The following is a 234275-nucleotide window of genomic DNA, read 5'->3' as shown; positions in this document are numbered from 1 at the left end:
ATATGCTGGCATATTTGATACTGCAGAATTAATTTTACTCCTATAGACACTAAGAAAGAAATCTGTGGTTCAAATAGTTGGTTGTCTGCAGTGTCATTCGGGCCACTTATCACCCTACCACAGCTTTCCTTATGAACATTTCCACTCTCACTTTAACAGCTGTAACTGGGTGGGTCGCTAGTGTTTCAGCTGCCACAGCAGATGAAAAGCAGCACCTTGCCGTTGGTGCAAGGTAAGGCTGCAATGGAGAACATTGTATTTAGGGTTAATGATGCCCAGAACACAAGGCAGCTTGTGTTTTAGCCTGTTTTGCTAAGCCAGGCATTCTCACAGGCTCTTCTCCAGGCTTAACTCAAGCTGCCAGTTAAAAGTTGCTGGATCTGTGAATCTCCTAGATGAATTAGAATGTCAAGCGTGCACAGTGTATGCAAACTTTTGCACAATGGAGCATAAAAAATGTGGCTTTTCTCTCTGGTCTTTCCATCCCTTGAGCTCAAATCTTTGCATTGCATCCAACTTCACAGGCTCCTAGCCACCTAATACTCCACAGCCCAATGAAACCTGCTGGGGAGCAGGGCCGTAAACAACAGAAGATGGGAAGCAGGGAGATTAGAACTGGAGGCTGGAAACTTTTTCTCATGCAAGGAAGGGCTCTGCCTCAGTTGAAGAGGTGTTAGACTTCACTTACGGGTGTCCGAATGAGGTGGATTTCCCCAACTGTTGTGTGGGAAAGACAATAGAAATATTTGAAAAATTTTATTTATGGCAGAAACAAGAGACTCTGGGTGCTCTGGAAGAGGAAGAGCTCCACCATTTGATTTAGGAGACCCAAAATGATATTATAAATTTATTTCAACACCTATGTAAAACTGATTTTACTGCTCCAGGTTGAGTCAAAGTTAGCACCTGTGGATTTTTTCATCTGTAGTTTGTCTTGGGGAAAAGATTTGTAGGAAGGCATGTCTGCCTAGGCTTTTGAAAGAGAGGAGAAGGGAAAGGCATTTAACAATAATTACTTGGCAACTAAGAAGAACTCAAAGGAATAACATTATCATGCTTCTTTTTTTTCCCACATTTTGTAACTTCGACACAGGGAAATCTTTGCTCTTTCTCTACCTGGTGACAGATGTCGTGTCTCATCTGGAAGGTAAGTGTTTGCACCTCTGTGGTCCGTCAGATCTTAGCAGGGTGTGTAAGCTGGGAGCTTCCTTTAGGAGAGCCTGCCATCATAGAGTGCTGTCCTGCACTAAGCTGGCTTTGCTGACAGTATATATATTACTCTATAAGTCGCAAACTCAGGTGACCAATAACCCTTGAGATGTCTAAATTTAAACTAATAATCTTGAGGTTAAAATGCCAATTGACTGTTTCCTGGTTGCCAAACATATGAACCATCTACAATTAGAGTTCACCTGTGAGACAAACAGGTTATTGCTTCTCATTAAACAAAGAACCAGATATTTTTTCAGGTATTAAAACTAGTAAGGTAAAATATTTAAGCACCTTATTTCAGTACAATATTGAGGGTAAATAGGAAACTCACAACTTTCATCCTAAAATAGTATTTGCAGTAAGAGAATTCAAACCGTCTTTCAGGATTACACAACCATATTAATTAGGATATTCATTTTACTTGAGAGTATTTACTTTGCTAGCCAATATAATATGCTGCTGTACCATGTTGCAACATTTTAGAAGACCAACAGGTAAAACTTAAAATTATTGTTTAATAATGTTATTATTAAAATTAATATTTTAATAATTTAAAATTATTAAAAGGGCAGGTATTATAGTACAGGATCACACACCTTGGGGTAGCACATCTGGTTGGTGGCCTGTCACTACTGGGTTCCCCAGGGATCAGTCCTGTTTAACATCTTGATTAATGAACTGGAGAGGATCAAGTGCCCCCAAGTCAGTTCCCAGATGACAACCTGTTGGGTTGGAGTGTCAATCTGCTGGTGGATCAGAAGGCTCTGCAAAGGGATCTGGACAGGCTAAAGCCAATTGCATGAGGTTTAACACAGCCAAGTGCTGGGTCCTGCACTTCAGCCACAACTCCACGCAATGCTACAGTCTTGGTGAAGAGAGGCTGGAAAGCTGCCCAGTGGAAAAGGACCTGGGGGTATTGAACATGATCCATCAGTGTGCTCAGGTGGCCAAGAAGGTCAACGGCATCCTGAGCAATACCAGCAGCAGTGTGGGCAGCAGGACCAGGGCAGTGATTGTCCCCCTGTGCTGGGCACTGCTGAGGTCACACCTCGAGTGCTGAGTTCAGTTCTGGGCCCGTCACTCTGAGAAGGACACTGGGGAGCTGGAGTGTGTCCAGAGAAGGGCAACAGAGCTGAGGTAGGGTCTGGAGCACGAGTCCTGTGAGGAGCAGCTGAGGGAGCTGGGGTTGCTTAGCCTGAAGTAAAGGAAGCTCAAGAAGAGACTGTACTGCTCTCCACACATGTCTGTTTAAAATGTTTTAAATTTGTGTATCACAACCCTGTGGTAGTATGAAATGTCCTGTTAACTTTCAAACACGCTATGTGTGGTAATTTTTAAAAGAAGCAAATATGAAGAAAAGCAAGTTTATCTGTGAGGCTTAAATATTTCTGGAGCTCTCACAATATAGGAAGTTCAGACCTGACATTCAGAAGAATTTCTTTTCTTGAGAGGATAGCCAAACAATGGCACAGGATTTCTGGAGAGGTTCTCAATGCCCTGTGCCTGTCAGTGAATTAAAAAGAGGCCCTTAATGATAGGATTTAACTTTTCTGGTCAGCCCTGTTCAGGCAGTGGGACTAGATGAACATTGTAGGTCTCTGCCAGCTGAAACAGTCTATTCTATTCTGTTCTATGCTGTGACATGCTATGCTATTCTGAACATTTAAACATTTCATTACTTAAATAAGTGCACATGGAGCATGGAAATTCCTGAAAAATCTGATGGGAATAAGCCATGAGTCAGCAAAGGCATTTAAGATCTTTAAGAAAATACAGATTTTAAATTGTCATCAGTGGAATTACTCAAAGGTAAATCTGCAAATATAACTTTGTGTTAATATTTAATGGTTTGGTGTACAGTGAAAAGTGTGTTCCTGGTTGTGCTGTTCATACCCTTCCTTTAATTCACAGTATACAACTTGGACACTATGAGTCATCCCTATGGAGGTGTCCTCTGCTGTTGGTGAGGTACGGAGATTTGTGATTGCTGAGGCTTCAGCACATTCTTGAGCTAGTTGCATGTAGCTCAGAATCAAGTAAAAAAATACAGGGTTTTTTCTTCCTTTAGACTGTAATGGTAACTTAATCAATGATACTCTGGTACCTCATGGAGGGATTCACATACTTCAGGAACCTTTTTGAGCTGCATCTGAAGCAGAAAGTTGCACAAGGAGAAACAAGCCGGTGATTTTGTTTGTGGAAGGGACCTGTCACACTCACCTGAGATGTGCAGAAGAGCTATGCTAGGATAACCTTGTGAACTATAAACCTAGGTCTCCAGGTCACTGCCATTATGACCAGTCTTTCTCTTATTATTGTCATATTTTATAATTGTGTTCTGGTTTTGCCATTCTGTATTAATTTATCACCTTTCAATTTTTCTTCTGTTTAAATCTTAGAAAACTTTTTAAGTCAAGAAATTACTGCGGAACTGCATTTATGTAGGGCAATATTTGAGGTGCGGTTCCTTTCAATTTAAATATTATTTTACTCACAACTGCAACACCTCTTCCTTTCTTTCCCCATTGTACATCCTTACAGGTACATCAGTCAGCATAGCATCCAGAATGGCTCATGGTTAGTTAGTGAATGGAGCTCTGCCCACAGATACCTAAGATGCGGTTTGAATTGTTTTAAAAAGCCCATGAAAAGAGCCAGTGCAGAAATACAAGATCTCTTGTGCATCAGGCCTGAGGAATCCCAAAAAATAAATCTCTGTAAGAAGCCTTCAGAGTGTATTCCCATGGAAATGATTACCTGCACTTCTGTTTTGTTTACTTTTTGTTTTGTGTATGTTTCATAAATTGTTTTATTATTCAGGTCTTGCATTAGTCTAATGGAGAGTTTACATTTTTGAAAGCCATTTTTATCGGACATGCTTAGCGGAAAAATTACTGATAGAGAAAGCCCAAGATTCTCCTAACAAAAAGTGACATGGGCTCTGGTCCTTTGAATAGTTAAGTCCTCTGTTTCACAATCACGGCAAATAACTAAGACTGTTCAAACTGGAAAAACTAATTCAGAAATTGGATGTGAGTGCTGTAACTGATAACAATACATATAAGAAAGTTTGAGATATACTACTAATGAGACTTGTTTCAGCTTGGCAACATGGAACTAGGATGCTCTGCATGCAGTAGTACACACAGGCACAGTGGTGCTGGTTTGTTTGCCCTGGTAGATGCTGGGAGAAGGGATGTTGAAACACAGAGAAGCAAATAGGCTTGTGAGCTGTACAGTAGAAAATAAAGGAAACAGCAGAAAGAGAAATAGAGAGAACTACACCTGAGCCCATGTAGGAGGACTCACAAGAATTTATTTAAAAGGTGCGTTTGAAGTTTGTGTAAAATGACAAGGGGTGTCATTCTGATGGACAAGGGAGGTTTGGCTATGCCTGCAGGCCGAGCATAAGAGCCCAGTGTTCCTACTCAGAGGTGAGGTGATAACTTGCTTTGGGGGATATTTTTTTATGATGTTGATGCTGGCTTTTTGAGTGTTTTTCTATGCAATGTGTGTGTGTCTATGTGTGTGAGTGTGTATGATGGGAAAAACGCGAGTGTGTAGTAAGAACTATGGTTTCAGTGTATGGAATTTGCTACTGGCAAGTTATTTTAGCATTGAGTCCAAGATAAATACCAGTTAGGCTTATGTTTTTTGCATGTGCTTTTTTGTTCTGAAATGTATTAAAAGTCTTCCAAAATGCGGGAAGTTGCACCTTGGATTTCACATTTTCCTTGGGGCTGATATTCCCAGTGCATATTGCTTCATTTTCTGATTCTGCTTTAATTTTTATTGTTTAGCAAAAGGGAACCATAGAAGAAGAGGCTCCAGACAAGTGTTTGTCTTTGGTATGGGGGCTGGCTTCCCTGACTTTCAATGAAGAATTTTCTTCTGCACTGTTCTAGACACCATGGGAGTCTCTAGATTTTCTTTCCACACTCCTGTTGTTCTGATTTATTTCTCTGGACTACAAATAGGATTAAGCAGAACGGAAGAAAACTGACTTACTGGAAGTGGCCTTGTTAGCTTCCTTAATGTACATGTAATACAAGAAACAGACTTTGAATTGAAGACACTCTACTGTATCATTTAAAGTTATTTTCTCTCAGAGTACCTTTCCCTTTCAGGTCTTCTTTGCATGGATACTTGGAATAACACTTAATTTTTTTCCCACTGAAATTGTGTGTCAGACCCAGAAGTGGGCTGTGACCCAGCTGATGCTTTTTTCCAGTTCCAGAAAACACACATGCCCTTAATAAGCACCATATTATTTCTCACGTGCCATCTGACAAGCTACGTATGTGAAAAAGCAAAGGCTCTGGAAGCCCTCATGAAGAAGCACTGCAGTAGGACTGCTTAGGAAGCCATGGCTTATGGGTCAGCTGGGAATCTGGTTATTATGCTGGCTTTTCCTGGGGTTTTTTTGGCTTTTCTGTGGAAATTTGTGATAAGTGCATCTTGGTGGGTGTTTTTCAATCCCTGAACTCTGGTCATAGAATTATAGAATCGTTAAGGTTGGAAAAGACCTCTAAGATAATCAAGTCCAACCAGTAACCCAGCACTACCACGTTCACCACCATGTCCCAAAGTGCCGCATCTACACACCTTTTGAACACCTCCAGGAGTGGTGATGCCACTACCAATAGAGCATCCAACACCTGACTACCCTGTCAATGAAGAAATTTTTCCTAGTATCCAATCTAAACCTCCCCTGGTGCAACTTGAGGCATTTTTCTCTGGTCCTGTCTTCTGTTACCTGGAGAGCAGACCACCCCCCTAATTTGCTACAATCTTTGGTAGTTAAAAGAGAGTAGTGAGATCTCCCCTTGCCTTCCTTTACTCCAGGCTAAACAGCCTCACCTTCCTCAGCTGCAGCTCACAGGACCTGTGCTCCAGACCCTTCACCAGCTCCATTGCCTTTCTCTGGACACACTCCAGCGCCTCAATGTCTTGTTGAATTGAGGGGCCCAAAACTGAACACAGAATTTGAGGTGTGGCCTCACAGTGCTGAATACTGGGGACGGTCACTGCCCTGGTCCTGCTGGCCACACTGTTGCTGATACAGGCCAGGATGCCATTGCCAGCTTGGTGTCCTCTTGGAAATGACTGGGGGCACTTGATCTCCCCTTCCAAATAATTGATGAGCAGTTAAATAGGACACAACACTGAGCCCCCTGGGGAGCCCCACTAGCAACTGGACATCAACTGGATTTAATTCCAGTAACCACAAATATTTGGGCTCAGCCATTCAGCCAGTTCTGAATCCAGCAAAGGATGCACTCACTCAGGCCATGAGTAACAAGCTGTTCCAGGAGAATACTGTGGGAAATGGTGTCAAAAGCCTTATTAAAGTCCATGTAGACAACATGCACAGACTTTCCCTCTTCCATTAAGTTGGTCACCTGGTCATAGAAGGTGATCAGATTGGTCAAGCAAGACCTGCCTTTCACAAACCCACACTGGCTGGGTCTGATCCCTGGATTATCTTGCATGTATTTTCCCATATAATGGCACTCAGGATGACCTGCTCCAGGACAATCCCCCAAGGTCAGGCTAACAGGTCTGTGGTTCCCTGGATTCTTCTTCTGACCCTTCTTGCGGATAGTGGTATGGTCATATTCAGTAACTTACAGTCAACTGGATCCATTTGTCAGTCGGGACTGCTGGTAAATGATGAAAAGTGGCTCTCTGAGAACTTCCACCAGTGTCCTCAGAACCCTTGGGTAGACCCCACTGAGCCCCATAGACCTGTGTGCATCTAAGAGACATTTCAGGTTGTTGATCATTTCCTCCTGGGTTGTGAGGGCTTATTCTGATCCTGGTCTCCATCTTTCAGCTCAGGGGCTGAGTACCCTGAGGACAACTGTTCTTGCTACTAAAGTCTGAGTCAAAAAAGTCATTAAGAACATCAGCCTCTTTTCCTCATCCTTTGCAACCAGTTAAGAACGGAGATTCTCCTTAGATCTGCTCTGTTGCTGATGTATTTGCAGAAGCATTTTTTATTTTCTTTTATGGGATAGACAGATTAGAATCTCACTGGATTTGGCCCTTTTAATTTCCTCACTGCATAACCTCACAACATCCTTCTAGTTCTCCTGAGTTGTCTGTCCCTTTTTCCAAAGGTCATAAACTTACCTTTTTTCCCTGGATTCCAGCCAAAGCTCTATGTTCAGCCAAACTGGTCTTCCCTGGCTGCTTGTCTTTCGGCATATGGGGATAGCTCCTGTGCTCCTGTGCTTTTAAGATTTCCTTTTTCAGCATGTCCAGCCTTCTTGACCTCCTCTGCCTTTCAGAACTGCTCTCCAAGGGAGCCTTTCAGCCTAAACCTCCATCCTCCCAGGCACCAGTAGTCCTGTCCCCCCTCCTTATATCTCTGAGAACCAAAAACTCCATAATTTCATGATCGTTGTGCCCAAGATGACCTCTAGTGATCACATCACCCACCAGACCCTCTCTGTTTGCAAATAGCAGGTGCAGGAGCTGCTGTCCCTAGCTGGCTCACACACCAGCTGTGTCAGAAAGCTCTCTGCCAAAAACCCCAGGAACTTCCTAGACTACGGCATTGTTTGAAGGCAAGACCTTCACAGGGGTAAGTAAAGCACTTGCAGTTCACAGAACTGAGAAAAGTAGTCTTGTTGGCAAACTTGGGTTATATTCTCTTACAAATGTGCTTCAGTTGACATTTTGTCCGCTTTGCTATCATTTAAAAAAAAAAAATTCAATTACTCATGAAAATCCCCAAATATAAGAGGGGCTAGTGCTGTTCAGTGTTGGAACCCAGGCACAGGGAATGTTTCTCTGCCTGTCCTGGGAAGTCCTGGTCCCCAGGAGAGCACTACTTTTAACCTTCATCCATGGAGAAAGCTTCCAAGACTTTGGGATGAATTGGAATCTACAAGTGTGTGAAATAGATAGTAGTATAGTTTATGACAGGGTGAAAAATGTAGAGTTTTGGGTTTTCAGTATGGAGGTAGATAGAAGACAAGATGGAGGATTTTGGGCGTTGTCAGATCTCTTTCTTCTTCTTCATGTACTCCATTTTCTTCAGTGTTGGTAGCACAGAGTGATTGGTTAGAGCCACAATGCAGATGTTGTGTGGACAGACAAGTAATTAGTTACTGTTAGAAAGATAGAAATGAAATATGTTCTAAGAGTTAATTAGACAAAATAGTTTTAAAAGACCTTGAACCTGTGTGTCTTGTGACTTTTGGTGCCTTCTCTTTGTATGCTAAGTCTGGCATGTATACAGTGTGCTGAACTTTTAATAAGAGAAAAATAACAAACTGAAGACCAAAAAAACCAAAAGTCCCGTTCATCTCTCAATCCTGTCACAGAACTTTTTAGGGGTCTCCCCATCAGGGGTTCCACAGGGGGATCTCCACAGTTCTAGATCCTTTTCTTCTGAAATTCTGCTACAACAAAACCACCAACAGGAAAGAATGCAATGTATTTTTTTCTTCTGTTTTTCCTACAAGTAGATTATTTTTTTCAAGATCAAATCTGTAATTTTTAGTGGTTTTTTTTTTTTAAATAAAAATCATTTAAAAGGCAAATAGGATTTTGTGTTTGGCTATATATAGAGCATAACCTTACTAAGAATACACGGACAATAGATATTATTTAACTTCATAAATTCTTCATGCAAATTAATAGACACACATCTATGATCAAAGAACCTTTCTTATCAAGATAGCATCTTAAATATTTGTTTCTATAAAGTTTTGATAACAAAGCACTCTTTAAAAACAAGCAGAGAAGAGCCACAATAAAAAAGACTGACACTGTTTAACTGAAGCAAGTGAAAAAGGAATTCTGCCTTCCTACAAGTCCCTTCTGGCTTTGGTTTATCCCATGGCCCTCTTCAGTTTAACACAATTGTATTTAGGCACCAAAAGAGGTTACTAAATTTTCAGAAGTGCTGAGAGCTCAGCTATGGTTTCTCTGTTGGATGGATGCTCGCCCATTTTGTTTCACCCTACAGAGGCAGGAAAGAGCTATCAAAGCTTTTTTCTCTTTTATTTCTTGCTATACTTTGTTCCAAAGGAAGTGGGTTCTGGAAACATTCACCATTGTAAATCATGGCTTAAAATTGATACTTGGTCATCTGTTTAACTGCTGCTTTGTTTTCAGATTTGCACCCAGTGCTGCACCATTGGGAGAAGAGAGAGTGCTGTATTGTCACTTGAAAATATATGAAAATCATAATGGATAGTGTAATCTACAGTAGTAAATTGTCAAGAAAATACTGATATTAAAGAGTCCTTTATGTTTCAAAAGTAAAAGTGGCTACACATTCTATTTATTGTGTTCCATGAATATTTTCCAATTCTTTTATGATTGTACCTTACACTATCTGATAAAATCTAAGCCTTTAATCCACTAGAGACACTCCATATTCCAGCAGGCCTTTGATCCAATATGACTGTCTTAAATTGCACTATAGGGTCAGAGCATTTTCACCAGAGCTTTTTGAGCTGTGGCATGTTTCATAAGGGCGTCCTTTTATTAAGATTTCTTCTATTACTGTAATGGAAAACATAGATTTGTAATCTGCCCATTTCAGGATATTAAACAAAAATTATGCCATCATTATCGGAGTAGTTACCTCAGTGCTTTCAGAGATTATCTTGTTATAATTACATTTTTCTAAATGGCTTATTGCTTCTTTAGTACAAATGGATTTTGAGTGGCCCTGAAGTAGAAAATTAATAAACAGACAAATTGTGTAATCCTTTAGACTAATTAATAAATGTGTGACTCTAAGCTTCATACAATTAAATTTTATTTAAATTCTCTCCTGTATCTTTATCAGGGTTTAAATTCCCTTGTGCACTTCCATGGAAGGAAAGTTTGATGTTTAGTAACTCAGGAGGAGGCATTGAGGAAGGATTTTTCCTTAACTAGTTGAGATGAGATAAGCTGATACGATACACAGAATTTACTGTGCATGCATACATGCAAAGAATTTAGATCAGGTAGTCTGGTCAGGTATCTACTTCATGATCTTCACACGTGTCTCAAAACATGTTGCTGAAAACAGATGTTCACTGGGTCATCAGAAACACAGCCACAATACCGGTCTTCTTCAAAAACCCTCTGATAAAAATGGCATGTCTAGGTACATGCTCATTTAAGCAGTTTGTCGTAGCCTGGGAATAATATTGTACAGCACTCCATGGCATACAAAATTTGAAACTGCATGATGTTTGCAAGTGGCTGAAAGAAGACATTGCCTCTATGAAATGTTTAACTTTGTATGCTGCTGTGTAGAATCATTTATACACATTCAAGAAGTTTATGCAAAAGCATCTTTGTTAGGTTCTCTCTAATATCTTTACAGTACATGATATCAAATGAAGAGGAAAACTCCAGGAATAAATAAAAGGATACTTGCAATCCTATTAAAGAGAATGCATTGCTTTCCCCATAAAATTCTGCCTCCAATAAGTGTATACTATCTTCAATAATTCATCTTTCTAAAGAATAAAATGCATCCAAATAGTTATTCTGTGAATTGTCAGTAGTGGTTCTGGCATAGCAGTAAAACATTGCAGCTTTGGGTACAGATTAGTTTAATCTTTTGTGGAATCTGAACACTATCATGTGAACATCTACTATGTCAATTGGCTTGACTTCAGATTTGTGAACAGAATTCGGTGGATGTTGCTTACTTGGATCTGCGACTTCTGAGTGTTGCAGCAGTGGCTGTATCTCTTTTATTAAAATACAGAAATTTGTGGTTGTTTCTGGTTCCCAGTGTTCTCTTTTGGACTGCTTATATGTGCTCACTTATGTTTTTCACTTGGATATTTACTTGCATTTGCTCCAATTTCCCCCTTCTTTTCATAAGAAAAGAAAGAAAACAGAAACATAAGAAAACAGAGACACTTCAGTTAGGTCTTCTAAACAGGTGTCAGATAATGTAGAAATATCAATTATAAAGTACACAGCTTCAAGATATTTTCCTTTTATTTTGATGCAACCTATTCTATTAAAGAAAAATACCCTTTCTACCCAGATGAGTGATATCTAGGTATGCTCACAAGGAAAAAAGTCTGTTAATATGAAGAAGAGCTAACTCATGAAACAACCCAGTGGAAAAAAAAAATTTAAAAGGTTTAGGAGGCTTTTTGGTTTTTTCCAAGCACTTGTCCACAGGAAGACGAGCTGCATTTTAAAACCTGGGGCAAACCTTTTCCCAGTATACCCTGAATATCTGATATGGATTTCAGGACTGAAGCTATCCATTTGGTGAGAAATTTTTGTTCAGGATAACATGCAACATGCTGGACAATCAGATACTGCTAAATTCGGTTATACATCTGGGGTGCTGATAACTGTGTTTTGGAATAGTGGTTTTATTATTAATTGCCTGGTTGAAAGACTTAAACCATTTGGTGCTTGGACACATTGGAATCCTTTAAGTAAATAGTTTAGTCTTGGCATCCTTTCACTGTAACTGCTGCAACTTATCCAGTTAATGTTGAAGGGGTGGATGTTTCATCTCGAAGCATATTTAGAAGGACAAAATTTAATTTTATACACACTGTCTCTTAGACTAAAAGCACAGATTTTCAAACACTGTATAAAAGTCCATAATTCATGCCCAGCCACAGGCAGGATTTGCAACTATTTCAGCCTAAGTTGGGAAAGCACCTTTTTCTTTGTTGGAGAAGCCTGCATTTCTTAGACTGCCTTGAATTCAGGTTAGGAGTCTGATATCACAAGCTGCATTCAAATATTGTTATCAGAATTTGGTGACAGAGAAAGAAAATTTGCATTTAAACAGGTAGTACAGTCATGTACTAAGCGTACTCCTATATGAATAACAATATATTAAAATAAAAATAGTCAAGCTATAATCCTGCAAATCTTTACTAAGGGCTTAACTCTCAAAGGATTCCTAAGTTTGTAAAACTAAGCAGACATGTAATTATTTGTAGGATTTGTGCCTTAGGACTTTTCTCTATCCTGTGAAGCTCCATGAAGGTCAAGTCTGGGACATTTAAAAGCCTTGTTGAGGTGTTGAAATATTTTTGAAAGTAGAAGACACTCATATGCCAGTGGAAATAATTTAAAAATAGGATGGAACACCTATCAGGATCTGTATGTGTATCTATGTGTACGGAAGCAAGCAAGTAACTATAGGTGCACTTCAGCAGAAAAAATACAATATTTTGTAGTGCAATAGGACATCAACAGGATTCCTGGAATCACCTTTTATTCTACAGTTCTGAGTACCTTAAGAAAATAATTAGTTTCACTGCTGCAATATAGCTTGCGCAGTAAAACTTTAGAAACTTCCCCATCAACTGATAGGAGCCCAACAATGGCTGAGATGGATGTGTTGATACTTAGTTTTGTCTTATTAGAAGTGGTGAAGTCAAATCCCAAAGCCCTGCTTCTTTCCTCTAAATGTAATCACCCAGGGAGTTAAACTCTGGTGAAATAAAAGTCTGTCATTTGACAAGATCAGGACTGGTTTTATGTACTGATAAAGGTCACAATACTTCAGGTAGGTCATTTCACTTTGAGAAAAGTCAGTACTGAGGTAAAAACTGCAAATGTTAGAGAACTGGCAACATAAAAGGCTTTATCTGTACCTGGACTTGTTTGTATTATCACAGCATAAACACATTATAGGCAGTAAAAAGTAATGGTTTTTTTACTAAACGTACAGAATGTCTTTTATTTTTTTTCCACAGCAGCAAGAGCAATTTTTCAATAACAGTGTCTTTACTGTGTTTTGTTTTTTAAAACATGATTATTACAATGATATAAACCCATATGCAGATGACTGTTCTGAAAGATATCTGACCTAGCAGATACGTGAGTTTCAAGATTTATTTTGTAGAGCTTAAATCAACCCATGGTTTATTCTTAACTGTGCCCATCTTCACTTCTGAGAAGGAATAATTCCACTGAATGCTCCTATTCCATTCCAGCAAATCAATTCCAAATGTATTTTCTTGACTTCATCTTTTGCTACTGCACTGTCTCCCCAGAAGATGTTTTAAATTGAACTATTTATTATTTATAGGCTCTTGTTAAAGACTGTAAAACTCTGCCTGTGTTAAATTTTCATTTTGACCTGCTGGCCAGCTGGTATTCTGAATGATCCTGTCTTTGTGCAAACACACTAGATACTTAGGAGAAGATGAAGTACTTATTTCTGGGGGAATAAATGCTCATATCAGAGACTTTGTTTCCTTGGTAGGCAAAAAAGATGCTATATTTGCCAGCAGATGTGAAAGGCTAATCAGATAAACTGATATGAAATTTGCCAGAGTGCTAGACTTCTATTTTTCATAATAAGGATAATTAAAACTGTATGACTGGAATGCTGAGAGGTGACTTAAATAATTGACTGGTGAATGTTAAGAACGTGTAAATTCTCCAGAAAAGCCCTGTGCATACCAGCTGAAAATGCAACCCATGAAATAAATCCATCTGCCTACATTTGTTTTAACAATAATACTGACTTTGGAGCAAGGTATTTCCGAAGGATTTTTAATGACCAGCTGGAGTTAATAGCCTCTGGCTGTACCTCAGGCTTTAAACTCAGCCTAGCAAGCCATTAATTCCTAGGAAATGCTCTGTTCCTTGGTTGTTACTGCCTAACAGCATGACGACCTAGACTGTAAATAGCTCTTAGCAGAGAAAATTATATTCTTAAATGCACATAGTACCTTCCTTCAGAAACAACTCCAAACTATTTAAAAGGTGAGGGTTTTGAAAAAGAAAGTAAGCAGAAATTATTATATTGCTGGGAAAATGGTCTTTCATAATGGACAAGTCTAAGCAGATGCATATTCCCAGTATGTCTTTGAGAAATTAGACACCCTTAGGGCTGTGTCGTTGCTCACTGCTGGTGTTTCTGGCTGTAGGCTAGGGAAGCATCAGCATTACCTTCTTCTACTGCTGGCTGCTGGCCAACACAGTCTGAGTTTTGTGGACATTTATAAGTCTTCTGGGGAAATACACTGAATGTCTGCAAACGTCTGTCACCAGAGAACCAGAATGGCAAGGAAGAAAAGAAGTAAGTTGTTTGTGATTAAGTCTTTTTGTGTACAACATCTAATACATCTAAGGCAATAGAGCCTTATCTGCAGTGATTTCTTGCTGCAGGTGAGGAAAATGTGGTTACTGAAAAGGATGAGCCAAACGAAATCATTTTTGATTGTTGCCATGTCTTCAAAAACATCTGTGATGACATTAGTAAGTATGATATTAGATGTGTGAAGAGTCAGAGTCAGTGACTGATAAACCAGAGGAAGCACCTCTCTGGAAGTCAGATTTTCTAGCTTACTGTGTAACACTAGCGTGGTCAGAGTGGCACATTCAGGCCATTTCCCAGTCAAGCACAAGTATTAGTGAGGTGCCAAGGAATTTATTCCTGATGCTGAGAAACTGTAAGCTCATGTTGAATAGCATGCACATCACTTGCACTTGCCAAGTACTCTGCCTAGCCTTAAGCACAGGATCTTAGGCTTTGCCAGGCCATTAGAAAAGGCTGTGCAGAAGGCTTTGCTAGGTATGCAGCTACACTACACAGAAACACAGAGCTTCTAGAGTCTGAAATTTATTTGTAACAACTCACTGTTAAACCCGTCTGTTTCAAATTTGTGCATGAGAGGAGACTAATACTACAGATTTGTAACAGTGCTAAATATGATATGATAAATACCTTTTGTCACATGTTGGTTAAGGAATTTTATAATGTGGATATGAATAAAAACCAGTGATGAGCATAAAACCACTAGAGAAATCAACCTCAAAAGAAAAAAACCTCAACAGAAAAAAACCCCAGTGGTCTTGTGATAAAGAATAATTTGCAGCATTGATCTTTTAAATTTTATCATCATTTGTAACTGGCCTAGTATGAATTTTGTAGGTCTAACATGGTTACAAGTTCTCTGAACAAGGACTAACACATTTTATTATCATTTAAATAGAGTGCTGCTGAAGCTAGCAAAATGACTGTTAGAGATCTGTTTTTCATTTGTTGTAGACTTTCTGAAAAGACCTCTTGTGCTTTCTCCCTGTTGTTTCTTAATTAGGCTCTCTTTATCCCATGACAAACAGGTATCACACTATTATTCAGACACAGATCATATGTGTTTTCAGTTCCCATTCATGCACTGGCACAACTCGGAGCAGCACTAAATCATGTCCATTTCTAATTCTTAGTGGTACAGACCATAACTGAACAGAGTACCTGGAAAAGTATGAATCATCAGGATGTCAGCAGCACAAGGGCAGCTCTGACAAAAGATGCACAAGGTCTTGCTGATGGAGTTTTTGCTCCACCCTCCTTACACCTTGAGAAAAAAACCTAGACAGGGTCAAGCTCCCTATCTTCTCATCCTTTTGGCCATCTGTTCCCATGTACAGCTTGGCTCTCACCCTGTGGCATAGAGAAGGATTTTTGAGGGCTAGTAAGTAATGCCACAGGTCCCACATAGGTTTTGCATATTGAGGACACTGGAAACACTGAAAAAAGCTGGTGTCTGCCTAACTAATTTAGTTACTTGTTTTACATGTTGCATTTCACATGTTGTAATGTATAGCCACATATGATCATGTTTAGAACATTTCACTGCTGTATCCCACATCACAGAATAATAGAATAAGCTGAGTTGGAAGGGACCCACAAGGATCACTGAGTCCAAATCTTGGCCTTACACAGAACCATCCCCGAGTCACACCATGTTCCTGAGAACATTGTCCTAATGCTTTAGAACACTGCCAGGCTGGTGCTGTGACCACTTCCCTGGGAATCCTGTTCTAGTGCCCAACCATCCTCTGGGGGAAGAACCTTTCTCTAATGTCCTACCTAAATATCCCCTGCCACATCTTCAGGCCATTACCTGGGGTTCTGTCACTGGGCACCACAGAGGTGAGATCAGTGCCTGAACCTTCACTTCGCCTCATGAGGAAGCTGTAACTGCAGTGGGGGCTGTCTTCAGTCGCCTCTTCATGCTGAACAGACCAAGTGATCTCAGCCACCCACACAGATTCCCCCAAAGGCCCTTCACCATCCCTATGACCCTCCTCTAGAAGCTCTCTAACAGCTTAATGTCTTTCCTATATTGTGGTGTCCAAACCCAGTAAATACACTAAGAAACCACACAGAAGGCTTTTTGCATTCTAGGTACTTGCCCAGTGTCACTTAAAGTTTCCTTCTCAGTTACTAAAGTTACTGATGCTTTAATTTTTTTTCTTTACATTATGGCCTTATAATATTTAGTTAATACTTGGAAAAGGCAAGGATTTATGACTTCCTAGAAGCCACAAACCCAAATAATAAAGATTCAGAGCAGCCAGGCTTCTTTAGTCCTATCATTTAATTTTTTTTTTATTTATAATAATTATTATACTTGCTTTTTAAATCATATTTCTTAGTCCCCATTTCTACAACATTTTACAATGCCAGTATCATGTTGCTCATTTACTAGATGGAGAAAAACAGCCACTTGGAGGAAGGGAATTCAGCTACATATCATGTTTGATATCATATTATTTCATGACAAAAACTATTTTGTGAGATCAAATATGAAAGAACCTCTAATGGTATTGTAGCTGCCATCAGAGATTTTTTATGTTCTATGAAATGAAAGAAATACGTAAAGGTAAGGAAATACATAGTTAAATCTCAGGCTTGAGCTAAAGCTCTTAAGCAAACTTCAGGGCACACCTCTGAGAGATAATATGGAAAACAAGGAATGTGACATTGTCAGTACAAGAGAAACAGGAGGATGCAACAATTTCCAAAATTAATAAAATCTTTTATGGAGCAACAAGCTCTATGCCTTAAACTTAGGATTGCATGAACAGTCTTATGAGCTTTTGGGCTCCTACTTTGTGATTTTTAATACATTAAGATTTATTTTATAGGTGACAATAACTTCGCACTGTGACATTCAGATATGGATTAATTCAACACTATTTTAAAAATGCATTTATTTGTAGTTTACAGATACATACTCTCAGTCTTTTCATCAACATAATACAATATTTATTCTGCTATTTCATTTAGCATGATGCATTTGCATATATACCTTTCATTTATAGAGGCATTTGAAAAAAATGTTTTCCAACCAGGCTTTATGTGGTCTGTACAAAGATGTATAAAGCTCTTTGAACAGTATGAATTATATTAATGTAAGTGATTATCAGTTGTGAATAAGATTCAGTGTATTAGATTATAGATCATTTAAAGGTGACCCAATGTAAATATTCAGTTAATGACATAAGAAATTAAGGGAACAAAGGAGCGCTGCATTAATGAGAGAATGATGGAAAACAAATTGGTATTTCATCGGAGATGTCACAAGGAAGGGATTAAATCTGAAGATAAACAAGGTTAAAGAAAGGTTAATACCAATAAAGGAAGAATGATTGCTAAAATAACTGAAAGGATATTTATGAAAGTGCATTCCACAGACTTGCAAATACGAGTACTGCAGGCAAAGGAGTGTGGATGACAAACTGTTTAAAGAAGGAGTGAAGGCAATGGAATACTAGAATTATACTTCCTTTGGGAGGTCAAAGAAGCATTGCAGTGTCTAACAGGCTAAATGAAGGAACGAGAAATACAAGGTTCTCAGTAATGTATAGAGACTGTGGGGGGAAAATTTGCAATCCACAAACTGCTGTTCTTATTTTCTGTCATAGAGCTGTTTCAGCCACTTTTTGATTAACACTGGAATGATTCTACAGAATTTCAACTATTTTGGTTGCTATTTTAGGCAAGCTACTCAATAGTGGAGACCTTTTCTGTTCTGAAGGGATCCCAACTGAGGGATTTTTTTTTTTCTATGAGGCAGTGGTCTGCAATACTGAAACCATGTAATTTGTAAAGGCTTAAAGGCTATGGTCGTAGACTGGCCTATGCTGCTGTGAACAAATGATCACATACAACATTCAGCAAACACAGAAAAATGCAGACCATAAAGATGAGTTTTTCAAACTGCTTAGCTAACAATGCCTGAATGAGATCTGTTTAAAACCAAAAAGAAGTATCTTCTCACTGTCTCTCCATTCAACCCTCTTTTCCTATGTTCTATGGCTTTTTTTTTAATAACAAAGTCATCACTAGGAGTACTATGATGGAAGTCCATGTATTGAGTAAATATTGGTAATTTCTTCACTTTCATCTGATGTATAACATTTTTGTTTACATGTAGGATTTGGTTTACATTTTGATTTTGATGGAGACATAGGCTTGGAAAAGCTTATAGATGAAGAAACAGTCTCTCGTTTCAAGGAAAACTATGTTAGTATGTTAACTGTGCTTCCATTTTTAACAAAAGCATTTAATCCATACAATAAAAGGCAGTTATAGAGAAATTTATTCACTTAAAAGCTTTTGTTTCCTCCTTTTATTCTTACACTTGTCTTATATTCCATGGACAATGAGTGTCTTGATGCATTTTTTAGTACATTTCTAGTATATTTAGTAAATTTCTGTATTTAATGGAATTAGAACTTAAAAGCCGTTTTGCTTGCAGTGTTTTACAGTGTTTTGAGCTTGTTTGGAATTTCAGTTTCAAGTAGTGACCAGCTCTCTCATACTTTTAAACTGTGAAGAAAAATTAATCTATTGAGATTTACTTGCTTAATTTGAAAATATCATCTGTAATAATCAGGTTTGCAAAGGAAAAAGCTAAAGACTTTCAGTGTGCGATAGCTTTGAGTTCACTGATTTACTTTATTATTGTAACTTTATTTGTAAGATTTAATGCCTCATAACTTATAATGAATTGGAATAATAATGGAATTCATGAAAGAATATGAAATTTTGTAGCTGCATACCAATTCTCAACAGGCAGTTTCCCATATCTCCAACCTTCTGAAAATTGGTTCAGGTATGATCTTTATCACATTTTGCTGACTTTTTATTATGGTTCCTGCTTACTGCCAGCAAAAACAGCATTTCCCCTTTTATCATCTTAAATTTTGGTTAAACCTCACAGGTTCTAGAATGTGTAAGTACCTCTTTTAGTTAAGGAGAGTATTTTATATAAAGCAGGAAGGAATATAGTCACATACGAAACTGTAATGCTCACTGGAATATTACATACTGTTAATAGTTGTCAGTAAGAGAACAGGTCAAGGCAAAGTCACTAACTTTCCATCCTGTAGCAAGTATTTAATGCATCTTCTGTATATGTTACAGCAACTTTTTATAATATCAATAGGGAATACCACAGAAATTACTAAGCGCTCTGCTTCAATGTACTGTGCTTGATTCTGTGGAACAAACTTTGGAAATGCTCTCCAGTATTCAAGGGTTCAGCAGAACACAATAGGAGGAGGAAATCATGAAAGATTTTTTTTTTTATTTTTATTGTCTCAGTGTCTTGGGAATAACTGATGTAACTCATGCTTTCTTTCTACGGCACCTGCTGTGAGTACAGACAGGTACAAGAGAAGGATTTATTTTCAGGATTATTTTCCACAAGAAAATTTATAAACTATAGATAGAAACATAATCACCGACCTAAACAGTTCAGCTTCTCTAATAATATTTTGGAAATTATTTGGAAAATATTTTCATAAAATTATGAAAATCTTGACTGTGCCAAGATTAGCCAAGTGATTGATACATGGTACAATTTCCAAATTTTATCATTGTGACCATGTGTTATACCAGTCTGAGAAATAACAGGCCTGCCTTAACAGAAGGTAGGGGAGCTCCAAGGAGAACTCCTCAGGTCTAGTTTAAAGAACATATAACAGTACTGGTCAATTCTAGGCCAATTTTTTTGAATCCTTCAGCAGGATCTGAAAACTTAATAGTGTTTGCATTAAGAAGAAACCAACCATATTCATCCATCACTTGGGATACAGAACACAGAAAATGTTCTTTTCCTGCTCAGGAGTAAGTAAACATCCCCAGGATGTCAAATCAACAGGAACTAAATTCCAAATCAACAAAAAAAGAAGGAGAGATTCAATTATTCCAGTGTGAACATAAAGACTGTGTGGCATTCACTGTTTACAAAGTTCACCAATAGGATTTGCAGACTCTGATGCCTCCAAGAAGCAACTCCCTTCTCCTTACTGAAGACAACTTCTTTAATGGAAAAGCACAAGCAACCACGAAACTATACTGCAAGTCAAATGGGAGATATGGGAGAAAATGAACACCTGGAACTCATGGAAGTCAACATGCCTAAATATTCGGCTAACAGCTGCCCAAAATGCAGTATTTTAGTGGATAAATTTTCAAATATATAATCAGTATCTAAAAATACCACATCTGGCTATTCAGAAATCCCCTACTGTGGCTAGCAAACATCAATACACTAAAATGTATTGGTGCTTGTTACACACTGTGGTCTTCCCTGGGAATCTCTTGAATATGATTTATGCTTTGCTTGCCACTGCGGTGGTCATGTAGTTCCCATCCCATCTGTAAAGGACAACAATATGGCTGCAGCATTTACCATATCTCCTTGTTATCTTTGTTATCTCTGTACCAACCATTCTCAGCTAGCCACAGAGCTAGATGAAGGTATATTCTTAGCTAACGGGTCTGGGGGCATTTTGCTTGGTATGTGCCTGTTGCTTACAGCAGTATGTCCTCTGTAGCTAATTGTTATGATGTGCGTAAAATATATTATGTATGTGGTAGTCACGTGCATTAATAATTATATTTACCCTGCACCTTTGTGCGCCTCACCTGCAGTTCATCCCATCAGTCTACCTCCCCCAGCATTTATGCTAACATTCCAAACTTCTGAAAAGCTTAAAACAGCTGGGACTTTTTTTTTTTTAAATTTATTTTCCCCTCTCTTCCTTTTCCCCCCTCAAACTTGACAAATATATATTTCTTTCTCTTCCCCTAACAGAGGACTTTTTTTCTACCAAATTAATACTGGCCAAAAGATCAAATGTAGATATTTTATGCTGAACCGAAGTATAGTATCTGCTGTGTCTCATCAAAGTGCAAGACTTATTGAGAGGCTTTGGCAACATACCTTGGGCAAGAGGAGATTGCGAGGGTTCTCAGAGAGCAGCCAGGAATTCTCTGGTATGTGGAACATCCTTTCTGAAATATTCAGGGTTTGAAGTAATGGAATTTTTATTTGTAGAAGTACTATTTCTGGTGACTTTATAGTTTCAAATATTATTTGTAGGTGTCAGAGATTTACTATTAGTAATTCTCTAAGGCAGCTGTATTAGCTCTATATGTAGTAGTATCTGTTATTAAAGATCAAGGTTAAAGAAATAGTCCCTATGACATTTTTTTAACCTCAAATGTTTTGCATTTATTAAAAGTGGGAGTGGAAACCTCCATACAGACTGTCTGAAGTAACATAACATTTGTACTGGCATTCACTTGATTTGTAGTACCTATTTCATTATTCGTATCATTGCCACTTATTTTTTGACTATTTAAAATGAGGGTCCTTTGTAGGTAATATTACCAAGAGTTCTTTCCACCTACTGGAGTTTATTCATATTAGTAATTTACTTTCATATTTGTTTTTTGTTTGCTCATATTTTTTACATATTTATCTATTATACCCTTTCCCATGACTTCCTTAAATGCTCTAGTTTGGCTATTTTTTAAATTCTGGGGTTTATTTTTTACAGCTCCTATATATCTTTAGCCATATATTCAGGTGTGCATGAGAACTTTTTGTGCGGTTGGCTTGTTGAGAAGCAACAAAATTGTGTAAGTTGATGGTGTATGCATCAAGCTGATTAACAAAGGCAGCTTTTTGCTACTCTGACTATGGGACAGAAATAAACTTTGGACAACTCTGGAATATGTTCAATCAGGAACAAGAAAAATTATTTTATCAAACTTCTTCCGCTCAAGCTTCTTCCAGTGTACCAGGCCCATAAAAAGTGTCATGAATGAAACAACTAATAATGCTGCCATTTAAGAAAGCATTAACAGAATTCATGGTAGAAAACAAATACAAATTCTTCCATGTTTTCACTTGACAAAAAATAGGAGTAGAATGATTAAAAGAGTCGCATGAGTTATGAACTGGACTCACTGTGTGAATATGGGCATTACATACAAAGCTCCAAGTTGTGGTCTGCAAATGTGTTGGACGTATGGGAAATATACCTGACAGTTTGTCTTAATGGATGATTGCCTGATGACCAGTTGCTGTTTCCCAAGAAAGAACTTTGAAATTTTTACAAACAAGCCTTTAATTCATCAGGTGTTTCTGATTTGATAGGATGAAATGGAAAAAGTAATTCAAGTAATGCATAGGAATTTCACTATATGGATAGGCTGAATTTGCTTTTGTACTGATAGGGATGTCTCATTTTATAGAAAATTGAAAGCAGTGGTGATCAAGAGGCAACCGCTAAAAAAAAAAGAAGAAGAATGCAAGAATGAATGCAAGATATGAAAGCTGAATGGGAGTAAGGAGTTTGAACATCAGCTGGTCTTATAAAATTGAGAAAAGAAAAATAGCAACTTTAACTTCAGGTGCCATGGTTGTCATATGTTCAAGCAAACTTTAAATCTTGAATACAAGTCTAATACAAACTAGCCTATAATTCAGACTAATGATGTCATTGCAATTTAATTTAAAATCCACATGAAAACTAGACTAAAGACAGAGAGCATTTTGCCTTAGTAACTTAATTCTTTCTTTTCTCTGTTTTGTTTTTTTTTAATCCAATGAGTTCTTGACTACCCAGTTTCTTCATGGAAGAAATAAGGACAAGGTGATGTAAGAATATATATTTGGAGGAAGATGCAAGGAAACAGAGAATTCTGTGTGCTGATGGCTTCTCAAAAAAAAAAAAAAAAAAAGTGTGGAAATATAGTAGCAACTTCCCACCAGCTCTATATTTCAAATAGTGAACATGGAAGTAAAAGCAGGCAGGAGTGAAAGAACTACCAGGGTAAACAGGAGAAGGAGCTGAGTAGATGAGCTGAAGAGGAAGAATGAGAGGAAGAATGAGAGGAAGAGAATTAAGTATGACTGTGTAAGTAGGCTAGAGAGTAATAAGCAAAAATGCACCAAATAGTCAGGTTGTGTAGCATTGGTATTTTCAGCAGGACTGCTCTGAGGATCAACATCAGAGCACAGGTCTTGGTAGTTTTATTACTAATGCTTTATAACAAACTGAGGGACAGTAGGGTTCACCCTGTCTATATTCCTCATTTTGACATCAACAAAAATTTCAGTAAATCACATATTTATTTCCAACCCTAAGTTTATTCAAAACAAAATTTCTTATTTACTGTATGTCTGTACTCATACTGATAACATTTTGTTCACAGGGATACAAGGACCTTCTATGTTCAGAGAACTGAAAAGAAGCAAAAGTTTAACATGTTTTGCACTTAGTCTTACCAAAAGCAGCAAAGCTGAAGGGTTTTATTCATTCATGGTCAAAGGACAAAGACTGTGGGCAGGCACCTTGGCCTGGTCACGGCCAGAATTCAGTGTACGGCGGCCGAGAAGACACAACCCACACTGGAGCCGCCATGTCCCTGTCACTTTGCTTTCCCTGTGGAGCCGCTCCTGAGCTGCACATGCAGGGTCAGACTGGCTTTGCCCATGTCACTGGTCTTCAGTGTGTGTTTCAGACTGGCTTTGCCCATGTCACTGGTCTTCAGTGTGTGTTGCAGACTGGCTTTGCCCATGTCACTGGTTTTCAGTGTGTGTTGCAGACTGGCTTTGCCCATGTCACTGGTTTTCAGTGTGTGTTTCAGTGTGCCCGGTGAGTTTCCAGTGTGCAGGCAACAGAGGTGCCTCAGTTTCGCTAGAGACCCATGGGAGTGAACAGGCCCCGAAGACCGACAGGGTTTCTGCCACAGCTCTGCCTCTTGATGTCCCGTGTTTGGGTCAGGACGCCAGGCGTGTGTGGCTGGGGCAGGCTGAATCACAGATTGAGAATCAAAGAACCACGGAGTGTCCTGAGTTGGAAGGGACCCACAAGGACCATGGAAATCCAACTCCTGGCCCTGCGCAGGACATCCGCAAGAGTAAAACCATGTGCTTAAGAGCCTTATCCAAACAATTCTTTAACTCAGACAGGGTCAGTTCCGGGAGGCCAGCGACCCTCTAACAGCCTCCTCCAAAACCCCAGCCCAAACCCCGCAGACGCGCGCTGCGCCGGGGCACCAGGGGACAGGCGGCCCCGCCCCTCAGCGCAGGCGCGGCCCGGGGCAGCGGGGCAGCGCGCGCGAAAACTCCAATGGTGCGGGGCGGCGGGCGCGGTAAGCGGCGGGGAGGGAGGGGCGGGACGGAGCGGAGCGGGCGCGGGGAGCTCCGGCGGGACCTGCCCAGCCGCTGAAGGGAGCGGCGGCTTCTCGCCCGTCCTGCCCCCGCTGTCTGCGCCGCGGTGGTCGCGGGCCGGGGGCTGTCGTGGCGGCAAGGGGATGCGCTAGTGCGGATCGTCCGCCGGGCTCCGTGCCCTCCCCTTCCGCCCTCCGCGGGAGCTGGCGGCGACGAGCCCGCCGGGGAAGGGATGACATGGGCAGCGAGGCGTCGGGCAGGCCCTCCCTGAGGCTTTGAGGTCGGCAGAGGAAGGTGGCCGTGGCGGTGAGGCCGGGCCTGCGCTGCGTCCCGAGCGCTGTGCGTGCCTCGCTCCTGCCGTCGGTGTGTTGTCCGTGCCAGCGTGCCCCGGCCAGCCTGGCCTTCAGCCCTCCCAGGGATGAGGCATCCCCACTTTCTCTGGGCAGCCTGTGCCAGTGCCTCACCACCCTCTGGGTGAAAAGTTTCTTCCTAACATTTAGCTAAACTTACTCTAAGGCCATTCCCCTTTGTCCTATCACTACATGCCCCTGTAAAAAATCCATGTCCAGCCTTCTTGTACTCCCCGTGTGGGTACTGTCTGGTACTGAAAACATCTGCAAAGAGAGACATCGACATCTGTGCTGTCTGCGCCTTGCTATTCCCCCTCCTTGGGAGGAAACAGAGTGACAAAAGGTCATTTTGTGATATATGCGCAAGACCGGTGCAACAATAATACACGGCTACCTTCCTAAATGGTTGGTAGAGGGAGGGGGTTTGTTTCTGATTCAGCAGACTTTGGCAACCTTTGTCCTGTGCGATCTGACGCAGACATCTGCTATGGTGGAGGAGCTCCACTAGAGTAGGCTTTTAGGGAATACTGTCAGAAAATGTAGCTGGCCTTTTATTTAAACTAAAGATTAGGGAAGACAGATGTCCCATAAGTGCTAGGAGAATTTGACATTTTAAGTTTTGGGTTTGGTTCACAAATGTAGGTAATTAAATTTCCACTCCTCTCAAAAATTTTCTGAATGACCATTTTTCATGTGGGAGGATAACTAAAACAACTAAAATGGCATAATGCTCTCTCCCTCAGAGTGAAGAATCCTTTAGGTAAAAGTACTATGATATAACAACCTAGTGATGGGCTTTTGAAAACTAGAAGAACCTTCAGAATTTGGGATTTTTTTTCTGATATGTAAAGGATCTGAAGCTGTCCCCCATCTCTTTTGTGAAAAGAAAGCTTTATTCTCTGCGCCCAATAAATTAATTCAGTTTATGTTCTGAGTTACATGCGTTACTTGCTCCATTATTTGGGTTTATGCTCATTTCGCCTTCTTAGCTCAAGGCTGAAAAGTTGTGTCGTAAGAATTGATCACTCTATTTGAAGCAGGGGTGGAGACGTTGCGGAAGGCCCAGGGCGAGGCGCTCCCGAATCCATGGAAGCCTGTTGGGTTTGGCGCTGCCGGGAGAGCCTCGGGCGCGTTCGGCGCGGCGGGGCCCGTGCTCACTGCTGCCGCCTCCTGGGCAGCGGTGGCGCTGCGGGGCTGGGCCCCTCCGCCGGGGCCTGACTCCAGAGAGCGTGGCACTGGGAAAACCCGGGTCAGAAACACATCCCGGAGGTTATCTTCTCGCTTACAAGCATGGATCCAGTTTTGGGAATAACTTCTGTGCTTTTTGTCTTTGTATTCTCAGGAAGTGAGATGTGTGTGATTCTTTGGCTACTAAGGATTGAACGTGGTAATTTTAACCAAGTTTGAAAGCAGGATAAAGGTTTTATGGTGATTCTGTTTTATATACATATATATATATATATTTATGTATTCTAACATTTGAAGGGAAGGTCAAAGAGAAAGGCTCCTATTCCCATGTTGTTGGCTAGGAGTCCTCCTCCAGGACTGGATAACCGCCCTTACAAAGACAGGCAAAGAAATTTGGGACTGTTCAGCTTGAAGAACAGAAAGCTGTGTTGGGAACTCATAGCCACCTTCCAGAATCTGAAGAAGGCCTACAGGGAAGCTGGAGAGGGATTCTTCATTAGGAACTGTAGTGATAAGGCAAGGGGCAAAGGGTTCAAACTGAAAGAGGGGAACTTTGGCTTGTGTATTAGGAAGAAATTCTTTCCTGTGAGGGTGGTGAGACACTGGAAAAGGCTGCCCAGGGAGGTTCTGGGTGCCCCATGCCTGGCAGCATTCTAGGCCAGGGTGCGTAAGTCCTTGAGCAACCTGGTGTAGTGGGCGATGTCCCTGCCTGTGACAGGGAGGGCTGGGACTGGATGATCTATAGCGTCCATTCGGCCTCCTTAACATTGTGGGATTCTGTGGTTCCATCTGGTCAGCACATGCATATGGACCAGCGGAGTGAGTGCCTGTGAAATTAACCACAGAATACCATGGGTGAAAGTGTCTTAAGGGACACTGGTGGAGTTGGGGTGATGTTATGAGGAGCTGAAGCAACAAATGATACCCCTTTGAAGGCACTGGACACAGGTGTTCCATCAGTGGAACAGCCTTGGGTGCTCAGTGTACTTTTAAACTATAATTTCTTTTTCCCTAAGACGTATGTTTCAGTATACTGCCCTACAATTGTGAAGGTGCTGCTTTTGGCAAAGATGTCTTCCAAAAGACATATGGGTGGAGGATCTTGAGAAGGGTGACAGAGATAGATGAAACAAGTTTTTCTTGAAACAGGAACTCAGTGTTAGAATTCTTTGATGTTTGTGGAATAATTCTTGGCATTTACAGGAAGATATATATATTGCATGAGATCATTCCCAAATAAAAATCTTCAGTCTTTATCAGATGATTTTTTAAAAATTATTTTTAATGAGTACAGCATATTTTGTGCCAACATACCTAAACAATGCACAAAAGCATGTCAGATTGTGAAGATCTTGCTACATGTATAAGTGGTAGAACAGCTCTCAAAAATCAAATCTTAAATGATTCAACTTTCACCAAGAAGGGTATTCCCAGACAATGTTTTTCAGTTAATGCTATAGTAAATTGCTGTCATTGTTAATGTTATTAAAATGAAGACAATGGTAATACTCATTAAAAATCTGTAACTTCTTTCATGCAGCTTTGGGAATTAGAAAATTCTTTGTGTTTGAGACTTGGTGGCACATACCACCAGCTCCCAAGAACACTTTAGGATCGTGCAGTTAGTCCACTTTCTAAGTGACAGGAATGTACAGTATGTTAAATATTATAGGGGTGCAAAATACTCTTTATTAGTATTATATTAACCATAAACCCAGTAAACATAAGTAATAAATTAATGTGATATCTAGATTATATTATTTTATTTGTATTAACAATCACAATTTACTCTTCTGAATTTTGGGAGCTTTGATTACAGTGTCTTTAAAATTTGTTCAAGAATGCTTTTACTCTGTGTAATAATAAAGGGCAGAATAATGTCAGATTAATGTCACAAGGTCTTCCCCTTGCTGTTTGTGAGAGGTTTCTGTTAGCTTTTTAACTGTCAGCCTTGCATATGGTTGCAGGGTTGTGATATAGTACTTCTCCATGCATTTTTAACTTCCAATCGAAATTATATTTCTAAGCAATACTGTGAGCTATAGTTTCATAATTTTACTAGTGATGAATTGTACAGATATTACTGGACACTGTCTAAAGACACATTACTTGCTCAAGTCTAATCTGCGCAGCATCATTTATGGTAATCTTGCAAAATAAAACCCACAAGGCTACTGCAGCAAAAGGAACTTTGTAAATCTTTGAGCGTAATAGATTTTTTAAAAAATTGTAAATGGAATAAATCTGATGTTACCAGGTATTTGGTTTTAGTTTGGGGTTTTTTTGTTTTTTTTTTTTTAAAGTAAACAAGTATATGAGTAAATATCATATTCTTTAAAATCAGAGTAGAACTAACCAAGCTTCTGCAGAGGTGAAGCAGAATGAGCCTACTTAACTAACTTTAATTTCTTTAGTGTTATATGTCAGAAGTGAGAATTGAATTCTTAGACTTCTGATTCCTGAAGCCAAATTGTAGTGCTGTCATTCCTCCCTATTAGTAGATTCATTGGACATGGTTTTTTTATAAATGTTGATTAACTATGTGACAGTATTGAAGTATTCCAGATAGGCCTTTAATAAGGTATCAACTAAATTGACATAAATGAGTGTCCAAGTAGAAGAGGCCAGGAGACATACCACTAGTTAGTATTTTTTTTCTATGCTGTACATTGGAAGTTCTCATTTATCATCAACTGACCACATTCATAAGAAGCTTTCTTTCCATAAGAGAAAAATACAGCTTTAATTTCGTGCCAGGGGCAAAATTGTGAGATTTTCGTGAACAAATGTGACAGGCATTATTGACAAGTCGGAGGATCGTCTGTAGCACATTAAAAAGTAAATGCTCATAAAATATGCAGGAATAATTGACTGAAAATTCCACAAATCATTGTCTCATCAATTTGAATGTCAGTTCCCTGGCTTCAGTCTAAGTGGCCACATAGCTAATTGTTGCTGCTGTGTGAGTTTGACTGAGTGAATGACCAAAAGTCTTTGCTCTAAATGTTTCTGAGGAAACTTATCTCTTCTTGTTTGCAAAGAATGAATGGCCTGATTTAATGCCTGTGAATAGCATGAAACCTTGTCAATGGACTCCAGGGACAAGTATTTGTGGGACTGTGTTAAGATAATGTACAACAAAAACGTGTAAATGTTGATGTGAATGTCATTAAGTTATTTTTATTCTTCTGAAGAATACATTTTTCTTCTTCTGTCAGATGTACTTAGTGTCATAAATACATCTTTATTCTGAAGATTTTATTTTGTGGCTATTTCTGAGTGTGAGTAGTCAGAGAGAGAGGAGGGGGAAAAGTATGAGACTCTTTTCTTTTATGCCAGAGAAGTGCTTTCTTTCATTTGCAGGCTTGCTTTTACTGTGGACTCTCTGAATACTTATCACAGATTTTTGTACTTACATTTATTAAGCTGTGATTAGAGTTCATATAAAGATAAGTAAGTGTAATATAAACTGAAAAGAAAATACTTTTTTAGGATTCTTGCGTGGTCATTTTCTTTTTGGTGGAATATTGACCATCATTGTATAAATTGTCATGTCATGCTTGAGGAGCTTAAGGTGAATAATAAATTATCTTTGAGAAAAGCCTTGAAAAGCAGTGTTTCCTAATAGGCTAAAGTATATGAGATTTGTGTGTTTCATCTCTTTTTGTCGTATGCTTCCTCAGTGACTTTGAAGAAATTGTTTTCTCTTCCTCTGTTTCTTTATGCTTACGCAGAAATGCTTTAACTCCGTAGAAGTGTGTGATTTCAATGAAAGGTATGTGTTTCATTACTAAATATTAGAGGTTCTTGTAAAAATTCTTAGTATAAGAATTAGAACCCAACTGTATGGGTAGCTCTGGATATTAATTGCACAGTCAGTATTTTACCTTATGTTCACATACTTGAGATAAAGAGTTTGGAACATACATCTTCTTTTCGAATACCTGTGTAAGTCAGGAGACAGCCTGAATTTAGCAGTTGCATGACAATTATGGAAGCATTATTGGAAATATGAGGCCCCTTAGTGTTCATTCATTACTTAATTGAAGGAAGAAAGGTGAGTAGTCATTTTTCTCTGCATGTAAACAGGTTGTGTCCCTGTTGCTTTCCCTCCCAACCCCCACAGCTTAGCTGGAGGAAGATTATGTTCTGGCAGGAACTTTTTTAGGTTTTCCCCTTGCCTCCTTGTAATTTTAGTACATACAGGTGGAAGTAGTTGCTATTGCTTGATACACTAGTATAAAGGAATACACATTTCCTACTGTACTACAGGTTATAAGTGACTCCTCTGGTGAGACTTGCTATGTACAGTTTAATGTATGTGCTTCTGTTCATGCTTGGACATGAAGGAATGACTTTATAATATATCTGTTAATTGCAGAACTTAAATTTCTGAAAAAGAAAGTGCCAAGGATTGGTGTATATGCCACATCCCCATCACTGATAGCTCATAGTATGTAATTGACACAAAATGCTGCTTATTCCATGGTGAAACTTTGAATTAATCTTAACTTAGGTTGGTTTGTGGTTTGTTGGGTTTTGTGTTGTTGTTGTGTTTTTTGGGTTTTTTTTTTCCCTTTCTCCAGAGGAACTGTATTTTAAGGAAATAGGTTTCTCTCTATTCCACTCAAGCAGTATACAAATACAAGTTGATAGAAGAGGAGGAGGTTCTGTGATGAGAGAAATTTGGGTGATTGGTTTGGTTCATGTTCAGACCAGAATAGAACAGAATGGACTATTTTTCTGGGACAAAAATCATTTAGTCAAATTGCCTGACTGATTCACAGCTGAACAAATGTTAACTTTGATATTAAATGCATTGTCCAAGGGCCTCTTTTTAAGGCACTTGACAGACATGGAGCAAAAACCACATCTGTAGGAAACCTCTTCCATTGTTTGACCACTCTCCTCCTGCTAAAGAAAGATTTCCCAGTGTCCAGTCTGAACATCCCGTGATAAAGCTTGAACCATTCACACATATCCTGTTACTGGATTCCAGGAAATCCTGGGAATAGACCAGCGCTCCTTCTCCAGTCTGCTCCCCAGGGAGCTGTACAGAGCAATGAGGTCACCCCTGAGCCTCCTTCTCTCCAAACCAGACAACCCAGAGCCCTCAGCCGCTCCTCACAGGATGTGCCTTCCAGCCCTTCCACCAGCTCTGCTGTCCTCCTCTGGACCATTCCAGGACCTGCCCGCCCTTCTCAGAGTGTGGGGCCCAGCACTGCACACAGGGCTCAGGGTGAGGCTGCACCAGGGCTGAATGCAGCAGGATGATCCCAATCACAGCTGGTGATGCTGTGTCTGATGCACCCCGGGATGGGTTTGCCCTCCTGGCTGCCCGGGCACGCACTGCTGGTTCACCCTGAGCCGCTGCCAACCAGCACCCCCCAGAAAATTTTTTTTTCTGAAGTGTTATTCTGTAGAGAAGAAGTGGAAGAAAATCTTTCCCATGTCTGAAATGACAGTATAAAATCTCTAATATTGGTTTTAAGCTATGGGAGAGAGGGGTAGCCACATGCAGAAGTTTTAAGTGAAAAAGTAGAATTTATAAGAATTTATAATTTGCTAAGAAAATTGCTCATTATGTAAGTAACTATAATTCATTCACTTTCCTTTGGCTTACTTGAAGCTTTGTGAGAGCATATTTGCTAGAACTGGTTAATGAAGACTATAGTCAGATAACGCAGATAACTGTATTTTATCAGGTAATCTACAAGATAGGGAGTGATGCATTAGCTGGCAGATTTGGTATAGGAGAGTGGGTACAAACAATAGATTTAATCTAACAAGAATTTACCATTATTGCTAAAAGGCCTAATTTTTCTAATGTAGTTACGTGGTAAGATCTTATATGGATGGGCTTCTCACTGTCATGAAAGCTTAATGTGAAACTTAGGCTTCATTGAGACTAACAAAAATTTTGCCACTGATGTAAACACAACCAGCATTTCATCCCTTTTCTTGTAACCTGCAAAATAAGATCTACCTTATGTGGCGTTTAGACTGCTGTTATCAAAGGCCCATAGACAATTGTTATGTGATGTCCCTGTAACTGTTAGTGAATCTAAAGTGGTGTTAGCAATAATTGGACTTTCTGCAAAGTGCTGTAAAAATATTTTTATGTTGGCAGATACCAGAGACAGTTCTGCCTTCTGTAGTTTGGAGGCTCAATCAGTGTCTCTTTCCAGAGTTGCCTTTATTCTTTGTTTTAGCTGCAGTTTCCCATGTGTCATCTTTATTTATATTGTTGTCACAGAAATGAGCTGAAAATTAGCTGGACTGGAGGAATAGGCCCTGTCCAACAAACTAAATCCAAGAATATTTGAATATTAATTTTCAATAGAGATATCCCACCAAAAACTTAATTCCTCAAGCACTAGGAGAGATTGCTACATTCCAGTGACCCGAGTGTTACCAAGTAGTCTTGTAAGGTGTACTGTGTAGACTGCAAGACAAAATACATAAACCTTACTGAGGAAATATATTGAAAGGAGATGTGCTTCACACCCCCCTTCTATCCCTCCATTTCTAGAAAGTGGTGAAGGTGTGTGCTTGTTTGTGCTTCTGTTCACCATGTCACACATTTTCAGGATGTAAATTTTAGCTTCTGCTGTATTTTGAGGTGTATTGTAGTTACCTCTGTGGTGGATCACTGATAAGAGGAAAGCACTCCACATATGGAAAAGCAAGCAAGGAATTAAGGGGCGAGCTAGCAGCCCCCTGTTTCTTTCAAGTCTGGGTTTTGTTCTAGAAGGTCATGTTGATCTGCTTAACAGCAGTGTGCGCTGGTCAAATCTGGGATTTGCCCAATTGCCTTGAAACAAATTTCAGTTTTGTGCATCCATCTGATTCCCTGTGTTCTGCTACAGATAGCTTTATGCATGTCTTGCTGGATTTTGTTCTGGCTCTGCTGACGTTGAAATTCTTTTAAACTAGGACGTTGTATGTTTTGGTACTTTGAGTCTTCTGCCAGAGATGTAAAGGTACCTTACTTTGTTGCCTGTTTTCTCCTCTGAAATTTAACTTAAAAAACAAAAAGGTACTAGTGGTGATGGAGTATTAGTAACTTCTTTGGAGTGTTCCTTGCTGGAGTGGCTTACAATGGACTGTGATCAGATTTTTTATTCAGCTGGTTCCTAAAAATCCATTATGTGATTCTTACTTATTTTTGTATTTGAAAGTATAGTTCATTGCCTTCTTGCCCTGTTAAGGTTCATTATGGAAAGGTAACAAATAACATATGTAAAATTCAGTGATATCACTCCTGCTTTTACCGTTCCTGTGGGCATAAGATAAGAGTTAGATGGATATGCTGAGATATTATTTCTGCTTTTCCTATTAAATAGGGTTTTATTCTTTGTTTTCAAACCTCTTGAAATGGAGTAGGTTAGAAGAAAGATCTGCTGCTACAAGATGAGCTATTGAAACCAGAAGTTTTAAAATTAGTTTTTGTGTGAGGCAAATAAATTATATTTTTGGGGTCATGAAGCCTGATTAATGGAAATCACAGGACATACTGAATTGGAAGGGACCCACAAAGATCATCGAGTCCAGCTCCTGGCCCTGCACAGAACACCCCAAGAGTCACACTATGTGCTGAGAGCATTGTCCAGGTGCTCTTGAACTCTGCCAGGCTGGTGCTGTCACCACTTCCCTGGGGATCCTGGTCAGTGCCTAGCCACCCTCTGGTAGAGGAAAGCTTTATTGTGATCATACAGTCGTTTTGCAGGGATAGGGAGATGTAATTTTTCAGAGTATCTGAAAAAGGGAGATCTTGCATGAATCGCAGTAAATCTTGCTTCCTCAGGGCATCAGGTCTTCTCTAGACCTGTAGAGTAACAGAATGAAACTGGAAATAAAATTCTGCAGTTTGCAGTGATACGCAGATGAAACCTGTGCAAGAGGTTTAATACATATACTGTCCACAAAATTAGCCCTGCTGGGGACCACAGTTGCTTAGATGAAAACTGAGCTCTTTTTCCTGTGAGACCTGATAATGTAATTCAGAAGGCAACTCTGTTAAATTACCAATTATCAGAGTAAATAGAAGAAACAAATATAGAGCAGCAAAATAGAAGAGTTAATTACTTTCTCCTGGAGAATTTTTAGTCTAAACATTGAATAATAATGTTAGCCACCAGGTTGACAGCTGTTTAGTTTGCCAGATTTCACAGGTTGCTTAGTCAATATTGATTCCTTTGTTTTGGCAAAACTGTGTCCTTTGATTTTATTTCCAGGGGAAGATATAGTAGCATGCAATTTGTTTTAATTTGAAAAGTGCGCATTTAGACAGGCAGTTTTCTATAACAGTTGTTTTTTCTTGCTTTAAAATATATGTGGATGTAGGCACAAAGAGAAATAGGTGAACTTGGATTTATGTGAAAAGTTACTAAATAAAAAATGAGCACTAATCAACACTGCTTGTAAGCACACCAGTCTAAAATGAAGATGGAAGTTATTCTCTCAATTATTCTTGACTGCTGGACTGCCATTGTGTGTAGATTAGACTTAATACCAACCTATAAAGCAGTCTGTGAAGCTAATATATCAACGAGTTGTACTGGAAAATAAGATGACAGGAATAAATAATTTTATAGTAATAATTTTAATTTTCATAATTGAAATTAATAATAGTATTTAATTTTCACATAGTCTTTACTACTCCTGGGCCTTTCTGAAGTTTCTAAAAAAATGTTTTTTTTTCTAATAAACTATTTAAAAAAATTTTTTGGGGGAGGCTGGTAACAGATTTAAATTATGTTTGCTCTTACTTCCTATCTAAGTATATATTGAATTTTCTTCTGTTCTTGGCAAGCAGAAGGAGACTTGTCAAGGTGAAGATGAAAAATATACTTGAGAACAAGGTAAAGAAATAGATATTTTATGTAGAGAAGTAATAAATGAGAAAATAGTAACAGTGTTCAGGATAATTGCTTATTTTTTTTTTTCCTTCTTTGCATAAACTCAGAATATCCATTAGGTAGTAAATTTGTGACTTGATTATAATAATCTTTGACACACTGAAAAAATTAATACTCTTTTGTTATATTACTGTATCAACCATGCTGTATCACAATCAAGTTAAAGGTGATTAAGGAGTCAAAATGGTAGTATCTTTTGATTATATAATTACTGAAGTGCTCCTAATTGGTAATATTATCTCCTAATATATATTAGAGTAATAAATACGCACAAAAGGACTGTCCTACTGCTTTTGTAAGTATGAAAGCACCTTAAAATAGTTTGGAATTTGGAGTTTATATCCATATGTTTTGTTATCTTAATGTTGACCTTTTGTGCTTGGGGCCCTTGGGCCCTGACATCATAAGAGTATTTTTAACTGTTTTCTTATTTTGTGCTTTTCTTCATAAGCTGAGATTGCTGGTAGGTAATTTATAAGAGAGGACAAGGAAGAGGAGGAGGAGTGGAAAGTAAAATGTTCATTTGGAGCATGAAACTACTTATCATTGATTCAAGGCAAAGTGGGAGCTTTATACCTTGAATACAAGTTTTAGTCATGTTTATTTGGAACACTGTGACATAAGGAAATATTGTACCTTAATAGTACCTCAAAGATCCTTCTACTTAAAAGGCTTTATTTAAATTTAGCCGCTGAATTTAAAAGATTAAAGAGAAATAAATTCATGAAAGTTTAATTGTAATTTATTTGAACTTACTAAAGCAAGATGTGGGGACTTTGCCTCAAGATCTGGTAACAAAACTTAGTGACTAAAGTGGTATGTTTCAGATACTATCCAGAGAGCTCACTTGACAGAATAAAATTCCTTGTTGGAAGTGCTGCCATTAACTTCTGAAAGGTGTAATGAGTACCCTCATACCAGTGGTCCCCAAGGTTCTGTGTGCTTGAAAGTATGAGGCCAAGAGGGTTTGCCTGGGGGTTCTCAGAGAAGAGGGCTAAAGACTTCTTTCTGGAAGTAAAAGATACTGTAAGATGATTCACAACAAATCTGGCTTCTGAATTTGCTGTGTTGTGGAGAACCCAGTCAAAATAAGAATCAGTTTTTCATTTTTGGCAGCTAAAATGAGTCCTTGCTAATTGAAAAGAATCTAAATTAATCTGAAAGAGACTTTAGGAATATATCAGTCAGTATTGTAAGTCAAATTACTAATCAAGTATTTATTGTCTGTGATTCCTGTAGCTCTTCTAATATATTCACTTTGATACTGGGACCTGAACATTTAAGTTACCTTTGATTACCTAACAGTTTTCTATTTCTCTAGTAAACCATATCCTATATCCTGTGATGGCTTTTGAGATTAAATCTGTGTCTCTGGTATGTTTGCTTTTTAATCAGGTTATTTATAAATTCACAGTATTTATACATACACAGTAGCTTTACTGTGTATTTTCCAGTAATGTGGGGGTGAAAACAAGAGTAAGCTGTATTAATCAAATTGCTCTCTTCAGGACTAGATGCTACAGTTGAAGTAATTTTATAAAAACTGTGAATTGGTGGTGTTCCAAAACAGAGAGCAGCAATGCCTTTAGCATTTTTGGTGATTCTTGAAAATCTACATTCAACCCTGAGATGAGTTTAGTGGATTGGAGTATGGTGCTAACAATGCCGAGGTTGTGGGTTCCATTCCCTATAGACCATTCCCTTAAAAGTTGGACGTGGTGGACCTTATGGGTCCCTTACAGCTCAGAGGATTCTGTGACTATGTTAGAATTGCTGTAAGGGATTCTGCTACCATTACTGCCAGAGTAGTTCTTTTTCAAAGCTTTACGGAAGTGCACAACCCTTCCTCCTTCCCCCCGCCCCAAAAAGTGCAAAGATCTTTACATGTCACTCTAAATGGTTATTCAAAATGTGCGCTGAAGATTACATCTCTGAATCGTAAGGATCATTTGTTCCTTATTGCTGATATATTAGGATTTTTAGCAGTTTCCGAAAATTAATTGCACAGAAAAACACAGATATTTGACCTTTAATCTACTTTGGAAATGCACATAAAACTGACTCCTCTATTTTTTACCCATAAATGTATCCATGAATTGAGCATTAAACTGCACCTAAAATTCCTGAACTCTTGCTTTAGAAACAGAGCGGTGTTTCATTTCCATCAGAAAATTATGCAAAAGGATCAAGGCCAGGACTGATACTTCTGAGGATATGTTCTAATTCCTAGATTGTATAGCTGGAGGTTTTTTTGTTCCAGGTCCTTCGTTTGTGCTTTCATGCTACAAGGTGAGGGTTTTGAATAGCACTGAACATACAGCTGCTTTGTCTTCTGTGTGATTATTGCAAGTCTGTTGATGGGAGAATTCTCATCTCCAAAATATTCAGATATTTTAAGGGAGTTGGCTATCAGAAACAGTAAAAAATGCACACTTGCCGTGTAGAGGAGAGATACACTTCTAAGATTTTCTTTCACTTATGATGTGTACTGTTGTTTTTGGGGTTTTTTAATAAGTAGCAGTGCTTAAAAAAAAAAAAAAGTGCAATCCAGTTTATTTAGCTATAATAACCAGGGAGACAAAACACCTTTCTTATTGGAGAACTGGGATCTCAGACTTCTGGAAAAAGAAGAGTGATGGCTGTGCCATTCTGCATACTGAAGTAGTAGAAACAGGTACTCAGTATATTAGATTATCCTTCTTGATTTGCTTTCCTTGGATTCTCAATTAATACTTAATCAATTCATGATTGTCCCCAAAATGCTGGAGTTGTTGTGCTTCCTCTTTTTCCGATTGTTTTTTCCTTTTTATCTCCTTTCCTAAAAGTTTTAGGAGCCATTTTGTATGGGGATTGATTTTTCAGTTATTTAGTAGGATTGATCTTGTTTGGAAACGTCAAATAGGCTCATTAATTTAACCACATGTGTTAGTTCACTTCCTGGCTTCAGCTTGTTCTGAAAGTCTTGCTTATGTCCCTGTAGTGATAAAAGTGTTTGATGGCTAATTGCATCTGGGACCCGTGTCGCTTCAGCCATCTGCTGCGATGGAGAGTCTCATAATGTGTTTTGATACTCAGAGAAGATCAGTAACCAACATCTTGGTACTGCACAGATCCCTTAAGAGCTCTGCCAACAGCAACAGTGGCAGATAAAAATGGGAGTGTGTGGGATCTCAGCACATCACTGTGGATGTGCAGAGACACCAGGGGAGCCCCTGGGGGGCTCGGAAACCCTGGAATGATGCCAAAAGGGTTTGGTGGTTGGATTTCGATCCATCAAAAGGAGAAGAACCTGTGACGGAGGAAATGAGAACTTCTTGGGTGTGAATGATACCTTTATGGAGGGAAATATAAATTTTAGAAAAATAGGTACAGGGGGGTCATGAAGGCAAGATGGAGGATTCAGGGCGTGGTCCTGTGTTCTTCTTTCTTCTTCATGTCTTCCATTTTGTGTGGTGATGTTGGCACTTGGAGATTGGTTCATAGTGAAAGTGCACTTGTCTATAAGGATGAATAGTATTAGGAAATAAAGGTAAATATGTCACACGTAATTTTTACTATAAAAGACACAACCACCCTGTGGGCGGGGGAGAGTGCACTCGACTGTCCTGCTGAGCGGACCTCGGCTGGGCAAAGAGAAAACTTTGTAGATAAGAGATAATAAACAGAACTGAAGACCGAAAATCTAAGAGTCCAGGCTCATCCTTCGCAATCGCGGCCGCCCAGAACCACCTTTCCCTGTGTCGGGGCAGAGACACATAACAGCGGACCCCAACAGAGTGTAGTAAAGAACACAAGAGCAGTGGCTTTGCTTACTTGTCTTTGAACCAGTTTGGGGCAAATAATATTGTACACTAGCAATCCAACAGCTTAACATCAATTTAATTTTTCCCTTTTTATATTTTTTAATTTTTTTTTTATTTTTTGTCTGGACAGGATCCAAACTTAAATGATAGTTGTGATTCACTAGGAGTTATTTATTTATTTATTTATCTATTTATTTATTTCTCATAGAATTAAACAAGCTTATTAACTATCTTCAAATTTTTATCTGGCTGAGATTAGCATGCTGTACAAATCCTGTCTTTCTAAGGGTTAGCTGTATCAAGCAAGCTTGGTTTGCAGGGCTGCTGTGGAGGTTCTGGTTTATTTTTTGGTTTATAGCTTGCAAAGATACATATTCATTCATTTCTGTGGCATCTATGAGTGTCTGAATTTGTCTCCAAGTATGCAGCAATTAATTTCTGAAAATTGCCACCACATTCTGTTAATTGACAGTTGTCTTTACAGTTTTGACAGAAAGAAGAATGATTGAAAGGCTGCAAGTGCTCATTTGGTCTTCTAGCCTATGAGACATTTCTTTCAGAGAGATTTAAAGGTTGCTGTACTGCCTGCTGTGCTATTCTTTGTCCTTCTGTCAAAGAAAAATATAATAGTAAAGCAGAAAAAATTGTATGGTTTTTTTTGGTATATTTTACTGGCACATTTTGGTTAGGTTTTAATGTTCTGGCTTGGTGATAGTGCTTATCCTGCAAAGACCAGATTTTTAGAGTGAAGTGTGCCATAGGATGTAGATCATTTATGGTACAGCTTCCATTCAGAACTGGGTTATATATAAAGCTGCATATGGTTATATTTTTTTCCCTCTTCCTTGTATGGTATGCAGGAGGAAACAGACCTGAAATATTAAATTTGTTAGTTTTTATTAAGGAGAATACTCTTTTTTTCACATAAATCTAATGATCGATTGCAAATACAGAAATTACAATGATCAAAGGCCTTCTAGTACCTTTTGTTTTGATTGAACCTATTTTTAATACTTTAATTTGTCTTGGAACAGGCATTTTTAGTTTTTCATCATACATAGCATTTGAAACAAATGCATGCTTAAATTATTCTAAAATTCTAAGTGAAATATTCATGATGACAAAGTTGGATAAGAAAAGGCTTAACACATCTGGGTGTTACATTTATTCTAAGATAATTTACTGATTACTGTGCCCCCTTTGCTACTTTGTTATGATGGGGTTGTTAGTTTAACTTCTTAATATTGCAACTAAAATTATCAGCCTTATGAGATATAAACAGACGCTCTCTACACCCCATTCTAGTGTGCACACCAAAAAGGTAGCAGAAATCTTCCGCTTCTGTATATTTGTTCTTGATTTGAAGCCAGTGTTCAGTGCTGCCTGATGTGGAGTTAAAATCTTTTTTTCAGGATTGTGGAATGGCTCAGGACACTACAGTGCCCAAACTGAACTTTGAGTATTGGTTGGATAAAGCTGTTGAATGGGGTCAAGCCACTACTTTGGAATCCCAGAAAGATGTGTGCCTTCACTTGCCCCAGCTCCAGGAATTTCTACATCAGCTTTATGAAACAATAAAACATTTGGTAAGTGACTTTAGAAGGAAGAGTGCCCTCTTTTGAAGAGGTCCTCTGAAAAAAATCTGCACCATGTTTTGACAAAACCAGAAGGTAACAGTAGCAAAAAGGTTTGTCTTGTTGACCTAAGATACTACTGGATCAGAGGGGCAAACTGAGGAAACAGTCACAGGTAATGTAAACAGGAATGTGCTTCCTATTTCCCTGATTTATTGTGAAAGGGACTTTTTCTTCTTGATAGGTTGATGTCACGTGAAATTTCCCAGCCAATACTCTAGCTTCTTAAAAAAACACTTTAAGTAAAAAAGAATTTGATTCTGGTTGTCAGGTCATAAATTGGATGATTTGAAGGCCTTAACATGCAAAACTGTGACTGATCCTTTAAATCTTAGAGGGTCTGCTGTCACGTTAACCCCAGTGTTACGGCACACACAGTGAATTCTAGCGGCATGGTCAGATCATTGGCATAAGCTGCTGCCTGTTTTATTTGTTGATTTAATTGTTGTCTGCACTCACTTGAGTAAAAGTAGTTGTTCATGTTTAGTTGCTAGTATGTTTTTCTGAGAATATACACTTTTTCAGTGTATATATTCAATATAATTAGCCTTAGAAGTACTGCATTATGGCATAAGGCTTGCTTCTTATGAAAGTTCTTTTTTTAAAATATTCTTATCTGTAGACAGACTGCTGAGTGAGGTTTGTTTCTGGACTGACTTTAAATGTTAAAATTTAAGTAAAAGGTTTTGTGGAAGTGGAGTTTCTTCCCATATTTCTATTTATTTTTCCTTAATGGGGAAAGAGAATGTTGCTACTTCACGTAATCCAAGGCATGGTCTGAAATGGACTTCATGACTAGGACCCCAGAAAGTCTTGGTCTAGCCCCCAACATGAGACAATGTCAAGAATTTATTGTAGTAGCAGGAGATGCTTATCATCCCTGCTACTTGCACGTTATCACTATTTTTCAAAGCCTTCATTTATTAGATAGTAAAGCTACAAAAATGGAAAAATAAGACTGATGATGCAGGACTGTATATAAACTACATTGTCTATTACTTCTATAGTGAAATAGTTTTCTATTTGGTTAGAACTTAAATGTCAGTTTGTTATTAGCTAGTTATTGAGGAAGTTAATTTAAAAAACACAAACAAAAGTAACAAAGATAATTTTATGCCACAGTATGTACTAGTTTTCTTCAGAAACTGTGAGACAGTGTATTGTAAGAATGATCATCAAAAAATGTGAGTTAATTAGGCTTTTACTACAATGAAATCATATACTTGCTGGTTACTAATACTGATCTGCTTGCTGGATGTGAGGCAAATGAACAAATTTTCTAACATAGTGAAGTATTAGGTAAGAAAATTATCTAAGTTTTGACTTGAATGATGACATTATAGACAATCTACATAGTTGCAGGTGTTTTGCTTTCAGAGCATTTCACAGTATAATAATTGGGATTGTAATTTACAACAGTGTATCATTTACGGTTCTCTTAACCTACTTTTGATGTGCAATATATTTAGTATCTTTTTGTTTGTATTTTAGCAGGGTCCCACTGTAGCAATCCAGAAGTTCCCTTTAATTGGACAGCTTCTAGGAAGGCTCTGTTGGAATCCTTTTGTTATAGGATATGGTAAGAATGTGTTAAGATATTTCTGTAGCAGTTCCATAAACTTCATTTTGTAGAAATTACGAAAAAATTATTTGTTATATGCTATGATTTTTTCCATGAAGACACAGCATTCTTTTTTACTGAAGTAAAATTTTGAGATGAAAAGGCTATCCATGTTATTTAAAATACATGGGCTTCAGAAATGTTAAATTCACTTTTGGATCTAATTGATTTCATGGTTTAGTTACAGAATCTTATTTGGAACCAGTAGGTTTTAAACCCAGTGAGTGTTTATATGCATCGTGATTTTTTGTTGTATTGATTACATTTTGCTGGAGTCTCAATATGTTCAAAATCTAGTGCTTTAAATTACTTTCAACAAAAGTTTCTTTCTGTGTGCGTCAGAATATATGTGTATGCTAAGATAGAAGCAATAGCTTTTCTGATAGGTGTGTTTTGTAATTAGTCTACATTATGATTGTGTTTGTTTTTATTGAATCCTTATGATGTATTCTCCCCATCTCTCCATCCTTAACAAGTGAAGATGCACACAGAATCTACATTAAAACAGTAAAGTAGTAACATAAGAAAAAGGCATGTGGAAAAATGAAATGTTCTTACTGGTGGTGAGTATGTGTGTGGGTGAGAATATGGAAGAAAAAAATAAATTTGGCACAGGAAAACTGTTGGGAGGGAGGAGACACTCCTTGTGCTATGTCTCAACAGTCCTGATGCATTTTTCGGGAACTGAGACATTAAAATTTTGATAAATTACTTAGGATCTCATTTAAGCAGAAAAAGTGATTCTGACCTTCTCTGTGAGCCCCTTAAAATAACTTTTTGTCACTCTTTTGCTCTTATTACCACTACAAATAAAAGTGGGAAATAAAACAAAGATAAATAACATGATGTCTCTTCTGCTTTATGCTTCCTTTTGGGAAAATACAGAAAAGAGCAAATTTTTTTCAACTAGAAGAGCTTTTTAAGTCAAGCACAGAATACATCTTCTGTTTTGGCTTTGTCTTCTAGACAGCTCCAAGCACAGACAAAATGAACTTGTCTGTAAAACGCATAATAGATGTGTAGAATGTCAGCATGTCACCTCTGAAAGCAAAATTTGGGAAGGAACCATAGGTTTAGGCATAGACCACTTTTGCGGAGAAACAAATGTGCTTTTGAAAAGCATTTTTGTGCTTTACAGATGTATTTTTACTACGGAGAGGTTTCCCTTCTAATCATAGTTTTTGAGTATGTTGGTAATGATTGATGTTTACGCACTTTGCTTCTAAGTTTTTGTTTGGAATATGCAAGTCTTCCAATGGTCAGTTTTTCTGAGCTGACAGTGTATTGTGTTAGAGAAAGTAGCTTCACCTATATTTCTCACCAGAGTTGAAAGCCATCTGTGTCTGCTTTTGGCTCCTTTCCAAAAAAATCCCAGCAAATACATTCTTGGTTTCCTCTACTTCTTTCCTCTTTTTTGTGTTCCTTCAGCATTTTCTGAAGCTGCAAAGGCACTTCTTCTGCAGTTTGGTCATTGCCTCTGAAGTTTGCTTGACAATGAAGTCTTACTACAGGTTTTTTTTTTCCAAGTGGCAAGCAAGCCAGAGAGCTTTACTTGCTCAAAATGAAATCCTTCACTTTAATGGTTAAAGATTTTCTGACACCAATAGACCTGAAGATGTCTGCTTATACATTCGCACCACTTCCTCTTCTTAGAGCCACCTGAGCACCCTTTGTACTGGTGGCATTTTAGATTCAGCAGTTTTTCATTTTGTTTGGCACTGGTTCTGAAGATATTCTTTGAGATAGTCCTGGCTATAGCAGATGCTGACTCTCAAGTGGGTTTCATATAATTTCTCATTTGGATAAATAGCTCATTCAGGCATGTGTTGAGACCAGGCCACCCTCACAGAAGAAGGAGCTAATTTTGTTCAATTCAGTCTTTCATACTAAAAAATGGAGCAGGAAAAACATCATACTTTTGCATCATGTCCAAACCACAATACCTATCACCTTAGATGAATGTCTGTTGGTGCTGGAAGCTGACATGGCTGACCGCTCAGTGCAGGAAGCATAGCCTCTGAGGGAAAATAATCTCCTCATAAACACTCCTGAGGAGGAGGTGACCAAGTTAGCCTTATTTAGAATGCTAATGTGAGGGAAGCACGACTGAAGAAAATCTCATGGCTGTACTTGTGGTCCTGAACCACAAGGGATACAGTAAGAATTCAGCTTTGGTTAGGAATTCCAGTGGTGATGTTTTTTCTGTTTGGAGTTTTTTTGGTGGTTATTTTTTTGTTTTTTTGGGTGGTTGGGGTTTTTTTTGGAGTTGTTTTTTTGGTTTGTTTGGGTTTTGTTGTTGTTGTCGTCGTTGTTGTTGTTGTTGTCTGTGTGATTATCTTCTCGGTGGAACCCTTCTTGTTTGAGTTTTGAGCCCAAATCCCAAAGTAATACTATAAATTGGAGGTTTCTTGGTGGCTCTATAAGTCATTATATGTGTGTGAGCATGCAAGCTTGGGAATGGACTTATTTCAGCAGAAAGTTCAGTTTTAGCTAATCCATGTTTTGTGATATATTTCAATAAAATTTTACAGCAAACTCTAAAAAATAATATTTCTGGCTGAAAGATTAGGGTTTTCTTTCTTCTATCTGGCTGCCAGGTATTTATAAAGTGAATGTGCTTGGGATGATTGAGACTACATTGTGTTATGAGAAAAACATACATTTTTGTTCTTTGTCTCTTTTTTTAAATAGTTTTTTTGTTGTGAGATTGGCAGGAAAAAAGTACAAAATTATCAAAAAATTTGGGCTTTTGACTGGTTGGTTGGTTTGAGGTGTTTCAGTTCTTTTGTTTCTTTGCTTGTTTGTTTCTTTGGGGTTCTTTTCCCTTTTTTTGGTCGGTCTTTTTTTTTCTTTTTTCCTTTTTTTTTCCAAAGCAGCTTCCAAGCTATCTGAAACTTCCTACAGAAATTTTTTATTCCCTTTGTTGGAATACAGTATTAACCTCCCTAAAGGAGTCCTGTAGATAGGTTGGTAGATTACCTTTTTTGAGCTGGAATATTCACCTTTGAGGTTTTAATTTTATTTCTGTGGATGTAGTAATTGATTGGTTGGGTATTAGGCAGCCTTTTGTGCCATAGTAAGATCAAATGCTTTTGTTTGTACCCTGATAATGCTTTTCAGTGTGTATCATGATGATAGTTTTACCATTGAGATCACGGTTGCTAGAAAACTGGGAGGAAAATTCCACCACTAGGTTTTTGATGGCTCTGTGTTTCGTCTTTTGATAGGATTATATTTTGCAGCTGCTCTAATTATTTTAAGATCTGTCCTAATCTTCCCATCTTTCATCCCCTCTTCCAGGGCAGCTGTGAAAACAGTGAACCAAGAGTTTCCCTCAGAATGTGTCATGGGGTATATCAGCAAGAGGATTGTATGGGCCCTTTTCCTGTTTTTCACAGACCTATGGGAGACTACCTCAGTTTTGGTCATTTTTGCAAAAAAAAAGTAATTTTTTGAACTAAGAAAATCTGAATTTGTACCAGTTCCTTATTTTTTGGAAACTTTTGACTTATCTGTGAGACCAGCATAGGATGGTTTCACTGGGGATGTAGTTTGAATCTATCTATGTTAATCTATGCAAATTTATTATGCTGGCAAAGTGTACCAACTCAGTTTATCTAGGCTTTGTTTTCATCATTTTAGCTTTCATCATACTGATTTGCATTTCTGACAGGCAGCAATACATGCAAAGTATTTTATAGTATGCAGCAAGTCATCACATGTAACAAAAATCTCATCCAGAAATCTCTTCAAGCATTTACATGTATTTTCTTCACCCCTTTTCTTAATTTTTTAAGTAAAAAGAAAACCAGAATTTAAATAAAATGACTTACTGATGTATTGTAGACATACACTATAAACTGTATGAGTCAAAAGAATACTTGAACTATGTATATGTTGTTTGAGATAAGAGGTTTGGAGTTGATGTCTTCTTCCCTTTTTCTGTGTAATTTATATAATTGAAGGGTATGTCAAAAGTCAGATTTTGTAATTAGGCAATATTTAGTATTAGTAATTAATAATGTTTAAAATCTTTATTTTCCAAGAAGGAATTTGCTGTGATTTAGTAATTTAATTAAATAAACCACTCATTATTTTTTTCCTCCCAGATAATGTCATAGTAGACTTTAGATGAAAGGTCCTTTTGAAGGAGATAGTTGTCTACTAGTGCTGATGTCTGAATGCCAGTTGGATATAATCAGAGTTTAAGAATTTTAGCTGAGCAGTATGCAAGATGCATCCTTTACTGCAGAATTACAAAACATAGGAAATTATTAGCCTTATTATTATTTATATTAAAAAGTCCCCAAACACACAATGGCAGAGTACCCTGAACTGTGGTGGGTTAAGAGTGTATGCTTGGGAAACCATTCCTGTTGCAGAGATGTTACTCAGTGGGAGGTCAGTAATGGCCTCCAGGTTTGTTGGACATTTATTGAAGAATACTGGTTTAAATCAGTGTTAACGTCTCTGATCACCTGGTGAAAATACAGGCATTACTTAATGGACCTTTTATTTTTTCCTCAGGCTTTCTCAACAAAACACTTCTAAATAATACTGTTTATTGCATCCTGGATAACAAATACACGGAAAACAAAAGAATTTACTTGTTCAGCTTGATAATCAAATTGTCTCATAATATAATGCCTAAAACTGATAGTATCACTTATTTGTATTATTTTTAACAAGAAGCTTATTGCTTACTAAGTGAACATTACATCTGAAGTACATCCAGTTTTCAGAATTTTCATTTCAATCACACAGTTTTGTTCTGGCATTAAATTCACTGTAGAATGTCTTAATATGTGCCAAAGAACATTAGGGAAAAAAAACACCAAAGCCTATTGAAAACAAAGTTGTAGGAAATAATTATGAGTTAAATGGCTCTTCAGCTGCTTACTTCAGATAATCAACTCCACCATAATATCTGTTCATCTGAGCAGAGAGAGTTGTGCTCATTTTATAGTAGATCCTTAAAGAAGTGAACTCGTTTGAAACAGTGGATTAGAATTAAGTAAAACCCAATCTGATCCTTAACAGAAAATCGGAATAGGATTTTTTTGCATCATCATCTAGCTATTCTGCTGTGTGCAGAAATGTCATGTTCCTGATGCATGGAGACTCTTTCTGTATTTTTACAGAGAATTTGGCAATTTATATTCTAGTTATGAATGATTTCATACTTCACAAAATTTAGTTTTTCGTAACTGAGCATACTTGAGTTGTGTAAGCTTTAGACACAATGTAATAAACTATTTTACTACTGTAGACTATTGTCTGTTATTAATGATATTATTTACTGAGTTGAAAGCTCCTTGAAGGTAGCTTCAGGTATTATTTATGTGAATGAATTACTAGGTCCTGCAAGTTTCTTAATATCATCTAACTATTGTATAGATTGTGAACACTTTGGTACCTTTTAATCTGCTATTGAAAGAAATGATTACACAAGATGTATATAGTGATTAAAGTTAAGTGTGTGGTATGAATCTGGTAGAATAGAAGCAGCATGAGTTGAGGCTGATATTTAGGGTCTCAATTTTGTGGATGAATAGGGTTTGTTTGTGATTCTGTCTCTGTTTTGTTTGGGTTTTTCTTTTCCCTCTAAGTATATCTTTATTTGCTTTTTTCCCTGCAGATGAAAGCCAGAAGACTCTGATGTGGTGCTTATACTGTCTGTACAGCAGTGAACCACAGAATGCTGTGGAACTGAAGGCCAACAGCTGGATACGGGTGAGTGAATGAATCCTTCCCAGGACTGCTCTAAATTAAATGGAGATTTAAAGGTGCTACATCTATAGCATAGACACACTGTCATTCTGTCATTTAAGAAACTGCTCCAAACACAGTTTGCACACACATTGTGTTGAAGAATATATGACTCTAATTATAACACAGTCAGTGTCAGTTTTGTTTTAAATCTTAAAAGGATGAGGTATTTTACATTTGATAGTTTTGATGCTCTTAACCTCCTAGATTCATCAGGTCTAGTATCCTTGAATAATGAGCGCCAACCTCAAATCAGAAGGGAAGCAAGTGTTATTAAAAATGAAAGAACTGTTCAATTAGGATAAAATAAATAACCTAGAAAAATGTCATGGTTTGTTTAGAAAACAACTTATATTTGTTCTGTATTTTTTATTCTTTTTTGGTTTTGTTTAATTTCCTGTCTATAAAGAATTTAATTGTATCCAAACTTTCTTCAAGGACAATCAGAGAGGGAAGAGGCAGTGCTTGTGTGTGGATTTATATTTAGTGACTTAACAAATAATGAATATATAACTTTATTCCCAAAATTAGGGTTTTGCATGGCACATCTGTTCATATTTTATATATTTCCGCACTGAATTAACAAAGCATATCAGCATATAAATAGGTTGCAGCATATTGATGTGTAACATTTTACATTGCTGACTAATTTGAGGGTGCAGTTCTGTTGCGTACTTCCTTTTCCATGGCTCCATATAAAAATATGTAGAAAATGTAAAGGGAATTGTTAATATGTTTTTTTAAATTTTTTAGTCTCCACAACTTGTGAGAATGTAGCAACCTCATCAATATTTATGTACAGCTCTGCTAAAGCTGAAAATACTTCTAGGTTTCTGTAGGTAGATAATTTCTTACTTGCAGCGGCGGCTGGCCTTTAGATACGTCCCGGCTAGCTGTGGCCAGCACCGCCAGCAGCACAGGGGCACTCTCCCGATCCGGGGCTCGGTCAGGGGAGCGCCTAAGGCTTTCGCCTTAAGGGACGAGGATCCGCGGCTAAGAAAGAGTTAAAGGGCTGCTATCCCACAGGAGGAGAAAAAAGAGACGGACTCCAGAGGTGGTGCAATCCGGGTTTAATGCCCAGGGGACCCACAAGCTGGAGACTGACCCAACCGGGCTCCGACCGGGGTTTTTAAAGTGGGGCGGATACAGAGAACAAGGGTGGTCTTCAGCAAATCACCTGAAAGGTGGGAGTGGTGGGAGGATAATAGGCAGGTAGGAAAACCAACGGGGGAAGGGCACGGGAGGAGTCCTGGCCCCTGATCCAGTCACTCGATGCCCTGGGTGGAAAATTCTAGATAAAAGGGCTGGGGTACCGAGTGACAGACAGGGAACCAGGGAGGGACTGAGGGAATTGATACAAAGGTTGCTAGAGGTAACAGGGAGGGGAGAGGTAACAGACAGGGCGATCAAGGAGAGAGAGCCAGGGCAGAACCTTTACAACTTACGGGGGTACAAGGAACAAACCAAATCATCATATAATATAACAAAACACAATACAACACTTACTTACTGGTTAATTTAGTATGTCATATTATCTAGCTATGGATGTAATACTAGGATGGACAAGTTACTATAAAATAATTGGTGATGATGACAATGCACATGTTAGTAAACAACTATTGTTGATGTAAAGACAGTAGTCTTAGAAATATGTTCTCACAGTCTTTTGGGTGGCCTTGGGTGCCTGTATATACGTGTTTAGTGGGCTGTACCACCTACAATGAAAATTTGAACAATTTAGTACTGAGTAAAATCACTGTTATTCTTTTCCTGTCTTTAAGGTGTTTTTCAGGAGGCTTTTACTGAGGTTCGTATACTTTTAATTCAAAGTGTGGTAATGGTTGAATACCAAAGTAAAATGACACAAAAAAACCACCCCCTGTCTTCTCAAATGTAATCTTGCTGATTCCTTATATTCTTTGTAATGGAGCAGGAGAGGCACAGTAGTATGCAGTTAGTTACTAAACAGAGCAAAATTTGTCCATTTTGCTTTTTAGTAGTGTAGCATATTAGTGATGCATGTAAATAACATGTGCATTGATGATGTTAAGTGGTGAGGGAGAGTTGTACCCAGACAGTCTACTACAGACAGCAAAAAAACCCTCAATTGTCTTAATCTACAACATCTGATTCATCTGATTCATGTAACTGAATTGATGCTGATGTAAGAAAAAGTATCAGGAACGAACAAGTTGCAAATGGTTGGAGCTGGGGCTGCTGCTTTTTTCTTATACTGAAACTAACATGTCAAGTATTTGATTCAAAGTGCCCTGTAATCTGCAGAAATTTTTCCACGTACTCTGTGTTTCAATCACCTGTAATAGCCACTGTGACTTGATGGGTCAAGAGTTAACCGAAAGGTTAGGGGAAGAGGGCATGGAGGAATTCAAAACACAAACATCTTACTTGCCATTTTTATCATTCAGCATTTACGTGGTTGCCTAAAGTGAATGTAGCACGACATGAGAATAACCAGCTGGAATTAAAAGAAAGGATATTATTGAATTGTTTTCTATAATTAGTAGAATTTTGTTTCAGTTTTTTACTGCCCAGTGGGCATCATCACAAAACCTTTTGAAGAAAGTGGTTTTATTTCCCTTTCCTGATTATCCCTGTCATTCCAGTCACCAGCAATTGTGATAAAATAAGGACTATAACGCTTTTTTTATGGAACAAACTAAACTAAATTATTTGCTACTCTTGAGGGTCTTCTTTTGCCATCTATGATAATGATTTATATTTAAAATCAAACAAAATGCAAAGTTGTATCTGATTAGAAAATTACATTGTTTGGTCAAGTTAGTGTTGAATCTCTTCTTCCCTTTAATAGCTATGTGCATTAACTATGAAATTACACATTGCTTTTTTTGTTGGTGGCAGGCGTGAGTTCCTGTGGGGGGGTACTGGGGCCATTCAGTGCGTCTTTAGCTAAGGTCATTGATAGGCGGGCTGATCTCACGACTTTTGTTTTTAGCTACTAAATTGCATTTTCAGAGTTGCAAAAAATGTATTTAATGTTGAATGTATTTAATGCTGGGTTAGTTTTTAACTTTCCTGCCATTGTCACAGAGAAGCTGTGTTGTTTGTAAAGGCAAGAAGGGTAGCTCCCCGCTTGAAATGCATTATTACTATATTTCTGAAACTAAGAGTGTGCAGGTTGGTAAGTTCTTTAAAAGAATAAAACGTGAAAAGAAATTTAGTGACATTTAATTAAAGTGTGCAGTGTTGACTGTTTTTAGAATTAGATGCTACTTAAAATGGTAGATATTTTTTGTTTTGTTTATGACTCTGAGCCTTAGTGTTGGAATCCAGGTTACATAGGTCTTTTGTAAAGCTCAGCACAGCACAGGAAGCCAAGATACATGCTGCCACAGACTTCTCACTAATAAAAACAATCATGACCTGGTGAAACCAGTCTCTAAGAAAGTTATTTAGTTTCTCCAGCTGGCCTTCTCTGTGCAGAGATGTTTTGGAGCTGTGAAGTACGTATGGTTTTAGGATAGACTTCTCTGTGATGTGGCTAGAACAGCTTCCTTTCACTGCACATTACTCTTGCAATTACTTTGCTGCAAGAGCTTTTTTGAAGCAGGTTTACTTTTTATTAACTTGGCCACACCTTCTTCTGTGCTCTCAGTTTATGAGCTATGTTTATGAATTGTTTATGTCTCTGAAATTTATTCCCAGTACTGCTTTTAGTGTATTCCGTTGGAAGGCCATACCTACTTATGAGAGTATTGCAGCCCGTCTCTTTTCACATGAGGTAAAACAGAAAGTTAATATCCTTTTTTAAATTTTTGTCTTCTGTTTTGTTTTTCTTTTTTTTTTTTCAGATTTACTTTTTCAGCTTTGAGCTTTACTATTCCTCAAATGAATACAAAGGAACAAGACAGTATATACATAATAGTATAAGCATAGGAGTGGAAGACCTCTAAGGTTTCCCCTATGTTTTTAGAGGTGTTTTTTTTGACATCGCCAAATTTTCCTTTCCGAAAATATGTAGTTCTTTTGCAAATCTTTATCTTGTGCATGGCCATATCTATCCCCATCTTTCTTATAAGCCCCCTTTAAATACTGGTCGGCTGCAGTAAGGTCTTAAGACCTTAAAATAAGACAATTGAGTTTGGTTCTTTTTCTGTTTTATGGGTAGAAGCTTATGTTGTAGGATATATGGCTTACATGTATTTGCTAAAATATAGTATGCTGAATGTGTGAGGCAAAGTTCAAAACTGGACACTGTTGTTTGTAGAACATAGTAATGACAGCGTTGTTGCCTATCGTGACAGCCGTTTACAAACTTAGGAACGGTGGTGTGTATTTTTATATACCAGTAGATGGCGCTCTTCCTATTACATATAGATAAATATCGATTCATTTTCTATTAATATGTACACAGTTTTCTGTTTCACAGCTTTCTAATAAATGTACTTCCAAGGAAAACTGAACATTTATTTTAATATTAGTCTCAAGTTTAGAAGCCAGCTTCCCTGCTGCCCTTATTGTGTGGCATTGTTTCAACTCTTAGTTTCTAATGTTGGTTGCAGTAGTGAGAATTCTGTGTTAAGAGTCCTGAAATTTTTGGCAACAGCTCAGGATCCTCACTGATAGGAAAATTAATTTCATTATCTTTGCTGTATTCACAGTGCATTCAGTTGAACTGAGTTTTTTATTTTTATGCCCATAATTTTTCCACAGATATGGAAGAATTCTATCTGTGCTTTCACTTGTTTTGACAGTGACTGATTCTTGATATTTAAGGGGGTTTTAGCACTTAAGGCTTTCTATCCAGGGATCTGTTATATTAAAGAGTATATGTGAACAGTTTACGTGTGGACACTTCAAACCTTGGTTCCGAAGTACTTACAATGAAAAACTCACCATGCAAGTAGCTTGAATAAAAAGAAGCATAAACAGCTATTCCTTTTCTCTGGCTTCCTCCTCTCACTGTTGTAAAATTACAAGTAGTATTCTGAACAGCACAGGTTCTTCTGTATTTCCACTCCTTCGTTTTTCCTTATTACATGGTCTCCTAGTAGCTCATTTGTATTATTTAAGGACAAACTAACCAATCTATCCTGAATGTTCATTGTATGTCTCTCATCTCATTTCTTGGTTTGCTGCTCCCGTGTTTTAATTCATTATGCTACCTTTTTTTTTAATTGCTGCTGCTGTCACCCATTTCTTTTCTGTGGGCACGAGACTTTCCCCATGATGGGGGGCACAGCAAATCACGCATTCTTCTGTGTGTGGTCTCTCGGCAGGAGCCAGCCTTAGCCTTCCTCAGTGCACCAGCACAGGCGCGGTCCGCGGCGGGAGCCGGCGCTCTTGGAGCCAGGAGATGGCGATCTCTGCCCTGAGTGCTCGCCGCTGTGTCCCGCCCGCATCCCTGCCTGCACGGGGTAACTTAGGTGTTGTTAGGGGTTAAACTAATGCAATGATGTTGTGGCCTTTCCCAGGTGTTCCCTGCATGTGTTTTGATAAAAAGGCAGTATTGTATGGTGGGTTGCTGATAATTTGTTAAACTTGCCGTAGAATGGCCTGGGTTGGAGAGGTCCCACTAGACCACGTTGCTCAGAGCTCCATCCAGCTTGAAAACTTCCAGGGCTGGGGCATCCACAGCTTGTCTGGTAAACCTGTGCCAGTGCTTTATTACCCTCACAGTAAAGAATTTCTTCTTAATATCAAATATCTACTCTGTTTTAGTTTAAATCCATTTCCCCTTGTCCTGTCATCACATGTTCTCATAAAAAGTCTCTCCATCTTTCTTGTAGGCTCCCTTCAGGTGCTGGAAGGCTACAATTATGTCACCTCAAAACCTTCTTCTCTCCAGGCTCATCCCAATTCTCTCAACCTTTCCTCACAGGAGAGGTGCTCCATCCCTCTGAGCATCTTGGTGTCCCTCCTCTGGACTGTCTGCGACAGGTCCATGTCCTTCCTGTGCTGGGGACCCCAGGCTGGATGGAGTGTTCCAGGTGGGGTCTCACCAGAGCAGAGGGTGAAAATAAAAACTGGAAATTAGCTCTTGTACATATACATTATCTTCAGCTGTTCTGTGTTTTGAAAGTTTTCCTTTCTTAATTAAAGCTAAGAGCAGTCATTAAATAAACATGTCTTATAAAAAAGGAAACAGGAACAGTTTCCTTATTTCCTGCTGCTACTGGTTGCCTGTTCTGGAGGCTTTTCTGAACACACAAGAGATTATGAATAATTACAGGCTAGTTAGTGATCCTTTTTGTCATATTGCATTATTTATGCTTGGAGTTTTTTTAGGTTATTCCTATAATTTATGATTGGTTAAAGCCTTGAAGCACTGGAACAATGTATTTTTAGAAATTTTATTGTTATGCTATGCAATTATTAATGTTAACATTTATGAAAATTTAAATCCAATTTTTCATCCCCCATAAGCTTATATCCTATGGAGAGGGTGGGAAATGCAGATAAGCCATCAGAATTGGATCCAACAAATGCCAGTCTTACAAACTTAAAGGCTGACTCAGAGCCAAGAGATCACAGTATAAATTAGAATGTGGAACAAATGATGAGCTACATGTTAGCAGGTATAGACCACCGTTGTGATTCGTTGTATTCATCAAGCACCAATTGGACAATTAGAGCCAAAAGAAGACAAAAAAGGTTATGTCAGTCAAAGCTAAAGCATGGAAAAATTGAATACTTGTTTTGTCAGGCCACTTATCAAAGCAAATCTGACAGAAAGGGTGGAAAAAAGGTGAGCTGAAAGGGCATGCAGATCTTGAGGGAACTGAATGACATTTGCCAGAAGCTGGGACAGTGGACCAAAAAAAAAAATCTTCCAGTTCACTAGAGTAGTACTCAAAGTGCAGAACAAACCTGAAGATGCCCAGATATTCTGTGACTCTTTCCTGAAGACCATCTGTTCTGTAGAAAAACTGGTATATTTTTTGGCAATACACAAAGCCAACCCAACACCAATGAAAGATTATTCATTTAAATATATAAGAAGAGAATATGTGATAATAACACAAAAAGGGAAGTTTCTGGCTGGTGCCAGGCATTAAGCTTTCTATAACACCAGGCTTGCTTTTAGAAAAGCAGTTCCAGTTCAGCCCTCACCATAGGGAAAGCTGCATATAAATAAGTGCATATAGTCAGAAGCTCCAAGTAATTTTTGAAAGAAGCAGAATTCCTGAGCTAGGTGAAACAAACACAAAGGGTTTTTGCACAGGCATAACACACCCATGGAGAAGAGTAGAGCAAGACAGATTGGAATAAATAATTTATGAAAAAGAATCCTCAGTTTTAGTGACCATCTCTGCAAAAAAACCCAGAGATGGTATCTCTGCAGTCATGTCAGTTAAAATGGGAAAATGCTGCTGTTTGTACCACAGGCCTAACAAAGGCAAGAGTAAGAAATCCTCGTCATCCACTGACCTCAGTTTATGCAGTAAAATGCTTGTGTGTTTTTTTTTTGGTGAAAATAGAACTTCATCTTAAATAATAATAAACCAGTTGTGACCAAAAGATCTGTAAGTAAATTCAGAAATGAAACACTTTTCAGCTCTTAATTTTCGCATTTATGAAGGTAAATTCAGACCCCCAGTAGAATTGCCGTTGGCTGGAAAATTCAGTAAGTGTTTGGAAAAAATTCAGTGAGGCAAAATGTAGATGTAGATCAACTTTTAATCTATGTAAGATCTGAGGGTAGTCAACAGAGAGGCTAATTGAAGAGACTGAATAGTAACACCTAGTGAAATTGGGTGTTGAGGCTGTTGTATTTCGGGGGCAGTTGAGAGTAGCTCAGTGACACTGCCGCAGTTGGTGTGAAGACAGGCGGTTCCACAGGACAGGGTGAGCCAGGAGCTGTGTGCCAGGTGCAGCTGTGCTGACATGGAAATGGCCCAGTTGCACAAGAAGAGCAGAGCAAGTCCAGTGGCAATCACCAGGGTCAGCTGTGAGTCCAGTGATGGTCACAGTGACACAGGAGGCCCAAGGTTTAGCTGTGAAGTCCTGGCCAGGGGTCAGGCTCCAGGACAGCAAGGTGTATGGCCAGCACAGGCACGTCTGCAGCCTTGAAAGTATCCCTGCGCATGGTGGGGGGGTTGGGATTAGATCATCTTCAAGGTCCCCTTCCAGCCCAAACCATTCTGTGGTGCTGTGTAGGATGTACAGAATTGGAATTACAATATTCTTTTCTTAGGTAAAGAATGTTGATTTGATTTTGGGGCAATATACTTGCCATCTTTCAAACTCATTGTGTACTGTTTTTATTTGTGTGCATACTGTGTCAGATGGTTAGGAAAACATTAGAAATTAGGAAAGGACATACATATGTTAAGACTAATCCAAACATAATGTAAAGAGCTTTTCTCTTCTATTTCTTTCTATTCCTAAAAGGTGTTCTTTTAATAATTTATTTATAGAAGGAAGTCTTCTAGTTCACATTTTTCTAGGAGAAAGAAATTTAAGGTAACATGGAGAAAATATGTAGTGCTCAAATTATAGTGAACCTTAATAGCTGTTCTTGAGTTTGCTTTTTTATGTTAGGAAGAGCCTAAATCACTTGTGAATTGTCATTCCACAGGGAAAATGGGCCCCAAGACCATCTGATGGAAGATGTATTAAAACAATGTTGAATTTATAATAAAGGATGTCTCTATGAGATAAGAATATTACTTTAATGACATATATGGGTAATGTGTCTATTGAAAGGCTTATGAGTTGCTAGAGGACATACTGAGAAACATATTTTTTTCCTTCTTATCTAGACAGCTTTGAAAGAAGGAGATTAAGAGCTGAACAGAGATACCTGAGTTAAAATTATGAACATACTTCACCTGCTATTTATTAGTGAGAAAGTTAAAGGAGAAAAAATCTGTCATGGAGCATAGGTTTTAGCAGGGTTCTATTACAATACAGAATTCTCAAACTTTTTTGTTGTCATTTCCCCTCTCTAAAGGGAAAACAATTTGAGTACTATTTCCACTAAGATTAATAACTAGTTGATTTGGACTATTTCTTACCTTTGTGATAATACCACTGCAATATTTTACCTTGATAAAACACAAAATAATCAGAAGGGAATGTCAGTGTAAGAGGGATGGGAAGGCATGGAGCAGGGGATCTGGTTTTCCCTGGCTGTTTTGGGGAGAGGGATGTCTGTGTTCCAGGAGGCATGCATCGAAGAGACAAATGGAAAATGTTAAGTCTCCTGGAGGCCAAAGTAGTTCAAAGTTCCTTAATCACTTTCTGAGACTCACTTTTGTGGTTTTACGGGTCTTATGGCTTTTTTGGTATGTTTGGAAAAGCGTTGTCATTCCTCCTCTAACCTGTGCAAATAATCATCAGGAGCTTTGATCACTGCAGAGGTCATAGTGTGTTCCTTCAGATGAAAGACATCTGATGGTGATTAAAGTATGTATCTTGTTTATACTTTTTCTAATAATTTTTTCTGTGTTTTTCACTGGTCCTTCAGGAGTCTTTGTAGCAGTTTTCCTCAATCACTATGTATGGAATTTACCCTTGCCTTCCATCAACGGCTTGTATGTAAGAGGGTCTAAAGATACTTCCTCAAAGTGGTCTGTAGTGCTTGGAGATAAATGGGCTTTTACTCAGTCCTTGATTGTTTTCATTCAGCCTTGCTTGTGATGTATCCTTTTTCCCTCTTTTGCTAGGTGATGGCACACCCATTAGTGCGATACCTCATCGTTACAGCCCGTACACAGTCTGTGCTTTTCACAGGAGCATTTGCAGCCAACTCCTGGCAAAAATGTTGAAATGGTACAGGCTGCCTGTACCATTTGTTGGAGAAGAGTGCAATAACAGCTATGTGTTGTGCATAATAGTGTTGTACTGCTTGATTTTGTGTGATAAAACACCAAAAAAAAAAATCAGGAGAATGCATGTAATACAAGTTTTGAACTTCTTTACCACTTAATGCAGAGATCAGAATTCAAAATAAAATTTCTGCTTAGAGAACTGCTACTTATTTTGGTGTTTAGGGCTTATTTTGTTATTTTCAAAGTTGCTGTTGCTATTAAATATTAAATATTCTTATAGAGGAAGGGAGCAGTTATAATCATAGGGTCATCAGAAATGTTCAGTATATGTAATAACAGAGACAGATATATTCTGATATATTAGTTTTTTCTAGATATGTGTCTTATCTAGAATTGACACAGTTTTTGTGCTTCAAAGATTTAACGTAACAACTTAGCTCATTATAAAGATGTGGGGTGAATGGGTGGTGTGTCAGACTGTACCTTTAAGTAGTTATGATAAAGTGAGTATTTCAGTGGTAGTTCTGCTTTCTCTATGTCACTGGCTATCCTGTAAAACAAAATGTTTTCATAAACTTTAAAGAGAGGTATTTAAAGTACCCAGTTTTCAGACCATTTGTGCACATTAAAAATAATTTGATATTCAGGTTCAGTGGTTTTCTTGTTGGACAGTGCTTACACTGGGGTCTTGCCACAACAGATGCAATAGATTATAAGAAGATGGCTAGTATAATAATTACAGCATGGAACAGACTGCTGGCAGATACAACAACGTAGCATTCTCTTTAATCGTAGTGCTTCCCAGAGTGTGGGTGGCCACAGGCTGCGAATGTTTCAGTCAATCCCTTCTCCATGCAGCAGTGGTTGTAAAAAAGAGCTGAAGTAAACAGCATTCCACAGATCATTAAGGGGTTTTAATTTTGAAAAAATACAGCTTCCCTTCACCCTTCCTTTTGGCTGCTTGCTTCTGTCAGCTGTTACTTACCAAATCAGTTCTGCTTGAACTAAATAGTATATAATGTACTATCTATGGGCTCTTCAAAAAGTTTGTTGTGCTCTGTTCTGGCTTTTGTTGTTAAAATACGTATGACTTTAAAACCTGAATGATTTGTTGGTTTTTGTAGCAAGAAATAACTTCTCCTGATTTTTTTTTCTTCAATGCCCAGTGTGGTTTTGCTGTTTATGTAAAATGCGTTATTGTCTCCCTAGCCATTAGCACAATACCTTTTCTCCAACCGAAATGAAGGGGAACTTTCTGGTGTTTTTTAACCTTGTGGCCAGTTTACTCCTTTGGAAGTTGATTTCTCCTCCTTGATGTTTGACATACAGATATCCATATCTGGAATCTGAGTTTAATAGAATAGATTTGAGCAGCTAAACTTTGTGTCATGAAAATTGTTACATAGCATTTACAGGCCTTTTTTGGAGTATATTAATCAGCTGCAGTTGAGGACAAATAATTTAATTTTATTTTTTAAGTGCATGTGCATGAAAGCATATGCTTTGATAGATGACTTTTTACATTGTAATTAGCCATATGTGGACTCAAGTTTGTGAATGAGCTTGAAAGAAATGTCTTAAGTGTCAGTGGGTAGCAGATAGTTCAAAGTGAATTTTCTTTTGAATCAAAACAGAGGACAAAAGACTTATGTGAAACATGGGCACATGTTTAAGATCTGACATAATTTATTAAAGCCTAATGACTTCATGAACTCTTAATATGATAAGAAACTTTTCAAATTTGAAATTACTAGTTAAAATTGAATTTTAAGAATCAAGCTGGCTTGCTTTGCAATGTGTCCCAAGAGAGTAAAAAGCAATTCAGGCACTTTTCTCTGTCCTTTGTGTGATTAAATTGTGTCCCACATACCAAGGACTTTATCCTTTTGAAGGAAGTGCACTTCCTAAGGTGTACACACCTTAGGAAACCCACATCTCGTAGCAGTATTTGCTAGAAATTTGAGCCTCTTAAACTTGCTAATGTACAGTTCTGTTAAAGGTTAAAGACCCCAAGGTTCTTAGGTATGGTGAGGTGTGGGTGAGGAGAAATACTGCAATGAAAATGGGAATTCACTGATGAATCAAAGATGAGCAATTGATGCAGTGATAGTATGTATTTGAGATTTCTAGTAGAATAGCTTCTAAAACAATTTAATTCATAAAGGACAGGAGGATGGTAAAAGATGTTAAACTTATTCATACAAGAAGAGACTGGGGCTGGGTCTTTTTAACATAGAAAAAACGTTTTAGAATGAAGATGTCTTCATATACAGCACATAAACTATTTCTAATGCCTATTGTCTTGAAGTTTTGCTGACTTCACTGTCAGTATTTTCTTTTTTCTGTTTTTCTTTCACTTTTGTAAAGTCAGCCAGAGGGAGTTCTTGGTAACTTTGAACATTTTGAAGATTATATATCTAGATAGTTAGTTTAGTTAGATAGTCTTTCACTACCTCTTTTGAGAATCAGCATTTTAAGCTGATTTGGACCTTCTCTGGTCACCTGTAGACAGTTGCATTGGTAGGATGTAAGAGAATTTGCAATGTTTTCAAGTTTGCAAACATTACTGTAGTCTTCTGATTGAAAATAGAATGGTATTATGAATGTGCTAGGAAAAAAACAGACCTCTCTTCTTCAAATATATTTCTTTAAAAATGCCAGGCTAACATGGTTATAAAGGATTTCTCAGCTTCTGGGTCAAAATAAACAAAGGTTAAGTTTCAAAGAACAAAATGAGAAACAAAGAATTCTGCTTTCCTGCAAGGCTGCTTGAGCTTTAACAGCAAGTGTCACAAATTGCTAGGCAGCTGACATTTCTCAGAGTACTTTAGTCGTGCCAGGTGGCTCTAGTAAAGAATAATGGTTTGTTACTGAGACACAAAAAGAAGTCTCTATTTGAAGAAATTCTACTGGTGTTAGATATTTTTGCTCAATCTAATATAACTGTGACTGGCAGTTGTTGTATCACCATTATAGGTGTATTTTGTGCTTTTTTTGCTAAGAAGTTCAGTGGACAATATTCTCCCCTTAAACATTTAACAGCATGATACTTAGGAAGTCCAACCCTGAAATGATTAAAGTAATTTTTCCTGAATATCATTGTAAATTAGGTGCAGTATTTGCAATGTGTACCTATTGGAAGTATAAAAATGGGTACATACATGCATTGAAAAAAAGCATAAATTTGAGATTATAATTTTTCTAGAAATTGTGTAACTCACAGATTTAAAGTAAAAGTGAAACAATCTTACAGTCCATCCACTCTTTCTAAACTTTTTCATCCCTCTTTTCCACGCCTTTTTTGTCTGCATAGAAGGAATTCTTTAGTGGGAAGCTTGCATTTTGGCTTTTGAAAATGGTGTAGGGAAGAAGGACATTAATTCTTAATCACTAGCTAGTTAAACCAGAGAGCTTGAAAAAAAAAAAGAAAGATTTATGGTTTACTCTGGTAGAGCTATTGAATTTCCTTTTGTAAGTTAGTGTAAATGTGTGTTTTATTTCAGCATCAAAAGTTTCCCCTTTTTAATAAAAAGAGTAATAGCACTTTCTAGGTGGGTGTTTCTTAAAGAGAAGGGGGGAGAGTAAAGGGCCTTAAGGAGATATGAAACTGCTTTTCCTGTCTGAGGCCAAGAGTAGACTCAAAGCTTGCCAGCCAACAGTTCTTCAGTTTTTTTCATTTGATTTCTGAGGGTTTTGTTAGTGACTTGCAGATGGAGCTTAGGCTTTGGAACTCATCCATTAAAAAGTTTCATGGTCTTAGCCGCAGTAGTAGTGCAGCGTGTTTTTACTGTAGCAGTGTCACAGAAGGTAACTGAGGTTGAATTGGTGAGGAAAAAACAGTGCAGCCTTCCCTTCCCCTCCCCATAATTTTCCTTTCCACATTTCATTTGGAAATTAGGATCATGTAACATTTTTCATCCATTTTAGGAAATAGAGGTAGAACATGAGCTTAGTTTTTTTACTAAGCTTTACGTATCAGCAAGAGTAATGCAATTCATAGTATACTTTAATTTATAAAGAAAAAGCATATTTGTCTCAATGGGATTTTGAAATTTTTTTCATTTAAGTTTTTCTGGTAGGTTTTCATGGTCCTTTAGTGTATTTTTGTCGTACTTTTAAAATATTTTTAAAGAGAAAAATGTAGTCATGACTGTTAAAACAAAGTTGTGGAAATTGGCCTAACATAAGAGCACCTAAAGCAGCTTGACTGAAAGTGAACCTGCTTAATTCTTCAGGGACAGAACATGGTTAAGGGTAATCAGCAGGTAGAGTGTGGAGAACTTCAGAGAATCTGTTTTCATGTCTGGGAATACATGAAAAACAATGAAGTCTGTGTATTACTTTTCTGAAAGAATAGTACTATTCTTGTAGAGGTTTTTGTTTTATTTTTAGTTCAAAAGTAATTCAGTCTAGTCATTTATCTGTAGATTTTCTGTAACTTGACACATGCTTGAATGACAAGATCCTTGTCTTTGTAGGAGTGTTTAGCAGAATAATTTATTTATGATCAACTAGTCTTTCATGGTTATCAATGGAGATTTGGATGTAGGCAGATAGCAGACTTATGTTCCAAATGAAGAAGGACTAAAATGAGAAGATCCAGTAAATCCTAACGTGGCCAGCACTTTCATTTAGTGTGCTGGCACAGAATTTAGCTAATGGAAACCATCCTGTAGGTGTATATATCCATAAGCTGTGCTGAAACAGAAAAACTCCCGGACAGTGAATGTCAGAAAGAAATGTAGGAAGCAAGCCTCTCCTATCCTTGCACTTAGGCACTTTGACCCTAATTAACTAAATTACTGAGGAATATTCCAAGCTTTCCTAATGTTAATTGAGAAAGAGGTTTCTTTTTTGCAAAACCTCTGAGTGATTACTGGAATAGACTCAGTTCGGTAAAGTAAGAGTTTGTGTTGAGTAGCTAATAACTGAAGCATATGTGTGTATGTGATTTAACATTTAATATTTTGAAATGTGTTTTAACCAGTTTTCATTTTATAGGAGAGACTGGACTTTTTGGCTAGCTTATCAATGGTCTATTTAAAGATTTTTTTAAAATTATTTTTACTACTTTTTCAGCATAATACGCTCTCACATACTGATAATAATTGTTGTTCACAAATATATGCCATGTAATTTCCCCTAATTCTCCCACTGAGAATTTTATAAAATGTTGAGAAAGCAGAATAATTTTGAGTAAAATAGTACTTTAAAAGCTAGATGACATTAAAATATGTATGGTGTTTGATGCCTTATGGTGGGAAAGCTCCAAGCCTTCTCGGAGGTCTTAGGTCAAACATTGTATCCATTTCTATCTCTGAGCTTGTATTCTGGAGGCTTTGGAGGCTCTCTGCGAAGATAAGGAGCTTGAAACTTTTAAACAAACTAGAGGGGTGCAAGAGTCAGAAAATTGTGGTACTTCTGTAGTTTGTTTAAAAGTTTCAAGCTCCTTCTTATCTTTCCCTTTCTCTGTAGTATCAGAAGCGGCTAGAGGTAACGCAACCGGAGCTGCAGGCACGGTCTGGGCAACAGCAGAAGCAGGAGCAAGAGCAGGAGCAGGAGCAGGAGGGGGGCCCACCCAAGGCAGGGGTTTTGCCTGAGCAGGCAGAGCCACACAGGCAGAGCTGCAGCAAGTGGCAGAGCTGAGGGAGTTACCAAGGGTGCAGCTGGACTGAACTGTTTGTTAAGTATCTCGATAAGCACATGGCATACTGGGAGCAACCTAGCGACTGTAAAACCCTGATGAGTAACCATGTCATATAGCTTAACTCCAACAGCATCCCAAAAGGACATAGTAAAAGCAAATTCAAAATCTGCATTTTCAAAATTTTTCTGTAGCCAGCTTGAAAGATCTTTAAGTTCGTGCTTGGGTATGGCACAAGAGTTAGATCTTATCAGAGTATACCCATCTCTCTGTTCTTTGGACATCTCTTGTCCCGTTCCCCAGAGTTCACCGACGTCTCTTTGCAGGTGATCAAAGTTGGACTCATGCCAGGCTCGGTCCAGCAAGCATGGTAATCTTCTTCCTCTCAGCCGTGATTGGATCTCGACTCTCACCTCTTTTCAGGGCTTCCCTTAACCATCCTCCAGGGTGGTCCCAAACTGAGATAAAAGACTTGTTCTTCACATGGTGGGCACCAATTGTTCGGGATGCAGACAGAGTCAACATGAGGCATTTAAAAGATGGTTTATTGCAAAATCAGTCTCATGGAAGGGTGAGACTAAGGCTGATTCATCCACAGTTATCACATTAGAAACCTTGTGTCAGAAGCCATTAATTCTTACAAATTCTAGTTACAGTGTCTTTTATAAATTTCTTATCCAATCAGCTACTTCCACAAAGCTCACTAGCATCTTCATAACCAATTGCTAATTGCTATGTTTTACATGATTTACAGCAATGCATCTTTTTCCATCCAATCATAGAACTCTACAGAAACATATTGCTGTATCTTCTATTTTTTATCAACTCTACAACAAGTTCTACTGTGAAACTCTGAAATCTTCTATTATTTTGCTTCATATATTTATTTGTCCACTTATATGAGGCCTATATCTACTTGCTTAATACATATTTGTGCTTAACTTATTCTTATTTCATGTTTGTTTCACTATTCTATTGTAAAGCTCCAAACCTTATCAAAGGTCTTAGGTTAAGCCCTGTATCCATCTCTATCTCTGAGCTTGTATGCTTGAGGCCTTAAGAGCTCTCTGTGCTTGCATTTCCCACACCTTGTATTCTTTTACATTTTGATTTTGTTTGCAGAAAAGTATTTTTCTGTCTTCTCCTGGAGCCACAGAGCAAGTGAACAAAAGGTCTTAGAAGAAAAAATTAAAGTCACAGACTTTGTTATGAATGGATAAGTGTGTGGAAGTAGTATGAATTGTATGAATGTCAGCATCCCAGTCCCAGAATTAATTTCATAAACAGTTGGTGAAATGGTCTTTAAATGAGCATACTGCTTTGTTATTCTTCAGACCACTGTGATTCTTCAGAACTGGCTGCTCATTTTGGAGTAAGAAAGTTTTAAAAGTACCAACTCCATTTATGTTTTATTGACAGTTATTCATTCTAGAGAATATGAGACATGATAAAACTGACGGGCCTTTAGGCAGGACTTTTAAGAAAACATTACTAAAAAATACAGGAATTTGAGCTGCTGAAAGCTAGCAATCAAAAAATTAATTTATGCTTACAAAACAGAGCAATGTGTGTATCTTGCTTACTGAGGGCTCTGTTTAAATGATTTTGGAAGTAATGTCTGGATCCTACATTTAAAGAGAAACGCTATTATGTAGTGTTTTTGTATTTTTAAATTATGACGGGAAATCACATTGTCTGATTTATCTGTAATGTAATCGATTATACAATTTTGAATTACTTTTTCAGCCAAATTGGAAATAGAATTTCACTTCTTGTCTTCTGGACTTGTGTTGAAAGCCATGGGCCATCTGGCTGTAGAGGAAACACCTAAGAGCAGCACTTACGTACAGACTCCTGAAGTCATTGACATACAAGGAATTCTCATTCCAAAGTCTTATTAAATGCAAATAAGAAGTAGCACTTGCATCTAAAGCTTCCTCTGGATAGGATGTAGTTTTTCATATTATACCTGCTTTCTTTTAGTAGAGCTGTGAAAATCTGGTTCTCGTTGCAACAGAATAGAAAGGTCAGAAATAAACATGTTACTTGACCAGGTTTCAGAAATTTCCCCTTGGGTATCCATGCTGTACTTACTCCAACAGATGTACACAGATCATAATTTTCTGCAAAATGCCATTAATGGTCTGCTCAAAAAATAACTACACTTTGTGTTTTTGAGCAGAATATACTTAAGAGGAGTATTTCTTTAGCATAAACGATAGATTATTCAGTTTCATCCTGCTCTACTGTTGCTTTGATAGACTCATCCAAGATGGCAAAAAAGCTCAGTATCATCGCTGGGAAGTCTTAATTAGTGTCAGGTTTGAATGGCTTATCTCAGTGAAAACATCCATCTCCACTGTTCAAAATACATTGTAGCTATTGATTTTCACATCTGCTTCTGAGAACATTCAGAACCATAAATATTTTGGAAAGAGTGTGTTGAGAAGTTTCCAGAAATAAATTGCCTTCCCTGGAATGTCTTTGAAACTGTGTCATAATTCCAGGACAGTTGCTACACAAATACAGTTACTAGCATAAAACTTGCCATCTTGTAATAAAAATCAAGTTCTGTTTATGTGTTGAGGTCGAATTTTAGAACTAATTGTGCCTTTAATTCAAGCTTCTATATTTTTCCCCATTGATGTGTACAGGAAAATATTGGCTATTTCAGAAAGAGAAGGGGTAAAAGGGTTCAGAGCTTTTGGATCCCTGCTTGGTAAATACAGTATCAGAACCTAAAACACCTCCTGCCTTGCTGGATTTGTGGACACTAGTTGAGTTTGTGTTTGCCTGGGTCTGTGTTGCTTAAACCAGTGGAGAGACAAGTTTTGATCTAGAAAAGTAATTTCCACACATTCATGGAGTCATGTGCCTCATGAGATAGTTGTTACAAAAAAAGGTATGGAGTAACTCAACAAATCCCTTGTAGCACATGGAAATCAGCCTTCATTACTTAAAGAGGAGTATCAAAAGAGTTAGCTTAGCTTGTGTGAAAAGTATTTTAGTTACTTAGTCCACTTTAGAATCATAGAGGTTGCAATAGACCTATAAGATCTTGAAGTCCAATGTTAACACAGCACTGCCATGTTGCCACCTAACCATGTGCCACATCTACACAACTTTGGAAGAGTTCGAGGAGTGGGGATGCCACCACCAGTACGGCAGTCTATTTCAATGCCTGACAGCACTGTCAATGAAGAAATTTTTCCTAATATACAGTATAAACCTCCCCTGGTGCAACTTTAGACCGTGTCTTGTCCTGTCAGCTGTTACTGAGATTGTAACAGAAGAGACCAACCCCTGCCTGGCTACACCTTCCTTTCAGGCAGCTGTAGAGAGCAATAGTTGTAGAGTCTCCCCTCCTTTTCTCCAGGCCAAACATCCCCAGCTCCCACAGCTGGCCCTCACAGGGCTGTGCTTTAGACCTTTCACCAGCTTTGTTACCCTTCTCTGGACTTGCTCCAGCCCCTCAATGTCCTTCTTGCAGTGAGTGGCCCAGAACTGGACTCAGGACTCAAGGTGTGGCCTCATCAGTGCTGAGTACAGGGGACAGTCACTGCCCTGTTCTGCTGGCCGCAGATGATAGAGGCCAAGATGCCACTGGCCTTCCTGGCCACCTGGGCACAGCAAGTTCCTGCTCAGTCATTGACCAGCACCCACAGGTCCTTTTTGGCTGGGCAGCTTTCCAGCCTCTCTTGCCCCAGCCTGCAGTGCTGTCTGGCGTTGTTATGACTGGACCCAGCACTTCACCGTATCAACCTTCATACCACTGGCCTCAACTCATTGATCCAGCTTGTCCACGTCCCTCAGTGAAGCCTTCCTACACTTCAGCAAATTAAATCTCCCACCCAACTCAGTTTCATCTGCAAACTGACTGAGGGGGCACTATAGAGGATCAGACCTAAGCATGTTTTGTCTCAAACATTCTGAGTATTGCTACAGTGATTGGAGCAGAGAGTCCTGTGGAGCTGGGGCAGTGCTGTTCTGAGCTAAGATCCTGCTCTGCCTTGAGACTCATGCTTAGTTCCCCACGCCCACCACACTTCCAGGAGAAGGGCTGGCTGTGCATGAATGAACAAAATTGTGTGACAAGTCTAGTTTACATAAGAAGCATGCACCAGATGAACTACAAAAGGGAATGAATCAGGTCCCCTCTTTATTTTTTTCCTCTCATTCTCTCTTTTCTCTGGCTTTCTTTCTCTTTTCTCTCTTTATCCTCTCTTTTTCTTTTGTTTTCTTTCTCTTGATATCCCAGCTCTGGACCATCCACAGAACAAGGACTACTGTGAGGTCTAAGAACTGGAGACAGTTTGTTTTCTTCCCTTGCTTTGCCTCAGCAAATCAATCATATCCTATCCCATATGATTGACTGAATTTTGTTCTGGGAGTGGGGAGGTAGTGGAGGTATTGTATAGGATCTTGTAGATATGAAGCAGTGTGCATACATGAGTTTATGTTCTAATGCTCATAGAATTGTCTGCCTGTTACAGGTATTAGAAATCTCTCTGTAGCAGTGGATTTTGAATTATCTGCTGTATTACTCAGTATAAATTACATCAGTACAATCAAGTCAACTGCAAGGTTGTTCAAAGAAGTTGGTCGTTATGAGGGCTTTATAAAAATTCATAATCCAGTTTCAGGTTGAATGGGATTTTGAATAGCATGCCTTTAATCCTAGGCTGGGGGAAGGATTTCTTCTCTTGCCATTACAGCCATGGTGGTTTCATTCTTACTTACTCAGTGGTGAGAGAAGTCAAGAAAAAAGTTGTTTAGGATATTACAGTGTGCCTGACTAGTGTTTGTTTTCCAAAATCAGCCATCTAGATTCTGGAAATGCAAGAATGAAAGACCCCTTGTTATTTTTCCTTTTGAATGCAGTGTTTCTGCTGCAAATCCACTTTCCTGGCTTGTAGAATGTGGTAGTAGCGGATTAGACAGTGAGTGGTAATTGATTCACTGCCAGGAGTAACTGATGATTATGCAGATCACCGGTTGTTAATTTTGCTGGGGTAGTGTAGGATCCTTGGCTGGTACCATCAGTACAGGAGTACATTTACTACTGACAATTTTCTCATCATGTACTTGAATACCTCGTAGGTATTGATCTTGAAATGATTCCTTAAAAGTCATCAGTGTCAAATAACTGTTTGATACTATGGCTCTGTAATATATCATGCCTTTTGATTTTCTAAAATGCTTGGCGGATTCACAGTATAATACTGGAACCTGTCACAAGGTTTGAATGTTTGTATTGCTTCCTATGTATGTGAGAAAATCAGAAATTGTTTCTATTTCTCTAGAATACTTTCTGAAAGAGTTAATTTCAAATATTCCCAAGCCCTTCTCTGCAAGGCTGCTCTCAATCCATTCATCCCTGATAATCGATATTAGAGATTGCTCCAGTGGGGGTGCTGGACTTTTCACTTGGCTTGTTGAACTTTGTGAAGTTCATCCGCCCCTCCTTCCTCTGGATGGCATCCCTTCCCACAGGGAATCAAATGCACCACGTATCTTGGTGTCATCTGCAAACTTGTTCGGGGTGCACTCAATCCTCCTGTCCCACTCAATCCCATGGCATCCCATGGCATCCCATCCCATCGCATCCCATCCCATTGCATCCCATCGCAACCCATCCCATCCCATCCCATCCCATCCCATCCCATGGCATCCCATGGCATCCCATCCCATCCCACTGATGACATTAAATATTCCTTATTCTAACAACTTATTTGTCAAGTATGAGTGAAGCATCAGTACTAATTTTTCTTCCAGACAGCTCTCTGTTAATATAGAGTAGTAAAAGAATTATCACTTACAACTAGAATCATATAATAAATAAATAAGCTACTTTTTCTAGAGAGGGGAACTTTCTGTATGTGTTCTAGAAGAGTTAAGAAAGCTTTTAAACTGAAAAAGACAAATGCTTTAACTTACCTTTAACAAATACTTTTATTGCATGTAGGGATGTCTCAGGCTTTTCACTGCAACACTGTCAGTAAAATGAAATACATAAGACATAGAGCTGAATTGTAAATATTTCTATCTTTAATACCTATTTGTCTTATATAAATACTTAATAGCTCCTTTCATCTTGACTACAATATCTCCTTGCCTGTGTTGCCCTTGCCCCCTTCTGGCTGCTCAGAGATTTTGTACATTTCAAGAAAAAAATCTGCAAATTCCTTGCACGGATCTAGTAAATTGAAAATGAAACAACAAAAAAACCCAAGCAAGTATATAAGCAAGCAAAACTCCAAAACAGTACCTAACCGAAAACCAATGCAGAAAGGTGTTGCAGGACATATGCAGACTCTGGTGATGTATAGTCATTTTGTCTTCTCTTTTCTTCTGCTGCTTGGTTAACACTGGCTGTTGCACAGGGGTAGGGGGGAAAGTAATTTCGAAAGTACTCTTCACAAAGAGAGTGTTGAATTTATTTTACCCTTAGGAAAATCCTGATTACAGAAAGGGTCACTATACAATAAATTTTGTAGTGTTGTTACAGGTGAATATGTGGGGTTTTAAGCCACTCCCAAATCCTTCTCAGAGATTTTTATGCTTATTAACACTGGTCAAGATTTTTGTAAGTCTTTCACTAATTAGTCCAACAGACTTCAGACTTTTCAAATCCCTTCCTTACCTCTCAGGAAAGTGGCATCCCAGGTTTGCTGTTGTAACGTCTCCTTTATTTTGTTTTTGACTTGCAGTTTGGTCTCTTGTATCATTCCACTTGGCAAACTATCTATCCTGTTTTGTAGGTACCCTTGATAGTGTTCTGAAAAGAAAATTTAACTTTAGTAATAGCTGCAAAAGACAATAAAAGTATATAAAGGTTATTATTTTTTATTAATGATTTCAGTCCTGTTGGGAGATTGTACAGTGTAATAGATTTTAGCTTTTGCTTTTGACGCACTCAGAGGCTTGTACATTTTTTTAGTCTGCTCTTTTCTGTCTTTTTCTTAAGAATGCAAAAATTGAATGTAAACTTTGAAACTGTTTTGCCACGGCATTTTTCCTTCCCTTTTGTTTATGGGAATTCTCTGGATGGCAGTAGAACAGCAGTTGCTCCTGTTGAGGGCTATCTAGGAAAAAAGTTGTACAATGAAAGAAAAGGCTATTTAGACATTTGACATAACTCTTCAAGGTAGTAAAAGAATCCTGAAGTACAATAAATAAGGTATCCCAAATTCTTGTCACTTATTTTGATAATTGTGAATTTTCTTAGACCTCTGGTGTTCTTCTGCTGATTCTTCTCTCTCACATCAATCAAACATGGAACACATGGATTGAATATATCTAATTCCAGGACTTCTGAAGTAGTTGCTTAGGGTTGTTCAACAAAAGTATATATAAATACTTGAGTTTCTGAAAGGACAAAATAAGTTAATGAGATTTCCTTTTTTTTTTTTTTTTTTAATCTCAAAAATCTTTCATCAGGTTCTTTTTTTTATTAATGAGAATGCAGAGAATGAAGCAGCCTAAACCCATGGAAGTCACAGAGGTTTTGTCTGAACTTTCCTTTAATCATACGGTTTTTAAATGAAGGCCTTTTCCAGTGTATACTAATCCTGACCCTCTGTTACAAAGAATTTTATATACTTAGTGCCATATAAAGTTTATACTTTAAGTGTCAGTGATACATAAAGCCTGAAATGAACCCTGGAAAGGGAACATAACTGTTGTTATGTCAGCATCTAGCAGTCAAGAACAGGAAGAAATGAAACCTGTAAAAAATGCAGAACAGATAGCTTGATGATCAACTTAGAGCTATCTCAGCTCAGTTGTGACACTAGGATGCAAAAACCTGCTCAAGATTTCAAACTTTTGGTTTTTATAATGAGTTTGCTAGGGAATGTGCTGGGGTGTAAGATCTGTCCGAATGACAGCAGAGCTGTATTATAGGGCTGAAGAATTAGGAAAACATGAGTACTATGCTCAGAGTCCCCTGTGCACACCTGCAGAACCAGTGTACCAAATCTGTTAATCTGACTTAGAATCTATCATCAAAGGATTGCTTAGATTTTCATTTGATGTATTTAAAAGGCTTTAATGAAATGTAAAGCATTTTGTAGTGAAATTGGTGGGGAAGTAAATGTCAAGATTTTTATCAACATCTTCTCAAAGTAATGAGGAAATTAAGCAAATTACAGTATGAGACCAGACTCTGAATCCCAGAGCATCTTGAAAAAGTGATATGGGAAAATAGATGTTAATTTCACACTTGCTCTTCTTGATCATTGTACTGATCAAGACAACAGATGATTGAAATGGCTCTCAGAGAGCTGAAACCTAGCTGCAGTCTGTGGTTTTGATGTGAATGGTCTCCGTTGCGATTGGACAGCTGCCGAAATTGTGTGGTGTGTGTGAACCCACATTTTTTTGCAGCAGCTGCTGTATTTTCCTTATGGCTGGTGGGGGCTGTCTGGTCTTCTGCATCAGTGGTGTGAAATGGCCACAGCTGATCAAAAGGCCTTACCCCAGACAGAGTTCAATAGCTGTCCTATCCCTTTACACAGCTGGTGTTAGCATGCAACTTTATTGCCATTATGTTGATTTTTCAGAGTTTGCTGTGCCATCTCCTTTCTTCTTCTAAGTGGGAAAATAATGAAGCGGAAACCAGTACATTCATATCAGCTTTGAGCTACACGTCAGCAGATTATTATTGTCACTTGGTTAAAAATGTAAGTATTTTGTGTAATTGAGATTCTGGCAATAATAAATCACCAGTTTATAAGCATGTACATGGAGCTGTCATTGTGATAAGGAACACAAACTGAACTTTGTTTATCTTTTCTTACCTCAGTTACTTTTACAACCTTTTAAGGGAAAAGGGAGATCTCTGGACAAATGAGACATTTTTATTAGATTACACTATAATAAGTATTCCTAAAAACAGAATTCCCATTCCTGTTGTGCTATAACAAAAGAATAGCCTTATTCTATTGTTATTTTTTCCCCATGAAGTTAAAATTATATTTTGTATTAGAATGTAACTTCTGAATGTTTTTTTTACTGTATCTGCTGTGTTTAAAATGGGAGATAGACCCTAAATGTTAGCTAAAGTCACTTTTCTATTTAAGATACATAAAAATAATAGGAAAAATATTTAATGACATATTGACTCAAATTAGGCAAAGCATGTATAAAGTATATAATGTGTAAAATAACATTTTGCAGTACAGTTTGTTCAGTGATTTGGAAAGCTTTAATTTGACATCAATAGTTAAAAAATCAAAAAATCAAAATAGATGAACAGGGAAAGTTATTAACCATTGCAGTACATCCTTTACAGTTACACAGAGAACCATGCAACTAATGTCTGCTTATTGTCAGTAAATGTATTTTATTTACTTTTATTTTATTTAACAGGTGGTCGTTTCATTAGTAACACAACTCAGAGAAAACCGGTTCAGTGGACTTAACATTCAAGAGAGGTAGGTGTTATCTAAACATAAGTTTGATATGTTTTGATTTGGGTCATTACAGTTCAGTGAGGATCATCTTACAGTCTTGGGCAACTTAGGCTTCAGTTGAAAAGTTTTGCATACATATGTTAGATAATTTTAAGGTGTGGACAAGCTTGGTAAGCTTGGCTTCATGTAAGAGTTTGTAGTAGTAGCATAGTAGTAGAAGAGGGTTTGGAAGGGACCTTCAAAGATCACTTGCCTAATGGTGCTGTTGTCACTCTTTGTCACATGATCATGTCCTTTTGCTGTCTGATTTATGCCTTTCTTGGTTTAACTTGGCTATTATCTTCCCCTTCCTCTTTGCATCTAGATATTTGGTAAGAAAGATTAAATGAGCTGAATTTGTTTAGAACTGATTTTAGTATTAAAATTATGGACGTAGTTAATGAGGAGTATCACAAAGTTTCTTTCCATGTAGGAACTAAATGCCCACATTTTAAAAAGTAGGGTGAAACAGACTTAGCTGAAAAGCTGGTTGAGACTGTTGGGAAGAAAAATACCTGATTTCTGCTGGGAGAAAGAGAAAACTTTGAACTTAGGGTGATTTTTGAGTATAGAAAATGTGATGTTTATTCAAATTCCAGAGACAAAAATAGTTTGCTTTTGAGGTGTACATTTTCTCTTTTCTGCACTTAGTGATATTTTAAAAATTCAGATGATAATATGGTTGCAAATTCCTTGTACACAGTAGAGTGGATTGTGCACTGTTTTCCAAGAACATATTTTGAAGATTATGTAGAACATAACTACCTTTACAGGCTTTTTCTTCTGAAGTTACGTAAGAATAAATTCATCTGCTAAATTTTGCTAATCCTGGATAAGGAATTAGAAACATAATTTTGTAAAGGGAGCTGATTTAGAGTTTCAGGTCTGTGTATCCTGGAAAATACTGTTGCACGATAAGATCATCCGAATAATTACCATTCTTACAAAAACACTTGTAACAGAAGTGCATTTTGAAGTATTTCAGTATAAGAAACCTTAAACAAATATTTAATCAGGTAATTACTCAGAAATATGCATGTTTGAAAATGTTTCATTTTTTATTTCTCTCTCTTTAAAAGTTGATAATTAGTACCTCGTGTTCATACTGCCAAGCAGCCTTCTTAATTCCCATCTCAGCTGTTCAGGAGTAGTGTCGGTGACTCCTCAAAGAAAATACTTTGAGATTCTTTCAGAGAATGCACTTCTTTTAGTGAATCAGGAGAAATTTGCAGGAACTGAGGGAAGCCTTTTAAAACGATATAGGACAGTGTTTTAATTTGTTTCAGTGTTTCATAGTTCTAGGTCTTTGTGTGTGTCTTCTGTCAATGCTACAGTTTCATGTGCTAGAAACAATATATATTCTCTGAGAAAGTTGTGATTTCCTTTTGCAAATCTAGTCTCTGCCATTTTAATTTTCTTAAAGTTCCAAAGTTTCTGCATTTTCTTTATGTTCCAGATTCCACTGTCTAACCATATCCAATCATGTAGTTTTAGTGAGAAGATCCAGCAAGTGGTTTGTGTATTAAGATCCGAAGGGGCTACATATTTCTTCACCTATAGGTCTGTAAGACAAAAGTATTCCAGCTGAGCACTTGAAGACGGCAGGATTCATAAATTATTTCTGTTCTGAGGAAAGAAAGGTTAAAAAAGCGATAGGAGCCCTGAAAAGCAGCTAGCTTGTCTCTTCTGGGGCTCCAGAGAACTTGCCTGGGAGCTATGAGTCTCTAGTCTTCCTTCACTGACCGTGGGAAAGAGAGAAGTGTTTACTAGGAAGGCTGTGGTGATGGAGCCAACACAACTGGGTTAAATTCAGAGTTGTGTTGATATCCCTTGCATGGTTTGCTTTGAGCACTTAAATATCAAAATTTTATCTGACTTCTTAACATGCTACGCACAATAAGGAATGTTTTAGTAAATAATTTTTCAGCAGTTAGGTATGCATGCCTTACATTTAATATTCTGTAATTATTAATGTTCTTTTTTTTTTTTTTTTTTGCTTAACAGTTTAGAATTTATGACTTTTCTGAAATGTGAACTGTGTTCATTTTTTTCTTCAGCATTTCAGCCAGTCGTGTGAATGCTATTTCCATTTTCTGTGTGCCTCTCATTACTTTGCCTGATCTAACTCCATTGCTGGAAACTCTCCTTCTTTACCATGGAGGGTCATCAAAAGAAATTCTCAGTTCAGAGTTTCTAGAGGCTGTGAATGAGGCCTTTTTAAAGTAAGTAGCAGGGTTGGTATTATTGTTTTGCTTTTTCATAAAGACTATAAATTCAATTTAATGCCCTTTTTCTAGGTTTGTATGCTGAATGCACTCTATACTTTTCTAGTAAAGTACTTCCCTTGCAGTTGAATAGCAGAGCTAAGGATGTGGGCCAAAGCAGAATTTTGCATTGCTGTAATGCACAAACTGTGGCATAACACCTTTAAATATTGACTGGGACTTTGTCTCACCTATTTCCTAAAAAGGAGGTTAAAACCTGCAACAGATTCCAGGAATTTTGTGGAAGTTGTGATAATTTTTCACAGAAATGTCATTTATGTGTCACATAAGTGTATTACCATCCCTAACTTGACATTTTGGGAGCGATTTTAATTTTTCTGTGTGTAAGATAGATTCTTACGTTTGATGTTTTCAAGAAATCCAGCCAAATTTGCAAATGTCTAGGGGTGGGATTGTGAAATTTGTTCTCCAGATTTTAAATTCTCCTGGTTTTCAGCAAATTAGTTTTAATGAGTCTGAGAGAGGAGCAATTTGTGAAATACAGCTCTGCTTGTTTCACTACCACTAAACCCACTGTTTTGATAAAATTAGTCTATGGATGAAAACCAGCTGAGTGAACCTGAAGATCAGCAAAATTGGCTATGCCAGGAAAGGGAAAATTTCAGGGAAATCACAGCCTGCTTTATTCTCTTTAAAGAGAATAGCTTTATTCAAATTGTATCTGAAGCACTGTGTTATAAACAATTTCTTTTAACTAGAAAATGTCCCTTGTGAACATTTAATGTCAATTATCCATTTCTCTCCCTTTTTAATCAGTTTTAATTGCTTCCTCTATACTCATCATAATTTCCGAGATGTTCCAAGGAAGATTTTTGTGGTGATCCATTGAGGGCTCCAAACAAGAATAGATAATTAATGGAAAAGTACAATAACTAATCCACGAGTGTTACTAGAAGTCGAGGAAAAGAATGAAAAAGGAGTATGAATGTGGCAGTTTGTGGTGAAAGTTGTGCCCAAAAAGACAGAGCTATCTTTCACTCTTCCACTTGTCCATCTTTTGTGGCTTCTGGCTGCTCAAGTTCCACAAATCTGAATGACTTTGAGGGCAAGTTCACAGGTTCTGTACAGACATTTTGTTCTCGTATCGGTAAGCTGATGGGCAGTCCATCATGGTGGACTTACCCTCCATGTTGTGAGTAAGGCCATTCTTTGGATGGTCTTAAGAGGTTCTTCTGACTGGAGCAAATGTCTCTTTTTTAACTGTTGAGCTACTTACTTATCATAGTGAACAAATATATCTGATTTCACAGGTATATTGTCTCTTGGTATAGTGGCTTTTGATTAAGTGACTCTTGCAGGGTCTGCAGCAAAAGTGCAGTTTGTGAAAGTTTCCCTGAGAGCAGATACAGGACCACGTGGGCTTTGCATGATTTATTCCAGGACTGTCACTGAACTCATGTGGTCTTGATATGAATGTGCTTGTATTTTGTCTTTTCCCCGCTCCGACAACTGACTTCTATTTTCCCTTACTCCGTTGAGTTTTGAACATGTTTTCTTTCTGAACATGGGTGAGACCTGCCCCAGAGAACAGGGCACTTGCAGGGTTCCAAAGAACTCAAAATTGTCCTGGTGGGGCCATCTGCAAGTTCAGCTGTGGGAGTGTAATCACTACAGTTAACTTCCTATATGGTTTTTATATCTTAGAATTGCAGCACCTCTATGTAAGCTTATTAGCTTTCTTTTCCTGCCACACTATCTATAATATCTACCATGCTGTCACAAAAACAGCAAGAAAGTTGATAGTGGCAAAATCAGCTAATCTCTTGTCATTCTTAATTTACTCTCATGTGTGTATGTGCTTTAATAATAATATTTAATAAAACTGCATCCTGATATTGAGCATTACTTTACAGTTTTGAATTCTGGATACTTCAGTGTATTTCTTGTCTCCTCATGTATACTTTAAGGTGATTCCACTCATAATACTGAATGGAAAAAATACAGACTTTTTAATGAAATTCAGAATTCTGAGAGCTGATAATGAAACAAATGTATGACAAAAGAAATACATTAAAAATAGATCCTAAAATGGCTTTAGTATTTTTTCTGTGGGTATTTTCCTCCTTTTATCAGGAACTTTAGTTTGCATGTACTCTCCAGCCTCATTTTTAATCTTAACTTGATTTAATACCAAGCCAAATATTTATTGTTGTTTATGTATTGTTTTGATTTGAACCTGTTAATTTGCAATTATCACAATAGCTACAAAAATATTCTAGGGTGTTTGTGCTGTGATAGCTCTTCCTGGGAGGTTAGTTTAGTATATTTTGATTCATGCTGGTCCACACTGTGCCTTTTCTTTTGTGATGATACAACACCAATAGCTGAAGTCTTTAGGTGAAGAGATAACTTGTCGTCTTAACTATTTGTCTGTTATATAGCTCTGGTCAGTGCTGGTTGGCTGAAGACTTAGCTACCTCTAAGTAATTTTTTTTTTCTTCTTTTGTTGTCTTTTTTTTTTTTCCTTTTTTTTGTTGTTGGTTTTGGGTTTCTTCCTTATTTCTCTGCAAAGATAGGTGATGCTTTGGTTATAGATCAGAAACCTTCCTGTTCATCTGTCAGTAGCTGTCTGCAGGAACTAGTCTGGGTTTGAGAGAGCGCAAGGTCCTGGGACAGGACCTTTCTCAAGAGAGGAAGGGAACTCCAGACTTAAACATTCTGTTTCCCTTTGATGGGATCCAACATGACCAAATTTCTAGGTTTTGAACTTGTGTGGTAAAGTTGCATTTGTAGGTGATGGTGATTTCCTGTTATTCTTTGCTATTATGATTTGCTGTTGAACAGGCTACTGTAAACAAGATAATCTCTCTCTTGCTTCAGGTTGATCACTGTGTTTCCTTTTTCCCCAATATATTAAAAAAAAAAGAAAAGTACTTTTTTTTTGTCCTCCTTCTAGTTACTCAGGTAAAACAGTATTTTCCTCTCTAATCCAGGAAGAAGATCTCCCTTCCTGAATCAGCTGTCTTCGGTCTTTGGCTTCGTCACTTACCAAGCCTTGAAAAAGCTACCTTACGTCTTTTAGACCAGCTGTTTTCCATTCAGTTGAACTCACTGGAAGAAGTGGCTCATGTCATAAAAGACTCATTGCTGGTATGTGCAACATGTAGTACATTTGATACTGCTCTTTCATGCTTCAGGAATGACAGTTTTCAAATATGTCAACATAGAGACATATGTTAGCATAAATGGCCATTATGGGACGTATGACTTGCTAATGCAAGCCAAATCTTGAGTCTTACAAACACCACTATTTTTTTAGTTTTTACACTGAATTGGTAGAAGTGAAAAATGATTTAATCCAGTCATGAAGAATGGGTAAAGAAACAAGGATCCCAGTGGTGAGGGTGCTGAGTACCTTTCCCTGTCTTAAAAAATTATAAACTCTGGCCAGGAAGGATTTGAATCTGCTTTTACTTCTATCTCTGTGCCCTTTGTCCAGCAGTCTGAACAATTGGAATCCCTTGTTGTGGACTGCTTAGTTACTTGGTTTTGTTTGCTAACCTGAATAAAATTTTTAATGTAAAACATTTGCTAAACTGTAATTAAAATTTGTTTTCAAATGCTATGTTATGCAGAGCACAAAAAGTCTTCCCTATGAGAAAACCTGGCACAGTACTTTTTCCAAAATAATGAGCTAGTTTGCAGCACTAAATGTAAATTTAATTGTTAATTGCAGTGTGAAATAGCATGTGTGCTATGCACTCAAATTATATGTTTCATAAAATGACATAACTAATGAATGGCATATGGTATTTTATTTTCAGCCTATGAAACTGCTTACAGAGTATGTATTCTAGTCAGGAAAAGAATGCTACCTTTAAAAATTCTTCCTTTATAATTGAACCTGGAAATTTTAGGGTTCCATTATGATACTTGCAAATCTCATAAATGCCTTGTTGTCAGCAGTTCTTCATATGCCATCTGGGGATTTAGGTATTACAGCAACCAGGGTCTATGCATCATTTTTCTATATCAGATATACTGCAATTTTATATAGTATCTGGTACTACATCATGTACCAGCTGAGGGAAAAAAAAATCTTAAAAAAGAGTCAAATACTTGTTTCGAGTGTTGGTTTTTGTCATTTAATAAAAATGTTCATCCTTCAGTTTCCTTTACATCCTGATCTCTGAAAAGAATGGAACATTACTATGCTAGCACACTTAGGTTGTCTTTGCTTGACTCTGCTCCAAAGACTTTGTGCTTTCAAAATAAGATATGCACAAACCAGTGTAGCAGCTTTGAAAGCTGGTTTAGAGAGGACATCCTGTGGACAAAGAATGGAATGAATGGAGCCGTAAAGAAGAGAGCAGTAGGCAGCTGGATCGATAGGCACTGATAAAAGGGAGGGTGCATATATAGGAGATGGCATAATAGGTAAAAACAACAGGATGAGAAGCTTCAGAGAGGGAGTATAGAAGGAAAGTAATGTGATCTGGAAATAGTGGTCTAGATGCATAGTGATATTTTGTACATGTTAATGGTAGTGTAAAGACACTTGTGTGACATTAAATTAGTCAACACTTCGATTCCAACAGTATATTAATTTAACCTGCCTAAAGGATATTCAAATATTTATTTAGGAATGTGGTTATGCATTTTTTGGCAGTTGGAGTATGTGTTTTAGGATGTAAGCTCTGTTTACCTTACGGATATGGTAATGGTGGAATCATGAGACAAAACTAGATTTCTACTTTCCTCCTTGGAAGAAAACCTTTAGAGGACAAATAGTCAGAAATATGTTAGTGATTTGATTATAATACATTTTAAGAAGGAAATTTCAATCAGCTCTTTCATAATTTCATTATCAGAGTAACTTATCTAAATCAAGTGTCTTGATACAGTAATCATATTGTACATTAACCTCACAGAGATCTAAGGTAGGCAGATAGTTGTTAACTACTGTACTTCTCTTACAAAATAAACTTGATACATACTACTCACATATTTTAATTCCAAGAGTAATTGTTGTGTGATGGTCCACTAACTTATGTTTATATGGCATGCTATTATGTTTGTGTGATTGTGGCTAAACTGAAATTAATATTGGAAATTCTGTAGTTACTCAGAAGTAATAAAAACAAGTGAAGTGGCCATCACAGATGGTCTCTTAGCTTCTTTGAAATTGAGTGGGTGAGTGGATGTCTTCCTTTCTGAAGTAATTTTAGGATTTTTATGTCTGCATTAACAACTGAACATGCAATAAATAGTATTTTATATTTTACCAGGAATGGATAGATATGTATATACACAGATTTTTAAAGCCCATGTATGTAAAAAGAGACATGATTGAATTGGTGTCATTTATAGTTTCTGTTTGATTCTGAGATAGCTTTCCAAAGTAGTTTTATTTGTTTCAAAGGTATGTTGCAAGAAAAGTGCAATAGGTTGAGAGAACTTAAAATTTGTTGTCTTTTTCTTTATAAACCATCTCTTCTTGCTGCATTTTGTTTTCCACCTTGTTAACATAGACTTGTAGAATCATTAGGGTTGGAAAAGACCTCCAAGATCATCGAGTCAAATCTTTGACTGAAAACCACCATGTCAGCTAAATCATGACTCTAAGTGCTATGTCCAGTTGTTTCTTGAACATTTCCAGGGATGGTAACTCCAACACTTCCCTGGGCAGCCTGTTCCAATGTTTAATTGCCCTCTCACTGACAAAATTCTTCCTGATCTGCACACAGGTTGACACTCTGTCCTCTTGTCCTGTCACTGGTCGCCTGGGAGAAGAGGCTGATCCTCAGCTGGCTGCACCCTCCTCTCAGGCAGTTTTAGAGAGTGATAAGGTCACCCCTGAGCCTTCTTTTCTCCAGGCTAAACACCCCCAGCTCTCAGTCGCTCTTAACAGGAGCTGGACCCTTCACCAGCTCTGTTGCCCTTCTCGGCACTCAGTGTCCTTAAAATTAGGTGCTTTGCTGAAGTCCAGGTAGACAATATCCACAAATTTTCTCTCATCCAATAGGCAGGTCACCTGGTCATAAAAGGCAATTAGGTTGGTCAGGCAGCCTGTCCCAAATCCCTGTTGGCTGGGCACGATCTTCTGGTTGTCCTGTATGTGCAGTGTGATGGCACAGAAGGTGATCTGATCCATAACCTTCCCTGGTACCAGGGTCAGGCTGACGGGCCTGTAGTTCCCTGGATCCTCCTTTCCACCCATCTTGTGGATGGGTGTCACAATGGCCAACCTTCAGACATCTGAGACCTCAATCAGGACTAATGATAAATGATGGAGAGCAGCTTAATGAGCACTTCAGCTCCTTCAGTATCCTTGGGTGGATCCCATCTGACTCCACAGACTTGTGATTGTCTAAGTGGCACAGCAGGTCACTCACAGCTTCCTCCTGGATTGCAGGGGGTCTGTTCTGCTCCCCATCCTGTCTACCTACTCAGGAGGCTGGCTGCCCTGAGGATAATGGAGCTTTCTGTTAAAGACTGTGGTCAAAAGCATTAAGTACCCAGCCTTTTCCTCATCCCTAACAGAGGACTCTGTTCCCTTCCATGTCCAGTAAAGGATGGAGATTTTTTTTGTGGCACTCTTTTTGTAGTTAAAGTATTTATAAAAACACTTTGTATAATCTTTCACAGCAGTGGCCAGATTGAGTTCTAGTTGAGGTTTTGCCTTTCTAGTTTTCTCCGTATAACCTAATGACATCCTGAGCTGACTGGCTCTTCTTCCAAAGTCATAAGCTCTGAGTTCCCGTGAAAACTCCCTGTTCAGCCAGGGGAGTTATCTTCTCTGCCAGCTTATCTATTGGCACATGGAGATGGCCTGCTCCTGTGCCTTTAAAATTTCCTTCTTAATGCATTCCTGAACCCCTTTGTTTTTAAGGGCAGTTTCCTGAGGGACTCTGAACCAGAGCCCTGAATAGGCCAAAGTCTGCCCTCTGGAAGTCCAAGGTAGAGGTTCTGTTGATCCCTTCCTTACTTCACCAAGAACAGAGAAACTCTGTCATTCCATGGTCACTGTGCCCAAGATGGTCCCTGACCACCACATGTCCCACAGCCCTTCTCTGTTTGTGAACAGCAGGTTGGGCAGGGCATGCCCTGGTAGGCTCCCTTATAAGCTGTGTCTGGAATTTACCTTCCACACACTGCAGGAACCTCCTAGACTGTCTCCTCTCCACTGCTGCGTTTCCAGCAGACATTTGGCAAGTTAAAGTCTCCCACAAGAGCAAGGGCCAGTGATCAGGAAACATCCACTGATAGAATATTTCACTTCATCCTGGCTGGGTGGTCTGTGACAGGCTCCCAGCAGGATCTCTGCCATGTTGGCCATCCCTCTGACTGTCACCCACAGGCACCCAGCCTTATCCCCACTGTCCCTGAGCTCTGTGCAGCCAAAACCCTCCCCAGTGTACAGAGCCAATGTAAGAGGCATTAAGGGGAAGAAAAGAGGAAGGATAGAGAAAATGACTCTTAATGCACTTTTAAAACTTCTATAAAAATATACTTGTGCTTTAAAAAGAAATATATTCTTCAAAATAAAAACACATTTGGCATTTCCTATAAGAAAAATGTAACATTTCCTATTTTAAACTGGTAAATATAAAATAAAATTCAGAAATACAAATATACAGTTGGAAGATGCAGACAACATTTGAAATACAGCACTGTAGTAGTTTCCTAAAGTTAGATGTGCTTAACTTCTAGAAGTGTTGTGTCCAATTAATTGCATGTGAGTCTGAAAATTAAGAGTTACCACCTCAAATTTGTATGACCTTGGACATGTTTACTTCCCCATATTTGTTCCTGCTTGTGATTGTTACAGAGGATTCTGTGATGCGAATAAAGTGCAGATTATTCTTTCTCCATTTTTCCCACTTACTTGCTTACTGTAGATACGGATGTATTTTTCTTTTTTTTAAATTCAGTTCTGGTTTTGTGTTATAAGTTGTTACAGATTCTGCTTTCTAATAATACAGATACATAAGTGGTATAGTTCTTTAAGATTTGTGTCTGGAAAACATTATGTTAAAAGTACATTTTTTCTATCATAATACCACACATGCAGCTCTGTGTTTGAATCTTTTTGTTTAGTGTGTTTTGTGCTGTCTGTATTGTGCATGTTTTAGAAGTGATTGAACAATACATAGGGTTTGATTTCTGTGAAAAGCATTGGATAGTTGCAGACAAGATTATTGAAATGTAAAATGCTTTTTAATTTTGAAAATATAAGGAGATAATGTCAACAAGAAGAAAAATTTATTAAAATCCCTCCTGAAAATGATAATCCCTCCCAATTCCAGAACTACTCCTGGCAGTAGCAGAATTGTGCTGCCTGCTCTTGACTTGCTACACAAAGGGCATCTTCAAATTGTAGGGCAGAATTTTGCATTTTCACAGCATTCTTGTTCTTGAATGCTTGCAGATTAATTCCATACAGTCTATTAATCCCAATCTTGTGAAATCAGGTAACAGTGGGGTTTGGGCTTGGATTTGTTTTTTCCCTTTTGACTACCAGTGGTGAAATTCATTTTGATTTCAGTAGTGTAGACAAAATCCTAGGGGCTATTAATTAAGATTTCTTGTAGTGAATACTGTTAGATTGCTGCTGTCTGCCAGGAAGACCTGCAGAGTTTTTCATTGTTGTATACAGTAGCACATTTATTTTAGACTTGTTCAAAAGAGCTGGGATTGGATCTTGGTCTGTGAGTTGATGCTCTGGTGGACCCTTTCTGGTTTGTAGCCTGTCTTAAGCAACAGTGTGTCCATTCCTCATCAGAGAAGTGTGCGTGCAAAGGTGGGTAGATTGAAAGACAGGGGAGGAATTGTGGAATCAACTGTTCAGCCTGCAGGACTGAAAACATACTCTCACTTCCCACTGCTCTCCAGTACCCCTCAGGATGGTTGGGTCTAGCGGACAGCTCTGGAGATACAGCCCAATCTTTCACAAACAAAGAAAGAAACAAACAAAACACGAGCCAAAAACCAAACCCCCGAAGAAGGAGAGGCCCGTGCCTCCTGCCAGTCTGGTGCCGCGGGTTCCTTGCCCGCACCGGCGGCAGCGGGATTTGGGGCGCCGCTGCTGCTGCAGGAGCAGGAGGTGGCGCACGTTCCATGCATAGCGCACGGCGTGGAGAAACGGGGGCGAAACAGCAAAAGAGCGAGGTGCGGGAGCGCTCCTCTCTACAGTACGGCAGCCACAGCTGCTGGCAGCAGCAGCTCCTCTGAACAGCTCCTACTGAGGGGTGTTTGTTTTCTAATGTTATCATGTATGGATCGTAGCAGGCAAAGTCCTTGTTCTCCCTGTGTACAATTAAAAGATACTATTTTAATTGTTATTACTATTGTTATAATAATGATTATAGCTTATTTTTATAAACATCATTTATATATATTATTACAGTGTTATGTTAATTTTCTACTTGGTACTTTTTTAGCTTGAAACAAGTGCATAAAGTTTTCAGTAATGCATTATGCACTTCAAGCTGTATTAATAAATGCAATTTTATAAGTACTATGCTTCCTGAAGTTTATATAATGCATTTTATTCAACATGCTTTACACTAGGCTGCTCAAGAACTATATTCTTACTAAATCTTCAGGCACTAACATCAGAGACACTAAGTAAGGATTTGCTTTTCAACTTAGACTTTAACTTAATACTTTGGGAAATGCGTAAGTGCTGTTTTTTCTAGGTGCTCTATAAAAGCCTAGGAATATGGGATTAGAAAGCAGTGTGTTTACTGGTACATGTTTAATATAACAATTTTCTCAAAAAATGTTTTGTGTGGTAGCATGGTAAAAGGCTTCACTAGTTAAAATATTTTTTTTTGATGCACTGAGACAATTAGCTTGTACTAGCAACACTGAATTCACAAAAGAAAATTATACTGTGAGAAAATGTCTTGGATGAAAATTCATGCAAAACTATTAAAGACAAAGGTGATAAAATCAATTTAATTTGTGGAATTTAATTTTGAAGATGTAGCAAGAGTCCCAAAGCACATCCTGAGAGGATTGTCTGCAGAGAGGAAAGAAAAGCTTTTTGAAAATATACTCCCTGTGTCTAGCCTCTAGCAATTGCATGTGACGACCTGTTCTTTCTGTTTGCCACCTTTAGTATTTGTAGTGATTGTTGTCATAAACAGTTTGGGATCCCAGATGTTTGCATTTGTCAGCTCTTGAGCCTGCTTGGTCTCGCTGTAGAGAATCCTAAGTATTCTAATCCTGAGAAAATCTGAGGGCTTAGTGAGAGTTGATCTTAGAGTTACAGTTTAATAATGGCTGTGTAATAGCATCCATGAGTTAAGCTGTAAATTATGCAATGACAGTTGTATGAGTTGTTCCTTATTAACACCTAATTTTCTTTCATTTGATTATCAACAGCCACAAGCAGCAAGCCATCCTGCTATTTTCAGAATTGTAAATGAAATTTTCAAGTAAGTTTTGAAATTACTGTGGGAGGGGGTTTAAATAATCCATTTAAACATGGAGGTTTTCTTCAAGAGCAGAAGCAGTATTATAATCTGCAACATATTGTAATTTCAGAATACCTTTTTCTTTACCTGTCTTCTTTAAAGCCCCTTTCTGTGTAGTACACTGCAAATAATGAAAAATGTTAAAAATCTTATGAACTTTAAGTAAAACTTGCATCATAATAATCTTGGGTACAGTTGACTAAACTGTATTTTAGCCTTTAAAATTTGTAATTTATTTTGTACTTCAGTAGAGATTTGTGGTTGAAATACAGTTTTGAGGTGAAAATTATAAATGCTGAAATGGCTTGGTCCATGCCAACATGAAGGTAGCATTTAGCAAAAACTTTTGCACTAGCCAGTGTAGCCTCTTTTATATTTTATTTATGGTTTTCAGGATTTATGTTAGATATGCTTTTAATGGCTTTCAAATATTGATCCACCTATTAATAGTGAGTTTGGTTTTGAATGCGTTAAAATTGTTTTGAACCTATATATTGGTTACCATGTGGGGGCTTCAAATCCTTTATACTCAGTTTTCAGTGGCTTTTCTCTTCTTTTCATTTGACTTAATACTTAGTCATTTTAACTAGATCTACTGCCGAGGTTATCAGTGTTAACAATTCCAGTACAACAGTAATGTATTTAGCGACTGACATCCTTGGCTCATTGGGAAAACAGGGCTCCCAGGTAATGTGTGTGGGGACATTTGTGTGTCTGTGTGCACATTTAGGTTTGTGCACACAGACACACAATCTGCACTAACAGAAGAGGCTTGGCTGTAGAAACTGTAGACCACTGTATTGTGAGAGTGGAGCCACCTGGGAGCCACTGCTCTGGCAGTCCTTTGTTGCTGTGGTCCCGTGTCTGCACGCAGATAGCATTTTCTGAAGGGTTGATCACTTTCCCAAAGCAAGATGCATTTAAAAATTGATGTGACTTCAGCAGATGTGTGCTGATGTCTTAAGCTGGAGACTGTAATTGTGATGGTACAGGGAGACAAAATTTTTCTGAGCTTCTTGGCTTATTTAAGGTCATGCTATATGGAATATTTAAAAAAAAAAACAAAACACATGAATTCACTGCACTTTTGCATCCTTCCCCTTTGGTAGACAGTAGAAGTGGATAAAATTATGTTTCTCAGCTAATGCAGGACTTTGTCCAACACAGTATTTCCTGGTAAAATTTTGCACTTCTATTAATGTTTCAAACTGTCATAAAAAATGATGTTTTCCTGATTCTAAGCCTACATTTCTGCTCCCTTTCTTTGAATTTTTCTGCTTAGTGTGCTTGTTCCTCTACATTGTTGGTATTAAAATGTTGGTGTATTTTAAGAATACTCACCTACTGTGAGTGAAAAAGGTGAGGTGTCTCACCTCCTCTTGATACTTACATGAAGCTGTATATGTTAGCTGGTTTTTTGCAGACCAGTTGGTTTATGCAGCCTTCTGTTTATTTTTGTTCTATTTCTCTAACATCCTTCCAACTATTGTCAAGTGGTGTGTAGATGTTAAGATACTATTCCAGTTGTAATCACATGTGAGATTTTAGAGAACTGCTGTTAAAGAAAATGCACTTCCTTGCTTGGAAACTGTGTTAGGTTTCTGTAGCTGGCACAAAATTTCTTTTATATTTGTGGCTAGTGTTCTGTTGGAAGTATGGATTGTAACTCTTTCTGTAACAACTTTTCCTGCTATTTGCATGCATACTGAGATAATTGTTCTATATTATCTTATCACAGTGATATTACATACTGCTTTTATTTCCCAATGTTTTCTTGCTATGTTTTCTTGCCTTGTGTTGCTATACAGAAGCCCACACACCTAGGCTTTCCATGTACTATTTCTTTTTTTTTTTTTACCAGTGATTATATTTGCCTGTAGTTTTATGACATTTCTATGTTACAGTAGTGTGTTAGCTGTTCATATGTTTCAGAAGGAAGGAAACAATTCTCTAATACTTGTATCTTACTGGCAACTCTGAACATTTCTTCTCCTTTCTACTGTATGTCTTTCAAATCAGAGAATGAAAATTGCTGCTATGTGTTTTTCTCCAGTTGCTCTGTTTGCTCAAGGTTATTTTGCTCTGTGGAAGGCAAGTTGAAGCACTCACCTTTGTAAACCTCTAGAGTGGCCTATGGGATGCAGTGCCACAAAACAGTATGAAGTATGCTTAACTCAATCATGGGAGTAGTTGCTCTGAACACAATAAACTGATCGGATGCCAAATTTGGCTATAAAGTTGTGCTAGTCTTTTTGATTGTGTACTTATTTAGGTAGGATAAATTATCTGTGTGCATGTATATTATATATATTAACTAAGTCTAATTTATTCGTAGGAGTTGTGTATGAGATTTGTTTTGGTTATTTTTTAAATTTAAAATCTAAAATGCCTGCAAAGTTAGTATTTCTGTTAGTGGTGTAATGAGCTCAGACACAGTTTGAATCTACAGCATACAAAGAATATACTTCTTTCATTCAATTAACAGTGGTGTGATGGGCAGACTAATTATCTGATCTGTCATATCTAACTTTTCGATGCATAGGAATGCACTGATGGAAACTGATGGAACTTCAGAAGTTGTGACAATAATACAGGTGTTTACACAGCTCTTCCTTCAGGCTTATCAGAATGACAACAAACAGGTTAGTCAAGATCTCTTTTTAGTGTTTTTTTCCAGTGACAAAGGCAAAATTTTGCAAGAGAAAAACCCAATTCTACTCTTAAGAGAGGTGACTGAATATATTGAGGTAAATAATAGCATCCCTCTGTAGCTGCATAGATATGCCAAAGTTCAGTTCAAACATCTTCACCTGCGCATAAAATGATAGCATGAAATTAGTATGTAAGAGCAGTTTACCTAACTTAACCCTCAAGTACCTTGGCCTAAAGTGCTTTTCCGTGGCTCAGTTCCCCTGATGCTGAGGTTTCTGCCTGCAGAGTGAACATGAACATTCATCTTTGACAAAAAGGAGGAAAAATGCTAGATGAATTTTTCTTTTGCAGTAGCAAGGTCTCTGACAATAAATGAAGCAGAGATAACAACCCCATTCTTAGTCCCTTAAATAATTATAAGTACGATATTAAATAGTCATATTTGTCTGTTCAGAAGGTAAAAGACACAAGGTAATACATACTGGGACACAGAATACATACTGGTTTCAGTCTCTGGTCCTCAACAGTGGTCTTTCTGAAATTTTCCTTGGTCTAAATTTTCAGATTTCACAGCTTAGTCTTTCTTCTTCTGCACAGATTTTTGTACAGGTCTTACTGAACTGAATTAAGTAGAATCAGTTTTGTGCTAATTTAAACAAAAGCAAGATCAGTTTCTTACCTTAAAATTTTGAAATACAGATCTGAAAAATCTTATTTTACTTATAGGTTGCAAACTTGACTTCAGATTCCCAGATCACATGGTCACATCCTGACCATCTTGTTTGTTTTTTGAAATCAAATTCATATGATGCAAGTTTGGGAAGACCTTGTCATTTAAAACCTCCCACTTTAAACTTAAGGAAGTTTTCAGTTCCTTTGATTTTTTGCATCTTTTTGAGGGAGATGGTAATTAAGAGAGTGCTGGGATTTCTTGAAACTTGTGGCATACTGGCTTTTAATTAGCAATGTGATAGAATCTGTCTTCTAGCTTCAGGCAGCTGTCTTGCTTAATACATTAGCTCTGTGCATGATAATCTTGTGCCACCCTGACTGCATGGCAACAGCACACTGTGTAGCCCCAGGTTGGGATCAGTGGGTGAGAATGAAAGTAAAGATTCAACACCCATCAGACACCCAAGAGCTAATCCTGCTGTGCAGGTGATACGTTTTCTTCAAGGTGAAAGTCCTTCGCTGGCATTGCTAGCTAGCAGCTAGCATGGACTGCAGCCCATTTTTCTAAAGTGGTTTTAAATATTGAGTTTCCTTTATTTAACTTGTATACTGTTTAAGTCATGGAGTTCTGATTAAGGTGTTATCTTCAGTGATAGAATTAAAAGTCCCTTGTCTCACAGTTTATGAATCAACTGTAATTTTAGTTAACAGTTAGCTTGCAAAAAGGCAGGTACAGATAGCTTCCTAAACTTTAAGTCAGTCATATCCCTTTTGTTCCCTTTGGTCATACCAAAAGATCCCTTTGGTCCCTTTGATGATTTCCTTTAGTCATGATTACATATATTCAAAAGGTATCTGTCTTTGTGGTATGTGTTTGCCCTTGACAGGACATAATGTGCTCCAGTAGCATTTAGCAGAAGAATGGTAAAACATTAATGACAGAAGATGAAGTTGGTTCTACTGGTCACTGAGACCTTCAGAATTTATAGATAGTTAACTGTGGTTGTCTTGGTTACTACTAACTGTATCAAGGGGCTACTTTTTCATGGGAATTTTTGGTGCCAGTTAATTGGCTACATGCATACTTTACTATAGGGATTATTGTTTTTTCCACTTAGCCTAAGTCCTCTCAACAAAAAGACTTCAGAGTCTTACTACACCAGTGAAATATAGACTGTCTAAGAAGAGTGTATATATTCATGTGCTGTAATTTCACTTAACTGTTGTTGACAGAACAAAGAAAAAAGGTAATACAGAGAATGTGTCTTTTTGTTTGTTTATAAGATGCATGCATATATATGCCAGTAGAAAATAGTTGTTAAATACAGTCTTCATTGGATTTACAGCTGTATCACATTTTATAGGTTTCATATTCCCAGTCTGTGCTTCAAGAGATGATTTGTTAGCTAAATGCCTTCTTATTCCTAAAAAAGAAGACAGAAGAGTTCTAAGATTAATGGTATGGAGATTCAGAGATGTAAAGGAGAAAATCATAGATTGCTTGAGAATTGGAAGGGACCTCTGGAACGTCATCTTGTCTAACTCCTCAGCTCCAAATCATAGCTACTTAGAGCCAATTGTCCAGGACTATGTCCATGTGGGACTCTACAACTCTTCTGGGCAAACTGTGGTAGCGGTTGGCCACTTCACAATAAAAAAAAGGAGAAAAGATAAATTACAGACGTGTTTTCTGATATACAGACAGAACCTCCTGTGCTTGAGTTTGTTTCATTACCTTTGATCCTGTCATTGTGCACCACTGCGAAAACCCTAGTTCTCCTGTTTTGCACCCTCCTTTTAGGTCTTTATATACATTGGTAAGATCCCTCTTGAGCCTTCTCTTCTTCAGGCTCTCTCAGCACTTCCTCATAGAAGTTCTCTGGTCTTTCATGATCCTTGTGGCTCTTTATTTAACTGGACATTAACTGGGCATAGAACTTCAGGTTACGCTGCTGGAATGGCTGCTTACAGTGCTGAAGGGTGGGGAAGGAGCACCTCCCTGGTCCTGCTGGCAATCCTTTGCCTAATGCAGCTCAAGATTCCACTCGCTGGTCTGTTGCAGGGCACACTGCTGACTCACACTCACCTTGGTGTCCACTGGGTCCCCAGGTCATTCTCTGCAAACTGCTTTCCAGTTGGGTGTCTGCCAGCATGTACCTGGAGTTATTCCTGCCTGAGTGCAGGACTTTATACTTTCTCCTTGTTGACATTTATTTGGCTTCTGTCAGCCCACTTCTCCAGCCTGTCAAGGTCCCTCTGGATGGCAGCACAACCCTTTCATGTATCAGCCACTCCTCCCAGTTTTGTGTCATCACCAAACTTGCCAAGGGAAGTCGTTGCTCCTTCATCTAGTTCATTAATGAAAATGTTAAATAAGACTGGGCCCAGTGCTGACCCTGCTGTGCCCTGGTAGTTACTGGACTCCAGCTAGATTTTGTGCAGTGATCACTATGTGAGCCTGGCTGGCTTTCTGTCTGTCTCAAGGGGGGCACTTGCGCTTGCACCTGAGTGCTCTGTGTTGAACGTGCCTGTAGTACGTGTTTTCAGAATGAACAGAGGTGTGCTGCTGCTAGTCTCAGTTACACAAGCAGTGTTCACAGTATACCAGTCACACATTCTCAATAAAGTCTGTTGTTTCTGACTGCCCTACCTGCTGCTGGATCAGGTCCTAAGAATTTCAGGTTTTGAACAGATGGCAATAATCTACACAATGCCCTCAGATTCTGTAGATGTTATTACTTCTTAGTTTAATATAATCTGTGAATCTGTTTACACTGGAAAATGAAATTAAACTAGTGTCTCTTTTAAGCACTGCATATTAAGAGTGAAAGCTTACGTGATTACAGGGAAAAAAACTGAGACTAGTAATGTAATTTTCTTCATGCTCTGAATTTTTTTTATGTATATACTTTTAAAATCTATAAATAATTACTTTTTATAAGCAAGCATTTCCGATATATCCCCCTTTTTAATGCCAAATCCTAAAATTAACTAAAGAGTTAATTTTCTGTTTTCTTGCTTCACTCTGTATTGTTAATTACTGCCTTAGATGAGATTATTCACAGTTGGTTTGTTTTGAAAACTGACCAGTAACCTCTTAAAATAATGATTTTGTGTCTTAGCATAAATTTCCACTGAAGGCTTACTTCCCATACCATCACCAGCCTCTTGTTAGAGGTTTAGTCAGACGTCCTTTTGGTAAGTTTTTTTCATAAAGTATTTGTCGCATTATGAATCTGCATGGTCTGTATATGTCTTAAAATAACTTTTAAAGGGATAGAGATAACTTTTTGCAATTTCCTGTATAGGGTGTGTTTGATTTAGCAATTTTCATAATATTTTTTAATGCATTTTTCTGCAGGAACATCTGGTTCTTATGTAACAAAACTACCAATGTAACTTTAAAGAAAACTAAATCAGAAGTGAATAACAAAGAAAGAATGCATAATTATGTAGGATTGAAGCCATGTTACAGAGATTGTAAAAATACTGCAATCTTCTTTCCATAATTGTCATTATGGAAAAAGTCACATGTATTTCACAAGAAACAGGCTTTCTGTTTCTCTCTGAGGCTTGAATTCTGTCTGATATTTTAGATTGCAAACCCAACTTTTTTTTATGTTTCCTATTCATACATATCACGAAACCACTGTTCAATTTGGTATGATTTTTTTATGGACAATAATTAAAGCTCCGTACAAGAGCCTCTAAAAGTGCTACTGCACTGATTATATATTAATATTGCGGTAGCAAAGGAACATCAGCCTCATTTCAATATATCTAGCTGTACTTCCTTCCATGGCTTTATCAATGAATTGTTGTATGAAACACAGTAATATTGTTTAAAATTGGGAAATTTTAAAATGAAATTTTAAATGCTCCATGATAACTTAATCAATTTGGAGAAATCTTACAGCTACCTTAATGCTTCAGTATTACATTCTAGTGGACAGGCTATGATTTTAAGTATTTTGTTTTCATCCTTCATCCTCAGAACTCCCAACTACATATTGGTCTCAACATGTGAAACACATTTCACATATGCTCAAAGCATTAGTAGAAGATACAAACACTAGGTAAGCAGTATAAGATCTTCAAACTTTTTGTCATTTGCATGTTAGTTTGTGAAAGGTCACATCATTTGAACTCTTTAGTGGCTGTGTTTCATAATTTTCTTATTATTCTCTATGTTGGGCTTTATTTAAGAATAGGACTTGGATTACTTTCTGAACCTGAGCTTTATGACATCTATCTATCTGGTCAATAAGCCTCTGAGGTAACAAAATCTTGTCATTCCTTCCAATAAATGCCTAGCTGCATAATGGAAATGTTTACTTGTGTGTTCTCCCATTTCTCCCTCAAAACTTTTAACCCTGCTTCATGAAGGAGCTTGGCTTTCTGCAGGCTTGTACAAATGCCCAAACTGCAAACTTCCTTATTTTCATGAATATGAATGCCAGACTGCTGTATCATTTTTGTTGTGTTAATCTTTGGGCTGTCACTCCATGTTTCTGACCTGCTGCCCTTGGGGTTTGTTTGTCTACTTGAATTATGCTTTGGTAGGGGATGTTCTGGGAATTTTCTATATGAAAATAATGAAAAAGCATACATCTTTATCTGCTGCTGCCTTGTAATTCTTTCTTATAAGGAGTGTGATGAGACCTGACTTGTATAGCGCTTGGATACAAGTTTACTTAGGTCTGCTCTGAGAGTTAGCTGTCCAAAGAATGTCGAACAGCTTTTAAATTCAAAAAAACCAAATTAATTTTGATTTTAAACTTGAAATATATCCAAAGAAACACAGAACACCAAGGCCAGGCAGACTTGTGAAACAAGATCCTAGAATCGCAGAATCACCTAGGCTGGAAAAAACCTTTGAGATCATCAAGTCCAACCTATGACCTAACACCATGCTGTCAACACCAAATGCCATATCCAGTCTTTTTTAAACATCTCCAAGGGACAGTGACTCCACCACCTCCCTGGGCAGCCCATTCCAATGTCTGATTACTCTTTCTGTGAAGAATTTTTTCCTAATGTCCGACCTAAACCTTCACTGGTGCAGCTTAAGACTGTCATCTTGTCTGTGCACTGGTGCTTGTGAGAAGACACCGACCCCCAGCTGGCCGCAACCTCCTTTCTGGTTATTGTGGAGAGCAGTGAGGCCTCCCCTGAACCCCCTCCAGGCTAAACAACCCCAGCTCCCTCAGCTGCCCCTCGCAGGGTATGGTTCACCCTTCACCAAGTTGGTTTCCCTTGTCTGCACTGACTCCAGCATCTCACTATCCTTCCTAAATTGAGAGAAGGACTGGACACAGCACTCAAGGTGTGGCCTGACCAGTGCCCACTACAGGGGGACAGTCACTGCCTTGGTCCAATTGCTGATACAGGACAGGATGCCATTGGCCTTCTTGGCCACCTGGGCTCACTGCTGGCTAGTGTTCAGTCTGCCTTTAATCAGTACCCCCAGGTCCCTTCCTGCTTTGCTGCTGTCCAGCCACTCTGTCCCAGTTTTCCCCTGGGTACTGGAACAAAGATACTTGCAACCATGCTTGGTTTCAGTTAACTCGCGGGGGCCTTTTTTTTTTTGTTGCTGAGTGGCAGAAAAAAGCTTTTTGTTGTTCTCTCTGAGGCCAGGCTGTCTGGTGGTAGCGTCTCACTTTCTGTGTAAGCTGCAGCTCAGTGTTCGCCTGTTAATCCCTGAAGTGTGTCAAACCTTTCTGTCCTTGGAGTGTGACCCATGGCTGATTCTGATTCCTTAAAGCAACACATAACTTGAGCTTAAAACAAATAAATAAAACAAATACCATCCATCATAATGCATTACAGTAATATAACCATGTCTGTTCTCCTTTTGTTGCCCAGGCCTTTCTTGGTTTATATATAGTCTTTTTGAACAGTATTCCTTCCTCCTTTATTTTAAACAATACACTAGTTTGAACAGTATTGTACTTGCCAGAATACACTCCTACTTCCTTTAGAATTCCTACAACAATTATGTTTTCTACCAAACCCCTCCCAGTTAGAAAGAAAGTTGACCTAACATGTTATAAATACTAATATCCTTGAAGAAACTGTATTCAGTTTTTTTTTTTATTGCTTTATTCCTGATTCCATATTCTTTCGACTTAATAAAATTGACAGAGGAGAAACAAATACTGTTACACAGCATATCCTGTTGGTTCTCAGGGCTTTCTTTTTATATACACTGGTTTTCAGAAGTTTTCTTTTATATGTGAATCTTATAGCAAACTGCTTTCTGTGTCCTCCTAATCAACACATTGCTTCTGTGCTGAGATTTATTATTGTATGTAGTACTCTCAGTGAGCAGTGAGTGTTACATGACGTTTTAAACTAGAAATCAGTGGATCAGTTGATGAACTTGTGGACATTTTGTGGGGGAAAGTCCCAAAAATAGTGAAGTGCAACTTTTTGCAATGACAGTGGAGCATAGGTGCCGCTACAGAGTGGGCAGAAACAGCAGTGGGGATGGAAGTGGAGGGTACATGACTCCAGAGGCTCTGGAGAACAAGCTCTCTAATGGTAGAAAGTCTTCAAGATAATGGTAACATCAACTCCTGGAATTTCTAAGGTCTTCTTGTAGTTTCCTTGCAAAGGTGGCACAGCAGCTTTTGGAGGCCTCAGGAATAAAACATAAGAAAACCATCTAATTCTTTAAAGTTTTGCCAAATTTATTAGAAATAATTGTTCCTAGTTCTTAATCTAGCCATCCTTCTGTTTGTCTTTCCATGCTTAGTTTAACTTTTTGCTTCTGAGACACCTACCATTAGTTTACATCTCTTTTCTTTAATCTTCTCTGACTTTAGAGGAATACACATGAGAAAGTGCAGAGATGAATGGTCATCCTTTCTTATAGCAATAATCCTTTTGTAAACACCTTCAAAATTTTCATTTAAGAAAACATGAATTTTAACAGCTAGGAGATATATTTTAAAATATACTTTGAAACTTTATATTTAGTCCCTCTAAATGTAATTCCTTGTTAATTACCAAAAAAGATGCACTTCATGAATTACCAAAAAGCAGAAAATAACCCTGGAAGGCAACAGAGAGAAAGTGAAAGGCAACAGTATGTTAAGAGTGTGATATGATTTTAAAGTTTTGGAAATCCTGGAGCTGAAGCCTATAAACAGTAGGGATGAATTTTATTATGTATGTATGTCACAGTTTATTAGAAGCTGCTGTTAAGGGTAGTCTGTTGTACTGTCAAAGCTAATCTGTAAGAACACTGGGTGTGTCTCATTTGATTGTGATTTCAGATAATACACTAAGTAGTACATGACTGTATGATTAGTAGGTAAGGTATTCTTTGTTGAATATTTTAAATATTTTTTCTTAAATTAACTGTCAGCATCCTTTAGAAAGGATGCTGACAGTTAATTTAAGAAAAAATATATTTAAATATTTATAAAATAATAATATAAAATAAGATATAAAATAATTTAATTTAAGGCAATTAAAATATTAAATAATGATAAATACCTAATTTTATCTGCATTGTTTTCCAGTTCTCTCACTGACCTCTTTGAAATCTGGTTTTTGGTTGCTTGTTTTGGAGAATGGCTGGATATTGCAGCAGAACAATTACTGAAGGCTGCTGTAGAACCGGATCCTGTGCTGTGGCTGCTGGCATTTTACTACTGTCCTAAGAATGAAAATCAACAAAGGACTCAAACAATGGTGTGTAATGTAGTGATAGTAAGTGGTAATAACCAGTCAATAGTCTGATTGTATCTTATTGCTGTAAAACAAATAGTGCACATCAGAAAAATTAAATATATTGACTTTACAAAGTCTCTGGGAATTGTGTCGCATTGGCAAATTTGAAAATTGGGAATTTTTTCTGGTTTTTGACATTTAGAAAACCTTTTTCCTCCTTTTTAAGTATATGATATAGATTAGCACTGTCTTGGCTTTCCTTTTTGGGTGTTTTCAATCCTAAATAAAAATACCCTAGTGATAGTATTTTTAAAATCAGTGTGGCAGAATTCAGCATGCCTGTGTTAGGGCATCTTCTGAGAAGGAAACAAGAGAAATCACAGCAGCTGAAACTGTGAAGATACTTATTCAAGTACAGTCTGGAATCCTAACCTTGCCCCGCTGCTCTGATTTCTCTCCAGTTTGTGGCGTGTGATGCAGTGACAAATCGGTGATAATGGCGTGTGCCGGGCTGCTCTGGGAGGAGCAGTGCTCGGACCTTACCCGCTGTGCTGCGCACAGAGGGCTCTGCGCCTGCCTCTGCAAGCAGATACCCCAAAGCCTTTAATTCAAACCTGTTGTGCAAATCTGAGCTAGCCCAAGCAACTGGATCTACGAAGGCCCAATTCAAAAGGCTACAACTTCTGTCTAGTTTTCCTTAATTTGAAAATGGATTCTGATGGATTTAAAAATGCAGCTCAGTACACCACAGTAGTAAAAATAATGCTTTAAATTTACATCTAATGCTCCACGTACAGCAGTGCATTATGCAATATTTTATTTCCTTTCCTTCCCCTTTTGCTGATGGCACTACAAATACAAAATCGCATCCCAATCACCTAAAATTTTCTTTTTTTTTCACTTAAATTTCTCATAGTCTAGGAGAAGGGATGGGATGAGCTGGCTGGGAAGGCAAGGGACAGGTTGGCTGAGCAGAGTTAGGCTAGAGCTAGGGTGAAGTAAAGAAATCAGGCTTGTTTTTAGAATGTAGTTTTGGGAAAGTAGGCAATATATGAGCAATAAACAAGAGTGCTTGAAACTATTGCACTATAGCTGCAGATCAATGTATTGTTCTAACTCCACAGAGTGAAATCACTTTGTCCCATACATGAAATAATCTCCCTGTGTGTCCCCTATTCCATTTTGTTATTCAGTCATAACATAAGACAGACTTTATAAACAAAAAAGCTTTTCTGCTGACAGCCCACGCAGTGACTCATCTTTTCCCAGAGGTCTGATATTTCAGATCATTATCATTCTTTTCTTAGGTATTTGAACTGAGCCTTTTTTTTTTCTTTTTTTTTTTTTTTTTCCACACAGGTCAGGCTACTTCAGAAGGATTCCCACACTTCATGCAAAGCTTCTGCCTTTAGTTAGGTGCTTGGGGTTTTTTTAAAATTTGTCCTTTGGCAGATTAGCTCTCTGCTCTTTTAAATGAAGCGGTTTCCACCTCAAACCCAGCACCTTTCACTAGCTAAGGATTAGCATGCCATGGGAACTTCTGGGAGATGTCAGTCTTTTCATTCAGCATTTTTTTTGTGTAGTGTACTTTTAATTCAGCATGATTTTTGTGTGGAAAGGTTTGCACTTAGGATTTTGTCTTCCTGCTCTGTACTTTAGGGAGCACGTTTATATTAGCCAGAATGTAATACAAAGTGTTTAAATTATTTAAAGAAGAAAAAGGCTCTTTTTGCTGTTCACTAGAGTTTATTCATATGTGCAGGACTAAAAATTCTGCTCCTCAATATTTATTCCTTTGTTGCACTCCTTTCATACCTTTTGGGTCTGAAACATTGAAGGAGCAAAACTTGGAGTTTGGCTCTAAGAATGAGATTTCTGGGGTACATGAGCTCTTGGAGCAGGACCAGCTACTCTCCATCTGCAGTCTCTGGCTCATATGATGCACAGAGGAATAAAGAATCGTGAGGAATTCGTTACCTTTTTGTAGATCCTGGTATCATTTGTGCCTCACATGTAGTTGTGGACTTCATGCAAGAATAGCAGCTTTTTCAGACTATATTATGTGAAATTGTTGAAAGGGTAGGTCATTGTCAGAGAAATGTCTGAAAATAATTGTCCCTGTGAATGTCCTTGAGAAACAGGTGTTCTTTTCCTTTAGGCCAGCAGTGGTGTATTTTTCTGTTGCTCCAGCTGATACTCATTTGCATTCCATCTGCAAGTTTTTCAAGTTAATTTTTAATACAGTGAACAGAATTATTGTTAGGATTTTTTACAGTAGTTGCTCATAGTTCTCTTTCTAGAGGTGCCAAAATCTTCTGTTTCCTACCCCAAGCAGAAGTTAGGTTTTATTGTCTAGGTCACAACATAAAAACATAAGTTGTGAACAACACAGGAAGAAATTAAATTGTGCATTCTTACCAGAACATTTTATCAGCCAAGGTCAGACTGCATGGGGATCTAATTGATTTACAGCAGCTATACTGAAACGAGCCCTTGAGGAGCCTTTGTTCTTTTTCCCACAATGTAAAAATCAGACCATGTTCTTCTGAGGGACTTTCTTCATTTCCTTATATTATCAAAAAAGGTAAAATCCTGGCTTGATTCCCTGTCTGCTTAATTTGTAAGACCAAAGGAAAAAAAAAAGTCCATTTTGTCCACCTTTGTGTCTGTGAATCAGTGTAAAAAAAATGTGTTACAGCCCTTCCTTTCCTGGTTTTCCTGCTGTTTAAATTCAAACTTTTTTCATGTTTGAGTTGTTTCTCCAAGGATTCAGTTTTTGTTTAGTGAATAAATCCAAAGTAAAATGCCATAGATTTGACCTTTACTCTTCTCTGATCCTGCACCCTTTGAAATTATTTCCTACAGGTAGAAGTTCAAGCAGTCTACAATCATCTAATGATGCTGTTCAGCTGCACAGACCTTTCTCTCAAAGACCTGGAGACTGCTGTACACAGGGTAACAGGTATACAGCAGTGTTGTAACCAGCAATTCACAACACATCTTCTGACCAGCTTCTTGCTCTTTTCACCTGGTGGACATAAGATTGCCCAGGAATGTATTTACCATGTAAGTGTTTATTCCTTTCTTTTTCAGGTTAACTTAAATACATACTTACTTTACTATTTTTTATTTAAGTTTCTACCTCTTAATAAAGAAAACACAGATAATTAAAGGAGACTGTGGCTACAACAGCTATATCTGACCTGCTACATATCTATTTCAGCTACAGTTGAAATGTTTTCCATACTGACAGGGTTACTGTCATCACTGTGCAGATGCAGAAAGAGGTGAACTAATAACTTGCAGTTAAGGGACACCTACAGTTCATTTACAATGCTATAGATAGCATGTGCAAACATTTTGATTTTTCCAAAAAAAATCAATCCCTAAATTATCCAGCTACTGCAGACATGATGGAGCTCTCTTCTCGCTGTTTTCCATTGGGTGGAACAGCTGGTTACTAGGTCTTAGCATTGATGTGGCAGAAGCTTGGTTGGCAAAGCCAGTGAAGAAAACAGTGTGGTAATTAAGAGAGAAGGAGAAAATGAAGAGCTAAGATAGCGTCTCTTAAGGTGTAAAAAAAGATGAAGAGGAGTATAAGGCTGGAAGCTTGCCACAGTATCTTCCTGTTGGTGATGACAGCCTTCAGGTGTATTGGTGCAAACTATAAAATGTGTTTGTGTAACTTAAGATAAACAGTGCTATGTCAGTGTAGGATTAGAAAGCCATTCCTTACTATCAAACCAGGTTCTTGTAAGAAGTGCATGCCCCCCATGCAAGCAGGTCTAGGGTCAGTGTGTAGTTTTAATACTTTGAAAAGTTTTTCCATTCAGCAGCATTGTGGTCTTATGTATAGACCTTTATAGGGTGTATGGCATGTGTAAGGCATCTGACTTTCTGACACAGCTGGCTGACTGAAAAGACATAACATTTTTCTCTTTAAGAAGGGCTAAGGTATTTCTCACATCCTAGGGTGCAAGTTCACAAATTATCTATTTTTTTCTCAGCATAAGAATGTAATGATAAAGTTTGAGGGATGGTATGTATTTTTACAGACTGCTGTTTCTAGTTTCTCTTCATTAAGAGAGTGCAGCTGTTGAGCTGTGATGCTGTAATGTACCAGCCTGCTACTTTAAGTCCCTCCAGGAGGACCAAAGGCAATGTTCTGCTTCTTTATAGATAGCAATATTACTAAATTTCAAAACTCTAAATATTGCCCAGTGCAGAGTGGTCATGAACTGTTGTAGGCCAGTTTGTTGGTTTATCAGTCTGATTGATTTTGACTGTATCTGTATAATCACTAATGTGTAGCTAGGCTCTCCATGTGAATTGAAAGGGACTAAAGACAATATATGAAAGGCAGAATGGTATGGAACTGATTTGGGATGCATGGTTGTGGTTCCTTTTAGCACAGTAAACTCTGGGTTTAACACAGACAATGAGAAGTCAAGTCCCTTCCAATCTGCAAAAATTGCAACTTAGAGTCTTTTCCTGTTTTTTGTCATCTTTTGGGGGTGGTATTTATTTTCTTTTGAAAGCTTTACAGAATTTAATTTTCCCCAAATACACACATAACCTTCATGTGCTTTTAGTTATTTTCTATGGCAATGACTTACAAATGGTTATACTGTCCATTTGTATTTCCTTTAAGAACTTTCTGGACTCTTGATTTGTTTCACTTAAATTTGAGACAACAACAGAAATCTGAAACTTGTTTGGCTGCACTGGGGTGTATGAAAAGAGATACCTCAGGCAGAAGCTGGTTCTCACATATTCAGTGGTGAGGAAAAAATCTGGTTTTCTTGCAAGTATTTTGAAGAATTCTTAGTATGTAGCAACATAATTGCCAAATATAACTTTTTGTGTTTCCTTTCAGATTGCTGAGATAACTGATACAAGGAAAGAAGTTTATAACCTTCTTATCCGTACTGCTTACAGATTTAACCATAGTGGAGAAGAAAACCAAAGGACTGTGAAGCTGTTGAATGAACTTCTTCAAAAACTTACATTGAAAGTTTAGAATTTAAATGTGATCTATTTATCAAACCAACAAATCAGGTCCTTATCCAGGTGTCATATTTCCATTAACATCTAGCACTGCAGTTTACCAAGGGCAGAAATATACCTATATAAGCTATAGCTGCCAATTTATATTCCCTCATCTATATTGAAAAATAATCCGTTGTTTGGAATTGTTAATCTTTTGAAACGTAGTAATAAATATTAAAGATGGTTGAAAATTTTGTTCTGAGTACCTTCTGTAACAAGAGACGTATATCATTAGTTTGCTCATCTCCTTGTTTATCTGGTTGATGATCAGTTTTTCTCCCAAATTACTCATGGGGTCTTTTAAGTAATATCCAATTGCTTGATTGGTAAGTTGTTACTAAAATGTTTTGTTCTGTGCTTCTGCTTTTATGAGACTAATGATGATCTCAAGTGATTCATAGTGTTCTCAGCAAATCAGTGAGTGATATTTCCTGAACTCTTTCCTTCTTTTTGAAAATGTTTCCAAAATGAAACTCTTCCCAGATTTGCTAAATGTGGGGGTTTTTCAATACTGCAACTTTCACAGAACAGTGTTCTCCTCTAAGTACTAGACCAATAGCTGGTCTTTGTCAAAAGATACTGCAGGCATAAAATTGCTTGCAGTACAGCCCACTTAACAGTGTGCCATGACTGATGCTATTGTTTATTCATTTAAGAAATATGGGGCTTTTATTCAGACCAAAGAGAGCAAGGAAAACAGAGACATAGAGAAATCTACCAGTTCAAAGGGACAGATTTCTTATAAAGGTTGCAACTCATTGCCTTCATTTTTGTGTTCAGCAGTAATTTCCTTACTTCTTTGTTTAGGTTTTTTGTGTCCTACAAGGAGAATAGACAGGTGGCAATGGCTTATGTTTTTTACCCTTAGGAAGGTGTGTTTCCCTAGAATTTTAGTGAAACTGTCTCTAGCTTAACTAGAAAAATAAGCATGGAGAATAGTAGTGACAGAGCATCCTAACTTTCCTCAGTAGTTTGTTCTCCTGTATAACTTATCTGTAATGCCAGTGCCTGTGCTATGCTACTCAAAGGTGTTACTTGGAATTCTATTCTTGCATATAAAATCCAAGAGAAGTATCAAATGTAGTATTTGTTTTTGAACAAGGGGAAAGAAAAACAGTGTACTTAGTGTCCTTTGGCTGTAAGAAGTGGAAAGATATTTTCTGTTATGCTGTTAACTGATTTCTTACAATTTTGTTCCCAGTGAGTCATATTATGGAAGTGACATGCCCTCTAAGTCAGTTTGCTAGTGAAAAAATAGCAAACACGTAATGTACGTCTGCAAAGAAAAGGGTTTTTTCCTCTTTTTTGATTAAAAAATATTTTAAAATGAAAATTCAGAAAGAAATATGTAGCAGCTTTTCTGTTGTTAAATAGCCACACGTATCTAAAAATAAAATCAAACAACCCAGTTTTCTGTTCCCTGAATACCATAACTGAAAAGCATGGAATTAAACTAAATGATTTTTTGGTCACAAACTCAGAGATATTTGTCTAGTGGAAACAGATGTGCAATGCTCTATTTAGAATGATAAGCAACTAAAATTTTAAAGAAAAGAAGATGATTTTTTTTGTTTGTTTGTTTTGGGTGGTTTTGTTTGTTTGTTTGTTTGTTTGGTTTTTTGTTTGTTTTTGTTGTTGTTGTTGTTGTTTAATGTCTAATCTGGTTGTTGCATGTGAGACTCTTTGGTTATGTTTTCTCCATATTGTGCCTATATGTCATTTTAAATATGTAGAAGAAAGATAAGCAAAGAACTGCAATATCTAATTCTTGCAAATTAATTAGGTGAATGATGTAGGTATTATATTTAGATGTATATGGCAGTTTTTAGACTGGTGTTTTTAAGTATCTTTTCTTTGTCAGTGTTTTTATTTTTCCATTGACAAAATGCCTGAAAATTCTTCTAACTTCATTTAACAAAATCAATATGCTGGTAAATAAGGATAAATAGAATCAAGCAGGAAGGAAATGTACAATGAAGGTAGTAAAAACCCAGTATTAGTAGTGACGTGATACATTCTTGTTTTCTTGTGTTTGGCTTCGCAAGAGAAATGGAATGATTTAAATACTAAGGAGGGTTTGCCAGTTTCAGGAGGCTCTAAGAAACCTAACTGATTCTGTCTGTAACTTAAAAAAGATACATCTGTGCTGGCATTCTTTTTGCTCTTTATAGCATAGTGGTTATAAATAGTTGCTATTTCTTTTTCCTTATTCTTTCACTGTGCTTGAATTATGATCTAACTTCGATATAAGCTGTGATTTTGTGGGATGTTGAAGCTACTTTTGTTAGTTTGCCAGTGGAAGGCTACAGAGCAATTTGGTAGATCTGAGTAATGGAAGATTTCTCATACAGTGGCTTCTGCATTATCCATCCAATGTGCATCTTTTCCTCTGTAATTGCTGCTTTCTGGAAATGTTCTTAGGGGCCTTCAAGGCTGTACTTCTTTGCTGAAACAGCCAGCAAGTCCTGAAATCAGACTTTAAGTAGATTGTTCCTGTGCGTTCTATCTGCAGCACACACCCTGGTTCTGGACAGTACATAGAGAACTTTTCAAAACTGTTCTGCTTCAAGGCATTTTTTGAATAAGAATACAGACAGTAAATTTTACTTCTTTGTTGATTGTGCTCCTTTCCAGTCTAAGACTGCTAAGTTAGAGCTTTTTGAATTCTGCAAGCTTTGCAGCATGGTGCTGGTTGGTTTCTGTGGATTTTCTTCAGGCAGAAAAAAAGGTCATTTCTGTGGCTTTTATTTAATCAAGATCTCAGTACAGTACCTATACAAAGCAGAATGTCTTTTTTTTTTTTCATGTGTTGTCAGATACTGCAATTTATCTGACCAACAGTAACATTTATTGTTTTACTTCTGGCATTTGTGATTAAGTTTCTGTACTCTCAGCATTGTAAGTGTCAAGAGGTGTTAATAAACAGTCAGTTAATATTTGTTTCAGTGAGGTGAAAACTGTGATATATGTTTGGCTTGGCAGGGATACAATTAAAAAATTCTGAAGCATTAACATTATAGAAGTATAGGGTAAAATATCTAGCACAAATTACTTGCAGTTACTAAAGAAAATACTGTTAAATCAGATTTACACCGTTTCATTGCTGTGTTATCTAATGTCAGAATAAAGTACCTAATGTTCTATGTGAATGAATAATGCCATACTCCATTAAAATGCAGTTTTCTACTAGACCCAGGTTTGAAAAGTCAAAACCTGGAATGTTACAGGAGTCCTCCACAAGCACACAGAGCATGTGTTTGAATTTTTTATGTTTTCCTGATAGTCTGCAATGGCTTTCTTAAGCAACCAGCATGTTTTTTTGGGCAACACCAGTAGTTAAAGCACTGTAGCTGACTGCTCTGATGCTAGAGGCATCCTGCTAGCACTTCATTCATTGCAGTGCTCAGATGTGGGCTGCTTAAATCCACTTCTCTGGCAAGTTTTCCTTACTTGTGATACAAGTTTTTCTTAAATGCTTGCCTGGATTTAAAAGATATGTTCATGGTAGACATTCCATTTGCTGCCCTAGTAGAGAGAAGCTTATTCTGGGAATTTGCTGTTAGGTGGTCTGTTCACTAGTGAATGCCACGGAGGCGTTTCCCTTGCTTGCGCTGGCCATCTTCCTTTAAGCAGCTGTCTGGCTGCTGGGAAGGAATAAACCTCACAAGATCCTTCTCATGGCTTGAGTGTGCTCACTGTTGTCTGAGCTGCCAGGAGCCAGCAAGGGATAAGTATTGGACTGCTGTCAGCCACTGAAACAAAAATTTGACATGTCAGCTGGCTCTAGCTGAGTTGTAGTGATGCAGCCCATTAGGCAAGGGTGGTGCTTTAGTTTGCATTCTGTATTCTTGCATGTGTGTGAAGGGAGGGAGTGACAAAAAAGATAAAACCCAACATGTCTGAAACTCAGCTGTAGAAATTTAGCTGTGAATTTTATATTCAATACTGATAGAATTATTAGAAAGCAACAATTCCATACATGACATTCCATTAAACCTGTATATCAACAAGTACCAGAAAAAAAATCCATCAGTAGTGTCTTTAATAGGTCTGTATACTTAACTAACTTTACATCTCTTACTGATTTAAAAGCCTCTTTCATGAAAAACTCTTCTGTACTGTGTCAGATGAGGGACTCATTTAATAAAAAAGTAGACCCTCAGAAACAATGACCCTTTCTTTTCTATCCTTTTCCATAAAAATATTTGTTAGGCCCGTGAACTTTTGCAGGCACATAAAGGCCATCTTGAAGAGATTGCACTTTTACATATTCTTGATTAACATTGTGAATTGCACTGTTGAAATGTCTCGTGTATGTGCCAGTTAGCCTGCATGTACAGTTCACTCATTGACATTTTATTTCTTAGCTTGTGAGTTTATTTTGAGGCTTCCAAAACAGGTGCATGCAATATGTCATTTGCTGGCTACTGTTTCCTTAATATTTCATATATGAGAAAGCAGCTTCTGTTTGTTTTGACTAATGATGCCATAACTTCTACTATGTATAGGTTTTCTGAAAATAGGACTTCAGCTTTTTTATTTCAAACTAATTTGTAATGGTAGCTGGCAATACAAATTTCCCATCTGTACCAATGTTCCCTGTAGAGACTGCCAGTAACTGTTTAAGTGCTTTTAATCTCATGACTGTGCTGCACTTCCATATCAGCTTCAGATGTCTGCGAGTAGAGAGGGAAAATCCAGTATCAGATTCCATGGAAGAGGAGAGGAGTCTTGAAATATGACACAGGATTAATTTATAAGATGAAAATCGGTGATACGTGTGTGTGAACTCAGGCGTTTTGTGAGTTTCTAGTAGGGAGGGCCAATAGCAGCATCTTTTCTGGAAACACAAGAAAAGTACCAGTGTTTTTTAGATAGACCAGTAAATTTCTCCAAGTTCATTGCAAACCCTGCTATTGTGTTTCAGCTTTGTTTTCTTGTGTGTTTGCTTCTTTGCTGAAGTACAAATGGCCAGTGCTGAGCAATTTGCTGCACAGCACACTTTTCAGGCCAGACCGAATTGCTGTAGCTGCTTTCTCTGACTGGCTTGTCCTAGGCCAGGGGATACCGAGCAAATGTCAAGCCCAAACCTTGCAGTTAAGCAATAACATCTGTTTAGGAAAGATCATTTCATTGGGATTTAAAGTCATCGGATGACAGCTGTTGACTATTTTTCATTGTGGCTCTTCTGATCTTGATTTCACGAGTTCTCCTTCTGCTCGTTGTATTGGCAGAGCAAGCTCCCACATGTGCCTACTCTTTCGGCAGAAGCATTGCCTTTTTTTTTCTTCTCTCTCTTTCTGGCCAGGATCCAAGATGAACATACAAATGGTAGATCCAGTCTCTTTATTTTTCTTTTGTTGTTTTTATTCTTCAAATGTAATGCCCTAAACCTAAGTAAATGTCATAGAACTAAGTTTAAGAACTTGCATATAAAATCAAGTATGGGCTGAATATCTGTTTTTCTGCTGAGATCCTTCAATCACAGACTTCTGTCTAACCACCAGCAATCTGTAGGTCAGTTGTTCCCTGCTCCGATTTCTTCAGATTTGGCAAACGTGTTGTAGAAGAATGAAAGAATAGAATTTGGTATCCATGCTGTCCCGCCTCTGCTTCAAAAATCATGCATTTGAACAGCCCAGTTGGTGCAGCACTTAAGTGGTTAACAAGGCTTTGGGACGGTTCCTCAAAATGCATTGTAGAGTCTGGCAATCCACGTGCATTTAAAGAAAGTATAAGAAGAACTACCATGTGACATCCTGCTGTGGTGCCATTTTCATAATTTTCCTATCAATTCAGTTTTCTTTTGTGAATCTGAAAGACAGTTTAGCTCATGATTTTTCAGACATTCAGGGAGTAAGCAGGAGGAAGAACCATTCAGAAGGTTCTTCCTGGCTGCATTGGGTCCTTACCACCTCTAAAGCATAACCAGAAAGCAGTCTTTAATAGCTGTATTTCAAGGCAAAGGGGGGAATAATTTTTGGTTTTTGCATGTTATAAACCTGTGGTTTTGATGCTGAATGCCCTTGATGCAAAAGTACTACACCACCTTTTAGCACTGACCTTTATTCTGTGATGTAGGACTTTTCGCAGCATCACATCTACCCTTCAGCTGATGCTGGCATTACTTCATACTGGTAAGAGGGAATCACCTAGCTAAAGAAATAAATAAGACTGGTCTTTCTATTTACTTGGTCTGGATGCTCCTAGTTTCCATTTGTTCCTTCCAGCTATCAAGTAAGAAATTTACATTCCTGTGATTTCATTGAAGAAAGGAGAGGCAAGTGCTGGGGAGAAGGTGTGTGCAAAAACTGTAAAATGTCAGGAGGTGGGGCTTACCTCTTCTTGTATAAAACTGACAGTCTTGTGATTATTTATCTAACTCTTAATCTGTGTAAAGAAGTGTGCTGGTTTAGGCTTAGGTAGAGTTAATTTTCTTCTCAGAGGGTGATGTGGGGCTGAGTTTTGGATTTGTGTTAAACACAGACTTTATAATAAAAGAGCTGGTTTTACTGTTGCTGAGCAGGGCTTTCACAGAACCAAGGCCTTTTCTGCTTTTCACAGAGCCATGCTGGGGAGGAAGCTGGGAGTACATGGGAGGCTGGGACAAAACACAGCAGGACAGGTGACCCAAACTGACCAAAGGGATATTCCAGACCATATGACATCATGCTCAGGATATAAAGTGGGGAAAGACGGAGGAATGGGGAACATTTGAAGTGGCAGTTTTGTCTTCCCAAGTCACTGTTATGTGTGATGGGGCCCTGTTCTCCTGGAGACGGCTGAACATCTGCCCGCCCACGGGAAGCAGTGAAATAATTCCTTGTTTTGCTTTGCTTGTGTGTGAGGCTTTTGCTTTCCCTGTTAAACTGTTGTTATCTCTACCTATGAGTTCTCTCACATTTACCCTTCCAGTTCTCTCCCTGATCCCGCTGGTGGGGGAGTGAGCAAGCATGTGCATGGGGATCGGCCGCTGGGGTTAAACCGTGAAAAGAAAAAAAAAAAAAAAGTTCAGCATTTATGTCATATAATTGCTTTTTTTTAATACTCAAGCAAACAGGAACTATGTTTTTCCTCAGATAAAACTGGGAGCTTGTTAAAAAGCCTTCATGTATAGTCAAAAGCAGCAAGAGATTATAGTGCAAACAGGGCATGATGGGCAGTTTCAGCACAAGTGGTGGCAATTACAAAACCTTGAAGTTGGTGTTGCAGGGTAATACTGCCATGTTACTGATGGGAACAAAGGTGGCTGTAGGGACATGTAGCCTGCATGTAGGGAAGTGGTGGCTGGAGGGGCATGTGAAAGGCAGAATGAGGGATAAGGGGCACTATGGTTGTTCCCTATGTTAGGGAGCAAAATAAAAGTTAACTATTGTTCAGGTGTAAAACTGAATAAATCTGAATGAAACTTTGATTGGTCATGCTTGGCAATTAAATTGGTCAGTTTCAGGCACACCAAGGAACAAATGCAGACTGGAGTAAGATGGTTGCTGAGATACTGTAATTTTTAGTTCTGTTGTACTTGCAAGAGTTGACTGTAAGGAGGTACAGCTGTAGAGCAAATAACTTCTACTACCAAATACAAAAAATAACTGTGGGACAAAGTTACTGTGAAGAAACAACTTGGGGTTAAAATTTAAAAAAAAAAAAAGTTTTTTCTGTGTGGTAGATGATGAGCACTGTCATCCTTTCAGGACTAGAGGTGAAGTGAATCACATCATGGTGCCAAGCACCAGCTTCTCAAACTAGCCTGTTTAGATCCAGTCAGGATGGTTGGGGGTGATGCCAACACTGGCCTGTGAATAAAATGTCTCAGATGGAGCTTCAGCTGAGAGCTCCAGTGCTGAGACAGCAGTCCCAACAAGCCCAGAGGAAAAGCCTGGATGCAGTCAGAAGCAGGCAGTTTTCAGAGATGACTGAAGTGAGCTGCATTAACTGAAGGGTACAGCAATGTCCAGCTGCTGCAGGGGCATGTGAGAAGACAACAGAGCTGTCATCTCTGCAATGGGGCAATGAGCAAAAACAGGGATTTGCAGGTGGGCATTACTGCTGGGATACTGTGCTAATATGAAGGGGTGGCCGTTGAAAACCAGGTTCTGCTTTCTGATGTGTAAATGATCGTGTAAAAGCAAATTTTTACAGAACTGCTATTTCTGTATGCTTTCAGGTAACAGGGCAAATGCCTGTTGTTCTTCTGGAAAGCAGGTATATTTTAAAATAATTATAAAATATTCATTTTGTGCAGAGAATATGCACTTAGTTTAAATCATAGCAAACAGACAAATGCACTTAGTCTCCCAAGAACTGTGCAAATGTCTTAATTTCTTTAAGCACTGCCATATTTCACTGACATAAAATGTCAGCTTGGCAGCAAGGTAAGATTTTAAAATAAATTTTCCAGTTTATTGTGTCCACAGAAACAAAAGAACATAGCCATATCAGTGTGTATGTACACTTCATATTTTGTTTATGTGCCTAAACTCACTATACTTGTGAAATTCTAGATGAGTCACCTCTGTTTGGTTGCTTCCTTGTCCTTTCTTGCATTTTTTTTTTTTCCTGACTAGTCTGGGCATCAGTGATTGACGCTGGGAAGAGAAATGCACTTAGGTGTCTGGTGAAATCTTTGACTGTTATAGAAGACGTCAGACATGACTCATGAATACTGGGAACTATAGCACAAAGGTAGATATTTTATAGCTTTAAAAATTCACAAAATACATTATTAAAATGACCACAAGATATATTAAGTTGGGGTTTTTTTAGATATTAAGAATTAGTGTTGTGGAATAGGGTTTTCAGTGAACTAGAGCGTGGTTTTGTGCTCAGTATGTGGGTGTATTTTAAATGTTACTCTTATCTTAGTAATTATGTGAATGGTTTTTTCAAAGTAAAATACCATTAAGTTACTGGTAAAAATTTATTTTCACACATGTAGAGTGAAAGTGAGACCTGCTGCAGCACACATGTGTCTGAGCTGGCACTTGACTGTAGTACGGGGACGTGGAAGGTGGGGATTTTTCCAGACATTTACAGACCAGTTTCTGCATGGAAAGAATCAACCCCAAACTAATAGAGCCTTTGGAACATAATGGCTCATGGTAACTCAGCTGCTTGCCAATTCTTACAAAAGCACTGTGGTTTCCTCCCACGTACCTCTGTATGCAGAGGAGCCTACAAACTAACACCTAAAATTTTCTGTAGTACAAATACCAGTTCTCAAGACGTTCATCAGCTGTGGAGATGAACTGGCTTGCTGCAGTGCTCTGCACAATACATTTTATGCTCCATATAACTTTTTTTATTTGTTTTGATAGTATCCTTTTTCATAGTGCTTTTTATATCTCAGAAATCCTTAGGCTCCTTATGCCAACTTGTTTCCTCAAGCTGCCCGCTTGCTGCATTTCTAGTCAGACCTTTGTTTCCAGACCATTTTCCTTCCCTATTTTGTGTGAGGCATGGGCAATAGGGTACAGTTAATTCCCTTCCGAAGAAAAAGTCACAGAGACAGCAGCAGCTGCAAACACCTCCCATCAAAGCTGCAGACAGAAAACAGCTGTCAGCAAAATGGTGTGTTTTACTCTGTACTTGCAGCAGAAAAGTGTGGCAAGGAATGAATACATTCCCAAACAGCAAGTGTATGGCAAGGAATGAATGCCTTCCCACTGAATTAGGGATGGGAAGGGGAAAAAACCCTACAAAATGCTGTATTTTATGCAGAGGAGGCTGCCTGTGAAACAAGTACATGAAACCTAAGGGCAAAGGCATACCTGTATAGAAGCCTGTGTTGTTACAGCCACATACAATCATAGTGGTCCTTGTGGGTTGCTTCCATTTCAGTGTATTCTGAGTCCATCTCCTAGATAAAAGTATTGTTTAAAAAAGACATGGCTTCCTGTAAAGATTTAGTTAGAGGAAGTTTGGAAATAGATTTCTTTGTTGTTTACTTCTATTTGCTACAATTAGATTCTGCAACTTCCTTCTGTTGGGAACTCAATACAAGAACACCCACCTGAAAGAAACCTATAACATTGGTGGTTTGGTTTTTTTTTTTTTTTTTTTTTTTTTTTTTTTTGTTGTTGTTGTTGTTGTTGTTGTTGTTGTTGTTGTTGTTGTTGTTTTTTCTCCTGTTAGGCTTTTGATAGGGCCTATTGAAGACTTACATGTGCAGGATCTACTGCTCCAGCTGGATCCCTACAAACCTATGAGGCCTGATAGGATTAATCCAAGAATCCTTCCAGAGCTGGCTGATGTAATCATAAAATGTCTCTTTTGAGTGGTCTTGGGATTCCAGAAGTCCAAACTGACTAGAAGCTGGCAAATACTTGTCCCTGTTTTCAAGAAGGGCAAGGAGGACCCAGGAAACAACAGGCCTGTCAGTCGCACTCCAGTGCCTGATAAAGGTATGGAGAAATTTATCCCGGAGGTACTGAAAAATACCTGAAAGACAACGCAGCTATTGGTCACAGCCAGCACAGCTTCATGAGAAGAAAGTCCTGCTTATCAACCTGGTTTCCTTTCACAACTAGGTAACCCACCCAGCTGACCAAGGGAAGCCAGTTAAGTTTTTGATACTGTCTCTCACAGGATTCTTCTGGACCTGATGTGCAGCCCACTGCTGAATAAGGTCCTGCTCTGCTCTGAGCTGGGGCAGCCTCGCCTTGAGTGCTGGGGTGTAGCAAAAACAGTTTTCCTATATGAGGAGCAGCTGAGGGCACTTGGTCTGCTCAGCCTGGAGGACACTGAGGACAGACCTCACTGCAGTTACATCTTCCTTGTGAGGGAAAGAGGGGCAGGCACTGATCTCTTCTTTGGTGGTGAACAGTGACAGGACTTGGGGGAATGGCCTGAAGTTGTGTCAGGGGAAGTTTAGGTTGAATACTAGAAAAAGGTTCTTCACCCAGAGGGTGGTTGGGCACTGGAACAGGATCCCCAGGGAAGTGGTCACAGCCTGACAGAGTTCAAGAAGCATTTGGACAATGCTCTCAGGCACATGGTGTGACTCGGGGCTGGTGCTGTGCAGGGCCAGGAGTTGAATTCAATAATTTTTGTGGGTCCCTTCCAACTCATTCTGTGATTCTGTAAATAATTACATGGTTCACTTCCAATGCTTTTTACATGATTCAGAAGGATTTTAAACTAAGGGTAATATTTATATCTTATTAATGACCCTACTAGACAATACATACATGAGTCTCCTATGCTCTCTGATGAGTTATAGTGAGCATAAGTGTTTCTTTGTAATCTGGATCCTCACAGGTGTGGTCCCGTTCCGTTTGTGTCTGTATATAAACGGCCAGCGTCATCACTCTATATCACAACGCTTGGATTAGCAACAAAAAGGCCCCATAAGCCCTGATAAAGGGCCGGGACTGCCACCTCTTTGCCATTTTTTAGGTTCTTTGGTGTTTGTGTTTTATTTTCTGTTCCTTTTCTCAGTTGCTACCATGCATGATGGGTCATGAAGTTGTAGTGAGGGGAAATGTTCAAGGTAATACTACTGAAGCAGACTGTAAGAGCTGTAGCAAACAAAACAAACTACTGCTTTGTTCAGTACTGAAAAAAAAAGAAAAAAAAAAAAAAGAAAAAAAAGGCAAGTAGATTGTTTTGAAAGAAGAAAAAATTGGTGCTATTTTAAAAAGCATGTAGTATCTTACTTCTCCTGCAGCTTTAACAGTACTGGCTATGAAGAGGCCTACAATATATTTAATTTCTGCATATTTTGTGCAAGAGTGTTATCCAGCTCTGCATTTTTTTTTCCTTACACAATGAGAAAGGCAAAAAGCAAGCTGGTTTCCTTTGCTAGCCTTTGCAGAAAAACCTGTGAAATGAAGCGTAACTCTGTTATGAATGGGATCCTGCAATAACCACGTCTGTGAGAGTCACTACATTAGAAGTCATTGTGGTGTCTCAGTGCCTTCTTGGACAACTTCCTAACTCTTGCTGCATTTGAAAGAACTTGCTGAGTGTCCCTTAATTCAGGTTTTGACACTATGCCTGCAAAGGGGAGGTCAGAAAATGTGGTGACGTGAAAAGGAACTGTACTCTTTGTAGTGAAGACAATGTTGAGGCAGGCTTTTAATTTGGATTCTGAGCCTAAGAACTTTTAAAAAGTACCCCGTTTATTTTTTCTCATTAACATCCTTTAAGAGATGAGTTCCAGGTTCTTTTCTCCTGCTGCAAAAGAAGGAATGAAGTCATGCTTTTTCCCATGTTTTTAAATTAATGTTGAACCACAGTGCAATGGAAAGACTATATGTACTTGAAAAAAAATTTATTTTGATAATTTTATTATTAGCAAAGAGGATTTGATATAAAACAATAGAGTACAGGAGAAATACTTTTACAGATTTTTGTGGTTTAAATTCTTACTCTCTGAAAGGAACAATTAAGATATCTTCTAAAAATTTAGAGATTCATTGATCAGAAAGAAGAGATATAATTGACATATCATTGCAAAATAAGCATCACAAGGGTATGAATGGGAGGTCTGACACAGTAAAATTTAACCTAAACATGGCAGAGAGAGCATGATGATCTTTGTTTTTTCTTCAGTCCCATCCAATCACCAGGATGATGGCAGGTAACTTTCCACAGTTTATTTCTGCTTCTGTCTAATCTTACGAGCCCCACCCCAGCCCCTGCTGATTTTATACTGAGGTTTTATAAATATGAAAAAGAAGTTACAAACAAAATTTTAAGTACACAGTACAGTTTCATTCATTTTCAGATTGCCCAAATTAATAAAGTTGTTCAAATCAAGAATCTTTGGCATCTGCAAGCCAGAATGATTGTATTACCAAAGTGCAAGGATAAATCCCAAAATTCTTGTATCAAAGAATTACCTAGAGCCAGAGTAACACGTGTGTGTGTGTGTGTAGTTTGTTTTGTGTGCATGTGTTCTCAGTTACAGTGGACCTCTGGAAATACAAAAAGGTAAATCTTTCTGTCAGCTGATTGTTTTAGCAGTCACATAATGCTTTCTTTGATGTCCTGGGTCAATGAAATCCTAGTACCATCGGGGTTTAGTAGAAGATCTATTAAAAGAGTTGTCTGTGATCTTTCCTGCAATGGAAACAGCATTTAAAGTTATTACTCTGTCACAGTGAAGGAATATCTCTGCATTCTTGATTGTCCCAGCTTTCCAAATTGAGTTATATTTTAGGTTACCAGTAGAGTGTAACTGTAGCTACAGAGTTAACAGTGGTCTCTTTAGCTTCCTAAAGCTACCACTACAAGGTCTGGAGAAGACAGGGAGGGATCCATGGTGGAAGCACTCTCTCTCTTACTAGCAAGTTACTCTGAAAATAATGTTGGAGGCAAGTTACCAGAGCAATACTGTGTGATGTGCTACATATCCACATACCTTCTCATCTTTAGCCAACAGTCCTCTTAAACAGTACTGAGGTAGCTTTTCCACCTTAGGCCATTTAGTGTCTAACATCAGGATATCATAATGTGTACTCATTCATTTTTTGAGAGAAAACAGCAAAAACATTTCTCAAAGGCTCTTAGGAAAGGTACATCTTGTTTTTTGCTCTAGGGCTCGACTCCTGTTCCTGCTGAACTGAGCCAGTGTGTAAAATCAGAACTGATATCAGCTCAGTAGGCACCGGAGGACGGGTCCATCAACAGCCTGGAACAACAGCAGCAGCTGTAAGTTGTTTCCGACTGGAGCTGCCACCATTTCCTGCAAACAACACACAGTGCTAAGCTAAAACTGCAGAGAGGATCATGACAGCATCCATTAAAGAGAAGACTATAAAACAAAAGCTTTATTGACAATTTCAGGTTAAACTCACAAATGTTATTTCCTCTGACCTTTAGGGAAGCATGGTAACCAAATTACTGTAGGCAATGCCTTACATTTGCAATCAGACTGAAAACTTAAGGAGCACTGTTTATTCTCAAATAAAACTCAAAGTCTTTGGTCCTTCCCAGGTTGCCTCTGCCTCTTATGCTCCATACACTGAACCTCGGACACATGTATTCATCACAGATCTGCCCATTCAGCAGCAAGGGATCTCAGCCAGCAAACACTCTCTGCCCTGCAAAGAGTCTCCTCTCCCTTCTCTTCAGGTGCAGAACTTAGCCACTGTGAACAAAGAGGAAAACAATCACTGTTCACCAATCAGCTAAGCTCTGCACCTCACCAGAGAGATCTCGGTCTCAGCAGAGATAGTTTTCGGAGGAGGTTCTTCCATGATGCTCTGCTGCTTTCCTCCGGTTTGGTGGGTTTGGGTTTGTTTCTCTCTCTATTTTTTTTTTTTTTTTTGTGTATGGATGTGTGTTTTTTGTTTGTTTGTTTGATAGATGGAGAGGATTCCACGCTGTGCACCCATCAGACTGTTAATGGTGAGTTTCATGCTAGCAGCTGTGGTCATGGCTGCGTGGTAATCCCTGGCAATGTGATTTTAATCTTAAGTCACAAATCATCATGCCAGGAACCCAAACAGCCATAACATTAAAAGAAAGCTGTGCAGACAGAGTATTGGACTCAGTATTTTTAGATTTTGTGTTATAGCTAACCATGCACTTCCACTCTGTAAAGTCAAAGGGGTAATTCTAGACTATTGCTAACACCTGCATACCATGTAATCTTCCTGTGCTAGATACTTACCATCAGAAACTTGTAGAAATTTTGATTTTATTGTTTCTGGCCTTCAGACACTTGAACACACCTACCAGATTAAGATTAAGAACTGTTGAACATAACTCAAATTCCTGTGAGTCCTTGATAATTGGGAGTACACAAGAGAGTCTATAGCAGTAACTATTTTAAAAGGTGTCTCTCCTACTGCTCCACTGATATCCTGCCACTCTACAGTCTGATCCACCTTTCCCAAAAAGTTTTCTTGGCAGGCACAGTTCTTGTCTATACAGAATAACAACATGGCTTTTCATAATCAAAGTTGCTTTCATAGTATCTGTCATTGGCTATATTTCACAGAAATATTGCAAAAAAACAATACAAAATCAAGTGGAACTCAGTCAAATACTGCTAGAACAGGAGAAAATTAAGATTTTTGCTTGGTATCAATTAGGTGACAATGTTTTTGCTAAATTAAGAGCCTGAATTTTGATACCACAAATCAGCTGTAAAGTTTTGTGAACAACCACAGCAATCAGTCTGTCGGATGAGTTGGATGATTAACCAAAAATCTGAGATATGCTGTACTCGAAGAAACATTCATTCATAACTTAATGGGTTATATGTTAAACATGCATGTGCAGACACTGTAAGGCTACCTCCAACTCCTCAGATAGAGAATTGGAAAGTATCCTTGCAAATTTATAGCCTACAGCAATCTTCATTCCATAAGTATTTTTGTAATTTTGCTTTTTCTGATGATTCCTCTCCTTTAATTTCATAAACAAGTTAACTTCTTCCTGTTAAGGCTACTTTTTTACCTCATAATCAATCTTCAAAACCTCCATATCCTTAACACAAAAAAAAATGTGAATTATCTGCTTGTTCTCACATGATATTTACTTCCAAGTCCACAGTTTCATATTTCCACTGTGGGATCAGGCTTTTTTCAAAGACTATCCTGCCTGTCAAGTAAACATGCAGCTCCATTAGACAGAAATGCTCCTAGCACAACTGAAATTTTTGTAAGCAGTGTTAGGAATACAGGATGGGAAACAACTGTAGGCAGAGCATGGCCTTCTTTGGCCATTTGAACTTACAGTTGCCTCTTGTACAGTCCTTTACAACAAAGCCATTCTCCACGTTCTCCAGCTATGCCTACATGTATGTAACTCACTGCTCCCGCAGCTGGGCTTAAGAAAAAGAAAAAAAACAAGCCAACAAGATATATGACAAGAGTTATTTGTCAGCCTAAGCAGCCACATGTTGTATGGTATGCCATAGTTTACCACGTTCACTGAGCTCTGCATATTCTTTCTATCTGAAGCAAAATCAGGGTGTTAGGATTAAAATGAAAAATCACCTTTTCAGAATAACATCTCTGCCACCACTTTGGCTGAGGATGCATCCATATGTTCTTGTGCTGCAGCAAAGCATTTCCGTGCAAGTTCCTGTTGTTTTGCATCTTCATTCACCATTAATTCACCATAGAGATACACACCCATAGCCTGAAAGAGGAACATAACACACAAGCATCCCACCACCAGTAACAACTAGTTAGCAGGGGTTTTGACATTGACTCTCTACTTTTCATTTAAACTAAAAATATAACAAAATAGACAATCCAAAACACAGAAAATACTATTTACTCTTTAATGTCTATTGTCCCCCCAGAAGAACTAATTTTCTCTGTGTCTCTTTAGCCTAAGGACGGTTGTCTATATGCTGTGTTGACTCTGCAAAAACAGATTACTAATGTAAGAATTTTGTGTTATGGCATGACAAGAAAATCACTCCTCACCCCACTTTCCTTGCCACTGTTCAAGTTGAATACTGTTTCCTTTTACCTATCTGGTTTTTTTTCCAAATGTTCCTTAAGAAAAAAGCTTCTCCTTCCTTCAACAGGATACACATTTTCTTTCCAATTGTCATATTTACTCACAGATCCATGAACAAAGACTGAAGTACTCCACTCTAAAATTCTCATTTGGCAGTTCTGTAACTGGACATCAACTGAATATGGTCACATCTATGTTTCACTCCCTTTATAGCACAGATACAGTTTAATATGCATAAATGCATAAATTCTGGTTGGGTATGAAGACAGTCTTTTCCTAACTATTTATTCTGAACATAGCAGCTATAAAAAAAGGTAATGGGGCTCCTGTGAGGAGATCTGGGTCCCTTTGACCACTGCCAACAAAGCTCTGGCTCAGGAAACATATTGGAGATTGTCTTTTTTTTTCTGATCATACTTTTTTTTCAGCTAATTACAGGAATTCAGTAAATGCTAAACTGCACTTACCAAAATAGGATTACGTATGTGACAAAATATTAGCAGCTTAGCATGCTGACTTTTACAGTTACTGTTTGGACACTTGCAGAAGTGGAAAAATTTGGACAGCATTGAGAAAATATAATTTTTAATGCTATTCCTCACAATTTCCAGCATTGGCTGGTAAGCCTTAAAAACCCCTTCAGCCAGAAGAGAAATTTAAAATTTTAAAAACAACTGAAGTAAAAGAAGAGAGTCCTAGAGTGGCAGGAACCTGCCAGACTCCTTGCCAATTCTCTAAGCGTACTGTAACGCCAAGAGAACCAAAACCTGAGATTTCCAAGCTTTGCAGCTGCACCAAGGTCTGGCAGCCACACAAATGGCCTTGGAGCTGAGCTCCAGTTGCTCTCATTGAGAAATTTTAAATGGTGAAATTTTCTTACTATAGGAACTACCTTCTCTACCCAGCATCAATAACTCTCCCCTACGTCTAAACATTAATATACCATCTGTATAAACACTCTAGTGTTTTGTAGAACTTCAAAGGATTTAAACAGTCCATTTGCATTTTTCTGCAGACTTTTAAAAATGCCATGTTACATGATCAGTACAGACATGCAACTGCTCTGATTTATGCACTAATCGCACCAGAAGCTCGTTGTGCCGTTAACTGTATGCACTGCTGAAGTAAATGAAATTAAGATTACATTAAAAAGTTGCAAAAAATGTCTTTATGTGACATAATAGCTATTCCAAATATAATGCAATTCTGTATGGTTTTATCAACTGAAGGGTTTCCTAAACCCCAAACCCCCAAGTTCTGCTGGTGGTTATCTCCATCCTTTCATAGAATATAAATATGCACAAACTATGTAACTCCTTATGAAATAATGTTATTTTATGTCTTTTTTGCTTGTTTGTTTTAATACAGAGCTTGCCAAGAGCTCTGGGGCCTGTTCACTGCTGAGATATAAATAGGAGGTATACTTCTGAGCTAGAAGAACGCTAGAATGAAAAAGTGCAATAATTTAATTGTTGCCTGAAAGCAGAAATCCTCATTGGCTGTAAACAGCTTTGTTCATTGTCAGCATAAAAGGGAAAGACATTAATATCTTGCCTAGATTTTGACGCATCTTTACCATTTTCTATTTTTTAACAAACACTTAAATATTTAAAATTCATCCTAGGCAGTGAATGTCTCCATTTTATAGGGCTCATAGTGAATAAAGAGAAATAAAAGTGAAAATAGAAAAAGAACAAGGCAGAGGTGCAATTAGAATTAAAAGTTCACAGTGGCCTAAATAAAAGGCCACAGTAAAGGAATCATGTATGTCCAGCCTTTTAATGCCTTCACAATCCTCTCTTACCATGTCCCTACCCATGGAGGGGCTAGCATTCCCTGGATGTGCTACACTACTTCTGGCTGTCATCTTCAAAACTGAGGTTACCACAGCACTGACTGCTTTGCACCTACCTATACTTGCATTGACATTCATAGCCACACTTACCTTCCTCATCCTGCAAAAGGAACCTGCTGAGAAGTATGTTCCTAGCATCACTCATACCTCTGGCTTGCATAAAATGCAAGGAGAGGAGGAATTCTATCCTATTTCACCACTTGACAGAGGATTAGCAGTCTTTAGGTTTAGGTGGGGTTGAGTTAGCCACTACTCTAAATGGCTTCCCCTACAATGTTTAGGGGACCACAGAAGAAAAAAATGAGTACACAGCCAAGTTTTTGACAAACTGCAGCAAGAAAACATACTAAATTTTTTTTTTTTTTACTTCAACATAAGGGTGTTAAAAAGTTGATTGTTTTCAAAATGCTAGTAAAAATGTAGCTTACTTGATCCTCTCTAAGGAATCTCTCAATGTCTCCATACCCAGGCTCATATTTGTGTTTAATGACAAGTTCACACCACCGATGACGAACCTTTGGGAAGAAAAATAAAACTAGGTGAAAAACAAACAAACAAACAAACCCCTGTATTTTGTCTGAGTGTTGATAATACATCTGTACCAGTTTGGCTTTTTCATATTTTTTGGGTTTGTGTCTTTTGGCAGGCTGCAGCCTGACAAGTCAGTCAGCTGGAAAGAGGAGCCAGAGCTCTGTGCTCCTCAGCCTGGGCTTTGGAAATCCAGGATGCCCAAAGACAAACTTGTGATTCTGTGCTAGAAACTAACTCAGATCCAGGCACACATGTGCAGCATCTTCACTGCCACTGTTTCCAGTCTTTGACTTTCTGTCTTTTAAGTTAGGCTAGAGGTTACTTCTTTCATATTGTCAAAAGGGGGTCATGGGGGGTGGCAGGAAACAAAGATTACCACTGCAAAGGTCTGGAGAAGCCACAAAATATAACTGATAATATCCCCTATTTAAGTGTATCATACAAGTGATAAAAAGGCTTAAAAGTAATTCTGTACCAATATTAAATCCATGCCAAAAGGGAAAAAGGTACATATCAACCCACGAGACAGGGAGCTTTCACTTAAATTAATCAGTTTTGCTACTAACAGTTTTTAAGCACATTCTTAAGCATTTAAAATTCATCTGCATTTAAAAAGCTGTCATGCTGTTCTACCAATGCACATGGATAAAACAGTTATTGACACACTGTAACAAAGTTTTCAAGCAAATTACAACTGAAAAAATGGTTTTACTTAAGTAGTATGAACATGAATTACATGTGTGTTGTCTTTACATTTTTGAATTTGTTCTTAGCCACTCTTGTGGCCTAAGTGTCATCTTACTCTCCAGTAAGGCTTTTCTGATTCAGGCAGTGATCAGCCTAACATTTTATATTCCATTAGCAATTCAGCACTGATAGTAAAGGAAAACAGTTAAATGGAATAACTCCCAATGCTTGTGTTTCAGCCTTTTCTCTTACCATCTTTCAAAAGACAGGGCACCTAATGAAAATCACCTTTCATAGTAAGAGTGAAATGTTAGCAGTTTTAGTAGTTTACGAAACTGAGCCCAAATTATGCTTATATCAAGTAGCTGAATATGAACCTTTCTCTGAATGACAGATGTAGTGATGACATTGAGAACTGAAGACAGAAAGGGAGAATGGGGAAAAAGGTACTGTTGCTTTTGGGAATAAGGTTTTGAAAAGAATTTCCTTTTCATCCTAGTCCCTGGCAACTTTTTAGCTCTGGAAAAAATTTCACAGAATTACATTAGATTAGATGTCAATCCTATTAGCATACTAACAAGTGATAAATGCTGACAGGTCCTGTGTGCCTGATACCTCTTTTTAGCTGACCACTTAAACAAAATAGTTTGAAGACACCTTATGAAAATAAAAAAACTGTGAAGTTTTGGGGTTGGGTGGATTTTGCACTCACTGCATTTAAGATACTAAATAGCTACAGTGCTGTGCATGATAGGGAATAACTGCTGTGTCTTACAGCTTTATGCTGACAAAATAGCAGCTGCTAGGACTCCTGCTAGTGGAACCAGAGCTAAATTTACAAAAGAAATGGCTTTCCAAAATTCAACTCACTTTGTTGTAGATGCCCATATTCACAATGCAGACCTTCAAAACCCTACCCAGCTGCTGCTTCTCTCAGGAGACACTAAATGTTTCTCCAGTATATCTTCCCAGGCAATCCAGCTTTGTTACAGGGTGTTTCTCAGCACCAAGCAGCTCCTTGCCCAGATGAAACTACCCAGACTCAAAACTTAACCGTACACCTATCTGTAAGATGAGTTAAGCAAACAATACAGACACATTTAAAAGGCTGTAGATACACTTTTCCCTGCAGATTCTTCCATATATAACAAACAAACAAACAATCCAAACAGAATTACTAATGTATTTTGATAGCAATGAGGAGGAGAAAGGGTCTGTGGTCCCCTCCTGTGATCACTGCTCTTCTACATCTCATGATCCAGCAGTTACAGCACTTACCCAGGAGGTAAGCAATCAAGTGCAGCTTCTGTGGCTGCTCATGACCTCAAACTGTGCCTTCAGTGAGAATATTTCAACAGCAGGGATGGGGCTGTCTTCACACCTCCTGGTGGAGCTGTTATTTCCCCTGCAGTTATTAAAGTATTTATTGATGTAAATGTGGAGTCACAAGACTTAAGGGCCTACATTTCTGAGTACTCTTTACAACAAGTAGGGACTTGGCTGGAAGAGCACTGGAGCCAGTTTGCCCCCAAAGCACCTTCTTGGTGCAACCATTGTAGTTGCATGGAGGGCAGAACAAGAAGTTCTATCTGTGAAGGCGTTCATGTGGTCTTACTTTCTGACATATTAAAGTCATGTATGAGTGACACTGCATCATGGCCTGAGCATCTGAATTCCAAGGGCTTTGGAAAACACAGAACTAAGCTGTGCCTGTTCCCTTAACTGTTCCTTCCTCCATATGGCTTCTGTCCTTGGCAACCAACCTTTATTCAAATAGTTAAAAAGAAAATTATTTATTTGTTGAGTGAGATCTGAGACAGCACACACTTTTCTTTCTCTCTTTTGCTTTTTTCTCTTTCTTTCCCAGGGTGAGTATAAATCCCAGCACATTCCCAGACCTGAAATGCTGGCACTTTGCCATCTGGGGCAGCAGCAGCATGTCTCTTATCCTCAGATTGCATATTTGCCTCCTGTATGCCCCAAATATTCCGGTGGCAGAGCAAGCTGCAGGAGAACCAATGGCTGCTGAAGGGCCTGTGAAACCATCAGCTCAGTCAGCCCTGCTCTCTGACTTGTGCAAGACTCCAGAAAGCAGAGCACAGAAACCAAGGCTGGCTCCAAGTTCAAGAGGGGCAGGGGGGCCTTGCACAATGTGGACTGAAATATATTGGTTACATTCCTGCCCTCTGCGCCCTATGGTGTGTAGACAGCCGTGCTGCCCAAACTGCAGCTACAACAGTTTCTCAGACACATGAACTATAAAGAAGGAATTTTTCTATGCTACTCCATAGCCCTAAGGCTGATTCCACAAACATAAGAATTTTAGTCACATAAGAGTAGAGTGCAAAAGAAAACCCCAGTTCCCAGCGTCTCATCCAATGCTTAGAGTGGCAAGAGCAAAATGGGCCCCACAGCTTCACAGCCTAATGAATGAGTCATGTGAACAGGCACTTTCAACAAAACAGTTTCAAACGGAAATTTTGTAAACTAAGTTGCTTGTGGTCAGACTGGGCTAACCATACCACATCCTGTGCATGCTCTTCTTGGCTTTGCTTTTCCTCCCAGGAGCAAATACTCAGTGGCAAAAATAAGAATTCATTAGTCCTCTCGCAGTTTTCTCTCTGCATGTTTAGCTGTGCTCTTCTACAGTTCAGAGATTCACAGCATATGTCGTTTTGGCTGGTTATATCATAAACAATATAAACTAAACCTGAACAGTAATTTACAGCAATCCATCCTGTTATTGCTGGCAGAAAGCACGGAGGACTTTGCTGGATCTGAAGCAACACCTTTAACTGCTCACCCACCCACCCACCCACACTCTCTTACTGGTTTGGCAGCTGCAAGGACTCACATGCTGATATTGGAATTGAAATTTATTTTCGCAGCCTGCAATACCAGGGTGAGAGCTGTCCTCCCAAGTCCAGGACTGATGGCTGGCACTCCCAAGGATGGGGAAAAGTAGGGCAGTGTAGTGATGGAGGTCTGCTGACACCTTAGGTTCCTTGTGGATGGACCTTCATCGCTTAGAAATTTTTTTGTCCTCCCACCCTGCTTTTGGAGATGGTGGGGGCCTTGCCACTGCCAGTTTTTTAAGCTAAATTAAGTTTTTAACTGTGTGTTTTGCAACACAATACTCGTATTAGTAGTGCATTTCTGAGGCACAGTCCAGTAACATGAAGACATGAAGACTCAATGTCTCAGGTACAAAATTTAATTTTTGCTAAGTACCAACAACATTGAGATCTAAGCATTGGCACGTACCTACACAAGACATAGTGAAGGGATGCCACTGTCAGACAGCAGAGTCCCAAATACAGGAGCAGCAGCTTATACAAATAATTCCAGGAGCCTCATAATATCTTTTAATTTCATTTTTGAGAAAAATACACAGTATTGCACAATATTATTTGTAACTCAAAAATACCTGCATTTGGACAGAAGATACCAAGACCAAAATTTTCTTGCTCTGTTTTCAGACAATGCAAGCTGCTGCATGAGATTATTTGAGGGGCAAACAAATTACATAAAATATTCTAATAATCTAGCTCTAAGGCAGTCCCTTTAACAACGTGGGCCAAGACCTTTTGGGAGATGGTGCTTTAAGCCATGTAAGGTACTAAATACAAGGCTTGACTTTCAAAAGAAAAGCTCCTAGTGACATACATACCTGAGAAAAAATTATTTTAAAGGTATTTTGAACATGTCTTAAATTAAAGAGATACTGACTGTTTCTGACTCAGGTGATAAATTATTTTGCCTAATCCATGTTATTCTTCCCTGGCCCACACAACCACAGAATCATAGAATCCCAGAACGGAATGTATTGAAAAGGACTTTAAGAATGATGCAGTTTCAACCCTCCTGCCATTAGATCAGGTAGCTCAAAGCCCCATGCAACCTTGGTCTTGGATGGGGCAACTTCCACAGAATGGAAAATTTCTGTGGGAAACCTGTTCCAATCTCTATCGACTTTCAGAGTAAAGAAGTTTTTCTAATATCTAATCTAAGGCTACTCTCAGTTTAAAGCCATTTTCCCATGTCCAAGACTATGCTCTTGCAAATAGTCCCTTTCCATCTTTCTTCCAGGCTCCTTTCAGGTACAGGATAGCTGCAATTAGGTCGCTCCTTCTCTTCACCAGGCTGAACAAACTCAGTTCTTTGGCCTTTCCTCACATGAATCAGAGAATCTCAAAGAATCACAGCTGAGTTGGAAGGAACCCTTAAGAATAACTGAGTCCAATTCTCAGAGTTGCATACAAGAAAAAAAAAAATTTACTTCTGAGGTCTACCCATAAGATTTAGAAAACAAGTAATTTAAACCATGCCTTTATTAAAGGGAGAAAAAAGTTAGACTTTACTAAGCTTTTGGTCTGCAGAATAGGAGTCTAGCTTCAGGGAAAATTAGTACATTTTGCTAATAGCTGGATCCAATTAAAAAGGCGCCAAAAGACAAATCTAAATCACAAAACAAAAGCAACGTACTTAAAAGATCTCAGAAAATGGATCATTTGAAATAGAGTAAGAGCTATTGTCCAAAAAAGTGGAACCTTTATTAAAGGTATGGGGCATCTGTGATCCTTACCAAATACAGGTTCAGACTCTATTGAAAAAATCATTTGAACCACTTGACTCTTAAATGTTAAAGAGTCTCAGAGGTCAGACTCCAGTCTAATTCACAGAGGAAAAAATAGAGAATTTTTTCAAATAACCAAGTTATGCTACAACAGATTAATTTTAATTAACAATAAGGAAGCATTCCAGAGCACCTGAATGCTGCTCTGTTTCATCTGAAAGCATTTGTCAGAACCCAAGAGATCCCTCTGGATGCCCTGGATGGCTCAAAACCCTGGCAGGGGCTCGGAGACCCTGGCAGGAAGCCAAAGACACTTGGGAATTCGATCTCAACCCATGGAGCAAATTACCAACTTTGTATGAAGAATTACAAGTCACAAAAGTTTAAGTAGAATAACAGTAGTTGTCACAGGGTGAAAGGTGGAATTTTGAAGAATTTGAGTATGGGGGTCTAGGGGGCAAGATGGAGGGATTTGGGCATTGTCCTGTCCTTCTTCCTTCTTCTTCCTAGCCTCCATCTTCTTGGTGATGGTGGCACTTTAGGATTGGTGTAGAGCAGAAAGTCACTGTCTAACACAGGTGATAGGTATTGGAACATAACTGTAAATATCAAATACGTAGTTTGTAGTATAAAAGACAACACCAGCCTGGGGGTGGGCGGAGTGTGCCTCAGACTGACCTGCAGGACAGACCTCGGCAGGCCAGACAGAACATGTTTTAGATAAAAAAATAATAAACAACCTTGAGAATGACAGCCGAAGACTCCTGACTCCTTCTTCGCCAGCTGGGTTGGGGAAAAGAGACTTTTTAACACACCTCGGGGTCACCTTGACCAGAGGAGATCCCGAGAGCATTTATCACCAGTCTTTTACTATCTACATATAAATTGGATTCAAATATTAGATCATTTGCCTGCCTAATTAAGGAACAAATGTTGCCAGACAATACTTGAACTAAAAAACAGTTTTTACAGTTGTTTAGCATGGAAGAATTGCAGTTTAAGAACTGCCAATTTTACAGCGCATTTAATGACTTCCCCCCCCCCCACCCCCATCTTAGCTGAAACAGTTATTCTTTAATTTACCAGTGGCTTTTCATTCTATATAGTCTGAATTTCAAGTGGGACCTCCTATCTTTTATGCCACAGTAAACACAGACCTCAGAAGGTGAATTTGATTTAATTGAAACTTGTGCAAGTGAGGGATGCTGAGGCAGCCCACCAGGAGCAATTAAACAGCTTTTTGTGTTACACTGTGTTGACAGACTATCAGTTTGGCAATCTGAAAGAGTGTACTCAAAGAGCCAAAAACCTACTGGATGCAAACAGAATGGATTCATCACTTTTACAATGATTCTGTAATTGTGATTATTATGTTTGCCAAGGCTTTGTCAGGAGACTGAGTAAAGAAGCCATCTATCAGCTTAAATTAGTTGTGTTTTGGACTAAGAACTGGACTTTTCATAGCCTAAGTTTTCTCTCAGGTCTTGTAGCACTTGTAGTGTTGCAGCGCCCAAAGAATCTAGAGGCCAGATACAGCACCACAGCAGCAGCAAACTTTAAGGCAATTTTTCTTCCTGAGATCCTCATGGCATCAGGATTCAGTTAACACTGTTTCTCACAGTGCAATGCTCTGTTTCGGTATAAAACCTTTCATTTTCCAGAGCTATGGCCAAAATGATGATAACATTTCAAATTTTAAAAATGGCTTTTGGTAGCCTTACTCAAGCTGTATTTCACTTTGAGTACTGGAATGAGCCACAGTTCAGTAGCTGGACCTGAGGCAGACTGAGCTCACAGAGCTCCACCATGCTCTGCATGTGACATCACTGACTGCATAAGCAGCTCCAGGTTGTATAGGCAGATTGTACATGCCATTCCTGCCACCTTGGATAACCTCCTTTCCTGCTGTGCAGCACAACATGAGTATCTCAGCCCACTGACAACCCAGCAAAAAAAGAAAAAAAAGCATGGTCTTTCAGGAAACCCTAAGGCACTAATGAGCTGGCAGATCAAAACTTTGTCAGGAGCTAAGTGTAGTTTGGAGGAGGACTACGTAGAGGTCTAAAATAATTTAAAACCTGGATTATGAGCTGGTCACTAAGAAGTCACTTAAAAGCTAATTCTAGCAGAATATCAGACATTAGATTTTGGTAATATTGGTAACAATATTCTACTTCTGTAATTAATTTTTCTTCTTCTGATTTGTATTTCTGCAGAGATCTAGCAATTGCACACATGAAGGGTGCTGGAAACAATGAAGAAGGACATGTAAGTCCCATCTCTCCTTCCTTAACAGCACTGATGAAGAGCTGTGGGTAGAGCTCATGCAGCAACTGCCTATATTTAGTAGCAGAAGAGAAAGGTGGGGCACAATCAAGGTTTGAAAGGCACATTCTGTTGTTTGGTCAATGGCAGACTGTGGGGCAGCTGGTAGCATTTGAACCTGTACCTGTGCTAGTGTGCCCATGGGCCAGGCAGCATGCCTCCACAGTTGTGCAAGCCTCAAGCAGCAGCAGGTGCCCACTTGAATCTTCCTATTTATAAATGTGACTTACAGGCATGTATTTCCTTCCTGACCTTTCTCCTCTGCTCCATCTGCATGCTCCTGTTTTAGCATTCACACAGTTCTACATAACACAATGTTAAAATTTATATAGTACCATAGCCTTACTCAAGAGCAACCTCATCAGCTTCCACAGGCTGTAAACATGACTCCACTTCCACCTGCAAATAAAACATGTATCTTTCCCACAGACAGCACAGAGGCTCTTTTCTACATGACCAAACAGAAGCCAGGAATCATAAAACATGCTGCTTCAGAAAGCCCAGGCAGAGCAGCAGGCAACCTTGCTGTGATCAAAAAGCCATAGCAACCAAAGGACAGCACTTCAGGACAGGATTCACTCTTGGCAAGGCAGCAAATGCTGGGGACTTGTTTGGAGAAGACAAATGCTCTTTTTTCCCCCACTTCAGGCTTACAGCAGAGAGCTCCCAATTACAAACCAGACACTCTTCTCCCTATGTGGGCCCCATCTGTGATCAAGGACAGCTGTGTTGGTAGAAAAAAAATTTTCCAAAAGAAGTCAGAAAAGGCAAGAGACTAAGAAGCCATGTCTAATCCTTTTTCAAAGGTGGCACTGGCTGTGTCTCTCTTCTGATGTCAAAGTTGTCACTGTGAATAAGAAGCTTGGTTGGGATGCCTAACTGTGTAATCTCAATGCTCTTCAGCATGCCCCTCCTTACCCTGTTTAACAGGAGATGGATACAAAACAGGATGGTCTCCAGCTTTACAGCAAACCAACAAAGTGATGATAGGAAAATGACCTGGAGAATAGTTAGAAGAGAAAATGCCACCAGCAGCAAAGCAGTGTGACAGCTTCAACAGCACTGTCTGGGAGACCACATTGCCATGGTGCCTGAAGGCTTTTCTCACAACATGCACATTTGCACTGCCACTGTCCCCCCATGCTGGGGAGAGCAGCTCCTATACCGTAGTGCATGTAAGGTAAGGAAATGTTTAACACAGCATGTGAACTCACTTAATTTCAAAAACAAAGGTTTTAAAAAATAAATCTTAATTTAAAACATAATGCACTACTTCTACTGGAACCAAATGCTTCCCGTTTGCCTGCATTTTCACAATTGTCTGCTCAGCATGCTGGAGCACCAGTGCCATTCACAGCTTGCAGCAAGATGAAGATGGCAGAAAAGATGTCACCATCTGCCTTTTCACTGGAGATGTGTGCTGAGCTTGCTTTACGGTGGTGCTGCCAGCTCTCGGGAGTAAGGCTGCCTTCTGGCTGGTGATAGAAACAATGCTTGTGCCACCTTGCCTGCTCTCCATTCCTGCTCCTTCCTTCCTCAGCAGAGTGCTCTGGTGGGAATGGTTGCATGTGTGAAGACACGGTCTGAGGGTGACTATGGAGACAGTGCTCATACTCACCGAATGGGAGGGCAAGGAGGACCAGATCCCAGCCTAAGGTTCAACCAACATCAGAAGGGTATTGCAGGGACAAGCTTCATGCCTTCAGGAAGGTAAGCTTGACTTTGGCACTTGTTCACATCCAAACGGATGCTTTTGCCAAAATGCAGCAACACAACTGTCTGCCATCTCGTATACAGCCCCATCCACATTCCCTGTGACAGCCTGCTGAAACACCTACCTACAATAACGGCTAGATTATGACAGAACATAGAATGAGTTGAGCAGGAAGAGACCTTAAAGATCACTTCGTTCCAACCCTCCCACCAGTGGCAGGGAGACCTTTCACTAAACCAGGTTGCTCAGAGCTTCATCCTACCTGGCCTTGAACACAGCCAGGGATGGGGCATCCACAGCTTCTCTGGGCAACCTGTGCCAGTGCCTCACCATCCTCACGTAAAGAATTTCTTCCTAATAACTAATCTAAACCTACTCTCTTTCAGTTTGAAGCTGTCACCCCTTGTCTTATCCTAACAGTATCTCTGGAATCAGCAGAAATTTATATCACCATAGGAAGCAATTAAAACACTTCTCATTACCACTGTCTCTTCTGGCTGTCTCCAGATAGAGTCTGCTTATAATTTTTACCCATATAGTGTCTGCATATGTGTTTCAACACAGATTATTTATATATGCACATAAAAACATGCTGGGTTTATAAATCCAACATTACAGTGGAAAAAAAGCACATAAACATATACATCTGATGCAGAAATTCAACTCTGAAGAGTTTGAGATCAAGCACACCAACAGTCGGTTACCAGTTATTATTAAATTATATCTCCTGTTCAGCAAAAGGAAAGGCTGCTGTAAGTATCAAGGCAACAGTAAGCTATCCCCTTTGCCTATGCCCCTCTCTCCATCCCTCTGCTTCTACTTCATCCGTCTTGTAGCTAGAGGCGAAAAAACCTTTTATCTTTGGTCTCCCACAGTGACTGTGGTCAAAACATTTGTTATTTCCAGGCAAGGTTACTGTCATAGGCAGAATCTGGAACTCCATATGAAAATAAGACTCAATTGCAAATTCCAAGCAATGAACAATGTGGCTGCCTGTGTTTTCCATAACTTATGTCACAGCCAGCCTACTCAGTCCATGCTCACATCCTTCTAATCTCCCATTGCTTAAAACCTGGATTTCCATTTTCAAAATAATTACATACAAGATTTTTACTCCAAAGACAAAGACCTTTTGCATCACTCTTATATTCATTCTCCCTTCTTCAATGTCCAGCAAAAATTAAATGAAAAATACGTTGATTTTATAAACTCAGAAGAAATATGCTCAATCCTTCAATGAGAACATTTAGATTTTTCTCTGTGTTTGACATTTTTTAGTCATCTTCTCCACTTCTTTTATTCTCTGTTGCTGGAATACAGTTATGGTTGTTGCTTAGGACAATGCCTACGCCACATGTAACGCAACAAAATTCCTCTTCTTCCTCAGGACACTGCAACTCCAGCTGGCACAAGGGTTGAGAGTAAGACATCAGACTTTACCCACATGTTATTAAGTCAGTGACTCAGTGGTGGAATCATATCTGTGTGGTTAAAAAAGGATGCCAGAACCTGCACTTTTGAATTGCCCTGCTTCTTGAAGTATTTACACCTCATAGGCCACAGCAGATTTTTTCCAAATCTGTGGTCCTATTCAGGCATACCCTGCATCTGCAGCCAGCCTTCAAACAGGAATGAGAAGTATTAGATGATCTATTTGGATGAAGGCTCAAATAAGTTTATTTTAAAGAAAAACATTTTCAGATTTTTTTTCAGAATTAAAAACCAAAACAAGCCAATCAAAAAACCTCCCAAAGAAAGCAAACCTCAGCAGAACATCCCTACTACTGACAGCTAGGGGATTTTGTTTGTATTTTAGAACTAGCGCCTCCTTGTCATGGGCAATATGCCAGTGCTATCATATATATGCAAACAGAGTAACTTTTAAATTTCATAACAAAGGCAGGTGGTTTGTATTACAGCACCAGGTTTATATTGCCTGACACCAAAATACTGAGTAAAATTTTATTTAGAGCAGTTGCATCCAATTCAGAAAACATTTAGGACTAAGTTCAGAAGCCCAGAGGACTCCACCACTTCATTCTCCTTGCTGGACAATAGAATTATCACCAATCCCTTCCTCCACAGATTCTTTGGAAAAGCAGTAAAAAATGCCAAACGAACCCACTTGCATTTTTGGTTCCCTCCTACCATCACCTCCTCTGCTTTCCAAGTTTTGCTAAGTTTCTGGACTGCTACACAGAAGAAATTAAGTTCAAAACTGGTTAGAAAAATCAGGGGCAATAAGTGAACAGCACCAGTAATGGCAGCAGTCAGGGCACAAAAACTCCTGCTCATGTCACCCAGCAGCCACTGAGATCACTTGGAAAAAACATGTTGCTGTTGGCTCCTGAAGGGGTGTGGGACCAGGAGTGCTGACTGGTGGAAAGCTATTTCCAGTGCTCCATAGATCTCATGTTCTGATCATGCCCTTCAGCGAATGCTGATGGAAGGATTTTCTGTTCTTCTCAAGTGGCTGGAAAAGCCCCCCTACTTTGCATGTGGAAACAAAACAAACCCAAATTATAACTACTTGAGATTATCCTTCAGCCAGTCTTACAAATTCATCTCAACACATCTACTCAGTCACAATGGGCACATGGGCCAGAGTGAGTCTCATGGGAGGACTCCATGGCTGTCACTGGAAGTGTTTCCCCTCATCTTCTTCCAATTTTCTTAGCTTTGAATTTTGGACCTCATCTTTGGGAAGCAAGTGCCACCTTCCTAAAAGCTACCTTTTTCTAAGTTCCTTTTGTTGGGAAAAAGATCTGACTCCTGCAAATGGATGTTTTTGAAAAACTGTCTTAACCAATATCAACACCAATACCATCTGTGCCAAAGAGCCTGCAAATTGCATTTAGATGCAACATGAACAAGAACATGAAACAGAGTGAAGACTCAATTTTTTTCATGATCACAGAGGACATTTTGCTAGTGGCTGTGGCTTCAGTCAACACATCTATCAGCAAAGAGGATAATCTACAATATACCCTGAAATGAGCCCTTTTCCTAGTGAAAACGGGAAGGGCTTTCTATGACAGAGATATATTCCTTGCAAGAATTTGCATAAGAAAGTAAGAGCAGTAGAGCAGGGAAAAAATACTGTTTCTGTGAGGATGTATGTGAAAAGCATCAGACTGGTAACTGTAAAGAGATTTCACTTTGTGAAAACATACACCACTTCTTTCTTTTCCATTTAATGAAAATACTGCCTCAGTAATGGCTGGGTGTACAAACCTCAAATATGATTTATTCCAGAAACAAACCTACCCTGCAGGCTGACTCATCTACAGAACCTTTTCTTGGTTCCTTATTATTCTTTTCTAGAGTCCTTGTATCAGGGTTCCTCCTGATGTGTTAATTGCAATTCAATTGCAAATAAAAAATTATTCAATGTAACCATACCTACGTCTAGTGGCACAATAATGCTTTAACTAAAACATTCAGAAAGGAAAAGTCAGGTGAAATTTATTTTGCACTCCTGGTAAATTTTCACAGCAGATTTGTGAGTCCTGCGAAACATACTGTCTTATCCAAAATAAGGCATCTCTTCCTGACTTGAACTGAAACTCAGTAATAAGCTGTATATTTAAATACAAAATAAATAATACTATAATAAATAAATACAGAAACCATTTTTACTTTTGCAGAAAAAAAAACCACTAGAAAGCAATGCCCTGTAATACAGTCATCAGCTCAAGCTTTCACACTTTTTGTCTACTGATTTGGTGCTTCATACCAACAATGAAATCAGTCAAGGAAAAAAAACATGGTTCTCCCCCTGTGGTTGTAATGCCACTATCTGAAACATGCCTACCTGTTGCTATCACAGTACAGTCAGGAAGGACTGTGGAGGTATTTGCAATATATTACTAACTGTACTCAAAAGCTGGAGACTACTTCTGAGTCCCTGCCCTGGGCCAGTGGCTGTGCTGAAAGGAGAGCTCACCAAGTGCCTTCTTCAAGTGTGCACAGACCTTTCCCAAGCAGTTCCCTTCTCCCACTCAGTTTTACCCAGTGTTGTCCACAGAGCTCTGTTCCATAAGCGTGCCTTCAAGCAATGCCCATCCACAATCAGCAGGACAGCTGAGTTATGCAACCTGAGAATGTGCTCAGCTCAACACAGTCACCATCAGATGGGAAATGACAAGAATTTATTTGTACTTCCACATCTGCCAGCTTTTCACAGGCTAGGAAAGATCAACGAATCAAAGTTATTTTGTCTTAACAGAATTCTCACCACTTCTAGGATGCCAAGCACCTTAGATGGTTTGTATTAGCATGACTGCATTTCTGTCAGTGAAATAAGATGCCACCACTTTATAGCCTGGGTCACATAGGCAGAGCAGACCTCATGAACAATGAAGTATTTGTGTGAGAATAGCTTCATGCCACCCACATGACTGATGATATTATGATCTTAACTCATTTTACTCACATTTATACAGAAAGAGTTCTAGTTTCTCTTCTCTCCCCAAAATATACCACGTTATGATCCCAAATACAGGGAAAGCATCATGTAAGTGATGAGCATTTCAGTCTGCTTGCTGAGACAAGGAAACACAGCAAAGCAACTTCCCATATGCTGTGCAGGCAAGACAAAAGTGAGATCTATAGTAGGAAAGAAAGGAAAGCTAACTCTACAGTGAAAAATCTGGGGAAGTACACCATAAATATTTCTGCTTCATCCACATTCTGCAGTTTTTATCATCACTTCTTAGATAATTCAGCCACAAGTAAAACACACTTGCAGAAATATCATCAACGCTTAGGACTGAAAGTGCCACACCCACTGTTCTTCTACGGCTGTGATCTTCCTGTCACATTTTTCATTATTTTGCAGGCTACTCAGCCATTCTGTGTCCTTGTGTGCCTACAAGTTACAGGCCTTTGGCCTAATAAAGAACAGAAATAATGGGAGTAATGAGCAGGCTCATCTAGCAAAGAGATTCACTGAGTGTTAACTCAGATCTCACGGTGTTGTCTTTTTGTAAATTATTGACTCCACCTTATTTACATGAAAGTTCTCAATAGCTTATTCAAATGAGATAGGATTGCACTGTCATATCAGAAGAGATGTCATCGAGGTTAGACAGATTTTAAAAAATACTAGACATCCAAAACTTTCCATGTAGACCAACTCTCCACATTCTGCCAGATGCTAGATATTGAATAAACGAAACAACTGCCTAGAACAGCCACTTTGGAAAGAAACAAAACAAAAACAACCCCAGACCCACTTTAAATTTTATTATCCCACTGTGCTGTCTGATGGCAACTGTAGCTGATGCTTTTAAACATATCCTATTTCTCCTCAGCCAGCTGAACTTACAGCTGGACTTTGTCATGTTCAAAATGCAGCCGGCTTCTATAATGCTTCTCTCCGATGCAGGATGTGGTATGTCATGGAGATGCAGCCTTGTGCATGAGTTATTTTATTATGTAGTGGGAAGCAGCACAACAAGACGCGGGAACAGGAAGAGAAAACTGAGGACATAATCCAATTGCTTTCCACTTGTCTGACACTACTTGGCTGAGCCACAATGGGCTAAAGGCACAGAGAGAAGAATGGAAAAATAGCTTTAAACTTTGAAACCTTCATTGCTTTTAAAACAAAGATCTCTTGGATATGCTCAATTCAAACAGCTCAGATCAACAAATTTAGTCTTTTGAAAACTAACTTGTAGTTTTGTGTCTTCTCAGATGTTCCAAGGTTTGAGGAGTAAATGGAAAATGAAATAATTATTTGTTACAGAAGTGGACTGCAAAAAGTGGAAAGGAGTCACAAATTCTGCAGTGTGGCAGATGCCCTACAAGCCTCTCTTGGGATCCAAGACTGGGGGCAGACCAATCTGAAATGTGATTAAGCCATCTGCAGTTCTGGCTCTTGTGGCTCCGAAGTTATGAGTTATGAATCACAAATATGTTACTTAACCTATGATTTATTTTTTGTTTGTTAAAAGAAGCATTCAAATGTCTGTCCTAGTAGGAAGACAGATACTGAGCCTATGTATGTGCATTGAAACCTAATTTGAGAGCAGAGGAACTGCACTGAGTAGGTACAGAGATCTCTTCAAGAGAGATCAACCTTTCCATTCCAGGCCAAGGCTGACTCTGACCTCTCTCCTCTCCTGACTGACAGAAAGAATTGACACAAGGCAGATAACCTGCTACAAACCCTCCACTCCTTTCTGAAACAACATGTACCCCTAGGCTGTTAAATCTGGACGTGCACATGGTAAGAAATGGTCAGGAGTACCAAACAGAGCTGTTGTCAACTCCACTGGCTGGGGACAGACCTACACTTTGCTGTGGGCAGGTGCAGATGCCACCAGGTGTGCAATGTTTTACTACAACAAGCATGGTCAATTTTAAAATCAAAATAAAGATGCTTCAGTCACACAGACAGAACAGCTCAAGAAATATAAACAAGGACTTTCCATGCGGTACTTGTGCAGGACAAATGGACCCCCAGTAATAATATTCAAAATTATTATGTACAAATTTTAAGACCAAACTTTGTGAAAATACATAAAAAACACACTCCTTTGTGTTTGTACCCTTTCACACTATTGGCCATATCATTGCTTATCCCTACTGGAAGATGATTGTGAATGTAAATGCTACTTTTCAAAAATAAGAAAACAAGTTTATTTCTTAACTTTCCACTGCTGGATGGAACACAGTTGACATCTTCACTTCCAAAAATCCTAGAATAAACCCTCTGAAGCTGACAGTTTTCTTTTTATTGGCCTGCCTGCAAGATTTTTTTGTTTTCATTTTTACTAATCCATTTCTGATGTTTAGCTACTGAGAACATTTGAACTCCAGTAATACAACAGGATCACTATAAGTGATTTGTGTATCCACAAATTAAGTCTAGACAAGAATTGGCTCAGACTGGAGTTCCCTGTGCCCCAGGGTCACAACAACAAAAATCCCCTGTGCACATACATGAGAATGAGGCACAAATATTCTGTTCTTCAGGTAGGTGAGGCCATGGAAGCTAGTTCCCTTTAAAGGATTGTACATCCCTGGGGTCTGATGACTGGTAAAATGCTAGTGGTAATGTTATCTTAGTTGTACTTCTAAGTGAGTTGTCTGTTAAGCCCTTGGTTTCACCTTGTAAAATAAAATGGAGATTATGTTCATTTCATAGAGGTCCTAATCTTGAGGGTTTGTGGAGGCTTTTCACAAAAACATTCTGGTAGATTGTTTGTGTACTTTTATGTTAACACTGCAAGGAAAAAAGAAAGCATGAAAGTGAAGAGGAAGGAAAAACCTGAGAAACTGAATCTTGTGGCCTGCTGCTTACAATTCATAGGCATGAAACAGCAACAACAGCAGAGCTATTGCTTTGATCTATGTCCCTGTTAATTCCTCTTCCCATAATAGAACCACTGACATTTCACTGGTATTCAGATGTGATTAAAATATATTCTAATACCTATAAATAGAAATGTTGGTTCAAGTACTAATTAAAAGCAAATCTGGCATTTGGAAAACTGTATCAACAAAAAGTAAAAAGGTGCAGTAAACAGCAGCAATTGAAATGTTGTTCTTTTTTTTGTTTGTTTTTTTCTGAGAAAAAGGTAAACATCTGTTCTATCAATCTTTACATTAAGGTTTGGATTTCCAAGTCTTTCCAAGCATCCACACAGCAGCTTCAGCGTAAGAGTAACAAGACAGATTTTGTTCTCTCCTTCAATTCTAATAATTGCCACAAAGTTCCAGGAAATAACAGGGTAAGTCAAACACACTAGCTTTCAGCCACCTTCTGCATGGCAGTTTTTAAATAAGCAGGAGCCAAATGTTAAGTTCACTATATTCCTTCATTGCACAGTAGCTTAGTTGTATGTTACGTCATAATTAACCCTTGTTTTATACATATCCATATATATATATATATACACGCACATACACACAGATACACACACACACACACACACCTCTAGACTCCTTTATGTTCATCTCTGGCTTTCTTACCTCCTCCTGAACACTACATACTTGAAGCAAAGGCTGGTTGCAAGGGTGCTTTCAGCCACCACTTCTTCTGCATTAATTTTCAGAACTCTCCCAGCTCGAGAAAACCAAGGGACTTAAAAGAGTCCTCTCTGCACGTGGTAATAAAGATTTACTGGTTTGCCTCCCAAACATATAAAGCATGTTGGAGGAGGGATGCTACCCTTTATGATATCATATAAAGCATTGTTTTCCTTGGGGGCTATTAATGTCACTGGCACTTAGTAGAAGCAACTGCAAAAAACATTAAATTAAGGCTCCAAACCAGAAAACACTATAGTCTCTCAGGAAAGCTAACTTTCCTAAATCCTGAGTGAGACTTTGGGGCATACAAAGAGGAACATTATGAGCTGACAATGGGGAAAAATAATTTTAGACTATAACAGACATGATTACATTTGGAGACAATATCACAATAAAAACAAACTGGGCTCCACTACACAGAAAAACGTAGTGAAAAATTTAATGCTTGAACAAATGTGCTGACTAAGGTACATGTAAAATAGTTTGGACATCTGGGTACTTTACCACAGTACGCAAAACGCACCTGAACCTACCTACACAAAACACACAGAAATAAGAGTCCTTATGGCACATGAAGGTGCAACAATACTGGAGTTAATATCACCCAGTTTCAGATTCACACAAGAGAAAAAACAAACTCCAGTGAGCCTGGTTCCTCGTGGAACACTGTTATTCCTAGTCAACAACACAGTGGCATACAGTAGAGAGATTTGTTTTTATGTGACTTACCTCGGCATCTTGCTCCCGGAGCTGGTATGTTCTCTCTAAGCACTGCAGTATTCTAGGACACAGTGTCTTCTCCTCCAAGAGGAACTCCAGAAGTAAGACCAGCTGGTCAGGGAGAAGCTAAAAGAAGAAAAAGTGCCATGTGTGAATGAAGATCTCTACTGGCTGAGCAATGTAAATTGAAACAAACCAAAGAGGACAAGATTGTAATAACCTGCGTACCTCCAGCATGTGCTTTAAATACAACCTACACCTCTAGCTGGTTTCTGAAAAACCTCAGGGTTTATGTGTCTGTGTTCTGAAAGACTGTGCTGGGGCACAATTAGGACTCATTTTCCATGGTTTCCATTGCAATGGTTAGGTCAGATCTAAAACATGCTTATCTTTTTGAAATATAATCATGGCTTAATAAGTAAGATTTTTATGTAATGTATAAAATAAGTGATTCTATTTTGTTTGGGTTTGAAGAGAGAATATTTTACAGAGCATAATTTGAGGAATCAATGAGACACAGGTACATATAATTTTTAGAGTGGTGTTTTTATCTGATATACAAGCATTTGCATGATATGTTTACAGCGACCAAAGAAACACAACACAAGTAAGTGACCCACCAAACAATTGTTGCAAAAACACATTCTTATTCATATTTTAGTGCAATGAGTCACAAACCATCCATCCTTACATGGGAAATATGCATGAATGGCGTATTTGTGGCACATACAGTACAGCATCTACACATGGATATATATTCAGTAGTTTCAGTCAGTTTCTTGACTCCAGAACCTACAATTTTGAACTGGAACCTAATGTAACCTAAAAAAAAAAAAAGAAAGCACAAGAAGTCTGTTGTAGCCAGGGCTTAAGTGCTCTGTTTAATAGGCTTATTGGATGAACAAATAAATAATTCAAACACAGCTCAGAGAGAAATTGCACCAGCTGCCAGGAAAAAAAATCTCTTAGAAATTCAGGCTCCAAGGTGATCATTCAGAAGTTTGTTATATGTCCCAAAACTTTCCCCACTATTCATCACTGCAGGGCACCAGGGGAGGAAGGGAAAAGGGAAAAGAATGTCAGTAAGGCTTTTGCATACAAAAAGAAATCAACCTGCTCACTTCTAATGTTCTTGAGACAGACTAATGAAAAAAGACATCCTGCTACTTTGACAGTACTTCCAGCTTTCACCACATTTGGTGTTCTGTTCCCACCTCGCTACCTGCCCATGTCTGCTTTGCCGTGTCAATGCACTAAGCAAAGATGAAATGAAGTCAGCTATAGGAAATGCCTCTTCCAACAACATATCCCACAGCCAGGGCTGTTTATGTGGACTGAACAAGACTGGACTCCTGATCTCACACAGTAAGTCCATGAAGATACCCAGGATCTTCTGATCAGTCTTAATCTGTAAAATATCTACATTAATGACTAATTTAGCAACATGCCATTTTCTTCCCTTTTAGACTAGAACCTAAATCAGAATAAAGAGGAAAGAGCATCTCTATTATGATAATGTTTTGGTTTCTTTGCATTTTGATTTCTTTCCACTTTTTTTATTGGTAAAGTTGTATTCCTGAAGACTGAAAATACCTCACATCTTACTAGCTCTTAGTAAAACATTTTGTAAGTAATACCAAAGCCTGCCAATCACATGGTATTGTTAAAAGGAGTTAGGTATTTAAAAATATTGAATATTTCATTTCAGGACAACTACTAAAATGCCAGCTTAAATGCTTATGAGGGAGTCCAACAGCAGCTGCCAGGGGGTTGGTTAGACAAGTTAAAAAATAAATCAGGGAAATAAATCAGCTTCTGGGAAGTGACTCTACTTGGAAACTGAATTAATTCTGAACACTAATAAAATTCAAAATGTTGCAGAACACCACACAAAGAAAGGTAACTTCTGATCTAGACTGTTTTCACTGCTAACTGAAAGACAGAAGAACAATACTTAATTTGCAGAAGCTATAGAACAGTTGCTTGAATACATAGGTACAGAACAGCTGAGTATTTTATAATATATCTGCAGTATAATTGCTACACAGATTCACCCACAGAAAGCTATTGTTTAAGGTAGCATCACAGAATCTCACTGAAGCCAACAAAAGAGCAACAGCAGAGCAGCAGCCATGCCCTTATGTCTGTCTAGTGCTGCATCATGGCTGAAGTTTTTTCAGATGGTTAAACTCTGAGAGTCAGTAAAATAAACAAACAAAACCCCAATAAAACAAACAAATAAACAAACCCAAGCATTCGCTAAGTGTTTGGTCAGTGCTGTCAGGCATATGGTGTGATTACTGAAGTGTCTTGTACAAGGCCAGGCATTGGACTCGATGATCCTTGTGAGCCCCTTCAAACCCAGCATCTTCTAGGACTCTATGAATAAGACCACGGCTTCTGCTATTTTCCTACGTTTCAGCTGCCCAAGATGATACCTTACATACCAGTTTCTAGCTCGTGGATTAATTACAGACCAAGGCAGGAGCTAGTGAACACTGGCAGAGGGCGGGGCGCTGGCAGGGGAACGCTGGCTGGCAGACCTCTCCCCGCAGAGGCACTCGTGGGCACAGCTATTACAGTTTGTTCTCCAACTTGTTTCTAACACAAAAGGAGGAACATTCCCATCTACACTTTTACCCTTTCCTTTCAATAAAAGAGACTATGCTTAAAAACCCTAACTTAGGCCAAGAGACAGAAAACTGCAACAAGACATTCATGACACCAGCTGCTACAAAATTCATTTAGGGGTGCAGACATTTTCTTTTCCCCCCATACAACAATACAAGTATCATTCTCACAAAAGCAGTCTTTTAATGGTAATAAATAAGCTTCAAAAATTGCACTTGAATTTTCTCTCAGAAACCCCACTCTCATTGTTTTTTGTTTTCCCACGACCATTCTTATTTGTCCTGCCCACCTGTTACTTTCCATCTTTCATACCAGGAGAATTGTTTGGGGTGCATGTTGTTAATTTTCAATTTGTTTGCCTCATGCTTAATACAAAGAGGCCCTTGCCTTAAGTGCTATGTAAACATAAATACTGTAGAGACCTAAATACAAATTTCTTTTCAGGCACGGTATAACAACCACTTTCCTTTACAACAACTCAGTCTGCGAATGCATATTGAATATCTAACACCCACAGAAAAGTACACAACACAGATACACCAAGTTACAGCAGGATAATCATCACATTCTCATGTTGTCTTCAGGCTGAAAACATTCAGAAAACAACTGTAACACCATAAATGCAAAATTTCAGTGCTACCCATAAAATAAAATTAACGAAAATAAAATAAATAAAAAAATAACCCCCTCATACTTAGAACTAGAATAGAGAATCTAAATGTTCAAATATATGCAATTATGAAAGCAGATTGCTTCAATTAGGAAATGTGGTGAGGTTCAATAAATAGTTTTCATTACGTCAATAATTGCTGCAACAGCATCTATTTATACTGTAAAGTAGATAGTTCCTATCTCAAACTATGCCTGCTGTATGGAAATTATACTATTTTTCTCAGGGCTGGCCCTCCCCCAGCTGTGACTATGGACACTACAAAGATATAAATGAATATGTTGTGATCAAGCCCACTAGAGGTCTTCTGTCATGTCCCATGTAATTCAACACCATCCCCTCTATAAAGCTGTATCCCAGTTCTGTATATATTATCTTGCCCTTAAGACTGTAAGACCTCTCCTCCAACTCTTCAGCTTTCTGAAAGAGTTCACTGTCCTGCCACTAAACAACAATTTGTTCCCTGCTTCCCCTAAGTTACCTGATGTGGCGGCTTTAAAGTTTGAGTAAAGAGACTATTACCCTTAAAACAAACTGTAAATGATAGGGAATATCAAAACTGGCTCTGTGTTTGAAAAATGAAAGATGAATGAAATAAAGAAAACATGAACAAATTGAAAATATAACTGATATTCACTGTACTAAATCTATTGGAAGTAAGAAAAGCCTACTGTGTATTTTATTCATATTAGTACACAAAACACTTAAGCCATTATACTGTGTTACAAGAGTATCTTAATAGATTAGTAGGTTTTCTACAAATAATCTTTGAACAAAACTATGAATTTTCAAAGTACAGTCCCTAATGTGTAAAAAGCACAAAGAAAACAAATCTTTCCTCTTCAGAGATCTGGTATAGCAGCCATAGAGGTCATCAATCTCACATCCCAGAAGACCACCCACACGAAAGAGCGTATTTATCAATTCCTACATTAACAAACACAATAAATGCCAGATTCGCCTTTATACTAGAAAAAAAATTGCCACTGAAACATTTGACTACTGACCTTTCAGCCACGAAATGTGACACAGATACATCTACTTGAGTTGATCCACAGCACCAGCACTTGCACTGCACCCCTCTGCCAGGACACAAATCACTGAAGTTGTACAGCTGGTATTTTGTATATCCCATTTGCTCCTGCCTGCACTTGAATGAAGTCATTGAAAGCCTCCTTGGAGGGGAAATCTGCCTCAGACTAATGCAGCAACCGATTGACAGTGGCGTGATTTCTATTATTACTCCATTATCACACTGGGATCTGTGCCTAAATGAGCATACTTCCTCCCTGATGCCATTTCCTTTTATCCTGGCTCTAGTCTAAAAGTGGATCAATGGGAGTAATATATATGATGTCACTTCAATTTACAGCTACTGCCTCCCTCTCTTGCATGCACAAATAAATCAATTCTTCCCAAAAATGGTTAAAAAATGCACAGGGAGAATCTTCTCTGAGAAAAGGGTTCTCTGCTATATTTGTCTGTGTAACCACAGCAAGGAACTGTTTATACTGAGCAAAAAACAGGGGGGGGAAAGGAAAAAAAAATCACTACTGTGCACTGGAAAATGCTGGCTGAAATACAAGAAAAACAAGGCCTTATAGAGAATTAAAGCATTTGACCTTGAAAATTACACAGAAATGTTTAAAGTTTTTAAGGCACAGTATATTTCTCCTGTACTTGGTGGACAATAATCTTGTGTCCTATTCCCAGAACCAGAAAATGTATTTTCATTTATATATTTACAAAGTTTTTCCAAGTCAAACCAAATTCCTTCCCACTCCTCTCTTAGGAAAGAAAGGGAAAACCCCCACTCCATAGTTCACTTGTGAATGGTTCCCTTCAGAAAAAAATTGATCACAGAATCATTTAGGTTGGAAAAGACCTCTGATATCACTGAGTACAACCACTAACCCAGCAGTGCCACATTGACCACTAAACTATGTCTCTAAACACCAAGTCTACATGTTTTTTAAATACCTCCAGAGAGACTGACTCAACCCTGTGCAGCCTGTTTAATCTCCTCATAAACTGCAGTCAAGAAAGCAATGCTACTAGTCGAGGAGACAGGATTCATAGGTCCAGGCCATCTCTGCACTTCTACTTCACATGGTCAAAAAAATCCCTGAATGAATTTCATTTTATAAACTCTCCCCCACTGCCTTGAATGCTTTTTTCTGCAGGCTGCAACTAAATAAAACCTTTTGTAGAACACATCCCCTTATTCCTCAAACTGTTAGGAAAACTGGTTGCTTGAAAATTCAAAAAAGCACTGTATACTCAACCATGTTTTTAACCAGATATTGTCATTGTTTACTTCAATATTCTTCAGATGCTGATCAGCACAGTGACTTCTTTTAAATGAAAACAAGGCATGTCCCCCCCACCCCACTTCAAGGGCTAAAATGTATTCATATCAAGTAATATATGAATTCAATAAAAAATGTCCACATTTACCGTTGTTAACTAGGGTAGTGCAATATTCTTGTGAGAAAAGATTAATTCTGAAAGAACTAGTCTCCTGTTTGATTAATATGCAGGGGGAAGAAGTATTCTGCAGCTGACATATTTTTTGAACCGGTTTGCAAAATAAACCCCATCTTTGCCACAGGCTGACAAAATTTCACAAGCAAGTAGTGAAAAAGACAGTTCTGCTCAGCTTCATTTAGGCCAGTTTATTTGGCTTCTCTCTTGATGAAAAGTCAGCTCCTCTTTCAATGTTTATGAAAGATAACTAGTCCTCACTATATTTAAAAGCAAAATATCTCTGTCTGTAACACATTCTCGTCTACTTATGAACTGCACTTGTATGACATCTCTTCCCACTCTGTGTGGTTTTTCTGTATCTGTTCAGTTGGCTCTTTCTATGCTCAGCAATTCATTTTTGAACGCAACCATTTTAAAAACACAAACCAGGGATTGCACCTGGTAATTACAATGAAAAATATATTTCTGTGAATTCTGCTTCAAAAAGCAATAATTCCAACAAGTTCATCAGCATTTCACTTGTGCTATACTTCAAAATGGTTTTTCTGGGACATTTATATCTGGCATCACCTACATCTTACTAGTAGAACATAAAAATGACACAGACCAATTTATTTAATAAACAATTAAATGCACTGGCATTTTGCTCCCACTTACTTTCCTCCTTATAATATCAAAATTAAGGCTGTTCTTTGAAAGCAGATAAGCTCTGTCAGGAATAATTTTAAGGCTGATACCTACTAAAACACAAAGGTTTGGTTTATTCTGGCCACAAATATGGAAACAGTGCTGAATGAAGGACACCGATTGCTGTTTTATGTTCTGTGTCTGATATTCTGGTTACACATTACCGGTAATATTTTTTAAAGGCCAGCCATTGCTATCAGTCCATAAACTGGAACTTTTTCTCAGGCTTTAATATGAAGTATTTTCCCATAATTTACTTAATGGAGAGAAGATCCACTTACAAAGAAATTCAACATCTACAACCTAACATAAATGCACTGAAATGTCAAAAATGATTAAACCTTTATGATCTAACATATTGCTGAGCCAGCAAAATGAAAAACAGGTGGCTTCCAGTACAGGTTCAGTCATGTTATGCAGTGTTTTTCTCAACCTTAGCTTTCTCAAAGAAACATTTCACTGTAACTTTACCCTCAAGCATAATAATTCCCTTTCAAACATAATAGGCTACACATTCTCTATTCTATGCAGATTACTAGCTCTGCCAGTTACTATCATGCTTCCAGGATGTGCTGCTCCTTCTTTCAGATGAAATGGCCACACACCAAGAGAAAATGGACACAGAAAGCCAAATTCCACATCTCAAGACACACTTCACAGACAGCATTACTGTGACACAAACCAAAGCTGATGTTGGCAACAGCAAGATCTTCAGTCATCCCTTCACTCGATCTCAGGAGTCCCCAGCAGCTCAGATGAATTATCAGAATATCAGCCCTGTGATTAGTGCTCACCAGCTGTAAGCAGCTTTTCTCATCTAACAGCACACCCAGCAGAGGCACTTCAGTGAGCTATTCATCTAACTGCAAAGAAAAGAGCCAAGAAGACCATTTGTTTTATTTTTCAGATTCTCTGACTATTACCTATTAGAGGATTCACAGAAAAGACCACCAAGTCTTAGCAATTGGTGGAAAGATTTCATACACACATTGTAGCAGATGCTGAAGTGCAAGTATGTGCCTCCTAATCTGTCCACCCAAAACAGTGTAGGTCTCAACTGCTCCAAATCACGTGCTTAAGCTGATCAGTGGCAGTATAAACCATCTCACCTTAAATTACCAACATCTACATCCTCTGAAACCAGCCGGCTATCAATGGTCCCTGAGACATTAAAAGGAAGTGACAAACTACAGCAGACACTGAAAAATGAAGAGCTGAAGAAGCATAATGATGGAATATGAGCCACAACCATCAGTGAGAACACCCTCAGCACCCAAACAGATTTCCTTTACTCTTCCTTTACTTCTACTCTAGAAGAAAAAAGACAAAAACCTGAGAGCCTAAGAAAATTAACTAAATTTTCTAGCAAATTACTGGGCAAGTACCCTCACCACCCAGTACTGAAAATGAAAAATCCTATCTCTGGAAACTAACCCAGGAAGTTAAGATACCTCTTCAGTATGAAATATTTTTACAATAGAACTTAGCAAGGGAGAGCTTGAAGAAGTATAATCCTTTTCCTTGAAAGTTTGGTACACATTTGGCCACTCCTGGCAAAGAAATTTTTTCTGCCTATACCTACCAAAGCAAGACTCAGTCAATGCCCAGAGTTCAGATAGGATTGTCATCTTCAAGGAATTCACTACAGGTTTTCCAACTCTCTTATCGTGTGGTCAGCTCTTGGGGAAATCTCAGCTTATTCACCAAAACACATTCTTTTGTGGTAAATCAAGCACAAGCATCTATTACCTACTAGATGTCCCAAACAGCTGGAATTCAGAGAAAGAACCTAAAGAAGGAGAGAGAAAATAACTTTTCTTGGTCTTCAAAGCTTTCACTAGCATGGCTGTGCTGAAGGAAGTTTTATCAATTCCACTCAGCTCATGCTGGAGCTGCAGGATACACCACCACTTCAAGGAGGGCTGTCTGAGATTCATCATAAAGCACTAACAATGTCACAAGCCTTCCAGGACGAAAGCATTAAATCACAGATGGGAACTTGCACTTCCATCTCTTAACGCTTTACCACTGGAATCCACAAGAATAGATTTTCTTTTCTACTCTTTTTGATTTCAGAACAACAGGTAATGAGGGCTTTCATATTTAATGATGTCACGTATCTCTTAACATTTGTAGATAAACTGCATTTCCAGAGCTATATTTTCTTCAGATCTGCAATCTGGCTCTGGTGGACTCTGTGTCCAACACAGCCTGTGCATACTCACAACATTTTTTCAATACACCACATCCATTTGATCCCTTTTTCTTTTAGAGTAATTTTCTTGTTTGCTGGTTGGTTGTTGTTTCGGGTGTTGGTCTTGGGTTTTTTTTCATTTGTTGAGAATACAATTGACCAGACTGAGTGAACACCAGTTTCAGAAATACACACATACCGCCAAGAAAGTCTTAATCACAGACAACCTTAAAACACATCTAGTTCTAACAGTCTAAACCTAAGAATAGGTGCTGCTGAAAACCTAGAAAAGCAGTATGTAGAATTTACAGTCATGAAACTGTCCCCATTGATCAAAGATGCAGAGATGCCAATCCACTGCCATCAGCTTCTAGAATTCTTCTTTTAACTAAGGTCTCACAATGGCCATGACTAAAACTATCCAGTTGTCTGAAAGAACTCTTTCGCTGTGGTGGAAAGTCATCTAGTTCCACAGCTGCTGTCACTTCTCAGCCCAACTGCCTCATCATCCCAAAAGGAAGCCTTTGGCACTTTAGAAGAAAACTGGCACTGAACACTGCCCCATGACCAGCAACACAGGTTACCATATGGTTACCTGGCTTTCAAGGTTTTTGTTGTGTTTCCCACCACAATACTCATAAAATCAACCACTGCAGACTACACTGATGACTCTGAGGCAGCTGCTGCTGACTGCTGCCCACAGATCACAGGTGACAGCCAGGCAGTTCCTCTGCTGCACAACTCTTCACTCAAAGCACAGGTGACAGCCAGGTGACAGCCAGTCAGTTCCTCTGCTGCACAATTCTTCACTCAAAGCACACTCAAGCTTCTTGAAAAGGCTTTCACTGAGGATCTTTTCATCGTTGCAAAACTTTCACCGTCACCTAAGACTGGTCACAAGCGTCACCACCTCTCACCCCAGATGTAGGCCAAGTTTCTCAGTTTTGCCTGCTCTACTACAAATACATAGCAAGGTGTACTTAAAGGGAAAAAAAAAAGCCATCACTTCTACCTCCCAAAAAAAACTTTTCTGAAAAAAAATGCTTCACTGCATACAGCTCTCTCCAGGAGCAGAGGATAAGACAATGAAATACATGACAAAAGTTCATTGCTTAATACTTTGGTGAAAGCTACTCAAATCCGATTGTGATGGGTGTGACATGGAACAAGTGTATCCCGCCAGTTTTTATTCCTGATTTTAGAAATATGGATAAGGTTTTAGTTTAAACTGTTGCGAAAGACAGTTAACACTTGAAAAAACACCAAAATCAAGCCATTAAAAGATCTGAGAACAAGTGTTACACAACGTTATTATTATGCCCAGTGCTATTTAAAAAAGATACTATAGTTTCTAGCAAGGATGCCACTGCCAAATTTTCTCTTTCAAAATCTGTATTTCAAAATCTGTATTTCTCCTATACAGGAGCATTAAAATTAAGTATAAAAATAATTCAAATCCAAACTTGCTAGACATGAACTTCTCCAAACTGCAATTTGACTTATGGATTTTTTAGTTTGAAGGACTGCAAGAAATTTAGTGGCTCGAGACAGCATTTGCATACCATCAGCACGTGCAGGAACAGAACTTCTTAAAAAAAAAAAAAGCAAGCAAACTAAACCCAAAAATTTAGTTGAAATACTAATGTTTTCAGAAGTAATTATCAGATAAAATGAGTTTAAAATGTGGTAAGTGCTACACTCTGCTCACATTTTTCAGATGAGACTTTCTGTAATGTCTAGGATGATATGTGAATCATTAAAAGCAATCAGGACTTTTTCATCTCATGTACTAACCAGTAGTTTCTCATATTGACACAACATTAATAATAACTTTTCGATCTTGACCATGGATTTTGTTTTTGATTCATAAATACAGCTTTGTGTGGGAACTCTATTCAATTTAACAGAACTGCATCAAAACACTAGCCTCCGAACAGCTCTCTTTTAAAAAAATCCCCAAAATTAGTATGTTTTGTGATTATAGAAATGTGTGTTGATTTTGTGAAAACATGGCAGGAACAGAAAAAATATTTTAGACCTACTAAGTAACTACTAAGCTGATACAGGTGTAAGAATACAAATACGACATTTAAGGCATAAACCCCCTTACAAATTCAGTCTCACTGTGCTGATCAGCATCTGAAGAATACTGAAGTAAACAATGACAACATCTGGTTAAAAACATGGTTGAGTAAACAGTGCTTTTTTGAATTTTCAAGCTACCAATCAATCTTCTCTACCTCACAGAAGAGGTAAAACTAGAGGCTTTAAACATATTAATTTCATGCAACTTTTTATGCTCATTTGTAATACTGGTTTTTGCAGTTAAGTATATAAAGATACACTCACTTAATAATTCAACAATTTTTTTTACCTGTCTCCAAACAGTGGTGGTGGTGTTTTAAGATTTTTTGTTTGTTCGTTTGGTTGTTTGGCTGGTTTTTGCATCTGCAAGGAAGATTGAGTGAAGTGCTTAAAATAACTTGATTTCATGTCGTCTATCCATTAGGTTTATACGCCACATTACAGAGTACTAGGAATCATTTAACATAAAATAGAGGTACCTGAAACTTGATTTCCACAAGCAGGCACAAAGACAAGTTTTCATGTTGAAATCAAAGAGTGTCCTAGGTTCTGCATTTTCAAATAGAGATTTTCTACCATATTTTCCATCAATAATTTATTACAACCTTCATTTTTAAAGATACTTGAACATTTCCAATGCTTTACAAATGACCAAGAAAGCAATGGTAAAAGCAGCTGTTGCGGAAAAACTAAAATAAATCCTTAACCAAACCCCCCAGACTAAAGTTGTTAATTTTTATTCTATAAATGCACAGAGGAACCATTTCGTTTACTGCCACTCCTTTCAATATTACTTTTCCCCTTAGCAAAAAGACCTAAAACGTGTTAAGCAGAGAGCACTCCATATCCTGCCCTGTGCATTTTTGGGTTCCACTCCCTTATGGATATTTTATGCCCTACTTAAGCCTTGTATATGGACCTGGAGAAACCAGCATGGGCTACAGCAGGACTTCCTGGTAAACAGGCAGATCCGAGACAATCACTGCTACTGACAGCGGGGCAGCCTATCCGCCACCAAACAGCATTCACTTACTTATTTCCAAGGCTGCATGCTATTTCACTTTTACCTCTTCTACCTCAGGAAATGAGGGGGAAGAAAGACTATTGACTGCCAAGAAGGATGCCTAGAAAATTTGCTGACCTGTGGGCTCATTACATATTTCTTGTAGAAGGAGAGCTCCCATTAGCTTCCAGGGATTATCTTTTGTAGGAGGGAGAATAAGACCAGCACTTCATCACTGAATTTACATAGAAATGTGAAAATAATCAAGCAGATAATGCCAGGGAGCAGTGGGCCGACTGTATGCAGCGGGTTATTATTTATAGTACAAATGTCTGGATAACCACTAAGTGCAGTACTTCAACAGTAATTCATAATCTTATCTACAGTCGAATGGAAGTCAGCTTTAGCAAGAACCTGCGGTGCTACACACAATGACAGCACCAAGTTGTTCACGTAAAAGTTTTAAACAGTGCAATCCCACTACTAATTTAAGAAATGGCTGGATAACAATCATTTAAACCTAATTTAAGGCAAGTAATGAATGCTTTTGAATACTGAAAGGCAACCTATTCCACTGTGCAAGCAAAATGTCTGTTTAGTATAGGTCTTGTTCTTAAGAAGCAAAGGTAAGCACCTACTCTATCAGCTTTTTTCTTCTAGCTAAGTCAGTCTCATTATAGAAACATGTGTGCTGCTGCAGCAAAAATGGACCTTAAGTTTCCATTATAAATTGCAGTTTTCAGGTGTTTATAACTTCGCTATAAAATTTTCCCTCCAGCGAGAAACTTGACATTAAAGTTCTCAGTTTATAAAAGTTTGTAAAAAATACTGTTTTTATTATTATTTTTCCAGATAAAATTTCCAAGGTGTCTTACTGATTCAAGACAAACATCTTATCACTGAATTCCTATTTTTAACAAAGGTAAACTTGACAGTTGATTACTCTGCTTTGAGTCTAATGACATCTGCAGGTCTTTGAAATTAGGAAAGGTATGGTATGGTATGGTAACATAGAGCAAACAGCTATGATTAAGGAATACTTTCCACTGGCAAAATTAACCCTTCATAGTTCTGTCTTAAAAAAAACCCCAAACCAATAGCACTTTTCCTTTTTCTTTCAAATTAGGCAGTAGAGATTTAGCTTGCTGTGTGGTTTTTTCCCTTATGCTTTAACATAATTCCCTGAATATGCCTCAAAATCCCAGCTAGATCATCACGTACATGAACAACATCCCATGACAATCACAACTTATGTGCACAATGCTGCAAACACTCAGGTGTAATTAACTTGATGTGCATGAGTACCTCCACAGAAACAAGAAGCCTATTCTTGCTCACTAGTTTATGCATTTGGCCCTCTTAAATGTGCCTTTCACAATCACATTAGAGGGCTTAATAAATGAATTACAAAAAAACCTGTAGAGTTTTGCAGTGATAGTACAGTTACTGCTTTTTCAAACTAGCTCAAAACATATTATACAGACTTCAGATAAATTTATGTTAAAAGCAGCTTATTCTCAGCAGAATCTAAAGAAGTCATTAATTTGTATAAAACTTTAGTCAGCCCAGCCTGAAAATACACTAAAATAAACAACTTATTATTGGAAATTTAATGCTTTTTGCTACCCTGGCATTTTCAAACACAGACATCTCAGCTCCAACAACATGCTGCAGTTTCTGTGCACCGCTGACTCCAGCCTGAGAAGCCTTTGCAGCACCGACTTTCAGATAGATACATACTTGTAAGTCCCAGAAAGCTGGGAACCAGGCACACTCAGCACCTCTGCAAATTAAACACCTCCCTGCCAGAGTGCATACACTGTGGAGGCCTTGGCAAAAGTCAAAATATGTTTCCCTTCATGGTTATTTCACCATTGATTGTTACAAGGGCAAACTGCTGCCCACAATCAGCTTAACTATGAATCACTGTATCTGTCTATTTTGTCAATTATCTCTGCATAAATTCCAGAAAGATGCATTTTAAAGAACAAAAAGCATGTTAAACTGTCACAGATTTCACCACTAAAACAAAATTTGCTTTGAAAAAAATCCAACCAGGCATAGCTGATTACATGAGTATTATAAATATTTTTCCCCCTGTAACCTTTTCCTAAAGAAGTCGGTATTTCATATACCCCTAAAGTCACCGAACAGATACCAGCTGTGCCGTGAATGCTCAGTGTGGCACTGACAGGCAAAACACTCTTAGCTGAGTTTTAATACTGTGATTGAACTCTGCAACAAACAGTGACGTTCTTTTATAAACACACCTGAAACAAGTCATTAATGATAAATCCAACTTCTTATCAACTTCTAACTACAAATGGACTATAGAAGCAAGAAGGCGACATGAAAGGAATTTTTCACTGATACTCAAAATGAGTGCTGTAACCCATAACAGCTGGGTTACTCCAAGAATTGGTAAAGCACGTGACAAAAGAAATGCACTGTTACTCTAAAAAGGCTAAAAGACGAGAGCATACTTACTGCAAATGCAATTTCTGTTCCACTCTTAGCAAGAGCACAAAGTCCTTTAACCTTATTACAGCTGTGCTGTGGTGCCTCTAGTATTTGTCTTCTCCCAGACTAAATACACAAGCTCTTCTTCTTAATCTAAATCCAATCACAAACCAGTCTTGGATATGCTCCACCCTCGTAATTACGTCTTGCTGTGCGTGATCATATTCCACTTCTTTCCTTCCCTATTCCCTTTGCATAGTGTAGCCATTTTTATTCAATGTTCTTCTGGGAATATTATCTCTCATCTAATAATCACATTAACTAGAAATTTTAATTTTGGCACTACGCAACACATAACTAGTTTTGACAAATCTTACAGTTCCAGGGGCAATAACAATGTAAAAGTAAACCACTTTTTCATCTGCCTTCTAATATATCTACATTTTTAAAAGTCAAGCCCAAAAGAAGAAATGTTACCCTCTTGCTTTCTATAACAAGATGAGTGTGTCCATTTGCAGAAGGACTCTTAATTTCAGGTGCTAGTGCACTGACTTCTAGAAAACATAGCCAATAAACACATCTTTTTACTTTAATAACTGAAAAACCAAGCGCATCAAGGTTTGCCAAGGACAGCACATATTTCACAACCTTTTTTATTGTAAATAAAATTTTAATGCAAATAAAAGCAATTAAAGGAAATAGTTTATTGCAACTGTAGTTTCTGCTAATAATGAATATTATATAATTTGCATTCTTACAGTAAATGACAAGTGCTGGTCTCTGTGATATCATAACACCAAGTCCAGCTCATAGGTAGTCTGGCTGGAAGAAACAAATGCAGCAATGGTATTTTACCAGGTCTGTATCATTAATAAAGCCAGTATAAATAAGCAGCCTTTCCAATACATACTGCCTTTCTGTATTACCCTTTGTAGTCAAAAAATAGTTAGCCCCAATAGAAGCATAGTGTTTACAGTACGGATTAATTCTGAATGTATCTGCATGGAGCAAAATAGGGATCTGAACCTGTCTGAGATGTGTCTCAAGGGGAAGAACAGGAAGGTGACAACAAAGACATGTTGTGATATTAACAGAAAGCAATTTTTTTTTCATAAAGCTGCCTAAGTTCCATACAGTGCTTAGGACTGTTTTTCTCTGGAAAACTTGTTTTCCCTTTTTCCAGTCCCCCTTGGGATCTTTGACCACGCAGTTTGAACTGACTTGAAAAGTAAAGCAGGGGCAGAGGAGGGAGGGGCAGGGAAGAGGGGTGGTGGTGCAGCAGGAGAAAGACCAAACCCAAACTGTAGTGACTGTAGTGACTGTCAGCATTTATATGGCTAAACTTGTATTGCTGAGCCAATTAGAGCTTATTGGCCCGAACACTGAAAATTACTGATTTATGCATAGCAACCCTGCAAACAACAATCCTTGCTGCTCACAGTAAGGAAACCAATTTAAAGGCCTCTCAATGTATACAGTACTGCCATTTATATATTTATTTTTTAAAGCTCAGGTTTCCAGTTCCACCAGTAAGTGCTTGCTCTGTAGACCCATGATACTGCGGTGATACACACATGCACTGCATATCACAGCACAGCTCTGAACTGCAGCAGTAGACAGAAAGACTGATTACTTTAATCTAGATTTTGGGCATGTAAAATTGCAAAGGATAGAATGGAAGCTGATGAGTCAGACTGTTGAGACCTCAAAATCATGGGAAAAAATACTTTTAGGTGGCTTTTAGCCAGTTGTTTGTTGCCTCTCCCCCTTTCCACTTATACCAACTACTGTTTAAATCAAATGTTGTCTGTCTTTTAAAGAATACATTGTAGGTTATTCATAAGAGAAAAATGTGAGTTCCATTACACTAAAATATTTTTCCTTTTAGTAATTTTTTTAAAAATATTCATTTATTATACAGACATTGGGTTGCTTGGTTGGGATGTTTTCCTTTGGCTTTGGTGATTGGATTTTCCTCTGTTTTTGGAAAGTTTACTTAATGTTTGACATCTCACTGTTTCCTTCGACAGTCAGCTTTTGTTTTGTTTTGTTTTTAAATGACTCACACAGCAATAGGGAAGAGAAAAAAAAAAAAAAAACAAAGCAGTAATAATTTTTTTTTAAAACCTTCTCCAGGAAACTGGGTTGTAAAACCACAAAATCTGGCAGGACATCAAAGCAGGAGTACCTTACACATTTTTATATAAAGCTGAGATTTTTTAAAAAAAGGAAAACAAACTTTGCTGAGTTGAAAACCAGGTTTTGTAGAGGGAGTGGATAGGAACAAAGACTTGTGCTACAAAATTAAGAAGGAAATCTGCAGCTGTGGAGAGGCCGTGTGTGCGCACACAAAGCCGCCTCACCCAGCAGGAGCCACGCGTGCCAGCGGCACCTCACGTGCAGAAAATATTTCTACTTGGTTCTCAAAAGCCAGTTCTAAACTCCTTCAATGCAACTCTCCTGAGCTCTGTCTAAAGGCTTTCAGGGGTGTTTATTTATGAGAGACAGACCCCTGGAAACTGGGAATCAGTACAATTAAATTTTTGTTGTTTGTGGTTGAAACAATTGAATTCAGTTGTAATTCAAAGCTGTAATACAGAAAAATGCACAATTCAAGGTAGAACACGATGCCGCCTAACACCTACAGAATGATTTTGTCACACTATATTTGGCTGTTATTAATTTTCAACTATATTTTAATTTATAAACTTTAATAACAAGAAAAAAAAAGGTGTCTACAAAGAAAAGTAAAATTTTGGTAATTACTATGAAAGAACCCCATATTTCTATTTCTTAGACAAAAACATTCAGTAGTCCACAATTAGCTTATATTTGAACAATGCTCAAAGGTATGTTTACCATATTACAAAAGGCAGATAGAAGTACTCTTCACTGAAATGCATTTACTACCCAATAAAAAGTCAGAAGAAAACAATATTGGAAAGAAAGTAAAGCATGGACACTACATGCTCAAATCAAATTCTGCATTTTTCCACATAAACTCTGATGCTAATTTTCCAGCTATATTAGCTTACCCCTACAATTTCATAATTAAATTATATAATGTGACACTTCAAAAAACACATTAGGTAAACATCACAGATACTTTAATTCAGCGTAAGAAAGCTTGGCCATGTATTTGAAATTAGTTGCTGTTCCTAATACACTGCTACTCTGAAAAAAAATGCTGCAGTGAATCTAACTAATAAATCAAATTTCCCCAATTATACATATTTAACAAATACATAGAAAAACTCCTATGCAGCTCATTTTTAAATACAGATTTTATTACTCCTTGAATGGAGTAACAAGAAATTACTGTTCAGATGTCTAAAAAGTACTTTTTTTTTGCACATTTGCAGCTTCATCACAACTTGCAAACAAACTGTGTTTTGCAGAGCAAACTAGCAGGAACCAACGTAAAACACAAATATAATTTTGTGCTACTTTTCTGACAGGTGTGCATGCAATGTTATGCTGTTACTGGGAAAATTGTAAATCCATACAAACACTTTAAGAACAAGCAATATAGAATTTTAAACAAAATATATTGAATGGATTCTTCCAACAGCTGATGAATTCTAATGGAACAGACTTGACTAAACTGACTTCAGGCTAAAACTTTGGAAGAGGACATCAGAGAACCACCTTTTAACAACAAAGTTAAAGAAAAAGAATTAATAAAAAATAGGTGACAAGTTATTTCTCACAGTATTAACATCGAAAAAGTTTTTGTTGTGAACATTAACAGTGACTTTATTTTTTGTTGCACTGTGTGGACTAGCTACACCAGACTTGTTCACATTTTTTAGAAACTAGGGAATCTGAGCTGCAACTGCCTTGCTTTGCACTAGCTTTCTATGTTAAGCATTTCAGATGTAAAAAACTTGATTTTAGTGGCAGAACTTGTTGAGACAAAATTCCCACAGATTTCAGTGTAACTCATCTGCAAAGATTGCAGGGTGGAGCACACAACACCTTCTGAGTAATTATTTTAAAATACACACAGTGAGATAATTTAAATTTATTTTGACATTTTATATTCTTTGGTTAACTTTAAACTTTCAGTGCAATGCTGAAACACAAATACATTAAAGAGCACAACATAAAGCATAGTGCTGCAGAGCACAGACTTGCTCAAATCTGGCAGAGGTTGAAGTCAACACATTACACACTCCCAAACACCTTGTTCATGGATTTTATTATTGATGACATCTGCACACTGTGTCAATTCTTATTTGGCAATACCAAGTATACTGGTATGGGTCAAACTAATTTTATATATAGGAATAAAAAGGTTTCAAAATCATATATATGTGCAGAGCAGCAAAAAATTATGTAACCTACATGCAAATAAAGTGATGAAATTCAGTAGTTATATTTTCCAACTGCAACACGAAAAGTTTTTAGAAATCAGCAGGAAGCTGTTATGGAATCTAAACCAAGCAAGCATGTAACCAGTGCATAAGAAGCATGTATTATCAAAGCATTTTCTGACATATGTTTTGATCACTGGAGATCTGCCAAAAAAACTGTTCTAGTAAATTGACTTCAGATGTCTCTAAATGCTTTAGAGAAGTTATTTGTGGCCATGAAGGTAAATAGACAAATGCTAAGCCTTGACTTCAGCAACTGGAAACAGCAAGATTTGCATAAGGAAACTATGAAAATAGGAACTTTGAAAGGCTTAAAAATTACACCTCAGCTCTACCCAAAATGTAACATACTGTTACAACAAGCTGTTGCATGAACAAAATTAGAGGTTTTTATTTATACACACACTTTGTGGCCAGTCCTGACACCTTTACATAGCTGTATCTCCAATATTTTTACTTGTACAGCAGTGGCAAAATGGCATCTTCTCCACTTCTTGTAGTATTCATGAGTGGAATTAGGAGCAAATGCAGACAGACAGAGAAGCCCCCTGTAAGCTGTGTCAATCTTTGCTTCTGAGTTGAAGGAAATATGTTCACAGTGTCTATTCTATGTACTTCCAGGTTTGTAAAAGGATAAATGTACTTCTGGCATATGATTTTGTATGCCAAAAAAGATCTATCAAATGGGAGAGAGAGGCTTAACTATTTGTAGCTTCTGAAGCAGGGCAACACCAAAACAAAAGCAACCAACAAAACGATAGCTAGATGAAATTAGCTTATTTGCCTTACTTGTCCCTCCTGGAAAAGCCATCCATAAGGCAAAAGCTGCCCTCACAACTATCAACACTGAAAGACATGGGATTGAATGAGTGTGGAAATTGAATTACACCCTCCCTCCCTGTAGGTGGTCCTTATGGATGAGTATACCAGATAGCAGTCGGCACCACTCCTGTCCATGATGCATCTGCTCCCTGGACAGAATCCTTCAGACTGCATCCTTCTCAGTATGATGCTATTCAAGGAGACAAAAACAATTTTTAAAAAAATCTCTCTTTGAAGCAGCAATTTAAGATAAACATCTATTTGCAACAGACATTTGCAATAGGAACTCTCATTGCAGGCTCCTACTAATCAGATTTGTGCATGATTTTGTTTCCACTCAGGAAGCTTAAATTAATTTAGCTGTTCCTGAACACTGTTCCTACAAAAACATAAAGTATCCAGTAGCTCACAACTACAATTCCTAGCTCTACAGCCACATTTGCTACACAGTTAGGGTATGCTGAAAATACGTTTGCCTTAGCTTAGGAATTATACAAGGAATTTCTACTATTACATTGTTATCCAATTACATTCAGTTTTTAGACTTGTGTAGATTTCCCAGAAACTGAAAACTGGAAGAATTCAGATCCTCATGTGTGCCGAATTACCATTTGTGAGAAAATATCTGGTGTATTCCCCCCCATCGAGAGACTCTGCCATTAATGCACCCCAACACTGAGAAGTCTGATGTGTTTTCCCACTATTGTCTGCTTTCAAGTTCTACATTTAATAGCAATGACAATAAATATACTAATAATTAATACATGATTATTGCTATTATGGTTCTATGAAGTTGCAATCCAGGACTACTTTTAATTTTAAAAGTAGTAGTTGGTAATTCCTCTTGTGCATAGACTTTATTTTGTGAGTAACAAGAGACAGGACAGAAACTATGATCAAAAATGTCGAAACAGATAATCTATGAGGCACAAACTGAAGTCCCACAATGTTTTTCAGAGACTTTCTTTAATAAAGGCCCTTCTTCCCTTCAGCTGTTCCATAATTACATGGAGGACTCCTTTAAGACAACTAGAAAATCAAGACACATGACTCTGTTAATTTTCCTAGTTCTAGGACTTCCACTATTCCTTTCAAAATGGGAGGTGAATACTGACATCCAAATTTAAACAATTAATTAAGATATTCAAAATCACTGATCGAGGGATGTCTAAATAGATTAATAATTCTGTTCAGAGGGTCACGTCTCTTCCTTTTTGCTTGCCACTTTGCTATACACTTGAGGGCAGGTATCCCGAGATAACCCACAAACTAACAGTCTACTAGCAGGATACAAAGAGATGCTTTGTTCTTATGCAAAAATTCATGGCATGGCCAGTGCATTGTTAGCACTCTCTTTTCAAGAAAAAACAACTAGATGTTTCCATCACTTTGAGAAAAACAGCCATGAGGAATGCCCAAGTACCCTTACCATAATTGCCATCCTGAGTGGAATTGCTTGCTGTTTCTAGACACCAAAGTTCTCCTGATTGGTGTTTCATTTAAACTCGAAAACTGCTATCTGTGGATGCAAAGCAATGCCACCACACACACACGCTCCTGACCCCCACTCCCTGCTCTCATGTTCTTCACAGCTTTCTCTTTAAAACAAAAATTTAACACACAGCTCAGGAAGTACTGTAAGATGAAACTAGCTGCACTCCTAGAAATAAAAAAATAAAGTATGAGTAGAAACTGCTATCTCCCTGTAAATTACAGTTTAACCCCCCAAAACAAACAGGAAAAGATACTATTACCTAATGTCTGAAAATTCAGAGAATATATTAATTCATGAAAAATATGTCTTGCAAGTGGCAAGAACTAAAATGACTTCCTCTGCTTATTACACAGTAATCAAGATATCCAGGTATCTTTTTAACATATGCCTTCCTGGAAGTAGTGCATTTTTCCTTTTATCAAGGAAAGAGAACATTGTCTTGGTGTAGGTAATATTACTAACACAAAAACATGTTCAACAAGACAGGACTGGACACTGTTTTTACAGAGGCATGCTATAGCAGTTTCCAGTGTGATCCCTAAGAGTTCCTGATTTCCAATTAACACAGCTAAGTAAATTTGTGCAATTAGGTAAAAATGTCATATTCTGTATGCTTTTAACTTATATTTTCAGAGAAATAACTTTATTTGCAAGCATGAGATCCAGGATTTATTCACTGCAAATCTCAGTGAGTCATTTAATCCCATGACAATCACATCATCTTTCAGATCATTCATGTGGCCATGACTGTAAATGCAGTGTTTGTGGCCAGACCAAAACATAGACATGATTAAAGGAACTATGTAAGAATGGCCCCACCAGGACAACTTTACATGCTGTGCCTATAAAGACAGACTACTGTTTCCATGGCTATGGATTTCTCTTCCATGTCAAGTTGTATCAGCCTTCATAACACCTGAAGCTAACAAAAGCTTCCTTCTCAGAAAAATAAACCACAATAATCTCAACATCTGCTCAAAAGAAATTATAGTGTTGCGTTATGTCACAGTAAAACTATTTTATTTCTAAGACAACAAGGAGCCACAGAAACCTTCTGCACAATGGAAACATACAGTCAGATCCTTTTTTTGCACTGCATTACTATGATGAAGTGAAGGAAGGGTTTCTGCTCTCGGGAGCCTGTTTACAGGACAGCTGCCGCAGCCGCGCACAACCTGCCTGCAGCGGATCTTCCTTCCACAAGCATAATCTGGTGCACAGTATTGACAGTTTGGGCAAAGCCTCAGCCCTAATTTAAAGTCTAAAACTAAATCTGGACTCTAGTGGAAATTAAAACCTCTCTGCTCTGGCTTGGCTTGATCTGACATTTTTGTGGCTTAACAAATCAGTAATGTAAATTCATGAAGCCCATTAAGACACAAGTTTGCAGCAAATAGATAAATGCAAGTGTAGAAGCACAGACACTCTTTATCTAGTTGAAGATGTCCCTTCCATGGCAGAAGGGTGTACTAGATGACATTTAATTGTCTTCTCCAACCCAAACCATTTGGTGATTCCATGATTTTTCAAAGTATCATGAATCTTACTTAGCACTGTGTTTTAACTCCAACTTTGGTACTCTGGCTCACTGAGTACCACATTTTAGCTCCCTTTTGTTGCAGCAGCATGTTCAGCAGAAATAGAAAGCACAATTACGGTTAGGCCACATTAACTTGCTGAAATGAGGCTCAAAAGCATCTCTTTTTGGATGACTTCTCGTATGAGTCAGCAGCCAGATAAGTAGGTATTAATTTAGCAACCAAATCACTCCAAAAGATGTGAAACGAAGTCCCTGTTTTCTGTTAGTTCAGGCTCAACTGCCCTTCCCGTTACTTCTGAGCTGTATATGTGAGCTATGATTGCACAGATCACAAAATCAGAGCAGGTTCTTTAGACGTGGCCATTCCTCTCTACAGTCCTTTCAAGCCACCACTGAATATGGATACGTTGAGCATGGATATGTTCTACTGAACATGAATATAACTCTGTATTATTCCTGTGTAAAGATAACCAAACAAAAGCTACATTTATAAGTTCATTCAAATAATATTCATATAATGGAATTTAAAGAACATCTAGTCCTCCACGCCTTGTGTGATGGGGCAGAGACACCTCTCACTAGACTAGGATTGCTCAGAGCTCCATCCAGCCTGGTCTTAAACACATCCTTTCTGGGCAACCTGCTCCAGTATCTCATCACCCTCACAGCAAAGAATTTCTTCCTACTATCTAACCTGATTTTTCCCTCTTTCAATTTGTATTCATTACTCCTTGTAATAATTTGTAATCTTATAATTTTACATCTCTCAAACACAAATCATTCATGCTACATTACACAACTATGCCCTCAGAACACCCCACATTTAGCAAACAGGATTATTTAAAGGATTGTAGATTCAGAAATGCATTGATACATCCAAATATGATCAACAGTAGTCAAAAGTACAGAAACATTCCTTTCTACATGGGTGTTAGGCTGAGGGAAAAACCTGAAACACCTAACAGTTTTAACCTGGAATCTGAAAAGTATAACCATAGTGTTCTCTTATTTTGCAACACAATGAGACTACTCTGTGTGGTATTACTTACTTCTAATGAAATACATATGGTATTGAAACCAGTAATACTTATTTCTGTCTCTGAAATAGAAGTCTGCTCCTCAGCTCAACAGTCTCATAATGATTGAGAAAAACTCTTTCAGGTTTGTCCACACCTCAGAGTCTGAAGAGGCAGCAACCTTTATATTTTAAGTGATGATAACACTGCAAGACTTTAAAAAAAGAGTTTAAAAATACAAGCAAATCAGGAGCTAAAGAAGATATTTTTAAATATTCAGTAATGTTCTTCCATGACTTGATTTATTTCAGGTTGACTTCTGACCTTGTCATGGTGCTCAAAGACTTAGGGAGAAGCTTGACAGAAAAGACAGAAACAACGAGATTTCATGCAAGTCCTCTGAGGCATATTTGCCTCTCCTTTTCCTTAAATAAACCCTGGCTGCAAACTAGAAACATAATTTTTAATACCTCTTGAAAGAAGCCAGAAATAAATTTAGCTTCATGTTTATGTGGAGGGAAGAGAGGAAAAGAAATACCGTGAGCTACTAAGACTGCCAATAACACTTTGAAGCTATGGAAACTTTATAATTCTGACTAAAGCTAGTTTGGCCATTCAGTAGCTAATAGCAACTACTATTTGTTTGAATCAGCTGTAAAAAAGCAGTGGTCTGGCCCATTGCAACTGTCACTTTCACAAAAAATAATGAAGAAGTTACTTTCTGGTCAGTATTTTCATACTGACCAGTCTAAAAGAGCAATAACATTCACTTGATGCTGCTGCAGATGGGGCATCTCATGATGGGGCAACATGAGGCCAACACAAATGCAGTTGCACCTCTCAGTTATGTTGCCATATCTCAGTGACAACCACACAACCAGGGTGGATCATCAAGCTCTTGAAGTTCTGTTGGGTCCATGTGAAAATGAGATTCTTCTAATGAGAGTGAAATGCAGCAGCATTTTTGGTTTGATTTGTATGTAAAGGATTAAGAGTTTAGGGAATATACAAGTGAATTTGGAATTATTTAGAAGTATTCACATCTTCTCGAAGTAGTAAAGTAGTATTTTGAAAGTTGATAAACTCAGCCCTCTCCTCTTCATTTCTAGAATAAAATGACTGTATCTATAGTTATCATACTCAACTATCTAGGAAAGTTGAAGGCCCCTCCTGACAACTTTACAGCAAATGACTGCTTCGACAGGATGACTTAAATAAGACAGCACCAAAATCAGGAAGTTCTAAGTTTATACTAATTTCAGATTTTGAAAATAGAAAAAGATTCATGCATAAAGCAAACCATAATCTGCTCTCCTCCCACTCCAAAGGGACACAGCGACAAAACCAACAAGAAACAAGTTTGTTTTAGTCAACTACGATGCATAATCCAAGCACTATATTTCATTTAAAAAACAGCAAGTTTTGATACATAATGCAGTCAAGTGTCCATAAAACTCATACAACAAAGCACATTCAAGAACACAAGGAGATGGTAATTTCTAGTGTCAACCTGGAATCTGCTAACCACTGCAGATGCAAAAGGCTCCACTGTCAACTCTCTTGGGCCACTAGTCTTTTCATGGGGTAATATTTCAGGTGCAACATCCCGCACATCATCAAAATCAAACCCCTTTTGTCAAACAGAAAATAACTTCACAGAAGTTCTATTTACCTGCCACTACCTTACCACTGGGATAGTCACAGTAAAATATTTCACAGTGTCAACTGAAGACAGCAGAGAACAAGTTAGGCTTCTGTCCTCAGGCTCTAGCATGACATATTCAGAAGAAAAAAAATAATCCCTCCATTATAAAGAAAGAGTTCAAGAGATTGGGAAAACCCTGGGGTGTTCTGTAAGCCCAAGAAACACTGGAAAAAAAACCCAACCCTCCTTTCTTTTTTTTCTTCTTGTTGTTGGTTGAGGGTTTTTGGTTTTTGACAGAGCACAAGAAGACCAAAACCAAACTGAGGGGAGTCCTACATTTGTAGCAGGAAGAGCTCTAAAGTATGGAATAAAATGGAAGTTATTTCTCAAAGTCATTGCTGATACTAGCGTCATGGGAATAAAACTGCATTTTGTGTCAGTAACACAGAAGGGAACAAAGAATTCAATAATAGATCTTCATGCTTTGACATCAAAACAGAGCTGGAACTATGAAACACTGCTTAACAGTTAAGCTCTGGACAGGACTGTTCTCCAGTGCTTAAACTCAAAAGATTCATATTCAAAGGACATTTTCCACACTCTCTTACAGACGTTCAAAAAAGAGGTTTGAAATAATACAAGCAAATCAGGAGCTATGCAAAAAGAGGTTTGAAATAATACACTGAAACCATAACAGTTACACAAGGGGAAACAAAAAGCCATAGAATAAGGCGGGTAATATTGTGCTGTTCAGCCTGTGGGGCATTAAAACACAGTGGCTATCTAACATGAACAACTAAACCATAAAAACCTTAGGCATTTTAAAAAATTCTAGGACCACATTTGCAAAGTGATCAGTAACAAAACTACATTTTTTTTTTTCCTTTTACTTACACAGAACACTCTCACATGAATAAAGATCATGGATCATTCATCTACAACAAAGATGCATTTCCACATGGCATCACTACTCACTGACTCCCTGTGTCACAGAGGATCTGTTATGTTTTGTCATGGCAGAAGGTATACATCTAAAAAGAGTAAATTAAAATACCCAGTTGAACATCCTTTGATCAGACTGAACTCACTGCTTCATCACAGATCCTATCACCAAAGTGCTCTGACACTAATGCAGAAAGCATTACAGCTAGTTAAACAGTTGCGTGGTTTACAAAAAAGAAAAAAAAAACTCAAAGCAAGAAAATATGCACTCTTGGTACGTTTTCTGTTATGAGGACAAAGCCCTTCTCCCAGAACTTAACTTAGATGTAGTGTTTCCTTCTGCTTTCCCTTCTGGTTTCGCCTTAAAGAAACCAGCTAAGAATGCAAATAGGGACAGTGGTGATGTATACAATGCTGCTGCCATTAACCCTCACCCAAGTACAGAGGAAACTGAGTCTACCAAATATTCTGCCTGGGAGATGCTGAGGTTGCATTGTACACCTCTCAGGAGAACACACGCCAATGGTGCAGGAAGGTGCAGACCCCTGGACACCACTCCTGCGAACACCACTGCTTCACTTCAGTCCAGGCATTCACTGAGGCCACAGGAAAGCAGTCACCTCATCCACCAGAGCTGAAGTATAATTTTTTTCTGAGTTTTTCCACTCATTCTAATTTCCCTACCCACCCACCTCAGTAAGCTCTGTCTTAAAAATCAAAAGTCCCAAACCAAAGTATTCAGCAGAAGTTTTGACATTTCCCCCAGAGCTTTCTGCTTTGAGCCTTACTACTCAAAATATATGCTAACTATTCTTGAGCAGAGTAGCACCATACTTTGAGGGGTAATCTAAATCCCTCCCACAGTACAAATTACATACAGTTTTATTTATGTTCCAACTTGGGACATAAATAGGATGGACATGAGCTGACACAGATTTCACATGTGCCACAGCAATGCCATTTTGCTAGGCACCAGCCAAATTTTACCACAGAGATCACTGGCTGTTGATTGCAGTTGAAGAGATTCTGAAGTTTTTTCTGCTGAACATCAAAGTCCCTAACATCTTGCAACTAGATGATGAAGTTTTAGTAAACAACTGAAACACTGCTTTAGGGTGAAACAAAGAGTTGTGTTTGTCTAGATGTATCAGTTAATGTCCAGACCACAGCACAAACAGACTTTTTAGGCATACTCTGGATATTTATACAAAACCAATAAAGGGTTAGCTTAGATGCAAAAAAAGCTGCCAGGAAAGCCAAAGAATGGTGAAAGGAACTACAATTAACAATGGCTGTTCTTTGCAGGAGGGATAAAGGGATAATGACAAGGCCATGCAACTTCTAAGCAACACACTTTGTTTCAAGAAAGTACATGCCTGAGCTTAAGAGATGATGTGAACATTGAGTATATTTAAATACCTACTTGTCTTATTGGAAGTACTCATGTATTAAAATGCTCAGGACTGTACTTTATTTCTGCCTAACCCCCAAATCCTTTCCAGGGCTAAAGTCAATGTTACATGGAAAATGAATACAGCAGATGCTTTTTAAAACAAGTTTTATAAACAAATCAATGGATATCTGCATTTTCTGCCTTTTTTTTTCTTCTTAAGAAATCACCGTTTCACAAGGAAACATTTTATGATGAGTACAGAGTATTGCTCTACTCTATAGGCTCACCTGGACATTGCCTTCACCTCCCACCAGATGAAGAATTAAGAACAGATTCTCAGTACGTGAAAAACTTTGGATTGCTTGATCACAAAAGGAAACACTGACACTGCTACTACGGCTGTCAGGCTAAGCAATGTTTCCCAATGTACACTTGCAATATTGGCTATAAATTTGGCATCAATCCAAAACCAACATGCTTAGGATGTAGTGAAATAGGTGCACTGCAGAGGGGTATGTTGTGAAATGTCTTAATGGGGACTGTAAAATTTCTTTCTTTCCTGCTGAAACTTTTCAGAAATTAAGAAAGGACTATATTAACATCTCCTATCTTAAAGCTTATATTTTTAAATAATTTAATTGTGATATTCAAAAGCAGCTCACATGAGAGTCTTTCATATTAGATGTGTAACTTTGAAGAAAAAAAATTCTTCACATCTGATCAGTATAAATTCTAAGATGTGCACTGCAAACCAGAGTGAGGAAAGGCATATGTTTCCCAGTAGAAAATACATTGGCACAGTCTCACTTCTAAAATCACAAATAGCACATCACAGTATTTTACAACATCAAATAAAAAGTTACTTGTTACTTTACATAATGGCTCTCTCCACTAGATAGTTCAGGCTTCTCTCACAACTCCCACTAGAGATCCAACTAATCTTCAGGCAATCACTTCAACACATTCATCAGGAATTGAGTAAATATTTTAGAAAGTTTTTAAATATTTATTTTCTTCTATGTATTTTACTTTTAGAGGCTATTACAGATCACTTCTTGTGATATGGAAAATACTGCCAAACTAACTGGTCAAAGCTCAAAATCTTCCAGTGCAGCCACCACATACAATAGCTCTTAAAACAGATGCAGCTACTCCATAAAACAGCACCAGGCATTACCAAGATTCTTCCTGCACTCCTGCAGAAGCACTGTCTCCCCTCATTTGCAAGAAGGGGAATCATCTATGGCCTCTTTTTCCCCTATTGACTTTAGAAATCAGAGCCTGGTCTTTGAAGGACACACCTTCATCAGCTAATGTTGTTCACAGGGTGTAAAATAAAACAAAGACCACTGTGACTGCACAATTTCTTGGCCTGCAAAGCAATAAAGCATTCTGCACTCACAATCTACCAGCTGACATCACTACAAGGTGCTTTTGTGATGCATGCAAGATTGATTTAAAGTACCCATTCTTCACATCCTATGAGCATATTACAAGGGAGAAAAATATGAGGCCAGAGATGCAAAGAGACAAAAAAAGTAAGAAAGAGAACAAAAGAAAAGGGCCAGAAGAAACAAATAGAGGGACGGATCATGACTGCAAACCCCAAATCTTTGTTATGTTTCCTGTGCCAATCAGATCCCCAGGGAATGAAAGGACTGGAGAAGAGATATAACACCTCCTTTCTGATGCTCCTTTTTCCCAATAAAGACTTTATTGGTTCATATCATGGAAGACCATTAGCTGGGGGAGCTAATGAAATAACTTAATTCTCCAAATTCTGTAAGGAAACTTGGAAGGACAACTCATACTCATGAAAGAAGGGCCTGTAAGCTCTGAAAATTCTGTAAGTTTGCTAAGATGGAAAATACCACAAAAAAAATTACCCACAGGGCAGGTAAGAGAATGGGTACAGCTTACTTAAATGGCCACTGATCTACTTTTGCTGACAGCTGCTTCATCCATGATAGCCAGAGACAGGCCTCTTGAAGGTGAAAACTTTCAAAGTTATGATGCATGTAGACACATAGCACCCATATGCATATATGTACCTTGCAGCAAAATCCTTAGAGAAATACAGTGTTTTCTTCCTTATCTATAAGATGCCAGAGAAAAGTGTGAATCAGCATCAGAAAAATCTTGGAACAGAGTTAATGCAATTAACAACCATGAGAATGAAAATTTTTCCATCCTTTAAGGCTGTGCACAATGTCAAGCAGAAGCTGCTTCACTGGCCACTGTACTTTCAGATGGAAGAGAGATCACCACAACTTGCTCTGCCCACACAGGCAACGCAAGACTTCTGCACTGCTGCTACAATGGGATGTCAGTTGTTTTATCCAAAGTCGCTAAGAATATTGTCTTGGCCCTGTCTCTTCTTTTTCATCATGTGCCAAAGTTCACGGCAGGAAAGAGAGAATAGTAAAATTTAATAAGATTAATTAACAGAAATTAATTAACATAAATATTCCTGTCTGATCAGGCTTCTCCCAAAAAGGAAATTAAATAAAATATACACCTGCACAGTGTTTTTTAGCTATACATCAGCAAACTAGGTGAATCAGGAATAAACTAAAATATAAATGATTTCTGTTTAAGGCAAGTGATAAAAAAAATTGGTCCTTCATTAAGAAAGTATAATTCATCTTATCTAATGATGCATACACAGCATATTTGATTAGTGCCAACTACCAGACTATGAGAGAAACAAGCTGGGATGCATTTCCACCTGTATTTTAAATGGTTTGTAAGGCAGTCTGAAAAAAATACTTCTGTCTAGTTAATAGTATAATGCACATGCGCTCCATGGGAGAGGCCAAGCAGCATCTTCTAAAGTTGGCTTAGTCCAGCTTTAGAGACAGCAAGCATGACTATTAAAACAACTGGACAACCTGAGTGGAGTTCATCACTAACTTTGTCTAAATGAATATAGCAGTCAGTGTAAGTTAACTTTGAGGAAAACAAAAGATAAAATCAGTCTTTTTCAAAATGTTGAAAGAACAGCCTGCACATCTCTGATATGACTTTCCTTAAGACTTTTATTCACAAATAAAAACTAGGAAATATATACTGGCAGTTTTTGTAGTCTTTTCAATCCCCTCACAAGGTATTTCAGCAGTCAGCCCTAGAGCTTAATTAATCTAAAAACCTCATCTGAATGTATTTACGACCTTTGCATTTGTCCTATCATACACAGCTTTGCCTGATCACATTATGTTATCCTATTTGAAAGTGTGAAAAAGCAAGATCCATCGGGAAATCTTGTTCGTGCCACACTGCAGTGAAACAAGAGCACCAAGTGCCTAACATGACAACAAATACAACTGTATGCCCCCCTTATACAGCTGGGCATGCAGTAACTGCAGTGCAATACAAACCATGGTTATAACACCAAGAATTTTGAATGATCTTCAATAGTCCTCTTTGAAACAAGTTTTTTATTTTTATGCTCATATAAGTCATTCCTGCAAAAGTAGTACAAAGTGTAGGAGAGAATGGATAGATCTTCAAGGCTGGAAGATAAAACCAGTTAATGTATGGCCAACCAGCCCAATCGGTGGCAGAGGTCTACAGATCATACACTGAAAATGGAGTGTGAAGCACACTGTTTGAGTCATTTGTAGAAAACCTGAGGGGAATTAGTTTGCCTAAAGGCATTCACAGTTCATTGGCATCAAAAGGAGAAACTGACTTACACATCCTGTTTCCTGCTTACGAGTTGCACCCAGAATCCTACTTGTCCCTTTGACACTACTGTCTGAGAATGATACAAGGTCACACAAGCCAGAGCTTTATTCCACCACAATGAAGCATCATGCAGCCAGACTGTGTTGTTCCCAGAAGCATAAGAATCTGTGAAGTCCATGTTTCCCCTCAACGAGGTTGATTGTCAACTCTGGAGTTTATTTAGAAGCTTCTGGGATCTTTTTACAGAGAGAGATCCCCTTGTCTATCACAAGCTCTCTCTGTCATGATTTACTGACTCTCCTTCCTCTGTCTGGCTAGTGTTTACTAGTTGTCTTTGACAGCTGCCTTTCTCCCACACCTGATTAAAACAAGCGAGATTACAAGAGAAAACATATATGTGGGTAAACACATATACATTGAAATTAGATTTATGTGAGCATATGTTATAGGAAAGAAGACTAAAATAATCTTGATTCTTTCAGGAGGTGAAAGACAGCATCCATAAAATCTCTGAGGAGCAACTATTAATACCACAATCACAAGCCCTGCCCCTGCAGTTACCAAAGGAATTTCCTGGAAGCTGATCAGCTTTCTTCCTCTTCTCTGAAATCAGATGGGAATGTCCTTGTAGCAAATATAGCACTGCAGGAAATTATAACTAAGGAAATGGGTAAAGGGTAAGAAAGAATGGCATATAATTTAGATAAAAGCCTTAGTCTAAGTGATCTACATTGCCATTCAAAGGAACATAGTGGTAGAAGACTCAATTTTCATATCTAACCTCCTCTCTGGTAGCTGTGCTAAAAAAGTGTGATCATAGCCCAGGCCCTGGACTTTAGCAGAAAGGAGAGAAAAACCTGTGTGGCTTCTCAAGTGTAACTGCTCAAGTCAACTGAAGTAGAAGCTACCACATTTCTATGCCTTAGAGGATCTTAGGCTAAAGAATTCAGCCTAGCCTGAACATAGACAGCAACTCCAAGGGCTGTAAGATCATGCCTTGGCATCACATATTGTACACGCAGTGCCATCCTGCCTGTGAAAAAAAAAAAGAGCGGAATACACAATGTGGAGAATTATCTGGTAGTTAGTATTCAGCAGCTCAAAAAAAGGGAGTTGGAATAAGTCACCCTGAATAACAAGATTACTACACAATGAATGCAAATCTTTCTAACAATAAGTAAAAAAAAAAAAAAAAAGAAAAAAATCCTCAAAACCCCAGAAAACCCCTGTTAACAAAAACCCTAAGACCTATCCATTAATAATATACAAATGAGATTGTATTAGGTCAAATTAAAAAAAAAAATTAATACGTCAGCATGTATTAACAATTTTAGAGGAACTAGGTCCTTTTAGATTTCATTCTCTATGAACTGGGTAAAATATCTTGGCTAAGAGTCAGTGGGGAAACATCAGTATACAGAGATATTTGTAGAGTGGATCAGTGAGGACATGCACACAACTCTTAGATTCAGGAGTGGGAAGCCTCACACAACTCTTACGCAGAGCTGCCTACTTCACTGAGGGCCATCATCCAGTTAAGGATGCAGAAAACCCATAGTTCCCCCTCCCAAGCCTACACAGAGCTGTACTGTTTCATCTGGAAAAGCTGAAGTCCAGAGGAACCTCCAGGACACCCAGGAAAGTTCCTTCATTGTACGGAACAACAGCCATGACAAAATAAACATGATGGCAGAAGAGCTCTGAGTCATTGGCTGAACCGTCAGCAGAAGAAAACTTGTTTAAAAAACATCTTTACAGCAAATTTTATTTTTGTGAAAGCAAAGTACTGACCATATCTGTAAAGAACTATGAAAAGTAATGCAAGTCACTAAGCATTCCTATTCCTCCAGCCATGCTGTGGTAATATGGCTGGACAAACACACCCTCTGTTATTCTTCACTAATCTCTCTAAACTGATCTTTCTGAGATCACTAAATGAAGTGGTAATTCCACAGCTGCATTGTGGAAAAAGATCCAGATACTGCTGGGTGCAGCCATTCTGTCTATACATACTGTGCAGTGTCTCAGGACAATTAACATTCCTTACACCTAACTCACTGTAATTTGAAAGGCACAAACACTGAACCTACAGTGAACTACTGGAGAGGCTCAGTGACTTCTCTATTTATGCATCTGAATTTCTCTAAAAAGTAAAACAATAACTAATGTATCTGGACATTAAATTACTTTTTCAGTACCTTTTAAAACAGACAATTATTTGTCCCACCACTGTAGTGTGAACATTTATATAGGTGAACTAGAACAATCACAAAACTATTGAGCTTTTCCATAAGCTGTTTTAGAGTTCTGTATTGCTTTATGCCAGTACAGTACCATTGCATTCTTCAGGTTACATGAAGTTTATACCAGTTCAGATTTTTGTTAGAGAAAATATATGTAATGGTGTTTATTTTAAACTAGCATAGATTCTTTCCAAGCATACAGTTAGCTTTTTGTTATATGGAGTATTGCATTCTAGTTTCATTCTATCTTCTAAAACATGGAACCACTGAATTTAAATACAGCAGCATGGGACTGAAAAAAAAAAAAGGGCTTCACTCAAAACATAGAGTACTTCTCCATCACAGCTGACAGACATACGTGTTTTACTCAGGTCCTCAAGTTTAAATTCCAAACTCAAAAGTAAACTTAAACAACAACAAAAAAAATTAAAAGAACAGTTCTTCTAACCTTAATTCAGTGGCTTCATTGCCAGAACAATAATTGTGTGTATGCCACAATTGTAAAAATTTCTACTAATTTCAGCTAAGTCTGAACTCTTCAATCCTTTGGTCTTTCACCCCACTTGACAAACTGCAGACTTGTGCACATGGGCGTCACATTCCTGTGATGAGCCTGCTAAAGGACTGAACCCTCTGAATAGCACATTGCTACAGAACTATGTTGCTTAGATTTGAAATTGGCCCAGTATTAAAATGTCTAACAGACCAATAAAAGACAAAATATGCTTTGGACCAGAAAATCTGCTTTTACTCTTTTGGGAACTCTGTTTCATAGAAACACGTAGCAGTCTCTGCTTTGTGCACCTACGTGTAGAAACCTGGTATGCACAAAAATGAGAAGTGTAGATAGAGCTTCTTACTCAAAAAACCAGAATTTTTTGAATCTTGAAGAGATTATGGTTTATGGTTTTAGTCGTCCTCTTCTTCTTTTCATAAAGGTCATTATTCACAAAGTAAGTATCTACTAATGTTTAAGCAGAAGGAGTGATCCAAGCTGCCCATTAAAATACAGCCAAGTTACTATCAATCCGCGACAGATGAGTGCCTCCTAATTTCCTGTGAAAACTTACCATCAGTAATGTGTATTGATGATTGACAATGCAGTATTTGTAGCTTTTCACTGCACAGAAGATAAGAAAACTTCAGTTTTGTGATAGCTTGTGGCCAGAACACATGAAAGAGCACACTTTTCAATTTTTCTTAGAGTCTCACCCTGGAGTCATGCAATTTATCAACCTGACAGCTTCAGAGCACATAAATTGGTAACAGAGAAATCAAAAACATATTTGATGCCAATTTTACATGCCAGCTCCAGTATTTTAGCATTAGTTTCAGTGAAGAGCTTCAACGTACTCCATGCTGGCATGATATTGGCAGAGTATCCTCTGAAGAATTACTTGTTCAAAGCAAAAGGGATCAGGAAAGGAGATCATGGCAGGCTGGCTCTTGTATAGCTTCAGAGTCAGCAAAGAGAAATGCAGACAATGCCCACACCCTCAACATAGCCTCATGCACCTAAGGATCTGGCCTTCTACTTGATGACTAATGTTCAAATCATCTGAGCAGCGGGATGCCTCCTCACACTCTTGAGAAAAGGCTGCTGCGCCCCTAGCAAATCGCTGCAGAAAAAGGAAGTAGGCTGTGAAAGTGAAGCTCTGGCTACACCCAGGCACGTGAACGTCAACAGGCAGGGAGTCAGGACAGCTGGTGAGGACATCAGGTGGGGAGGAAGGAAGCCTTTTGTGGGTGTCAAGTATATTTGCTGTAGACCAGCTCACCTTTTCAAAATCTAATCCACATCCTCTCCTGTCACAGACCCTAATGTGTTTGGTCTTCTGCAAACCTAACTTTGCTGAGATATTGATGGCACAGAAAGATGATTCTTGAAGTGGACCAAGCAAGACTTAACAGGAATTAAGCACACTTAACGAACAAGGTCAAAAAAGCAGCACTGCCAAATTTTTTTTTTTTTAACCACCTCTTTCCAACTAAAAAATAAATTGTAATACAGCCAATTCAAAGTGTAGAGTTATATTTCTTAAAACATAGCATTTCTTTATCGTTTTGAGAGAAAGGGAGAAAGCCAAATCATATGTACACACACACTACATCCTGTGCCTTATTTAAGAACATAAATAAGATCTCAAGAGGAAGATTTCCTTAGTCTGAGAAGCCATCAAAATTTGATAAGAGCTTTTTGTCAATCCCATTTCTCTACTATAGATACATTTCTCATATCATAAGCTCTTCCAACATTTTGCCTTCACATACACATTTTATCTTCTCAAACAATAGCTTCAGACTTGCATTTTTCCACTATAAACTGACACCAACCCAAAGCCTTCCCCATAACTATTCAAGGGCATGTAGGCACAAAAAAAATATTGTCCTCCTAAGCAGGCTGGGTGTGGTATTTGAGTGTTGTACATTCCTTCAGTTAATTGAACATTATATCTCTCTTTTCAAAGGTTCAGTAAACAAATGGCTTGGCAAAAAGGTATTGAGATGTTTGAAATAGGTACTCCTGGCTTATAAATTGTATTTCAAATATGCCATTAATACATATGCTGATACACAATAGAATTTCTGGTGCTATAAGCAAACATTTTCCTTTAAAAGAGGAAGAAAAATCAGAAAGTCGGCTACAACCAAAAACCTAAGAACTTAGCAGTGAGCCAAATGGACAATCTGTATATACATATTTAGTACACAAGACAAATATTTTTAGATACTTTTAAACTCTTATTTTGATACATTCACAGATTTTCCCCTCAAAACTTATGGCAGTCTGCTTTTCAGTTGAAAGAAATGCAAATTTTGAGGGCAAAAGAAAAGAACACAATAGAGAAGGTTAATTTCAACTAAGTGCAGTTGGCACAGCTGACCACATTTCACAACAATATGAATGCAAATAATATATTTGCATGTGGCAGTAATGAGAGCCCCATGTGCTGCAGCTCTCCAGATTCAGCCCGATTCTCTCGTAAGCCATCACATGATAGGCAGGGTTTGTAAGCATGAAATATTCTCTAAGCTAAAATGTCAGCCAGTCTGGTCCAGGCTTCAAACTGTAGGAATGTTCAACCGCCTATTGTGCTGAAGAAGATGTTTCCTTAATAGTTCTACTGTAAATGGTCAAGGAGGAATGCACTCCATGATGCACAGAATGCTCACTGTGTCCTTTTGCCTGGGCAGCACAGTCCATCTCCCATAATTATTGGTTTGTTAATCCATTTGGTACAAGTTGTTTAGGAACTTGGAATAAAATCTCCATACTACTCAGACCCTACTTCTGATTTAATATCAGAGAAAAAAAATAACACTACTATTAAAAAGAAATTGAAAAGCTCCTCTGGCTACAACTGGAGGCAAAACTAAAGCTTTAGAGAAAGGATGTGCCAAATACAGAGCAGGAGTGGTGTATGTGCTGTTCCCTGGAGATACCAATTCATTTCTTCATGTTACTCCTTAATGGGTAGCTCATTCCTTCCATGAGCTACCATGTTCGTGTGAGCACATTAAACAGGACTCTTATTCACAGTCACGAGGTTTCTCACTGCTCTCTGATGTCAGCACAGAAGGTCAGCTGCATAAATACCAGACAGCCAAAGCTGCACTCTTATGACCAGACATCCTGTTTGCTGTGAATTCTATTTTTAATATTTTTATGATGTTAATAATGGGAACTCCCAGTTTAACCAGTTAGTTTTCTGTTATAATTCATCCTGCACTTAATCAAAATCCACTTTATCAGAGATTGAAGTATATACAGTCTATTTTTTGCTGTCAGCTTTAAGCTGTCTTTTCCCTCCACACTCCTTGCTTCTGCCTTTCAGGAGATCTTAAGATTTTTCAGGAGCAAAGCTTTTTGTTTTTCTCCTTTTGTTTTTCTGAAGTTTTTGTAAGGACTTCAAAAGACACACTGTTAGCTAATCTTAAAGCAGTAGTCAAAAAACATTTTAATATTTTGCTTCTGCATGGGAACCAAGACATTAGAAAAAACCCACAAAACATTTTATGTAGAAATTTTCTGGAATTAGCCAAGAGGCTGTGAAGGCTGGGAATTGCTGTGCACCTTCAACACTAGTAGGGTGTTCCATCTGTGACTAAGTGAAGATAGCTGCGTGAGATTTCATTCATATTTGAGCTAAAATGAATCCATCACATTCTTAATATAATTTCAATTTTAGCATTTTCTACACATCCAAAAATGCTTCATCACATTAAAACAGGCATAGTTACAAAGAATCAGGTGTCTGCAGTTTATATTATATGACATTATCTTCCACAAGAACAGATGCATAATGGCACAAAAAAGTGTATCAGTAGTGAATTAAAAAGTGCAGTAAATTAAAATTATCTGTAGTAAATTAAAAAGTAAAAATTAATATTTTATTAAAAATAAAAAATCTGCTCCATTAAAAAGTGTATTTGTTTCCCATTGATACAATTAAAAATTACAAAACAAGCAGAGATTAACCTTTCATCATCTTTTTTTTCCACAAGCAAACCAGAAACACCTGAGCATAACAGAGGTTTATATCAAGTAAAACACAGCTACTCATTACAGTAATACATCTATAAACACTCCCTGGTTGGAAATGGATTTTCACTCTTATTATAGCCTTTTTTTGCAAAGCGAGGGAGGATGTACGAGGTTGCTTAAACTCAAGTCTTCCCTAAAAAATAAAGAGGAAAATTATAAGGAACCAATGTGGAAATGCAGACAGATGGGATATGATGTGTGACAGGAAAGGAAAATAAAAGGATTGCATTTGCAAGGTGGAGAGCCTGACTTCATGATAATGTCCCTATCTTTCATTTCCCTCTAAGCACCCAGCGATGCTAATCCTGACATAAGCAAGTGATTAATCCAGCAGGAACCATGAAGAAGACTAAAGTGTAGACAGATAATTGCCAGAATCTTTAATACTGTTTTCCCTAATCACACATGAACGTAAACTTGTCAAAGACACAGTTATTTTCAAAGCATAGCACAATTTTGAATTAGAAAAAAAAAAAAAGTGACATTTGAGGAGTCATTTCAATGTTTAATACATTTCTGCTTGGAATGGCATGGGACAACCTTTGTGCCATGATTCTCATTCATGACATGACCCAAAATACCAGGAAAAATATCGGCAGCAGCCTGCCACAAAGAATAACAGCAATATAGATATAAACAAAGCCATGGAAAGTACTTTTGGTCATTGAGACACCCCAGAAGATGTTTGCCAAAGTATTTTAAAGTACTGCAAAAACACAACTGAACAAAACTGAAAAAAACAAAACCAAACCCCAAAACATTGTCTGGCTGAAATACATGGAATAGTTGCTTCAAGTTTCAGGTGTTTAAAAAAAATAAGGAAAGCCCTTTTTTGAGGTGCAATCCTCAAACAAGGATAACTTGCATGAAGAAGTTTGAGGGAGAGGTGTTGTTCTATTTTAAACATATCAAGGCCGCCTTTTTATCTATGTCCCTTCAAATCATATAAGTGCCCTTTGTATCCTGGATATATTTTTTTGACCAATGATTTGCAACCTTGTTGCCCGTTTTGCTAGTCATGTGCTTCATAAAAACGTCAAAAATAATGCTTGTGTTGTAACCACGCCTAATTTAATATGAAAGTCAGAATTTCAGCTCAAACCCTCAGGGAAACTCAGCCGGATTTACTGTAAATCTTTGCCAGTACTTTGGAAAAAGTCCGCATAGCAAAACACCCACCCCATCCACTCTTAACTAAGCCAAGATGGCAACAAATTCAATAAACTGGAAAAAGAAAAGGCACTTGCACTATAAGCTAGCTTCCAGAACAGGATGGACATTCCCTTCATATATCTTTTAATTGCCATCCCCCAACTCCTAACATTGAAATCAAATGCAATATAAGTAGACAAATTCTCCTTATCTGTAACTTTAAACAGCTTTACTTCTATGTTCTGTTCTGAAGTGCTTTACAGGCCACTAGTGGGAGTTCTTTGTAAAACTCCCAGAGAAACAGAACCCAGAAGTGGAAAATACAAGTGCTTTCTAGGGAGGTTGAACACAAACCAAAACCCCTGAGCTTTAAGTTTCCTTCTACAGTTACAGAATCACAGATTACTGTGACCTAGGACCAAGTCCACAAGGACCAAGTCCAGCTCCTGGTCCTGCACAGCACCATCCCCATGGGTCACACCATGTGCCTGACAGCATTATCTGAAGACTTCTTGAACTCTGCCAGGCTGGTGCTGTGATCACTTCCCTGGGGATCCTGTTCCAGGATCTCAACCTAAACCTCCCCTGACACAGCTTCAAGCCATTCGCTGGGGTCTTGTCACTGGTCACCACAGAGAAGAGAGACCTCTTCCACTCATGAGGAAGTGCTAACTGCAGTGAGGCCTGTCCTCAGTCTCCTCTTTCTCCAGGCTGAACAGACTAAGTGGCCTCAGCTGCCCCTCGTATAGCAAAACCCCCAACACTGGGGGTGAGGCTACCTCAGCCCAGAGCACAGCAGGACAACCCCTCATCTTGCCCAGCTGCCGATGCTGTGCCTGATGCACCCCAGGGTAGCCTCCTGCCCAACCTATCCTTTCCTTTCTTCCTTTCCTATGCCTACCTAGATCTCCTCAGACAACATATGAGTAGCAATGAGCATTGTGAAATCTCAAGGATATTATTTTTGTTGATAATAATTGGCCACTTCACATATTGTGACTCAGAAATTTATTAAAATTTTAAATATAATTAGAATCACAATAATGAAGGTGATGGTATATTGATCCAACTTTTCCAATTCTCCTGTTTTTCCTCTGTGTAATTAGTACTGAGTTATTCTGTTGGGAGGTTTATTTTCTATCTGTAAATGAGTAATCTAGAGGTCATGTTTCAGCATCCATAATCAGATTTTCATAAATTTTAACAGATACTCACAATGGTTTTGGACAAGTAAAACTCACTAGTCTTCAAAAGTAACTTTTCCATAGCAGATTTTCTGAGTCACAAGAGATTCTGTCATGAAAAGACATTTTTATAACACTTTATGCATTTGGCTTATTCTAAGTTTTGATGGTAATAGAAACATTCAGATCAAGATGACTCGAGATCAGCTGAAAAACCCTAGTTTTCCACTGAAAAGGAATATAGTAAAACACTGAGTACCATATGATTTAGACACCATCACATTGTATTGCACCACAGATAGAAGTATGATAGTGAAAAGCTTATGTGTAGCCCAAATAACACATTTCCCTTAGTTAAAACCATCAGTCTTGTTCTAACACCCACAATAACAAAACCTCCATGAACTCTCACATTTACCAAGCTCAGTATGTTTTACAGATCCTATCTTAATGTCACAAGTAACAAAACACTTAGATAAGAATATTTTTAGTTTACAAAGATGCAGAACTTGAAATTACTTGCCTTTTCTACATAGCACAGCTCAATAGTAATATTCTGTAATTCAGCAGCCTATGCATGGTTAAGACAACATCTCTATACAAGTTTCATGCATTTTAAGGCTGTAAAGGGAATGAGGAGCAATGGTAGGTGCTAGAGAAACACACTGATGCACTCAATTTCTTTTTATTTTAGAAAAAGGGGGACATGAACTAAAACAGCAGCAGCTCCATGATGGAGGTGTAAAGATGCACTGGGAGCAATAGCTCACTTCTCAGATGATGTGTAAATAGAAAATAAGCAGGATATAAGCTAAGAAGGAAACCAGAATCACTGACACCTAACTGCTCAACCATCTTTCTGTCACAGCAAATATGATGCCATAAAGACAACACAATTATAGAGCTAGAAAGTGATCTTTTATATACATGTGAACTAGAGAGCAATAAATCAAAACACTTTGTGATTTAGGCACACTATGAAAAGAATCATGGATACATTGGGCAGCACTTTCTTCTATACCCAAGCAGTTAACGAATGAAAAGTTTCTGAGTACTTTATTTTAAAAAAACAACAACAAGAAAACAAAACAAAAAAAAAAAAAGAAAAAACCCAAACCAAAATAAAATAAAAAAAAACCCTAAAAAACAAACAACAACAACAAATAAAACCATCCACAAAAAAATTCAACACAGGCATCAAAATGGAACAAAAAATTTCAAACGCATGGCACTATTGAAGAGTAAACAGTACTGCTTTCATCCTTAGCCAAAGGATTACCGTTACACAGGGAAATCAAGGCTGACTTTTAAAAATCTAAAAATAATTCTAAGAATGCTTCCCATCTCTCTGGACAAGAGAAAACAAATGAAGAGACTTAGCCTCTACATGCCATCTAGGTCATTGGTATTGCACAACCTTCCTTTCAAAAACACTTCAAACAAATTCCTATATGGGATATTCACAGGCTTTAACCAATTAAAAACAAGTGCAAGATATGAAATACCCTCTGGAAGTACAAAATGGGCTGTTTTCAGAAAAAGACCCTGTCTTTCTGACAAAGTAAAAGAGAATCTGATAGTCTGACCAGATACTTTTTATTAAATACAACTTGTTAAATATTTACTCACATGCCACTTTATACCAGAAGGCTGGATAGCTGCACAAGACATTCACACAAGACATTTAACTGCACTTCTGTCTCGTATAAGTAGTGAAGCAACACACATCACTAGAATAAATACACCTCTGAAGAAAAGGGTTATGTATGCTATTTTCTTTATCATAGGTTCCAACTCTGTACTACCTCCAAGTTAATAAAACAGGAACAGACTTGCTGTCACACCTCTTTCTGTGCCGTGAAGACACAACACATGGGAACATTTCTGACTTCTGCTGTTACCTTGCCCTCCAACACTTTATCACACTATTCCTGCAAGTTTTACAATCAAAAAATTTTTGCATTGAAAAAGCCCATGAGTTAGCAAGCTTTTATTACTTTTTTTATTCTCCCGTTGCATTAAAGGTTACAGGCTGCACACACACATTCAAACAGTCAAAGACAAAAAGGTAAACAGTTGTCCATTAAATTATTATTATTTAAAACAGACTCAAAGCCAACACATATATTGATACATATAATCTAAAATCACTGTAGCTGAAATTCATTACTAGAAAATATGTTCTATTACAATATAAATATTGATAAGATTAATCCTCCCATGCTCAAGATCATCTTTTCAATTGCATTGCTATATACACTGGTCCTTCCATAGTACAGGGGAAGTGAAGTCATAGCCCTAGCTATGACTGCAGGTTAAAATATCACCAACCTGCTTGTATTTTGGTGCAGAGAGGACTAACTGCTTCATGGACGAATGCATGGCTCAATACTTATCTGTAATATAGACAGCCTTCAACTTAAGGTTTGTGTTGGGCCACAAAACTTGACTTCAGTTCATTGCCATGCCCAACTTTCTTAGGTATCTGCAGACAAGTTATCTATTATCTCCATGCTTTGGATTATGATCTGCAAAATCAAGATAAACATTCTTATTTCAGTTTTGAAGGACAGAATTTTAAGAGATATTATGTGGTTTTGAGGTATCTCACACAGTGGTAATGAGGTCCTCATATAAAAAGTACTTGGGACTTGTTTAGTTGAAGACATTTGGTAAACACTGAGTTGCATAAAAACTTCACACTACTAGGTAGCATCTTTTGAGTGATCTTAAATTTCTCAGTTGCTTTTCTGCAACTCTGAGCTGCTGTAAAATTAGGAGCAATACATATAGTACAGACAAGCATTTTGTTGTCAGGTACATCTCCTCCCCTCTACTGATAAATAAACATAACAGTTTTTCAAATAAGCAAAATTTTAATTACTTTAAAAATATTATGGATGTTATAAAATAAGGGTGGGTATTAAAACAAAAGTATGGTATATTATTATATTGACTTATATTATATTTTATTATATTGACAATCAAGAGATTCAAAATGCACCTTCCTTTCACATCTATAAAACCAGGTAAACTGAAATCAGTCTCCCTGGCTTCCCAAGCCCTTCAAGCAATCACTTGTCCTAAATATGAACATATATGCTGCTTGTGTTCCACAGCAGACAAAAGTGTCATTTTTTACTTCCTTCTGGAAGCATTTGAAAACCTAAAAGGTTTACCCAGGGTAACATTTACTGTCAAAAAATAGGCCATATTTTCAAGCAACGATAAAGGTAAATTTGGGTGATAAACCAAGAATTCCATCTTGCATGAACTGGCATACACTCAGAAAGGAACCTACTTTTGCTTTAACAAGCAGTCTTTCTTTAACAAGCAAAACAGGAGTGAGAAAATTGCAGGACATAAAAGGAAACTGAGCTTTTGACAAATTGATTCTACAGTTATTGTCTCTCAAACATTATCTGCCCCCTGCCAAAGGTGTCATTTATGCAGTTAGATTTATATGTATAGACAAATAGTTATATTTAAAAATATTGACAAATATCCCCCAGTAAAAAAACTCTCTGGGCAATTAGGAGAAATCAAATCTCCTCTTTGATGAGGAAGTGATCTTTTTTTCTTTACTTGAAAAGTAAAAGTTGGGGATGAATGACTAAGGCCTGGTTCAGCAAAGCATTTTATGTATTAATAGTTTCACCATGTTTGTCAGAAGTGTAGCCAAAACACAGAGAAACTGAGTTAAACAAAAACAAGACAACCATAGTTACTGCATAACAGGCACTACATGTCATTTTTTCTCTTTGAAATAAACAGGATCTTGAGCATGGAAATATTTAATACTCTCTAGCTGTACTTAATTTTCTTTTGAAATATGGATGACAGAACATGAGACCCTCATAAGCGTTCCATGCTAAGTCCTGAGACCCTTTTTTACTCAAGTATTTCTGAGTGAAGAAGGAAACCAACTGTACGACAAATTCTTTAAATGGTGTCCAGAACATTCAGAGCATGCAGCCTGAAGAGTATTCAGAATAAAGTTCATAAACCCAAAACATTAAATTTTTTAAGAAGCAAAAGTAATGAAATCCAATTTCAACAAGGAACTTGTTTCTCATGATCAAACCATTCATAGACTCAAAGTGGCAACAAAAAAAGTTCCTGTGGTTGGGACAGTTATATCATCTTCCTCTTTACACATCTGTTAGAATTACCAAAAATGATGGAGCTCACACACCTGCCTTGCTTTTCTGCGGCTTTCCCCACAGTATCTCTTAAAGGAACATGGTTGAGGTAGCGCTCTAACAACTTTAATTGAAAATGCGTAGTGGATGCCTATATTTAAGGCAGAAAAGGGAAAAAGATATCCAGAGCAACGTAATTGCCTAAGCTTCCTTTTCAGGAAGCAATTTTTCCAGATAAAAATAAAAGCTTTTCTTGAAAAATCATTATGACTCCAGCACATAATGAGGACAAAAAAAAAAAAATCTTGTAGTTAATTAAACAAATTGTAACTGACAATAATTTTTTAAACAAAACTATGGAAATTTGAGTGTATATATATATATAGAGAGAGAGAAACAAACACACGGTAATGTTCAGAAGTAGTCTAGTTTCAAATGTTGATACAGGTTTCACAAAACCTGCACGTGAAGCATCTGATGAGATGAGTTAGACAATTGTGATCAGTCACTTGGTTTGTGTCCATATGAAAAGTAACACAGGAAAATATATGGAGCACGGACCAAATGAGCACAGTAGAATTTACACACCTTTAAGAATTTAATCCTGTCCATTTAGTTAAAGCAACAAAGAATGCATTTGCTTTCAACTGCAAGCTACCTTCCTGCTCCAAAAGAGGTTCTTAGGGGACTCTAAGTATTTTAAGTTGTATCCATGACTACTTTCAGTACTGTGTCCATGAAAAAACAGATTGAGAACTACCAGAGCCTTTTTAACAGGTTATGCAAAAGGTCTAGCCTTTACCTTCTGTGCTCATACATTACTTTAAAAAACAGTGTCTGCATTTACTGACTAGCACACATGTGCTTTTACTATATAGCATGCCAAACTGAAAATAGACTTACAATGAGGACAATAGCTAAGATCAGTGATCAGAAAATAGTTAAGCCTATTTCTGACAATGTGTAATAAATACAGGACTGAAATAAAACACATGTAAAACTGAAATAAAGCACACATTTGAGCCAGTGGACCAATAAGCCTCTTTAGGAGTCTTTATAGTCAATCACATCAAGAAAAACCTAGGGAAATTTAAATCAAGTAGATTATTCAGCTGACATGCACAAGTGTATATTCTCAGCTAATAAAAAATCCATAGGAAAAATCTGTAGGAGAAAACTTATGGAGTGTTTGAATGCAGTGCACCACTTTTTTCCAAATGTGGTATGCTGCTCCAGTTGCAAATGCCCTGAAAGGAACAGCCTTCTTTCTGCTCCCAGAACTCACTACATCACCACTCAGAACTCACTATGTAAACACTGGCGGGGGCATACACTTGAGAAGTATTAAAAACTATCAAATGCTTTTTGGTTTTTTTCTATTTGGGAAAGAATAAAACTGTTCTCACATTTTCCATTTCCTGTCTTATTAAAGACAAAACTTCTTTTTATTAAGCTAAGGTATGAATGATCATGTTTCAGCCACCAAAAAATAGGCTTTTATAACGAGAAACAACAGCAGACTGAAAAAGTTAGCAGCAGCAGCCAATCTCAGTAATGTAGCTCTAGATAGCATCATATGGTAACACACACAAACACGACCTTCATAAAATGCCTCCAGTGATTCTGCTAGCCAAACAGCGCTCCATCACAAATGTGTAACTAATTCTTCCTACAAATCAAAAGCAATAAACCCCTCTACTAAAACTGCCTTTTTCTGCCTTTCTGGACAAACCTTGTGTTTTACAACACAATGGCCTTAATCTACCATTGCACAGGATGGTTGCTTGCTTGGACAATTATGATTGAAAGTGATGTAAATATCTGCAAACTTTAAACTATTTCAAGACATAGCCATGCTGGCCAGAGATCTCCTAATTTAGAGATGGTCACTTCAGAGTCACAAAGGGAGCAGAAGCATTAGCATATGTGTAGTGGTAGGTTGCTTTATTGATCTAAAAATGTAGCCTAATGAGAACATTCACTTTTTGACAATATATATTTGGGAGGCTCTGTATGAAAAGCAATTCCTTGCTAAGAAAGATGGGTGCTATTGTAGAGAAAACTATGATTCTGGCATACTGTTGCAGCGTGCTTTTATACTTTGTAATACTTTGTAATAGTTGGATTTTGTACCCCCTTATTCTCCCCAGATGATGTACCCCTTTTTGTACCCCCTTCCTCTACCTATGCAACCATTCTCCTGTGTTGAGATCATCCCCCAAATCCCCGCCCTGGCTCTCTGTCAGTCACTCAGCATCCCATCCCTTCTATCTAGATCTTTCGGTCAAAGCTGTCGAGTGATTAGCCCGAAGCCAGGGGTCAGCCCCCCAAGGATGATGTTATACGCTATCCCAAATGTCCATCCCCTAAGGCTGTATCCCTGGAGGGTCTTTATTGGTCAGCAAATGTATCTACCCTCGGTTTCCTCCCCCCCTTTAAATGTAACCTCGAGACTCCTTTGTCTCGCTCTGAGCACGGCGCACCCTGAGGAGAGGGGCTCCCTGGGGAGCTCCGAATAAACCTTGGACTGGCCCCCTGTTCAGAGTCGGCCTTTTACCCTCCACCGATGTCTCCAGCGTCTCTTCTGCTGCAAAGGTGACTAGCCTAGCTGCCCTCAGTACCCTCGGGGCACCAGAGAGTGTCCCCCCCGCTTTCGGTCACTTCGGGGCTGCCCCCCCGCTGTTTGCCGACCCGGGGCTGGCCGGGGTTCACTGGGAGGCACCCAGAGAGACGGAGACAGCTTGGCGCCCAACGTGGGGCTCTGAGACAAACTCCAGAACCTACAGTCGGGCTCGGGCATTCTTTCAGACTGTGGCACCCAGAGAGACGGAGACACATGAACTCATGTATGCATTGTCAGAAAAGCAGATATTTCCAATACAGACATCTTTCTGAAGACTTAATCCTAAATCCATTGTACACAATGAAGATTGGGATATGGGGCTTAACAGTGGGTCAGATGTCTATGAAAACAACTGAGTTTTTCATTAAATTGACAAAAAATGTGACAAAATCAATTCTCTTATTTTTTCAACTCTGGATGGCTCATACAATGGCTGTAAAACATGTACTTGAAATCCTTAAGTTGGTGCTGCTATGCCATACACCCTGGATGCTTATACAGTACATACGAAAAGCTATTTTGAAGCAGGTTTTAAGTATCAAATGTATTATTACAAAAATCATCAATCTGGTGAAGTAATCTGACATCTGGAAAAAAAAAATAAAATGAAGTTGTCGCATCTATTAAACTTTTAAATGAAATAAGAAGTCAGAAAAACAATGAAAAAACCAAACCAAACAAAAAAAAAAAAAAAACAACCCACCCAAAAAACCCTAAACAATAAAAGCAGGTAATATTAATATTACTATGGATGATGAAATTCAGTAATCTACAAGCAATCCATTTTTCTGCTGAAGACAAAGTGTTTTTATCTACAAATACTGCCACAGAAATTGCAGTACCTTCTTCTGAAAAATTATGATTGTGAAGTATTAGATTCAAACTCTGAGCAATAATTGCAAAAAACTGAAAGATCGTTTTTCCAGAGCAAGAATGTAACACTGAAATTGGTTTATGGCTTTTTTGGTTCTGTAAACAAACTCAGGCAAACAATTTATTACACAGAACCAGTTCTACGTAACTACAAAAAGGGACTCTAAAGGCCAACTGATTGTGAGTGAGCACACATAGTATGGGCAGTACCATATTGCTATTGGCAATAATACTATATGCACCAAACACGTAAGGAAAAGATAGCTTTCAAGTCTGGAATACACTATAGACTTCTCTGTACAGTTTCTGAGAAAAGCACATTATTTTTGAAATTATTATTTCTGAAATTAAGTAATTCAAGATCTTGTTTCATTCAGATAGAAAATATATGAACATTTTTCTATTAAATTCTTGGAGTCTTCTAGCAAATAAAATTAATAAATACTAGTATGAGATTTCAAAATCGAATCAACTTATAGACTGCTCAAACAATTCAGCTACATGTATCATAAACTGACAAGTATTTTTTGTTATTTTTATTTTTTTTTCTAGTAAAATAAGAAGTAACTGCATTTTTTTCAAAATATAAAATTCTCCAAATCATTTTAACCACAAATTCAAGTTACAGATCAGATTAAACTTTGTTCTGCATATTTTTAATAAATTGTAAGAAAAAAAATATTAGTATATAGAGTTTTAAACTGTTCTTTTGTTTATAATAACTAAACTTATGTTCTCATAATAGAAGCATTCTTACCTTGTTTGTCCACATTCACATGTTTTTGTCACAAAGGCTGGGCATGAAGGGCATGGTCCTGGGTGGCACAGACTTAGAAATAAGTAAAAAAAGCGAATTTAACTTGAGCTTCATTACACTCGCAGAGACACAATCCACCATGACCCAACATCAGTGCATTATCAAAACATTATACAGGACTCCTACACTCACTCCTACAGAGTGTGAAAGCAGTCTTAACACAAGAAAAAAGAATCTGATTATTACAATTGCATCAGTCTCAAAGACCACTAATGTTGAAGGAAAAACTGCATTCCTGCTGCTGTCAAATCAACAGTACTACTAACAAATCAATTCTGCTACTGACACATTTGATATTTTGCATTTCACCAGCAAACATGCATCAACTCAACTGTGTTCATCATTGATAACACCCAAAACAATCATCCTATCTCCAGAGCATTAACATATTTATTTCTTCGGTGATCTTAAACACAACAGAGATAAAAACTTCTCTAATAATTTCTTGGTTTGAGCTGGTGGTTTTATTTTTGAACTCAGCACTTCTAGTGCCACCAGTAAGAGGTGTTGCTCCTCCGCCTGTAAGGTAACACATGGAAGACACAGCAAGTCTGCCTAAGTTTTTTTCTTACTATCAAGGGCAATTTCCTGTGGGTCATCAATTCCAGTCCTTTACATATCAGATCTTACCTCCTACTTCAAGAAAAACTAGATGTACCCTATCTGCATGTAAGACCTTAGTTGTGCACAGACAAGCCCAGGTTTGTGAAATTATACTTAACTATCTAGTCTGCACTCTTCCTTAGCCAACTCCCAGTTCCCTTCATCTGCAAAAACAGCAGCTCTCATTTGGAGCAATTATTACTGGCCGGAACTGACCAGCACAGACATCCTAGACAAAAGAAAAAACTCAGAAACATCAGAAAACCCCATAAACACAGACTACCAACTTACATGGTAACTACTGAATTCCTCAAGGATAGTAACTATACAAGTACTAATTAGTACACCAGTTACTACAGTCATATGTGATATAGTCGAGTCATGCCTCCAGCTTGTCAACAGTGTTCTGGCTTCCTTTCTTCCTCTACCACTCCTCCTACTTGACAATAAGGCCTAACCTATCACTAAACGTATGCCAGCTCTAACAGTAAAGCCAAGCAACTGCGCAATAAACCAGTTCAAATCAATGAAAAATCCCCCCCATCACATAAAGCAAATCCAAAAAACAAACCACAAAAACCACCATAACCCTCCATTTTTTAATAAGTCAGTTTTATGACACAGTGAAGAGCTGAAAAAGCAGGCACAAGGAAAGGGAGAAAAAAAGAAAAACTGGATGGATACACAGTAAAGCAGGAAGACAGCAAAACCACTGAATTAATTAAAACTGTATTGTGGAACTTGAGACAATGAGAATTCTGTACATGAATTCTGTAACATACAAGAAAACCTATCTTACAAGAAAACCTCTTGTAAAAGGACTGTACCATAAATTGCACTGTCTTGACTTCAGTTCTCACAGATCCATGTAGGATTCTAAAGGCTGAATGCCAATTTATGAACTAAGAATCAGATTAAGGTAAATATAAATTCAAAATACTATTATCTAGGTCATAACTTGGAAAAGCGAGAAGGCACATCATCTTCAGAAGTCTTTTCACGTTCAGTTTTTTACCTGGCGTATTATTTCTCTCAACATTCTCATATACAAGCAATGCTAAGATTTCTTCCATAACCCCACTCCTGGCACACTTTCTGATGATACTGTATCTCACAACAGCAATTTGTATTGATGACAAATATTTTAAAGTTGTAAGTACCAGTAATAATAGACTGCAGTCTTATAGCAAGATTCCTTTTGTTAGAACAGTATCAGACAATTAATTTTCAGACATCTGAAAGTTTGGACAACATATGTTTCTGAGACAGTTTTCTGACCTTTTGTTAATAAGAACAGAAAAATTCTAGAAATGCAAAAACTAATCCTTTGAAATCAAACTTCTGACTTTTGAAGTAAGTGTTCCTTATGCATCCCTACAGATACACATGCAAAAGTCTCTGGCACTATTTAGTTAGACAGAAGCTACAGTATGACTATAGTTCTAGGATATACTTGATCCATACAACAATTAAGATTGAAATTCAACTTTCACTCAGCATAGAGACATGCACAGGAAGTGCAGAAAATGCTCCTTAAATGATACAGATGGGTGATACCTCTAGAGTTTTAGTCTTGGTTTAGGGGATTAAGCAAAAAACTAAGTTAAATTACTTGACAATGTTGCAAACTGAACTCAAAAATGCTGAAGACTTCAGTATTAACTTCTGTTTGATGAATGCAGAGGTTTTTTTAACTGAACCTTCATTATCTATCATTAGCAAGGAGGATTATTTTGCAATTTACTGCTGCTGCTCTAGAGAACTGGCATACAAGAAAAGTGGTAGACAGATACATCTAGACAGAGGAAAAATTAAACTTCCATTTGCCTGACAGTGAAAATATTAGATACTATAACAGAACAAAAAAGGGATTTTTCTTCTACTACGAAAAGATTACAGTACCAAAGATCTATGAAGGAAGTCCAGCAACTAAAATTTAAATTGAGATGTGGGAAATGGATTTGTAGAGATCTCAGGGCCTGACAGATGGCCCACACAGTATGCATCTGTATGCAAACTTTGAGATAAGAAATGTTGACTTAGAAATGCTATAGAATAGGACAGATATTGTTGAGAGAGAAATGGAGCTAGAAAAAAAAGTTTCAATGGATGGCCTGGCAAATAAGACTAGATACTTTGGAGAAATAGAACTATGAAATATGCCATGTACTAGGACCCATGAGGGACAGTTTTAGATGATTGGCTTTAAGGCATCTACAGCATGGTGTGGCAAAAACCTGATAGGCCAAGAAACACTTATAGTGTGTTGTAATTAGGAAATAGCTGGTTTCTGATTGTGATGATGTGAATTATAACATCTGTATTGTCTCACCCTTCTCATGAGACTGAAAATGGAATAAAAGTTTTTAAAACACCTCTCAGTTGCCCCATCTCTGGGTCAGAAAAAGGGTACTGTCTGACAGAGAAATTTCATTTACTGCTTTGTAAGACCTTTTTCAAATGCTCTCAAGGCCTTGCATAGTTTCAGCTGGCAGGGAGAACTTCAGAGCCTTAAAAGAAGTTTTGCTTTGTTAAGAAGTTTATTATCAGGAAAATTTTATTGAGGGTTAAGCTAGATGTTTCTTTAATGTAGAACCTAACACTGTAAAATAAATGTCAGTGTTTTTAAACTAAAAATGTGAACTCACCTTGAGAAGTGTTATGCATGCCACAGCACAACACTAGCAAAAGGTCTGCCAAGCATTCCCCTTTCAAATAGCTGCTTACCTGTTCCTCAGCTCTGCCAAATCAGCTGTTTATATAAATGGTTAGCATTTCAATAAATCTGAGTAAATATTAGATGTATTACTAAGCCAGTTGATGTGCTCAGGCCTGAGCAGCAGGCTTAAGCCAGAGTTGACTTACCAGATGGATCCTAATCACTGTATGACTACTGACACCCTTAGTATTATTTAGCTAAAAACAGATGACCAAGATCTTATACCCACTGTTTACAACCAAACCACCTGCTTTAAAAACTTTCACATAACTTTATCTGCAAGAAATGTATCATTTTAAGAAATTTTCTCAACTAACACGAATAGAGGCTTGCTTGTAGGGTATTTTAGGGGAAAACCCTCCCAGCCAAGGCCTGGGCTCTGGCTAAGCCCTGGTCCTGGCTGGTCAGCAAGTATTCCACCAGATTCAGGTGTTTCTGTGCTAAAAAATACAATCAAGTCATTCTGACTTGCTGATTTGGGCCTACAAAAGCTGGACCCACTTTCAGGGCAAATTTGGAGGCCTCACCTATGGGTGGACTCACCATGCAAGATTTTCCTAATTGCTGGGAAGGGTTCTCCAGGTCCTCAATGCAAAATAGAGCTTCCCAGCGACTGCGGACTCTGGGTGATAGTAGAATATTTAGGCAATTGATGATGTATCTAACTTTCTCAATCACTATTCTTTCTCTCACAAAGTAATAACTAGGTACACTACCTTGCTTCATTTTGCTTGTTGCTAGAGCCAAGCATGTTGTTTTATTAAATGTATAATTTTACTTTTGTATTACCTTAATATTCATTGTAAAATAAGAAGACCATTCTTTCCATTGGTGTCTGTGTCCTTTAAATTGCCCCTGTCAATTGGCAGTGTAAATCACCTTTACTTATTTTCACCAATATGGGCTGTGGTGTTGAAAAGGAAAAACAGAACAGCTTTTAGGATATCTGCAAACAGAATGACAGTTCTGGTTTAAACCGTATCACCTTATGGGAAAACGTGGGAGGAGGGGAAAATGGCACACAGCAAATCCACAATCCAAAGAAATAAATGCTTGCAAGAAGTTCTGAGATCATCTAAACTTAAGAAAGAATCATGAAATAGAGCGCTCTCTTCAGGAAAATCTCTGCCCAGACATACTGTCGTGGTTTGACCCGGAAGTGAAGTTTTGGGAAGTTACGGTCAAACCAACCAATGGCCACATTTCAAATTGGCACCTGGTGTGGCCACTGGGGACGAGGAGTGTTTTGAAAGTGTTCTATTGTGGATTGTTATGTGTGTAGTTTTTTCCCCTTCCTTTTTGTGTCTGTGTAGATTAATAAAGTATTGTCTTTTTTCCTCCATTCCCAAGTTAGAACCTGCTTTGTTCTGTTCCCGGGTCACATCTCACAGTAACCATTTTGGGGGATACACCTTTCATGGGGGCACTGGCACTGTGCCATTGTCAATCCATGACACATACATAATGATCCAGACTTATCATCTGCATTCCAATACTAAAACCCTGCATCTCTAACTTCACCACTGATACAACAAGAGGGAACAAAGTTCCTACTTGCTTTTTAATACAGCACATGATGGTGGCCTGTGTCACACACACTAAAGATTCCCACATGGGAGAAAGAAGTGTCCAAAATGTGATGAACATCCAGAACTGGGTAACACTGTTGTTGAAAGTGCATTCCTCTCCAGTTCACCATCATAAGTTAGAGAGTGTCAAGAACATCCATTATCTTGATCTGCATGCCTACTGTTGCCTTACCTCTGGGACTGGATAATCTCATCGCAGTTTTATTCATGTGAAACATAAAGTTGAATGATAACATTTTTAAATATGCTACAACTGGTCACAAATTGGGACTCAATTTTCACAGCTTTTATGCAGATCAGACATTTAGAGACTAAGAATTTGTAGCACCCCAACGTCACAGTATTGTCACTACTCTTCAGAAGACTTTCCAGAAGAGAATGACAAAGACTGAACCTCTACTGTAGACTAGGACAGGAAAGAAGATAAGAATATCTGCTTCCAAGCCCTACAGGAAAGTTTGTCAGGCAACAAATTGCAGTCACGGAGTTCTCAAAGTGGTTAAGAAGTCTGCTTATTTCTGACTGGGCAAAAGATATGTCCATGAACATATGCCTCTCCTGAGATGGAGGCCTGTACCTGGTCTCCATGAGAATCAGTGTTCTGTTCAGAGTATCAGCTACCTCAAGTGTAGTGTGAAAGTTGAAAGTAAATTAAGAAAACAGCCATGACACTTAAATGAAATAAAACATAAATCTGCATGCATAAATACATAATGCATAACTATAAATTAAATCTAATATCAAAAAGAAATCTAATGAACATTTTCATGTATGGGAAACAAGTATTAAAGAATTATTCTAACATTCAATAAAATGTTGAAATATATTTGAAGCAGAACACATTAAATACAAAGTTCAGAGTAAAGTTCTGAGCTTTAGCAAATCTTGGCAAAATTGTCAGGTGACAATCTGTTTGTTGGAATGGGTGAAGTTTCTGACCAAGAGCAGAAAACTGCTTCTATCAAAAATTTCCAAAACCAGAAATATGAACAGATGTTAAGGACCAACTTCCATGGAAATTGAAGCTAGACACAATAGGAACAACATATAATTTATGTTTCTGACAAGCAAGCATATTTATACACTGAAAAAAAATCAGTGTGTTAATGATGTTAATTTTATCAATGCAACTACACTACTAAAAAAAAAAATCTAATGTAAAAAATCCAAAATTGAAAACAGAGATGCCCTCCTGTAGTGGTCTGGATTTATTAATTTAAGATTTGCCTAATTTTAAAATTTCCCAACCAATGTGTTGGTGAGTGTGGTGGGCTTCAGTACTGGCTAATTACCAGTGCACTCATTTCCTGCTGTGAGATAGGATTAGGAGAAAGGTAAAGTAGGTTCAAAACCTTTAAAAGGGTATAAAGAAAAATTTATTAAAAGTAACTAAAAGGAAAAAAAAATGGTAAGAATCAGAACAAACCCTTCAGAACACTTCTTCTTCCCCCACAACCTTTTCTTTCCCATGATAAAGTAAAGAAACAAAACCTAAAATTTCTAGTTAGTTTACCACCTCTAAAATAGTCTTTATTTAGTTCACTTAGGGAGAGAAGTTCCTCTTATTAAGGTTATGAAGACTTCTTCACAAGAGAAAAAAAACAGCTTCTCATGGCTCTCATTTTTGTCACGAATAAGAGCCGACCAGGGAACCCCGTTATCATGAAGTCCTTCCCATTTCCACAAATCTTCCCACAGCTTGTCAATGGGCCATGTTGACTTATGGAGTATTGTTTCAAAGATGAACTGTTCAAAAGTAAAAATTCTCATTATTTATCTCTAAAATCATCTTCATCCCTGGGAACAGAGATCTCTTTCTCCTCCTGGGGGCACAGGATTACCCTCTCTCTGCTAAAACTTCTCATGGGATTACAACTACTTTAACATCTGTTTATTTTGGCAAAGAGGTCTTTACTTGGTATCTATAATTTGAACACTTTCATCTCCCCATAGTTTCCTGTGTTATAAGGAAAAAGAGGTTTTTTCCATAGCTTACAAGAGGATTTGAGCCCTAAGATCAAGGCATCTTCCCCTCCCTCCCATCTGAGACTTAAATCTTCTTCACTGACCATGATGTTTTCATGTTGTTCTTTTACATGCTTGCATCTTGTTCCTTTCTCTCACTCGAGGGAGGATTAAAGCATTGAAAGGGTAACTTCCCACCTGGAGCCCAGTAGGGGTCAGACTGGGCGCTACAGTAGTAGGACTTGTAATTAGGAAAGTGGTACAGATCAAATCGAATCAGCCAGGCTAGAACCCAGCAGCAGCAGCACATTGGGAGTGGAGGGTAGCTTCTCCTTCCCCCTCCCAATGGTTGAGGGCGGCTTCCAAGGGAGTAAAATCCCGGCACCAGTCCAGGGCTGCTCCCGGGGATCGGCTGGGCTTCTGGGCTGGAGGCGGGCGAGGGTGTAGTAAGCAGTCAGATGTTAGCAAGGCCGGCTCCAGCCAGCCCCACGGCACCCCCTCTCCCTGCCCAACAGCCGATGTTGAGGGCTGGCAGACGGTCCGAGGAAGGGGGTTGAACCCCGCGGCAGGGCCGGCCGGCCCGGCCCCATGGCAGGGGCCGCCCAACCGTGTTACCTCGCTCCCGGCCGGAACGGAAAGAAAAAGTTCCCGGGTTTCTTTCGTCTTTAACATGTGTCTTTCACAGAGGCGTGTCCAGCTTCTCAGTGGTTCAACACACTGTCAGTTACACAAAAAGCTTTTGTCTCACTTCCTAAATTTTCCTCCCATTCCAAACCACGACAACTCCTTTGCCCCTTTTCACTGAATTATATCAATAAAATGTTAGCAGAACCAATCTGAGTTACATATACTGATTCAAATTTCCATGAGGGATTCTGGTTAAACTATCTGATGGTCTCGACAAATAAAAAAAATACAAACGTCCTTTTATCCTCAACAGTTTGCAAGCCAAAAAAAAAAAAAAAAAAAAAAAGAAGAAATGAAAGAAGTGGTCTTTCAATTTAAACAAGTAGCACTGATTCCAAATTAAGATATTCAAACACTTTCACATGAATAACAGCGCCTGAAAAATCTGGTGGACCACTGGACATGTTCAGAGTTACTTTCAGACATATTATTTCTTTATTTCACTGAAAATTCTTGAAAGCAAGTCAGATAGCTGGTTCAGTTCCTAAAATATGATAGAAATGTTGCTACAACTATTGTAGACATCCTGTTCATGCTCTCATGAACTCACTTTAGACATACCAACACAAAAACACTTCAGGCTTTTAATTTCTTTCAGGCTTCAGCTGAACTGTAAACCTCTATAGGTTCTAAATCTCTAAGCATATCCTGGAATCAAAAAATAATCAAATATAGTCTTCAGAAATTTTCTATAAATAATTTCAGTGTTTATATAATAAACATTTACTTACATGTTGCAAAGATGTGGACAGTCCAAACACTGCCTCTTCTTTCCACAAAGTTCCCCACAGCTATGTGGGATTTCATTTCTATTCCATTCAGGATTATGCACCTTACCTAAACCATGTCAAAGACAAAAAGGTATTTATTGCTTTGAATACCAGACTGCATTTGTGAAAGATAGCATACCAAAGAGAAAAAGTGGTACTTTAAATACTGGCAAGTAGTCTTCTTTGACAAAAAAATTACACAAATGTTAATGTTATTTTGTACTGATACATATTCAGCTTTTTTAAAAGAACGTGCCATTGGAATAGCAAGCTCCAGAATAGTCTTTCCTTCTGTACTCTCAATCAGCAGACATGCAGGTAGCTGATACATTAAATTAAACTGATAAAATACATGAAAACTAAAAGCTCCCTGCAGCTGGTCAGGCTGCACAGTAGCTAAGAAAATTGAAGGGTGAAACTCCCTTGCTGTCTCAATGCAGCAGGGAAGGAAAAAAAAAAGAACAAAGTAATAAGACACCAATCCCAGAAAGTAAGATCTACCTGACATGGTGATGGGGAATAGCAAGTTGAATAAGCGGGTGAATTATGAAAGTCACTTCTATAAAAAGAAGCAGACTCTATATTAATAAAAATATTAAAGGTTAATGAATTTTGATGAACGAAGTCTTAAGAAGCATGTTAGCTTCAAGTATTCTGTATTTCAGATAAGCACTAAACCATATCTTATTAATCTGAGATATTATCATCAAATCTCATAGCTCTAAGTTCATGGTCAACAGGGTTAAGGTTAATTGCCATCATTAACCCTCTCTTGACTTTCTGCAAGAGGGGAATTAAATTAACAGTGAAGCAACTGAGCCAATGTTGCAAATTTGAGTTGTGACAATGAAAACCAACAAGAAAATGTATTTTTCATGACAGGGTCACATAATTTTAATTTTTTAATATACCTCTGTATAGTCTACAGTATTAAGTTAGAAAAATATGAGCAAACACTACAGACGGCATTTATTCACATGAGTTTCAATTAAACTAATTGAATGCCCAGGAAAGTCTCAAAGTTCTGAAGCTTCAGAAGAAAAACAAGACAGGAATTTCCTCATGGGTGAAAGTGTGGAAAAAAAAAATCACACTTAACCACACACAGCACACAGTTAGTACTTTGCATCAAATACAAGATGGGTTTGCATAAGTGACTGATGATGTCCAAATTATATATTATTAATGTAAAATTATCTGCAGAAGATTGAACTCTTATGTTACTGCATGGTGCTCTGCGAGTAATAATTCTGCAGACAATTTAAAGTTCTTACTGTAGATCTCCTAAACCATGAAACATCTTTAGGCTAAGGAGAATTTCTTTCCTATTTAACAGACAGATGTCCTGTCTTTTTAAAAAGTCTAATTTTCATTTGGTCTAATTTTCATTCATGGTCAGTTCATTCTGACTGCATTATTATCTCTAATAACTGAATTATTATCCTTATATTAATAAAATTTTACACATTGTGGTACAAAAACTCTGTATTAACTGCATTGCACTGTTTCTAACTGATTCACTAACACATTTAGATAAAAAGATAAAACTATACTTTAGCAAATCTAGCTTCTTTAGACAAGTTTACTGACACAGTTTCTGTCTCAAATTCAGAACATTCTGTTTTCTAAAAAGTGAGGTGAAAGTTTCCAGTGACTCTGATTTAGGGAAAAGAAAGCTATGTGAAAACAATACAGATCACAGAAGTATAGATTCCAAACAAAACTTATTCATATCTGTGCAATTAAGTAACATAATTTCTCCTTTCTGTTTTATATTTATGGCTTGGTGAGTGCTGTACTCATGCCATTTACCTTTTTTATTAAACACATATCTACACAGAGGTGTGAAAAGCCTGAATATTTTTTCCTATTTAAGCTCCATGTGTCTCTGAACAACATAAATCACAAAACTGCTAAATCAATTTAAAGGTTTAGGTAGTTGTAGCCTTGAGTTGTGGATTATTTTGGTCTTGTCACAAAGACGTAAACATGCAGGTTATTCCATTTCTTCTACAGAAGGAAAGCTCATAAGATACCAGCCAAAATCTATCATTATTCCATAAAAATCGCTATTTCTACATAATTATGTAAAAATATTTACCACTTGGGACTTATTATTTTATTTTCATTTTTCAAGCGGCACATGTATGATTCTCTGTGCAGGCATCGTCCAGTGTCAATAACATTTTTTAAAAATTGAGTTTCAGGCATGTAAGCAAACAAGCATCAATACTGAAACTCATATTAAGAAAAAGGAATCAAAATGACAAAACTGTTTTTCTTTGCAAAAGCAAATGAGAAACTCACCACAGAAACAAGTGTAAGTTTTAGGAACTTGCACAGAAGCATTCTGACAAGCTGGACATCTCCAACCACTATTGCCATCTGTAGGTAATAAAAAGACAAAAAGGACTTGAAGTAAATAAAAGACCTAATCTGCAAGCCTAGAATAAGTTCTTCTACTTTGTTTTTTAACACAGTTGCAAATAAATTAATTTTTCCACTTACTCAGAAGCGGTGAGAAAACACACTCATAAGAGTACATAAGAATACATTTTATACAGTATGAACATCAACACAGCCATGGTATTTCATTTCAACAGGTTACAACTTTTTATTGAAGCAAAGCCAGATTTTAAACTCCCAATTTTTCTATTATCATATGCCCTGTCATATCATATGCTGTATCATATGCATACAGCTAGAATATAGACAGACTTCACCATATCTAAAGCTGTGAGGGAAAAGAAGTGTTAAGAGAGGGAAATTGGTGAGGAATACGTAATTACCTCACACAAATCACTAGCTGTACTTTCCTTTTCACTCATGAGTTTATGTGTTTTGTAGAAGACAAATTTAGTGTTGCCTCACATTCAGACAAAATCAGTGTTATATAAACCGGAATAATCTAATTTATTCATTTACATTATTCTTCAAGTTGTTATTTTAATAAATAGTAGTTATCTTTCTTCTGTGTTACAGGAGGGTGCTTTAGCAGTAGAGGAAGAACAGTAAAGTGGAAGAAAAGCAACATTAATTTTCCCCAATTCAGTACGTATCGTGCCCTTAAGAATATGGGTCTGAGCTACTGAACACAAAAGAGGTCACAGACAAGAGCGATATGTTTTTATATCTATATATAGATATTAAGAAGAAAAAAACAGATTAACATGTTCTGTCTCTCTTAACTGAATCAATTCAGTGCTGGTAAATTGATAAACCTGTGATTTTAGAACTATTCTTCACTATTAAGAAATCTGACCACAATTCATGATAATTTCATGTTATGAAAGCAGAAGAGATTGCAAACAGGAAACTCTGCCTATGACAAGACAACTGCAGTGCAACTAGAGGCACACCTTGGTTCACCTTCAACTGGATTGAACAACTTATGTTTCCCATCATAATGTACAATGGAAATTATTTTCACAAATTGAAATTATTCAAATTACAGACTGCCTTGACAGTCTAGAAATGCAAACCTAATGCATGTCTATTCTTTCCAATACTTTATGCCTATTCACACCCCTCTTTATCCCGGCTCATATTACTGTGCCACCAAGATTGCTGCAGAGATCTGTACAATTATAGGCTGAGCAGCTCTACAACAGTGGCACAAGGCATATACTCTCATATTTATGGTCAAGACCAACCTGCATTTCCTGACCAAGACTTTTTTTCTTTTGACAGCTAGAAACTAAAGGAACTCAGAAGAAGCAACTCAGAGAGAAGTGTAAGGAGGAAGGCAAAAACAGGCAGTTGACAACTAAATGGCATATTTCTGAGAAAACTGTAAGCACCTTATGTGGCTCCTCCTAAAGCCAGCATACTAAATACTATAGGATTCCCTATGAGATTACAGTATAGTACAGTACATCACACTTAATTACAGCATTAACAATTTCTTTCATTCTTATTCCATGTTATGTTTTCAAAAGTTGTGAAGATAAGTCTACCCTGAAAGCTTCAGGAGCCAACAGAAGACCTCTCCTATCAACAACTCCCCTGAAGCTGGATACCTAGTCCTCTACAAGCAACAGTTTCTCCAGAGTATAGTGAAGGTCCCCAAAAAATAGGAACCTATTTAAAACAGACTTGGCAAGATATATTTCCTTCTTCATTGTCATTATCTCCCGTCAAAGCACATTAATGTATGGTTCACCCACAAGGGACATGCATGGTTGCCTTCCTCCAAAATCAGGAGTAATAAAAGTTTTGTTCCAGGATTCAGGTGCAATTAGAGCAGTATAGAATGACAGTAGGATGGCTCCTGGCATACACATTTGTAAGAAGTGGTCCTGTAAATACTCCTTTAAAATCCTGATTACTAAGGAAAGTCAGAATGAGGATGATCCTACAGAAAGAACATTCCACTTTCATGAATCTTCCCATGAACAGAGGTGAATTAGGCAGAACTCCAACCAAAGACACCGCAAGGACAGTTGTCTAAGCAGAATCAAGACACCTCATTCCCTTCAACTAGAGATTGTTTTAGTAATTGCTATCCTCTCCTTCGTTGTGGGATAAAAAAATTCCTTACTTGAAACTATTTACCAACATTTTTGTTAACTTCTATTCTGATCAATGAAACTCAGAAGTTTAGAAGTGCTGTGTTAGAGGCCAGCACTGGACTGGTATGGATCTGGCACACTTGGAAGTGGAGCCCAAGGGCAGAACAGAAAGAGACACCTGTAATAACTCAAATTTCTCCAATTCTTACAGCCAAAATGAAGATACCAGTGAAACTATTTTCCTACAAAGAAGGGACAAAATTACTTAAATGTTTGTTCTATCAATATAAGGGCACAAGTTAAACACCACTTAAACATCAGTTTTTAAAAGAAGCAGAAGAAAGAACAGGGCAAGCGACAATTCCCCCTTAATAAACAGATCTTGTGTACAGTGCAGGTATTTTTTGTCAGATTGACCTTAGCTATGCGATACCTTAAGGTCACATTCCTTCAAGAAATATTAGTAAAATGCTTACTGCCTTACAGGAAAGAATCTTTCCACTTGGCAAAGTGATGCCCAGCAGAGCTTCTCCTCCTGACCAGGATATCTCTAGATAGAATAAAAATCCATTCTCTAGTTCTGAGCGTTGCTGACAGTCTACATTGTGGAAATAAAGATGGGAAAAATGTCTTCACAAATTACTTGATCTGGAAGAATGGGTGTGGGGGTCATTACAAACCTAGATATGGGTATTATAGATACTAGAAATGGGTATTAACGTCTTCACAAATTGCTTGATCTGAAAGGACTAATCAGGTTCTGGAAGAATGGGTGTAGGGGTCATTACACACATCTAGCCACCCAAGTTTGTTATAGAGCCAAGCACATCTTGAATTTCTGAACTTTGGGGAAAAATGCACAGGCTTAATTAAGAGACGGAAATTTGCTTCTCCACCTATGATGGGCTTACAGCTAGTTTTAATGGTCATATGTGTGATGGGGGCAGGGGGGGAGTATACACATCCAAGAGGGAATATTTAGTAGGCAGTTTGGGAAGTCTGTACCTTCCTAGCACCTCAAATCAATGGGGAAAGGGGGAGGGGAACATGCAGCTGGGAGTTTAGGATAAAAGGAGGCTGCATCCTACAAAAACTCAAGAGACCCCCACAGGGGCATGGCCTAGTGGACTCTCTCTCTTCATTTGAATAAAGTTGCAGGACTCATCTGCCTCCTTTATGGACACTGGCTTTTCACAGTGTGATTTTCCACACAGCAGTGTTATAGGTAATAATAAAGCTGAATTAATAAAATAGGTTTTATTTTGTGACCAAGATTCGGCCTCTGATAGCCACAATTAAAGGGACAGCATCGAGCCCGGGATCAGTGCTGCGTAAACTCCGATCTGAACTCTACCACTTTGGATCCCCTCTGTTCACAAAGGCTGTCTCTGTCCAGGCAGTTTTTATACTGTTTTTTTCCACCTGGAGCAGAGTTTCTCTTACTCTTTTTGTGGCTTCACATATTCATGTAGTCTCCTTTCTCTGTGGTGGGCTGGACAAAACCGTTTCTGGGAAGCAATGAATGCTGATCTTCGAGTTACAGGAACCTGGTATCTGGCTATCTTGATCCCTAGATGCTTATTGAGTATTCATCACTTGGGCATTTCCTAGACTGTCACAAGAAAGGGCCCATCTACATACAGAGCCACTGTCTTTTTGTTTGTTAATTAGGTCTTTGTCTTTTTTGGTTGTTAATGAGGTCTTTGTCTCCGCTGCCATCTGTGGTTTTGCAATTTGTGAAGCTATCTCTCCCCCACTCCAGCCTGTGTGTTTAAAACTTTAAGAATTTTTCTTACAAGCATAATTTATTTCATGTATGTTTCACATAAGCATAAATTATTTCAAATCATATACTACAGTAGGGAGTCAAGCAAAGCACCCACTAGCTCCCTCCAGCTGTCCACTGTGAAAGGGCTTCACAGGTGTTGAGAGTATGACTGCTAGAGGGTCTTGTGAATGGCAGGACTAGGAAGGTTCCTTAACACACCACAGAGCAAGCAGACCAACATAGCAATGCCTTGACTCCCCATGTTATGAGTAAAAAGTTATCCATTTTTTTTAAGGTTGCAGAGTTAAAACAAGTTAGACCAGTTGCTGTTGAGTTGAAGGTTAGGGTTCATGTTGCAGTCACCTATTGTTGAGAGTTTTTCTTCAATTGCCTGTTAATGGTTGGTGATCAGCGCCATTGTCCCATCCTGTCCCCCATCCCCCCACCCCATGCTTCGTCCCACACCGGAACCGGACCCCGCAGGTAGCAGGTGAGGGGTGACGTCAGAGCTAGTATGCAGATGAGAATGCATTTCACCAAAATTTGCAATTTTCCAGGAAAAAAACCCTAAAAACAACAAGCCAACATGGAATTAAAAGACCTAAGTAATGTCTGAAGGTGAGGAACTTAATCCAGTATCTGCTAAAATCCTTTTTACTTCTCACCCTAATCTAAAAAGATGTTAACTAGAAAGAGGACCTGGAATGTTAGACTGAAGAAGCGGAATTCCCACTACTCCCTGGAGGACAGAAGCTCCAGCTCTGCCTGCATACCAGTGAACACAGCTGCATCATCCTCCTCTGGCAGCAGCAGTGGCACGGGCAACCTGTCGTTTCTCCCCAACCTGAGCTGAATCGTTTTAATAAAGGCATTAAAAAGGAGAAAGATGTCCTGCCTTGTTTATTTCACCCACAGATAATCAGGAGATTCTTTCACTTGCCTTGGCCAAACCAGCTGTCATTTTTCAGGTGACTGTCAAGACACTAGAAGGCAAAGAAATTTCTAAAGGAAGAATCTTGAATATAGCCTGAGAAGGGAGATACTGTAGAGTGTGAGAAGACTTTGTTACAGTAACCTAGTTCTAGAACTGGTTTCTGGAACCTAGAAATGTAGACCTAAGACAGTTCACTGCTTCTTCCCACCCAAGTACATAGAGTCATAAGAACATTTTATCACACTGACATGGTAATCCAGAATACTCCCCTTTCCTTTTCAACTGTACCCACCTTTACATTAATGCCAATCTGATGGCCTGCTCTGGATCTCAAAATTCAGAAAATAACACTGGCATTACATGAGTGAGTTTGGAATGAGCAAAACATACATACAGTGTGTTAATAAGCACAAATTATTAAAGAGAGCTGTATGCTCCTGTTTTTCCCTTCCAATAAACGTTCTGTCACATAGTGTCCCAACATTTAATTAGCATTGGTATCCCAGGACTCCCATCCTGGTAATGCCTTGCTTTCATTAATACTATTAGAAATACGGGTAGCAATTCATGGGAATAAATGGTGTATCAGTTGATATAAATAAAATAAACCGGGGAAGAGAAGAAGGGGAGGGGGGGAGTTCCTCTCATTCCCTTCAGGTTAAGAAATCCAGCCTGGAGATGCACTGCAAAACCGCGGCAGATGGACATTTGCATGAGATTGTAGCTGCCAAGACGGGAAGTGGCCAACAACCCTACGCCCAAAGGATGGCACCAGATGATATGCCTATCGGGGGACCATTGACACCCGGACCCTGAATACCCAAGTCCGGGAAATCGGGGCGATGCCTATCTGAGGGCCATTGGCGCCTCGGACCTGAATGCCGGGTTACAGGAACATGTGAAGACAACGATTCTGCTCTTGGTCGAGGTTTTTGTGCAGCTTGGGACAGAGAAAAAGAAACCAACTTGAATATGAGAGACTTGGAAAGAAACAAAGGACTACTGGCCGCGGGCAAATTAAACCGTATAAGAACTGCGTCCTCAGAGCAGTATGTGTGGACGGGGAGAATCTGTTCTTAGCGAAGCCAGGTTCCACGTTCACCCGCATCACTGCCCGGGGGTGATACGCTGTCCGTTTTTGGTGGTGGCTATCGGACACCACCAAAGACTGTTAGCCACCACCAAAGACTGTTATCGATTTTCATTTATAACAATTACCAAAGCTTCCCCTTACTGAGCATTGTGCCTTGTCCTCAAAGGATCCATACATCCTTTTCTCTTGTAACAGACACAAGTCACTATTGTTCTGGAAGATGAAACTATAGGAGATCTCCATGAGGGATGTTACCTACTTCATCCAAATATTCAGGATTTCTCTGATCCAATTCTGTGATCACAAAAAATTGTGAGAAATTATGCACACACGCTTTCAGTCTTCTAGTACGAATCACAGAGGTTAAGAGCTGCTGCAAGGCCCTATAAGGATGGCAATTTTCACTGAAACACCAGTTGAAGGATAGCATCTTTCCTTTCTTTTTTTTCCCCTTCCTTTTCTTTGTCTTGTGGGATTTAGTCCCATTTGTTGCTGAAAGACAATAACAACTGGTACTTAAAAGAAACAAAAGATATGACCAAGGTGGCGTAAGGGTGCAGCTGGCTCCTCTCTTACGGGAGGAGCTTTCTCTTGGGAAGGGCAGAGATACTGCAAGATTTTGACTGGGGGGCTGGGGGGGTGCAGGGAGGTGGTGAGCGGCTTGGTTTAGCCCATAGCTCTCTCTCAGTCTTGGTATCAGAGAACAGTTGAGCTGCTGTGGGGAGAATTCACTGCCACCAGAGTGCCCAGCCCTGCACTGGGTCCCCTTACTGTGGGTGAGCCTTTGCTCATAAGAGCAGACATTGAACTGGGAACTTATTAACACCTGATCTGATTGGAAAGGACCCTCACCATCTATTCAGGTGCCACAGGTGAAAATCCAGGACTCTGACCCCCATCCTGGAGGGTATATCTCTCTGGCTCTGTGTGGCAGTTGCTATGGAGAACTCCAGCTGCCACTGCCCAGCCCCACTGCTTTCTGCTGCAGCCTCAGGCTTTTTTCACTACACTCTAACCTGGCACCCCATGTCTAACAACCCCTAAGTTTTCTGTTACATTTGTTTACCATCTCAGGGGGTGTGCTTGCTTCTGCCATCCCAACTGCCACTCTGAGTTTCTGGCTGCAGCCGACTTCACCATCCAGCCTGTTTGCCACTACCACATCAGGGAAACACAGCGGAACTTGCGCCACAGCATCTCCTGCAGCTGCGAGGGAATCACTGCACCTGCCCTGCCTGGCTAGGAGCTAACAGTGCCCCTGCCGGCTGTGATCGTAACTACAGCATAGGGGAAAGTGCCTGAAGCCAAGAGAAGGCTGTCACTGGGTTTCTGGCTTTTTGCTGGGCTGCTGTTGTTGTTTGCTTTGTTATACATACTAGTATCAAGAACTGTTATTTCTTTCCACACACCTTTGCCTGAAAGTCCCTTAATTTCAAAGTTATAAGAACTCGGATGAAAGAGGGTCATACCCTCTAACCAAGGGAGACTCCTGCCTTCCTTTCAAACCAAGACACACTGCTGCAAAAACATAAAATGAATATTCAAAACTCATCTTATTACCAAACAGGCTGCAAGTGAAACATACCAGTGAAAACTCTGGTTGCTGAATTAGGTAAGATTTTCTGGAATTCATTATAACATTTGCAGAATCAAAGGAAATAGGTGATACGCTTTAAAAAACAAACAAAACAAAACAAAACAAAAAAAAACAAAAAAAAAAAACCAAAAAAACAAACAAAAACCCAAAAAACTAATTTTTTTTCCCATCCAAAACCCAGTAAATTATGGAGTTAGGTAGATTACCATGTCCCATTTTTCCTACAGCAGACCGTAATAACTGCCAGTTTTGTAGTGAATTCCTCATTATCCAAAGCCTGAAATGTAGTACATATACTGTTAACAAGCTACAGTAAAACAAATACACTCTGGATTACAAAATCTAAACAAGATGGGGTAGCAGAGTCTGCAGGTCAAGAAATATGTACTGGTGTCTTTACTGGAGCTATGGTATCAGTTCTACTGAGCCCACAACCTTTAACTTCAGTTAAATGATTAGGTCTAGTTCTCTCATATGCAGAATACAGTAACATATTTAGCCCACGAATTCTCACATGAAAAGCAAATGGCCCAAAAGTAAATGTCTTAGGCTGGAAATGCAAGATGTGGCTGGGGGTGTGTATTCTATTGCAATCTGTTAGAGGTGGGGCAGTTATCTTCTGTTAATTGGGCCACCACTGAAAACCAGGTGGGGCAGTTGTTTTCATTCTTCCACAACCAATCCTCCCTCTGGAAAACATCTTCTGTTAATAGGCCATTGAGGCTCACTGCATGACTGATAAAATTACATCATTTCAAGATGCTCTGCCCAGGGGGAGAAGACAAACATTCCTACCTGAATGTCATCTGAGATTTGGAACACAACAGCCAGCCTTTTTCCACTGGATTCCCAGAGGAAGACCAGGCCTATATATACCACCACTTGACTGCTTGACTGCTCACCACTGGACCTTCAGAGGAAAACTACACCCTTCTACAGGATCACTGCTTCAACAGAACCACATTTGTCACTCCAGGAGGACTGCGGCCACCATTTAATTGGACTGCTACGAACACCTTGACCAACAGGGTGTCAGATCGTGTTCTGACTCTGTCAATGTTGTTTTGTATTACTGGATTTTTTTTAAAAAAATTGTTCTAATAACTGTTATTCTTACTCCCGTATCTTTGCCTGACAGCCTCTGAATTTCAAAATTAGTATAACTCAGAGAGAGGGAGTTTGTATTTTCCTTTTCAAGAGAGGCTCCTGCCTTCCTTAGAAAACACCTGTCTTTTCAAATCAAGACAGTAAAATAGTACCTCAAGCCCCTTTGAAATAAACTCACCAAGTGAGAACCGGGGCCCACAACCAGCCCTTCCCAGAAGTCTGACTATGCATCTTTTGTAAAAAGAAATTTGGAACCAATCCTTTCTGCAGGAGATTTACAGTCTGCAAGAACTTCTGTCAAAAATTTGGAACTAGATGACATTGACTAGATGACATATTTCCTCGGTCTGCCCAGAGAGATACAGAAAGACACACAAAGAATGGCAAATGCTGAACAAGCAGGGTACAGAAAAAAAATAAAGCCTACTTCAGGATTATCATCTTCAGAGTGTCTACACCACTCAATTGAACTGAGCAGTAGCTGCAATTCAGCCTTAGAGTAAAGGATTCAAAGGGCATAACATACTGGTTTAAGAGTTTCAAAAAGTGGTAAAATACAAGGAATCTGAAACAGTTTAAGCTGACGACAAAGGCTGAAGCTTTCTGTTTTCTCTGAACTCCCTTTCACTGCACGGCATGAGGGATTGTGGTAAATAGGTATGATTTGTGTTGACAAAATTGAAACAGTAATCAATATTGATACAGTAATTAATAGTTGAAAATAAAACAGTTAAAGGCGTAATGCCAAGAAAGGGAGAGAAGGGGTTCCCCGTCGCCCTGATTTTTTAAGATTTTCTAAGCCTTCTGACGTTTGCATTCTTGTAGAAAACTTTTGCACACACTTTCTGTAAATAACTTATTGTTTTGCATTATTTTATGGAGGATGAGAAACTTGATGGACTGTTGGTTTGTCCAGTGTCATTGGAGAGGTGGCACTTTCACCCTCCAATCCACTGTCACCTTTGGAAATCCATAAATGTTGGAGGCAGAAAATAAACTTCCTTTTTTCCTGCCTTGAGAGCAGCAGCGTGTCTGTGGCGTGTTGTCTCATGTCCTATAGTGACATCCCCCCACCTTGTCCTGCAGATGTTCAGAACAGGAAGAAGCAAGAGATAACTATCACTAAATTTAGCTGGAAGAGAGGAGAATTTGGTTAGACACCAGGAAAACGTTAATTATATGAGATTTATTGCTTTAATGTTAGAACATAATATTAGCTTATACTATACCAGCTTGGTGCGTATGTGTAATCCAAAAGGTGAACTAAAGGACACTGAGGAAGAGAGAGGCCTTCCTCAAAGAAGACCCCCAAAGTGTGGCGCGGCCCCCTAAAAGAATGGGGGAGCATGCATGGTAAAGGTGATAATGAGGGTGGTGATACAGGTGTGACGAATTGAAAACAGGTGGAGATGGTAATGATATACAGCATAAAAGGGGGAATTTTGGCTTGACAAGCTTGTACATGAGGTGACAGGAGTCAAGCCCTGTACTCCGTACTCTGTGCAGTTATTTTTGCTTATGAGCTACTATCAAAACCAAATGATTCCTTATTTTAACCAAATTATATTGTAAACATTTTGAGTGTATTCAATTTTATATATATTAAGCTATTTAATTAAAATTGCTGTTACATTTAATTTTGTTTGTTTTTTTTTTTAATTGGGTAATTGGGCAAATATTAACAGGATGAATTTCAGGACTATTTTATCTGAGAAACAAACTAAAAAGTGGTTGAGTAAAAGCAGACAACTAATGCATGAAGTGCATCTTCTGCTTGACTGCTCAGCAAAGAACAGATAAGAGATGAGATGTTTCTTGGTGTGTAAAAACATGGCCACAGAGTTTTGCATCCTGATGCACTGATTTCACGGAATGATCTTATGCATCCAAATCTGGAAATTAGGTTTAGCTAGAATACTGGAAAGAATTGAGTTATGAAGATTATATAAGGCATACACAGAACTGTTGGAAAAAATTTATTTAAAACCTGTTTACAGCTTACCGCTTGTAGTGAACCATTTGCCGCTTACGGCTAAATTCTGCCTTAAACAAGCTGTTTAAGTTTGTTTAACTGAAGGAGAAACTTTGAACTAAAGGAGAAGCCACTGTAAGGAATGGATACTACAGACAAATGGTAGAGGGATTTTTAATGCCAATTTCTCTCCATCACAAGCCACTACCATACAGCCACAAAACCCTGAACTTGGAACATTTGTTCAGAAAATTTTTCCAGGCATGTACACCCAAGCCCCCTGTTTGACACTGCCAGACTTCCAGAACCTTCCAACAAGAAGACTGTGCATAACCAGAATTCTTCTTGGAGGAGGTACTGGAGTGTTTACTAGAAGAATCAGAAACCCCTCATTTTTTGATACATATGCCTGCCCCCATCTCCAATGGACTTGGACTGTGTATCACGGCCACGGACCATGATCCCTCGCCATGTCACTGGAGCCATGGGTGGTGAAAGATCTCTCTGTTGGGAAGGATGAAAGTTTGACAAGAAAGTCTCATAGATATGTATGCTTATCAGAAAGATTTTTGAATGTAGAAGCTGAGGAAGGAATAGAGATGGAAGCAAATTTTGACATAGAAGAAAAGAATTGCTGAGCCAGTCTTACTGGATAACCAAGGAGGCAAAGGGTATGTTAGTTAGAAGGGGGGTTTTATGACTTAAAGCAAAGGATAAACCCACCTCAAACAAGAAGATGCTTTTACCGAGCAGAAAGATAGCACAGGCAAACAAGTCAGCAAATGTTGCAAGTAGAAAAAAGGTCTCAGAATTTTCCACTGCAAGAAAACTGAAAAACAACTTCTAGCTTAAACTGTAATGTACTAACTTTTAGTGATTGGAGAATAGTAACATGAATATGGTAATTATAGTAGTTGTGATAGGCTATAGATAAAAGCTAAGGTATAGATTGGTTCTATTGTATTAAGATGCTCAGTAAAGAAAAGTATATAATGCATTTGTAACCTAAACTCGGGGTCTCCAGGCCTGCCTGCAGATGCAGCTGACAGCTGTAGGCACAGGCTCTGTCGCCCACGACCCTGGACTGCTGTAACATCTTGGATGTAATAAACTGCATTTGGAAGAGCCGCCTGGAGTCCCGCATCTCTCTTTCAGGCTCTTACACTTTTCCTCTGTTTTTCTCTTTCCTGTTTGCCTCTCTTAGGGTGATCATATGCTTCAGAATGCCTACAGTACCCCTTTGTGAACCCATTAAGTATTTTTCCACTAAAGGTTTCAAAAGAGTTCTAATAAAATTTGTTGTTGTATCAGTTACTTAGTCTCATTTTGCTTTAATCCACCGCCAGGAATCCCTTTAACAATGAATTTGGTTACCTTGCCTCAGAGGCGGGTCACATTGTTAACTTAACCAATATTTCTAAATAGTTTTCACTACATAAGCAACACATGAATTGGGCTACTATATACATTATAGATACAATATGTATACATAATATAGAATATGTATAAAATATATATATTTGAGAAAATACCAACCTTCAGCTTGTGAAGCTGGTGACCGCGCCCATTTCTTGATGCAATTCAGGTGGAATACATGGTAACAATTCTGACAGCTCCACACTGCGGCTACTATTCGGACCACCTCACAGCATACCATGCACTCATACTTCTCTGTGGTCAGCTGTTCAATCAATGACCCTGCAAGTCAAATATATTACTTGTGCTAGCTGAGAAACAAAACTCAAATTAAATTCAAAGATTTCATTTAAATTATAGTGAAACTTATTTTAGCTCTGTGGCTATTTTAGCTCAGTGGCTATAAATAAGACATTAGTTTACTCATGGAAGATTCCAGCTATGCATTTTTTTCACTTCAGAGCAGAAAGAAGGAATATAAGATCCTTATTAAAGTAGCAAAGCAAATTCCACTTTGACAAATAGCAATTATTCTGATCTTATGAAGTAATTAATACTTTTAAGATTCGCAGAAGTTTGAGATTTTACTCACCACTTTATATAAGAAATTCACCTTTGCATACACTTTAAACCAAAAATATGAATGCTCTTAAATACAGAAAGCTCTGCCAAAATTACATTTAATTCCTATCCTTAAGTATTCCCAGGAGATGACACAATAAATATTAATAGCGAAGGACCTGGATTACGGGAATAAGCCCTTTATAAAGTGAGTGCTTTAGCAGTGGAATTACTGGGAACAACAGTTAAAGAACAGGGTCTTTCAAGCCATATGAACAAATGTGAAAAAGTACTTTGAAAATAAAGCAAGAACCCCACATTGGAGTCAACACAGCCTGATGTGCAACCATAAGAAAGGTACCACATAAAGCTTCATTTCTGTCAGGTTACTTCTCGTTGAGGTAAAACTACCAAATACACCTTAGAAATGTCCACAGGATTTTAAAATATATTAACTACAAGCATACAGTGTAAAAATGTAGCATTTTAACATTGTGCCAATACAAGCATCAGAGACTGAAATGTTATGGTTTATGGCTTAAACATTTTTATGAAGGTCTTTTTCCCTATTACAGCAAATTGTGTAACAAAAACTGCATGGGAGAACACTGCACCCTAAATGAGGTCTCTGGGCTGAGGCCCTCAACTCTGAGTTAAACTGCCTAAGGGGCAGAGGTAGTGCATCTGGGAAATGATGGATAAGACTGGAAGAGCATACATCCATGGCAGGGATGTCCAGAAGCTTCAGAGTGAGGCTATAGCCCCAGGTTTATCTGCTGCCAGACTTGCATAGACCCTGACACCAAACCGAGGAGGAAGTGAGGAAGTTCTTTTGGATGTGTGGCATAGCCTCCAGTCAGAGGCAGTGAACACCCATCCAGCTGCTGTGCAGACTTGCCTAACTGCAGGCCCCACACCCTGGGAAAGCCACATCTACCAGAGGGACAGCAGATGGGATGTCATGGCCCATCAAAGGCCCACTCCAAGGGTCCCCAGACCCTGCACCAGAGAACACTGCACATGATGCAACAGACCCACAGTCCTACAGGCACCAATGTCAAACCTGCCCCCCTTAGGGAAGGCACCTGGGCATTCCTACCTGGCCCATGATTGATCCACTGGATTCTGTACTTTTCAGCAGGGGACTGTCACCACCAAGGAGACAAGAGGGAGGGGAACAACAAGACATCACTGGAACCCATGAAGGGGTGATATGTTTCTATTTAATCTGTCTCTGTCACTCTCCCCATCCCATCTCCTACCAGCCCCCTTTTTCTATTTATTTCTTTCTCTTTGCCTCTTTTACTATTAAATAAAATACATTTTTTTTGTATTAACATCTAACCTTGTTTGTGTTTTAATCTCATTTTTGTGAACATTCAAACTCAAGTACATTCAGCTTTATTCAGAGAGTTCCCTTTGCTCCTTTGAGATTAGACCAGATCACAACAACAACAAGGAAAGTTCAAATCCACAATGAAGGAAATAAGAAAGGAAAATAATAGAAAGAAATTACTGTCAATTCAAAATGTGCTTCTACCACATCTGACTGCAAGCAAGCCCACGACATTGCTTGTCCTCCTCAATATGATTTTCAAATTTGTTTTCTACCCCTCATGCATCAAGCCCCACAACATTTAGGATTAACAGAAATTTCTACTTGTTATCCCATAATTATTATCTGCTATAAAGGAATATTCTCGTGTAAAACATCCTTTTTTTCTCCAGAAGACTAAAGCTATACCACACTCAGAATCTGTAGCTGTCCCAGAAATAGTTAAAAACCCACAATCCTAGTTCCCTGAAAACACTGGCAGACAGTGTTTCCAAAAGAGCTCCCAAATAAAGCATGCAAATAAACTACTGTTTTGGAGGGGGAAGTTCCTTAAATTCCCTGGGAAAGACTATTACTTATCTTTCTGCTTATTGCATGTGATGTTTTTCATTTAATAATAATGCTGGGAAAAACACTGAGATACCTTCAATTTTATGACTCAAATAGAACCCAGGAGCATGACAGTTAATTTATTTAGGTTAGAGAGGATCAAGCAAGATCTTGATCCTCCTAAGAGAAGAAAGCTTCCAACTAGATGCATCCTATGCTTCCTGATTACACTATTACTTTCTCAATTGTGAAACAGGAGATTCTGAGAAGTAAAGTCTTCAATAGATTTGACATCACAGTTAAGATAATTGGAACTAGTCTACCCACCCCTATCATTCTGTGCAGCAGAAGGTAAGGTTGAGATGCTTTGTAAAATACCAAATAAATATAATTCTTAGTGTTTCTCCTTATTGCATCTGAACATTTAAGTCTCTTAACACTTAGTGCTTAAGCTTATGCAAAACAGTAAGAATAATCTACCTAAACTGTTGTTGAAACAGAAACCAGTATCGTAGCCCTGAAGAGATTAAGCTGATTTGCATTCAATGTTTTCAGTCACTAATGGTATGAGTCAGCATAATATTCACTCAGATAGCCAAAAACTGTGTGTCTGGTTTACACTGTAAACAGCACATGCTTCTATTCTCAAATTTCCAAAAATAGTATCTAGATATTGCCTCTATTTCTAATTACCTTTTGAGGTGATGCCTAACACTTTTTGTCTTTTTTCTTCTATTCCCTGTATTCTTCACACACATATTTGGAGCTCTGTAGCCTATTATTGCATTCATAGCTAGTTTTCCCCAGTACTTCCCCCTGCCCTGATAGCCAGAAAGACAAAACACATTCCAAGACCCCTATGCTATCTTGGTTTTCCTTAGAAATCAAGCTTGAAAAACAGCTCTTTGAGACACATTTTCATCAACAAGGTTCAATCTTGAACTGTGGGGGGAACAGCCTCACCACTTATGCTCCTAATTGGTGATTTTTGTCAATTATGCTAATTTACTTATAATACTCTATGCACCCAGGGGAAGAGGTTTGTGGACATTTTCCATATTTGCCCATGGAGGCCTCCAATAAAGACCAGGTTTTACATTACCTCCTATACTAATATTATCTCAGAAGTATGTGTTGTTTCATTTATAGGTTCTTTAAGGCAGCAAAGGTGCATAAAAAAACACATAAAATTCAGTTATGAGTAGAATACCGTTTCTCTGTCTGGCATTTTCCTACTTCTACATAAAACATGAAAAGACCTATTCTGCAAAACTCAGTTTCAGTATTGTCCTTCTCAAGTCCCATTATTTAGAATGCTCAGAATTTTACTCCAATATACACATTTTAAAATGGTACCTGACTAGGTCATTGTTTGCAGTTTGGTAGCAAAAACAGAAAAAACTTTAAACAAAATCTGTTGTTCTCTAGTAAACTTACAGAATATGTTCCCACTGAAATACCAGGCGTCTACATTTACTTCTACTCTCTGATCCCAATAACAATTTAATGTGAAATAATAAGCTTCTTCAGCTGCTCAAGGCAGGAGCTGAAGCAAAGACTGCTTAAATTATTCAAGATCTCATATCTTTCATATGGGAGTCCAGGACAGTCTCAAAAACTTACCTGTATGAGTTTCTTTGTTTTTTGCTACATCACTTTGCTTCTTCCAGTACTGGGTCCAGCTGAAATGAAGTGAAGGTACTTGATCCCCCTTTAGCAAGAACTTTCTTCCACTGAGAGACTGAGACAACTGATGTCTGAGTTCACTGGTCAAGTTTTCATCATTTTTGTGAGCAATGAGTTCTTTCTTCCTTTCATTTTTATCTTTTGGAGTATATGCAACAGAAGACTTCTTACCTACTTTTGTATTTTTATTGCGGTGAGAATCATGTCTTCTCTGACACTCCTTATCTACTGGGGGTTTATTCCACACAGGCTTCCGGGGATATCTTTTGTTTACATTATTGTAGCTTTTTTGCTCATCTCCACTTCCAAAAGGTGCATCACAGAATGTCTTTCCACCAGATGATTCTGAAGAGTCAGACTGCATCAAATCCAAAGACGGAAAATTTTCAAACAGCTCTACTTTCTGTTTAGAGCTCACTCGCTTTTCACGGTCATGTACCTGCTTTCCCTTTTCCCTGAAACCTCTCCCAGATATATGTATCAGATGTGTTTTCTTCGGCTTTGCTCCTCTGCTATCTGCATTAGGTACTTCCCTGTCACTCTCTGATGAGAGAAAATCACTGTATCCTCTAGGAGGTGCTCTTCTACCAGGTACTAGTGCAGTATCTGAAATTCCTGGACCTGCGGCAGTATCAGTAGTACTTGGCCTTGTCTTATTTCTAGAAGCACATGTGCTATCATTTCTTAATCTGTGCAATCTCTGGCTTTGCAAGCTGCGATTCTTCAAACTTTTACTGGTTCCAAAATATTGGTGGAAGTCTTCAGAATTCCCATACTGACTTTCCAGATTATAAAAGCCATGATGCTTTGTGGAAGAGCTTTCATAATCTGTACCTCTTTCAGAATACAGACTAGGACTTGTTATATTACTTCTATTCTGATTACTGTTACAGTCTTTCCTATCTTTATTTACCCAGTTTACATCTGTCAGTTGTCCTTCTCCAGGAATGGAATCAGCAGCACCAGGGCTGAAATTCAATGTACCTAAAACATAAATACAAACTCATAAAACTTAAACAGTGCATACTTATTTTCAACCAAATTACCATACATACAAAGGTCCAGAAGTTCCTTCAATCCCACACTTGACAGAACAACTGGAAACAAGTGTCTAGAAACTAGAAGTGAATCATACAGTGCTTTGTAGAAGCTTTCTTGTCATCTTTACAGGACTGTGATGACCCAGAATTAAGAATATAAAAATAAAAGATGAAAGAAAACTTTCAAAGCAGTACAAGACATGCAAGTGTGATAATCAGTGTTTAACATCTGAAGTTTTTCCTAGCATGTTTACATAAATACAAGAAACTGAAAAAATGGGTCCTTAAAATACAATGTCTATATCTGAGATTTGAATATTATACAAAACTTTGAATATAAATGAAAAGTAGCAGTAGAAAATATTTGCATCAATTCTGACTATACTGTTCTAGAGACAGACATATTAAATGGCACAGGACAGCCGTGCAAAACTATTTTTTTGAGGCCATCAACATGAACCATGCTTCTACTTCAGCAGTCTTCTGTAATTTCCATGTCTCTAGATAAAAGAAAGATAAATCCTATGTTACTCAGTTTCCTGCAACATTGTGCCAGTAGGGTCTGCCTACAACAGAAATTATTAGGTGAATATCAGGGATAGTTTAATTGGCTGTAGCATATTGGTTAAATTTTACACAGTAACATAAAAAAAATAGTTAATAAAATCTCATGGAAATCTCATGGATCTCATTTTACTGGTTGGGTAGGTTACCTCACATGGCAGGACAGAGTGCAATTTATTCTTGGTTCATAACAATTAAAAGAGATAATCAAACACTTAGGCCATGACTTAGGCCACAAGAATCCCCAAAAGGCTAATGCAATCTAGGTTCTTGACCTACCTACTATTTTTTTCAATAAAGACTGTGGAAATTAACATTTTGAAGAGAAGAATAAACCAGAACATTTCAAGGCACTAACATGCTTTTTCCCCCAACTAATTTAATTTGTTTTTAAATGAAAAAAGGTTTTCTCAAAACCTCTAGGAATGGCCATAGCTGCAATGTGAAGTTGGCAGCCAAAGGAAAAACTATAACATACGACTCTGTGGAAGTGAAGCTTTAACCTTAATAAAAATTAAGACTTTAAAATTACATTTCAGGATGTTTTAACCACATTTCCTAATTCATACTTTAGTTTTTAAAGAGCAGTTGAAATTACTTTGGGGATTTTTGTCTTTGTAAAAACTATATTATATATTATTTATATAATATATACAATTTAATATTATCTATATTTACTGTAATGTATTAACATTACAATGTTACATTACAAGATAGTCTATGTTATTAATATAGTATATTATATATTATTATATGCCATTCTATACAGTATTAAATGTTATAAATAAACTAGATACAAATGGCAAATACAAATAGTTTGGGGTTTTTTAAAGCTGAAATACTAATCTGATTTTGAGACAACAAAATGAAAAAACCAGACAGAAGTCTGGCCTTCAAACAGCTCAAAACTGAATTAAGAATCAGTGAAAAAGCTAAATTAGCTCAGGCAAAAAAGAAGTAGAGACACAGGTGCTGATCTTTTCTTCCTGGTACCCAGCGCCAGCACATGTGGGAATAACTCAAAGCTGTGACCCTCCCCCGCCCCGGGGGATAAGGAAGAGGAGTGGGGAGGTGTTCAGACTCGACATGAGGAGACATTTCTTTGCAAAGAGCATGGTCAAAACTTTTAACAGACTTTCCAGAAGGGTGGTTAATATCCCATGTCTGCCAGTGTCCAAGAGGCAACTGGACAACACTCTCAATATGCTTCAACTTTTGGTCAGCACTGAAGTGGTCAGGTCAGGATTCAATGACCATTGTAGGTCCCTCCCAGTTGAACTATTCTATCATTAGGACTGCAGACCCTACTAGGTACCAACATTAGGCTTATACATATGAAAGATTCTGGACTGAAAGCAGCTTCCCTAGAAACATTCTATTTTTCTCAGCATATGTATCCTGTGCAAAGAATTGCAAATGTAAAGCTGCCATTTTATTTTTCTACAGCTACTCTTATTTCCAGTTTTCCCAGTGTTAAGTCAGTTTTTTTCCTATCACTAATAAAAAGCAGTACAATTGTAAACTATGCACTGTAATGTTGACGGCAGTGATTCAGCATAGACTACTTAAATTTCACACATTTTGATCTGAAAACAGAATGCAATCCTACAATCACACGCAAACCTTATTTGAAACAACCCATTTTATTAGCTGTTTTAAGATTTCTTTTGTATACCCTAAAATTTAAAATCTGATGGATAGCTATAGTTTAATAAATAAACAGGTTTGCAGGAAAAGAAGTCTGTAGGAAAAAATTAGAAACTGGGATTCAGATATTTAAAAGCACCTCCAAAATATGAATAATTCATTAGAACTTTTTACATCAATAAGATTCCTATTCTTGCTGTCAGCTTCTACATAATGAAGAAAATTCCAGACTGGTAAATTCTACTAAAACTGATTTCTGTCTGCCAAGACAAGAAACTGCAAAATAAATGTAGAAGTGTAATAATAAGTAGCTAACACTGGCTGAAATTGTCTCTGACATGCTTACATATACATACACAAAAATTCATAGTAAAAGGGATGTCCCAAAGGTAAAGTCCAGCCTGTATTTCTATAAAATAAACACAGAATATCATAATACATTTAGAAAAAACTTCTGTATTGTCTCACCTCTGTGCCTGAGAACATCATGGAACAGATCCTCCTAGAAGTTACACTAAGGCACATAGAGGACAGGGAGGTGATTTGGGACAGCCAGCAGAGCTTGACAAAGACAAGTCCCACCTGACCAACATAGTGGCTTTCTTTGATGGAGTGACTGCGTTAGTGGACAAGGGAAGGGCTGCAGATATTATTTATCGGGACTCATGTAAAGACTTTGATATGGTCTCTCCCAACATCCTGCTCTCTCAATCAGAGAGATGGGTGTACTATTATGCAAATAAAAAACTGGCTGGAAAGTAACATCCAGAGACTAGTGGTCAATGGCTCAGTGTCCTGATGGACATCAGTGACAAGTGATGTCCCTCAGGGGTCTGTATTGCAACCACTGTTGTTTAGTATCTTCATTAATTATATACTCAAAGAGATACATTGTACCCTCAGCAAATTTGCAGATGCTGTCAAGCTGAGTGGTGCAATTGACACAGCTTGAGAATGGAATGCCATCCTGAAGGACTTGAACAAGCTCAAGAAGTGGGCCCACAGGAATCTCATGAAGTTAAACAAGACCAAGGGCAAAGTGCTGCACCTGGGTCAGGGCAACCCTGAGTATCAATAAAGGCCGGGGGATGAACAGCCCTGCTGAGAAGACTTGGTGAATGAGAAACAGACATGACCTGAAAACATGTGCTCACAGCCCAGAAGACCAACTGCAACCTGGGCCATATCAGAAAAAGTGTGGCCAGCAAGTCAAATGAGCTGATTCATCCCCTCTACTCTGAGTACTCCACACCTGGAATGCTGCATCCAGCTATGGGGTTCCCCCAGGACATGAAGGTCATCAACTTGTTGAATTGAAGCAAGTGTGGAGGAGGACACCAAGATGGCTGGAAGGATGGAGCATATCTCCTGTGAGGAAAGGCTAAGAGAATTGGATTTGTTCTACTTGGAGAAGGGGCTCCAAGTTGACCTAACTGTGACTCTCCAGTACCTGAAGGGAGCCCACAAGAAAATGGGCAGAGATTTTTTACAAAGGCATGTAGGGACAGGACAAGGGGGGTCTGGCTTCAAGCTGGAAGAGGAGAGATTTAGGTTAGATATAAAGAAGAAAATCTTTACTGTGACAATGGTAAGACACTGGAACAGGTTGCCCAAAGCAGAGGTCCCATCCCTGGAAGTGTTTAAGGCCACACTGGATGGGGCTCTGAATAAGCAGGTCTAGTGGAACATGTCGTTGCCCATCACAGGGGGTTGAAACTAGATGACTTGTAAGGTCCCTTCTAGCCCAAGACAATCTATGATTCTATGATTTTAACACCCCTAGGAACTTTGAATTAGAATAAAGCATATGAAAACAAAACGGTTTCATGCCTGTTCTACCATAGCATTAAATCCCTTGAGCATTAACTGTTGACAGAGCCAGAATGCCCTGGCAAAGAGAGGTAGTCCTTGTGAACAATCTTTCAGAAAAATAATTTGATAAGAACACATTAAAAAATATGAAGCAAATTAGTAAGTACTTCTTTCAATAAGTACAAGCTCATCTTCAAAAACAGACCTTGTGCTTGGGAACAGTGCCACCAATACCTTAGGTACTTTTTTATGAATCCATTAAGGATGACATTTGCAGGTGCCACTTAAAGACATTATGCCTAAGTGACATATTTTAGAACAGTTTCACAGTTTCAGGAAGCTATATTCAATTAGATTTTTAAGAACCATTACATAATGTACTTTAACTAATATGAAGTTGATAATTAAAAACAAGAGAGAAAATATATATTGACAAAGTTAATCAGAAAAAAATATAACAGTCCACAGAACAGCCCTTTAGGCATCAGACTTAGTACTTCTTTCTTCTTAAATTAATTCAGCTTTACTTCCTAGACAGGAAGAACTGATTTCCTTCTGAAGTTTCCTATCAGTATAAAACTGGAATGAAACAAACAATACTGATTATTACCATTCTTTCTAAATGGACTTCAGACATCTTTTAACTGACTGCTTTTAAGGAGATACCCATAAATTCAGCCAAAAATAGTGTCTTGCACTGTGTGCAAAAACAGTTTCTTCAGTACTGTGTGTTTGGCTCCACAATGAAAAAAAGGATATAAAAATATTAGTGTCCAAAGGAGGACAAAAAATGATTACATGACAAAAAATGTAATCATTTTGTCCAAAGGAGGACAAAAAAAAAATTACATGAGCAGCTGAAAATACTAGCTTTGTTGAGCTTGGAGGAGACTGAGGGGATCACCTTATTGCAGCCTACAGTTTTTTCATGAGAGCAAGTGGAGAGGCAGTTGCTAATTTCTTCTCCCCAGTATCCAGTGATAGGAAGTGAAGGAAAGCTTAAAGCTTGGTCACAGAGAGGTCAGATTGGAGAGTATCAGGAAAAACCTCAATTAAAGGGTGGTCAAGTACTGGAAAAAGCTTTATAGGAAAGTGGTCATGACCCCAAGCTTTTCAGTATTCAAGAACTGTTTTAATGATGTGTTTAGATATCTTATTTAATTTTTAGGTTGCCCTGTGTGAAATCAAGCATTTGACTCGATGACTTTTGTGAGTCCCTTTCCACTGAGAATATTCTATTAATAGATGTTCTATTTATATACTGTCTCTCATCTATAAGACAAAGCTTCAGGATGGATGCCTTCATTTTTAAAGCAATTCAAATAACCTATTCTTTCACCTAAAGACAGATGACAGTAGAAAGTGCAGACAACAATCTATTCATGTCAGCATTACATATATCCAGACAAGATGATTCAGTCATCTGCACACGAAGCGCAAGTTACACAGAGGACACTCCCTGCAGCTCTTAAAATGCCTGCATTAAACAGAACAACAACCAAAAAAAAAAAAAAAAAAACAAAAAAAAAAAAAACAAAAAAAAAAAAAAAAAAAAAAAAAAAAAAAAAAACCAAAAAAAAAAAAACCAAAACAAAAAAAAAAAAAAAAAAAAAAAACCAAAAAAACCACAAACAAACAAAAAATGAATGGTCCGTTATGGAAATCTGAGGCTTTCCTCATAGCACTAGAAGCTTTAAACCAGACTACCAAGTTTATATTTTCTGTCTTCTCTGATCATTTAATACATTCACCTACTGCATAGTATTATTTTCAAGAGGACACAGATTTACAAAATGTTTAATTTCTTCCTAAACAGGAGTACATGGTTTCAGGCTTATCGACTCAAGTAGTGCAACCAATTTCCAGGCAAAACCATCTGCATGCCCAAAACTCATTGTTTATTTCAACTGTATTAGCTCATGTCATAGAAGATATGCTCCCTTCCTACAACGCTTTCCAGAAATTAGTAGAGAATAAAATCCAAAACCAGCCTAACCAAAGAATGACAGAATGGCTCATTTTGAGACTTCTATAGATCATCTAGTTCAAAAATCCTACCCAAAAAGCTGGACTGAGAGGCCATGACCCCTCTCAGCAACCCGTTCCAGTGTTATTGTCATTCTCACAGTAAGAAGGCTTTTCCTTGTGTTCAGCTGGAATTTTGTATGTTTTATACCTGTGGCCTCTTGTCTTTTAATTTAACACCACTAAGAAGAATCTGGTTCCATATTCTTTATTCCACCCTTTCAGTATTTGTACACAACACTAATACCTGAGACTTCTTACGACTAAACATATTCAGCTCTTTCTACCTCTCCTCATGTAAGGGATGCTCCAATTCCTTAATGGTCTTCATGGCCCTTTGCTGGACTCAGTCCAGTATGTACAGGTCCTCCTTGTACACACAGAGCCCAGAACTGAACACAGTGCTCGAGGGGTAGCCACTTCTCACCTTTTCTGCAAAGCTATTTTCCAGCTAGCTAGTCCCCTGTGTATATTGGTGCAGTGTGGTGTTACTGTCTTTTTTGATATTGCCATTTCATGTCCAATTCAGTACATCCACACTTTAAACGGACCTTTAAAATTTTACCAGCCCATTTCAAGATGACATGCGAGAAAACTTGAAAGTAGGATTTTGTCATAAGTAGTTTCATCATCCCAACAAAAGGACCTACTACAGAACAGATTTCGCATATGGAAAACAAGTACATTTTAAGTTTTCACTTTCTTCTTCTCCCTTACATTAGGCAATGTTTTATAGCAATTCCCTGGTTATCTTCAGCTTAATGATGCATTGTACCATGTATAACACCCAGCTGCCATTGTGATGGCAAAAAGGCAAAACTACATTCAACAGCAATTACAACAACTGATGGCAAAAAATCCATTAACAGCTACTAAATAGAATACATTCGTCCCTTCTAGGTGCACAGGGACTGAAACTAGAAAGATGCATCCATGTGACAATTGCTTTGCTGCTTATAGTTTTCCTCTTTGTCTTTTGTAATCATTTCCTGGGTCTCAATAATTCTTCACTATTGACAAAATATCTTGGATGAGCAACCCATCTGTAGTGACCCAAAACTGTCACTCTTCAACCCCCTGTTGTACTCTGAGAGCAGAAACATCTTTCAATTTTAAGCTTTCAAAATCAGACACTTGCTCCATCCATGAACTTGCAGTGCAAAACCCAGTTTCCATTCTAATACTGCACATGTACAACTCAAAACTTACCTACGAGATTTTTCCTGAGAGCACAAAAAACGACCCAACTCCAGAATTTAATCCCAAGTAACAATATCTGTGTTATTTTGTTATGCCTTATTATAAAGCAAATGTAGAAATGGCGTCCCATGCAGACTAATCTACTGCTTTAAAGCAATTTTTAGCCCAGTATACCTCTCTATTCCAATACATATATACTATACAAAAAGATTTCACAATCAGAGTTGACCCACAACCTGACAGCATGAAACATAAAACAACAAGAAGAAATTTGACTGCATGAGCTTTACTGAAGCTATGTCTCTGCTCTCTGTACCACATCCCAGGCCATTTCACTTCCAACAAGGCAGTCAGTGGATTCTCATACCACCAGAAAATGAACTCATGTAACTTCTCCATCATGATAGCCAGACTGCCAAGAACAGGGGATGTTATTAAGGACAATGGCTGTAGATAATCTTCATCTGAATAAACATCAGGATGCTGCAAAAATAGAGAATGATACTTTCTTTTTCACCTAAAACACAAAAGTCCAGGATTTCCCTTGACAGAAATCCAACAACTATGAATAATGAAATTAGTCAGCTCATCAACTGACCTCAATGTGACATTGATTACCAGATAAGGTCTACTGGACTACAGTAACATTAAGCAGCATAATGAAAAAGCTAAATGTCATTGATTACTCTCAGCAACAGTGTTATTTCTAAATACATATTCATGACAAAATTACGTAAGAGTTCTTCTATTGTTAAGTACCCGAAATACAGGACAAATAATTAAATGCAAGGCTGAAATATCCATCTTGAAAGGCTTCCTCCCCACTCCTCAGCAATCACAGCTAATAAAACTAAAGTTAATCTGAACCTGTATCATACAAGTAAGCACGGCAAAACAAAGGAAAAACTGGTTTTTTGCATGCTGCACTTGTGTCCCTAAGGCGCCCTCCATCTGTGAGCTCCTGCCTAGATTCCTCAGAACAGGTAGCACCTGCTCTAACCAGTAACCTCCTGCATGTCCAAGACTCCTACTTAGAGAACCCTCTGACACCCCGCAAAAAGACGCGGCTTTACAGCAGCTTGTGGACCTGAGACGTTGTCATTGTCACTGCTCAGTGCGGGCAGCCTGATACCTGGGTTTCAAGGATGTGGGTGGGCAGACAGCACACAGGTTTTCCAGTAACCAAGCTCTTCTTTATGTATTTTCTCTGGCGTTACCACAGACGTTACATTCGTTTGTCCCATACTAGGATCAAGCACGTTCCTCCTCGGGAAAGTTCTTCCTACCGGGCCCTGCGGCACAGGCGAGCCCCGCCATTTTGGGCGCGACAGGCACCGCTAAGTCGCGCCGGGCAGGAGCGGGCCAGCCACAACAGGTGGTGCCGCAGCCCGCACCCTTCGACAAGCCAGAGTTCGGTGGCGACCGCTTCGGCGCGACTTTCTACCTGCTAGTATCTCTGGGGAGTGATGACTGCTCCTCCCTTTCACTGCGCCCACCCAGTCCTACAGTCCCTCTTCTCAGTCCCGCTGCCCCAGAGCAGCAGCCTCGCTCACCTGAGCCGGGCCGTGCCTCCGCCATGCCAGCACCAGCCCCACTCCGCGATCCGGCGTCTCAGCTGCCGCGCACGCGCACAGCTCACGCATGCGCCACCAATTGAGCCTTATCATCTCTCCGCACGCAGCCTGCACCGCAGTGGCGAGACAGAGAGCAGAACCAAGGGCGAGGTGGGAGGGGCGGAGCCGGGGGCGGGCCGAGCACAAGCCTAGTGTTTGCTTGTGCGGCGTTGTCTGCTGGAATGCTGCTTTTCCCGTACCCGGAAAGAGCAGGAAATCGGAAACCTTGTTTGATACTGCGAAGGAGGAAGAAAGGAAGAAAAACAGCGAGAAAGAAACACTAGCTCTGGCAATTAATGGACCTTTTGGTTGGCAGTCGGCTTGTCTCCAGCATTTCAGAGCCCGGCTGAGCGGGCCAAGAGCAGGAGGGTGGGTATAGGACAGCTAGGCCCTCTGTCTCCTTGTGTAAAAGAGGTGCGTTCTCTAGGCACAGGATAGAAAGCAGGGATCTGTTATCAGACTATCTTGAAGGAGGTAGCAGAGGCATAAAAAAAGTCCACACAAGGATTCCCATACTGCAGCTGGTGCAGACAAATCTTATGTTCCAGCTACAAACACTCCATAGAACTGCATCATTCGTCATACTGCGGGTTTCAGCACCAGTGTTTAACCATTTTATGATTCACACCTTCCTGCAGAGGTCTGCAGTGCCATGGTTACCGTACATCTACTGAACAGCTCAGAGGCCTTACAGAACTGCTGATTTTTACAGAGACTGCAGAGAATGCTCATAGTTCAGCAACTGCAAAGAACGACACCTTGGGAGCACTGCTACACACAGCCTGTTGGCATTTTAACCTTCACACCCCACCCTCCTAGTGAAATTCTCCGTTCAAAGTTCCAGTAGCTGCATAGTGCTACTGTTCATTGTGGGCAAAGTTCATGGCTTCAAAGACCTTAAAGAATTTGTGGGTTATTGCAGAAACACTAGCCACTGAAATGCCCCCCAGACTCATGCCATTGCTGCAAAGGAAGCTTGCAAACCAGTATGGCAATGGCCTTATGAAGATGCTACATGATTGTCATGTATTTTGAATGTTTATTAAGTGCTTTGCTGAATGTAAACATGGTGGTCATCCAAGGCTGCAAAGAAAGGTATGTGTCAGTAACATCCTTTCAGAGATGGTGTGTGGCTTTCCTGCTGCTGTCAAGAAGCTTGCATTAGTCCCTATAGACTTCTCTGTCACTACTGTAAATATCTGACCATAATATTCACATAGAACTACTACAAAATTTCAACACTGCTTTTCATGAATACCACAACATTTCAGTATGCACACTTTTTTTTTTTTTGTTATCACCAAGAAACCAGTCATTGCCTGGAAAGCACTAATGAAATTTTCCTGTATGTTCTGCTGCACAACTGCTAATGGTCTGTACAGGTTTTCCTTTGTTCCCCATTTTCCCTTCTTATCTAAACAGTTCTGGGTTTTTTTCCCCTTTCTTGTCTTAAATTTGCATTTAATTCCAATTCCAGCCATTCCTGATAGCCTAACTTAACTGCCCAGCATTTCTCTACAGGCATCTGTTTTTATTTTCTTCTTTAGTTTAGCCAAAGTAGCCTTTCTATCTTTTCCTCATAATTTCTTCTCTTCGGGGATAGTGGTTCTCCCCACTGTATCATACACCCTCTCTTAAAACATGTATTTTGTTCCTACTTTGTCATGCTTGAATATTTATCTTCCAATCCTTTTGCCATTTTTCACTCATTTCTTTGCTCAGTGGCTGCTTCTTTCCATCTGAACAGTATGACTGTCAGAATGTAGCAGGGACAGACTGCCCCATGTAGAAGATAGAGCTGGGAGCTAAGAGTCAGCAAATTCAATACCTGAGCAAGAAGAGCAAAGTAGGTTCATCAACACTCCAGGCAACAAGCCAGGTTGCCATGCAAGCCTGTATTGACAGGGCAGCTTAAGACACAAGTCAAGACAGTGGGTAAAAGTCAGTGGGGTTAGGTACAAGCATACCTGCAACATAGTGTAGGCAGAAATAGAGCAGGTGTTTTAAAGCAGAGAGGGAAATAACAAAGGGTAGGCTCTCTGAAGTTGGTGTGAGCTCATCCAAACACCCAGGATGCTGGGGTAGAGACATGGGAGAAATGTACTTGGGGCTCTTACAGTCATCTCTCCTATATGCAGCAGAGATGACAGTAAACAGCCTTGCCTTTCAAGGGAGAGGGGGAGATGAGGCAGGGAAGCAGAAGGAAGGGAAGCCCTAGCCTAGGTCTGTGTCAGCATGCATGCCAAGGAGGACAAATCTCTTAACAGAAACACATTCACTTCCAAACAGTCATCATGGTGTAGTCATTTCTAAAAACCTATTTTCATTTAATCATTTAGTCTTCAACCTATAGTCATTTCTCAAAACCAGCCCATGGTGGGGTCAGTGACTGCTCAAGACATGCCTTGACATGAAGACAGCAAGGTTGTCATGATGTGGAGATTCTGGTGAGGAAGATGAAATGGACTACAGCCAATATACTACAAGTCTAGATTTTCAGCATGAGTCTCCTGCATACACACTGTACCCTTTTGTGTGAAGTATTTCCTGGAGTTCCTGATTTTTAAATAAGCTGTTCCTAGGTATTTCAAATGCCATTGGGGTTACAATCCCTGCAGGCAGAAGCAGTAGTTTAATACAGTGCTGTGTCCACCTCCAGAAGGCACGGGAGGAGTTACAAGGTGCTGCAGGCACAGTCAATTGCAGCACACTGTGATGCTCTCTCTCTTTTGTTCTTTCCTTCCTTACATAAAGCCCTTATAAACAAGAAAAAAAAAAAAAAAAAAAGGAAAAAAAAAAAGAAAAAAATCATCCACCAATAAGTGCTTTCATTTAAAAAAATGCTTGTTGCTGGGGACAGCTTTTTAGAAGCATCCTTCCAAAAGCTAGGTTTGCGTATAAAATTGAAAATAGAATCCAAACTTGTGACAGATAAAAAGTAAACCATACCATGAGGCAGTCTAAAATAATTTGAGGAATAGCTTGCATAAGGAATAAAATCTAATAATAAATCCCCTTTCAAACACACACTTCAGGCCCTGGCTGTCTGCCCGACAGACTGCAGTACCAGGAAAATTGAAAGAAATGTAAAAGAGCATACAAACAAAATAACAGAAAATCTAAATTAATTTGTTACATCTGTGTTCACTACAGCAGAGATGGATGAGATACCCAAGCCAGCTCTTCTTTTTTATGAGGGGACTCAGTAGGGGTTGTGTCTTGAAAGATTCCATATGGAACATATAGGTTATGGAATATATAAGCAAAATTAATAAATCACAAGGACCAGGCAGTATATAACCAGCAATTCTAAAAGAATTCAAGAGTGAACTACAAACTGTCCTGAAAAATCTCTAGTACAAAACTGATTTAGTAGCAGAAGGAAGGGTTGTATCTGCAACAGCTGACTCTTGAAAGATGATTTTAAAAGAATACCATAAGAAAACTAGAAAAGTACAATCCTGATGTCCATAGCAGGCAATTTAGTGGAAACTGTAAAATAGATTAGAATTGGCGAGCATATGCATAAAGATGTTGTAATAGGGATGAGTCATAAGGGCTTTTGTAAAGGGAAGAGCTGCCTCACAATCTCACAGTCCTACTGAAATACTTATTAGTCCCTCATGGCTAAGGGAGATAGATCCTGGAATACTGACTATGGATTTCTGGAGGGAATTTGGAGAGGTCAGTCATCAAAATCTCTTAAAAGTTACACTGCCAAGAAATAAATAATTCCAGATGTAAATAACTGACTGAAAGATAGCAAATAAGGCAGTCAATAGTCCTTTTTCACAGCAAAAGGAAGTCATCAATAGAGTCACAACACAAAGTCCAAAACACAAGGAAGTGTTTTGGAACTTGATCGGTGCAACATATTTCTCAAGGTTCTGGAAATGGCACTGTCAGAGTCTGCTGACAGTGCAGTGTTACTTAGGGAAATGTAGGCAATGGCAGGCTGAGAAGAACTGCAAGCAGAAGAATCTTTGAGTACTGAGTATGTAGGCAAAAAGATGGAATTTAGGGAGGCTCATTGGAAGGGCATGTGGGAAGAAGCCATCCCACCTTCACACTTAAAAGGAAGAGCCCTGAACTGTTACAAGACAGGTAGTTGTATGAAAATGTCTTATCTATGCTCAGTAGTGTGAAAAAAAAGAAAATCAAATTATTAAACTTTTCTAAGAAAGGAGTAAAGAATAAGTAGAGATAACACCAAGACAGTGTATAAATTGATAAGTATTATACACAAACATGGGTCCTCCTTCTCAGAGGACAAAGGAATGGGGAAAGGACTTTGAGAGGTGACATAGAATTAAAGATCATTTAGAGTCCTGTCCAGGAAACAGTGACAGAGAGTAAAATATAAAAATAAAATAAGTTAAACTGCACTTAAACTACCAAAAATGTTTGAAGTGGAAAACCGTGATGGTAGGGTATTAACAGCATGTTACGAGTAACAGAATGACAAGTTTGGTTTGAGAAATCTGAGTATCAGTAAAAAGACAGTGGCCCTGATGAGAGTCGCAGACATGAATTTTCTGATGTTGAAATTCTGTACCCATATGAGGAATGGACTCAGCCATTTTAAACAACTGTGGTATTGCAGGAAGACAAGAACAGTAGCAGAATATTGTCGCAGGCAGCAGAATTGCTGCGAACAGCCAGTGGGATGGTGGATAGTAGTGCAATATTGCCATAGAAAAAAATTGCTGTGAACAGCTGGCGGGACAGCAGAAAGTGGTGGAATTGCTGCAGGCAGAGGAAAATTGCTGTGAAATCCCAGCGATAAACAGCAGAGTATGCCGCGTGGTTTCAAATCCCCCTTTGTAGATTGGAATTACTGCCAGGAACATAGGAGCATGGGCTCCTTTCCAAGTATGAACTTTTCTTTTTAACATTATAAAACTGTGGAAGCTTATGGAACAAGCTTTAAAAGCCGTTATAGGCATTATAAAATCATGGAGACCCATTTCAAACTGTCTGGGGCAGTTAGAAGCCAAGAAAAATGCAAAAGCAGTGACTAGAATGCCAGTGCTGATCACTCAAAATGGCAAAGAGCACATAGTGCAAGAGACACTCACACAAAACAGCAGAGAAGCTGGGAGCTCCACTGTCAGATTCTGGGACTTTGAAGAAGAGTGGATGTACAACCCTCTCAAAGTTCTCGAGTGTTCTCATGTTCTCATATTTTTCTCATATCTTTCAATCAATTCACAACAAAAGGAACAACAAATGGAACAACAAATTGTTTTTCCTGTTTACAAATTGTTTCGTCTGTAAGGTTGGTTCTTCTCACAGTTCTAAAGTTGAATGTTTCAAAGTTGTAATTTCAGTTTGGTGTTAAGATGTAACTGTTTACAAATTGTTTTTCTAGTAGTTGGGTTCTTTCTAAGTGTTCTAATAGTTAAATGGTCTCTTGCTTTTAGTGTTAAGTTGTAACTTTGTAACTTCTAAGAAAAATAGCCTGTGACATGTGTAGCCTGAAAGACTGTAAGATTAGTAATTCTCGCCTAACAGCTCCTAGACATGAATGCTGCAGCTCCAGTGATACATGGCCTCATGCAAATTAAACCCATGCTGTCTTCTGTCACCCTGTTAGCAAAGGGCCCTTGCAGATAGGCAACAGAGAGCAGGTTGCAATTTTCAACAAAGAAAGAAAGGAGGAGATGCTACAGTACAAGCTGGCTTGTACTGGGCGATTAATTTGGCTATAAATAAGAAACCCAGCTTGGTTCCATGAACAAGTCCCTAGCTGAGTGATGATAAGATAGATTTGAATACACACAGGGACTTCACCCAATCATGTTCCACCCTAAGCTGCAGACATCTCACTGGTTGGGGAGCTAGGTGGTGTTAAAGTCAGAGCAATGAGCTATCTAGACAAAGAGATTCAAAACCTGCTATTTAAGGAGAGTGCAGATAATAAAACATGCTGTTGTCGCATGAAGACCTAGGGTATGTGTTGTCTGTGTCTCCAACCACCAACTCTACATAACAAATCAACCAGTCTGGAGGTATAAAGTATCATTTTAGTGTGGCATCCATAGGGAGGTAAGGAAAAGGAGATGTACATGGCGTATTAGGAAGACATGGTGGCAAACAGGACCAAAGGCCTTCATGCGAAAGGACTCCTGGCAGCTGACTTCTGTTATGATCCAGTTGTTAAAATTATTAGAGACATGCCTCTGCTTGAATTAAGGTGCAGATGAGACCATATGCTGAAGTCAGTAGTATCCATTTTATTTAACAGTGAATATGAGAGTGGGGGGGGGGAGAGGGGAGAGTGTGTGAGAGAGAGAAAGAAATAGGAGAATAGTGGGGGAGAGAAAGAGAGTGACAGAGATGACAGATTAAGTAGAAAATATCACCACCCCCTGGATACCAATGGTGTCCCCATTGATCCTCTTCTTCTGGTCTTCTTGGTGGTGAGAGTCCTGCAAAACAGAGTTCAATGGATTAATATACCTTTGGGCCAGATGGGTATGCCAAGCTACCTCCTCTGGGAGCAGGGGGCAAGTTTGACATTGTCTCTTGCAACAGACTCTGCATCTGTTGCATCAGTTTGCATAGCGGGCAGTCCTCTGGTGCAAAGCCTCAGGAATGAGTTTGAGGGACTCTTTCGGGGTCTAATGGTTTATGAAACCTCCTCAGCTGCTTCTCATATGAATGTCCTTTGTGGATGAGACCTTCCCAGGGTGTGAGGGAGTTTACAACTGAGTCAGTTAGTATAAGGGAGGATGGGTGTTAACTTTCTCTGACTAGAGACTATGCCACACACACAAAACTCTCCTCCTTTCCCCCTTGTTTGGGGTAGAGTGTATGCAGACCTGGTCTCAGGAAATTAGTTTGTGGGCTATGGCCTCTCCACTCCAAACCCAGTCACAGCTGATTTTCAGGACATATGCTGTGTTTGGCTTCCTTTGTAGATACATTCTTCTCCCTCAGCCTTGTTACTTCCTTCTAGACCTCAGATTATTGGATATTAGTGTCACCTTTATGTTATTTCAAGTTCCCTTTATGTGGCTTAACTCACAGTCCAAACTTTCAGTCAAGAAGAATATTCAGGGAGGGGTGGACTTAGGTGGTGGTAACTCCTTTATAGTTTTGCCTTAATGGGCAAAAAATCTTTCATAACAATGTTTAAGCCATTAACCATAACATTTCAGTCTGTCACAACTTCTGATTTGCTTGGAGCAGCCAACCTATTTTTGGTGAAGAATTTAGCTGTAAACTATATCTTGCCTCAAAGTTTCTGAACATCCATAGTTCTGCCTGGAAAATCTGGATGAGTAGTAGTATGTGCTGCTGAGATCCCCACTATGAACAAAAAACCTTTCCAATGTCCATGTGAAATCCAACATATTTGGCTTACCATGTGTGGCAGCAGCTCTCTGGCCACAGAGAGCAGGCACAGACTTTCCCAGGCATTTTCCTGGGGAAGGCTGTGAGAAGATCAGAGAAAGGAATGAGAAATAATTCTTATCTCCACTTGCTGCACCTGTTGTTGGGCACATGTGGAATGTTTTACGGAGATTTGTTTACCGAAGGGTGATTTCTTAATTGGACACTGGATGGTGTTTGAATTGATTGACCAATTAGGTCAAAGCTGTATCAGACTGTTTGTAAGGGTTACGAACTTCTTAATACGTATAGTATAATATAGAATAGAATAAAGCAATTGATCAGCCTTCTGCAATCATTAAGTCAATGCTGATTATTACCCGGCTGGGGGCCTGCGGTGACAACCATGTATATATTTTTCAGAATTATACTTCTAACCAACACACAAGGCACTTGTTCCATTGCATCTGTAACATGTACAGCTGACATGTGGTGGATCTAGCAAAGAGTAGTGACATCCCTGTGCTTTCTAGTCAACTCTTCCTACTTTCTGTAATTTCAAGGAAAAGAATACAAGAGGATTCTACCAATGTTTTGTCACAGAATTTACTGCAATAAAAGTGAACTTTTATCCAAGAAAGATCTTAAAGTTTAATCACGAGAGATTTTAAATAGATCATTGTAACCAGTACTCTCCTTCCCTTATAATGTAAACCATGTAAAATAATTAACTGCATACAGTAAAACTGTACAGAAGGACCATGCCAGATAATTTACCATTGGATGTCCTTCCAATACTGAGAAGAGGCACTAAGAATGATGCTTCAGAAATTACACATAGAAAATCTTTGATGTCATGGTAACAGAATGAAGAACCAAAGCCCCTCTCAGAGTTATTTTCATAATCAAAAGAAAGTGTACCTCTAAATTAGCAATCATGAGTGGCAACAGAGCTGTTTTCCAGTATCTGACAAATCAGAGAAAAAGAAAATAAGATCTAAAAAAAAGGTATTGCAGTACTGAAGAAATATGCACAGAACATTCATAAAATATGGTAAATAAGGAGAAAGTTTGAGAAGGGAGATAAAAATATATCATTGGCACTCTGAACTAGGTGTTGAATCTCCCAGATTCCTACACAATGCCCATGAGACTACAGGAAGCAGAAGCTTTTGTGTCCTGTAGTACACTCACCTGAAAAAACTACATATTCATTTTCAGCCCTCTGAATACTATGCAGTGATAACCCAGTGGATGAGTTCAGTTGGTGTGTCTATTTGTCTTATACTTGAGCAAAAATCCAAAAGAGCAGGTGAAAATTGAACAGAAAAGCAAAAATTAGAATATTCTTTGTCAAATTCCTTTACTGCTTTACTGTCAATTTGTGTAACAGAAATAATTCTGCAGAATGTGTGTGTACATATCTGTAAAAAGAGGGGGAGAGAGAGAGAGAGAGAGAGAAGTAAAATAAGAGAATGTTTGGTTATACCAGATAGCCAAAGGTAAATAACTTAATTATGACTAACTGCAAGTGATCATAGAGCTGTCAGCCCAGTTAAACAGGGTTTCTAAGGGTCAACACTGAGGCTGACACTGTTTCATATCATCACCAATGGCCTGGAAAAGGGGACAGAAGGGCCCTAGGACCCTGAGCAAGTTGGCATATGACACAAAACTGCACAGAGCACATGACATTCAAAGGCAGGCCTGTGATTCACATTGACCTTGACAAGCAGGAGGAATAGTCCACTAGGGGGCTTATATACAGGGAGAGGCTGATCTACCTGGGTTTATCCAACCAAGAGAAGACAAAATCTGATTGCTGTCTTCAATTATCTACATTGTTTTATAGAGAAGAGTGAGCCAACCAATTCTCTGAGATGCTCAACAATGTGGAAGGAGCTAACAGTGGGCCTGTTAGCTGAAGGAGCAAGAAGCAAAGAAGTAGCTGATAAGGAGCTGTCTTCAAGGCTGTAACCAAGGAGACCAAGAGAAGTGAGGAACAGAAGAAAGACGAGAACTTCGCAGCTGGATGGAGTATTTTTAGTAAGTTAGTTAAGTCACTGTAACTTTTCACCAATGGTGTTATGTTGATTTATTGTGGCCAATAGTTAAGGTAGAAGAAGTATAAACTATCACAGAGTGTATAAAAAGTCGGACATATTTCGTATTAAAGAGTTGCCAAATGAGACCGCTTCTGGTCTCTTCGTTGTGTCGTGACCGCCCCAACAGCGACATCTGGTGAGCCCTGACGTGATAAGATATCCTTATTGAGATACTCGGTCGAGCCCTTATCGGGATCCCAGCGATTGGCAACCATGACCCACTGGGAAGGAGTGGAGGGGGCAGTGGTTGGTGAAGCTAGTGTGGCATGTAGAAATTAATCACTCTGTGTCCAGATTTAGGCACGCCATCCTGATTGTGACCAAATTCAGATATCTGAAGAAGAGGTTTGTAGTGTTTGAAGAATTTTCATCCTGACAAAGACTTCAGAAGAATTCAATGATTTCATGGTGTGAATGATTTTTAACCCTAAGGTTTCTTATTCATAGTTGTTTTTAAGAATTTTGTTTTGGAAAGTATGTTGAGTGATACCCACCAACTAGACTTCGAGCTCTGGCCAAGCTCCAGCTCTACTTGGATGGAGTGATTGACAACCAAGCCAGATATTCTTCTGCAGCAAAAAAAGTATTCGAGTCCTTTTGACTTGGCAATTTGACCATATATGACAGCTGAGCCAATTTTCAAAGGGAGCTTGGAGAAACATGAATCCGGACATGATTTCTTCCATTCTCTGTTGTTTTAAGGCTTGTCAGCTGTTGCAGACCCTGGGATGACAGTTTAGTGCTTGATAATTGTGTGATTTCACATGTCTTATTGATTGATTGTATAATTCGGTTGATTTCTATTTACTGTTATATTATATGTTTCTATACAATTTTGTAAAGCAGAACAGATCAAGGTTTCATTTTCATGCATCAAGACCCATTTCAATGCATCAAGACCCATTCTTCACCTCTGGAATCTTGAGAGGGTTCTTCAGTCCCTGTGGGGACGTGGATTTGTTTGTGTTTTAGCAGGTACAGAGTTCAGGCGGATTTCAGTGGAGAATGTGAAGTTCCATCAAGTGCAAGAGAACACGGAGCACTCGACAAGCACAGAGGAAGATGCAGAGATGTGGACTGTACAGAGATTCCAACACTTGTGCTTCGCCAGTCCACAGAGGACTGCAGACT

The 234275-nt window shown here is 38.4% G+C and overlaps 3 protein-coding genes and 1 long non-coding RNA gene across 8 annotated transcripts; 2 read left to right on the top strand and 2 right to left on the bottom strand.

The window, feature by feature from the left end:
* Positions 1-24374: 24374 nt before the first annotated feature.
* Positions 24375-101504, top strand: FANCC (FA complementation group C). Its single transcript, XM_041399464.1, has 15 exons — positions 24375-24424; positions 40118-40291; positions 41831-41918; positions 47599-47693; positions 71693-71812; positions 72501-72565; positions 74641-74805; positions 77802-77958; positions 85201-85253; positions 87835-87934; positions 91739-91814; positions 92611-92692; positions 96146-96317; positions 99162-99362; positions 101173-101504. Exons 2-15 carry the CDS (start codon positions 40127-40129, stop codon positions 101314-101316), a joined length of 1683 nt encoding a protein of 560 aa, XP_041255398.1. The 5' UTR covers positions 24375-24424; positions 40118-40126; the 3' UTR covers positions 101317-101504.
* A 12116-nt stretch (positions 101505-113620) lies between these two features.
* On the bottom strand, positions 113621-152583 carry LOC121333266 (aminopeptidase O-like). 3 transcript variants are annotated; one of them, XR_005952263.1, is made up of 5 exons: positions 152469-152583; positions 138234-138350; positions 120057-120143; positions 117299-117443; positions 113621-114410 (listed from the first exon to the last, which is right to left on the bottom strand). XR_005952263.1 is itself a non-coding variant. In XM_041399471.1 (5 exons), exons 1-4 carry the CDS (start codon positions 138928-138930, stop codon positions 117303-117305), a joined length of 360 nt encoding a protein of 119 aa, XP_041255405.1. In that variant the 5' UTR covers positions 138931-138945; the 3' UTR covers positions 113621-114410; positions 117299-117302. The 3 variants fall into 3 exon arrangements, 1 of the variants encoding a protein (XP_041255405.1); XR_005952262.1 differs by lacking the exon at positions 152469-152583 and adding an exon at positions 142533-142767; XM_041399471.1 differs by lacking the exon at positions 152469-152583 and adding an exon at positions 138916-138945.
* Positions 152584-185555: 32972 nt separating this feature from the next.
* On the bottom strand, positions 185556-223747 carry LOC121333271 (transcriptional repressor NF-X1-like). 3 transcript variants are annotated; one of them, XM_041399477.1, is made up of 8 exons: positions 223642-223747; positions 214714-214784; positions 213738-214158; positions 209789-209950; positions 197578-197655; positions 195232-195337; positions 186878-186949; positions 185556-185834 (listed from the first exon to the last, which is right to left on the bottom strand). In XM_041399477.1, the coding sequence occupies exons 1-8, from the start codon at positions 223664-223666 to the stop codon at positions 185810-185812; spliced, it is 960 nt and encodes a 319-aa protein (XP_041255411.1). In that variant the 5' UTR covers positions 223667-223747; the 3' UTR covers positions 185556-185809. The 3 variants fall into 3 exon arrangements, with proteins under 3 accessions (XP_041255411.1, XP_041255409.1, XP_041255410.1); XM_041399475.1 differs by having other exon boundaries at positions 185558-185834; positions 213738-214784; XM_041399476.1 differs by lacking the exons at positions 185556-185834; positions 186878-186949 and adding an exon at positions 193231-194530 and having other exon boundaries at positions 213738-214784.
* Positions 223748-223845: 98 nt separating this feature from the next.
* Positions 223846-233228, top strand: LOC121333263. Its single transcript, XR_005952261.1, has 2 exons — positions 223846-224796; positions 232892-233228. It is a non-coding gene; the product is annotated as an uncharacterized LOC121333263 (long non-coding RNA).
* Positions 233229-234275: the final 1047 nt, after the last annotated feature.

This window comes from Onychostruthus taczanowskii, unplaced genomic scaffold (assembly GCF_017590055.1).
Source record: "Onychostruthus taczanowskii isolate IOZ18803 unplaced genomic scaffold, ASM1759005v1 scaffold160, whole genome shotgun sequence".
Lineage (NCBI taxonomy): Eukaryota > Metazoa > Chordata > Aves > Passeriformes > Passeridae > Onychostruthus > Onychostruthus taczanowskii.
The sequence above is the reverse complement of the archived record's forward strand: the minus strand, read 5'-3'. Positions and strand labels throughout refer to the sequence as shown.

Excerpts from the sequence above, each read along its gene's own strand:
- FANCC (XM_041399464.1), top strand. The coding sequence starts at position 40,127 with ATGGCTCAGGACACTACAGTGCCCAAACTGAACTTTGAGTATTGGTTG. Across the intron at positions 47,694-71,692 it reads AGGCCAACAGCTGGATACGG|AGTTTGCTGTGCCATCTCCT; the intron begins GTGAGTGAATGA and ends TTGATTTTTCAG. Across the intron at positions 85,254-87,834 it reads ATTGTAAATGAAATTTTCAA|GAATGCACTGATGGAAACTG; the intron begins GTAAGTTTTGAA and ends TTCGATGCATAG.
- LOC121333266 (XM_041399471.1), bottom strand. Across the intron at positions 120,144-138,233 it reads TCCGGGAGCAAGATGCCGAG|GTTCGTCATCGGTGGTGTGA; the intron begins GTAAGTCACATA and ends TTCTTCCCAAAG. Across the intron at positions 117,444-120,056 it reads GATTCCTTAGAGAGGATCAA|GCTATGGGTGTGTATCTCTA; the intron begins GTAAGCTACATT and ends TTCCTCTTTCAG.
- LOC121333271 (XM_041399475.1), bottom strand. The coding sequence starts at position 223,666 with ATGGCGGAGGCACGGCCCGGCTCAG. Across the intron at positions 214,785-223,641 it reads GGAGGCACGGCCCGGCTCAG|GTACATTGAATTTCAGCCCT; the intron begins GTGAGCGAGGCT and ends TTTATGTTTTAG. Across the intron at positions 186,950-195,231 it reads TGTCCACATCTTTGCAACAT|TCTGTGCCACCCAGGACCAT; the intron begins GTAAGTAAATGT and ends CTTATTTCTAAG.